Source organism: Danio aesculapii, chromosome 9 (genome assembly GCF_903798145.1).
Source record: "Danio aesculapii chromosome 9, fDanAes4.1, whole genome shotgun sequence".
NCBI lineage: Eukaryota > Metazoa > Chordata > Actinopteri > Cypriniformes > Danionidae > Danio > Danio aesculapii.
The window spans coordinates 30,904,602-31,148,394 of record NC_079443.1 but is presented as its reverse complement, the minus strand read 5'-3'; the positions used below and the strand labels follow the sequence as shown (position 1 = coordinate 31,148,394).

General features: G+C 36.3%; 6 protein-coding genes across 8 annotated transcripts in view; 3 read left to right on the top strand and 3 right to left on the bottom strand.

Moving 5' to 3' along the window:
* The first annotated feature begins 7,390 nt into the window (after positions 1-7,390).
* dcbld2 (discoidin, CUB and LCCL domain containing 2) lies at positions 7,391-48,738 on the top strand. The gene is made up of 15 exons (XM_056465969.1): positions 7,391-7,677; positions 11,715-11,939; positions 13,533-13,670; positions 22,219-22,270; positions 22,355-22,427; positions 30,841-30,974; positions 34,284-34,324; positions 34,549-34,764; positions 36,823-36,947; positions 40,739-40,886; positions 42,900-43,028; positions 44,331-44,424; positions 44,566-44,612; positions 47,881-47,994; positions 48,083-48,738. The coding sequence occupies exons 1-15, from the start codon at positions 7,572-7,574 to the stop codon at positions 48,454-48,456; spliced, it is 2,016 nt and encodes a 671-aa protein (XP_056321944.1). The 5' UTR covers positions 7,391-7,571; the 3' UTR covers positions 48,457-48,738.
* A 7,280-nt stretch (positions 48,739-56,018) lies between these two features.
* On the bottom strand, positions 56,019-61,685 carry LOC130234665 (cell cycle control protein 50C-like). The gene is made up of 4 exons (XM_056464905.1): positions 61,682-61,685; positions 58,324-58,473; positions 58,042-58,254; positions 56,019-56,409 (listed from the first exon to the last, which is right to left on the bottom strand). The coding sequence occupies exons 1-4, from the start codon at positions 61,683-61,685 to the stop codon at positions 56,222-56,224; spliced, it is 555 nt and encodes a 184-aa protein (XP_056320880.1). The 3' UTR covers positions 56,019-56,221.
* Positions 61,686-62,700: 1,015 nt separating this feature from the next.
* Positions 62,701-86,136, top strand: LOC130234664 (discoidin, CUB and LCCL domain-containing protein 2-like). Its single transcript, XM_056464904.1, is given in 14 exon segments — positions 62,701-62,706; positions 64,500-64,633; positions 67,928-67,968; positions 68,193-68,408; positions 70,466-70,590; positions 74,425-74,490; positions 74,492-74,540; positions 74,543-74,572; positions 76,586-76,714; positions 78,020-78,114; positions 78,253-78,301; positions 81,565-81,579; positions 81,582-81,665; positions 81,733-86,136. Coding segments are annotated over 14 exon segments (1,440 nt in total). The 3' UTR covers positions 82,134-86,136.
* A 3,697-nt stretch (positions 86,137-89,833) lies between these two features.
* Positions 89,834-99,708, bottom strand: tmem30c (transmembrane protein 30C). Its single transcript, XM_056465416.1, has 7 exons — positions 99,404-99,708; positions 98,659-98,769; positions 95,029-95,136; positions 94,764-94,854; positions 92,015-92,164; positions 91,733-91,945; positions 89,834-90,103 (listed from the first exon to the last, which is right to left on the bottom strand). The coding sequence occupies exons 1-7, from the start codon at positions 99,599-99,601 to the stop codon at positions 89,916-89,918; spliced, it is 1,059 nt and encodes a 352-aa protein (XP_056321391.1). The 5' UTR covers positions 99,602-99,708; the 3' UTR covers positions 89,834-89,915.
* A 335-nt stretch (positions 99,709-100,043) lies between these two features.
* On the bottom strand, positions 100,044-110,545 carry cmss1 (cms1 ribosomal small subunit homolog). 2 transcript variants are annotated; one of them, XM_056464958.1, is made up of 9 exons: positions 110,435-110,545; positions 109,825-109,958; positions 105,683-105,760; positions 105,213-105,348; positions 105,058-105,117; positions 102,392-102,494; positions 102,151-102,299; positions 101,953-102,041; positions 100,044-100,264 (listed from the first exon to the last, which is right to left on the bottom strand). In XM_056464958.1, exons 1-9 carry the CDS (start codon positions 110,481-110,483, stop codon positions 100,181-100,183), a joined length of 882 nt encoding a protein of 293 aa, XP_056320933.1. In that variant the 5' UTR covers positions 110,484-110,545; the 3' UTR covers positions 100,044-100,180. The 2 variants fall into 2 exon arrangements, with proteins under 2 accessions (XP_056320933.1, XP_056320934.1); XM_056464959.1 differs by having other exon boundaries at positions 105,213-105,345.
* A 97,249-nt stretch (positions 110,546-207,794) lies between these two features.
* The window catches only part of il1rapl1a (interleukin 1 receptor accessory protein-like 1a), a 155,845-nt gene continuing 119,846 nt past the window's right edge, over positions 207,795-243,793 (top strand). For both annotated transcript variants that reach the window (XM_056465742.1, XM_056465741.1), the window contains exons 1-2: positions 207,795-208,138; positions 237,865-237,962. In XM_056465742.1, coding sequence (XP_056321717.1) covers positions 237,878-237,962 — 85 coding nt within the window. In that variant the 5' untranslated portion in view covers positions 207,795-208,138; positions 237,865-237,877. The remainder of the gene's footprint in view (positions 208,139-237,864; positions 237,963-243,793) is intronic.

Below are 243,793 nucleotides of genomic sequence, written 5' to 3'. Positions count from 1 at the left end.
CCTTCTCACCAAGGCAACATTTATTTGATAAAAAATACAGTACAAATTGTAAAATTGTGAAATGTTATTGCACTATAAAATAACTGTTCAAACGTAGTTTATCATTTAATAGAATCATTTATTCCAGTGATTTTAATGATAAGATTTCATCTTGTTTTCTCCAGTTTTCAGTAACATGATCCTTCGGTAATCACTCTAATATTAATGATTATTATTATTATTATTATTATTATTATTATTATTATTATTATTATTATTATTATTATTATTATTATTATTATTATTATTATTATTATTAATGGTAATAGTAATAAAAGCAATAATTACTGGAGTAATCGTTTCATATATATATATATATATATATATATATATATATATATATATATATATATATTTTTTTTTTTTTTTTTTTTTTTTTTCATAACTAAAGAAGACTTTTAAATCAAATCCAAGATTTTCATAATATATTCTCCTATGAGAATTCTTACAAAAGGCTAATGGAACAGAATAAAGCCCTACAAGGATTACTAAAACCTTATATCAATCAACCCAGACTCAGGGCATAGAAAAAAGTTTGTATAACATTAACAGAAAGATTTAGTCCTTGCATGATGCTCATAATGGCATAATGTATCAGCACATTTTAAGCTGTAATTCATAGTACACTGAAAATGAACTACATTGTTATATTTGAAGCCAGCAAACCAATTAGTGGTTTATAAATAAAAATGTAGCAATGAAACAGCCTGTGTATTTTGAGAAATGAACAATCAGCTTTTGCATTCAGTGCATAATGATGAGTAAAACCTGTATCCTGCATTCAAGAAATAAATGACAGGTAATAAACCAAATCAAACATCAGTAATGAAAAAACAGCAGAGCAATAAAATATAACACCATGCCTTTTACATTTGTAAAAAAAGAATCTTCATCTTACATAGCCTACTGCATGATCAATTTGGGGTTCAAGCAGCAAACTGTCATCTAGAATATTACCTAAATATTTAAAAAAGAGAGCTGTATTGAACCCAGCATGAGGCTGTTGAATATTCTGGGTCCCTCGGTCTGCTGTTTGATGAGGCGCTCAGAGCTGCGAGGATTGTGTGTGATGTGTTCGTGAAACACAGGCTGTGTGATGATCTACATGCTCTGAGCTGCTCTTTGCTTTCTGTCTGAGAGGGCCACCATGGTGCTGATGATCAATGTGGAGTCTCAGAGGTCAGAGGAGATTCATTTGCTGTCTTCTTAGTTAATGAGGTGAAGTGCCTTTAACAGATCTGAAACCAGTTTATCAAATCCCTTCTGGAAAAACAAGAATAACGGTGGTGGTAACGCGGTGTTCTTTGAAGTCCCTTAAAATTTGTATAGTAGTATAAATATTATTATATTTTGCATAAAATAAAATGATAAATGCTGTTAACTTCCAAGACCAGGACTAAAAGTGTTCATGATCTAGATTCAGATTAAGACTTTTATGCTGTTTTAATGTTATGTTAATTTTATGTCATCTTATGTTTTTTTTAACCTGAACATTTGGGATTTCTGTATGGACAAGGTTATCAAGGTTTTAAGGTTATCAACATAAACAAACAAATAAAAAAAAAAATAAATTAATTAATTAATAAAATCAGAAAATGCCAAGTTTAAGAGTTATTTATTTATTTATTTATTTATTTATTCATTCGTTTGTTTGTTTGTTTGTTTGTTATTTTTTAGCAAAAAGCAATTATCATGATACATTCATTGTAACATTCATTGGAATTCATTGTAACAACAGTTTTTATAACACAAAGTCTTGTCAGGCGCATTTGTTTGAAACAAGACTGTTTGACAATTGCTTGTAACAAGAATTGTTTGTAGACATTAAAATCTGTGCTTAAGGGTCACATTGAATAAATAAATAAATTTTAATTTCAAATCTTTATACTGAGCCACTTGACAGAAAGAGTAAATTACAATATCCGATATTATTTAATATGATCACTTAATCTTTTATAATTTCATAAGTCCAGGTTAAATTAAGTATATTTTTTACATGCACATGTTTATTGCACTAAACATTGTTAAACTAACTAACCTAAGATTAAACCTGTTAGACTAAACATTGTTTGACTCTCATTTAGACATTTTATTGAAGTTTTTTTTAAGAATTAAAGTGGACAGTTTACTTGCATGTAATATGATTTCTGTAAAATCACATTTGAAAATTTTTACTTGATGCCAGACAAAATTGCATGTTTCATTTTTCGATCCATATATACAGTTGAAATCAGAATTATTAGCCTCCTTTGAATACTTGTTTCTTTTTTAAATATTTCCCAAATGATGTTTAACAGAGCAAGGGCATTTCACAGGATGTCTGATAATATTTTTTCTTCTGCAGAAAGTCTTATTTGCTTTATTTTGGCTACAATAAAAGGTGTTTTTAATAAAAAAAACATTTTAAGGTCAAAATTAAGGTTAATTATACCTTAACCAATTAACCTAGTTGAGACTTTAAATGTCACTTTAAGCTGTATAGAAGTGTCTTGAAAATATCTAGTCAAATATTATTTACTGTCATCATGGCAAAGATAAAATAAATCAGTTATTAGAAATGAGTTATTAAAACTATTATGTTTAGAAATGTGTTGAGAAAATCATCTCTCCGATAAAAAGAAAAACAAACAGGGGGGTAATAATTCAGGGAGCTAATAATTCTGACTTCAACTGTATATGAATATATAAATATCGATGTCTGTATTTATTCATCCACGTCTGGAAAAATATGAGTAAACGATAACAATTTTATTTTCTAATAAAACTTTTATTTAAAAATACAGTAATACAATAAATGAATCAGAATGTTCATTCAGATGTGCAGCAATTTTTACTATTCACATCATGCTGTATGATCCATACAGTGATATCAACACACATTCAACACTTTGATATACTTTTTGGTACTATTTTGGTTCTATTCTAAAGTTTGAGAGAAAACTGAAATTTTTTGTAAGCTACAAAGAAAGACTTGAAAGAGAAAATGAGATGTGAAGTTTGATCATCTGTGCTTGACATAAAAGACAGAATAGCGTGACAGTTCTGTGCTTTCTTCAACTCAGTCCTTCAAAGTCGACATCTATCTCTGACACACATAAACTACAAATCACACTTAAAAGAACTGGAGAGACTTGAAAACAAGATTTTTGGTCTATAAGTTTGACCTAACATCACACACACACACAAAAAAAACACAAGGTATAAAGACTGGTGCTGTGGAAACAATGCATAAAAAGTATTATAATATTATAAAAGATTATAGTATAGTATAATAATTATATTGAGTATCATATTAGTTTACTATTCATGAATTTAAAATGGAAAGGGTTTTCTTTCTAATAATGATTTTGACAAAAGTCTCTTATGTTCACCAAGGCTGAACTTCAATCAAAATACAGAAAAAAAACAAACAGTTTGATCAAAACTAATTCTAATATGCAGTTTTTTTGTTAATAATAAATATTACATATTTTTCTTTTTATTAATATACAATAAAAGTGTATTTTAAAAATTTAGGATTTTTAATTAATAAAAAAAGTAATTTTGTTGGGGCAACACAGTGGCTCAGTGGTTAACACAGTCGCCTCACAGCAAGAAGGTCACTGGTTCGAGTCCTAGCTGGGTCAGTTGGCATTTCTGTGTGAAGTTTGCATGTTCTCCCTGTGTTGTGGGTTTCCTCCAAGTGCTCTGGTTTCCCCCCACAGTCCAAAGACATGCGCTATAGGTCAATTGAATAAACTAAAATGGCCGGATGTGTGTGTGTAGGTGTGTATGGGGGTTTCCCAGTTCTGGATTCCAGCTGGAAGGGCATCCGCTGTGTAAAATATATGTTGGAATAGTTGGTGGTTCATTCTACTGTGGCGACCCCTGATGAATAAAGGACTAAGCTGAAGGAAAATGAATGAATGAAGTTTTTGGGGAAATATTGTATTGTTGATCTTTTCATCGTTGAAACCCCAAATCTCGACTTTGATATATAATTCTTTCTTTCTTTTGGTGAGTTTTCTCCTTATACGGTTTTGTGCTTATATGCTTTGTTATTTAATAGAATAATATTCATATCTAAGTGTACCTTGATAGTAAGAAAATAATTGAGACTACAATAATATCGGTGCTACTATTCTGTTCTTTCATGAGCTTCTCAGCCTGCTTGCATTACCTCGCAATTCCACGGTGTGTCATTCGTGTTTTGTGGTTTATTCAATATAAGCTGAAAAGGAGTCCTTCACCGCTGGGGGGCGTCAGATTATAAGTCTCTGCTATTTGTGATATCCCGCACTCAGAGACTGTGGACGTGCAGAACAGAGCTCGCTGACTAAGATAAAAGATAACAGCCTTGGCTGAAGGACTCTGATTCAACACTGAACGATCCCAAGGACAGTAAAAGCGGAAATTATATAGCGAGGAAGAATGAGTAAAAAACAAAGAGATGGACCAGGTGTTCTTGAAGTCCAGGGCAGAATATTTTGACCATATGACCTGGCAATTAAAAAGAGAACAGATATTTACAGCAGAAACGGAAGTCTTTTTAAGGTTTGTTTCTATGAGACGAAATTTTATCATTCAACAGCAGCCTCTTTTTAAGATTTTGTAACAATTTTGCTGCTATTTCAAACTAGTAGTATTACTAGGTTGTAAAAATACAGGGTTCCACAAAATTCATTCATGTTGTCCCAACACAAATTATTTAACTGTGGAATGAGCATAAAACATTTAAGTTTTGCAAACAATTATGTCCCCCAAAAATCTCAAGAATTGTTCATTTTCAATAAGTAGTTTGAAGAAGCAGCAGATTTCTTTGAATATCGTTTGTATAGTATACCCCAAAATGAAAACACTATCATTTACTTTCCCCTTTGACTTGTTCTAAGCCAGCTAGCCTGTTTTTTGTTTGTTTGTTTGTTTTTTTGTTTTGTTCAACTCAAAAGATGATATTTTGAAGAATGTTGAAAACTGGTAACCATTGACTTCCCTAGTATTTGGTTTTACTGCTACACTGTAAAAAATTAAATGTCAAATTAGTCATGACAGCATGTTTTTAAGTCATTATAACTTATTAAACTAAGTTAATCATGTTCTAACTTAATTTTATAAATTATGCAAGCTGTCTTAAGCCAGTTCAACATAATATAAGTTCAATGGACTCATAAGGTTAATTTGATTCAGCTTAAAAATTTAAGGCAACCAGGATTTTTTACAGTGTAAGCTTCCAGCATTCTTCAAAATATCTTTGAATAAAGTTGAACAAAACAAAAAAATCTGAAACTGGTTCGAAATATGTTAAGGGTGAGTAAATGATGACTGAATTTTTCAATTTTGGGTGAACTATTCCTTGTTTAATGGCTGGCAGTTTTCAAAGTAGAAACTAACTTCAATATAGGGCTAAAATTATGCTTTTGGTGAGACTCAAAGGCTATGATGGATTAAAGCTACTGGAACTAAAGGCTCTTTGATTTGAAACCGAGAGCATGAAATGGGGTGTAAAATATGGTTTTCACTCAGATAAACTCTATAACATCTACAAATGTTCATCTGTAAAGGAATGTGACATGAAACCTCCAAGCCGCTGATCTCATAAATAATTGATCCTATATTTTAGTCAAATTTCACATTCACAGATGTGAAAGCCTCTTCTTTATTATTTGAGAAATTGGACATAATAAAACCACCAATTCTCAGTTTCAGTTCTTCAAACAGATCCAGATAAAAGACTTGCATTAAACAAAAATAAAAATGTACAGTTAAAGTCAGAATTATTAGCCCTCTTTAATTTTTTATTTCTTTTTTAAATATTTCCCAAATTATGTTTAGCAGAGGAAGGAAATTTTCACAGTATGTCTGATAATATTTTTTCTTCTGGAGAAAGTATTATTTGTTTTATTTCGGCTAGAATAAAAACCATTTAAAGGTCAAAATTATTAGCCCCTTTAAGCTATTTTTTTTCAATAGTCTACAGAACAAACCATCGTTATACAATAACTTGCCTAATACCCTAACCTGCCTAGTTAACCTAATTAACCTAGTTAAGACTTTAAATGTCACTTTAAGCTGTATAGAAGTGTCTTGAAAAATATCTAGTCAAATATTATTTACTGTCATCATGGCAAATAAACAGGGGGTCTAGTAATTAAGTAATAAAACACACTTTAATTTGCTGTTATACTCCATATAAAATTCAGAAACTAAAGTTTTTTTTTTTTTTGCACAGGCGTATCTAAAGGGTTACTGCTGCTAACTGATGATCAATAGTAAAAATAGCTAATTTTACCTCTTCCCAACATGGAAAAATAGCAACAATCAAAAATGCATGATCAATTGATGTCATGTTTTTGTAATGAAAAAATGTGGTTATAATGGAAGTCAATGGGGGCAAAACAGTCACAAACAATAAATGAAGGAGAATAAAATGAAAGTTAATCAAAAACAATGCATCAAAGACAAGACTGTGATAAAAGGTAAAAGGTAAAAAAACTCCAGTTTACAATTACTTTTTATATTGAAAATACATCATTGTGTGTGTGTGTGTGTGTGTGTGTTTTTTTTTGACCAAATCAGTGCCATCATTTATGAATTTGGCAATTAAAGAGTTAAAATCATGTACATTTCTAAACAATTGAGTAGTTTTGATCAGGACTGAGGTTGATTAACAGATTTGAAAAAAAATATTTATCTTATGCATTTTTACAGCAGTTTAATTTAGTGGATATTTTCATCCCTAACATAACAAAAGGAAAGTAAATTTGCCCAGAGTGTATCGTTATGTTTTTTTTTTAAGTGTCAAAGCATTTTCTCAAAATATGTGTCAAAATAAGATTTGTCACCAAAATCCTTCTGAAACACAGAAAAAGTTACGGCCAAATTAAGGCACCGTACCGTACAAAATCACCCCAGAGTGGATGAAAACATCCCCAACAGTACATAAGGGTTATTGATTATTTTATTATAATAACGAATTGTAACAATAATGTAATTATTTTATAATAACTTTATCCTTATTTTATTTGTATTATTATTTATTTATATTATAGTAATTATTATCATTATTATTGTTGTTGTTGCCACATTATGTACAAGAACATTAAAGTTTTTGCAAAAATTGCTGTAACGTTAGGCTATTCATATAAACTGCCAGCTATCTTGTTAATAATATAAATATTCATAGTTTACGTTTTCTCAATCTTTTTTCCAAATAATGCTCACATTTTGTTCCGAGTATATTTTAGCCTAATGCAAAACAAAAAATCCACTGAATCTCCTAATCCACAACAATGTATGGAATACCACAGAATTCCCATCTAGGGGCCGCTGTGCGGTGGGAGGAGCGGAAGTTGAGGAAGTCGTGTAATATATCGGGGGATGAAGAGAGCCCGTGTTTGTTCTAACGGTGCGCCGCTTCAAGAGTTCAGGAAGCGTCAATAAAACCATCCCGATACTAAACTCACGCTGGCCCGCGCGCTCTTACCAGGACCGTGACGCGCGCGCGGCTGATCGGGACACTTTAGCATTATGCATTCGGACTGCAGGCTGCTGGGATGGACGCGTCGGTAATGGTGGGAAGAGGAACCGGAGGGGCTGCGCTCTTCATCCTGATCGTCTTCATCGTACTCCTCGGTGCCAGAAGCTCACGGGCGCAGAAGGGTACGTGATCCTCCAACGGAGGGGCTAAAGTTTTTAAGACTTGGTAAACTTCTCTTAAATTGCATTAATAGCTCTGGGTTTGGGCTTCAGTGCGGTTTCAAAACAAACTCTTCTTGAGGTTATGTGATGGTTAAAGATCCGGGCAGTTAAATGAAGGATTGCAGGTTTAAACCTTAGTTCAGTTCGACCAAGACACTTGACCACAATAGTAATTAAACAAGCCACGTAACTCTCTGGGCTGAACCAGTAACATGTTCACTGGGTAAACAAACACCTCGCTTTAATAGAGGAGTTTGTGCGCGTGCATTCTAACGTTGTTGCTGTGCTACAGCTGGAGCAACAGAGGAAAGTGATGACGCAACGCCTGACATGGGCCCCGCGCTGCCCCCGCTGCTTTCCCAAATATGTAGCGAGTTCATGTGCTGTCCAGTGTCAAACTGTTTATCACAGTAACAAGCAGTGGCCCACACTTATTATACTTAATCTGAGGTTTCAGTTAGTTACAAACTATATAAATATGTGGGTGATGTTAGTCAATAAACTTAAGTGGGATGTAGGGACTGACTGTATAAGGAAAAAGCATCAACCGAGAATGTACTTCTTAAAGAAACTATTGTCTTTTAATGTTGACAACACATTGTTGGTCATGTTTTATAGTGCTTTTATCGAAAGTATTGCTACATTTTGTGTGATCTGTTGATATGGAAATGCTTCTGAGGCCCAGAAGAGGTCACTGGGGAAAGAAAGTAAAAACAGCCTGTAAGTTGTTGGGAATAAAACTAAAAACATTGATAGTATATACAAAGAAAGAGTACTAAATAAGGCTATCGTGATTATCAATGATGAGAGACATGCTTTATCGTACACCTTCCAATTGTTACCATCAGGCTATCGATATTGTGTTCCCAGATGTGTAAGAAATAGGACAAAATGATCATTTATACCTCACAATTAAGTTTTTCTATTCCTCCTCTCTCAGTAGCAGTTGATGGCCAGTAGTCTGGATATTTATTTAGAGTAGGGATACCATGTTTTTATATGATTTATTTATATAAATGCCAAATGTGAAATGTTTGCTGCAAATGAAATTTCCCTATGAGGACAAATAAAGTTAACTAACTAACTGCCTAACTAACAACTAACTAATCTGGGGTGAATTTCCGAAAACCATCATTAGTCAACTAAGGTTGTAAGTTCCGTCGTTACAAACATAGTTTGCTGATTTGCCATTTCCAAATCCATCGTTCCAATGAACATTCATAAACTGCATCGCAAACTTGTATATTTCCAACTACTCCTCCAGAGCTGTAGTTAGAAGCCTAGTTTCTGGCTGTGTTCCATTCCCAGTTATCCCCCTATGCTCTATTCATTTCGAATATTTAAACTTGGAATGATTAAAAAAAAACATTAAGGTCTCCTTTCTTAGGGGTAATTTGCTTTTAAATAAAAAATAAAAGTATTTTTACAGTTCAGTTTAAGCAATCTTCATGTTTACAATTGTGTTACTCCGCCCCGTTTAGAGCGTCATTACGGAGATTTTACGTTATAACTAACGTGGTTCAAACGATGGATCTGCGACAGAGAAACTACGGTTTTGGGGAAACACTCCTCACTACATCATTCTGTTCCCAAACTATGCATTGTACTATGATAGTTATGATTTGTCGTTGTTTGAAAAATGCACCCCTGTACGATTTTTGACTAGTATTACAAATGTAATTAAGTATCAAATGTATTAATTTTGAACACACCATAAATATTCTAAACACTCACATGAGATCATGTCAAAAATATCACAAAAGAATTGTGACACGCCTCTGCCAAAATCAACCATGGTTTTACCTAAAACACACACACAAACAACATGGTCATGTAGTTAAATCATGGCAACCACAAAATCACCATGGTTTTGCTACACTGACAATATAAAATTATCATAGTAAAACTGTGGTTCTAGAAGGGTTATTATCAGTTTAGCTAAAAACAGATGGTTACACTTTGATAAAACCAAAAATAAGTTACAATGTTTTAGAGGCATCTTGCTTGCCACGAAAGGTCAGAGCTTGTTAAATGAACAGTTGCTTTTTTCCTGTGTAATAATGAATGTTCAGCAGTAAATAATGTTCAATGTTTAGCAGATTGTTTTGAATCCTTGGAGGTACTGAATTGAGCTTTTCATAGTCGAACTAGGGTAATTCTAAACCTTGAGTAAACAGAATCCAGTATCACATTTCACACTGTTTATAATTTAACTGGGGCTAACAATTAATGCTGACATTTCACACTGAACAGTATTATATTTGCAGTGCCAGTGTCGTTGATAGGATAACCTCATATTCACATATTTCATATTTTTCTTGAAATGAAATAAAAACGAAACAGTCTTTATTTGCACTTCTTTTGTCTTGTTTTCTGTCGCAATTTGACATTTTCCCCCTCAAACGTCGAAACATATTGTTTAAACAGCACTCTGCATTTCCATGACTGTCTGAAGCATGTGAATTTAAGGGATGTAATTGGTCATCTGTCTCTAAGAATTGCTTCAAACTGCACATGTTTGAAACCCTAAAAGAATTGCCAACCATGTTGCAGAGCAGGTTTTTAACCCAGAGTAAAAAGTGGTGCTGACTCCACATTGACAACACAAATATAAAACTCTACTCTGTGGCTGGAAGCAGGGTTTATATGAGAATAAGAATGTGAAATGTGAAAGCCCTTATATCTATAAAGAAACTGAGTTTAAAGGCTTCTTTTATGAATAGAAAGTTGAAAGGACAGCATTTATTGAAACAGAAATGTCATGTCATATTAATAAACCTCTTTACTGTCACTTTGATCAGTTTACTGCATGCTTGCTGAATAATGGTATTAATGACATATATTATGTGAAGCGTGACATCTAGCCCCAGTTTCTCAGACAGTCTGAAATAGCTGACAGTACTGGCTGTGCATAAAACTTTGAGAATGTATGGTTTGTGTGGGAGGAGTGAAGCTAGGAGGAACGCAGAGGCTCGAGGTGTGTGTGTGTGTGCGCGTGTGTGGATGGGTCTGTTGTTTTGCTCCGGGGGTCTGAATATTGTCCAGCAAGGATTACGTAACAACAGCGCAAGCAGAGTTTCATTCGGTGTGTAAACGCGTGACAGGCAGCGCAAGCAGCTGCAATGCAATGCGATCTCATCTCTCTCATTCTCCCTCCTAATGATTCAACAAGGAGCTCTTTTGCAAGCCAAACATTTCACCAAATGAGTTTAAGTTCTACGTGAGGAAACTAAATTCTGTGCTTATTATGCATAATTAAGACAGATTTGGATGTTTTTTATTTGTTGAATTTCAGTGGGACATGCAAATGTCATCAAGATGTGTACAAAATCAATTTGTATTTACATTTTTCCCACATCCATATTAGATCATTTCCAAAGCACTTTCAAAGAGTCGTTTTAGTGAAATATGGCAATATCTCAGTATTCTCTGAATTACTTTAGAGCAGTGGTCACCAAACTTGTTCCTGGAGGGCCGGTGTCCTGCAGATTTTAGCTCCAACCCTAATCAAACACACCTGAACAAGCTAATCAAGGTCTTTCTAGGTGTACTTGAAACATCCAGGCAGGTGTGTTGAGGCAAGTTGGAGCTAAACCCTGCAGGGACACTGACCCTCCAGGACCGAGATTGGTGACCCCTGCTTTAGAGTAACATTAAAATATTTAGTCCCACATTAGTTATCTGGCTTTAACGATGCAGTTACGCTGAAATGAATAATTCTTCTAAATACCTGCATGTAATAACATCTGTAATAACCTTTTGTGATTAAATTTATAATTACACTGTTGACCATACGCCTTTAATTTCAACCCACCCTTAAACCTGCCTATACCACCAAACCTGCCCCTAACCCTACCTTTATCCCATCTCAAGAGCACCAGAATTAATATTTTTGATGTAAGTACATAGTAGTTAAGGCCCCTTAATATAAAGTAAGACCAAATATTCCATGATGTTGAGCTCTGCAGAGTTTTTGATGTTTTCTGGGTGTTTTTCAGGGGACGGCTGTGGACACACAGTGCTAGGTGTGGGCAGCGGGAGCCTGGCGTCTCTGGGTTATCCTCAGTCTTATCCTTCACAGTCTGTGTGTGAGTGGGAGATCAGCGTGACCGCTGGGCACAAAGTCCTTGTGCGCATCGCAGATCTTGACATTGATACAAGCAATTGCCAGGTGTCTTACCTGCGACTCTATAATGGGATCGGACCGGGGCGAACAGAAATTGGTGAGAAACAGTAATGAACTTTATGTTCTTTTTGCACAAGTCACATTTGTTCCCAATACAAATAAAAAAAAACATTTACAAGTACATGTTGGGAAGAAAATGTTATTTGGTTGTTAACTTTTGTAATTTATGGCCCTAATTACATGTTGTTAATACATTATTTTTATCAAAACATTTGGAGAAACTGCTGTTAAAATGACCAAGAAATCCACATTGACTATGTTATTTATTACTTTATCATAGGAATGGAGTGGGTTTTTGTTTGGTAATGATGTATTTGTGCATATTGTTGCCTCTTTAATCATTAATATTAACCTTCCACTAAAACAAAATAAAAAATCACACCCGCATTTAGAAACTGACATTAGCTCTTTTCCCATTCACATATATTTGTCGGGCACCTTTTGGGATATGCCATAAAAGGCCAATGTTGTTTTTATTCAATAGGAAGCAATCCAAATAAACTACAAAGAAAAAAATCACTGACTATTCCCAATCGTATTTAAGTCTTTCCGAAACGCCTTACTCAAAATTACTCCCAGAGGACATTTATTTAATAATTGTTATCCTAAATATCAAAAAAGCAAATAAGATTACGTTGTTTTTGTGTTATTTACATTATTTACACACTCTAAGGCAAAAATTATTTATTACAATAGCCTCTTGAATACATGATGTTGGAACATTGGATTGGATCTGTTCAGCTCGCTAGGATTCAATCAATTCATTTAATCATCATCAAATGTGATCAAGAATGAGTTTTACAGGTTTAAAACTTTTTAAAACAGTGCATGTTTGTAATAAAGATAGTAAAATTGCTACGTAATTTATCACCAAAGCCACATAGCGTCAATACAATTATGAAGAAGATAATTCAATCCCAGTTTGTGGACGTTAAATCAGGTTTATTTTTTACATTAACATAACGAGGTACAAACAGAAGTTGATATTAATGTGTATCTTATCACATTTTCCGTGCAAAAACAGTGGAAAGCTAAATATGTGTGTTTGTGTGTGTGTGTGTGTGTGTGCGCGCACACAAGCAAACTTTATAATGGCATCTGACACGCACGTAGGAATGGTGGACGGGGAGAACCAGCTCATTAGCATAAAAGGCACAAGCAACAAAAACAGCTACAATGTTAGGACAGCTCACGTTTCCCAGATTTAAAAAGGTATAATAAATAATCTGATGGGTGTTTTCAGCTGAAACTTTACAGACACATTCTAGAGACACAAATCTTGTAAAATGGTTAAAATTGGTGCTCTTTAAGTCAATTATGTAAGTTTGGATGAAAGCAAAGCCAATGATTCAATGAATTCCTAATGGATAAAATAAAACCCCACTCTTTTATTTCAAGTAGGAATGAAATTCAGAGGAAATAAGCCAAAGGAAAGCGAGTCAGTTTCATTCAGATATACTGTAATGCACATAAACATCTTTTAAGAAATATGTACATCATATAAGAAGAGAAGTTTGAAGTTTCCATTTCACACTGATTTCTATGTAGTGACAAGAAACCTCCTCACTAATGTAAAGAAAGTGCATGAAAAACTAGAAATTGAAAATTATTCTCATTTCTCTCTGTACAGTGAAGTTTTGTGACAGTAAAGAATGGAAAGATGTGTTCATAAAGTCAGAGGGTCATCAGGTCACAGTGCAGTTCATGAGTGGACCACACCACAACGGTCGTGGCCTTTTCCTCTCCTACACCAACAGTCAGCACACTGGTATGACATTTTATACATTATTCATTGATGTTCTTCACCCCTTTAAAGCTTATGTTGAAACAGATGTTGTACATTTTAGTACTGCTCAACATTTCGGATTCTGCAAGTTTTGCAAAAAAAAAAAAAGAAGGCTGCAGATATATATATATACTCAAATGTACAGTGGCTAAATAACAATACAGTACTAATTGATGTGTTGCTTTAGTATTCATCTGTGTTGATAAGTATTTTTTGGAAACAAGGTTGCTTGATAAATAGGAAGTTGTATATAAGATTATTATCATGTATGTATATATATATATATATATATATATATATATATATATATATATATATATATATATATATATATATATATATATATATATATATATATATATATATATATATATATATATATATATATATATATATATTGTATTTGCAATATGATTCTTTTGTTGTAATGTTTTTACTGTAATTTTTGGTCAGTTGAATCCATTTTTGCTGAATCAAAGTGTTCATTTCTTTTTGGAAAAAAGTTAAACTGTTATATATTGATTGACCTGCTGGTGTGAAAGCTTGTGTTTGTGTGAATTCACACTAAAGTAGGCTTGGACATGTCTCAGGGTCCATAAATGAGCAGCTTTGGCTGTGTGTTTTTATTCTGATGAGACCGAGGAGCATCATGCAAAACTGACTAGAGAGATTATTTCAGGAGTATGCTTCTTTAGTCTAAGGGTGTTAGGGTTTTTCCTGGTTCCAGGGTGGGTCCAGAGAGGTCATAAATGACAGGCAGTTAATTTAGCACTTGAGTCAATAATTTAAGATGAGAGGAAATGGTGTAATGGACCGTTGACGTTATGTCATTTTGTACAAAGCAGTCGTATAGTTAGAAATGAATGTAAGCAATTATTTGACTTATACAAATGTTATTGCTTTCCTCTGGGAAAAGGGTTGTCTAGTTGCTGGGGTGTTGTGAGCTGTTGTTAGGTGGTTGTTTGCTAGTCAGGTTTTGAGTTTCTGTTTTATTCTCCTCATTAGTTGTAGCATGGGTTGCCTATAATATCTTTTCCAATGGAAATCATAAGTCAGATTGCTCAGAAAGTCCAGTCTTTATAAAATACATATGGCTTAAAAAAGCAGCTTTAAAGTAAAATTCAGCATAACCAATAACCATCACAAATTTCATAAATAAGTAATAGAAATTAAGTAACAGCAAACTTAGAGTAAATACTATAGAGTAAATATGCTACTAATATACTACACTACACTGTAAAAAATGCAGGGTTCCACACAATTCCTGCATGTTGTCCCATCACAAATTAATGTTCCAATGAAATCTCAAGAATTGTGTTGATTCAGCTTATTTTAAATGAGTTATTTGAACGAGTAAAAAAATATTTTTTTGAGTGTATGTGTAGCATAAACAGAGTGTGGAATGTTTATTATTGAAAGTATGCTTTGTATGCTCACATGCTAACAGCCCAATTAATGATATGCATGCCATGTGGACATTATGAGCACAAGAGACTTATATGACTACAACACAGATTTACTCAAAAATAGAAAAGGTTTTCCTTTGCATATTAAAAGTTTCATGTTTACACCACCACGTTTTCAAAATGATCCATGTTTGTTTACACTAGGCATGGGCCGGTTTAAGATTCTGATGGTTTGATAACCTTGGATAAAAAAATCTTCGTTTCATGGTATTGTGATTACTGCTCTAAAATATATTATTTTTAAATGTCTGGGTAAAAAACAAAAACATCTCCCTGCTGCAGGGAGCAACTCCCCTGCTGTAGTAGCTCATGAACATATAGTGATTGCTCTTGAGAGATAACTACATACTAGAAGCATGTCTATGGTGCTGATTTGGATTAGTCAATTAACTTAAGTTGCATGTTTTTGGACGGTGGGAGGAAACCGCGGGACCTGGGGGAAACCCACGTGAGCATGGGGAGAAAGTGCAAACTCTGCATAGAAACGTCTGCTGGTTTGGTAAAGCCTGGAACCAGAGACGTTCTTGCTGTGAGGCAACAGTGCTTAGCACTGGGACACCTTGTCACCCATCTAGGAAGGAGGAGGAGTAGGGGTGGAAGGGGGGATTCTTCAAAACGAAGATAGCGGTGTAATGAAATCCAGGATATTTGTAGTAGTTTAGGAGTCGTCTGATTGGTGCATTGAGAATTGGATAATGCGCACCCAGCCGCTAGCAATCATAAGCACGTGATCATCACAAAATTAGTTTATAAGATAACTTCACTTATAATATTTTGGAGCAGTAAATGTCAGGCTAAGTAAGTCAAATGAATCATTGACCTCTGCTGTCTTCATTTGTTTCAAAAACACAGATTTCTTTACAGTTTAAAAAAGCATCTTTGAAGATCATTTCTGCTGAAGATACTGTTGTCCTAAAAAACAAACAAAAAAAGTAAATAAAAAATCGTACACATACCTTAGGAACGGTTTTACAGAAAATTTTGGCGGTTTTAAAATCTTGATTTTTTTCCAAACCGCGGTATACCTTGAAAACAGTTATCGTCCCATTCCTAGTTTACACATTAGTGAAAAACAGCCATAAACAATATTATTTGTTGGGCAATATTTGGCATTGTCACATTGTAATTGACCCTTCGCTGAGCCCTGCCCTCCTTAGTTAGTGTTGCTATGCCTGTCAAGCTTTCGTGCATGGCTCGTCTATTACAATGTGTATACGCCGGTGTCAGACATTGCCAGAGATATAATTAGTCATTTTTGGCGAACAAGTGAGTTATCCGAGAAAGCCAGACAAAAAAGGACTGCAGTATGCATTACAGGGGTATATTCACCACATTAGAGCTTAATTTAATCAAGATTGAAGCTAGGTTAGCCTAGCCGCCTCATATGCTAACCATTCAACAGATTAGCTCATGCACAGCTGGAGAGGTGAAATTTACAAATAATCTTATAATAACTAATTAAACTGTGATTTCTCTTTTATAGCCAAAAAGCCTGAGAGAGTAATTGTTGTGCAATGAAATATAGAGTTACTAACCGACGAGGAAACACGCATGGACAGTGCTTTTACATAATTAATTCATAGAAAGAACAGCCAGAAAGAGGAAATTGATGGATTTGTGCCAAATATTAGCATCATTGACCATAACAATGTACATTAACTATATATGTCTGTATGTTTGTGTGCTCTTTATCCAGTTTCTATTCTAATTTGCAGTTGGAAGAAATAAATAAATAAAAATGCAAATCAAAGTATAAATAGCAGAAGAACAAATTGATTTTCCCTACCAACAAATATTAATCTGACACCAAATATAAAAGCAGACACTAACCTGCTATAACATAATCACCAATAACTAAATCTCCAAAAGGCAGACGAAAACATCAGTGAATTGTAGCTGTAACCTGGACATCGAGGCTTATAAATTACTGAGAAACAGCTGCGGATGAAGTATATTGATCGCAAGTGCTCAGTTTGTGATCACATCTCTGTTTTGTTCTGTTGATATGCAATTTAAAATATTCGTAAATTGAAGCAGACGGAAATATGACTGCTATTAGTATGACTAACGTTACTATGGCGAGGGCTTTAACGGAGCAGTGCTCATAATATCGAGTGAAAAAAGAAAAAGATAGCTGTGAAACACAACCTGCTTTGTATTTTTGTAGGAAACACAGTTTAAATGTTTTTAGGGTAAGAGCTGTGTAAGTTATTGCCATTTATCACTGAATCTGTCAGGAATATCAAAACAAAACCAACTTAACTCCACTCCTTTAGAGCCCCTCACACAGCTTGACCCACGCTGGCATTTCTCCCCTTAGGTTTTTGGTTTTGAAAAGGGCAAAAATTCCACCACCCCATCTAAACTATTAGGATACCGGGTGTCAGATTTACACAATCCATATGCACAACGCTTTGGCCTGTTTCCCTTGCTCGAAAGCTTGACAGGGCTCCTGTGCGTAGCTACGGTTGCTAAGCCACGATTGGTGGGTGGCGGTTTTTGGGGGAGGCTTAGCGAAGGGTCAATTAAACAGTACCTAAAAGGAAGTGACGATGTACCCTATGTGTATGTTGTGTATGTAGAACTTGCTGTGTGTAAGATGTGTCTCTGCTTTTGGTTGTATTGTGAAATAAATCCACACTTTGCTGATGAATTGTTAGTACTTGCGCAACAATGCTAACACTTGAGCAACAATGCTACCATATACTCTGCAATGGGCTATATGCACAGCTAGTGTTTTTCAGCCAACGATGAACTTCTGGTGAAAGCTTTATGTGACTATTTTCAATTTCATAAGGTTCCTTTTACAGCATTGACGTTGTAATAACGAAAGACCGTTTAAATGCAGGCGCCATTATTAGCAGCAGGCTAGTACAGAAATTCCATTAAAAATACTGGGGTAGTCGGCACCAATAGCCTTGCTGTTAGTGCGTCGACACATGGCACCTACATGTTCACGGCGACCTGAGTTCGATACCTGGATTGAGGTTCGTTGGTCGACCCTTCCCCTATCTCTGCTCCCCATGCGTTCCTGTCTCTAAATCTCCACTGTCCTATTAATAAAGGTGAAAACCCCTAAAAAATAATTATATAAAAAATAAATACTGGGGTAAAATTAATTTCAATATTTTACAGACATGGCGTGGAAAAATCTAATTTAATGCAGTGCTTCTTGTTTGGTCTGATACCCACTTTATATCATATCTCAGACAGGCAGTGAAGATCGCTGTTGTTTTAAAGAAATAAAACTTGGCGAATTTGTATGGGATGACAATTAACCAGAAGCCCTAGGGCTGGCTGACTGAAATTAAAAGTCTGTGTGCATATACCCCATTGTGTGCTTGTTCATGCTTGCTTTTAATCTACACCTGCCTGAACACAATGTACACGCATGATGTCATCATTTTCTCTTATTTTGAGCATTATAAATAAATGACAAAGGTGACATTTTCAAATATTTCTGCATCGCAACTTGTTTTCAGATTTATGCGATTTCAGTCCCAAAAAAACGGTTTTCATGTAAACGAACAGACAAATTGCATAGAATGTTTTCTGATTTGTGATGAAAATGTCATATAAATACCCCCTTAAGCAGTAAAATGTAATTAAGCAGTAATTTTGTAATAGTTATTGCTTCAATAATTGTCTATGAGTATGTCTTAATGCACGTCTATGATGGTGTTCATCATCACTGAACTAACAAGAGTAAAATCTGCATTCTGCTGAACTAAATCTTAATGCTTGATTTTTCAAACTTGTTTCTCAATGCTAAAACATTCTACCTGATTTCATTATTGCACATTCATCTTCATAGGTGCGTTGACACAATGTTGCACATTGAATAAAATGCTATAGAAATAAATGTGACTTGATAGCGCTGGGAATTGTTTAGTTGGACAAAGTGTAAATATGTGCCACACATTTTTCTCTCAATGTCAATTCAAATAATGTTTATTTCTATAATTGGTGCTTTTACAATGTAGATTGTGTCAAAGCAGCGTAACACATAGAAGTTCTAGTAAATTGAGACTGTGTCAGTCCAGTGTTCAGAGTTGAAGTTCAGTTTAGTTCAGTTCCGTGTGGTTTAAATTTCACTGCTGATAGTCCAAACACTGAAAAGCAAATCCATCAATGCGCTGCTCCACAAGCCTCAAACCAAGCAAGCCAGTGGCGACAGTGGCGATGAGCAAACTTCACCAATTGACGATTGATAGATACCTTGGCATTATTTCCTCACAGGAACTGGCACGCATCAATGCTGCTGCGTAATCTCTAGAGGCCTCAGGATGTGTATCCCCAAGTTGAAATAGAGAATAAAGAAAATAATTAGTGTAGCTGCTGTTAATAGTGTATTTAAACGAGATGCAAAAATGAAGTGCTATAAATGAAAATACTAGTTATATTAACAAACATAGAAACAAACATGTAAAGCATATGAGTGTTTCTAACAAAATGTTGGGTGCATTAAGACCGGAGGAGTGTGTCCTACAGGTGGTTTGTCAAGCCTACTCACCTGCATGGAGCACACTCATGCATCATGCCATTATGTGATGCATTGAGTGTATGCTTTACTAAAAAGATTTTTTAATCTAGTTTTTAATCTAGTTTTGAACTGAAAGAGTGTGTCTGAGCCTCGGACATTATCAGGAAGGCTATTCCAGAGTTCAGGAGCCATAAATGAGAAGACTCGACCTCTTTTAGTAGACTTTGCTTTCTGGCTACTACCATAAACCCTGATTTTTGTGATCTTAAAAAACGGGTTGGATTGTAGTGAGACAGAAGGTTGGTTAGATAAACAGGACAGCAGTGGATAAAGCAGCAGTTAAATAAGCATCTATTAATAGAAACGTGGATGATTGAACAATTATCACAATCACAAAAAATGTTTATTTATCAATCACTTTATACATTCATTCATCCATTTTCCTTTAGCGTAGTTTCTATTTCAGAGGTCGCCACAGCGGAATTAACCACCAACTATTTCAGCATATGTTTTACGCAGCAAATGCCCTTTCAATCACAACCCAGTACTGGGAAACACCCATACACACTCATCCACACACACACTTTGGTCAATTTAGTTCATTCAATTCACCTATAGCGCTTGTCTTTGGACTGTGGGGGAAACCAGAGCACCCAGAGGAAACCCATGTGAACACCGGGAGAACATGCAAACTACACACAAAAAAAAAAGCCAGCTTGCCCAGCTGGAAATCGAATCAGTGAGCTTATTGCTGTGAGGCAACAGTGCTAACTATTGAGCCACCTTGCCACCCGCACTTTATACAGCTTAACAGTATTTACGTGTTTACATAGGGCTGGGCGATTTGGCCTAAAATCAAAATCTCTATTAATTGAACATTTTAACTCTATAACGGTTAATGAATGATTATTTTAATTATTCACTTTATTTTTTGCCCTCATAGTTCACTCACAAGTTTTGTATTTCTGAATGAATGGTGCATTACTTGATCTTAAAATAATCGAAGGAAAAACACTATTTACTATCTGTGATTATTTATTGAACATCAACGCTGAACAACTGATATTAAAACACACATATAAATACCTTGCACTTTTGGAAACAAAATTAATTTTCAATGTTTGTTTTCCATGTTAAATGTAGAAAATATGCAGTATCTGTTCTAAATAAAATAAGTCTTGTATATCCTTTAAATAACATTTTAAACAGTGCATTTCTTGTATTTTGCGTATCAGGTTCGCTGCTCTCCCACGGCTCTCCAACCACATTTGTCAATGCTACAAAGCTGACCAATCACAGAGCTGGGGCTATGCGTCGTCATAACGTGTAGTTACATTTTTTAAGAGGTCGGCATCAGTTACTGTGAGGGATATGCGACCGCATGAAGGCTGCACCAGACCGGAGACAGAGCGGGGTCATTTAACTCCACACGGGGTTGGGAAAGTAATTGAAAAATTTGACCTGGAAAAATAATATTGATTATAGGTTGTGAATGTCGATTTCGATTACTTTTCGATTAATTTCCCAGCCCTACTTTTACAGCATCTTTACAGTATTACACATGAAAAACAATAATCTCAGTGTTGCTATCTATTAGTATTAAACCTCAGTTTCTTTCTACTATTAAAAAGCTATTCAGTGTAACAGAGGAAATCTTCAAGATTTTCAAGTCAAGGAAAAAACAGCAATTCTCAACATCACCACAAACCATTGGTAGTTTGAGGGTGTTCGCCAGCTGAAGCAAACTTTTCTAAAAAGTTCACTTTGGCGAGCTGTTTTGAACTCCTGAAGCAAACTCCAAACGAACTTCATTTTTGTTCTTCGCTCTTAGATTTCAGTTGAAGAATATGCTAATGATTCCAGTAATGTCTGTTGCTGCAGGAAAGTTTCAGTTTGTGACTGTTGAAGCTGCAGTGTCAGCACATTTGTGGAGGTGTTGGTACATCCTGCGCCTCCTAGTATTTAGCATCACAGCTGTGCACGTCTGCGTTTCATGTGTCTTAACAATGACATTTGCCCTTTGACCTCTGAGGCTGTTTGAGGTCAGGAGTTCACACTGCCATGTGGGAGCTACACCTGTTTAGTTCAGTACTCTGTGTATGTGTGTGTGTGCGTGTGACAAGAGATCATATTTCCCATGAGTCAGGAAAAAGACAGATGAATCCATGCTGTGGCTATGAGTAATGGGCACAATAACACCACAAAATAACTTGAACTTGAGATGCGCACACACGCAATCATACACACTCCGACATTGTGGCAGGAAGTTTTGCACCACTCGTATTTTCTTCAGAATAAAGTCACGGATGTAAATCTGGTTGCTATTGATCCGCTCATTCAGATGGAGGCTTTTATCCACAAATACGAAACCCAATACACCAGTCTGTTGCACCACTTAGTGAATGTCCAGTCAGTGTACATAACACAGGCGTACACGGCTGCATATTGTCTTTGTGTGCACGGATGACATTAATCAATAGTGTCACCATGGCAACCATCTGATGTGCTGCTTTATCTGACAGAGGTAAATATATTTCAAGAGGGTTCAAAGAAAATGTGCCTCTCTTTTCTCATCCTTCAGACCTCATCACCTGTCTGGAGAAAGGAGAGCACTTCAGTGAAGCAGAGTTCAGGTACCCATTTTATAGCTTTTTTTGTGCGTGTATGTGCTTGGATATGCGTGTGTCTGTGTCTCATTTCCTTTTCTGCATTTGCAGTAAATTCTGTCCTGCTGGATGCCTGATTGATTTCGGAGAGGTTTCAGGAACCATACCACATGGATACAGAGATGTAAGTATGCCACTTCTGAGTCAATATGTAAGGGTAACAGCATTGTGGGAGACATTGTGTGACTTTTTTCCAGAATGCAAAATAAAGTGTTGAAAGCATACTTAACTTGATAGCATGTACAAAGATTGGCCTTTGAAATGTGCAATAGAAAAGAAAGCATCTTTGTCCAGTGTCTTTATGTGTGTTTTAAATATAGTGTGTATCTTACAGTTGTAAAAGTGCTTGTTTTTTTTAATGTTGCTGTTGAGTAGTAGTTTGTTTTTCTATATTGTGTCTGTCTTTTGATTGTGAAATAATAAGCCAGTGTTGACAGTTTGTGGACTAATTAACGCTGAAGTTGTATGTGAGCTGAACATACAGAATATCTGCTAGTGAAGCATCTTGATATTTCATTACTGACCCAGATTGAGCAAGAGGCAAAAAGACAAACAATAAAAATATATTAACAAGATATTACATTTTAATCAAACAAAATGCTATATACTATATATATTTGAAGAAACAAAAATGTTTGACTTTAGCTTTGTGAAAGTATGTGACATAAAACCTCGCTGCAAGAAACTAAAACAGTAGTTGGGCTGAATGAAAGTGCAAATTCACTTTACCACCTTTTCCACCAACACAAACCAGTTGCTAGAACTATTGCTACTCGATGTTATTGCTGGATTGGAGCTGGGGTTTTTTCTAGCAAGCCTTCTAAGAACTGCATTGGTTTTATGCTCCATTCACACGGGGCGTCAGTGGTATCGCTTCACTTTGGATTGGTAACGTCAAGCGTTGCCGAATGGATTTGTCCGTCATGGTTGCTTACTGCAGAAGTTGGAAATTTTGCAACTTTTCAAGTGCCAACGAAAGTGCCAGCCAATCAGAGCGCTTCATGCAAATACCTCAGCTCAGACAGTAGCCAATTTTGGATTTATTTCATTGGCTGACGGCGCTGCATTGATGATCGCATCAGCCCCAACTTCAGACACGCCCTCCGTCAAGTGTTGACACTAAAGCCCTGTGTGAATCAGGCATTACACCATCTACAGCCCCACTATAGAGCCATGTCTGATGTCACTGCATGGGTCTCATTTTCTGAGCAACACAAATGCAGAAGCTCCCCATACAAATGCTGTATTACCAATGTGTTGTTAGTAATGTTAATAACTAAGTGAAGTTTATTTATAAACTAATTTCGAGAGGATCGCATACTTATGATTGATCGCAGCTGGTCCTGGATTAGCACCGCAGGATTCACCAATCGGATGATAATTAAACTCACTATAAATAATCAAAGCTTCTTACCTTAGTTATCTTCATCTTGAAGAATCCTCCCTTCCACCCCTACTCCTCCCTCCTTTCCTTATCAGGGCGACACGGCAGCCCAGTGGTTAGCACTGTTGCCTCACAGCAAGAATGTCATTGGTTCAAATTCCTACTCTGCCAGTAGACGTTTCTGTGCAAAGTTTACATGTTCTTCCCGTGCTTGTGTGTATTTTCCCTGGGTTCCCGACCAAATCAAATCGGCACCATTGATGAGCTCTTAATCAGCAATTCCTAATTGCCATGAGCATATAATAAGCAGGGGAGTTCTCGAGACCTACCTGAGCTCAAACTCTCCTCTTGCATTACAAATGGGAGGGAGCCCCAGGCTCAATGATCTTACAAGCTCAGGGCTCTCTCCCGGGACAGCATGCCAAACACACTTTATAATCGATGATTTGTTTTTAACAGATTGGGAAGTGCATATGACTTTCTTTTCCCATGTAATTTGTCAGCAATAAAAACCCTCTGGCTCAGCCTGGACAGTAGCCACACCCCACACTCTTACTATTGGTAGAGCTGAAAATAGAAACTTCCAAGCTTCAAAAATGAAACAAAAGCACACTAAAGGCATGTAAGTCATCGTAATCCATGCAAAAAAAAATCTTTTCAATATTTTTAACACCATTTAGCTGTCAGTTTGGAAGTGCTGTGAGTCAGTGAGTTCACTTAAAATACCTGACTCAAACAAAACAGACACCACTCGGGAGACACAAGAAGTGCTGGTGTTCATGATTCTGCATTATGTAGTTTGTGTATTCTCTTTAGCAGTAGTGATTCAGAAATTGCTTTTCAATAGTAAAATATTCTAGATGGCTTCGTGTTTGAAATTCATCAGAATTCTGAAGATGTCCTTCATTATGTAAGGAATGTATGTTAATCTAATACAGGATATTCATTCGAAATTCTTTCTTCAATGAATTTCATCATATTTAAAAAGCTGATTATAAGAAAACAAACATTGACAGCAGCAGAATATTGCTTTTCAGGCTCTAGAGGTTCCACAGCATACATTTTTTTTAAAGGTGAACCATGAAGTTTTTGCATTTGTAGTGTGACCTAGAAGAATTAAAAATGTAAAGCATATTTGCAAACGCTGCATACATTCACAGCTCTTTCTAATAAAAATACTTATCTTTACAAATCTGAATCTATAGAATTTAAGTATTTATAGTGTGTATATATTATACATATATATAGTTTAGTAATTATAGTTAGATTACCGCTCTGCTATGTTAGTTATATATAGGTTTAAAATAGCTTTCATACGTTCAGTGTTCCCAGTACTCGGTTGCAGCTGGAAGGGCGTCCGCTTTGTAAAACATGCTGGATGATTTGGCGGTTCATTCCGCTGTGGCGACCCCTGATTAATAAAGGACTAAGCCGAAGGAAAATGAATGAATGAATTTATGTAGCACTGTGGTCCTCCAAGATTTGACATTTTGTTCCACTGTAAGTCCACTCATGTATGGAATGACAATAAAGCTCACTTGACTTGACTTGATCACATTATTAATGTTAATTAGAACATGACATCATCTAGTGACATTTAGCAACTTTTCAAGCAGGCTTTACTTAGCTTTAGGCTTTATTTCATTAAAGACATCTGGCAACAGTGTTTTGATGGTGCTCAGAAGGCTTAGTGTTTACACGTTTGATGGAGACAAATCCACAAATGGCATACTTATAGCAATCAATTAACAATAAACCAGGTTAAGATCATTTATTTTGGAAAAAAAAAATCTGCAGAGGAGTAGTTCACTCAATAAAAAAAGAAAGTTCCTTCATCATTTACTCACCTTTACTTGTTTTAAATCATTATGAGTTTCTTTCTTAAATACAAAATAAGATATTTTGAAAAATGTTCTAAAACCATTGACTTCCATAGTATTTGTTTTTCTACTATAACAGTTGATGGTTACAGGTTTCCAGCATTCTTCAAAATATCTTCTTTTGTGTTCAGAAGAAGGAAACTCATTAAGGTTTGGAACTACTTGAGGGTGAGTAAATAGTGGGTAAATTTCAGCTATCCCTTTAAGAGTGACCCCCACACTGTCTTCTCTACATTAGCTCATTGCCGATGACCTCATGGTCGCTTTAATGTCTGCTTGCTTTAAAGCGTTTGCATGATTGCACATGTGAAGTCTGAACACAATAGACAGTTGTCTTCTAAAAGCATATCTGGAGCTTGAACACTGTTTAGGGTGTATGAGTCTGAGCGAGAAGCAGGCGTGCTTTCGAAGCTGAGTCATTGCAAATGATTCTGTGTGTCAGTTTTGGAGCTCTTGGTCTCTTAGGGGCGTGTCGGTATGTGTTTGGATGTATGCGTGCGTGTGTTTTTATGTGTGTATGACAGCGTGTTTCTCGGGGAGATGTTAGATCAGGTTTGGCCGAATGGTTTTCTAATGCAGGCCAGCTGACAACAGTCTTGTTTCTCAGCTCAGATTCTGCCTCAGAATTAGTGTGGGGCCCATATGACGCCTTGCAAATGTGTGTGTGTGTGTGTTGTTTGTGGCATGAGTGATGCTTTATTTTGCCCAGAGGAAGTGGTGCATGTTTGCGGTGTCACTGTGTGGGGGTGTTGAGAGTTTCCCTGGTGTGTGTGGCTGTTGAGAGTTTGTCGAGTGTTTGTGGTCTCTTTTTGGTTTGGAATCTCAACTGCGTGTATGTGTGTGTGTGTGTGTGTGTGTGTGTGTGTGTGTCTGTGTATAGTCAAAACTGTCATTTCTTTTCTTTTTAAACTAGTAATTTTGCTGTTATTCCAGTGGTGGGCAGCAAGTGTTTCTGGCCCTGTACACTCTGCAGATAAATGTGGTTGTCATTACTTTTAGTCTTACTGCTTATTAGTCATATTTCAGTATGATGTGCATCCAAGCGCCTCTGTGAATCTAAGTGAAACATAAATCACGCATATGTGGATCAGATTGTTTCAAACTTTTTTTTATTAAGAGCGTTCTGCTTGCTGACAGGCCTATAAGACTGATTTAAAAGCATTTTATTGTGTTGCGCTCATGTGCACAACAGACATTTGTGCTGTTACTGTGATGTTGATTGTTTATTTGATTAATTGTGCAGCTCTCGGATGTAAGACTTGCTTTTAAAGCCCTAATTCAACAAAGTGGAGGGAAGGATGTGCATAAGGTGTGTAAATGATAGTGGCGTTTTTGTCCTTTATGTGCTGCCACAGCAGATGGTAAGTGTTGTACGTTTCCTGTCACCTCATAAGCTGCTAAATGAGTTGTGTTTTTCTGGCAAGCTTTAGCGCTGTTCTTCATCAATAGTCCACAGAAGGCATGCAGAATAACATTGTATAGTCAACATTCACAATTGAAATTGAATGACCAGTACAAGTTGCGACTGAATAAATCAATTTTTAATGGAGGTAAACAGTTCTTGTTTTTTCAAATGTGTAAAAAGAAAGAAGATTTCACTGACTGTATGTCGACAAGCAATTTTTCAATTTGTCATGATACGGCATTTTTAATTTCAGTAAATATTATCAAAGTCTCTTTAAGGCAAGTAATTTCACTCAGCGGCCATCTTTGAAACGCCTCTCAGGCAGTATGCTCGGGCATTCTGTCTGAATGGGGAAACATCAAATTCTCCAAAATTGCTTTGCAAGCTTATGATTGAATTTCATATTAGGAATCACCAATAGAATTAAGCAACAACTGTCTCTTAGTTTCATTTCTAAACATTCAAAACAGCAGAAACTCACATCTGGTTCAAGCCCCTCCCTCAGAGTATCGTCAGTCGATGATTGGAAGGTGGGCTTTTTTCACCTTTAACGATCCATGATTGGCTCTTGTACTAGTAGGCGGGGCTTTATTCACCATATTGACAGTTACACTTTTCCCCATTCAAAAGATACGAGTGACATGTCTTGTGTATTCTATAGTCTTTTTATGTAACTAAAATGATATTATTGCAAATTTTAAATTACAAAAGTAACTTTAATAATTTTTTTCTAATAACTAAAGCAACCTTTAACTTCATTAAATCAGTCCATAAAATGTATGAAGTAAACAAATGTTTGAAACATGCCTGACTACTATCAAGAACTGGTGTAAGGTTTTACAATAATATCTGTTTAGTTAATCTTAGTGCACATTGTATTGGACATTTTCAAGAGTTGAAAAAGCTAAAAGGAATTCTTTATTTGTGTCAATTTTGTTGTCATCTGCTTACTCTCATGTTTTACTAAAACGTTTTGAATTGCTTTCTTCTGTGAAAAAAAGAAAGATCATTTTTTTTTCAATATACACTGCCTGACAAAAGACTTACCCATGTTTTGGAATGAACAAATAATAACTTGACTTCTAGTTGATCATTTGATATTAGAAGTGTCTTATATGAAAGGGAAAGGCCTCTAGATTATGCTTATTTTACCAAAATAAAATATGATCATGCCTTGGTTTTTAATGATTTAATTAGAACAGTAAGGTCTGACTTTGCTTAGACAAAAGTATTGTCACTTAACAGAAATAATGTACAGTATAGAATATAAAGTCATGGTGCAGTGGAAAAAGAATTAATATTGTGTATGACTCCCATGAGCTTGAAGGACTGCATCCATACATCTCTGCAATGACTCAAATAACTCATAAATCATCTGGAATGGCAAAGAAAGCGTTCTTGCAGGATTCCCAGAGTTCATCATGATTCCTGGATTTATCTTCAAGACCTCCTCCTTCATCTTACCCCAGACATGCTCAATAATGTTTATGTCTGGTGACTGGGCTGGCCAATCCTGAAGCATCTTGACTTTCTTTGTTTACAGGAACTTTGATGTGGAGGCTGTAGTATAAGGAGCGCTATCCTGCTGAAGAATTTGCCCTTACCTGTGGTTTATAATGTAATGTGCAGCACAAATGTCTTGATACCTCAGGCTGTTGATGTTGCTCTGCTGATCTCCCGCACCCCCCATACTGAATGTAACCCCAAACCATGATTTGTCCTTCACCAAACTTGACTGATTTTTTTTGTGAGAATCTTGGATCCATGTGGGTTCCAGTAGGTCTTTTGCAGTATTTGTGATGATTTGGATGCAGTTCAACAGATGATCTACCTTCTGTCACTTTTCCAAATGATCAACTAGAAGTCAAGTTAGTATTTGTTGGTCTTAAACCAGGGACTGATGACAAGACTTTTGTCAGGTAGTGTATACTGTAGAATTAAATTCAGTGGGGTGGAACCTTTGAAAAGATGGAGAGCCCATTGAAGTTCATTGTAAAGACAAACCGATCAGACACAGATCAAAACATCACAAATTGTGTTCAAAAATCTGAGATTTTTCAACTCACATGAAGGTGAGTACATGATGGCAGAATCAGTAGATTTTGATGAGCTAAGCAAACACTAAATAATACATCATGTCTGTCAGCAGTATACTAAGTATATTTTAAGTTTATGAAGAATTACAAGGTAAAAATAGCTTTCTGGTTGCTAATGTTAGTTACCTTTTAGTTATCTTTCTTTGCAAATTATTTTGTAAATTATTTTATCATTATTTTGATTTAATTCAGCATCACTTGTTTAAAGTTATAGAAGTTTAATGTTATAAACTGCTTTTCAAACTCTTTTTCGTATGAACGGCCAAAAAAACAAATATCATTGAGTGCTGTGGGCTGAAGGTAAATATACTAAAGTATATTACATTAAAGTTCCCATGAGTAATTTCCTAATTTATTTCAAAATATTTCAAAATAAATAGAAAACATTACTTTTAATTAGAATTAACTAATGTAGTATAACTTTTAAATGATAACTTGTTGCAATAAAAACATAAACAATCACATGTACAACACAGTGAAGTTCAATGCTGAATGCACTAGTCAAGCAGAATCTGCCTTTGGCTTGATTTGCTCAAGTCTCTGCGTTGTCGGCTGACAGTATGTACATTTAAACAAAATCAAAAATTTAATTTAAAACATTTAATTTCAGTTAGCATTTAACAATAAAACCAACAAAGGGTTGGCATTAAATTGGAATTGACAATCTCAAAACCATGTGCATCATTCTCCCTCTCTTCTCAAATGGGATGGCGGATCAAACCATGTGCCAACTTTGGTTTAATCGATGTTTAAATTGAATAGTTTCTGAGAGAAGTCTCTAATGATCACAAAGGTGGAAAATTGTAACAAATTGAATACAGAAAATGAAAGAAAATACCCCGTTTCTGTTTTAAATTGTAATTATTATTTAAAAATTTTTAATTGTACTACTAAAGTTTTCATCGTCACTTGATTCAAAATTTTATCTTTTTAATTTATCATAATCACATTTGTTTTGTGGAAACTAATACAATTTTCAGGATTAATCCAGAAAAACAAACAAAAAAGGGCTCAGGGGTAACTCAAATATTTGGTCGGTGCTCTTTGGTAAGGGATTAATTAAAACAACAACAGGAGTCAGTCCAAGGAACTCGAAAAATGTGGAAAATTTGGCTAAATCTTAAAAAACCTACGCGTTTCAGCAAGGATCTGCCTTCATCAGGGGGTAACCGTGATCATGTGAGTCTCTTTTGAGTACTACGGTCACATGACTCATTTAAATATCTCAACAACACTCAAATCATTTAACAAACAACGTCAACTATCATCATTAATTCGGTATAGATAGTTTTTTAAGATTTAGCCATGTGAATAAAGGCTTTTTAAATTTTCCACATTTTTCAAGTGCCTTGGACTGATTCCTGTTGTTGTTTTGACAATTTTCAGGATTCTTTGATAAATATAGTTTAAAGAACACATTTTTCAAAATATAAATCTTTTGTAGCATTATAAATGGCTTTCTGTCATTTTTGACCAATTTAATGCATTCTTATCGGGGAAAAAAGTTTAAATATAATATCCTACTGACCCCAAACTTTTGGAAAGTATTGTATACACAGTTGTCATTCCCCAAAACTTTGTGTGTATATGCGTGTCCTGTGAGAGCTCTACGTGTGTAACTCCAGAAGTTGTTCCTCCACTGAATCATCCATCACTCTTCATCACGGTGGCATAACCGATAGCTCTGCAGTTCTCCTTGAAGGATGTGAGCTCAGCTTGCGGGTTTGAGGTGCGTGAGTCAGTGTCAGCTGTGTCTCTGTGTGTTTCTGCAGTCTTCTCCTCTGTGTCTGGCCGGCATTCATGCGGGTGTGCTGTCCAACACTCTTGGGGGGCAGATCAGTGTGGTCAGCAGCAAAGGCATCCCACACTACGAAAGCTCACTGGCTAACAATGTGACATCTGTGCCGTGAGTAACCCATTTGCATTCCTCCTCGCTTTCTTCATGGGAAAATCTATTTCTTTTGATTACCGGGCTTGCAAGGCAGTGCAGTTTTGAAATGACTCTAAATGTTTGTTTTCCTCTGCTTTTTTGCTAATTCATTCTGTTTAAGTGTTTAATGCAGGACTTATTATTCTGCCAAGGAGCTTTTATTTAAAAATATCCAGATTATTTACACAATTTTGTGCCTGATGACTGATATTCTGAGCCAGTTTAATTAATGTTTTACTTTTGTTTTTGACACTGCGAACAACAGCACTCAGCTCAACATGGTATTCTATTTTTAACCCTTTTGTCAATGCTGTCATTTCACTGTCGTCTGTAATTTCGTCATCTTTAAGCAAAAAAGATGTTGGAAGAATGAGTAGTTTTTATGTACTAATTAATCTTCAGATTACAGCAATAAAAACAACATCTTTTTATTTGTAATAGCAGTAGCAACACTATTATTAACTCAATCTGAAATAAATCTAAAGTTTTTAAATGGACAACAACAATAAAAGGAGTTTATCATATTCTCAATTAAAATGAATTGAAACTAAAGTTTAAATGAATTGTTTGATGTGCTAAGTGAAGAAAAAACGTAACCTTGTACAGAAAGTAACAAACAAAACAGCGAATACATCGGTTCAGCAGAGGCCATATTAACTTTCATGTTATCTTTATAATTAATTATGTTTTTGTCAGTTTAGATTATGAAGTTCTAGCTGACAGATGGCTATTTTTATCCATGCACTGATGATCTTGCCCTTAAAATGCAATCACTTGCGGAGACAGTAAACACTTTGAAACTTTATGGAATAAATAATAATGGCTTGTGTATATATTTTCTAAAAACAGATTAAAATGGATTCATTAATGTAATTTGTAAGCAAATAAATTTTTAATTAAGGTTTTTTTTAAGATGAATATTCTGCCATTCTTTACTCACCCTTGACTTGTTACAAATCAGTTTTTGATCTAGTGAACACACAAAAAAAGTTATTTAAAAAATGTTGGAAACTTGAAATTATGAGACCATGAGACCCATGATTTAAAGTTAAAATGCAAAGAATTAAACAGTAAGTAATGTAATGTCCTGCTAAATTTGTTATTTGTAATTACATATACACATAACCACAATTTGTTAAATCATTATAAAGATAATTGTGTTTTAATAAACACTATAAATGAGAAGGACTTCTTTCCTTCTCAATCCTCTGGTCTGAGTGCAGACACATTGTATAGCAGTGCAGCAGGTCTCTTGCCCTGTCTATTCCAACCATTAATCCTGCCGGTAATCTGAAGGATTTTAAACGTGTGCAAACACAGCAGCACAGATATTGGTGATGTGTCTGAATGGTAACGAACTCAACTGATAAAAGACAAAGTCTGCCAGCTCTCTCAACAAAAATGCTTGCTGCAAACCAACAGATTTGCTGTATCGGCCCTGACAGGTTTGCGGAGAAAAACATGCAACAAACCCAGTGGTTCATATAAAACAAACATACGACCCGTGGCGTTCGCAGATATGGTCTAACCCAGTCATTGGGTCTCACAGCTTGACAGGTCTGCCTTGCCTTCAGAAAACGCATGCTTTCATGAATAATTAAGAAGCAGGTTCTTCTCATAGGATAAGAAAACTCCGCTATGAATAATAATTAGAAACCGACACATCATCGTTTCACTAGCAGATTCGCGATACAGAACCGATTTTGATCTCGCTCTAATAATTATTTTAAACCCGGAAGACGAAATTAGCTGACAAAAGCTGACAAATTATCCAGTTTTCCACACAAATAAAGCTGACAGGTGCTTACAACGACAGGGTAAGAGTCTGGCGAAGAATGGTTCCAGAAAGCGGGTATAACAAAAACAGAAAAATAAAGTAAAGAAAGTGAATAACAGGGTGAGAATGTGGTAAAATCTGGAAACCTGGTAAAAATCAGGCAAGGGCTTTTCTTTTTCTGGATTTCTTTTTGAAACTGTCAGTTGGTTTAGGGAAGGAGGAGGGTGGGTTAGTGAGTCAGTCAGTCATTCCGTCAGAATGACAGAACAAAAACTGGTTTGGAACAAGTTAAGTGCCAAAAGTCTATCCTGGAAAATGTATGCCTTGACCTTTCATTTAAACATTAATGTTATGTTTATGTAGATTTTGTAAGCATTTTGCTTAGCTGTGCATAGAAAGTGCAACATTGTTGTATCTTTTCTTATTTTTATGGTTTATACTGGACATCACTTTTGGCCACTACTGTATGTCCTTCATATTTTTTTTTGTCTGCATACATTTTCAAAATCCTGTGTTCACAATGGGTTTTTAACCTTGTGTATACTGATGTATGCATGCATGCATGTATGTATGTATGTATGTATGTATGTATGTATGTATGTGTGTGTGTGTGTGTGTGTGTGTATATATATATATATATATATATATATATATATATATATATATATATATATATATATATATATATATATATATATATATATATATATATATATATATATATATATTCTGGCCACTATGAAGGACAAATTGATGCTGTATTGGCCACAAAAAACCATACTAATGAATAATTATTGTAGTATAAAACCAGGCCTTTCAGTTTCATTGTACAACCCCTGTATATTTATATAGTGTGAAATATATGTAAAATGAATCAAACTGTCATGTTTTTGTCAACTCTTTTGTCTGTATATTTTTTCACCTTGCAATTCTAAATTGAAAAGTAAATTTTATGACTGCTTTTCACTTTTTCATATTGTTGTAATCAAAAATTGCACTTTTTTCTTTTATTCAGAGTGTATCGAGGTGAATTAATGTAATGATCAAGTACTGTCATAAACAACAAAGCAGCACATAGATCCGTCTTGACATTATGAATCACGTGTTGCCATAGAAACGAACACTTTCTGAGTCAGAGGACCTGAACTGCTCTAAATTGTCATCTGGTAATTATGGTAATTCTGACATGACGTGAACACAGCATAAGTGACAGCTTAACATTTGCATACTGGATCCACGTATATTGCCGCAAAAAAAGGATATTTTGCTGTGTGTGTTGATTCCCGTGCACATTTAGTAGAAAACCAAATGTGTGCAAAACATCTCTCATTTCATTCACACACAATTGAAGCCCCAAAACTAAATTTACTTTTGCTGCCTTGCAAGCACCGATGTTTCCTTCTGGAAATGCAAATCTAGTTTGATTGCAAATCCTTGGCTTGTATATTTTTGATAAATGGATTGATTGCTAGACAGAATGACAGCTCTGCGTCTTTCTCCTTTTACAGGGGAACTCTCTCCCCGAGCCTTTTTACTTTCAAGACCAGCGGTGAGTAAATCAGTAATGTATCAAACCTACTGTCAGTGTTTACCATTTACTGCAGTACTCTCCAGTTTTGCCACCACAATAGTTCAAAAATGATTTTATATAACTTCAATAAAGAAGTTTAAAATTTAATAAAGAAGTTTGTTCTTCATTCCTGTCACTTCTATAGAAATGGCCTGCACTTTGGCGCTCTAATAATAGAAACTTTAATTTTCTCCCTTTTGAAGGTTGCTATGGCACTTTGGGTTTGGAGTCGGGGGTGGTGAGCGACTCTCAGATCAAGGCCTCGTCCGAGTGGGAATGGGGCGGTCATGGAAAACAGCCCACCGTCTGGGGCCCTATGGGGGCCCGCCTCAAAACTCCAGGACGTCCGTGGGCTGCAGCCAACAGCGACACCAAAGAATGGATTCAAGTGGACTTGAAGAAAGAGAAGAAAATAACAGGTATGCTTGTGTGTGCGTGAGTGTGTGTGAGTGTGTCTACAGGTTTTGGTGGTTTATGAGGAAATATATTTGTAAAATGGCATTGGAATGTCCTAGGTAGTACAATGTTGAAGTAATTTATGAGTACAAAACATTCATTTATTCATTCATTTTCTTTTCGGCTTAGTCCCTTTATTAATCAGGGGTCGCCACAGCGGAATGAACCACCAACTTATCCAGCATATGTTTTACGCAGTGGATGCCCTTCCAGCTGCAACCCATCACTGCGAAACCATACACACTCTTTCACACACATACACTACGGTCAATTTTAGCATACACAATTCATCTATAGCGCATGTCTTTGGACTTGTGGGTGAAATCGGAGCACCTGGAGGAAACCCACGCCAACACGGGGAGAGCATGCAAAGTCCACACAGAAATGCTTTTAAAAGTTTAATATTAAACCAATTTCGAGAGGAGCACGTGCTCATGATTGATCCAGCTATACCACATTAGCTAATCACGATCCAGTGGCCCAGTGACTAGCACTGTTGCCTCACAGCAAGAATACCAATGGTGTTGGGTCCTCGCTAGGCCATCTGGTATTTCTGTGCAGAGTTTGCATGTTCTCCCCGTGTCTGTGTGGGTTTCCCCCGGGTACCCCAGTTTCCTCTCACCGTCGAAATATGCTCTATATCAGGGGTCACCAAACTTGTTCCTGGAGGGCCGGTGTCCTGCAGATTTTAGCTCCAACACTAATCAAACACACCTGAATGAGCTAATCAAGGTCTTACTAGGTATACTTGAAACACCCAGCCAGGTGTGTTAAGGCAAGTTGAAGCTAAACCCTGCAGGGACACCGGCCCTCGAGGACCGAGATTGGTGACCCCTGCTCTATATAATAGATAAAAATAAGCCTAAATCTTTTTTTCTAATGTCTTACTCTCAGAATGTTCACCTTAGCCTCAGCAGCGGGGGAGTTTTGAGTTCGACCTGAGCTCAATCTCCCCTCGCCCTGTGAAAGAGGGGGAGCCCTGGGCCCGAGGATCCCTTGAGCTCAGGGCTCTCTCCCGGAACAGCATGCCAAACAAGCTATGTTTAAATCATGAGCTAAGTGTGAATTTGTGAATTAGGTAAGGTATTGGATAACAGTTGTTTGTTTTTGAAGCCAGTCAAAAAATGTAAATCTTAATGGGCTAATAATATTGACCCCAAAAAAATGTACAAAAATATTTAAACTGCAGTTATTCTAGCCAAACTAAAAGAAATAAGACTTCTCCAGAAGAAAAAATTAAGGGAAATATTGTTAAATATTGAAAAATTTCGTTGCTCTATTAATCATCACTTGGGAAATATTTGTAAAATAATAAAACAATTCACAGTGCAGCTAATAATTGACTTTAACTGTAAATGGCTGTAAATGCTGTAGTTATAATAGAAATAAAATAAAATAAAATATAATAAACTCTTCAAGGTCTTTTCACCTTTAAAATTTCCACAGCTTTCCTGTGAGTGTTGGATGTACACAAAAAACATTTGTTGTTTACTCAAATTATTTATTTAAAACGAGCTGAAATAACACAATTCTTATTTTTTTTTTTACTTAATTGTTTTATGTTCAATCCACTTAAATTAGTAAAAACTAATAAGTTAACTTAATTATTTCATGTTGACCTAACAGAAATCGAACCCAGCATTTTTACAATGTAGGAGTAGAGATAGGGTAAGGCCATATAATAAGCATTTTTACAGTATAAAGCATAGGTCTCAAACTGGATTCCTGGAGGGTCTCAGATCTGCACAGATCTGCTCCAACCCTAATCAAACACAGCTGATCCAAATAATCGAGATGTTCAAAAGTGTCTTGAATGCCTTGATTAGTTGCATCAGCTGCGTTTGATTAGGGTTGGAGCAAATCTGTGCAGAGCTGAGGCCCTCCAGGAATCCAGTTTGGGACCTATAGTATAAAGTATATTATGCTTATGGAGAGTCCTCATAAACCACCAAAAAACAACGTGTGTGTGGGAGAGAGAGAGAAATGTTTTGATTGATCAGTCACTCGAATCTACTTCTCAGGCATTACCACCACTGGCTCCACACTCCCAGAGTATCAGTTTTACGTTTCAGCCTATGAGGTGTTATACAGCCGTGATGGACAGCAGTGGAAACCCTATCAAGAAGTGGGATCAGATAAAAACAAGGTATGGGGTTTTGTTTACATTGTGTTAGCTTAGCTTAGCTCTGTTACTAATAGTTAATATGTCATGAAAGACGACATCCTAATCATCAGGAAATGTTGTAAATTGATTATTTGAAGTGCTCAACATTGGCAGCAACACAATACTTGACTTGAAATTCATTTTAAAATTCAGTTTGATGCTAATATGACATTAGCATGATGGTAGCAGAAAACAAAAGATGAATTACAGAATCCAGTGTGAAAAAGGATATTATCTATGCTTGTTTTGGGAAATGTTAGGAGGGAAAATAAATCATAGATTCCTCATTAAAAAACACAAATATTGGGTTAAATTATCAAAGTTTTTAACTACCATACTTTCTGGGAAGCAAAACAGTGGCTCAGTGGTTAGCACTGTCGCCTCACAGCAAAAAGGTTGCTTGTTGGAGTCCATTTCTGGCATTTCTGTGTGGAGTTTGCATGTTCTCCCCTTGTTCGTGTGGGTTTCCTCTGGGTGCTCCGGTTTCCCCCACAGTCCAAAGACTTGCGCTATAGGTGAATTGGGTAAGCTAAATTGCCCGTAGTGTATGTGTGTGAATGAGCTTGTATGAATGTTTTCCAGTACTGGGTTGCAGCTGGAAGGGTTAAAAAACAGTTTGATTATTTTTTTGTGAAAGCATTTGAGTTTCCTTGGCTGTGTTTTAGATCATTGTCTTGCTGAAATGTCTGCCCTGGTTTCATCTTCATCATCCTGGAAGGGCATTCACTGTGTAAGACATATGCTGGATAAGTTGGCAGTTCATTCCGCTGTGGCGACCACTGATGAATAAAGCCGAAGGAAAATGAATGAAGGAATTTTCTGGGAAATAACTTGCTCCTGACTTTAAGTCGCGCTATCAAAATTGCATAGTTTAGAGAAAAAGAAATGGTTAAGTAGCAGTATTGATGAGATTTACAGTACAAAAATGTTCCTGTGAGTCCTCAAAAAAGGGAACGTAAAAATTAATTAACAAACAGAAATTTTAGTGGTATTCATTTTTTATTAACATCTATGAAAAACCTCAAGCCTATATACTTATATTTAAAGATTAAGCAAATCTTAGGTTGGGCACACATCACAAGATAATCGGGCTGATTTTGAGCCAATTTCTTTCCTTCCGCCAATCTTAGGTAAATATACTGATGATCTGAGTGGCTCTAAAGATTATCTAATCAAATTTTCCTGTGGTGTGAGGTGTGTTAGGAGTAACTTAATCTGCTTGGAAGAACGCTGGAGGCGCTCCAATCACAAAACGTAAATATCCAACATGTTGTGAATATTTACAATCAATAATCCTGGCGTGTGAGGGAACCCAGAGGACAAGAGCACATATGAGTCAGAGATTATCACCTGAAACGAAACAATATCTAATCAGAAAGCAAACTGACAGAAGAAGCTTGACAAACACAGGCAAGGAGCAGCAGCACAAAGGGAAATGGATTTGGACAGGAGAGATGGAGGATCGGCTTGTCGAACATCATCAATGTTTATTTATCTGACATGTTTACTCTTAAATCTCGAGAGATTTTGCGAGATTTCCTGTGTTCATATTTGGAATAAATCAGGAAAATCTGTAGGTTTGTGTTGTCTTTGTCACATCATGGCACTCTATACACTGTAAGAGCAAAATGTTGAATTTTTTTGTCCTCATTTTTGTTGTCTCTAACATTTTGAAAATCTTATAAGATCTTTTAGTGTGTACCCAGCCTTAGATTAGCACTATGTGATGTAAATGTGCTGGTAGTAAATACAAATAATCAAGTCTTTCTCTCATTTAGCACCAATATAAATGTGACGTTAATAAATCGAGTCACTTTAAATGATAAAACTCCGCACATTTCAGATGAAAAAAACGATACTTTTATTCCAGAAAACTTTCTTTTAGATTTAAAATCTAGGTTTATTTATCAACACTTTTGTTGCCCTATCCACATGTTTCATTTCATTATTTTATCTTATTTTATTTTCATTGCATCTCATCTTATTTTCGTCTTTATTTTCAACCCCAGACTTGCCTCTCCCCAGACATTTCCTCCAGCTCCTCTGAGGGAATTCTGAGGCATTCTCAGGCCAGCCAAGAGGCATAGTCCCTTCAGCGTGTCCTGGGTCTTCCCTATGGTCTCTTCCCGGTGGGACATGCCTGGAACACCTCCCTAGGTAGGCGTCCATGAGGCATCCGATACAGATGCCCGTGCCACCTCAGCTGACTTCTCTCGATGTGTAGGAGCAGCGGCTCTACACCGAGCTCCTCACCCTATCTATAAGGGTGCGCCCTGCGACCCTGCAAAGGAAACTCTTTTCAGCCACTTGTATCCGAGATCTTGTCCTTTCAGTCATGACCCAAAGCTCATGACCATAGGTGAGAGTAGGAACGTAGATTGAATGGTAAATCGAGAGCTTTGCCTTTCGGCTCAGCTCCTTCTTTACCACAACGGATCGGTACATTGACTGCGTTACTGCTGCCGCTGCACCAATCTGCCTGTCAATCTCATGTTCCATCCTTCCCTTACTCGAGAACAAAGATACTTTATTTTATTTTATTTTTGTCTGCTTCTGCGGGGCCGGGTCACGGGGGCAACAGTCTTAGGAGAGACCTCTCCCCAGTCATTTCTTCCAGCTCCGCTGGGGGGATCCTGAGGCATTCCCAGGCCAGCCAAGAGACATAGTCGCTCCAGCGTGTCCTGGGTCTTCCCTGAGGCCTCTTCCCGGTGGGACATGCCTGAAACGCCTCCATAGGTAGGTGTCCAGGAGGCATCCGAAACATATGCCAAAGCCACCTCAGCTGACTTCTCTCGATGTGGAGGAGTAGCGGCTCTACTCCGAGCTCCTCCCGGGTGACAGAGCTCCATAAGGGTGTATATCCATAAGGGTGTGTTCTGCGACCTTGCGAAAGAGTTATCCTATATATTATCTTATATATTATAATTATTATAATTGTTTAGGTATTTTACCTTGTTTATTATTTATTTCTGTTGATAACTTTTAATTGTTAGAATATTTTTATAATTATAGAAAAGTGGTACTTATAAAATGTGTTTTTTTTTTGGCATGACAGCCATAGAAGCTGAAATGCCAATAAAATCAAAATTCTCTCTCTCTCTCTCTCTCTCTCTCTCTCTCTCTCTCTCTCTCTCTCTCTCTCTCTCTCTCTCTCTCTCTCTTGTATCCGAGATCTTGTCCTTTCGTTCATGACCCAAAGCTCATGGCCATAGGTGAGACTAAGAACGTAATTGACCAGTAAATCGAGAGCTTTCTTTTTGGCACAGCTCCTTCTTTACCCCAACGGACCAATACATTGACCGCATTACTGCTGCCGCTGCACCAACCCGCCTGTCAATCTCACGTTTCATCCTTCCCTCACTCGTGAATATTTTATTTTATTTTATTTTATTTTATTTTATTTTATTTTATTTTCAGAAATTGAATTTGGCCAACACAAGTTTAGCTGAAATCAGACTAGCATATCCAGCTGGGTTTGTTTTTAAGCAGTGTGTTTTGTGTTTGTGTGGTGTGAATAAAGTGTTGGTATTGTCACTGCTGCAGAATGACATCACTTTCTTTGTATATTTCCAGGAAAAAAAGGGTTTTACATTCTTGAGGTTTTAGGAGGCTGAAATGAAAGTGCACTCTGTGGTCATTAATAATGAATGTCCATCGACTGTCAGCGAGCTTAACGAGAGATGCATTGATTAGGCGTAAATAAGACGAACCTTGAGCTGAGGCCAAATGTTCTTTGTTGCTAAAGCCTCGTTGTCCTTGTGTCTCTGAAACAGATTTTCCAAGGTAACACCCACTATCTGCAGGAGGTGCGAAACAACTTTATTCCTCCAATTGAGGCACGCTTTATCCGAATATGTCCCTTACAGTGGCACCAGAGGATCGCCCTTAAAATGGAGCTGCTGGGCTGCCAACCGCATGCAGGTGAGAAAACGGCTCACTTGTTCACTCATTCACTAATCTCTATATAGTGGATGACAGTTGAGTTGACTATATCAGGAAAGGGGATGGAAATGAGTGAACTTTGACAGTGGTTAAAATAGTGTGAGCCAGATAACTGTTTGTCGCAGACGATTTGGTAATGAACATTACACATTATAATACAGTGGGTGGGAAAGTATTGAACACGTATTGTTTTTTTCTTGGGTAAAATATCCTAAAGGAGCTGTTGAGATGGAATTGAACCAGATTTTGGTTCAAACAATATACAAACATAAAAATATAACAAAACAAAACATCTGAAAAAATGGTTATGTGTAACTGCAATGGAATGACTCAAGGAGAAACTACTGAAATGTATTTAATACCTTTTATTAAAGTTTTTTTTGATGGCAGCTCAAACATGCCATTCATATGGAGAGTGAAGTCACATGAATTGTGCAGGTGTGATCTTTTCACAGACTTTAACAGAGTAAAATCTTGATGGTTTCTTTGTGTCAATCAAATCTGATATTTAATATGTACTTTCTATTGGATTTACGTCAGGTGATTGGCTGGGCCATTCAACAGTTTGATTTTCTTTCTCTGAAAGCATTTGGGAATTTCCTTGGCTGTGTTTTGGATCATTGTCTTCCTGGTAATGGAAATGTTGGACTGAAGCAGCTAATCCTAACTTACAATAAGGAAGGGCTGAGGGTTGCTGAATAATTACTGAGAGATTTCAGCTGCAGTCTGGGCTTTCACTGCCTTTCAACAGCTACCTTTCTTCATGTGTTCAATATTTTTCTTTGTCGTTTAATTTTGTTACACATAACTTAATTTGTAAACTAATTAATATTGTTTTGTCTTTGAAATATTTCAAGTCAACAGCACCTTTAGAAATATGTTTTTGAGAAAAATGGTGATGTGTTGAATACTTATTTCCCCCACCGTATATCCTTTATTTCTTTATGGATTGAATGTCACTGTTAATTTGTCACATTTACTGTATTAGTTGATAACAGAGAAAAAACCGTTTGTTATTCACCTTTTAAATATATTTTAACATGCACTACTTTTCATTTTTTGTTTATTTGTAAAAAAAAAAAAGTAGCTAAAGTAAGAATTATTAGCCCTTTATTCTTTTTAAAATGTTTCCCAAGGGCTGTTTAACAGAGTTTTTTTTAAACACATTTTTAAGCATAATTTATTTTGTCTTTGCCATGATGACAGTACATAATATTCTACTAGTTTCTTTTGCAAGATACTAGTATTCAGGTTACATTTCAACTTAAAGGCTTAACTAGAATAATTTAACTAGGCAAATTGGGTTAATTAGGCAAGTTATTGGATAACAGTGTTTTGTTTTGTAGCCAATCAAAGAATTAGCATTGTAATGGGGCTAATAATATTGACTTTAAAATACTTTGCAAAAATTTTAAACTGCATTTATTCCAGCCAAAATAAATGAAACAAGACTTTCTCCTGGAGGAAAAAAATTATACTGTAGAAAGTATTATAAATTATAAATAATGTAAAAATGTTGTTGCTCTGTTAAACATCACTTGGGAGATATTTTTAAAAGAATACAAAATTCACAGGAGGGCAAATAATATAATAACTGTAAATAGCAGTATACTGTAGTTATAATATAAAGTATAAATCTATTCAAATAAAGAAAGCCTTCATACTATATGAACATGGAATATGAAGAGATAAGAGATAAGACATATAAGATTTTGTTGTTCTGAGATATAAACAACAAAATTAAATGTCAGTAATGTTTCTTTTTTTGTGGAAATATTACTTCAGTAACTGTAAAATGTGTAGAAATGTTGCTTTATTAAATGAAATCCAAGTGGATTACTGTCAAAAAAGTAGCGAACAAATTAAGGGAATGAAGTAATTATACTTTACAGTGGATAGAGAGTGGTTTCAGACACCACTTGAGAAATTGCTATTAGATTTGGTCAATTAGTCATGTTTGAAAGCATGATTGGATCTTTGTCTGTTGGCCAGCGAGGCCCAGAATCTTCCATCCAGGCCCTGCACCTCCTCGCAGGAAGAGCACAGCACCGCCAGCGCAGGAGAGGACCACACACACACCCAACATCCAAAACTCCACCATGCCTCCTCACTCTCATGACGGTAGGACATTCTGCATTCCCTACAGCAACATTACATCACTACAAGCTCTGTTATAAGCCTGCCTTTCCGTCCTTCATACAGAGTCTGTTCTTCTGTTTAAAAATGCATTCCAGTGGAATAAATAAATAAAATCAACTAGAAGAAACATTTTCAAAGTTGAACTTCTTTCAATTTAAGTTGCCGTTTTTTTGGATGTTCTGTCGAGATCTTACTTGTAGTTTCTGAGACGTAAAAAACACAGTTAAAAACAGGGAATTTTCTAGATATCGTCGAATTTTGAGGAATTTTTGACAGATTTTAGTTAATAATCAAAAGTGGCACTGTGCAGCAAATCAGTCTATTATATTGAATAGTGTCTGTAAATATAAATTCACGAAACAACTACATTATATAGTCATACTTATGTACACAAGTGTATTCACAACATCCTGTTGAAATAAAAATAGTAATTGTGGACACATATATTAGGTTACCATTGTACATTTCATTTTAATTGTCAAAGTAAAAATAATAAGTCAAACATATAAGTACAAACCTGTTTCTCTATCTAATTTTTAATAAGAATGAAACAGAATTTGAGGGGAAAAAACATAATAATAATAATAATAATAATAATAATAATAATAATAATAATAATAATAATTTGTTTGATTTGATTGTTGTTCTTCTGAATAAGTTGCATTGTTTTTTATTTGCATTGTTTTTTATTTACATTTATTTTAACCATTAAAATGGAAATTCTTAACAATTAAAATGGGAAGAAAGTAATTTGGGACAAAACAAAACAGTAAAAAAAACAAAATGAATGTTATTGAGGCCCATACTGGTGTGAAATAATGAAAATAATGTAGAACTTGACGCAATTGTCAAACATGTCCATCTTACCTGTTTTCATATGCAAACAATGGAACGCAGCACAGTGAAATGCAAAAGCTTGTTCTGTGTGAATGTCCCCTCAGGCAGCATTTAGAAAAATAGATTCATATGAGCCAATGGATCACTCGTTTAATAGGCAGATAATTCACCTTTAACACAAAAATTGCTTTCAAAAGCACAAATCTTACACTATCGTGGTTTTAAGCTGGTTGCAAATATAGATAATGCTCGTTTTTATACGGTATATTGTCATTTTTTTGATGACTAAATCACATTTCCAGCATTAAAAACATTAATTTATTATTTTTAGATAAAACGTGTTTGAATATTTAATGCTGGTCATCAGTTATAACGTAATCACCAGGGTGTGAAACAGATGATCTAATGTTACATTGATGTTTTTAATGCGCTGTGTAAATGTCACAGAGGTGGCGCTGGTAGCAGTGTTGGTTCCCGTATTGGTGGTGGTTCTGACGACACCAGTGCTGGTGATGGTGTGCTCATGGCTGTGGAAGAACAGGTCAGTAAACAAATTAATAAATAAACTCCAACAAAAATATTTTACCTTCATTTTACATCCTTGTTCATAAACATTCAAACCTGATGCAAGCTGGCCCAAAGACAGTCAGTTTAGATTCACCATCTGCATTCAAACCTACAGAAAAAGCCCTGAGGTGACGTATGACCTTCCACACTGGGAGCGCACGGGTACGTCTGTTCTCAATTGGTCACTCTTACAGTCAGCATGAAATCATAATGTACTTTGCTTGTTTTTATAAGTATATAGTAGTGTTTGTTATAAATTATGTACAGTTGAAGTCAGAATTATTAGCCACCTTTGATTTTTTTTTTTTTTTTTTTCATTTTTAAATATATCCTAAATAATGTTTAACAGAGAAAGGAAATTTTCACGGTATGTCTGATATTTTTTCTTCTGGAGAAAGTCTTATTTGTTTTATTTCGGCTAGAATAAAAGCAGTTTTTAATTTTTCATGAACCATTTTAAGGTCAAAATTATAATTTTTTTTCAATAGTCTACAGAACAAACCATCGTTATACAATATTGCCTATATACCCTAACCTGCCTAGTTAACCTAATTAACCTAGTTAAGCCTTTAAATGTCACTTTAAGCTGGATAGAAGTGTCTTGAAAAATATCTAGTCAAATATTATTTACTGTCATCATGGCAAAGATAAATGGAAATGAGTTATTAAAAGTATTATGTTTTGAAATGTGTTGCTCTCCATTAAACAGAAATTGGGGAAAAAAATAAAACAGGGGGGCTAATAATTCTGACTTCAACTGTATCTGTGCATTTCATTATTTTGCCCTTAAAATCTTTAATCAAATGCTATAACCTTTCCTTCCCTCATCGAAATGAGTTTACTTCGGGTCACATGGACTGCTTTTAGGGTGGAGCTATTAGTGTTTTGGGCGGGGCTATCAGTCCTATATACCATGTTCAGAATGCATGATTTTAGCCCCGATTTTGACTCGCCGCCAGGTTTTGAGAAATCGCCAACAAATGCCTGAAATCACAGGCAAATCTGTGCTTGTTCACGTGAGTAACAATCACGCAGTGTGAATTATCAAAGATGGGATCTGAGAGAATCGCCGATGAGTCTGCGAGACCCATCAGATATTTGGCATGTTAAATATCTGGAGCATGTCGGGGATTCTGATTGTTCTGATTGAAAATAACATCGGAGATCCACTAGTATGGGTATCTGCAGACCAACGGGAGGTTGGGGAGAAGTTAAAAAAGGCTTGTTTTCTGTCTATTTGGACACAAGAAATGGAGGAAAGAACTGGTGAAATTTGGCAGGAGCACCCGTGTCTTATTGAGGTGTCATCTGAGCAATACCACAACTGGGTAGAAATAGGAAAAAAGAGAAATTGCTAATTCCCTTCAAAGGCCAGGTGACCAAAATAAGCACATTTTCTACCTCACTTAAGGCTTCTTTCTCATTATGTAGTTAATAAAAAAGATATACTACGTGACCTCACGTTGTTTACATGTCACTTTTCGCTTGTCTAGTTGTGAGACATAGTTTGTGGGCCGAGACAAAGTTGTTGGTGATTCTTCCTATTGTTAAGTCATGCTGTGTAAAATTCCCTGTCGCCGATCTATCCTGCAGTGTAAACACAGCACCGACAGAATGCCACCCCAGATAGTCATGTAGTGTGAAAATACTTTGAAAACCATGCAGTCTGAACTCTGCATAAGGGCAGGGCTATCAGGGCGGGTCTTGCTTCCTGCCTGCATTCACAGAGGGAAGTATTTGAATAAATATGCTATGATTGAGCCTGTTAAATTTAGCTCCTTGTTTTCGTCATCATCTGGCATTTGAAAACATTTAGCACTACAAGCCGATGGTGATTCTGGTGGACAATAATCCTTATAAACAAAGACAACTAAATATAAACTTGCATTTAAATCAACCTTCTTTTTGTTAGCAGCGCTCATCTTCCAACATTCCAGTCAGTTCCCAAAAAACAAAACCATGCACCACCCTATTTTTTTCCTCTCATTTTAGAAACCGTTTCAGTCAGATCTAAATCACAATAAGGAACAATCTTAACTTCCGTTTCAAGCTGACTTTAAAGCTAGTGTACATAACGATTGATAATTATAACTATAAACACTAGGGCTGTTTGATTAATCGAAATCGAATTGCAATTTGAAACATTGTGATTAACTAACCGCAAGGGGCTGCAATATGAATATATATGTATTATTTAATTTCCTCCACCCAGATCAAATGCGTGACTGCTGGCTGTGTGTAAAGCGGCCTTTCCACTGCGTACAACAATCGGCAGTCTGGAAGTCATTCATTTCCAATGGAGAGTAGTCCAGAACTGTGTGGAGTTTGTAGGCGGAAAATTCGGATCCGATTTAAGCTGCGGATACGTTAAAATATTTAAACTCCTGCGACTAGACCGTATGCCACCAGCCGACCGGATGTGATGTATTTCAGTGTTGTCCAAGCAGGTCCGTGCATGCGAGATAAGAAATAGGAGTTTTTTCGTTATTTATTGAATCAGAAAAAAAATATTATTTTAATGTTGTCTTCACATTCCCTCCAAAATATTTTGAGGTCTATAAGTTTCTAGTATTCATTCATTCATTCATTCAACCATGGTAAATGCACGGAGAATAAAGGGTCTTTTTGCACTCCTTATTTCAGACACCACGAGAATGAGCTTCTCTCCCATGGTGCATGACAACGCTGAAAATTCTGAGCGATTGCCACAAGGCATTGTATTCCGACAGTCGTGTCCAAATGTCATGTGCAGTGGGAAGGTGGCTTGACAGTCTTAACTAATCTGCCCAATCAGAATTGCGCAACCAAACCATGCCCACAATAAAAAAAAAAGAAAAGAAACGGGTAAAGCGCTGACAAGAGGGATAATGGGGTCTACTGCTTCAGACAAATAGACAAATTAATATGAAGAAAAACAGCATTTGTAATAAGGGAATAAGTTGGTTTCAAAGTCACAGACAAACGAACAAAATAATTTTTAAGAGCTGTCGCAGAATTGTTTCCATGGCGTACAGGTTATTAAGCTGAAACTTGACTACAAAATTAAATCGTAAATCAAATCACAATATCAAAATAAAAATAAATAATTGCAATTAAATATTTTCCCCCAATCACACTCCTAGTAAACACATTATTGTCCACACCAATAGACAATTTTGGCATCTACTGTCTAAAATGCTTGCATCCAGCAGGATGGATTCTGATTGGTTGTTAATATTCCCATTGTTCATTGACTGGAAGAAATCATAATTGCGACATCATTGTTTTTTTTCTGTTGTAGCCATTATAGTAGTGGTGTGGACGTTGCTGTTCTTTCAGTTTTCAAATGATTTTTAAAACTGTATCACTGTTGTCCTTGGCGTGAACAAGCCATTATGGATTTCCACCCACATGATTTATTAACTGTCGTTGTAATATGTGTGTGTTTTAGTGTGGTGGAAGAGTATGAAACAGTTGTTGCCTTCTAAGCTGGATGGAGAAGACTGTGTTCGATATAGCTCTACGACACGAGTGGACCACCAGAGACCCCGGGTGGAGCCTGCAGGTACATATTTAAAAAAAGATTAAAATTGATCCGATATTCACCAGTCAATCTTTAAACTATCCATTTTCTAACTTTCCCATCAATGTAGAATATGCCCAACCGCTGGTCACAGGAAACATGGCCTCTCTGGGACAAAGGTCGACTTTTAAACCCGAAGAGGCCGATGTTCCCGAATACGATGCACCTATTCCTCCGGAACATTACCATGCTTATGCTGAGCCCCTTCCTGCTTCTGGCACTGAATACGCCATGCCGATCATGATTGATAGGGCCAACCATCTATCAGGAGGCACTCTGCCATTCAGGGGGCGTGGTTTAGTGACTCAAACAGACAGCAGCCAATCAGCAAGCTCAGCATATGACACGCCCAAGATCACATCTGATCAAGCCACACCCACAGAGGGACAGTTATACCAAGTGCCACAGAATACCCACAACGCCCCATGTCAGACAATAGACTGACCAATCACAGAAGAGCGAACGCTATAAACTGTCTCGGAAATCTGCAGATCAGATCAGAATGTGTGAAGTTATACACCGCGCAAGTCCTATCACTGAAATAACACGCAAGGAATGTCAGGAGAGAAGAAAAACAGCAGAGATCTCGTTACACTACTGTGTTTTGTGGGTGTTTGTGCATTTAAATGTGTGTGTGTGTGTGTATTGCGTATGAGTGCATATACGTGACTGTGCACTGCTATCATACTGTGAGATACTTTAGATGTCTGTGCATTTTTCTCAGAGCGGAGATGTATTCGTCTCGTTTTGCTCGTCATAAGGCACATTTTTTTCCTTAGGCAAAGATATTTTCAACAATAACGCCCTCACATAGAATAACAAACGACTTGCATTTCAAATTCATACACAAACACGCTCATAACACTGTGATTCACTGTCATTTTGCACTGTTGTTTTGTATTCTGCTGTTACATAGGTGCCGCCTTTGTGAAATAACAACACCAAGCCTGTGCTGGTTGCCTTTCTCTAGTTCTGTTCCAAAACCTAGTGAGTTAACCTGCTGTCTACTACATATATAGGCAATACTGAACATGCTAAATTTCAGGGCTGCATAGTTTGATGTTTGTTTCTTGCCCACCAATAGCATATTCAGAGATACCTCAAAATATGCTGTACTGTTAGATTCAGGGAACTTGTTGTAAAATACACTCACCGGCCACTTTATTAGGGTGTCCAACTGCTGGTTAACGCAAATTTCTAATCAGTCAATCACATGGCAGCATTTATGCATGTAGACAGGTCAAGACGATCTGCTGCAGTTCAAACTGAGCATCTGAATGGGAAGAAAGAAAGGGATTTAAGTGACTTTTGAACGTGGCATGGTTGTTGGTGCCAGACGGGCTGGTCTGAATATTTCAGAAACTGCTGACCTACAGGGATTTCCACTCACGACCATCTCTAGGGTTTACAAAGAATGGTCTGAAAAAGAGAAAATATTCAGTGAGCGGCAGTTCTGTGGGTGCAAATGCCTTGTTGATGTCAGAGGAAAAGGGCCTAGACTGGTTCGAAAGATAGAAGGGCAACAGTAACTCAAATAACCACTTGTTACAACCTGAGGTATGCAGAAGAAGCATCTCTGAAGCACAACACGTCCAACCTTGAGGCGGATGGGCTACAGCAGCAGAAAGACCACACGGGTGCCACTCCTGTCAGCTAAGAACAGGAAACTGAGACTACTAATTCACACAGGTTCACCAAGATTGAAAACGTTGCCTGGTCTGATAAGTCTCTATTTCTGCTGCGACATTCAGATGGTAGGGTCAGAATGTGGCGTTCAACAACATGAAAACATGGATCCATCCTGCCTCGTATCAACACTTGGAAAGTTTTGGGACACTTTGGGCACATTAGTACCAGTGAGCATCGTGTCAACGCCACAGTCTACCTGAGTATAGTTGCTGACGATGTCCTTCCCCTTTCGACCACAGTGTACCCATCTCCGATGGCTCCTTCCAGCAGGATAACGCGCTAGTCATTAAAGCACGAATCCATCGCAGACTGGTTTCTGGAACATGACAATGAGTCACTGGACTCAAATGGCCTCCATAGTCATCGGATCTCAATCCAATAAAGCACCTTGGGATGTGGTTTAACAGAGATTCTCATCATGAATTCTCAAATCTGCAGCAGCTGCGTGATGCTCCTATGTCAATATAGACCAAGATCTCTGAGGAATATTTCCAGTAACTTGTTGAATCTATGACACAAAGAATTAAGGTGGTTCTGAAGGTGGTCCAACATGATACTAGTAAGATGTACTAATAAAATGGCCGGTGAGTGTATATCACTATTAAAGGGATATTTCAGTGTTTTTCATTCATGAGTTTTTATTTTAAATGCAAAGGAGGATATTTTGAAGAATGCTCGAATGTGGTAGTGATGACATCTATGATAGGAAAGAGAATAATCTGAAGGTCAATGGAAACCATTTTCCAACATTATTCAGAAAATCCTGTGTTCAATAGAAGAAACAAACTGTTTGGACCAAGTTGGAGGGTCAGTAAATGATATAATTTTCATTTTTGGGTGAACTATCCCTTTTAAGTGATACACATTTAGATAACCAGTTAAATTTTGTAACTTAAAATGACCTGAAAAATTGCAAATCCTGTATCCCAATAGTAGTGTCACACAAAAGCGTACAGTTTTGCTAAAAAAATAAACTGGGAAACCTCACTGACCACATTTAAAACAGTCAACAAGTCTTCTAGTGTATATACTGTAAATGATGCAGCATTATATCTCTGCAAACTTATAGCTGGAATACACTACATGACTTTTGCCCAGATTCTTTCCCTGATTTGCAGGCTGTACGCGTCAGCACTAGCTGTCGAAAGTTGGAGCCAGCAGATTTGAGTTGACAGATTTCACAGAAAATTGCATAGTGTTTAATGGCAACAGGACTTTTAGCTGTTAAGACACAGAATTTCTCTCTTTTTAGCTCCAGGCTTTGATTGCACCCAGTCAAAAGTTTCTAACATTTTTGATATCCTGAGCTGATTTTAGATCACATATTGTGTTCATTTGTCATGCGTTTCTTAGCAACGAAGCACATGTTCCTGACTGAGTTTGTTCGGCATTATTCTGTTTACAAACTTCATGCAGTTTTGAACCCTGTTCAGATCTAAAAGGTTAAGTAGTGCATTCTGCTATTTAGATGGAGCCCCAGAAGTAAATCAATTGGAATAAACAACCTCCTCACAGTCAATAGGCCTAGTTTGATGTTAGCATGTTGCTAAGCTAACACCTCATACTGTAATAAACACAGAAATATTAAGTAAATGATCAAATTTACTTACAATCTAACTAGTTTAATACTTAAAACTATTCAAAACACGACTGCCATCTTGAATTACTTCAGTCACTGAACTCATTTTCAATGCAAGCCTGCCTTCTGGAGAAAAACCTTCAGAGCACGACCGCTATGCCTTAAAACGTCGTCTTGGCAGGAAGCTCTCAAAAGTTTTTGGAACAGGTTTTGTTGGTAGCATGCTTCATTTAGTTAAACCAGAATTAATTAATATAGGAGGAGACTGCTATGCACCGATTCAGCACAGGAACTATGAAGGTCTTTCTTTAAGACATAATGGTACGGCAGTGGTGCTGGCGCTGCATTTTCAGAATCCATGGAAAAGTCCTCCTTGCATGACTGCACATACACATTCATGCTGATTATATTTTATGCATGCATGTGAAAACCTGGGCCATGCAAAGATCCAATTTTTTTCTTCCTGCTGATGTGTCTCCGTATTAATACTCCCAAACCACTAACAGGTCGAGTTTAAGCTACATGCACTGCTTTCATGGTGACACTGTCTTAATGCATACTTTACAAAAGGTAATAGCAAAAACACAGGATGCCAACATTCTTGCCTATTGTGCCAAGTCATCTTATATATATCTTGTACGTCATTTTGTTGACTGAAGACCAAACGGCCTGATGGATAATCAGTCCAAACTTTACTATCCATTAGATTTAATGTCATCAGACCAAACGTTGCCTCTCTATAAGGATTTTAGACACCAGGATGTTGCATGTTCATATATTGGTGCACTGTTGTGTTCGTCATACGCTTTCACTCATATTTCGGTACTTCTGTCAGTTTACTGGCAGTGAAATGTCCACAATGGTGGCACTGTGTGTGTGTTTCATTGTCTTTGTGAGGTTAAAATTGTCGGTTGATTGGTGTATATGTGCATGTCTGCTTCTAGTTTTTAAAATGTTATCAGAGATGTGTGTAATGATGTTTCTGTGCACTGTATACACAAGCCTGTGTGTGTGTGTGTGTGTTCATGTGTGTCTGCCGTTCACTGTACATCTGTCTCTAAATCATGATTGGTACTGTAGAGTGATTGTATAGAAAACAATTTTAAAATGTTTAATTAAAATTTTATTAAGAAATAAAATGCAATTTGAAGGAATTTATTTTTTGATTTCGATACAGTGTGAATTATGGTCTTTCATTTGTACAGAAGTGCTTTATTTGTATGTATTTACATTACTTCATGCATGGAAACATTTAAGGGAGCACTTGACAATTACAATTATTTTGAATTTGAGGAGTTCTGAGAACATTACTTCCTAATGATATCATATTTTAAACTTTAGTTGATGTGTAATGTAGCTGTGTGAACATAAACAACATTTCTGAATGTAATACGCTTAAAATTCAATGCAAAGGGAGACATTGGCTTTTACAGAGTTATCTTAGCAAAGCCTACAGCGAACAAAGTTTGGGGACTACAAAAAAATACATCCGGGCTAGTGAGATCACAAGGGCTTCTGGTTACGCGCACACACCCTGTGCAGCGAACGGGTATCCGGCCAGAGGCGCTGTGATGTTAGAGCAGAGAAAGCTAAAATGGCAACCAAACCCTGCTTTTCCACAGAGCCTGTTCTGTTTCTGTATTTGGGCTTCCAAAGGACACAACACAATAAGAGAAGTGCTAACAGTTTCATTTTAAATATGTTCCAGGAATTATTAAAAATATATAGCTCTAGCATTTGACAAAGGAGAACTTCCAGAAAACTCCGTTCAGTGTTGGATTCGGTTGAAACTCCAACCTATGAAGCTGTGGATTGCGAGCCACAACCTGGAAGTATTTTATTTGTTAAAATTGATCTATGACATGCACAGCTTCTAGCGTTAATGGTATGTTGTAGTGAGGACGTAAACCAAGGATGTAAACAATGGGAAATGCTGTTTGGCATCATAACAATTTAGCTACCAAATCATAATTTATCTGTCAAACCGCTGTAACAGCCGCAATCTTAAGCAGCGCCTGCAGTGTCTCTTCACAAGATATGTGAACGTTCTGAATATATGTGAAAGATTTTATTTTAGAGAGCAGGCGTTGAGGTTCAGCTGTGTGCTCTTTATTTTCTGTCTGATTCAGGCAGCTAGTGCTGCTAACAGCTGCTCTGACTAACTGTTTACACAGCGCAAAAGCACGTGTTTGTAGGGGAGTGACGTGGAGCCAATCTGCAAATCACAGCACATTATGTTAGCTGACTAATCAGAGGCCTCTTGAGGACGGCCTTTCCGAGGAGATAAGAAATGTGACAGTCATTTTCATTTTAGCTGAGTAGCTGTATATAATCAACGTAGGATATATGAAAAACATAACGTGATTTTGAAATAAAGTGAAGCATGAGCACACATTGCTTTGCATCTTATAAACACAGCCAAGCCTTAAAAATACACTGTGGTGTAATAACGTTGCATGTTTTTCTCTAGAAAAGTCACAATTTTGTCAGAATAACAGAATAATAGTTGTGACTGAAAATCCAGGTTTATTCAAGCAAAAGTTTTTCCCAAACCTCTTCCAAAGTTAAATCATTGGCATTGTGTTGTCATAAAAGTACTTTGTTTTTTGTTGTTTTCTAAAGAAATACATAAAACTGTAAATGGCAGCATTTTAAGTTTACAAGCTGTCATCAGTGGTTACAAACTAAAACAAAAATCACATTCACTCACAACATTATAAATTATGAACTCAGAGGAAGCTAAGAATTGTGGAATACTTAATATTTTCCATATTTTTCTATTAAATCAGAGGGACATTTTAAACATAAAAAATATTAGCAAATATATTATTAGATAAATGGCAACACATTTAAGAAAATGCATATACACATTATATTTTTTTCCATGTAAACCACCATGGTATACTGTAAGAACAAATACTATCACAATTTTCATTATAGCCTTACTTAAATTAACTGCTTTACAAGTGCAGTAGGCTAAACATCTTTTTGGCACAGACTCTGATTAGTATTTGATAATTGCACTTATTACAAATTCTACTGGTAGTATTATTTAATTATCAAATATTTAAAAGTTCATTCACATCTTGTAGTATACACAAATTAAGGTACAAATATGCCATGATGTCCCTCATTATTGATGTCATAACAATTATAAAACCATTAGAAATCATTTATCACCGATAGAAAGTTCCTGTAATAAATTTCTCCCAAAAACGAGCTGTCTGAATGACAAATGAGCCACTTTGGAGTGCTAAAAGCTCATAAAAAACACAAAAGAAAAGTGTGAAACTGAAGCATTCTTAAGCTGCTTTTAAATTAAAAATTGATCCTGTAAAACAAGTAAATGTAGTGTAAGTTGTCAGTTAACAATCGCGTTTTCACATATTGTCACAAACGACCCCTGCTGCCAGCCTACTGCTTGTTTACGTGAGAAACAGTATACCAGCTGTGCCCAACCCTGTTACTAGAGATCTACCTTCCTTCTACAGAGTTTAGCTGCAACCTTGATCAAACACACCTGTCTTTAATTACCATGTGCTCTTTCAGATCCTACTTATTTGGTTTAGTTGTGTTTGATCAGGGTTGGAGCTGAACTCTGCAGGAAGGTAGAGCTCCAGATGTAGTGAAGGACTATAAAAATATAATATAATAAACAGTATTTGTAAAGTGTGAAGCACACAAAGGTGATGGTTGGCTTGATATTACATTTTCAGCGTTGTATAATTTCTGGTCAGAAATAATAATAATAATAATAATAATAATAAAGAGTACAACAATTGCTTGTGATTCACTCAATCATGCTGTGTGATGAATTCCTTAGCCTTTTATTTATATTCACACTGGAAATTTAATATCAAGCCAATGTCACTTTGTATGCTTCACACTTAACAAACACTGTGTGTTATGAGGGCATTTATGTGCTCTTTGCAGTGAATTTTGCACACTATGCTCAATATACATAAAGTGGTAACACTTTACACTAAACTTTACAGTTGTATTAGCTAATGTTAGGTAATGTCTATTTATAACATGACCAAAACAATGAACTTTACTACAGTATTACAGTATTATTTATCTGTGTTACTGTTAGTTACTTGAAGTAAAAGTTGTTCATTGTTAGTTCATGTTCACAGTGTATAAACTAAGTACCAAGCATGAATTGCACTTTAATGAATGCAGTAAACGCTGTATTGATGTATTGTTCATCATTAGTTCATATTAGTAAATACTAATGAAACCTTAGTAAATCAACTAATGAAAGCTTATTTGTAAAGTGTGACCCATAAAGGTTGCAGAAATAAGCAGTATGAGATTTTCTAAACATAGACAATATCAGATGTAAGAAGTGACCCCAATGCTATGATTTTGAGACAGCTGGTAATTATAATTACCGGTATGCATTACTCATTTCCTGTCTGGAAATACAGGCCATTATGATTATTTTTTTTTTACATTTCATCATATTAAAACCATGTAGCATACAGTGGGGTTCAAAAGTTCATATGCTAAAAAACACTAAAAAGTGAAACAACCCTACTTAATAAAAGTTTTGTTTGTTTACAGCGTAAATTTGAACTGAAATATTTTTGCCAATGCATATCAGACTATTAATATTATTAAATGGATAATTCATATATATTTTTTTGGATAATATATTTTTTTTTGCTGTCAGGCTGTCAGCTTTTACGCACTTGGAAAAAGTTCTCTGTTGAATAAAAGAAGAGTTTTTGAAACTAAAGCAGTATGAGTAAATGCGGAAAATCTTTTCATTTCTATTACGTTAAAGAACCATACAGTATAAAATGGATTGTGTTAAAGAATGCTTCTCGAAATATGTAAACTTAAATAATTCATATGTTTTAAACTGCTTGATTTTAGTGATTCTGAAGCACACCGTTTGTCTTTCTTTCCTGATAGACAGTTCCTTCTTCCTTTGGTTTATTCCTCCATGTTCTTGCCGTTTTTGCCAAATTTGACAAACACTGTTGTGAGAACGACAGCAGTCACCAGGATCAGCCCACTGGTCACCAGATATGCAATGGGCAGAAAGTAATTCTGCCCACCAAACCAGGTCACCATTGAGATCACCAGCTCCTTTCGGCCTCTGAAGGGCTCGACAGGAAAATCTGGAGTAATTGGTCAAGGCTTATCCTTAAAAAAAGAAAGAAAACATAGAAAAAGTACTGGCAGAAAATTACTACATAATTTTCCATAGCCTATTTCTCTGGATGTTCTAAAGTTATGAGGAATACGTTCATATTTGTTTTATCCTATAAATGTCTGATCACATTTCCTTCAAATTTCTATTGGTTTGTTTTAAAAAAAAAATGACAATTGCTCAAAATAATAAATGTTTCTAACTTGCTGTGATTAACAATCAGGGATATTGCACCAAATAATGATTAATGACTCTTTTGAAGTTAACGTATTTGTATGTGTTGTCTAAAAATGATAGTTGGTATGATCTAAATGACCAAAATTAGATTAAAAAACTATGCTTTACTCAAAGATAACGACATATGAATTGATTAATCAATATTCATTTTTAAAGGAAAATACACAGAAAATTTCCTTCCATCACATAATCCATTTTCTACAATTTGTTAACAGTATAGAAATCAAACTAATGTCTTAAAAGGAATAGTGTGATTAAAACCGAAAACTGTCATCATTTACTCATTTCTTTTTACAAAAGTTACATATTTTAAAACATTTTTTCAACCATACAGTCAGTGGTCACAGAGACTACTTGGTTGCCAACATACCTCAAAATATCACTTACAAGTTTGGAATAATATAACTATGAATAAATCAGCCTGACCTCACAAGCAAACATAACTATTCATCTATTATTTATGTACAATAATTGAGACATCAAATGAGATGGTAAAATATAATCAACAACGAAAATGTAAACACAAACTGTAAATAAAAACGTAAATGAAAAAGCGTCTTAGTCCTATCACTTTAAATTAACAAACACTGAACATCTCTCTATATTTAGGCTAAAACACTGCTTTACCTATTTATCTATGTATTTATTTAGACCTACTTATTTGTTTGTATGTTTGTAATTTCATTTTAGTTGTCTTTTATTTCTTTAATTTTACTTGCCAAAATGAATCCTCATTTCACTTAACAAGTTTACAATGATAATAAAGCTTGTTAACAAGTTTTTAATGATCAATGAAGGAATTATAATGCTTTGTTTCATTGTTTCATCTTCATTTTATATTTCTGTCTGTTCACATCCCGTCCCTTTGTGCCCCCTGGCAGCATAGTTGCAAACTGCAGTTATACCTAAAAACATGTTCTTAATCCTTTAGTGCGCGCGGCGCGGTGGTGGTATTTTATGTTTTTGTCAGTTTAGTGGCTAATTGTTATGAGTTCAGTTGTACTAAAATGTAAGATTTTTAAAAGGAGGCAAAGCACCAAACCGCACCCCTAAACCCAAACATCAATGGGGGATGAGCAAATCGTACTAAATTGTAAGAATGAGATCGTACTAATTCATGCGAAGCCACTAAATCAAAAAGTTACAAATTGCCGTGAGATTGTGTTGGAATAAATAATAACAGTAATTTTTTTTTTTCACAAACTATCCCTTTAAATGTGTAAAAAAAAAGACCTCATAATAGAGTATCCAATCTTTTCAGCTGTTTAAAGAGTTTTATCACCAAACTGAAAGCCTGTCGCTGTTACTGAACCCCATTTCCTTCCATTTACAACCAATTGTGTCCTCCATGAGCAAAGGATACTGTAATTTATAGAGATGCTGTAGTTGCCGGCGGGCAGGCCTTCAGTGAAAGGCTCTCGAGCACGATTGAGAACACCATAAAGCTTTTTGAAATTAGGGAAGGCTGCCTCTCTCATCCAAACAATCAGGTCGTCATTTATGAAACCATTGTTGTTGGAGTCTGTGTCATCCAGCTCATAAACCGAGCGCTGCCAGTATAAGGGCCGAGTCGTGCCTGACCACAGAGAGACCACAATGAGAAATGGACACAAATGCTCATGAGCGTGTGGTGGATGGCTCGTACCTTCAAAGGCTTGTCGAAGGGAAAACGTGTCGTTAGTCGGAGGGTTGCGGAACTTGACATTTTTGTCTGTGTACCAAGCGATGCCCTTCCTATAGAGTGGAATTTGCACTTCTGCCCCATTAGCTTGATGATACATCAGTGTAAATGAGTCTAAAAGAAAAACAAACACAGCAAGATGAAGGAAAACAGTTCATGACTGTTCATAACTGTTTAGTCAGCAGTTTTTCTCTCTAAATAGGATTTTACTGCATTTGCTGAATGTGTTTGGGATCATTATCAACATCAAAATAAAAACCATTCGGGTCCTTTCCAGAAGAAATGGTAGGATGGATTTAAACCTGTCTGTGCTTTTCAGCATCCACAACCCCATCAATTAAATCAATTTTGCCAACAACACTGGTGGAAATGCAGCTCCAAAACCAGGACAGAGCCTCCAGCATGTTTCTCAAGAACTCATACTTACATCCCCTTTCTCTTCCTTTCACATGCTGTAAACAACTGGAGCAAAAAAAAAACTCTAAACTGTATTTGTTTATTTTTGCTGTTCTTTTTGATACTTTTGATATCTTTTTAATTTAATTTACAAATAATTGCATACAATAATGTAATGGTGGCTGTAGAGTTTTGCACTGCATATGCTGTTATTTGCACACACGTTTTTTTAACTAAAATTACACTTCATTAAAGACATCTGGCAACAGTGTTTTGATGGTGCTCAGAAGGCTTAGTGTTTACACGTTTGATGGAGACAAATCCACAAATGGCATACTTATAGCAATCAATTAACAATAAACCAGGTTAAGATCATTTATTTGGAAAAAAAAAATCTGCAGAGGAGTAGTTCACTCAATAAAAAAAGAAAGTTCCTTCATCATTTACTCACCTTTACTTGTTTTAAATCATTATGAGTTTCTTTCTTAAATACAAAATAAGATATTTTGAAAAATGTTCTAAAACCATTGACTTCCATAGTATTTGTTTTTCTACTATAACAGTTGATGGTTACAGGTTTCCAGCATTCTTCAAAATATCTTCTTTTGTGTTCAGAAGAAGGAAACTCATTAAGGTTTGGAACTACTTGAGGGTGAGTAAATAGTGGGTAAATTTCAGCTATCCCTTTAAGAGTGACCCCCACACTGTCTTCTCTACATTAGCTCATTGCCGATGACCTCATGGTCGCTTTAATGTCTGCTTGCTTTAAAGCGTTTGCATGATTGCACATGTGAAGTCTGAACACAATAGACAGTTGTCTTCTAAAAGCATATCTGGAGCTTGAACACTGTTTAGGGTGTATGAGTCTGAGCGAGAAGCAGGCGTGCTTTCGAAGCTGAGTCATTGCAAATGATTCTGTGTGTCAGTTTTGGAGCTCTTGGTCTCTTAGGGGCGTGTCGGTATGTGTTTGGATGTATGCGTGCGTGTGTTTTTATGTGTGTATGACAGCGTGTTTCTCGGGGAGATGTTAGATCAGGTTTGGCCGAATGGTTTTCTAATGCAGGCCAGCTGACAACAGTCTTGTTTCTCAGCTCAGATTCTGCCTCAGAATTAGTGTGGGGCCCATATGACGCCTTGCAAATGTGTGTGTGTGTGTTGTTTGTGGCATGAGTGATGCTTTATTTTGCCCAGAGGAAGTGGTGCATGTTTGCGGTGTCACTGTGTGGGGGTGTTGAGAGTTTCCCTGGTGTGTGTGGCTGTTGAGAGTTTGTCGAGTGTTTGTGGTCTCTTTTTGGTTTGGAATCTCAACTGCGTGTATGTGTGTGTGTGTGTGTGTGTGTGTGTGTGTGTCTGTGTATAGTCAAAACTGTCATTTCTTTTCTTTTTAAACTAGTAATTTTGTGTTATTCCAGTGGTGGGGCAGCAAGTGTTTCTGGCCCTGTACACTCTGCAGATAAATGTGGTTGTCATTACTTTTAGTCTTACTGCTTATTAGTCATATTTCAGTATGATGTGCATCCAAGCGCCTCTGTGAATCTAAGTGAAACATAAATCACGCATATGTGGATCAGATTGTTTCAAACTTTTTTTTATTAAGAGCGTTCTGCTTGCTGACAGGCCTATAAGACTGATTTAAAAGCATTTTATTGTGTTGCGCTCATGTGCACAACAGACATTTGTGCTGTTACTGTGATGTTGATTGTTTATTTGATTAATTGTGCAGCTCTCGGATGTAAGACTTGCTTTTAAAGCCCTAATTCAACAAAGGGGGGAAGGATGTGCATAAGGTGTGTAAATGATAGTGGCGTTTTTGTCCTTTATGTGCTGCCACAGCAGATGGTAAGTGTTGTACGTTTCCTGTCACCTCATAAGCTGCTAAATGAGTTGTGTTTTTCTGGCAAGCTTTAGCGCTGTTCTTCATATAGTCCACAGAAGGCATGCAGAATAACATTGTATAGTCAACATTCACAATTGAAATTGAATGACCAGTACAAGTTGCGACTGAATAAATCAATTTTAATGGAGGTAAACAGTTCTTGTTTTTTCAAATGTGTAAAAAGAAAGAAGATTTCACTGACTGTATGTCGACAAGCAATTTTTCAATTTGTCATGATACGGCATTTTTAATTTCAGTAAATATTATCAAAGTCTCTTTAAGGCAAGTAATTTCACTCAGCGGCCATCTTTGAAACGCCTCTCAGGCAGTATGCTCGGGCATTCTGTCTGAATGGGGAAACATCAAATTCTCCAAAATTGCTTTGCAAGCTTATGATTGAATTTCATATTAGGAATCACCAATAGAATTAAGCAACAACTGTCTCTTAGTTTCATTTCTAAACATTCAAAACAGCAGAAACTCACATCTGGTTCAAGCCCCTCCCTCAGAGTATCGTCAGTCGATGATTGGAAGGTGGGCTTTTTTCACCTTTAACGATCCATGATTGGCTCTTGTACTAGTAGGCGGGGCTTTATTCACCATATTGACAGTTACACTTTTCCCCATTCAAAAGATACGAGTGACATGTCTTGTGTATTCTATAGTCTTTTTATGTAACTAAAATGATATTATTGCAAATTTTAAATTACAAAAGTAACTTTAATAATTTTTTTCTAATAACTAAAGCAACCTTTAACTTCATTAAATCAGTCCATAAAATGTATGAAGTAAACAAATGTTTGAAACATGCCTGACTACTATCAAGACTGGTGTAAGGTTTTACAATAATATCTGTTTAGTTAATCTTAGTGCACATTGTATTGGACATTTTCAAGAGTTGAAAAAGCTAAAAGGAATTCTTTATTTGTGTCAATTTTGTTGTCATCTGCTTACTCTCATGTTTTACTAAAACGTTTTGAATTGCTTTCTTCTGTGAAAAAAAGAAAGATCATTTTTTTTTCAATATACACTGCCTGACAAAAGACTTACCCATGTTTTGGAATGAACAAATAATAACTTGACTTCTAGTTGATCATTTGATATTAGAAGTGTCTTATATGAAAGGGAAAGGCCTCTAGATTATGCTTATTTTACCAAAATAAAATATGATCATGCCTTGGTTTTTAATGATTTAATTAGAACAGTAAGGTCTGACTTTGCTTAGACAAAAGTATTGTCACTTAACAGAAATAATGTACAGTATAGAATATAAAGTCATGGTGCAGTGGAAAAAGAATTAATATTGTGTATGACTCCCATGAGCTTGAAGGACTGCATCCATACATCTCTGCAATGACTCAAATAACTCATAAATCATCTGGAATGGCAAAGAAAGCGTTCTTGCAGGATTCCCAGAGTTCATCATGATTCCTGGATTTATCTTCAAGACCTCCTCCTTCATCTTACCCCAGACATGCTCAATAATGTTTATGTCTGGTGACTGGGCTGGCCAATCCTGAAGCATCTTGACTTTCTTTGTTTACAGGAACTTTGATGTGGAGGCTGTAGTATAAGGAGCGCTATCCTGCTGAAGAATTTGCCCTTACCTGTGGTTTATAATGTAATGTGCAGCACAAATGTCTTGATACCTCAGGCTGTTGATGTTGCTCTGCTGATCTCCCGCACCCCCCATACTGAATGTAACCCCAAACCATGATTTGTCCTTCACCAAACTTGACTGATTTTTTTTGTGAGAATCTTGGATCCATGTGGGTTCCAGTAGGTCTTTTGCAGTATTTGTGATGATTTGGATGCAGTTCAACAGATGATCTACCTTCTGTCACTTTTCCAAATGATCAACTAGAAGTCAAGTTAGTATTTGTTGGTCTTAAACCAGGGACTGATGACAAGACTTTTGTCAGGTAGTGTATACTGTAGAATTAAATTCAGTGGGGTGGAACCTTTGAAAAGATGGAGAGCCCATTGAAGTTCATTGTAAAGACAAACCGATCAGACACAGATCAAAACATCACAAATTGTGTTCAAAAATCTGAGATTTTTCAACTCACATGAAGGTGAGTACATGATGGCAGAATCAGTAGATTTTGATGAGCTAAGCAAACACTAAATAATACATCATGTCTGTCAGCAGTATACTAAGTATATTTTAAGTTTATGAAGAATTACAAGGTAAAAATAGCTTTCTGGTTGCTAATGTTAGTTACCTTTTAGTTATCTTTCTTTGCAAATTATTTTGTAAATTATTTTATCATTATTTTGATTTAATTCAGCATCACTTGTTTAAAGTTATAGAAGTTTAATGTTATAAACTGCTTTTCAAACTCTTTTCGTATGAACGGCCAAAAAAACAAATATCATTGAGTGCTGTGGGCTGAAGGTAAATACTAAAGTATATTACATTAAAGTTCCCATGAGTAATTTCCTAATTTATTTCAAAATATTTCAAAATAAATAGAAAACATTACTTTTAATTAGAATTAACTATGTAGTATACTTTTAAATGATAACTTGTTGCAATAAAAACATAAACAATCACATGTACAACACAGTGAAGTTCAATGCTGAATGCACTAGTCAAGCAGAATCTGCCTTTGGCTTGATTTGCTCAAGTCTCTGCGTTGTCGGCTGACAGTATGTACATTTAAACAAAATCAAAAATTTAATTTAAAACATTTAATTTCAGTTAGCATTTAACAATAAAACCAACAAAGGGTTGGCATTAAATTGGAATTGACAATCTCAAAACCATGTGCATCATTCTCCCTCTCTTCTCAAATGGGATGGCGGATCAAACCATGTGCCAACTTTGGTTTAATCGATGTTTAAATTGAATAGTTTCTGAGAGAAGTCTCTAATGATCACAAAGGTGGAAAATTGTAACAAATTGAATACAGAAAATGAAAGAAAATACCCCGTTTTGTTTTAAATTGTAAATGTAATTATTATTTAAAAATTTTTAATTGTACTACTAAAGTTTTCATCGTCACTTGATTCAAAATTTTATCTTTTTAATTTATCATAATCACATTTGTTTTGTGGAAACTAATACAATTTTCAGGATTAATCCAGAAAAAAAACAAAAAAGGGCTCAGGGGTAACTCAAATATTTGGTCGGTGCTCTTTGGTAAGGGATTAATTAAAACAACAACAGGAGTCAGTCCAAGGAACTCGAAAAATGTGGAAAATTTGGCTAAATCTTAAAAAACCTACGCGTTTCAGCAAGGATCTGCCTTCATCAGGGGGTAACCGTGATCATGTGAGTCTCTTTTGAGTACTACGGTCACATGACTCATTTAAATATCTCAACAACACTCAAATCATTTAACAAACAACGTCAACTATCATCATTAATTCGGTATAGATAGTTTTTTAAGATTTAGCCATGTGAATAAAGGCTTTTTAAATTTTCCACATTTTTCAAGTGCCTTGGACTGATTCCTGTTGTTGTTTTGACAATTTTCAGGATTCTTTGATAAATATAGTTTAAAGAACACATTTTTCAAAATATAAATCTTTTGTAGCATTATAAATGGCTTTCTGTCATTTTTGACCAATTTAATGCATTCTTATCGGGGAAAAAAGTTTAAATATAATATCCTACTGACCCCAAACTTTTGGAAAGTATTGTATACACAGTTGTCATTCCCCAAAACTTTGTGTGTATATGCGTGTCCTGTGAGAGCTCTACGTGTGTAACTCCAGAAGTTGTTCCTCCACTGAATCATCCATCACTTCATCACGGTGGCATAACCGATAGCTCTGCAGTTCTCCTTGAAGGATGTGAGCTCAGCTTGCGGGTTTGAGGTGCGTGAGTCAGTGTCAGCTGTGTCTCTGTGTGTTTCTGCAGTCTTCTCCTCTGTGTCTGGCCGGCATTCATGCGGGTGTGCTGTCCAACACTCTTGGGGGGCAGATCAGTGTGGTCAGCAGCAAAGGCATCCCACACTACGAAAGCTCACTGGCTAACAATGTGACATCTGTGCCGTGAGTAACCCATTTGCATTCCTCCTCGCTTTCTTCATGGGAAAATCTATTTCTTTTGATTACCGGGCTTGCAAGGCAGTGCAGTTTTGAAATGACTCTAAATGTTTGTTTTCCTCTGCTTTTTTGCTAATTCATTCTGTTTAAGTGTTTAATGCAGGACTTATTATTCTGCCAAGGAGCTTTTATTTAAAAATATCCAGATTATTTACACAATTTTGTGCCTGATGACTGATATTCTGAGCCAGTTTAATTAATGTTTTACTTTTGTTTTTGACACTGCGAACAACAGCACTCAGCTCAACATGGTATTCTATTTTTAACCCTTTTGTCAATGCTGTCATTTCACTGTCGTCTGTAATTTCGTCATCTTTAAGCAAAAAAAAGTGTTGGAAGAATGAGTAGTTTTTATGTACTAATTAATCTTCAGATTACAGCAATAAAAACAACATCTTTTTATTTGTAATAGCAGCAGCAACACTATTATTAACTCAATCTGAAATAAATCTAAAGTTTTTAAATGGACAACAACAATAAAAGGAGTTTATCATATTCTCAATTAAAATGAATTGAAACTAAAGTTTAAATGAATTGTTTGATGTGCTAAGTGAAGAAAAAACGTAACCTTGTACAGAAAGTAACAAACAAAACAGCGAATACATCGGTTCAGCAGAGGCCATATTAACTTTCATGTTATCTTTATAATTAATTATGTTTTTGTCAGTTTAGATTATGAAGTTCTAGCTGACAGATGGCTATTTTTATCCATGCACTGATGATCTTGCCCTTAAAATGCAATCACTTGCGGAGACAGTAAACACTTTGAAACTTTATGGAATAAAAATAATGGCTTGTGTATATATTTTCTAAAAACAGATTAAAATGGATTCATTAATGTAATTTGTAAGCAAATAAATTTTTAATTAAGGTTTTTTTAAGATGAATATTCTGCCATTCTTTACTCACCCTTGACTTGTTACAAATCAGTTTTTGATCTAGTGAACACACAAAAAAAGTTATTTAAAAAATGTTGGAAACTTGAAATTATGAGACCATGAGACCCATGATTTAAAGTTAAAATGCAAAGAATTAAACAGTAAGTAATGTAATGTCCTGCTAAATTTGTTATTTGTAATTACATATACACATAACCACAATTTGTTAAATCATTATAAAGATAATTTGTTTTAATAAACACTATAAATGAGAAGGACTTCTTTCCTTCTCAATCCTCTGGTCTGAGTGCAGACACATTGTATAGCAGTGCAGCAGGTCTCTTGCCTGTCTATTCCAACCATTAATCCTGCCGGTAATCTGAAGGATTTTAAACGTGTGCAAACACAGCAGCACAGATATTGGTGATGTGTCTGAATGGTAACGAACTCAACTGATAAAAGACAAAGTCTGCCAGCTCTCTCAACAAAAATGCTTGCTGCAAACCAACAGATTTGCTGTATCGGCCCTGACAGGTTTGCGGAGAAAAACATGCAACAAACCCAGTGGTTCATATAAAACAAACATACGACCCGTGGCGTTCGCAGATATGGTCTAACCCAGTCATTGGGTCTCACAGCTTGACAGGTCTGCCTTGCCTTCAGAAAACGCATGCTTTCATGAATAATTAAGAAGCAGGTTCTTCTCATAGGATAAGAAAACTCCGCTATGAATAATAATTAGAAACCGACACATCATCGTTTCACTAGCAGATTCGCGATACAGAACCGATTTTGATCTCGCTCTAATAATTATTTTAAACCCGGAAGACGAAATTAGCTGACAAAAGCTGACAAATTATCCAGTTTTCCACACAAATAAAGCTGACAGGTGCTTACAACGACAGGGTAAGAGTCTGGCGAAGAATGGTTCCAGAAAGCGGGTATAACAAAAACAGAAAAATAAAGTAAAGAAAGTGAATAACAGGGTGAGAATGTGGTAAAATCTGGAAACCTGGTAAAATCAGGCAAGGGCTTTTCTTTTTCTGGATTTCTTTTTGAAACTGTCAGTTGGTTTAGGGAAGGAGGAGGGTGGGTTAGTGAGTCAGTCAGTCATTCCGTCAGAATGACAGAACAAAAACTGGTTTGGAACAAGTTAAGTGCCAAAAGTCTATCCTGGAAAATGTATGCCTTGACCTTTCATTTAAACATTAATGTTATGTTTATGTAGATTTTGTAAGCATTTTGCTTAGCTGTGCATAGAAAGTGCAACATTGTTGTATCTTTTCTTATTTTTATGGTTTATACTGGACATCACTTTTGGCCACTACTGTATGTCCTTCATATTTTTTTTGTCTGCATACATTTTCAAAATCCTGTGTTCACAATGGGTTTTTAACCTTGTGTATACTGATGTATGCATGCATGCATGTATGTATGTATGTATGTATGTATGTATGTATGTATGTGTGTGGTGTGTGTGTGTGTATAATATATATATATATATATAATATATATATATATATATATATATATATATATATATATATATATATATATATATATATATATATATATATATATTCTGGCCACTATGAAGGACAAATTGATGCTGTATTGGCCACAAAAAACCATACTAATGAATAATTATTGTAGTATAAAACCAGGCCTTTCAGTTTCATTGTACAACCCCTGTATATTTATATAGTGTGAAATATATGTAAAATGAATCAAACTGTCATGTTTTTGTCAACTCTTTTGTCTGTATATTTTTTCACCTTGCAATTCTAAATTGAAAAGTAAATTTTATGACTGCTTTTCACTTTTTTCATATTGTTGTAATCAAAAATTGCACTTTTTTCTTTTATTCAGAGTGTATCGAGGTGAATTAATGTAATGATCAAGTACTGTCATAAACAACAAAGCAGCACATAGATCCGTCTTGACATTATGAATCACGTGTTGCCATAGAAACGAACACTTTCTGAGTCAGAGGACCTGAACTGCTCTAAATTGTCATCTGGTAATTATGGTAATTCTGACATGACGTGAACACAGCATAAGTGACAGCTTAACATTTGCATACTGGATCCACGTATATTGCCGCAAAAAAAGGATATTTTGCTGTGTGTGTTGATTCCCGTGCACATTTAGTAGAAAACCAAATGTGTGCAAAACATCTCTCATTTCATTCACACACAATTGAAGCCCCAAAACTAAATTTACTTTTGCTGCCTTGCAAGCACCGATGTTTCCTTCTGGAAATGCAAATCTAGTTTGATTGCAAATCCTTGGCTTGTATATTTTTGATAAATGGATTGATTGCTAGACAGAATGACAGCTCTGCGTCTTTCTCCTTTTACAGGGGAACTCTCTCCCCGAGCCTTTTTACTTTCAAGACCAGCGGTGAGTAAATCAGTAATGTATCAAACCTACTGTCAGTGTTTACCATTTACTGCAGTACTCTCCAGTTTTGCCACCACAATAGTTCAAAAATGATTTTATATAACTTCAATAAAGAAGTTTAAAATTTAATAAAGAAGTTTGTTCTTCATTCCTGTCACTTCTATAGAAATGGCCTGCACTTTGGCGCTCTAATAATAGAAACTTTAATTTTCTCCCTTTTGAAGGTTGCTATGGCACTTTGGGTTTGGAGTCGGGGGTGGTGAGCGACTCTCAGATCAAGGCCTCGTCCGAGTGGGAATGGGGCGGTCATGGAAAACAGCCCACCGTCTGGGGCCCTATGGGGGCCCGCCTCAAAACTCCAGGACGTCCGTGGGCTGCAGCCAACAGCGACACCAAAGAATGGATTCAAGTGGACTTGAAGAAAGAGAAGAAAATAACAGGTATGCTTGTGTGTGCGTGAGTGTGTGTGAGTGTGTCTACAGGTTTTGGTGGTTTATGAGGAAATATATTTGTAAAATGGCATTGGAATGTCCTAGGTAGTACAATGTTGAAGTAATTTATGAGTACAAAACATTCATTTATTCATTCATTTTCTTTTCGGCTTAGTCCCTTTATTAATCAGGGGTCGCCACAGCGGAATGAACCACCAACTTATCCAGCATATGTTTTACGCAGTGGATGCCCTTCCAGCTGCAACCCATCACTGCGAAACCATACACACTCTTTCACACACATACACTACGGTCAATTTTAGCATACACAATTCATCTATAGCGCATGTCTTTGGACTTGTGGGTGAAATCGGAGCACCTGGAGGAAACCCACGCCAACACGGGGAGAGCATGCAAAGTCCACACAGAAATGCTTTTAAAAGTTTAATATTAAACCAATTTCGAGAGGAGCACGTGCTCATGATTGATCCAGCTATACCACATTAGCTAATCACGATCCAGTGGCCCAGTGACTAGCACTGTTGCCTCACAGCAAGAATACCAATGGTGTTGGGTCCTCGCTAGGCCATCTGGTATTTCTGTGCAGAGTTTGCATGTTCTCCCCGTGTCTGTGTGGGTTTCCCCCGGGTACCCCAGTTTCCTCTCACCGTCGAAATATGCTCTATATCAGGGGTCACCAAACTTGTTCCTGGAGGGCCGGTGTCCTGCAGATTTTAGCTCCAACACTAATCAAACACACCTGAATGAGCTAATCAAGGTCTTACTAGGTATACTTGAAACACCCAGCCAGGTGTGTTAAGGCAAGTTGAAGCTAAACCCTGCAGGGACACCGGCCCTCGAGGACCGAGATTGGTGACCCCTGCTCTATATAATAGATAAAAATAAGCCTAAATCTTTTTTTCTAATGTCTTACTCTCAGAATGTTCACCTTAGCCTCAGCAGCGGGGGAGTTTTGAGTTCGACCTGAGCTCAATCTCCCCTCGCCCTGTGAAAGAGGGGGAGCCCTGGGCCCGAGGATCCCTTGAGCTCAGGGCTCTCTCCCGGAACAGCATGCCAAACAAGCTATGTTTAAATCATGAGCTAAGTGTGAATTTGTGAATTAGGTAAGGTATTGGATAACAGTTGTTTGTTTTTGAAGCCAGTCAAAAAATGTAAATCTTAATGGGCTAATAATATTGACCCCAAAAAAATGTACAAAAATATTTAAACTGCAGTTATTCTAGCCAAACTAAAAGAAATAAGACTTCTCCAGAAGAAAAAATTAAGGGAAATATTGTTAAATATTGAAAAATTTCGTTGCTCTATTAATCATCACTTGGGAAATATTTGTAAAATAATAAAACAATTCACAGTGCAGCTAATAATTGACTTTAACTGTAAATGGCTGTAAATGCTGTAGTTATAATAGAAATAAAATAAAATAAAATATAATAAACTCTTCAAGGTCTTTTCACCTTTAAAATTTCCACAGCTTTCCTGTGAGTGTTGGATGTACACAAAAAACATTTGTTGTTTACTCAAATTATTTATTTAAAACGAGCTGAAATAACACAATTCTTATTTTTTTTTTACTTAATTGTTTTATGTTCAATCCACTTAAATTAGTAAAAACTAATAAGTTAACTTAATTATTTCATGTTGACCTAACAGAAATCGAACCCAGCATTTTTACAATGTAGGAGTAGAGATAGGGTAAGGCCATATAATAAGCATTTTTACAGTATAAAGCATAGGTCTCAAACTGGATTCCTGGAGGGTCTCAGATCTGCACAGATCTGCTCCAACCCTAATCAAACACAGCTGATCCAAATAATCGAGATGTTCAAAAGTGTCTTGAATGCCTTGATTAGTTGCATCAGCTGCGTTTGATTAGGGTTGGAGCAAATCTGTGCAGAGCTGAGGCCCTCCAGGAATCCAGTTTGGGACCTATAGTATAAAGTATATTATGCTTATGGAGAGTCCTCATAAACCACCAAAAAACAACGTGTGTGTGGGAGAGAGAGAGAAATGTTTTGATTGATCAGTCACTCGAATCTACTTCTCAGGCATTACCACCACTGGCTCCACACTCCCAGAGTATCAGTTTTACGTTTCAGCCTATGAGGTGTTATACAGCCGTGATGGACAGCAGTGGAAACCCTATCAAGAAGTGGGATCAGATAAAAACAAGGTATGGGGTTTTGTTTACATTGTGTTAGCTTAGCTTAGCTCTGTTACTAATAGTTAATATGTCATGAAAGACGACATCCTAATCATCAGGAAATGTTGTAAATTGATTATTTGAAGTGCTCAACATTGGCAGCAACACAATACTTGACTTGAAATTCATTTTAAAATTCAGTTTGATGCTAATATGACATTAGCATGATGGTAGCAGAAAACAAAAGATGAATTACAGAATCCAGTGTGAAAAAGGATATTATCTATGCTTGTTTTGGGAAATGTTAGGAGGGAAAATAAATCATAGATTCCTCATTAAAAAACACAAATATTGGGTTAAATTATCAAAGTTTTTAACTACCATACTTTCTGGGAAGCAAAACAGTGGCTCAGTGGTTAGCACTGTCGCCTCACAGCAAAAAGGTTGCTTGTTGGAGTCCATTTCTGGCATTTCTGTGTGGAGTTTGCATGTTCTCCCCTTGTTCGTGTGGGTTTCCTCTGGGTGCTCCGGTTTCCCCCACAGTCCAAAGACTTGCGCTATAGGTGAATTGGGTAAGCTAAATTGCCCGTAGTGTATGTGTGTGAATGAGCTTGTATGAATGTTTTCCAGTACTGGGTTGCAGCTGGAAGGGTTAAAAAACAGTTTGATTATTTTTTTGTGAAAGCATTTGAGTTTCCTTGGCTGTGTTTTAGATCATTGTCTTGCTGAAATGTCTGCCCTGGTTTCATCTATCATCCTGGAAGGGCATTCACTGTGTAAGACATATGCTGGATAAGTTGGCAGTTCATTCCGCTGTGGCGACCACTGATGAATAAAGCCGAAGGAAAATGAATGAAGGAATTTTCTGGGAAATAACTTGCTCCTGACTTTAAGTCGCGCTATCAAAATTGCATAGTTTAGAGAAAAAGAAATGGTTAAGTAGCAGTATTGATGAGATTTACAGTACAAAAATGTTCCTGTGAGTCCTCAAAAAGGGAACGTAAAAATTAATTAACAAACAGAAATTTTAGTGGTATTCAATTTTTTATTAACATCTATGAAAAACCTCAAGCCTATATACTTATATTTAAAGATTAAGCAAATCTTAGGTTGGGCACACATCACAAGATAATCGGGCTGATTTTGAGCCAATTTCTTTCCTTCCGCCATCTTAGGTAAATATACTGATGATCTGAGTGGCTCTAAAGATTATCTAATCAAATTTCCTGTGGTGTGAGGTGTGTTAGGAGTAACTTAATCTGCTTGGAAGAACGCTGGAGGCGCTCCAATCAGCAAAACGTAAATATCCAACATGTATGTGAATATTTACCATCAATAATCCTGGCGTGTGAGGGAACCCAGAGGACAAGAGCACATATGAGTCCAGAGATTATCACCTGAAACGAAACAATATCTAATCAGAAAGCAAACTGACAGAAGAAGCTTGACAAACACAGGCAAGGAGCAGCAGCACAAAGGGAAATGGATTTGGACAGGAGAGATGGAGGATCGGCTTGTCGAACATCATCAATGTTTATTTATCTGACATGTTTACTCTTAAATCTCGAGAGATTTTGCGAGATTTCCTGTGTTCATATTTGGAATAAATCAGGAAAATCTGTAGGTTTGTGTTGTCTTTGTCACATCATGGCACTCTATACACTGTAAGAGCAAAATGTTGAATTTTTTTGTCCTCATTTTTGTTGTCTCTAACATTTTGAAAATCTTATAAGATCTTTTAGTGTGTACCCAGCCTTAGATTAGCACTATGTGATGTAAATGTGCTGGTAGTAAATACAAATAATCAAGTCTTTCTCTCATTTAGCACCAATATAAATGTGACGTTAATAAATCGAGTCACTTTAAATGATAAAACTCCGCACATTTCAGATGAAAAAAACGATACTTTTATTCCAGAAAACTTTCTTTTAGATTTAAAATCTAGGTTTATTTATCAACACTTTTGTTGCCCTATCCACATGTTTCATTTCATTATTTTATCTTATTTTATTTCATTGCATCTCATCTTATTTTCGTCTTTATTTTCAACCCCAGACTTGCCTCTCCCCAGACATTTCCTCCAGCTCCTCTGAGTGAATTCTGAGGCATTCTCAGGCCAGTCCAAGAGGCATAGTCCCTTCAGCGTGTCCTGGGTCCTTCCCTATGGTCTCTCTTCCCGGTGGGACATGCCTGGAACACCTCCCTAGGTAGCGTCCATGAGGCATCCGATACAGATGCCCGTGCCACCGTCAGCTGACCTTCTCTCGATGTGGTAGGAGCAGCGGCTCTACACCGAGCTCCTCACCCTATCTATAGGGTGCGCCCTGCGACCCTGCAAAGGAAACTCTTTTCAGCCACTTGTATCCGAGATCTTGTCCTTTCAGTCATGACCCAAAGCTCATGACCCTAGGTGAGAGTAGGAACGTAGATTGAATGGTAAATCGAGAGCTTTGCCTTTCGGCTCAGCTCCTTCTTTACCACAACGGATCGGTACATTGACTGCGTTACTGACTGCTGCGCTGCACCAATCTGCCTGTCAATCTCATGTTCCATCCTTCCCTTACTCGAGAACAAAGATACTTTATTGTATTTTATTTTTGTCTGCTTCTGCGGGCCGGGTCACGGGGGCAACAGTCTTAGGAGAGACCTCTCCCAGTCATTCTTTCCAGCTCCGTGGGGGGATCCTGAGGCAGTCCCAGGCCAGCCAAGAGAACATAGTCGCTCCAGCGTGTCTGGGTCTTCCTGAGGCCTCTTCCCGGTGGACATTGCCTGAAACGCCTCCATAGGTAGGTGTCCAGGAGGCATCCGAAACATATGCCAAAGCCACCTCAGCTGACGTCTCTCGATGTGGAGGAGTAGCGGCTCTACGTCCGAGCTCCTCCCGGGTGACAGAGCTCCATAAGGGTGTATATCCATAAGGGGTGTGTTCTGCGACCTTGCGAAAGAGTTATCCTATATATTTCATTATATATTATAATTATATAATTGGTTTAGGTATTTTACCTTGTTTATTATTTATTTCTGTTGATAACTTTTATTGTTAGAATATTTTTATAATTATAGAAAAGTGGTACTTATAAAATGTGTTTTTTTTTTGCATGACAGCCATAGAAGCTGAAATGCCAATAAAATCAAAATTCTCTCTCTCTCTCTCACTCTCTCTCTCCTCGCACGTCTCCTCTCTCTATCTCTCTCTCCTCTCTCATCTCTCTCCTCTCTCTCTCTCGTCTCTCTCTCTCTCTCTCTCTTGTATCCGAGATCTTGTCCTTTCGTTCATGACCCAAAGCTCATGGCCATAGGTGAGACTAAGAACGTAAGTGACAAGTAAAATCGAGAGCTTTCTTTTTGCACAGCTCCTTCTGTACCCCAACGTACCAATACATTGACCGCAGTACTGCTGCCGCTGCACCAAACCGCCTGTCAATCTCACGTTTCAATCCTTCCCTCACTCGTGAATATTTATTTTATTTTATTTATTTTATTTATTTTATTTTATTTTCCAGAAATTGAATTTGGCCAACACAAGTTTAGCTGAAATCAGACTAGCATATCCAGCTGGGTTTTGTTTTTAAGCAGTGTGTTTTGTGTTTGTGTGGTGTGAATAAAGTGTTGGTATTGTCACTGGCTGCAGAATGACAGCACTTTCTTTGGTATATTTCCAGGAAAAAAAGGGTTTTACATTCTTGAGGTTTTAGGATGCTGAAATGAAAGTGCACTCTGTGGGTCATTAATAATGATGTCCATCGACTGTCAGCGAGCTTAACGAGAGATGCATTGATTAGGCGTAAATAAGACGAACCTTGAGCTGGAGGCCAAATGTTCTTTGTTGCTAAAGCCTCGGTTGTCCTTGTGTCTCTGAAACAGATTTTCCAAGGTAACACCCACTATCTGCAGGAGGTGCGAAACAACTTTATTCCTCCAATTGAGGCAACGCTTTATCCGAATATGTCCCTTACAGTGGCACCAGAGGATCGCCCTTAAAAGGAGCTGCTGGGCTGCCAACCGCAGGCAGGTGAGAAAACGGCTCACGTGTTCACGTCATTCACTAATCTCTATATAGTGGATGACAGTTGAGTTGACTATATCAGGAAAGGGGATGGAAATGAGTGAACTTTGACAGTGGTTAAAATAGTGTGAGCCAGATAACTGTTTGTCGCAGACGATTTGGTAATGAACATTACACATTATAATACAGTGGGTGGGAAAGTAGTGAACACTATTGTTTTTTCTTGGGTAAAATATCCTAAAGGAGCTGTTGAGATGGAATTGAACCAGAATTTTGGTTTCAAACAATATACAAACATAAAAATATAACAAACAAAACATCTGAAAAAATGGTTATGTGTACTGCAATGGAATGACTCAAGGAGAAACTACTGAAATGTATTTAATACCTTTTATTAAAGTTTTTTTGATGGCAGCTCAAACATGCCATTCATATGGAGAGTGAAGTCACATAGAAATTTTGCAGGTGTGAGCTTTTCACAGACTTAACAGAGTAAAAAATCTTGATGGTGTTCTTTGTGTCAATCAAATCTGATATTTAATATGTACTTTCTATTGGATTTACGTCAGTGATTGGCTGGGCCATTCAACAGTTTGATTTTCTTTCTCTGAAAGCATTTGGGAATTTCCTTGGCTGTGTTTTTGGATCATTGTCTTCCTGGTAATGGAAGTTTGGACTGAAGCAGCTAATCCTAACTTACAATAAGGAAGGGCTGAGGGTTGCTGAATAATTACTGAGAGATTTCAGCTGCAGTCTGGGCTTTCACTGCCTTTCAACAGCTACCTTTCTTCATGTGTTCAATATTTTTCTTTGTCGTTTAATTTTGTTACACATAACTTAATTTGTAAACTAATTAATATTGTTTTGTCTTTGAAATATTTCAAGTCAACAGCACCTTTAGAAATATGTTTTTGAGAAAAATGGTGATTGTTGAATACTTATTTCCCCCACCGTATATCCTTTATTTCTTTATGGATTGAATGTCACTGGTTAATTTGTCACATTTACTGTATTAGTTGATAACAAGAGAAAAAACCGTTTGTTATTCACCTTTTAAATATATTTTAACATGCACTACTTTTCATTTTTTGTTTATTTGTAAAAGAAAAAAAAGTAGCTAAAGTAAGAATTATTAGCCCTTTATTCTTTTTAAAATGTTTCCCAGGGCTGTTTAACAGAGTTTTTTTTAAACACATTTTTAAGCATAATTTATTTTGTCTTTGCCATGATGACAGTACATAATATTCTACTAGTTTCTTTTGGCAAGATACTAGTATTCAGGTTACATTTCAACTTAAAGGCTTAACTAGAATAATTTAACTAGGCAAATTGGTTAATTAGGCAAGTTATTGGATACAGTGTTTTGTTTTGTAGCCAATCAAAGAATTAGCATTGTAATGGGGCTAATAATATTGACTTTAAAATACTTTGCAAAAAATTTTAAACTGCATTTATTCCAGCCAAAATAAATGAAACAAGACTTTCTCCTGGAGGAAAAAATTATACTGTAGAAAGTATTATAAATTAAAATAATGTAAAAATGTTGTTGCTCTGTTAAACATCACTTGGGAGATATTTTTAAAAGAATACAAAATTCACAGGGAGGGGCAAATAATATAATAACTGTAAATAGCATATACTGTAGTTATAATATAAAGTATAAATCTATTCAAATAAAGAAAGCCTCATACTATATGAACATGGAATATGAAGAGATAAGAGATAAGACATATAAGATTTTGTTGTTCTGAGATATAAACAACAAAAATTAAATGTCAGTAATGTTTCTTTTTTTGTGAAATATTACTTCAGTAACTGTAAAATGTGTAGAAATGTTGCTTATTAAATGAAATCCAAGTGGATTACTGTCAAAAAAGTAGCGAACAAATTAAGGGAATGAAGTAATTATACTTTACAGTGGATAGAGAGTGTTTTCAGACACCACTTGAGAAATTGCTATTAGATTTGGGTCAATTAGTCATGTTTGAAAGCATGATTGGATCTTTGTCTGTTGGCCAGCGAGGCCCAGAATCTTCCATCCAGGCCCTGCACCTCCTCGCAGGAAGAGCACAGCACCGCCAGCGCAGGAGAGGACCACACACACACCCAACATCCAAAACTCCACCATGCCTCCTCACTCTCATGACGGTAGGACAATTCTTGCATTCCCTACAGCAACATTACATCACTACAAGCTCTGTTATAAGCCTGCCTTTCCGTCCTTCATACAGAGTCTGGTTTCTTCTGTTTAAAAATGCATTCCAGTGGAATAAATAAATAAAATCAACTAGAAGAAACATTTCAAAGTTGAACTTCTTTCAATTTAAGTTGCCGTTTTTTTGGATGTTCTGTCGAGATCTTACTTGTAGTTTCTGAGACGTAAAAAACACAGTTAAAAACAGGGAATTTTCTAGATATCGTCGAATTTTGAGGAATTTTTGACAGATTTTAGTTAATAATCAAAAGTGGCACTGTGCAGCAAATCAGTCTATTATATTGAATAGTGTCTGTAAATATAAATTCACGAAACAACTACATTATATAGTCATACTTATGTACACAAGTGTATTCACAACATCCTGTTGAAATAAAAATAGTAATTGTGGACACATATATTAGGTTACCATTGTACATTTCATTTTAATTGTCAAAGTAAAAATAATAAGTCAAACATATAAGTACAAACCTGTTTCTCTATCTAATTTTTAATAAGAATGAAACAGAATTTGAGGGGAAAAAACATAATAATAATAATAATAATAATAATAATAATAATAATAATAATAATAATAATTTGTTTGATTTGATTGTTGTTCTTCTGAATAAGTTGCATTGTTTTTTATTTGCATTGTTTTTTATTTACATTTATTTTAACCATTAAAATGGAAATTCTTAACAATTAAAATGGGAAGAAAGTAATTTGGGACAAAACAAAACAGTAAAAAAAAACAAAATGAATGTTATTGAGGCCCATACTGGTGTGAAATAATGAAAATAATGTAGAACTTGACGCAATTGTCAAACATGTCCATCTTACCTGTTTTCATATGCAAACAATGGAACGCAGCACAGTGAAATGCAAAAGCTTGTTCTGTGTGAATGTCCCCTCAGGCAGCATTTAGAAAAATAGATTCATATGAGCCAATGGATCACTCGTTTAATAGGCAGATAATTCACCTTTTAACACAAAAATTGCTTTCAAAAGCACAAATCTTACACTATCGTGGTTTTAAGCTGGTTGCAAATATAGATAAATGCTCGTTTTTATACGGTATATTGTCATTTTTTGATGACTAAATCACATTTCCAGCATTAAAAACATTAATTTATTATTTTAGATAAAACGTGTTGAAGATTTAATGCTGGTCATCAGTTATAACGTAATCACCAGGGTGTGAAACAGATGATCTAATGTTACATTGATGTTTTTAATGCGCTGTGTAAATGTCACAGAGGTGGCGCTGGTAGCAGTGTTGGTTCCCGTATTGGTGGTGGTTCTGACGACACCAGTGCTGGTGATGGTGTGCTCATGGCTGTGGAGAGAACAGGTCAGTAAACAAATTAATAAATAAACTCCAACAAAAATATTTTACCTTCATTTACATCCTTGTTCATAAACATTCAAACCTGATGCAAGCTGGCCCAAAGACAGTCAGTTTAGATTCACCATCTGCATTCAAACCTACAGAAAAAGCCCTGAGGTGACGTATGACCTTCCACACTGGGAGCGCACGGGTACGTCTGTTCTCAATTGGTCACTCTTACAGTCAGCATGAAATCATAATGTACTTTGCTTGTTTTTATAAGTATATAGTAGTGTTTGTTATAAATTATGTACAGTTGAAGTCAGAATTATTAGCCACCTTTGATTTTTTTTTTTTTTTTCATTTTTAAATATATCCTAAATAATGTTTTAACAGAGAAAGGAAATTTTCACGGTATGTCTGATATTTTTTCTTCTGGAGAAAGTCTTATTTGTTTTATTTCGGCTAGAATAAAAGCAGTTTTTAATTTTTCATGAACCATTTTAAGGTCAAAATTATAATTTTTTTTCAATAGTCTACAGAACAAACCATCGTTATACAATATTGCCTATATACCCTAACCTGCCTAGTTAACCTAATTAACCTAGTTAAGCCTTTAAATGTCACTTTAAGCTGGATAGAAGTGTCTTGAAAAATATCTAGTCAAATATTATTTACTGTCATCATGGCAAAGATAAATGGAAATGAGTTATTAAAAAGTATTATGTTTTGAAATGTGTTGCTCTCCATTAAACAGAATTGGGGAAAAAAATAAAACAGGGGGGCTAATAATTCTGACTTCAACTGTATCTGTGCATTTCATTATTTTGCCCTTAAAATCTTTAATCAAATGCTATAACCTTTCCTTCCCTCATCGAATGAGTTTACTTCGGGTCACATGGACTGCTTTTAGGGTGGAGCTATTAGTGTTTTGGGCGGGGCTATCAGTCCTATATACCATGTTCAGAATGCATGATTTTAGCCCCGATTTTGACTCGCCGCCAGGTTTTGAGAAATCGCCAACAAATGCCTGAAATCACAGGCAAATCTGTGCTTGTTCACGTGAGTAACAATCACGCAGTGTGAATTATCAAAGATGGGATCTGAGAGAATCGCCGATGAGTCTGCGAGACCCATCAGATATTTGGCATGTTAAATATCTGGAGCATGTCGGGGATTCTGATTGTTCTGATTGAAAATAACATCGGAGATCCACTAGTATGGGTATCTGCAGACCAACGGGAGGTTGGGGAGAAGTTAAAAAAGGCTTGTTTTCTGTCTATTTGGACACAAGAATGGAGGAAAGAACTGGTGAAATTTGGCAGGAGCACCCGTGTCTTATTGAGGTGTCATCTGAGCAATACCACAACTGGGTAGAAATAGGAAAAAAGAGAAATTGCTAATTCCCTCAAAGGCCAGGTGACCAAAATAAGCACATTTTCTACCTCACTTAAGCTTCTTTCTCATTATGTAGTTAATAAAAAAGATATACTAGTGACCTGCACGTTGTTTACATGTCACTTTTCGCTTGTCTAGTTGTGAGACATAGTTTGTGGGCCGGACAAAGTTGTTGGTGATTCTTCCTATTGTTAAGTCATGCTGTGTAAAATTCCCTGTCGCCGATCTATCCTGCAGTGTAAACACAGCACCGACAGAATGCCACCCCAGATAGTCATGTAGTGTGAAAATACTTTGAAAACCATGCAGTCTGAACTCTGCATAAGGGCAGGGCTATCAGGGCGGGTCTTGCTTCCTGCCTGCATTCACAGAGGGAAGTATTTTGAATAAATATGCTATGATTGAGCCTGTTAAATTTAGCTCCTTGTTTTCGTCATCATCTGGCATTTGAAAACATTTAGCACTACAAGCCGATGGTGATTCTGGTGGACAATAATCCTTATAAACAAAGACAACTAAATATAAACTTGCATTTAAATCAACCTTCTTTTTGTTAGCAGCGCTCATCTTCCAACATTCCAGTCAGTTCCCAAAAAACAAAACCATGCACCACCCTATTTTTTTCCTCTCATTTTAGAAACCGTTTCAGTCAGATCTAAATCACAATAAGGAACAATCTTAACTTCCGTTTCAAGCTGACTTTAAAGCTAGTGTACATAACGATTGATAATTATAACTATAAACACTAGGGCTGTTTGATTAATCGAAATCGAATTGCAATTTGAAACATTGTGATTAACTAACCGCAAGGGGCTGCAATATGAAATATATATGTATTATTTAATTTCCTCCACCCAGATCAAATGCGTGACTGCTGGCTGTGTGTAAAGCGGCCTTTCCACTGCGTACAACAATCGGCAGTCTGGAAGTCATTCATTTCCAATGGAGAGTAGTCCAGAACTGTGTGGAGTTTGTAGGCGGAAAATTCGGATCCGATTTAAGCTGCGGATACGTTAAAATATTTAAACTCCTGCGACTAGACCGTATGCCACCAGCCGACCGGATGTGATGTATTTCAGTGTTGTCCAAGCAGGTCCGTGCATGCGAGATAAGAAATAGGAGTTTTTTCGTTATTTATTGAATCAGAAAAAAAATATTATTTTTAATGTTGTCTTCACATTCCCTCCAAAATATTTTGAGGTCTATAAGTTTCTAGTATTCATTCATTCATTCATTCAACCATGGTAAATGCACGGAGAATAAAGGGTCTTTTTGCACTCCTTATTCAGACACCACGAGAATGAGCTTCTCTCCCATGGTGCATGACAACGCTGAAAATTCTGAGCGATTGCCACAAGGCATTGTATTCCGACAGTCGTGTCCAAATGTCATGTGCAGTGGGAAGGTGGCTTGACAGTCTTAACTAATCTGCCCAATCAGAATTGCGCAACCAAACCATGCCCACAATAAAAAAAAAAAAGAAAAGAAACGGGTAAAGCGCTGACAAGAGGGATAATGGGGTCTACTGCTTCAGACAAATAGACAAATTAATATGAAAGAAAAACAGCATTTGTAATAAGGGAATAAGTTGGTTTCAAAGTCACAGACAACGAACAAAAATAATTTTAAGAGCTGTCGCAGAATTGTTTCCATGGCGTACAGTTATTAAGCTGAAACTTGACTACAAAATTAAATCGTAAATCAATCACAATATCAAAATAAAAATAAATAATTGCAATTAAATATTTTCCCCCAATCACACTCCTAGTAACACATTATGGTCCACACCAATAGACAATTTTGGCATCTACTGTCTAAAATGCTTGCATCCAGCAGGATGGAATTCTGATTGGTTGTTAATATTCCCATTGTTCATTGACTGGAAGAAATCATAATTGCGACATCATTGTTTTTTTCTGTTGTAGCCATTATAGTAGTGGGTGTGGACGTTGCTGTTCTTTCAGTTTTCAAATGATTTTTAAAACTGTATCACTGTTGTCCTTGGCGTGAACAAGCCATTATGGATTTCCACCCACATGATTTATTAACTGTCGTTGTAATATGTGTGTGTTTTAGTGTGGTGGAAGAGTATGAACAGTTGTTGCCTTCTAAGCTGGATGGAGAAGACTGTGTTCGATATAGCTCTACGACACGAGTGGACCACCAGAGACCCCGGGTGGAGGCCTGCAGGGTACATATTTAAAAAAAGATTAAAATTGATCCGATATTCACCAGTCAATCTTTAAACTATCCATTTTCTAACTTCCCATCAATGTAGAATATGCCCACCGCTGGTCACAGGAAACATGGCCTCTCTGGGACAAAGGTCGACTTTTAAACCCGAAGAGGCCGATGTTCCCGAATACGATGCACCTATTCCTCCGGAACATTACCATGCTTATGCTGAGCCCCTTCCTGCTTCTGGCACTGAATACGCCATGCCGATCATGATTGATAGGGCCAACCATCTATCAGGAGGCACTCTGCCATTCAGGGGGCGTGGTTTAGTGACTCAAACAGACAGCAGCCAATCAGCAAGCTCAGCATATGACACGCCCAAGATCACATCTGATCAAGCCACACCCACAGAGGGACAGTTATCCAAGTGCCACAGAATACCCACAACGCCCCATGTCAGACAATAGACTGACCAATCACAGAAGAGCGAACGCTATAAACTGTCTCGGAAATCTGCAGATCAGATCAGAATGTGTGAAGTTATACACCGCGCAAGTCCTATCACTGAAATAACACGCAAGGAATGTCAGGAGAGAAGAAAAACAGCAGAGATCTCGTTACACTACTGTGTTTTGTGGGTGTTTGTGCATTTAAATGTGTGTGTGTGTGTGTATTTGCGTATGAGTGCATATACGTGACTGTGCACTGCTATCATACTGTGAGATACTTTAGATGTCTGTGCATTTTTCTCAGAGCGGAGATGTATTCGTCTCGTTTGCTCGTCATAAGGCACATTTTTTCCTTAGGCAAAGATATTTTCAACAATAACGCCCTCACATAGAATAACAAACGACTGCATTTCAAATTAATACACAAACACGCTCATAACACTGTGATTCACTGTCATTTTGCACTGTTGTTTTGTATTCTGCTGTTACATAGGTGCCGCCTTTGTGAAATAACAACACAAGCCTGTGCTGGTTGCCTTTCTCTAGTTCTGTTCCAAAACCTAGTGAGTTAACCTGCTGTCTACTACATATATAGGCAATACTGAACATGCTAAATTTCAGGGCTGCATAGTTTGATGTTTGTTTTCTTGCCCACCAATAGCATATTCAGAGATACCTCAAAATATGCTGTACTGTTAGATTCAGGGACTTGTTGTAAAATACACTCACCGGCCACTTTATTAGGTGTCCAACTGCTGGTTAACGCAAATTTCTAATCAGTCAATCACATGGCAGCATTTATGCATGTAGACATGGTCAAGACGATCTGCTGCAGTTCAAACTGAGCATCTGAATGGGAAAGAAAAGGGATTTAAGTGACTTTGAACGTGGCATGGTTGTTGGTGCCAGACGGGCTGGTCTGAATATTTCAGAAACTGCTGACCTACAGGGATTTCCACTCACGACCATCTCTAGGGTTTACAAAGAATGGTCTGAAAAAGAGAAAATATTCAGTGAGCGGCAGTTCTGTGGGTGCAAATGCCTTGTTGATGTCAGAGGAAAAGGGCTAGACTGGTTCGAAAGATAGAAGGGCAACAGTAACTCAAATAACCACTTGTTACAACCTGAGGTATGCAGAAGAGCATCTCTGAATGCACAACACGTCCAACCTTGAGGCGGATGGGCTACAGCAGCAGAAGACCACACCGGGTGCCACTCCTGTCAGCTAAGAACAGGAAACTGAGACTACAATTCACACAGGTTCACCAAGATTTGAAAAACGTTGCCTGGTCTGATAAGTCTCTATTTCTGCTGCGACATTCAGATGGTAGGGTCAGAATGTGGCGTCAACAACATGAAAACATGGATCCATCCTGCCTCGTATCAACACTTTGGAAAGTTTTGGGACACTTTGGGCACATTAGTACCAGTTGAGCATCGTGTCAACGCCACAGTCTACCTGAGTATAGTTGCTGACGATGTCCTTCCCTTTATGACCACAGTGTACCCATCTTCCGATGGCTCCTTCCAGCAGGATAACGCGCTATGTCATAAAGCACGAATCATCGCAGACTGGTTTCTGGAACATGACAATGAGTTCACTGGACTCAAATGGCCTCCATAGTCATCGGATCTCAATCCAATAAAGCACCTTTGGGATGTGGTTTAACAGAAGATTCTCATCATGAATTCTCAAATCTGCAGCAGCTGCGTGATGCTCCTATGTCAATATAGACCAAGATCTCTGAGGAATATTTCCAGTAACTTGTTGAATCTATGACACAAAGAATTAAGGTGGTTCTGAAGGTGGTCCAACCTGATACTAGTAAGATGTACCTAATAAAATGGCCGGTGAGTGTATATCACTATTAAAGGGATATTTCAGTGTTTTTCATTCATGAGTTTTATTTTAAATGCAAAGGAGGATATTTTGAAGAATGCTCGAATGTGGTAGTGATTGACATCTATGATAGGAAAGAGAATAATCTGAAGGTCAATGGAAACCATTTTCCAACATTATTCAGAATATCCTGTGTTCAATAGAAGAAACAAACTTGTTTGGAACAAGTTGGAGGGTCAGTAAATGATATAATTTTCATTTTTGGGTGAACTATCCCTTTAAAGTGATACACATTTAGATAACCAGTTAAATTTTGTAACTTAAAATGACTGAAAATTGCAAATCCTGTATCCCAATAGTAGTGTCAACACAAAAGCGTACAGTTTTGCTAAAAAAATAAACTGGTGAAACCTCACTGACCACATTTTAAAACAGTCAAACAAGTCTTCTAGTGTATATACTGTAAATTGATGCAGCATTATATCTCTGCAAACTTATAGCTGGAATACACTACATGACTTTTGCCCAGATTCTTTCCCTGATTTGCAGGCTGTACGCGTCAGCACTAGCTGTCGAAAGTTGGAGCCAGCAGATTTGAGTTGACAGATTTCACAGAAAATTGCATAGTGTTTAATGGCAACAGACTTTTAGCTGTTAAGACACAGAATTTCTCTCTTTTTAGCTCCAGGCTTTGATTGCACCCAGTCAAAGAGTTTCTAACATTTTTGATATCCTGAGCTGATTTTAGATCACATATTGTGTTCATTTGTCATGCGTTTCTTAGCAACGAAGCACATGTTCCTGACTGAGTTTGTTCGGCATTATTCTGTTTACAAACTTCATGCAGTTTTGAACCCTGTTCAGATCTAAAAGGTTAAGTAGTGCATTCTGCTATTTAGATGGAGCCCCAGAAGTAAATCAATTGGATAAACAACCTCCTCACAGTCAATAGGCCTAGTTTGATGTTAGCATGTTGCTAAGCTAACACCTCAATACTGTAATAAACACAGAAATATTAAGTAAATGATCAAATTTACTTACATCTAACTAGTTTAATACTTAAAACTATTCAAAACACGACTGCCATCTTGAATTACTTCAGTCACTGAACTCATTTCAATGCAGCCTGCCTTCTGGAGAAAAACATTCAGAGCACGACCGCTATGCCTTAAAACGTCGTCTTGGCAGGAAGCTCTCAAAAGTTTTTGGAACAGGTTTTGTTGGTAGCATGCTTCATTTAGTTAAACCAGAATTAATTAATATAGGAGAGACTGATATGCACCGATTCAGCACAGGAACTATGAAGGTCTTTCTTTAAGACATAATGGTACGGCAGTGGTGCTGGCGCTGCATTTTCAGAATCCATGGAAAAGTCCTCCTTGCATGACTGCACATACACATTCATGCTGATTATATTTTATGCATGCATGTGAAAACCTGGGCCATGCAAAGATCCAATTTTTTTCTTCCTGCTGATGTGTCTCGTATTAATACTCCCAAACCACTAACAGGTCGAGTTTAAGCTACATGCACTGCTTTCATGGTGACACTGTCTTAATGCATACTTTACAAAAGGTAAATAGCAAAAACACAGGATGCCAACATTCTTGCCTATTGTGCCAAGTCATCTTTATATATATCTTGTACGTCATTTTGTTGACTTGAAGACCAAACGGCCTGATGGATAATCAGTCCAAACTTACTATCCATTAGATTTAATGTCATCAGACCAAACGTTGCCTCTCTATAAGGATTTTAGACACCAGGATGTTGCATGTTCATATATTTGTGCACTGTTGTGTTCGTCATACGCTTTCACTCATATTTCGGTACTTCTGTCAGTTTACTGGCAGTGAAATGTCCACAATGGTGGCACTGTGTGTGTGTTTCATTGTCTTTGTGAGGTTAAAATTGTCGGTTGATTGGTGTATATGTGCATGTCTGCTTCTAGTTTTTAAAATGTTATCAGAGATGTGTGTAATGATGTTTCTGTGCACTGTATACACAAGCCTGTGTGTGTGTGTGTGTGTGTTCATGTGTGTCTGCCGTTCACTGTACATCTGTCTCTAAATCATGATTGGTACTGTAGAGTGATTGTATAGAAAACAATTTTAAAATGTTTAATTAAAATTTTATTAAGAAATAAAATGCAATTTGAAGGAATTTATTTTTTGATTTCGATACAGTGTGAATTATGGTCTTTCATTTGTACAGAAGTGCTTTATTTGTATGTATTTACATTACTTCATGCATGGAAACATTTAAGGGAGCACTTGACAATTACAATTATTTTGAATTTGAGGAGTTCTGAGAACATTACTTCCTAATGATATCATATTTTAAACTTTAGTTGATGTGTAATGTAGCTGTGTGAACATAAACAACATTTCTGAATGTAATACGCTTAAAATTCAATGCAAAGGGAGACATTGGCTTTTACAGAGTTATCTTAGCAAAGCCTACAGCGAACAAAGTTTGGGGACTACAAAAAAATACATCCGGGCTAGTGAGATCACAAGGGCTTCTGGTTACGCGCACACACCCTGTGCAGCGAACGGGTATGGCCAGAGGCGCTGTGATGTTAGAGCAGAGAAAGCTAAAATGGCAACCAAACCCTGCTTTTCCACAGAGCCTGTTCTGTTTCTGTATTTGGGCTTCCAAAGGACACAACACAATAAGAGAAGTGCTAACAGTTTCATTTTAAATATGTTCCAGAGAATTATTAAAAATATATAGCTCTAGCATTTGACAAAGGAGAACTTCCAGAAACTCCGTTCAGTGTTGGATTCGGTTGAAACTCCAACCTATGAAGCTGTGGATTGCGAGCCACAACCTGGAAGTATTTTATTTGTTAAAATTGATCTATGACATGCACAGCTTCTAGCGTTAATGGTATGTTGTAGTGAGGACGTAAACAAGGATGTAAACAATGGGAAATGCTGTTTGGCATCATTAACAATTTAGCTACAAATTCATATTTATCTGTCAAACCGCTGTAAACAGCCGCAATCTTAAGCAGCGCCTGCAGTGTCTCTTCACAAAGATATGTGAACGTTCTGAATATATGTGAAAGATTTTATTTTAGAGAGCAGGCGTGAGGTTCAGCTGTGTGCTCTTTATTTTCTGTCTGATTCAGGCAGCTAGTGCTGCTAACAGCTGCTCTGACTAACTGTTTACACAGCGCAAAAGCACGTGTTTGTAGGGGAGTGACGTGGAGCCAATCTGCAAATCACAGCACATTATGTTAGCTGACTAATCAGAGCCTCTTGAGGACGGGCCTTTCCGAGGAGATAAGAAATGTGACAGTCATTTTCATTTTAGCTGAGTAGCTGTATATAATCAAAGTAGGATATATGAAAACATAACGTGATTTTGAAATAAAGTGAAGCATGAGCACACATTGCTTTGCATCTTATAAACACAGCCAAGCCTTAAAAATACACTGTGGCTGTAATAACGTTGCATGTTTTTCTCTAGAAAAGTCACAATTTTGTCAGAATAACAGAATAATAGTTGTGACTGAAAATCCAGGTTTATTCAAGCAAAAGTTTTTTCCCAACCTCTTCCAAAGTTAAATCATTGGCATTGTGTTGTCATAAAAGTACTTTGTTTTTGTTGTTTTCTAAAAGAAAATACATAAAACTGTAAATGGCAGCATTTTAAGTTTACAAGCTGTCATCAGTGGTTTACAAAATAAAACAAAAATCACATTTCACTCAAACACATTATAAATTATGAACTCAGAGAAGCTAAGAATTGTGGAATACTTAATATTTTCCATATTTTTCATTAAATCAGAGGGACATTTTAAACATAAAAATATTAGCAAATATATTATTAGATAAATGGCAACACATTTAAGAAAATGCATATACACATTATATTTTTTCCATGTAAACCACCATGGTATACTGTAAGAACAATACTATCACAATTTCATTATAGCCTTAATTAAATTAACTGCTTTTACAAGTGCAGTAGGCTTAAACATTCTTTTTGGCAGACTGATTAGTATTTGTATAATTGCACTTTATTACAAATTCTACTGGTAGTATTATTTAATTATCAAATATTTAAAGTTCATTCAACATCTTGTAGTATCACAAATTAAAGGTACAAATATGCCATGATGTCCCTCAATTATTGATGTCATAACAATTATAAAACCATTAGAAATCATTTATCACCGATAGAAAGTTCCTGTAATAAATTTCTCCCAAAAACGAGCTGTCTGAATGACAAATGAGCCACTTTGGAGTGCTAAAAGCTCATAAAAAACACACAAAAGAAAAGTGTGTAAACTGAAGCATTCTTAAGCTGCTTTTAAATTAAAAATTGATCCTGTAAAACAAGTAAATGTAGTGTAAGTTGTCAGTTAACAATCGCGTTTTCACATATTGTCACAAACGACCCCTGCTGCCAGCCTACTGCTTGTTTACGTGAGAAACAGTATACCAGCTGTGCCCAACCCTGTTACTAGAGATCTACCTTCCTTCCTACAGAGTTTAGCTGCAACCTTGATCAAACACACCTGTCTTTAATTACCATGTGCTCTTTCAGATCCTACTTATTTGGTTTAGTTGTGTTTGATCAGGGTTGGAGCTGAACTCTGCAGGAAGGTAGAGCTCCAGATGTAGTGAAGGACTATAAAAATATAATATAATAAACAGTATTTGTAAAGTGTGAAGCACACAAAGGTGATGGTTGACTTGATATTACATTTTCAGCGTTGTATTAATTTCTGGTCAGAAATAATAATAATAATAATAATAATAATAAAGAGTACAAAATTGCTTGTGATTCACTCATCATGCTGTGTGATGAATTCCTTAGCCTTTTATTTATATTCACACTGGAAATTTAATATCAAGCCAATTGTCACTTTGTATGCTTCACACTTAACAAACACTGTGTGTTATGAGGGCATTTTATGTGCTCTTTGCAGTGAATTTGCACACTATGCTCAATATACATAAAGTGGTAACACTTTACACTAACTTTACAGTTGTATTAGCTAATGTTAGGTAATGTATTTATTAACATGACCAAACAATGAACTTTACTACAGTATTACAGTATTTATTTATCTGTGTTACTGTTAGTTAATTGAAGTAAAAGTTGTTCATTGTTAGTTCATGTTCACAGTGTATAAACTAATGTTACCAAGCATGAATTTGCACTTTAATGAATGCAGTAAACGCTGTATTGATGTATTGTTCATCATTAGTTCATATTAGTAAATACTAATGAAACCTTAGTAAATCAACTAATGAAAGCTTATTTGTAAAGTGTGACCCATAAAGGTTGCAGAAATAAGCAGTATGAGATTTTCTAAACATAGACAATATCAGATGTAAGAAGTGACCCCAATGCTATGATTTTGAGACAGCTGGTAATTATAATTACCGGTATGCATTACTCATTTCCTGTCTGGAAATACAGGCCATTATGATTATTTTTTTTTTACATTTCATCATATTAAAACCATGTAGCATACAGTGGGGTTCAAAAGTTCATATGCTAAAAAACACTAAAAAGTGAAACAACCCTACTTTAATAAAGTTTTGTTTGTTTACAGCGTAAATTTGAACTGAAATATTTTTGCCAATGCATATCAGACTATTAATATTATTAAATGGATAATTCATATATATATTTTTTTGGATAATATATTTTTTTTTTTGCTGTCAGGCTGTCAGCTTTTACGCACTTGGAAAAAAGTTCTCTGTTGAATACAAAAGAAGAGTTTTTGAAACTAAAGCAGTATGAGTAAATGCGGAAAATCTTTTCATTTCTATTACGTTAAAGAACCATACAGTATAAAATGGATTGTGTTAAAGAATGCTTCTCGAAATATGTAAACTTAAATAATTCATATGTTTTAAACTGCTTGATTTTAGTGATTCTGAAGCACACCGTTTGTCTTTCTTTCCTGATAGACAGTTCCTTCTTCCTTTGGTTTATTCCTCCATGTTCTTGCCGTTTTTGCCAAATTTGACAAACACTGTTGTGAGAACGACAGCAGTCACCAGGATCAGCCCACTGGTCACCAGATATGCAATGGGCAGAAAGTAATTCTGCCCACCAAACCAGGTCACCATTGAGATCACCAGCTCCTTTCGGCCTCTGAAGGGCTCGACAGGAAAATCTGGAGTAATTGGTCAAGGCTTATCCTTAAAAAAAGAAAGAAAACATAGAAAAAGTACTGGCAGAAAATTACTACATAATTTTCCATAGCCTATTTCTCTGGATGTTCTAAAGTTATGAGGAATACGTTCATATTTGTTTTATCCTATAAATGTCTGATCACATTTCCTTCAAATTTCTATTGGTTTGTTTTAAAAAAAAAAATGACAATTGCTCAAAATAATAAATGTTTCTAACTTGCTGTGATTAACAATCAGGGATATTGCACCAAATAATGATTAATGACTCTTTTGAAGTTAACGTATTTGTATGTGTTGTCTAAAAATGATAGTTGGTATGATCTAAATGACCAAAATTAGATTAAAAAACTATGCTTTACTCAAAGATAACGACATATGAATTGATTAATCAATATTCATTTTTAAAGGAAAATACACAGAAAATTTCCTTCCATCACATAATCCATTTTCTACAATTTGTTAACAGTATAGAAATCAAACTAATGTCTTAAAAGGAATAGTGTGATTAAAACCGAAAACTGTCATCATTTACTCATTTCTTTTTACAAAAGTTACATATTTTAAAACATTTTTCAACCATACAGTCAGTGGTCACAGAGACTACTTGGTTGCCAACATACCTCAAAATATCACTTACAAGTTTGGAATAATATAACTATGAATAAATCAGCCTGACCTCACAAGCAAACATAACTATTCATCTATTATTTATGTACAATAATTGAGACATCAAATGAGATGGTAAAATATAATCAACAACGAAAATGTAAACACAAACTGTAAATAAAAACGTAAATGAAAAAGCGTCTTAGTCCTATCACTTTAAATTAACAAACACTGAACATCTCTCTATATTTAGGCTAAAACACTGCTTTACCTATTTATCTATGTATTTATTTAGACCTACTTATTTGTTTGTATGTTTGTAATTTCATTTTAGTTGTCTTTTATTTCTTTAATTTTACTTGCCAAAATGAATCCTCATTTCACTTAACAAGTTTACAATGATAATAAAGCTTGTTAACAAGTTTTTAATGATCAATGAAGGAATTATAATGCTTTGTTTCATTGTTTCATCTTCATTTTATATTTCTGTCTGTTCACATCCCGTCCCTTTGTGCCCCCTGGCAGCATAGTTGCAAACTGCAGTTATACCTAAAAACATGTTCTTAATCCTTTAGTGCGCGGCGCGGTGGTGGTATTTTATGTTTTTGTCAGTTTAGTGGCTAATTGTTATGAGTTCAGTTGTACTAAAATGTAAGATTTTTAAAAGGAGGCAAAGCACCAAACCGCACCCCTAAACCCAAACATCAATGGGGGATGAGCAAATCGTACTAATTGTAAGAATGAGATCGTACTAATTCATGCGAAGCCACTAAATCAAAAAGTTACAAATTGCCGTGAGATTGTGTTGGAATAAATAATAACAGTAATTTTTTTTTTTCACAAACTATCCCTTTAAATGTGTAAAAAAAAAGACCTCATAATAGAGTATCCAATCTTTTCAGCTGTTTAAAGAGTTTTATCACCAAACTGAAAGCCTGTCGCTGTTACTGAACCCCATTTCCTTCCATTTACAACCAATTGTGTCCTCCATGAGCAAAGGATACTGTAATTTATAGAGATGCTGTAGTTGCCGGCGGGCAGGCCTTCAGTGAAAGGCTCTCGAGCACGATTGAGAACACCATAAAGCTTTTTGAAATTAGGGAAGGCTGCCTCTCTCATCCAAACAATCAGGTCGTCATTTATGAAACCATTGTTGTTGGAGTCTGTGTCATCCAGCTCATAAACCGAGCGCTGCCAGTATAAGGGCCGAGTCGTGCCTGACCACAGAGAGACCACAATGAGAAATGGACACAAATGCTCATGAGCGTGTGGTGGATGGCTCGTACCTTCAAAGGCTTGTCGAAGGGAAAACGTGTCGTTAGTCGGAGGGTTGCGGAACTTGACATTTTTGTCTGTGTACCAAGCGATGCCCTTCCTATAGAGTGGAATTTGCACTTCTGCCCCATTAGCTTGATGATACATCAGTGTAAATGAGTCTAAAAGAAAAACAAACACAGCAAGATGAAGGAAAACAGTTCATGACTGTTCATAACTGTTTAGTCAGCAGTTTTTCTCTCTAAATAGGATTTTACTGCATTTGCTGAATGTGTTTGGGATCATTATCAACATCAAAAATAAAAACCATTCGGGTCCTTTCCAGAAGAAATGGTAGGATGGATTTAAACCTGTCTGTGCTTTTCAGCATCCACAACCCCATCAATTAAATCAATTTTGCCAACAACACTGGTGGAAATGCAGCTCCAAAACCAGGACAGAGCCTCCAGCATGTTTCTCAAGAACTCATACTTACATCTCCCTCTTTCTCTTCCTTTCACATGCTGTAAACAACTGGAGCAAAAAAAAAACTCTAAACTGTATTTGTTTATTTTTGCTGTTCTTTTTGATACTTTTTGATATCTTTTTAATTTAATTTACAAATAATTGCATACAATAATGTAATGGTGGCTGTAGAGTTTTGCACTGCATATGCTGTTATTTGCACACACGTTTTTTTAACTAAAATTACACAATTCCAAACTTTGGGGTATACAAGATTTTTATTCAACCCTCTGGTGATCCTTGTTTGTGAATCACACTTGTGATCTTTGTGGACAAAAAGGGACAATTGCCTGTAAAGTACCCTCAGATGTTTTTTAGTAAAATCAATCAAATTTGTTTTGGTTTAATAATATTTTTTTCTATTTAATTTTACATTTTGAGAGGGTTTTGTAGTAATAATGAATATTTATGAGGTAATTAACATCCATTTTTCCGCATTGAAAATGACATAATTTTTATTTTTAATTATTTTTTACATTTTTGCAGTATTTCCAGGTAAAATAGAGACTCTGTCATTCAAAAAGACAGATTAGCACCATCAGGTTGTAAAAAAATTAATAATAATATGACATGGTGTAACCACTAGGTTCTAGAATTACTATCTCTACAAAGCTGCTTGTGAATTCCTCAGTTGTTTAGACATTACTAAAAGAATTGTGGATTTGACAATACATTAGGCAATTTTACATTTGACAAGTTTTAGATATTTTTTGACTGAAAATCTAATTCGAAGTGTTAATTTGTGTACTATGATTACAGTTAAAACTGTACATATTGCTATAAAGAAACTACACAAAAGCCTTAGCATTTTGTATGATGTGATGTGTGTGCATGTGTGTGTATTTCACACATATGAAGTGTTACACGTTCACTCCTATGTACTTTAATAACAATAATAATAATTCCTTACATTTATATAGCGCTTTTCTGGACATTCAAAGCAATTTACACATTTTTTGTGGGGGCATCTCCTTATCCACCACCAGTGTGCAGCATCCACCTGGATGACATGACGGCAGCCATATTTGCACCAAACTGCACACCACACACTAACTAATTGGTGGAGAGGAGGCAACAAGGAGTGATGAAGCCAATTATCATATGGGGATAGTTAAAAGACCATGATGGACAGTGGCTAGTGGGCAGATTTGGCCAGGATGCCGAGGTTAAACCCCTACTCCTTTTCAAAGGACATCCTGGGATTTTTAACGACCAGAGAGACAGGACCTCGGTTTAACGTCTCATCCGAAAGACGGCGCTCACTGAGCAGTATAGAGTCCCCTTAACTATACTGGGGTATTAGGACCCACACAGAAAGCAGGTTGAGTGCCCCCTCCTGGTCTCACTAACACCACTTCCAGCAGCAACTTAGCTTCTCCATGTAGTTTCCCATCTAGGTACTGACCAGGTGCAGCCCTGCTTAGCTTTAGTGGGCAACAATTTGAGTTGCACAGAGCTAGCTTCAATTTTTTTGTATTCACATACCAGATGCCTAGTGTCTAGACCATTACGATGAACAACATTTTTTGGTCTAAAATGGCAGAAGACTCCTAGAGGGTTAATTATGTATTTATTCATTTAAAATCGCTTTTGCTCACTAAGGCTTCAGTACAAAAGAAATATTGTCACCTACTGTTACAATTTATTAAAATAAAAACCACATAACCACGAATGGCAAATTAAAAAACTAGTTCACCCTAAACTAATCTCACTATTTACACTTTTTATTTTTTAACACGAAAGAAGATGACAAATGTTGGAAACTGGTTGGCATTTCTGTGTGCATGTTCTCCCTGTGATCGTGTGGGTTTCCTCTGGGTGCTTCGGTTTCACCCACAAGTCCAAACACGTGTGCTGTAGGTGAATTGGGTAAGCTAAATTGTCCGTTAATGTGTGTGAATGAGTGTGTATGGGTGTTTTCCAGTGATGAGTTGCAGTTAGAAGCATCCGCTGCGTAAAACATATGCTGGATAAGTTGGCGGTTCATTCCGCTGGGTGACCCCACATTAATAAAGGGACTAAGCCGAAAAGAAAATGAATGAATGAATGGAAAATTTTGGAGACCGACACTATGAAAGTCAATTGCTACCAGTTTACCAACATGTTTCAAAATATCTTCTTTTGTGTTCAACACAAACTCAAACAGATTTAAAATTAGCAGATGAAGAGTTAATTATTAAAGGATTAGAATTTTCAAATTTCAGGTGAACCATCCCTTTAAGTGGCTCATTAGCATAACACTAAAAAGCATCTCACCGTTGAACATGCTGTTGGCCACAGCACCGCAGGGGGCGATGGGTACCCCGTTTGCATCGTAATGAAACGGAGCACAGTACGAACTCGGTGCCTACGTGAGCAAATAACAACAGCATCTTGAATGTGATAACAGCACTACTAATGTGAAGCGTAGTGAGAGATCAAATAAAGACAGACGTTATTTTAATCAGTGAGTGGGAGGGATGAGGAAAGGGTGCAAAAAAAGGAGTGCAAACAGAAGGGGAGTGAAAGAGACGTCGAGCACCTTCAGGTTGTTCTTCCTCCCCACCATCTGTGCATCATCGCGGGAGTCCATGTACCTCCGCAGGTTCTGATGAAAGTTCCTCAGACCGTAGTAGAAGAACACGTCGCCCTGAGGGAGACAAACAATACATCATGTTGAAGGCAAACACGCTGGAGACAAATTATGAGGTCCACAATGTGGCTCTTTTTAATGTGACTTTAATCTGATGTTGCTCTTTTATGTTTGGAAGAAAGTGGGTTTTTGCATGGTCTGTAAACAAGAAGTACAGAAAATTCCCATGAAAAATGTGTGTATGTATACTGTAGTACTGAACAAACAATGTGGGCAGAAATACAGACTACTGTAGTTAAAGCTGCTTTAGACAAAATATTTGAATAAAACAGAAAGAATAACTCATCGCCATCATTTACTCACCCTTCACTTGTCTCAAACCTGTTCGGGTTTCTTTATTTTATTGAACACAAAAGAAGATATTTTGAAGAATGCTGTAAACCATTACTCATTGACTTCCATAGTATTCTCTTTCCCTACTATGGACGTCAATGGTTTTCAGCTTTTTTCAAAATATAATCTTTGGTGATCAACAGAATAATGAAAGTCATATAGGTGGGGAAAAACTCGAGGGTAAATAGTGAGTACATTTTCATTTTCTGGGTGAACAATCCCTTTAGATTCAAATCATCCTTTTTTTCTATGTAAACAGCACATCTAAATTGAAGTGAAATTTATGTGGAAATCAAATTTAGAGAACAGGCTGCAATTTCAAACATCTCAAGGTCACTGCTTAATCCTATTTAAAGTTATCCTAACAGGAGCCCCTGTGGCCGCAAATGTGCTGAAGTCATTCAAAGCAAAGAGCTTTACATTTCCTACTCGTTTTTCCCTGCTGTAGCCTGTAATTTTAATTCTAATCTTTCTTCATGCTACAATCATTGCTGTGTTGTGTAAGTGTCCAGGTTATTTTGTAAAACACTGTTCTAATAGCGTGGTCTAACGAGAAAAACTTGTGTTTATAAATTGTTTCTTAATTTTGATGCCCATTGCATATATAATGTGTTATTTTGCTTTCTTTGTTTTCTTATTCTTTTTTAAACCTCACTAAAATTGTGTGAAATAATGTTGAATGAAACCATAATTTTTCAAAATGTGTGTATATACAAACAAAGTTTGTATACGCAAAAAGTATGGAATCGCCACTCTTGAAAAATGTTCATTCAAATGTTCATTCAAATTTTTCTATTTTTTTTAAGTGTTTCATACAGCCAGAAGGTTGGATTGTTGAATGAAAATAGCTTTGTGGCATGTATGCGTTTATTTGTTTTTCTGCACAATTAAACATTAGAATGAACATCTTCCAAGAGTGGTGATTCCATACTTTTTTGCCAGGGGTTGTATATGGTCCAGGATTGGCCAGCCCAGTCACCAGACTTGAACCTTATTGAGCATGTCTGAGGTAAGATGAAAGAAAAGGCATTGAAGATGAATCCAAAGAATCTTGATTTACTCTGGGAGTCCTGCAAGAACACTTTCTTTGCCATTCCAGATGACTTTATTAATAAGTTATTTTAGTCATTGCAGAGATGTATGGATGCAGTCGTCCAAGCTCATGGGAGTCATGCACAATATTAATTATTTTTCCACTGCACCATGACTTTATATTCTATACTGTACATTATTTCTGTTACGTGACAAGAATTTTGCCAAAGTAAAGTCAGACCTTACTGTCCAAATTAAATCATTAAAAATCAAGGCATGATCATGTTTTATTTTGGTAAAATAAGCGCAATCTAGAGGCCTTTACTTTTCATACAAGCCACTTCTGATATCAAATGATCAGAAGTCAAGTTATTAATTGTTGTTCTTAAAACTTGGATAGGCAACAAGACTTTTGTCAGGTAGTGTATATATACAATAGCCAATATATATATATATATATATATATATATATATATATATATATATATATATATATATATATATATATATATATATATATATATATATATACACGCCAATAGCCTAGTGGTACAGTGCACCGACAAGGCGACCAGAGTTCGATTCCTTTGCCGATCCTTCCCCTCTCTCTGCTCCCAATACTTTCCTGTCTGAAATCTCTACTGTCCTATCATAATAAAGGAATAAAACTAATAATAATAAAAATTATGGTTCTCTTATTTACTTATTTATCATTACTCTATATTAGCATGAGAATAACAAGGTGTGTATTAGACCATGACAATTGATTTGAAATGCATGCGTTTCATGATGAATGCATTATGAATTTATTAAATATCGAAAACAGTAAGGTTGCTAAATAAACATGGATGTTATTTAAGTAATAAGCCCCAAATAGCTGCTCCGCAACGTGCCTAACAACAGCCCTTAACCGTTCTAAATTCACTGTAAACCATGGCTTCACAGGGATTATTGCTTTATTCCATATGCATAGCAAGTTTCTTAAAATAGAACAAAATCAAATTAGACAGTTTCTTTGGATCATTACTGATAGGAGAACAGTTGCCAAGCAACAGTCACAAGTATAAATTTGTAAAGTATTTTACAACAGCTTCAACAAGCTCAATCATCAGAATCAAGGAACAGAACAATCCGTTTTATGGGACATTCTACCAGAAATGTACATTAGATGTCCCTGAAATGAAAACATAAATACAGTGAATAGAAAGTATTTCATCCCAAAAATGTCTAAAATGTTGTGATGGTTGATTTCAGTTGTTGTTCTGTAAAGGAGAATGTCATTCATTTGGGACTCAGATTTTTTTTCTTCATTATAACACTTTACAAATGTACAAACCCTGTCATTGTTCTTGTCCTCAGCCCAATTGAACCTACAGCTTTAATAGTTGTGTTATGCTTAAAAACTGGTAAATAAAAATAAACTTGCTATTTCTGAAGTTTTAAGTTGTTATCATTCACATCAATTGATTTAAAAACATGAAATTATAAATAAATTCTGCAAATAAGTACTATTTTACAACTGTCCCCATGCTTCTGTCAGTCCAGTTACATTTGTCCTGTCAAATTTAAAATGCGTTCAATACACCTTGAAGGCTATGACTTATCATTTGATGGAGGAGAAGCTGACAGTGATCAAGGATGTGTTCTATCATTGAATTGTATGAATTGAATTTATGCTTGTTTTTGGAAGATTTTTTTAGTAGGACAAGCTTAAAGGTCAGGCCCTGTCACATTTTTATATGTGAAAATGTACATTTCTGGTGCTCTTTTATATATATTTAAAATAGAATATTCAGTAATATTATGTTTATTTACTTTCACTTTTAATTTTCTCTTAGAGAAGAATAAAGTATATTTAATGCAAATTAAACAACAGACCCAAACAAATTTACTCATATATGGACATGTAAAATGTTTCTCATACTGTATGCATGTGTGATTGTATGTGTATGTGTGCGTGTGTGTGTGTGTGTGTGTATACAGTATGCATATAGTATGTAAATTATATAAACATTTAGTCTAGCAAATATTTGGTTCAATTACAGTGTGCTTATTCTTTTTGATCATACCCAAATCTATGAGTTTCTTTCTTTAAAAAAATACAAAAGGGTAGTGAAAACTCAAAATACTGATTGAGCAAATACATTGACGCACCAGGAAGGGTCTTGGAACGTAGAAGTTGACTGAACATGTGCACACCGTTCTGTTGTTGCTGGCATGAAGCTTGAAGCATCCTTCACATGTTCCAGCATCGGTGTAGTCCACCTGTGCAGCAAAACAGACAAAAAAACAAGAGTGTAAAATCTGACTCTGGAAGCAGTAATGGCAACACATGCTCCAACATGCTAAGTTGGAGCTTTATACCCCTCCTTCAAAATTGTAATTTCTCTTCAAATATTTCACAAGTCATTTTTAATGGAGTAATTGAATTTATATATGCGAAAAACCCATAAAAAGAGCTTCAGCCATGTTGTTATGTTTGACAGGTAGTCCTGAGTTGCCAAGCTATTGCTAGGTGTTTGTTAAATGTTATGTATGCTAGTGCTAATAACAAAGCTGATGACAATCACAGTGCAAATCTAGCCAGCTACTTTAACAAATTTAAAATAAATAAATTAATTAAAACACTTAACAGATGGTAATATAATGGCTCTAAAAAAGAACGACTTTATCAGGGTGCCCACTGGCTTAATAATAACACAATAACAGCAAAACCAAGCTAATTGGTGTATCAAATTACAAACGTTGTGCCTATTATGAGGAAACAACTCGAGTTAAACATGAAATTACAGTATTAAATTCACTCTGATGGATGGGAGTCGTGTTCAGCACTTCTTCCTGCTTTAGTTTCTCCTCTTCCATCAATTCGAACAGGCACAGAATAAAGAGCGTGTCTAACCTTCAGTTGGTGTGTGTTCTGGACAGTGATGAGGAGCCAGATGCCCAGCAGCAGGCACACGACAGCTAGGATGTAGAAGATTGGCAGGACGGTCTGTGCCGTGAGAGATGGAGACCAGGCTGGTAATCTCTGCTGTTTAAACGCCGAGTTATCTGGACGCCTCGACAGTGGCCCTAAACCTGCCACCTTCTTGGCCATCTCAGACTCCCTACAGCCTTACAAAACTACTAACAACACAGATTCAAATTAGAAGGTGTATTTTTAACTGCCACCGAAGGAAGTTTTCCCAGTTGCCAGTGTGAATGAACCTTTGAACCTGAAGTGACTGTTACTTATTAACTGCAGCCACTCCACCTTACACATACAGCACACACACATTCTCTTTCACACACACTAGTCTTTAGCTCTGTCTGTCAAAGCTTCCTAGAACTGCACACATTCTTTTTAATCAGAATTGAATCTCTTCTCATTCCTGGGCTCTGCTGTAATGTGTGGGAGCTGCAATGAGTGAGTGTGTGTGCGTGCGTGCGTGTGTGTGTAACAGGATATTGCAATAAGCAGAATATCCTGAATAAAGTACTAATTGTCTATAGTGGGAGGAGCTACTGGTACACAAGAATTGACAGATGTTTTTATCCAACCAGATTTGTTTTATTTCTAATAATAAAAAACACTCATAGCTTGTTTTTTCACTTGTAGCAGACATATGGCAATAAAGTACACAACAATCTCTCTTTCAAATATGTTGAACATAAAGTTTTAAATAACAGAAGAGTTTCAGAAGAGTCCTATTTTAACCATTCCTTCTCTGCAGCTCTGGATTAGACCTTGGTCCATCATTTTCAGTAAGTCTGTTTTCACCTGAAAAAAATAAAATAAAATATGATTATTATATGTAGTAACTACTTTCCCAAAAGTTCAATCCAATGACCTAGAAATATATTGTTAACCTATGAATAAACTGGAGGAACTGATGTAACAATGGTTTTAAAATCTTTTTTTTTCTGTCTTTGTTTGTTTGTTTTGTTTGCCCTTTCTTTTCTGTCTTTATATTTGTTGTTGCTTTTTGTATTAATCTGTGTTGCTTTAAAGAAGCAGTAGGTGATTGTCTTCAGATTTTTTTTTTCGTTGTGCTGGTTGAAAGTCTCTTCACATTCCACTAATAATTATTAAAGTTAATGATCTAAATGTATTTTTTTGCATTTTTATATTTTGAGTAGGGCATTAAACTAAAAAATGTTCATCCAATTAAAATTTGTCAGGCTGACATTTCCAACAATTCTGATAAGTAAACCAAACTGTCTGTCAACAAATGTAGTATGTTCATCTGCACACCCATTCACGCAGATTCACGAGAGAGAGAGAAAACAAGTGCTTGATCAAAACTTCAAAATCCTAAATCAATATTGGGGTTACTTTTGCACACTGGAGGAAGGATGACGGTGACACCATGGCCGAAGCATTTCTTTAAGACAGGAAATGTTTTAAACAATTTTAGTCACGCAAAGCTGATGTAGATTTTGCTGTTACAAACGGGCTATATGCACAGAAGTGTTGTTCAGCCACTGAAATATTCTGGCGAAAGTTTGATGTGACTATTTTCAGTTTCATAAGGGACCTTTTACAGCACCGATAACGTAGATTTTTATTTAATTTAACAACAAAAGTAAATAGTGCTATTCTGCCTAGCCTGATTCACTGAGCTGAAGTTGTTTTATATTCACATTGATTTATTTTTGAACAATGACCACCTGTGATGCGCTCCATATATTGCTTACCATACTACTCTGAATATTTGGTCTGAAATGGCATGCAAGTATGGCTTAGTAATAAGTGAAATTTTACCCCGCTGGCCAAGCACTAAGCATACAGTAGTCGCTTTAGGACAAAACACATGAGAGAACATGTTCTGCTCGCTACACAACTGAAAACGTGCTAGATATAATACAGTTTAGAATTGTAGTATTATAAAGTACTATTAAGTTTTCTAACTGGCGAATGACATGATCGAAATAGTGGGTTGTCTACTGTCATTTCTAAGGTGCGCATTTATGATATCAGGAGGTGTGCTTTGGACAGCAGGGGAGGGCCTGTGTTTCAAAGATATTATGCCTACCGGCTAGCATTTAGGCAGATCACCTACTGCACCTTTAAGTAAAACTATAATATAGAAAAAACATGCTTATTCTTACCAGTATTTATTAAAATCTAAAATGACAACAGGTCATAACATTAAATATTATTATATTCTGAATTATTAAAAATCTGTGACAAATTAGTAAAAACTAGTGGTTTGAAGGATAGTTCCAACAGCAATTAAGAGTAAAACAATATATATAAATTAAATGTATTTAGTATTTTGAGTTGGACTGATTCTTAGAGACTTTTAATTTGCTATTAAATGATTCTTGTTCTAAATATGCTTGACATAATATCTGATTAATAACCAACTGAAATCAATTCATATTTATTGATATCAGTATTATAATTCATTAAAATGTTCTATATATAGTGAATATAAACAAAAGTGCCCCAATTGCAGACAGCACCTCTGGTACATCCACCATCCTCCTTTGCTTCTGGTCTCTGTAGTTCCAGTCCAGCACCAGATACCGCAGTCCTTGCACAGTCAAACCCTCTAAAGCACGAGGAAAACAAGCAAAGCAGAAGAGGTTTTATAAACTGAAGAGCATGTCAGACTTAAAAATAAAAAAAACTATTTACAAGAATTGTGCATCAAAACGAACCTTTCTCTAACAGCGCACAGATTCTCCCAGGAGTTCCAACAGCAATATGGGTCACACCTTTACTCAATGACTTTATCTGTTCTTCCACTTTGATGTGTTTTGCAAACAGCTTCAGCACTTTAGCTTGTCCTTTGAATGTCACCAGCTGCCTTTTACAGAAAGGATCAGGGAGAAAAATATCACTTGGGAAGGTAAATGCTGTATTACTCACAATAAGACTGTAAGACACAATAATACTCACTTAATGAGATCAATGGTTCTTAAAGCAGATCCACAAACAATTAGCAAAACCACTGAGCTGGTCTGGGTGTGCTGTTTCTGCATTTTAGCCCACTTTGGACAAACTGAAGACAAGGAAAAATGATCTTTTAAACACATAAATTGAAAAATAAAGGCACAATTTATTCACTCATTCATTTTCTTTTCGGCTTAATCCCTGTATTAATCAGGGGTCGCCACAGCGGAATGAACCGCCAACTTATCCAGCATGTTTTACAAAGCGAATGCCCTTCCAGCTACAACACAGTACTGGGAAACATCCATACACACACATACACTACGGCCAATTTAGTTTATTCAATTCACCTATACCTCATGTTTTTAGACTTATGGGGGAAACTAGAACACCTGGAGTAAACCCACGTCAACACGAAGAGAACATGCAAACTCCACACAGAAACTCCAACTGACCCAGCCAGGACTCGAACCAGTGACCGACCTTCTTGCTGCGAGTCGACAGTGCTAACCACTGAGCCACCATGCCGCCTGGCACAATTTAATGTGTTAAGTTATGAATCGTTCAGTATGCAAATAAAAAAGCATCTTTATTAATCACAATTAATAAAGTCCCCTGACTATGTGCAATACTGTTTAAAATGTTTGGATTAGTGGGAATTTATTTGTTCATTTTTTTAATTTCTTTTAATCAAGGATGCATCCAATTGATCAGCAACAGTAAAGGCATTTATAATTTGCCCAGCTCTTCAGAACCTTATACAGTATTTATCAAAGTATCTTGAAAAAATGTTAAGCATCAAAGCCATTTTCAGCATGGATAATAACAATAAATGTTTCAGCATATTAAGACTATTTTCTGGAAAAAAAATTGTGACACCAAATTTCTGAAAGTTGTAAATTCTGTAATACAGAAATCTATAGATGTACATTTAAAGCAGCTTTGGGTCCAATCCCAATTACACCCCTTAGCCCTTCCCCTTACCCCTACCCCTCATTTTGTGCTTTCATGTGAAGGGGTAGGTTCTCTTTAGCTTGAAGGCATAGTGATAAGGGGAGGGGGTAGAGCAGGGGTGTCCAAACTCAGTCCTGGAGGTTCGGATTCCTGCAGATCTTAGCTCCAACTTGCCTCAACACACCTAAAAAGAGCTTGTGTAGCCAGCCCAGTTGTGTTTGATTGGGGTGGGAACTAAACTTTTCAGGACACCGGCCCTCCAGGACCAAGCTTGGACACCCCTGAGCAAGAAAAGCCCTTGAAACGAAGATTTTTCAAGACAACACTCGAAACCAAAGGGTACAAAAATTTCCCAGAATACACTGCATATAGCTGCACACATGAGTCAGGAGATGCACAAATTAGTATTTTTTTTGTCATTATTACGAATTTTTACAACAAACAAACAAACATATGTTTTAATACATTTATAACGGCATTCGTGTTTTACAGTCACTTTAAAAAAAAATAAAAAAATAAAAAACGCTAAAATAAAAACCGCTACATTTCGCTATCTAAAATCATATTAATAACTGTTGTATAGTAATCCCATAACATACTTTCACATCTGTCACTCGAATACCCTGTCAGAAAAGTCTAGTGGCTAGGAATTACCTTTTTACAGTGTCAGGTATAATGTTAATGTTGTTTTCATTCATGCAGATGAATATGACCACGGTTTAAATACACAGTACAGTTATTAGCTTATTGCCAAAATATATTGTTGCCTTCAGTGATTTCCTGTAGATAAATACCAAAAAATAACGCAACTGGAATAACTACAGTAGTCACCATCATCGATCTCATATGAAGTAAGAGGGCGCGATGACATATGATGATGTGTGCTTGTGTTGTAGTGCTGTCCCATTTCTTAGGGGTAAAATTTGAAGCCCTTTGTTTCAAGGGACAAGGGGAAGGGGTAGGGGTACAAAAATAGAATTGGGCCTTAATCTATTTAGAGACATTATAGTTTTTAATAACAGTTTGAATTCATTTTAATTGCATTACAATTCACAACCATTTCCTATTTTATTTGTTTGTGACATTTTCATTCATTTTATGTCTACAAAATTTAAAAGAATTATATTTTAGGTTAAGTTGTAGTTTAGTTTTTTACATGCATGGTTTTAGATAACTACAATTACCCTGAGTGAACAATATATTTAAAGGTACAGTGAAATTAAAATAAGGTTTTTAGATGTTAGTATCAGTGTGTTAGTTTTTAAAGCTATTTATAAGCTACTGTGGTACAAAACAATGAAAAAAAAACACGCTTAGAAGATATAAAACTGATATAAACATGTAAAGCTTGTAGTTTGTCAATTCTGCCTAAATGGATCAACTTTTTTTTCCAAGTCACCTCATACATTATTTTTCTTGACCAATCAAATGCTCTCTAGCATCTGACATGCCCCACCCCCTTCAAGAGGCTTCTCATTTGCTTTTCATTTGATGTGCTTGAGCTCAACCACTCCTACTGGCAGAGCTGTCATAAAACAAAACACCATTGGCTGTTTTTTAAAAGGGGAGGAGCTACTTCGTCCACCCTTACTTCATTTTTCAGTTGGAATTACGTCAAACATCAAATAAAAATGCCCATTTCAAAGCACTTTACAGGACCTTTAAGAAACCGAAAGAGTACATAAAAAGACAAACGGTGTCCATATAAAGCATTTCACCTTCTTTAAGGTATGAAGACAAGCTGTGTGTGAGGTCATTACAGCTTAGGAAACAAGAATCTGAAAAAGAAAAGACACACAAATTCAACTTTATTACTGAGACTCAAAACACACACACACACACACACACACACACACACACACACTATACTCACCCTGTAACGTCAGGTCCTCCAGCTCTATAACAGAGCGGGTCTGGCTGTGGTAAGTCTTCAGAAGGCTCACAAGGTCAACTGGAGAGCCGGGCACAGGCTTAGAGCTTGTCAGGACATCTGTAATAGTTTTCTTCTTCTAAAGACAAAGGAGAATTATGCAACACCAGCATGTTTTACAGAAAACACATCAGTGGGAGAGACAGTGACTAGAAGAGGAATGAATAAATTTGCAAAAGCGCTGTCGTCTAATATAATTGAAGAGGTCGGTTTTTCAGCAATGCAAATATTGTCAATTATGTTTGGCAAAATCAAAGCATCTCCGCAGTAGGTCTGGCTCTTTTTGTCATGTCTTTTTGTCTCTTTTCCATCAAACATGAAGTGAGAAATATTCTGAAGCAGCATATTGAACTGGGCAAAAAGAGTTTGACATCTGCAGTAACATTAACCGACATGTGAATGGTGCTTCTTACCTTTCTTCTCTTCTTGTTTTTGTTAGACTCGTTATCAGGCTTTTCCTCTGATCTCTCTTGCGTGATGAAACATTCTTTCTGCAGGGAAAGAAAGACACTCTTTACTTAAAGATGCTCTGTTTCTGTTTTTGCTCATAAGACCTTTTGTTTCAAAGACATCCATCTCTTTGATGAAAAACTTAAATGCCTAAACCAAAGAATAAATGACTCACAAAGCTGAGGTTTCTACATGTTTTAGTGGCCATTTTATGCTCATTTACATGTTTGTGATTTAATTTGTTGGGTCTGGTAGAACATAATTACATAATTTAACAATCGCTGTTCTTTGAAGGTGGACCAATGCAGCCAATTGGTAGAGATTATGCAAATGTGTAACGTGGTGAAAAGTCACGAAAAAATTGGCAGTGCAGCAAAAGTTTGAGAACACAAATTGTTGGAGAAATTATCTCTATGTGTAACAGTGACTCTGTTTACATGGACATCACTAATCAAATTATTTACCTTAATCTGAATAAGACAATAATATGATGAGTTGCATTTTGAATGTTCATGATCCAGTTTTACATGTTATATCACATAGATCTATTAATGTCATTCCGTCACCACGCTATCCACGTTTCCTCAGGATTTTCAGGTGTTTTGTTTTTAGTTTTTTGGCTTTCACTGGAGTTCAGCAGATTTACTTTCATTCAGGGACATTTCATTCATGCCCCCGTGACAAACTGAGGTATTGGATGAGAGTACGATTAAGGACTGCTGGAAGAGTGTTGTGGAATGGAATTTGATACCGCACGCCGAATGGGAGAAAAAAAACCTCAGCATTTCACGGCGTGTGTGTCTGTGGTTCTTTACACACTTGTTAGGTGCATAGAACTGTCAAACAGTCGTGTGTTTATCAAATATCCTGTCGTAAGATACGGCGGAAATTCCTACATGACAATAATAGTTTGATTGCTGTGTTTACATGTCTGTACTGCACTTCAGTAGTGCAACTAATATCAGCATACTTCACATGTCTTAATCCGATTTCTGTTTAGTTTGATTATGACTTTAGTCGAATTAAATTACTCAAAAATCGCTGTTTACATGGTGGACTCTTAATCAAAGTACTGTCTTAATCATATTAAAATTGGATTATTAGCGTCAATGTAAACGTACTCAGTGACTACATTTACATTGAAATCAGTAATTGAATTATTTGCATTAATCTAACAAGACAATAATATGATTAAGGTGTTTACGTGAGTTGCTTTTTGAATGTTCCTTTCATGATCTGTTTTACATGTAATCGCACATAATTCAACTAACATCATTGCGTCACCACACTTTCCCAACTCCCTTGGAGTTTTAATGTAATTTCGGGTGTTTCATTTTTAATTTGCCGACTTTAACTGCAGTTTGGCACTTTCCCTTTCATTTAGGAACATTTCATGCATGAAAACGAACAAACAAACTTGACAAACGAGATATTGGATGTGAGTATGAACTGCTGGAGGAGTGTTGTTTTAATGGAATTTGATACCGCACGCCGAAAAAAAAAAACCTGCATTTCGCGATGCAGGTGTCTGTAGACTCGATAGGTGCATAGAATAGTGTCAAACAGCCGTGTGTGTATAGACTAATCTCTCGCAAAATCCTACATGAAGGTAACAGTTCAATTATGACTTTAGTCGGTTTAAAGTAATCAAAAATTGTCGTTTAAAATGGTAGACTCTTAATCAGAGTATTGTCTTAATCATATTAAAATCTGATTTTTGGTTTCCATGTAAATGTACTCAGTGTAAATCACTTCCACAAAGAGCTACATTACACAATAAAAGGTAAGGTAAGGTAAGGTAAGGTAAGGTAAGGTAAAACAATGCCACTTAAATAGAAAAAGAACAGTTTTAAACAGGTTTATAATGGAACACTAAGTGCATGACAATTTTAACATTATAATGACTTTTCATTTGGGATTACGGTGGGATTGGGCTCAGTTCGCAGCATTGAAACAAAACCGTTTCAAGTTTGAGTTTCAAATCAGTAGCCCCAGTGGTACAAGAATCACTAAAAAGAGAAAGTAAAAGGATCATATTGTATGACTTGCTTACATTCAAGAGATTGTTATATTTAGGTTCAGGCTTCATGCTCCGCCCCCACCTCCCCCCACCCCACCACAGCTCCAAAGCAACACCATTGGTTAAGCAAAAAAACAATTTGAACTTAACAGAATAAAGTCTAACAATTTCCACCCACATTTTTGGTTGTGAAAGCATGTTCATCATACATTTTACCAATGGGGGTATATGCTAATCACCTCGTTTAATGTCTGATTTCTTTAAACAACAGGGATCTTCACTGCCTGGCTGATGTTAAATAGATATAAATATGATATAAAGAGGGTATCAGACCAAACAAGAATCACTGCATTAAATTATATTTTTCCACGCCATGGCTTTAAAATATAAAAATTTATTTTACCCCAGTATTTTCAATAGTTTCTGCGCTAGCCTGCTGCTACTGATGGTGCCTGTGTTTAAACGTTTTTTTTTTGTGTCTTTTTAACAACCAAATAAATGCTTAAGTCTATTTAACTGATTATATCTGAATTACATTACAACATAAATGCTGTAAAAGGAACCTTTTGAAATTGAAAATAGTCACATAAAGCTCTTACCGGAAGTTCATCATTGGCTGAAAAACACTAGCTGTGCATACAGTCCACTGGGACTTTAAAAAGTGTTAAAGTGTTGCAAGCCATGAAACAAAACAACCAGCCATGACATCTATCACAACATTACAAATTTTGAATCTATGTGTGGTCTGAATTCTAGTACATAGCATTCATAAGACACTACACAAAAACACTCTAAAGCACCCATACAATGGATTTACTATCCCTTGAGGGATGAGAAGAGGATTTGTGAATGTCATTGAAGGGATGCAACCGATGCCATACTGTAGATCACATGACAGCATACACTCATACTATACAAGAGACAATTTTAACAGCTGCACATTTACATTTATACTTTTAGTTTGGTGCCTTGTTCAAGAGAATCACCTCAGCAGTGGTAGGGTGGAAGGGAGTGCTAGTTATTCACTCCCCTTACCTAAAATCCCTTTCAGTGCCGGAACTCGAACCTGCGACCTTTGGGTTTAAAGTCCAACTCCCTAACCATTAGACCATGCCTAATCTTGCAAAGTAAACCAAATTAAAACCATGTAGTACATTATGTTGTAGGCATGGGACGATAAACGTTTTCAAGGTATACCGTGGTTTGGAAAAGTCAAGGTTTTAAAACAACCAAAATTTTGTTATACCAATCCTAAGGTATGTGTAAGATTTTTTTTCCTGTTCAGCAGAAAAGATGTCCAAAGATGGTGTTTTAAATTGTAAAGAAATCTGTGTTTTTTTAAACTAATGAAGACAGAAGGTCAATGATTCATGAGTTACTTAGCTTGACATGTTTACTGATCCAAAATATTTCTCAAAATAAAATATATATAGACCATTTCAATGTGGTCATGTCACTGGCCCATGAAAATTTCCTGCTTATTATGAAACTTTGACAAGAGGCAATTCAATCAAAACACAGCCATCATAACATTATGTATCAATATGTGACTCCTTTTGGATTCTTGTAATCTTAAGAAATTAAAAATGTAAAACAGGAAATAGGTTGGGACCTTTGTATTTGTTTACATCCCTCAAAATGGTCTATTGTGAAAATATTGTGTTCAAAGGAGAAACAAGTTTTAGCTTTTACCCAGACATTTTAAACCTATATATATATTTTAAAGCAGTGATCACAATACTGTGAAACAGTGATATTTTTATCGAAGGTTATCATACCGTCAGAATCATAAACCGGCCCATACCTATTATGTAGTATGTAATGCAATGTGTAATTTTTTATGCAGCAATGTTGTTGACCAGAACATTTCCTTACAAAAACGTTATCTTCACGGCTTCAAAAATATCTTTACAATGAATAGCCACAGAGCTCTAACCAGGTCTGTCTTCAATGGTTTGTAACTTAGTATCAAATATTAGTTTTCAGGCTCAGTCAGTGAGTGGAATGTTTACTTCAGAAACTGAATGCTACAATCTATTCAGTCAGAAAACCTTTTTAACAATCTTGCGTTTGTGCGAAGGTTACCTTAACTGTTGCCTTCTTCTTTTTCTTTGTGGCATCTGGAATCTGTTTTTCACCCTTCCTTTTCTTTGGTGTGGATTTAATCGGTTGTTGTTTTTCTTCTGCAGGCTCTGTGTCCTCCTCTACCTCTGGCACATCTTAGGGAGAGAAAGATTAAATAATTTGTTATTGAAAAAAATATTAAACAAACGCTTAAAATGTCATCATGTACATTAGTAGTTTTTTTTTAAAGAATTAAAAATAAAAACAATGGAGATGACAATTATTTAAATGAGGAAAAACTACAAATCCCAGAATGCTCCGCGGACAAGTCCACACGTGTTTACCGTAGTCTGAATCTAGTAAGAGATGTTTAACCACAGATCATCGAATACACAGCAAAATAAGTTCCAGCTAGTGGTCATCTATAAGGAGTTCCATGTAAGTTGTATTTGAGTTTTAAAATATATAACACAACACTGCCTTGTTAGGCAGAAGTTTCTACTTTAGAGTGAGCAATGACAGGACGGGAGGCTGTTCAAAACCGACACACGCATAAACACTTTACAGCACAAACATTACTCTAATAAACTAAAAACGCATAGCTGCACATAGTGAACCGGCTTTCTATTACCTGAATTATCGCCCTGGGTCCACCACTCGTCTCCTAAATCATCAGCCATGTCTTAAACCGCAAACGCATATCTGGAGTTTGCGCTCGGCAGATTCGCCTAGTAGAAAGACCATAGAGAAAGACAACGCGAATCTACCCGTGACAATAAGAAGTGATTTAAAAAATAAATGTTAATTTAACATGTACTTGTATAAGAAGGGAAACTATTTTTGTTGTTGTTTTTATATATTTGGTTGAATGTTGACTTAACGTATGTTTGTCTATTTATAGTTTGATATGTCTAAATGTGAGGCAGCGTGCTTTTTAAGGGTTTCATGTTTTATTATATGCGGTATTCAGATTAACTAAATATGAACCACTAGGCGGCGCTGAGTCATATAGAATTATAATAATCACTCTGCGGGGTGTTTACCTCTCTCTCTCTCTCTCTCTCTCTCTCTCTCTCTCTCTCTCTCTCTCTCTCTCTAAGCTGGATCTCTCTCTCTCTCTCTCTCTCTCTCTCTCTCTCTCTCTCTCTCTCTCTCTCTCTCTTGTTTTTGTGTTGCGTTAAGGCTGGACAGGGACGGAGAATTCAAAGTGTGTGTGTGTTCATTTGTTCCACTTTCCTCCGCACTTGTGTGACTTGCCATAACTCCAAATTCCTGCTTTCTCATTCCCGCGCACTCTTCAGTCACATACACACACGCGAGCGCGCACATAATTACTTATTCATCACAAACATGAATTAAAAATCGCTGTTTCCCTTCAGCGTACAGCACTGAAAGCAACTTCACAGGCTGTTCATCTAACACTGAGATCACTTGGTTGACCAAAGATGGAAAAAGTTTTGTAGAGAAATTCTCTAAAGCCATATCTAATTATTCAAAAGCAGTTGGCAACCGAGAGAAGGGTGCCTACTTGCTTTTAATGCCGTTGTCCTAAATACTGGTGAGGATTCTCAACATTTTACAGTCAAGTTCTTGCTTCGATTTTGCAGATGTATGTTGTTTTTGTGATTGAGTTGAGATTGCAATTCCAATTAAGTCCATATAAACTAGACGGAATAGTTAATAGGATTGCACTTTCAAGTGCAACCCTTCAACACATTTACATGCACACGCACACTAAAAGGATGAGAGAAAAACACTCTCAAGATTGTAATTTGCGCTTAATTACTACCATTCTATCTCATTGTCTCTGTTTCTTTCTTTCTTTCTTTCTTTCTTTCTTTCTTTCTTTCTTTCTTTCTTTCTTTCTTTCTTTCTTTCTTTCTTTCATTCTTTCTCTTCCTGAGTGATCCTTAGTAACAAGTAGGTTCTCGTCATGGCAACATGCTCTGAAATAGACTGTGAAGCTGTGTTGGATTCAAGCCGCGGTGGTCAAAAGACTGATGGAGTGTGGAATGCATTCACTGCATTATGGGATTCGATGTTTCAGTAGATTTTCTGTGTTATTAAGAGTTGTCCTCAGGGTAACAACACTTTAGGCCCGTGGGAGCGCAATGGAGTAATACAGCAATCATATCAATTCTTAAAACTGAGTGCAGATTGTAGTCACTGGCATGTTACATTTTGTAATTTAGCTGACGCTTTGATCCAAACTGACTTGCAGTACCTAACCTTATTACAGGGTTAGTCCCTCTGGAGTAACCTGAGGCCGAGCGCTTTGATCAAGAGCACAATGGTTATAGTTCATAAGATCACCCCATTGTGGGTTTTGAACGTGCTCGATTCATTTAAAACATGCTTTTCAGTACAGCACTGCTCTTGCTTGTGCGATATTGCTTTTCCTGCAGCAGTTATATAAACAAGGTGTTAATATTGAGTAACTGACATTTCATATATTTTATTATTTTCCCCTCTGCCTGAGGCAATATCAAGATTTGGGATTGTATATAGCGACAATCATTGTATTCAAGCCATTTTTTCTGATCAAATTAGAAGATTATCATTACTAAGAGCTCGACTGGTTAGCGTGACCCATCAGCCCTTTGGTAGATAACATAACCGGACAGTACAGTATACCATAGATTTATTTTCCCGGGTGCTGGAAACATTCCTCAGAGATTTATTATCCATATGGACATGATAGGATCACACAGTTGCTGCAGATTTGTCGGCTGATGTAATTCTCCCGTTACAGCACATCCCAAAGGTGCTCTATTGGATTGAGATTTGCTGACTGTGGAGGACATTTGAGTTTATTGAACTCATTGTTATGGTCAAGAAACCAGTTTGATATGATTTGAGCGTATTATCCTGCTGGACGTAGCCATCACAAAATTGGTACACTGTGGCACACTCATAAGGTGATGGACTTTGTCAGCAACAGTATTCCAATAGTCTGTGCTGTTTAAACAGTGATCAGCTGGCTCTAAAGGCCTTAAAGTGGGCTGAGAATATCTTAAATCTTGGATGATACACACCAGAATGGATCATTTATTTTATGTACTAATTCTGACTGTATCTGAATGTCTGAATGTGATTTTTCTGCTGCTGTAGCTCATCTGCTTCAAGGCTAAATACAGTATGTTTTGTTTTCAGAGATGCTCTATTGCATTCTTGGGTCTACAGTATATGCAAATGTTTACATACACATGGCATGAGTGTAATCTTTAGAATATTGTGCACATACTATACATGCATCATTGGATTTTTATAATGGCTCATGGTGTATTATTTTATCCACAAGGTGGTAACCGTGTCTTGGGGGTGTTGATTCAAATGGTAGTCAAAGAAAACCTGAAGAGGTTAGGAAGTAGCCTCATTTACATTTACATGAGTGTATTTAGGAGATGCTTTTATCCAAAGTGACTTACAGCCATGCACACGCACCCGGAGCAGTGTGCTGCCTGGGGAGCAGTTGGGGTTGGCAAGGGAATCACCTCAGCTGTAGTATTGAGGTGGATATTTATTCACTCTCTTTACTAACAATCCCTGCTGGTGCCAGGACTCAAAACTGGAACCTTTGGATCCCAAGTCCAACTCTCTAACTATTTGGGTTGTTACTTGTGGACAGGAATTAAAATTTATCACAATTTGTTTGAATCGCATGCCAATTCATTCATGTACATGTCAAATGAAATATAATTTGAAAGGCTGTATTCACTTGTGTGCCTGCACGTCTGTATGTGTACAAAAACTATGCATTCTTTGGGTTGTAACGAGTGGGTATTTCAGTTACTGTTGCCATTTATATGAGCTTGGACCAGTCTAGCTGTTCTCTTTTGACCTCTGGCATCAACAAGGCATTTTCGCTCACAGAATTGCTGCTCATTGGGTTTTTTTCTGTTTCTCAGACCATTCTCGGCAAACCCTGAGTGAAAAGGTTCAGGTGATTTGGTCAAAACAACCTGCCGTCTTTACTAAACGCACTTTAAAGGCTTCATAGTTTGTGTAAGATGTTTATTAATTATTTGTGTATGATTAATCATTTAACTATTATTTAATTTAGCAAAGTGGTGGCTCCGCTAGGGAAAAAAAGATTTATCTATGTATTAGGGAATAATTTAGTAATATATTAAGGTTATATAAGGTTATATATAAATAATAATGTATAAGGAGTTTATACCCTTTCCCTTTGATGGGTTGCGGGTTGAAGGACATCCGCTGCGTAAAACATATGCTGGAAAAGTTGGTGGTTCATTCCGCTGTGGTGACCCCAGATTAATAAAGGGACTTAGCTGAAAATAAAATGATTGAATGAAGTTATACCTGTATTATCTAATATACAAGACTATGCTGTACCAGCAGTTTAGAAAAATGAATGAAAGGAAATTTCTGCTGCAGGTGCCATCTGCTGATGAGACCCAGGAATCCATTTGGCATGATTCTTGCAGTGGATTTTGGGTATTCTCTAGTCATTGAGTGTACGTAGCTTGTACATTTGTTATTGCTGTGTATTATGGAATTAAATGAGCACACTAAATAATATCCATTATGCTTTCTGACACCATTACAAAAGGTTGTCCCCTCAAAGTGTGTCCTGCTTAGGTCTATGGGATGATTTCAAAGCAAATTACATAAGTCTCTGAATCAGAAATTCTGTTCCACAAAAATAACTCAAGTTATAAATACCTAACAGTAGGGCTACACAATATATCATTTCCACATCGATTTCGCAATGAGATAATTCGCAGTAGTCACATTCGCAGGATATGCAATGTTGAGTTTGTATTATAATTTATCATTTGCATCTGTTTTTGAAGCCTGTGATTGTAGAAGGATTTAAAAAAATTCAGGTATGAGAAATTGTACCATTTGTGACCTTAACTGCGATTGATTTTATTGAATTATTTTTATTTTGATCATTCAGTTACTGTACTTGAACGCTGTTAGACTCGGGAAACACTTTATTTCAATTGGATCTTTTTCTTGATTGTATTTATAGATTGTTATGCGTGAAAATACTTACAACACATGCAAATACAGAAATGCACTGCAAGTAGCACAGACAACAACGAAAATGAATCAGGCGACCCCAAACATTTTATAGGTTGTTTATTATATTTTATGGACATGCACTCCCACTGCAGAATCATCCCAATTCTAACATTTATAAATTCTTTCCAAATAGAGATATTAAATCATCTGGTGAAATTGTATTCATATCATATATTGTGCAATATACAGTTAGGTCCATAAATATTTGGACATTGACAGAATTCTAAAATTTTTGGCTCTATACACCAACACAATTGATTTAAAATAAAATGAATGAAGATGTTCTTTAACTGCAGATGGTCAGCTTTAATTTAAGGGTATTTACATCCAAATCAGGTGAACAGTGTAGGAATTACAACAGTTTGAAATGTGCCTCCCACTTGTTAAGGGTCCAAAAGTAATTTGGCTGAATAATAATCATAAATTAAACTTTCACTTTTTAATACTTGGTTGCAAATTCTTTGCAGTCAATCACAGCCTGAAGTCTGGAATGCATAGACATCTCCAGATGCTGGGTGCCTTACCTGGTGGTGCTTTGCCAGGTCACTACATCAACTATCTTCTGTTCCTGCTTGTTCTTGGGGCATTTTCCCATCAGTTTTGTCTTCAGCAAGTGAAATGCAAGCTCAATCAGATTCAGGTTAGGGGATTGACTTGGCCATTGCGTAACATTCCACTTCTTTCCCTTCAAAAACTCTTTGGTTGCTTTTGCAGTATGCTTTGGGTCATTCTCCACCTGCTCTGTAAAGCACCGTCCATTGAATTCTGAAGTATTTGGCTTAATATGAGCAGAAAGTATTGCCTGAAACACTTTAGAATTCATCCTGAATTCATCAGCAGTCACAGCATCATTAAATACAAGAGAACCAGTTCCTTTGACAGCCATACATGCCCACGCCATGTCACTACTACCACCATGCTTAACTGCTTAGGATCATGAGCAGTTTCTTTCCTTCTCCATTCTTGTCTCTTCTCATCACTCTGGTACAAGTTGATCTTGGTCTCATCTGTCCATAGGATGTTGTTCCAGCACCGTGAAGGCTTTTTTAGAACTCTAATCTGGCCTTCCTGTTTTTGGGGCTCATCAATGGTTTACATCTTGTGGTGAACCCTCTGTATTCACACTGGTGAAGTCTTCTCTTGAATGACTAGAGAGTATTCTTGATCTGGCCAACTGTTGTGAAGAGTGCTTTCTTCACCGGGGAAATAATTCTTTGGTCATCCACCACATTGGGTCCGTGGTCTTCCAGGTCTTTTGGTATTGCTGAGCTCACTGATGCATTCTTTCTTTTTAAGAATGTTCCAAACAGTTGTTTTGGCCACACCTAATGTTTTTGCCATCTCTCTGATGGGTTTGTTTCGTTTTATCAGCCTAATTCAGCCTAAGCCTTGCTTGACTGATAGTGATAGCTCTTTAGATCTCATCTTGAGAGTTGACAGTAACAGATTCCAAACGCAAATAGCACACTTGATTTGAACTCTTGACCTTTTATCTGCTCATTGTAATTAGGATAATGAGGGAATAACACCTACCTGGCCATGGAACAGCTTAGAAGCCAATTGTCCAATTACTTTTGGACCCTTAACAAGTGGGAGGCACATATGCAAACTGTTATAATTCCTACAGCGGTCTTCTGATTTGGATGTAAATACCCTCAAATTAAAGCTGACACTCTGCAGTTAAAGCACATCTTATTCGTTTCATTTCAAATCGATTGTGTTGGTGTATAGAGCCAAAAGTGTTAGAATTGTGTCAATGTTCAAATATTTATGGACCTAACTGTATATCGCAAAATAAAAAGACTATCACAATGTTAGATTTTTCCAATATCGTGCAGCCTAACCAACAGTAACATTGATAACAGTAAACATACAACAACATAATTTTTCATTTTTGGATGAATTGTCCCTTTAAGAAAGAATGCATTGCAGTGAAGCTTGTCGGCTCCATTCTATTCTACAGTTAATGTTGACTATTCAGTACCCCCAGCAGGCCCTTTCCTCAATCCAGGCATCTCATTCTGTGCATCCCATGGTACAGCCCCAATCTGTGGTCGAGCCTGGGTTAAGTATGCATAACAAATATGACTCCCAGTGTGGATATGAACTTTGCATTGCAGTGGCCTATTTAATATCAGCACGGCATATGATGCATCTCTTATATATGTGCACCATATGCAGTGTAACGAGAGACAAGGCTGTTAAGTTGGCAGGCGGATGCCGTGAAGAGGTTGTTTTTGTTAGAGGTTGAGAAAATAACAGGAATAGGTCATGCTAAAGTATCTAACAGAGCCTTGAGAGCCCCAATTTAAGCAGCACAAAAGAATGCGGTTTATGTTCAGAGCCGAGAGTCCTTACTCAAACGCAGTGCTGACAAATCCAGGTCAGAGCTTCTCACTTGGAAATGATAAGAGTTTATTGTGGCTGGAGATTCGAGTGCTGCAGAAAAGCAGGAAGCAACGCAATTCCTTTGCGTGAGGTGTAAAATCTCTGCAGTTTTTGAATCGTCATCATCATCACCGTCTGTCCTCCTCCCCGTGATGATGATTTGAAGATTAGAGGGCAATTTACTGGGTCTTCATCTGAAAGAAGAAAGGTGATTTGAAAGGCAACAATCTAATCTCTCTTTCTAATCATCCTATCTTATTTTTCCTTGTCTTTTTTTAGAGAATTTGACCTCTCTATTGTGGCAAAGCAGTGTGCACTGACACACAAACACACACACTCAAACACATCTGTAATATAGACTGTGTGGGAGCTCAAATGGTGGCAATTTGTGTGGCTATAAGCGATTGGTTGACACGGAGGTGCTGATTATGGGGTATAAGTGTTGGGTTCCGATGGACCCATCCACACTGATGCCCTGATTATGGATAATTTACCCCTACTGTGGCAGCATGGGACTCTACCCACGCTCCCTTTCTCTCCCTTTCCTTTGCTGTGTCTCATCTGATATCAGAGGGAGAGATGGAAAGAAAGGTTGTCACCGATTTTTCCAGTGCCGCCACCATGCAGAAACTCATAAAGTCACTATTGAATTGAATATCCGCAGTCTAATATTCCTTGACAGACCCATGAGTTTTTTTCCCCCCTCTATCATTCCAACCTTATGACTCAGAATTGTGAAGAACTGTAAATGACGATAGGCAAATCTCTGGGTATTTTAGAGATCGCATAGCAGGCCTTTTTTTATTTCGCCTTTTCTGCATCTAATACAGCACCCCAAAGTACCGTCTATAAATTACACACTGTGCGCAATATATAATCTAGTGTAAGTGTGCAAGAAACGGCCTGCGGATCAAGCACAGAGTGTAGCGCTCTGCATTAAATCATTTATGGAGCCTGCATTCAAACAGGCCGTGGTGAGGAAACCAGCTCCTAGTGCATACATCATTTAGCGAAGCTTCACGCACAAAGCTTAGCGACATCTCCTTTATGTGCATTTGGACACATCTTGAACTCAAGTCAAATATAACATATAGTATTTTGCCAGGAAAGGCCAATGAATACACCCACGTCATCTTGCGTGTTACTCGCACGGGAACGATCCGCCCACAGTGACACATGCTACCGTTACTGTGTGGTCGAGCACAAGGACACTGATTTCAGCCATATGGGCTGTGAAGCTTGAGTTACAACTGGGTTAAAGATGATTCTTGATATCCTGGAAGAAATGACTGGCACAACAATAGCAGCGGTATGATGAAAAGACCAGGAACGCATCCCAAGGCTGGTTTGGTGCTGGTGGACATGAGCCCACCGGCATCAAAAACGACAGCAATGCTGGTTTCTTCTTTCCCTTTTCCTCTCTCTCTATCTTTTTATCTCTCCCCCGAGCGCACCCGGCGTCATTCAATAAAAATTGTCAGTCCTGCATTCTCCCAGATGCAATAAGTCTTTGATACTGCAACCATTCCTTTCCATTAGAGTGGATTCCTCTTTATCAATACTGCATTTAAATGCTGCGATCAATAAGCAAATTATTCACTGAGTGTGGCATCTCTTCCCTGCTGTCTCACACCGAATAGTTCATTAGCCCATGCCAATGCGCGCCGTGGTGTGGAAATATTCATACACACACACAAGCACGACTTATTGACTGAACATGAGAGCAAAAGCGCATTGCTAGTTTTGGCGTTAGTGCTACATGCAATAATGGTGCACACACTTTAATAGTATTTCATCACTCAAAAATGCAATACCGGAGTTTACCAAGAAGCATGTGGAAGGCTTGCAAGAGTGATGACAGGATGTGTCTGATGTAAATATCACTCTAACGTTGACTCTTCCAGCTATGTCAAGTTTATTCATATAATATGTGTGTGTGTTTGTGTGTAATATATTTGATGTGACCCCGGGTCCCGATACAAGTCATAATTGTCAAGGTTTTGAGCAATAATTGGCAGAGATAGTTAAAAAAAAAAACAGATGGTTAAAAAAATCAAATGACTAAGAAAATCCAGCCTGATCTCAGAAGGAAATTTAAATATTTTTACTTTTTGTCAGTTTAGTAGCTAATTGTACAAATTCACATGAGTTCAGTCATATAAAATTATACGATTTTTGTAAGGAAGCGTGACACCAAACAACACCCCTAAAGCCTACTGTCATTGAGGGATGAGCAAATCAAACCAGAATGTACTTTAATGAATGAGATTGTATTATAAGAATGAGATTGTATAAATTCATAAGAATTAGCCAGTAAATCAAAAAGTTTGAATTGGTGTGGGATAGCGTTGGAAAATCTCCTTTAAATTTTGGATAAATTAAGTTCTTAGCAATATACATTACTAATCAGTATTGATATATTTGCAGTAGTTAATTTACTAAATTTCTTCATTGAACATGTTCTTTACTTAATATTCAAATGGTTTTATTTCATCAATTTTTTCAGATAATTTAGACCTATACGATGTTTGTGGGCGATGCGGTGGCGCAGTGGGTAGCGCTGTCGCCTCACAGCAAGTAGGTTGCTGGTTCGAGCCTCGGCTGGGTCAGTTGGCGTTTCTGTGTGGAGTTTGCATGTTTTCCTCTTGTTCACATGGGTTTCCTCTGGGTGCTCCGGTTTCCCCCATAGTTCAAAGACACGCGCTATAGGTGAATTGAATGAGCTAAATTGTCCGTAGTGTATGTTGGTGAATGCAAGAGTGTATGGGTGTTACCCAGTATTGGGTTGTGGCTGGAAGGGCATCGGCTGCGTAAAACATATGTTGAATAAGAAAAGAAATTTAATGTATGATTTTTATTTTATTTTATTTGCATGCATGATTCAATCTAGTACGGAATCATCCCAATCGGTCTAATTTTATTTATTATTATTTATTTTATATCAGATTCATGATTCGCTTTAATACAGAATCATCCCAACCAGTCTAATTTCATTTTATCTTATGACCTAAGAAAACGTTTTGAAACTTGATTCCAATACAATTTTAGATATATGGGATGTGACCACTCAAAATGCTTAAACCACTTACAATTCCAAAGTGGAGATTTATTATATTATATTATATTATATTATATTATATTATATTATATTATATTATATTATATTATATTATATTATATTATATTATATTATATTATGTACATTTACCTGAACTAATCAAAATTCATCAATCAATAGACATATAAGTGATCTGATATAAGAAAGCAAATTATGAAAACATATGGGTGTATAATGGGTATATAACAATGGGTATATAACAATGCTAGTGTATAAAATATGTCAACTAAATACAACTGATGAATATAGCCTAGTGGACAGTGTGCCAACATATGCAACTGCAGCATGCATCCAGAGTCCTGACTCATGGACCTTTCCTGATGCCTCTAACTTCACTTCCTGTCAGTAACTTATCTCTCTTAATAAAGACAAAATGACAAAAACAAATCTTAAATATAAATAAAGAAATTAGTGGTTAGCACTGTCACTTAACAGAAAGAAGGTCATTGGAGTCGGTGCCAATAGCCTAGTGGTTAATTTGTTGACATTTAGCACCCAGGAGATCGCGAGTTCGATTCCCGGCTCGAGGTCCTTTGACGATCCCTCTCTCTGCTCCCCATAGTATATGTATATGTATGCATGTATGTATGTATGTATGTGTACATACATGTGTGTGTGGTTGTAGTGTGTAATATGATACAAAGTGGAATTTAATATTTTATAGCTGCTTTGTCAAGCATGCTCTTTTGGGAGACTTTGGAGTTTATTGAAAAAAAATTAAGAAAGGCGCAAATAGCATAGTTATTGATTTTGTTGTCTCCTTCAGCTCATAGAATTCAATCTTCATACTATGAAAGTCAATGGTTGCAGGTTTTCAGCATTTATCAAAATATCTTCTTTTATCTTTGCAATAGAAGAAAAGAAACCCATAAAGGTTTAAAACCACACAAGGGAGAGTAAATAGTAAGGCCATTTTCATTTTTGGGTGAACTATCCCAATGTAAAAACATAATATTAAAATCTCTGACTCCTCTGCTTTGACACCCTGCTCATTTGTCTGCAGTCTGAGATGTCAGTGAAATCTCTGGAGAAGACTGGAGCGAGCGATTACCTGCCTCCTTTCACCCAGCAGAAGAAAAATCAGACAAGCAGAAGACCTCTCAAAAAAAATCTTCATTTGCTCTCCGTTTAATCTCCCAGCTGTTTAAACAAATGAGAACTTAACTAGACCCATTTGGGTTATTTCTTTATTTCCTACGGTAAGCTCCTGCTTCCTCACTTGCGCGCCGGCTTGGTTGGGGATACAGAATGCTTATTATAGGAAATGGAAACTATAACCATATCCTGGCAGCACAAAATGTCCCCAATATGCTAAACGGCTGAAATGCTCGCCGTGCTGTAAAATAGAGTGACAGTATGGTACAGTTATGTATTCCCAGGTGATGCTGCTCACTTGCCTGCACAGATTTTACACCCAACAGCTCAGCAGAACCCGGGAAGAGCATGACTCAGAGAAGCGCTCATACTGCCAAATGAGGATGAAAGAGACACTGGTTTAATCCACCCAGTAGATATAAGGAGGGGTTGAGAGAGAGAGAGGTAAGTCCTCACAAACTGTGTGTCCTATTCTCCCTTGAAAAGCTGCAGGGTAATTCACTCTTCTGAATAGTGAACTGTCCACTCAAATAACTCCAGACTCATAGTGATGTACTGAGATCCTCTCTCTGGAGGATTAGAGGCAATATGATGTGCATTTTTATGTGAAGGTGGATTTGTGCGTGTGTATGCATGTGTGTGTGTGTAGGTGCGTTGTGCGCTGTGTTTAAACGTGTGTGCATAGCAGATCTGGTCTTAGTCTTGAGGCGAGCCGAGTGTGACCCACTTTCCCTCTGAGCTTCTCTGCTAGAGATGCACTCAGGCACACACACACACATACACACACGCTAAACGCCAACATCAGAAGACAGAGAGGAGGGGAGATAGAGAGAGGGAAGGAGCAGGGAGATGATGATACATAGCCGCTGCTGCACTCCTCAATTCAAAAATCAATCCCTGCTCCAAACCCGCCCCTCCAGCACTTTGTCATGTGCAAAAACACAGCGCCCATTTTGCTGGGGGATTTTCATCCAACAAGTAAGCACAGCTGCACCCCTATGTGTGTGTGTGGGTGCGCATATGTTGCATATGTATGCGCGGAGAGTCGTCAACCTCGGCTGTATGCCAGCGTGCCAGTTCTCCATGTAAAACGGCCTATACGTTAATAGTTCATCTAATATTAATGAGTCCCAAGTGTAATTGTATCACTGGGAGGACCTGCATGGCGATTACCCATCGAACCCTAACCGCAGAGCACCGCAGGCCGCTAATGTGTATTTATTATCAGGTCAGCGCTCGTGATGTTACATGCTATTAGTGGAGTGTAACAACAGCAGTGCTAAAATGATGGCATGCAGGCGCAAGAAACTCAAATTCACCATAAAATCTGAATGGACAAAAATATATATATACAATAATATTTTAAATTTCTCAAATGTTATTATTATTATTATTATTATTATTATTATTATTATTATTATTATTATTATTATTATTATTTATTTGAGGTACTTTAAGGTCTACTTTGTAGGGATGGGCAGTATTTATAATACATGTATTTCAAATACGTATTGCAAATACAAAATAGTAATTTGTAATTTGTATTTGATTGGGGCTGATGAAAAGGGAATCATATTTTGTATCAAAATACTTTAGTGTTTAGTTTTTGTATTTTTTAAATACTGTAAAATACTTTGTAAGAAGTCTACATGATGACATCATAAAATGCGGCCTCAGATTAATTCTTTCTCAATTAGTTGCCAAGGCTTGAGATCAGACCAGAATATTGATAAATAGGTTGGTCAATGCCTGGAGTATGGATAGAAATTATACAACACTTATAAAGAAAATAACAGACAAATGGAGTATATTTGAATGAAATTAGTATACTGCACAACAGGGCTGTGCACAGGGGGGGTGGCCCAGTGGCTTTGCCCTTATTGGCTGAAGTGCCCCTCTCAGCCTGTACCCCCTCCCTCCCCCTACAACACATCCATGCCCTGCCCCTGCAGTGATTCCGGTAATCCCCATCCCCACTACACGCCATCCCCCCCTCCCTTGTCGATCTTAACTTTCTGCGATCATCCACCTCCCCCTTTAGCGTGATTCTTGCGACCATCACCCCCCCCCCCCCCCCCCCCCCCCTCCACTTAACGTGATGCACGTAGCGAGATTTTCGCAACCGTAACCATAGTCCTTTGCCTACAGCGGCAGTTCAGCTTTCTCCGGCCCTGTGAGGACCTGCCCATTTAGAATGCATGGCACTGTTGCACAATGCAGTTTTTATAATAGCAGTATAGTGTTCAATTTGCCATAAGCATCTTTGCTTAAGAAATGAGATGGAATAAAATATCAGTCCTTAAGAACATGATGTGGAGCCTTCAGTACATAATCATTCTCAGTCTCAGTGCTGCAGGTTGAATGCAGAGAATGTTTAGAAATATAAAATACCTAAAGATTGTGTACTGGTGTTCACTAAGGGGGTAAACTGAGACTCTTCCAGTTAAAGAAGAACTAAAAAAATCTTGAGAGAATGATTATATACTGTACAAATAATAGTAGTTTTGGATGAGTTGCTGATGTACAGTAGATGCCAAAAAATTAGACAAACAACATACAAATAAGTCCTACAGTGGTGATTCCTACACTACATCATTGGCTGTTTCAAATGTCAGATGATCTGCACAGTTAATAAAAAGATGTCAAAGCAGCACAATACTGTATATGAGACACAAATATTTAATAATACTCCAGGCTATACAGACTGGTCAAAAACTCCAGACTTCAGTTAAGGGGGGCAGCAGTAGGATAAACATGAAGAGTTTATTTGCAAAAACAGATAACTCCATTTTTTTTAGAGATATCATGTTTTATGTTGTGCATTGAAGAGTTTTATGTGCGTTCTAAATGATTTTGAGATATTGAGCTTCAAAGTTTTTGCATTCCATATAGCAAACAGTATGTGTGTAACAGTTCTCTTTCATACATCAACAAGACAGATACCCTAAATGTACTCTAAATGTCATAATTCTCTTAAATTTGTAAATTGGGGTAAAAACAGGGCACATGCAAGTAGAATTCTGAAAAAAAAGTAATTTTCTGCTTGGAATTTATAAGGGTCTATCTGGCAGATCATTAATTGAAGCATTAATTTTCAAGAAATACAACCAGTATTTATTTTAAAAAATTGATGTTGTAACAATATGTTGATGTTTGAGAAAGTAAAATTTTTGCTTTCTATAACATTTATTTAATGTTTTAGGATGAATCTTTTTTTCTTGTTCAAATTAAGCATACAAGGCTGTGCTAAATACTTTGTCCAGTGCAGATGTTAATTTCATGTAAATAATATGGTCATATTTATTGTTGTAATTAATAAACAAAATGAAAACAATACAAACAAATTAACTTAATGGAATTTAGACTGCTTTAGAATTTAGACTACTGTCCTTGACAAGATCGTTTATAAAACAGTGGACAGTAAGGTTTCTTCTTAATTTTATGTGGTGAGGCACTATTTAGTCCATTCTGATTTTGTGTTTCTTTCTGGTCATTCCCGCTGTCATTGGAGCAGACCGGCGGAATGACAAAGAAAGCTGATCTTAACTGGTCCTCATGTGTGCATTCAAATGCTGATGGGCTCACAGAAAAAACCAAGCCAAGCCAAGCCAAGCTAGAGTTCGACTTTGTAGACAACCTTTTTTGTTTTTTTAAATAAAAAGTCTTAAAATTTGAGCAACTTATAAAAAACATCACATAATGTAAATAAGTTGTCATTTAATAAGAATATGTGAAAAACTCAATTTTGACAAAAATGTCAGACAGAACCTTGTAATTCTAAGGAGACGAAGTGTATTAACTGTTGTTAAAGGGTTAATTCGGCCAAAATGTACTGATCATTTCCTCACTCTCAAGTGGTTTCAACCCTTTATGAGTTTATTGTTTTCTGTTGAACACAACAGAACATATGAAAACTGGTAATCATTGACATCCATTGTAGAAAATAAAACACTGGAAGTTAAGGCTACCAGTTTCCAACATTCTTCAAAATATCTTTTTGTATTTTAAAGAAGAAAATATTTGAAATGAGTTAAAATATTCATGTTCACATTAGTTTTCAGTACTTAACTAATAGTAACAGACACAATTTTGATGTTGCAAATATTAGTAAATGATTTGATTAAAAGTTACTAAGATAAATAAATGTCAAAGAGATGTTGTTCATTGTTATAATGATGTTAGACATGATTAAGCATTTCCTTTTTTAATACAAGTGTTCTTGAAATCTATAATTTAAAATATTAATAATAAAAAAATATCCTTAATATGTGACAGTAAGACTTTACATTAATAAATTAATTGATAATTATTGTGAACTAACTGAGCGACATGGTGGCTCATTGGTTAGCACTATCGCCTCACAGCAAGAAGGTTGCTGGTTCAGGCTGGGTTTGTTGGCATATCTGTGTGGAGCTCGCATGTTCTCCCCGTGTTCATATGGGTTTCCTCTGGAGGCTCCGGTTTTCCCCTACTGTCCAAACATATGCGATATAGGTAAATTGAATAAACTAAATAAGCCGTAGTGTATGAGTGTTTTCCTAGTGATGGGTTGCAACTGGAAGGGCATCGGCTGTGTAAAACAATTGCTAGATAAGTTTGCGGTTCGTTCTGCTGCGGCGACCCCTGATTAATAAAGAGACTAAGCCAAAGGAAAATGAATAAATTCATAATTATTGTGAACTAACTGTATTTTTACAGCAATTACATTTGTTTACCTAAGCTCAAGGGGCATTATGCTTAACATACAACTAATTTTAACATAAAACTCCTTAACATGTATTAGTGATTGTTAGGATTAGCAATAAAAAAAAATAATAATGTAAGTATTGGTCATTATTCAAAATAAATTAATAAAATTAAACTGACTGTGAAGTGTTTGTGAAGTACCTTTTTGTATTAGCGCTCCCCCATCTTTAATCAAAAGCATTAATATTAAAGGAAACACTTAAGGTCTCTGTGTTAACATTATTTAATAAAGTATTTAACATGAACCAACGATGAAAAATGTCTGTTTACATCTTTTATTAACCTTTGTTAATGCTTATTAATAAAAAAAGAATTATTCATTTTGCCACTTTAATATTTAACTAATGTTAAAGAACAGTTTAACCCAGAATAATTATTTTGTCTTATTATTTACTTAACCCCAGGCAATCTAAGATGTATGTCTTAACTTCTCACATTTAATGCAAGTGAACATGACTCAACACAGACCATTTTTGACATTAAAAAACTATACATTTAGAAAACAAATTTAATCAAATATTGATTAAATATTTAAATAAATATTTCAAAGAAATCTACACAATAATAGTGACCGACATTTTTTTCACTATACAAGTATAATGAAATTTAAGCAATCATTACAGCGGAGTAACATGTTACTTAGTGCAAATAAACATCTCAATACAGACAACAATAAAGAGAACATTATTACAATGCAATAAAAATAAGGTCTTCTCAAAGATTTTTGTATGAACTATCTGTTTAAGAGACATGAGAGCAGGAATTAAAGGCATTGTTCACCCCAAAGTTTTAATTTACTCAATACTCTTCCTTAAGTGCTTCCAATCCTTTATAAGTTTCTTTCTTCTGAAGAAACTTTCTTCTGACATGTCTTGTGTATTCTATAGTCTTTGCAGACACGCAGACATGCAGACACACACACACACACATACACACATGCGAACGCAACACATAAATAAAATATAATTGTTCTTCACACAACTTCAGGCCACACCCTGGTTCACGAAAATAATTTCCAAATTTGTCTGTGTATTCATAAGGTTGGTAATAGTAAATTGAAACTGTCAGTCCAGTTTTCAGATTTGAAGCTCGGAATAATTTAGATCAGTGTGGTTTTAGATCAGTGCTGAAAGTCCAAACACTGAAGAGCAAATCCATCGATACGCTGCTCCACAAGTCCCAAACTAAGCAAGACAATGGCAAATCAATGGAGTCAGCAAAAACTATATTTTGAAACGAAAGCAAATTTTAGACAATGTTAGAGTAAGAGTGCACTGTGTTTGAACATTGCCCAATGTGTCCAATTGTTTAAAAGATTATACAAATTAAGAACATTTTCAAAATGGCAGGGGATTTATAAATAAATTGATATCACATAACATATGTTGATGTACTTCCAACTAAAATGGAATAGTGAGTTGAGGCGGAGCTTTATATATGTGCATGATTCACTCATAGCACACTGAGGGCAGGAGGTGTGTGGTTAATATTTTGGCTGAAGCATCAAACTGACGTCAACAAAGTAGGACGCCACTTTGCAAATAGCAAAAAAGCATGTGGGCTAGCAAAATAAACATTGTAAATTTTGATTTCACACAGACCGTAAGTCTTAAATTAATCAAGTATTGTTTTGATTATTCTGTATTTACATTTTTGTATGAAGTCAGGTCTGCATCCAGACCCCTCTCACCCAAGGTGCCATATTAGAGAGGAGGGCCTCTGATTAGCATGCTAAGCTAACGTTGCAAAAATAATAATGGAAAATAAACAAGCTTAATCAGAATCAATTTCATTCATGTTTGTTTCTATAGCGCTTTTACAATGTAGATTGTGTCAAAGCAGCTAAGAAGTTCTAGATTAAAACTGTGTCAGTCCTGTTTTCAGAGTGTTAAGTTTAGTTCAGTTCAGTGTGGTTAAGTTTGCTGAAAGTCCAAACACTAAAGAGCAAATCCATCGATGCGCAGCTCCACAAGTCCTAAACCATGCAAGTCAGTGGCGAATCAATGGAATCGTCAAAAGGTATATTTTGAAACAAAGAAAAAAATGTAGACAATGTTTTTAAAAGTTGTAAAAGTGCACTGTTTAAACATCGACCAATATGTCCAATTGTTTTTTTTTTGTTTGTTATATTTTAAATTATTTTTTAGGGGTTTTCACCGTAAATGACAGGACAGTGGAGATTTTACAGACAGGAAAGTGTGGGGAGCAGAGATAGGGGAATGATCAGCAAAGGACCTCGAGCCAGGAATCGAACTCGGGTCGCCGTGAGCACCTTGGTGCCATGTGTTGACGCACTAACCACTAGGCTATTGGCGCCGACCCAGTTGTTTAAAAGATGTTACAAATTAAGTTTCAGAACAGCAGGTGATTTATAAATGCATTGATATCCACAGATTCAGCAAAGTATGAACTAAAGTATCCAGTGAGATTTTTTTTTCCACAAACTTGCTAAAAGTGCTAAGCAATAGCCTTTACCTGATTTCTGATTCTGATTTTCACCGTCCAGTAATTTGTTACATTACGCCAGAATGACATAAAGGCAAACATCTTAATATTGACAATGTATTTTCATTCCTAACAATGGCCATATAGAGCCAGTTTATTCACAATTCAGAAGGCACTTTCAGGGTTTCAAAGACTTGAAACCAGTGATTATTTGACTTAATGCAACACCATTGAAAGACACAAAGCGTATTCGGCGCCCCGCTATATGGTAGATGATTATATATTATTAGAAATTACTACTTGTAAATATGAGCTGGGTAAAAAGAACCACATGAAACCTATCATTTAGGTGGCAGAGGTTAATGTTATCAGTTTTTCAGCGTCAGTGTATTGCATGCAATTTGGTTTGCATATAAAAAGCTATTCCTGAACTTATGAGTCTATCCCTCCACAGCATCATAACTTCACATAAAGCATCCGGACACCGAAGCCACACTTAAATATGTACAAATGTCACTGCATTGGTTGAAAGATGACACCAACCAAAGTTTATTTAAAAGAATGATAGCATAGGCATATTTTGCAGAAAAACTTTTAGCATTTACAGTCCATGCGGAAAGTATTCACAGCGCCTCACTTTTTCCACTTTTTTTATGATACAGCTTTATTCTAAAATGGATTAAATTCATTTATTTCCTTAAAATTCTACAAAACACACCATAATGATAATGTGATTACAATTTTTTTTAAACTGTTGCTAATGTACATAAGTATTTACAGCCTTTGCCGTGAAGCTCTAAATTGAGCTCAGGTACATTCTGTTTCCACTGATCATTCTTGAGATGTTTCAGCAGCTTAATTGGAGTTCACCTGTGGTAAATTCAGATGATTGGACATGATTTGAAAAGGCATACACCTGTCCTTATAGGGTCCCAGGGTTGACGGTGCATGTCAAACACAGAATTGTCTTGAGGCTGGGGAAGGTTACAGAAAAATTTCTGCTGCTCTGAAAGTTCCAATGAGCACAGTGGCCTTTATCATCCGCAAGTGGAAGATGTTTGGAACCACCAGGACTCTTCCTAGAGCTGGCCGGCCATCTAAGCTGAGTGATCGGGGGAGAAGGGCCTTAGTCAGGGAGGTGATCAATAACCCGATGGTCACTCTGTCTGAGCTCCAGCGTTCTTCTGTGGAGAGAGGAGAACCTTACAGAAGGACAACCATCTGTGCAGCAATCCACCAATCAGGCCTGTATGGTAGAGTGGCCAGATGGAAGCCACTCCTTGCCTGGAATTTGCCAAAAGGCATCTGAAGGATGAGACTAAAATTGAACTGTTAAGAGTGAATGCCAGGCGTTACGTTTGGAGAAAAACATGCACCGCTCATCACCAGGCTAATACCATCCCTACAGTGAAGCATGGGGGTGGCAGCATCATGCTGTGGGGATGTTTATCAGCAGCAGGATCTGGAAGACTAGTCAGGATAGAGGGAAAGATGAATGCAGTAATGTACAGCAACATCCTGAATAAAATCCTGCTTCAGAGTGCTTTTGACCCTTAGACGGGGATGACGGTTCATCTTCCTGCACGACAATGACCCAAAGCACACCACCAAAATATCAATGGAGTGGCTTCGCAACAACTCTGTGAATGTCCTTGAGTGGCCCAGACAAAGCCCAGAGCTAAATCCTATTGAACATCTCTGGAGAGCTCTGAAAATGGCTGTACACCGTCACTTCCCATCCAACCTGATAGAGCTAGAGAGGTACTACAAAGAGGAATGGGCAAAAATTCCTAAAGACACGTGTGTGTTATGGGGTATTTTGTGTAGAATTTTGAGGAAATAAATCCATTTTGGAATAAGAAAATCTGGAAAAAGCAAAGCGCTATGAATACTTTCCGGATACACTGTAGCTTGGTTTTATAGATATACATTTTTGAGGCTGGCTTTTTTTAGGCCATTACTTTCTATACTCCTTATGAAAGACTAGACTGTCACAAGTTTCATTGAAGAAAATAATTAGTCTGTCCCGATCAGCTCGTTTTATGTACTCCTCTGATTAGTTTTCAGATGCAGGTCTTTGTAAGCACCACCTTAACGTAAACACTGCTAATTAGCGGAAAGGCAGATGTGTGCCTGTGAGGAAAAAAAACATCAGAAATGAACAACTCATTGTGCAGCGTCGACTCATGTCAGCATATAAAGAGAGAGAGAGAGAGAGAACAGGAAGGAGTCTCTAAGCTCTTTTTGGAGCGCATTAGCAGTACTTGATGAGTGGTAAAACGCTGCATTTGTCATTGTGACACACTCCTGGCCCCCACTGAGACAGACTGCAGTTAAAACTCAGTCCTGATAGATTATAGAGACGACTACATTCATAACCCAGCTGTATACCTCCACAATGAGACGTCACATACGTACGTCGCGCTTGCGGATGTTCAGGTGTTTATTGATGGATGCGCTCGGATCTGCATGGAAATGGCCTGTTATTGCTTTGTCGGTTTGTTTATTGTGTCTGTCCATTTGACAGCGATCAATCTTGGTCTTACACCAGGGTCATTGTGTGGCGAGGGAAGAGAAAGAGGAATCGTGTGTCTTTTAAAGCGTAGTTCATCTTGTCACCAAGGGAGAGATTTATCATAATGATGTGTCACTGTACACAAAGCATCATAACAAAAGCGTAATGTCTATAATGCAGGTCAAAGCGAACAAAAGGCTGTGCATAGACGCACAAACATGGCCTTTAATGCATTTGGCTGAGCAAACGCCATCAATAACAGTGATCTGAGCTTCTATTGCGGTCATAAACAAGCGTTTTATTCCTCTTTCTCTCTCCCAGCAGTATCAATATGCCTAATGAAGAAGATTACAGGACATGCATACTAGATGTCCCAAATGATCTAATGAAATTTCCATTTCTATAAGAAACCCCAGAGCAGTGGGAAAATACTCATTGCCGATGTGCCCTGATATGGTTTACCATTTTGGAGGCTGTATTGTGATCCTGTGAATAGTAATACGTGCAGTGTCTTTAAAGTCCATTTTAGCTCACTTTTATATTGCACAGTGTGCTGCTCTGATTATGAAGTCGCTGCAGTCGAGTAATAAGGGATCATATATTCATGTTCTGTGCATTTAATACGCATTTTAATAAAAAATGTGTACCCTGGCTATGCAGAGGTTTTTGGTGCTCAGATGTTTCTCTTTCGTAGCTCAGGAGATTTAATGCAGGTATGTTTTATTTAAGCATCAGCTCTGTCTCAGATCTTCTTTGATGAAATGAAATTGCAGGCAAAATGGTATGATTGTTTATAGGAGTTTAGAGCTAAATCTATACATTTATTTATTTATATTTATTTATAAATTTATTATAATTTATAATAAATTCACAAAATAAATCTGAAGTGGGATTATTTAAATAAATACATACACACAGAGAGAGATCTTTCTGTCTGACATTTGCACCAGACACTTTCTTACAATCACTCAACATCTCTATCAAAAAAAAAAGATTAAAAACAACATTTTGCATTAATGCATTAATAATGCTTTACACAGGTGAGTGGGCTTGACAAACCATGTATAGAAACACTCGTCTCTCTCTCTCTAAAAAAAATTCCTCCCTCCCCTCCCTCCTAACTAGCACTTTGTTGCGCACAAACAGTTCTTCAGTAATTAGCACTTCTTCTGTGTATTGCCTCTTCTTGTTGAATTGCTGCATGCCTCCTCAGTTGTAAATCACTTTGGCCAAAAGAATCTGCTAAATGACAATGTAAATGTGATGTAAATATATTAGTCTCTAAAAATGAAGTCTGAAATGTAAATAAATAGGACCCAACAAACCATGGAGTACATTTAGATATATGCTGATATTCAGTAATTCAGTATACTGTATTGTGATAATGAACGTGCACAATATTGATATCATGGGCCTTTCAATATACCATGAATAATTATTTATTGAAAATATTTGAGTGCCTTTTAAGATTATTCAGATTGTTTTATTAGTGGTTATTCCTCACAGCACCAAATGCTTGAAGATTTAATGGGCAATTTATTTTCAAAAATTAACAGAAAACATTAAAATTATGTGACTCTATATACTGTTGAAGTCAGAATTATTAGCCCCCGTTTATTTCCCCCCCAATTTCTGTTTAACAGAGAGAAGATTTTCTCAACATATTTTTAAACATGATAGTTTTAATAATAATTTCTAATAACTGATTTTATTTCTTTGCCATGATGACAGTAAATAATATTTCACTAGATATTTTTCAAGTCACTTCTATACAGCTTAAAGTGACATTTAAAGGCTTAACAAGGTTAATTAGGTTAACTAAGCAGGTTAGGGTAATTAGGCAAGTTATTAATGATGGTTTGTTCTGTAGACTATCGAAAAAAAATCTGCTTAAAGGGGCCAATAATTTTGACCTTAAAATGTTTTTTAAAAAATTAAAAACTGCTTTTATTCTAGCTGAAATAAAACAAATAAGACTTTCTCCAGAAGAAAAAATATTTTCAGATAACTGTGAAAATTTCCTTGTTCTGTTTGACATGATTTGGGAAATATTTAAAAAAGAAAAAAAATGAAAAGAGGGGCTAGCAATTCTGACTTCAACTGTATATAGTCACTGGTCCGAGCCTCTGAGTTTGCATGTTCTTCCCGTCTTCGGTTTCCTTTGGGTGCTCCGGTGTCCCCCACAGTCCAAAGACATGTGCTATAGGTGAATTGGGTAAGCTAAATTGTCCGTAGTGTATGTGTGTAAATGAGAGTGTATGTGTGTTTCCCAGTGATTGGTTGCAGCTAGAAGGGCATCCTCTGCGTAAAACATATGCTGGATAAATTGGCGGTTCATTCCGCTGTGGTGACCCCAGAATAATAAAGGGACTAACCCGAAAAGAAATTGAATGAATGAATATAACTAACTGTGGTCTGTAATGCATAATGGTCTATCTGTAATGTGGTCTATCTTGCTGTGGTTTATAATGCATTGTATAACTTTTATTAATGAGACATTATTGTAAAATGTTACCCATTGTACTTTATCATCCTTTTGCAAATGAATTTGTTTGCAACATTTATTTACTCTAAACATGTAAATGCAATAAAACAACACACTAAGTATTGATTATTCTACCTGTAGTATAAAAGTAACTTTTTTGCAGCTTAGGCCAGTAATAATAAAGTTTATCGTAATAAAAGCGTCAACAATTAATTGCAACAAGAACATTTTTGTACCGGCAGAAGTGCATTAGTGTCTTCAGATTTTGATAATGTTGGATCTGTAAGTATTTTATCCATTTATTTTCCCCATAAGGATTTTTTAAAGTCTTGCTTTAAGTGTTATTAGGCATGAACAAAACAACCATTTATGAGAAAACATTACAAACACACATATTTGATGTGAAGCAAAGAATATGAAAATTAGACAAAAATAAGTGATGAAAATCATCTTTTGTAAGCTGTTTGGGCAGAACTGTGTGTGGGTATAGTGTGTCCACAGCCATATTGGGGTGATATAAAGACAATAAGTCTCTTTTTGAAATTTTCCTGATGTTAAAATAGGATCCAAATGCCTCCCATTTGAGGGCGACCGCAACGTGAAGTAGGAGTACAGTTTTTTGTACATAAACAGAACGGATATCCATGCAGCCAGCAGTGGATTAACTTGTATCCTGTCACATTTGCCGTGCAAAAACAGTGCAAAGTTAAACACATGTGCTGTCTGTGTGTGTGTATATGTGTGTGAACTTTGTAACGACATTGTGTGACTCATCGAAAGGATTCAATTAACTCCACAACAAGTACATCAAGTAATCATTGGTGAAGTTCTTACTGTAGCATTACTCACAAACGTTACGTGAATCTGCTTCCTTCATGTCTGTCACTATGCTGTTTATCTGACACAGCTGAGGCGGAGATTGAGGCACACTCTGGAAGGCACATGGAAACAGTAGGCGGCGTGAACTAGCATTAAAGGCACAAGCAACAGAAACAGCTACATTGTGTTAAGAGCAGAAAATCCAACATTCTGTAAGGTATAATAAATAATCTGATGGGTGTTTTGAGCTGAAATTTTACAGACACATTCTGGAGAAACAAAAGACCTATCTTAAATCTTGAAAAAGGGGTAAAATAGGTGTCCTTTAATGAAGGAAAGAACAATTTCCTAATGCCCTGTGAATGACACTGTGAAAAAGCAATAGTTTATATATTTCTCTATGACTTAAGTAACTTTTGTAACTGTAAGTGATATCTCCATGAATATAGCGTTGACATTGATTAAAAAGTGAACAAATAAATAAAAGTTTATTGCAAAAGTAGTTTTCAGAACAGCATCATTGGTGCTGTAGATTTTCAGCACGAATGCACTATCATGCTGGATTGGATTAAAAAATAAGATGAATTAATGCAAAGTGGTGAACTCAATAAAAGCATATCCAGTCAATTAACAACCCCGGAGCTCACAACAGGTCTGTCTTCAAAGGTTTATCAGTCTTTGTTAAAAATCATTTTACCTATTAAGAAAATGAAGAGTTTTTACGTCTTGGAAAAAAAAGTGTTGCACTCTATTTAATCATGCATAATTAGCATTCCAAAAATGAGCAGACTTAACTTTTAAAATGAAGACTAGACACTTATTTGTGTTGCTGAGGTCAAAGTTCATGCTTCTAATCATTCTTCTCTTGATACGACGGACATAAATTAAGCAAATGCCTGAATAAGCAGGTTGCCTGACATCCACTCATCCTTGAAAGCCGTGAACAAAACTTCACAATGTAAAAAACAGACCCAGACTAAATTAATACAGCTTCACTCGCAGCACGGATAAATGAGGTTTGTGCCGACCACAATTTGTTTTCTGCTGTGATTTATTGCCTGCCAAAAGCAAGAAAACAATGAAATTTAGAGAAATTTAGAAGCAAATCTTGACAGTTTTCTAGTTCGATCTGTCTTGTTAGCAAATTTGAATTTTTAGGAGGTTTTGGGGGCAGTATTAATACTGTTTTTATCTATGGGACTGTTGGATGCTTGATCCTGAAATGTTATGAGGTGTGCGGTAATGCTTTTTTTTAGGGATTTTTTTTTCAGGCAGTTTAGGTAGGTCCAGGCAGGTTTTGACTGCAATAGAGTTCCATACTGCTACAGCCATTTATTTAAAGGTTCAAGACACCCTGGAGTACTTTATTTGAGATTTTAACAGAGTTGTGTGTGCTGAGCAGCATTTAAGACAACGCCTAGCCTCTGTTAGCTTTAATTGTGGGGAAAACTGGATAATTTGAAGCTTTTGTCAGCTAATTTCATTTTCCGGGATTAAAGTCATTATTGGGGCGTGATCAAAATCGGTGATGTATCACTCATGTGCTAGTAGAGTGATGACGTGCCGGTTTCTCATTATTATTCATAGACTGAGTTTCCTATAATATGACCCTGCTTCTTAATTATTAATAACTGCACGTGCTTTCTGACAGACTTATATGGACAGACCACAGACCTGCCAAGCTGTGAGACAGCACACGACATGCAGTATTTAACCGTTCATGAAGGGTCGTATGTGTTTGTTTTCAATGATCCACAGAGATTGTTGCATGGCTTCTCTGCAATGCTGTCAGGGTCACCGATACAACCAACCTGTTTGTGTGCAGCAAGCATTTCTGTCGAGAGAGCTGTATGAGAATTGGAGAATGGTGGACTTTGTCTTTTGTCAGTTGAGTTTGTTACGATTAAGACACATTGCCATGTTTGCACATGTTTAAAATCCTCTAGATTACCGGCAAGACTAATGGTTGGTATAGATAGGGAAATAAACCTGCTGTACTGCTATCCACATTGTCTGCATTCAGACCTGTGGATATAAGCCTCATTCACACTAGCAGCGATTTTATAGCTGCCTGACGCTCTGGGTGGTGATCTGCTGCAAGAGCAGGTCTGTGTAGGTCTACAGCATATCAAAAACAACCAGCCTCGCGCACTTAGACAGAGGTCGCCAAAGTCAATCGCTCTCCGTTGAAATGAATGGTCAATTGTCTTTTTGCTGCTGCGAGTTGCTCGTAGCGTAAATGAGGCTTGAGGCATCAGGAGGAGAGAACTCCTCCTCATTTATAGTGATATTATGAATAGCCTATCATCTATGTAACGGTATTAAATTACTATTCTGAGGTAGACTTGAACTGAAAGAGGGGGCTTTCAAATTATTTCAAAGGTCCTTTTTATGGTGGCAGAGAGAACTCAAATGCCCTGTAAGTTAAGAAATCAATGCACACCACAATGGAAATGTGTCTGGCGACCCCCAAAAAAGTGACAAACCCGACTGTTTCCTGTTTAGAGTCAGTGGTGTTGTCTGAGTTTTATGTTTATTTTAACATCCTGGTCATGCGGTTCCGTATTGTTTGTATACTTTTAACCCTAATAATCTGACGAATCAGCTCTCAGGTGTGTTTTTTAACTTTTGACAGCCTTTTTGAGCATTTTGGTCACCATACTTTCAACCGACAAGAGCAAAAGACACAAACACACTGACCAAGGAAATCATTTTAAACAATAGCATAAAAATGGCAATCTTTCAATTTGATTTACATTTTATTTTATATGGAAAGCAGTTTTATCCACTGTACTACTTTTTCTACATTCATGTATCTCTTGTAGATACAAACATAGAAACACATGATTAGTATAACCAATGAAGTTTGGAAATGAGATGCATTAGAAACTTATATAAGACATAATTTTTTTTTTAAACCTGACAGAAGTCTTGTGAACAAGCCTTTACATATGGTAACTGGAGTGTAAGTGGAATAATTAACTCCAGTCCTTTGAATAATTTAAAAAATTGAGGCTTATTTGTTATTAATATTTAATGATTTTGATTATACTGCAGTGGGTAGTCACTTACAGGAATAGCTTCCCCAAAAATGAAAATTCTGTCATTATTTATTCACCCACCATTTGTTCCAAACCTATTTGATTTTCTGTCGTCTTGTTTTTTAGAAATATGCTGAAAACCAGTAGCCATTGCCTTCCTTAGTATCTTTTTACATAATATTCTTTTGTACCACTTTAACACCCAAATCAGCATTTAGGATCGAGACTCGCTCCTGTTGGTCATCTAGCAACCTGTGCTTGCATTTGTTTTGATCCAGGAATGCAATACTGCGGTGGCCGAGAGAGCTTAACGTGCTGCAATTTAAAAAAGCACATGCAATTACAAAAAACACCAGCAAATAAAGAAACGATCTTCATCAATTTGATAGCACACGTGTTGCAAATTGGTCATAACACAAACAACTGACGAAACGCACAGCAAATTGGTCACAACATTTGCAAGTATCCACGTAACACAACGGAAATGTTTCTTGGGGACCCAAAAACATGACGGACCCTGCTGAGACATGGATGTGTTATTATGCCGTGACTGTTGCTCAGTGAAGTAATTGGTGGTCTTTGAAAGTTGAGTTGTTTTTCGTTTATTTTAATATCCTGATTACACGACATAACAAACCATAAAAACACATATCTATGATAATAACACATCCATATCTCAACAAGGTCTATCATGTTTTTGGGTCCCCTAGAAACATTTTCGTTGTGTTACGTGGATATTTGCAAGTGTTGTGACCAATTTGCAGCGCTTTTCTTCAGTTGTTTGTGTTGTGACCAATTTGCAGCGCTTTTCTTTAGTTGTTTATGTTGTGACCAATTTGCTGTGTGTTTCTTCAGTTGTTTGTGTTGTGACCAATTTGCTGTGTGTTTCTTCAGTTGTTTGTGTTGTGACCAATTTGCAACACGTGTGCTGTCAAATTGGTAAAGATCGTTTCTTTATTTGCTGGTGTTTTTTGTCATTGCATGTGCTTTCTTAAATTGCAACGTATTAAGCTTTCGGCCACCGTACAATACCTAGTTTAACCACTGGGTGTCAAACTTGCACACTGCACCTTTAAGAAATCATGTGCTAAACATAACATTATCAGTTTGACAACAGAACACATGAAAATACAGAAACATGCTGCAAATAGTGCACACCACAATGGAAATGTGTCCGGCGACCCCAAAAAGTGACAAACCCGACTGTTTCCTGTTTAGAGTCAGTGGTGTTGTCTTGAGTTTTTTGTTTATTTTAACATCCTGGTCATGCAGTTGTTTGTTGTTTGGATACTTTTAGCCCTAAAAATCCAACGAATCAGCTCTCAGGTGTGTTTTCTTAACTTTTGACAGCCTTTTTGAGCATTTTGGTCACCATACTTTCAAACGACAAGAGCAAAAGACACAAACACACTGACCAAGGAAATCATTTTAAACAACAGCATAAAAATGGCAAACTTTTAATTAGATTTATATTATATTTTATATGGTAAACATTTCATCCACTCTAGCTTTTCTACATTCATGTATCTCTTGTAGATGCAAATACGGAAACACATTATTAGTATAAGCAACAGAAGCTTGGGAATGAGATGCATTAGAAACTTATACATTAGAAAGACATTATTTTTATTTTTTTAAACCTGACAGAAGTCTTGTGAACAAGCCTTTACACGTGGTAACTGGAGTGTAAGTGGAATAATTAACTGCAGTCCATTGAATTATTTTTAAAAAATGAGGCTTATTTATTATTAATATTTAATGATTTAATGATTTTGATTATACTCCAGTGGGTATTCACTTAGGAATTGCTTCCCCAAAAATGAAAATTATGTCATTATTTATTCACCCACCACTTGTTCCAAACCTATTTGAGTTTCTGTCGTCTTGTTATTTTGAAATATGCTGAAAACCAAGAGACATTGACTTCTGTAGTATTTTTTGTGTACAACAGAAACACACTTAAAGATTTGGAACCACTTGAGGGTGAGTAAATGGTATACAGAGCATGAGAACGTTTTCATTTTTGTGTGCACTACCACTTTAACACCCTATGTAAACTTCTGTGTCCTGAAGCAAAAAAGCAGCCAAGAACCTTAAGCCTTCTTCTCAGGGGAAAAGTCTGAGAAGCAAACGTCTCCATTCACTCTCCCATTAATAACATGGCTGTCTAGCAGAAACGGCTGCCATTTAAAAGAGATCTCATTTGTGGCTTTCTTTCCTATGGGATCCAACTTCTGCATGAGGGAATTTTCAGCTTAAGTGCTGTGCCGAATCTGTCCCATGGAACGAGATGAGGTTTGCCTGCGAACATCTTGAGATGTCAGCGTTGATCGGGACTGAGCACTTCTTGAGGTCATAAAATGTTGACGTTGACTGTGTATTTTCGTCCACTGCCATCATCATCATCATCCCACATTCAGGGCATCCATTTTTAGAACAAAAGCCATGATTTCATATCCCAAAATAACAGCGACTGTACACAGGAGGCATCTGTCTTCTGCACACACATCACAAAAGCTGCTCAAGTGAAGAAATGCAGGTTACAACAAACTGCTTCATCATTATCTCTCTCTCTCTTTTTTTTTGGCTTTCTTGTTGTTGTCTCGAGCTCTCTTTTTCTCCTCTTGGTTTCTGTCTCCCCAATCCATCCTTCCCTCTTTCCCTGTCAAAAAAGTGGGCTTTGATTAAAATATATCTGTCTTTGTCCACGAAACCTGACTCGGTGTGCTCACACTGTACCAGCTCACATCATTATGCGTTGAGCACCAAACAAAATCTGCTCCTCTTTGTCTTATTCTCGTCTGTGAGTCATTCATTACCATGTGAAAGATCAAACTGGAGCACTATAGCGCTCACAAAAGGGAAGCATGCTAAAGTGAGTTTTCCAAGACGTATTTAAACAAACAAACAAACAAGCAAACAAACAAACCACCCTGCGCAGAAACGCATCACGTCCTCGTTTAACTCTACGCCGGCTTTGATTCGCGCTGCAGGCTGCTTGCAAGTTGCCTTATGAAACCAAGTAGCTTATCTAGAGCATCTCGAGAAAAAAGCTGGAGGAAATATTGTTATTATTTCATTTATTTTTTGTAAAAATGAGTGGAGCCAATGTACCCAGGCAGGCCTGGTCCTCTCCAGATGGATTCCAGGCAGGCTCATCTTCTTCATCCATTATTGATGAGTGGGGCAAAGAGAAATAGGTCAGAAGAGAATGAACTACATTCTCTTTGTTCACTCAGCTTGTTACATAAATGATTGAGATTTATTGCTTCCACTGTCATATTTAGTCACTGGCCTCTGATCGCCTTACAAGACTGCCCTGGCATGATTGTTTGCAATATTAATATATACACTTCTTAGCCTTGCTCCCAGGTGTAAACAAGTCATTCTTTTCAGTGATAGGCAGAAGTGAAAAATATAGATGCTGAGGTAAGTTCAAACTCAATACCGCTTGCCCACTGGTTGTTGGCAAAGATGGATGGATTACGCCCCGGGCCAGTAGGGCCAGAGTCCTGGGACGTCTGACGGCCAGAGTGCTCCGACACCTGGAAATAAGGCTCTCTGGATGTAAAATTGATATATAGACAGATGAAAACTCGATCAACACGTGGCTTCATTGGGGATAAGTGTGCATAAGGGCCTACAGATTCTTATACTTGTTTTCTTTTCCTTTTATTTTTTATAAATCTCATCTAAAGCACTATCAATTATCATTGTGTATGAAATGTGATATAAATATACTTGCCTTGCCTTACAGTATAACGCGCAACTGTAATGGCACCTCAATGTCTCAGGATTGCCATACTTCTCGTTATTTGAACGATGCATCTCCCTGATCTTCATTAATGTTTGATTTTACTGCAGGCTAAACGGTGCTGTTTTGAAACTTAGAAACTGGCAATGAATATAAACATGTCAACAAATTTTCATGCAGAATCCGCATACTCTTAATGGACAACAAACATACTGTGTGCCAGAGTTCTATCCATCCATCTGTCCGTCCATTCGTTTGTTTCCAATACCCTCTGTTTATTTCCATGTGTTTATTAGTCCATTCATACTTCTGTCCATCCATCAATTTATTTCCAATATCCTGTTTCCACCCATCCATCCTCCATCCATGTTAGCTTTTTCATCCATCCATCCATCCATCCATCCATCCATCCATGTTAGCTTTTTTCGTCTCATCCATCCATCCATGTTAGCTTTTTTCGTCTCATCCATCCATGTTAGCTTTTTTCACCTCATCCATCCATCCGTCCATCCATCCGTCCATCCATCCATCAATTTGTTTTCAATATCCTCTGTTTCCATCCATCCAGCCATCCATGTTAGCTTTTTCATCCATCCATCCATCCATCCATCCATCCATGTTAGCTTTTGCATCCATCTATCCATCCATCTATCCATCCATGTTAGCTTTTTCATCCATCTATTCATCAATCCATTTTAGCTTTTTTCATTTCATCTCATCCATCCATCCATCCATCCATCCATCCATGTTAGCTTTTTTTATCTCATCCATCATCCATCCATCCATGTTAGCTTGTTTTATCTCATCCATCCATCCATCCATCCATCCATCCATCCATCAATGTTAGCTTTTTTTTATCTCATCCATCCATCCATCCATCCATCCATCCATCCATCCATGTTAGCTTGTTTTATCTCATCCATCCATCCATCCATCCATCCATCCATCCATCCATCCTCCATCCATGTTAGCTTTTTCATCCATCTATCCATCCATGTTAGCTTTTTTTTCATCTCATCCATCCATCCATCTATCCATGTTAGCCTTTTTTCATCTCATCCATCCATCCATCTATCCATGTTAGCCTTTTTTCATCTCATCCATCCATCCATCCATGTTAGCTTGTTTTATCTCATCCATCCATCCATCCTCCATCCATGTTATCTTTTTTCATCTCATCCATCTATCTATCCATCCATCCATCCATCCATCCATGGTTTTCAATATCCTCTGTTTCCATCCATCCAGCCATCCATATTAGCTTTTTCATCCATCCATCCATCCATGTTAGCTTTTTCATCCATCTATCCTTCCATCCATTTTAGCTTTTTTCATTTCATCTAATCTCATCCATCCATCTATCCATCCATCCATTTTAGCTTTTTTCATCCCATCCATCCATCCATCCATCCATCCATCCATCCATCCATCCATCCATCCATCCATCCATCCATCCATCCATCCATCCATCCATCCATCCATCCATCCATCCATCCATCCATCCTAAAATCATCCAACCCTATAATTTTGTTATAACTTAAAACTTAAAAAAATAAATAAATAAAATTACACTGTCAATGCAAATGCATATTGCAGGACTGCATCCAGTTGGTCACCTCAACTTAAGTTCATTAATTGGACTGTTCAGACCTATTAGTCTAGTAACTTACCAGTTTAGCTTCAATGTCAGAAACCATATGAAATCTGATAGACATCAGAATCCAGTTTCATGTGGATTTTCAGTTTTCAGAGTGGCACAGACTTAATGTAATAGCCGGACTGTGTCAGGAACCACAGAAAGGTATCTTTTCAGCGCCGGTCAACAAGACGGCGCACTACAGGTCAACAATGAGTGTCAGCGCATGTAATTGTTTGGAGAGCTTCTACATGACCGTGTTTATGCCCGAACCTTTCGGATATCATGGCAGTTTTAGTATGTTATTGTCAGTATGAGAAATGGCTTATTGTTCTGTATTCTGGAACAAAGTGCAATAATTCATTACAATGCTAATTCCGCTGATGACCTTTCTGTGGGTACACTCGCCCGTTTACACACCGGCACACGCGCATTAATCTTCCTCCCTAAATTAACCTTTATTAGAACAGTGTTGGTGTTCAGAGGGCTAAGACATCAATAAATTAATTAGAATAAATGTAATTAGGAGTCGGTGATTATGATTAAAGGTTTGTTAGAAAAGTCTGTCAGAGTGTTTGGTTTTGCACATTGTGTTGTGAAGTGTGCCTAGAGAATGCTTGCAGCCAGAGAGAAACTAAATGATGACTTGATTCTCTATGAAAAACCACTATCGCAATGCCATCAACACCCAAGGCATTTGCTCTTGGGCTAAAAGCAAAACTTGTCAAACTAAATTTGAGAAACATCTGCCGAGTCATTCTTTATAAGCACCTGATCCTCACTCTGACAGCTGCAGTGAACTAGTGTTTAAAGAGCAGGGAGCTTGAGTCTCAAATCAGAGGTTGAGATGCATGCTAGAAATGAAAATAGCAACTGATATGATTAATTAAGGGGCAGTCACACTAAACTTTTACTTTCTCTGATTTGCATTTGGACTCATATAAATGCAAGACCATGTAAGACTTGAAACACAAGGTCATATGAAGTAGTTTTGCATTCTGCTGTATTCCAAAGTGTTATTTTAATGAACTTTGGGCTCAGATTTTTTTTTAAGTGAATATTTGTCACCAATAGAACAAGGGACCGTTCAGCCATCTGCTGATAATTGACTCTCAGGCCATCCAAGATGTAGATAACTTCTTTCTTTAGTAAAACGGTAAGAAAAATATTATCTATTCATACAAGTCAATGGCTAGCGGTACTTTTAAGAGTAAAAAACAACAACACAAGTTTTTTTGCACAGGCTGACTGATGATTTCACTTTTATTACACCTCGATGTATTGTCAAGAGCCCTGTTTATTATTTTTATTTTGCCTGTATGTTTTTTTCTTTTGTTTTTTGGCTTTCAAAGTATATGTAGCCATATTGCAAATCACCAAGGACCCTGGTTTCAGGTGAAAATTTACTTTTTTCTGTCACCCACACATTGAATGGCCTGAGGCTGAGTAAATAAACAGAAAAGTTTCTATTTTGGGTGAACTGTCCTTTTAAATCTGCATTTCCATGGTTGCAGTAAAGTAGAAGAGATTGCATATTTTTACATAATATGTTGAAGTGTGTGTGTGTCTTGATTATTGCAGTGTCCATAGATGTTTGGTGGAAATGTATGTGGTTATATATATATTTCAGCATTTCTTTCTATCTAGTCTATTCTATATTTCTATGACATACAAATCATATGTACACTCACTGGTCACTTTATTAGGTACACCTTTCCAACTTCTCGTTAATGCAAATTTACAAGAGCAACTTAATGCATTTGGGCATGTAGACATGGTCAAGACGATTTGCCACATTTTCAAACCGAGCATCAGAATGGGTAAGAAGTTCTTTGGGAGCAAATGCCTTGTTAATGCCTCAGAGGACAATGTCAAGACTGGTTCGAGCTGATAGAAAGGCAACAGTAACTCAAATAATCAATAATTACAACCGAGGTATGCAGAAGAGCATCTCTGAACACACAACACGTCCAACTTTGAGTCAGATATGCTACAGCAGCAGAAGACCACACTGGGTGCCACTCCTGTCTGCTAAGAACAGGAAACTGAGGCTACAATTCACACAGGCTCACCAAAATTAGACAATAGAAGATTGGAAAAACGTTGCCTGGTCTGATGGGTCTCGATTTCTGCTGCGACATTCGGACAATAGGGTCAGAATTTGGCGTCTACGACATGAAAGCATGGATCCATCCTACCTTGTATCAGCGGTTCAGGCTGGTGGTGTAATAATGTGGGGGATATTTTCTTAGCACATTTTGGGCCCATTAGTATCAACTGAGCATCGTGTCAACGCCACAGCCTACCTGAGTATTGTTGCTGACCATGTCCATCCCTTTATGACCGCAGTGTACCCATCTTCTAGGTTCTAGCTGGATAACGCGCCATTTCATAAAGCGTGAATTATCTCAGACTGGTTTCTTGAACATGACAATGAGTTCACTGTACTCAAATGGCCTCCACAGTCACCAGAACTCAATCCAATAGAGCACCTTTGGGCTGTGATGGAACAGGAGATTCACATCATGGATGTGCAGCCGACAAATCTGCAACAACTGTGTGATGCTATCAAGTCAATATGGACCAAAATCTCTGAGGAATATTTCCAGTACCTTGTTGAATTGATGCCACGAAGGATTAAGGTAGTTCTGAAGGCAAAAGGGGGTCCAACCTGGTAGTAGTAAGGTGTACCTAATAAAGTGGCCGGTGAGTGTATATGTTTATGAGGTATAAATAAATTAACTGAAATTAATATAATGTTTAAATTATTGTAGCAAACAGCACCTTTAGCAAATTCTGAAACCTCTTGTAACACATTTCATATCTAAAAGGCCTTTAGTTTATGATGACCGGATAAAACTAAATGAAGTCCCATTAATCATTTAAACTTTAACTATTTTGTACTTTATTTAATGCTTCTTTAGTATTTAGATTTTTATATAATTAACAGCCGTAATTATTAATTATATAAAGTAATGCTCTTTTTGTTAGTTCACTTTTTGACATAAATAGAGTGTGCACAATGTTTTTCTTTGGTTAAAAAAATCTATTCCTAGGAACGAATATCGGCTTTTAGATAAACAGCTAATTTGCCTCCCTTTGACACATGTATTCTCAATCCGCTCGACATACATTAGCCTGAATCTGTTTAGCCCTGATGCACCTGAGCAGCTTTAATCAGGCCAAAGGTCGAAGCATATGGTCAGGGGTCAAATTCAGGATCGCTGAAGTCATGAATGTTAACTTGTGAGGTTTATTCTGACAGGCATTCTCCTGCTATTTCTGCCCCAGTGATTCATGGGCCATTTAATGCAATCTGTCACACTCCAGCATCATCCTGAACTCTACACTAGCTGACACTTCAGAGACAGCTCTGATAAATGGGGCTGTAGTCTCCGAGGAGGCCGTTTTGGATTCAAGTGATGGCTAATTTTAAAGCAAACATTGCAATAATTATGTCTAAATGATCCCACTTTAGCTGCCGTGTCATGTATAGATTTATCTGCTTTATTAAAAGACAGTTTTACATTTAAAAATAGCATTTTATTAGAGATTGAAAGAAAGACCTAGCAGTTTCTTTAATGTTTCCACATAGCACAAGAGGTAAAGTGGCACTGTAGATGAGATAAAATAGTACTGCATTGTGTTCTCTGGAATTGTCATTAATACTTACATGTTTTGAGTCACGTCATGAATATGAATGAGATTTTATGCATGCTTATGTCAACTGTCATTAAGTATCATTAGCTCGTTCAGTTATGTCATTTTAAAGGTAAAGAAGACATTGTTTCTTTGACAACTTGACAATACCAAACACATCATAACTCGTGTTTGTCAGGGCAATTTTAGACCAAGACAACTTTCATTCAGGCATTTTCCTTCGGCGTAGTTCCTTTATTCATCAGGGGTCGCCACAGTGGAATGAACCGGCAACTTATTAAGCATATGTTTTTTCACAGCGGATGCCCTTCAAGCTCAGTCCTGGGAAACCCCCATACACACTCATTCACACACATACACTACAACCAATATAGTTAATTCAATTCACCTATAACGCATGTATTGACTGTGGGGGAAACCGGAGCACCCGAAGTAAACCCACGGGGAGGGCATGCAAACTCCACACAGAAATGCCAACTGACCCAGCCGGGACTTGAACCAGTGACCTTCCTGCAGTGAGGCGACAGTGCTAACCACTGAGCCACCATGTCGCCCACCAAGACAACTTAACTTGTCCTAAATCAATGTCATGAGGCCATTATAATTGTGTAATTAATATTTGTATTATTTTATGATCACGTTTCAGTGGAACAAACTGAATTTGTGATTTAAAATTGCTTATTAAAAGTCTTTATTTTCTGTAAAATAACTTTATAATAGCGTCATTAATATTTAATGACATTTTAATGGCACTTTCAATTAATAAAATAAAAATAGTGACAATCATATTGTATCATGACAAATATAATCAACACAGCCTCACTGAAAATATGTGTTTCAGCTTTTAACTTACGTTTGCCTGCAGATTCTAGGTAAATTGAATGCTACGTTGAAGTATAGACAACTTTAGTTCCTTTTCACAATAATGACATTTACAGGGACATAATAACAATGAATACATACAATACAACACCAAATAAATGCCATAAAACAACTTAAAAGAGTCTATGATTTGGCCGCCATGTATTTTTTCCCTACATTTGCTTTTGAAAACACAATTAACCTTATTCTTGATCTACGTCCATTGGAATCTTTTTGGCTCAACACTTCCAGTCTCATTCACTTCCATTGATATTTAGACATTAAAAACAGCTTGTTATGCTGCAAACTGATGTTTTCCACATTATATTATTCTACTTTTTATGTATAGTAATGAACACACTTGTTTGTAGAGCAAGTAGTTTGATCATTTACTGATGCTGATTATACTTAGACATTTCTAAGAACAACAAGCTCTGCTTTCTCCTGGATGCGTACAAGAAAGGATGTGTAAATGATGCATGTAACAAAATGTACCCTAAATGATAATTTCAGATTTGCAAAAATGTAGCCGGTGCGCTCTAATAGATCTGCCAACTGTAATCTGCAATGGAATGTGACAGGAGTGACATAATTGTTTTGTAAAAATGTAGTCTGAGGCACATATTTCAAATGAACCGGGATTGATAATTATGACCTCACGATAATTATGTTTATGACTGATTTATGACAAGGTATGTTGTCTTGATAATGCAAGTTGTCATGACAAACACAAAGACTGCATATGATGTATTTTGGTTATGTCAAGTTGTCTTAACAAAGACATCTCAATGTCACCTTTGTATTTAAAATGTCATAATGACACTTAATGTCATCATAAGCATGCATAAAATCTCATTTATATTCATGTCATGATTGTCGCTCCGGTTTCCCCCACAGTCCAAAGACATGCGCTATAGGTGAATTGAATAAATTAAATTGGCCATAGTGTATGTACGTGAAGGAGTGTGTATGGATGATTCCCAGTACTGGGATGCAGCTGCAAGGCCAACCGCTGTGTAAAACATTTGCTGGATAAGTTAGCGGTTCATTTTGCTGTGACGACCCTTGATAAATAAAGGGACTAAGCCGAAAAGAAAATGAATGAATGAATTCATGTCATGATTACAAAATACAAAGTTTTTATGACAGTCTTATGAACACTCCCTTCAAGTAAAGTGGTACCATAAAAAAATATTCTGGTTCTTGTATCTAATTGACTAAGATGCAATATACTAATGATAACAGCACTCCTCCGTAATTTTCATCACACTACCTGCAGTTTTCATCTCCATCTAGTGTCATGACGGAAGACTAAACTCACTAGAGTTTGGCAAATACTGCTGTCGTTGTGTCACATTATGTATTTTAAAGAATTTTTAGGTGAGAGAATAATTATTTAGACTTCTCGTATTCATAAGCAACATCTATTTGAAAATGAGTTTCAACAATTTTGGAGAAAAGAGTAACAGAGTAGCTTAATCATAGACATTTTTTGCGGAAACTGATGTATGTTTATATGAAATATAATTCATTTTAGATGTGAAGGCTTATATACCGAAAAGGAGAAAAAGCAGTATTGTCATAGGAAAACCCAATAAAAGGAGACATGACTTTCCTCTGCAGACATTCTAAATAATGCTTTATTAAGACAAGACTGGTCTGAAGAGGAGTTTGACTTGAAGAATAATAACAGAGATGAAGGTAATCACAATCTCTCAGTGGATCTCTTTCTCTTTCTTGCATAATACAGTAGCACCACAGCATTACTCTCTATATTGTTGTAATTTAGTGTTTGCTTAGGCATTTATAGGGCTACTGTTGGTGAAATCCCGGATGCGGCCGAGTAATACAACAAGAACTCTGCTGATTTATTTATTTTGTTTTACCCCAGTCACCGTTATATTCTTGAATAAATGCATCCAAGAGTAAGATCCTCTGGTTTGGCATCACTGAGACATAAGATTGCTCTACATAATGCAGTGAAAAAATGTAATGTCTTCATTACTATCTCAAGTGACATTTTTAAATTTGCGATAATTATTAATTATAAGACTCTGAACTGTTGTGTAAATGCAGCATCACTCCTGCAGCACTGTGATATGACTATATTTACACATCGTCCAATTATTTGAAAAATATATGTAGGAGAAATATGTGTATATAGCCAGGGATGAGCAAAAATACACTGAAATGTATTTTAAAATAAAATACCTAATACCTCAATTTTACGTGTATCAAAAAACAAAACAAAATACAGCATCCTCAAATGTATCAAAATAAAATACTGTATTTTGAAAATACTTTTACAAGGAAGGATGACATTTCTTCGCAAACCTTAGGCCTCAAAATCAAATAGAAGTCAATAGGCCTGTTTGATCAACCGATTCACCATTAAACTGACTTTCTCTTTCATTTTAGTATACATTTTGTACAAATTTCATACAGAAAGTTCTGTCTTTTCTCTTTAATTACTGTTAAAACCATGTAATGCAGATAATGAGTTGGAGCATAGTACTGTATATCTCTTCATTGTGTTTCCATCCATTGCGTAGCCAGTGAAATTTCAACAATCTCTTAACAGTCTTATATTTTAAAAGAGTGATATATTATTTTTATTTATATTAGGTGATATGTTATTTTATTTTTTTGTTCAATAAATGTAGTTTTTTTGCAATTGAAATCTACAACTCTTAATGTAAAAACATGATTTCTGAAAACTACCAAAATCTCCAGTTTTAATCATTTCCATGAACCATGTTTTTTTTTCTCTTTATTTGCAATTGTAGTCTTCAATGCCCAACATAAAACACGATATCTATAAAAATGGAATATGTTTTTGCAAATAAACTCTTCATATATATCCTGCTACTCTCATGTGATGGGAGTCTGGAGTTTTTGACCAGTCTGTATAGACTGAAGTATTATTAAATATATGTGTCTCATATACTGTTTTGTGCCACTTTGACATCTCTTCATTAACTGTACACTACATCTACAGATCAGCTACTGGCATTTGAAGTGCCACTGACGTATTGTAGGTGCTGCCACTGTAGGACTTATTTGTGTGTTGCCTCTCTTATTGTCTTGGCATCTACATCAGCAATCCATCCAAAACTATTTGTGTAATCAGTCTCCCAAGATTTTTTTTTAGTTCTTCTTTAACTGAAAGAGTCGCAGTTTACCCCCTTAGTGAACACCAGTACACAATCTTTAGGTGTTTTATATTTCTAAACATCCTCTGCATTTCCACCTACAGCACTGAGACTGAGAATGATTATGTGCTGAAGGTTCGTCATCATGTTCTTAAGAACTGATATTTTATTCCATCTCATTTCTTAAGCAAAGATGCTGATGCTGAAATGTAGACTAATATGCTGGCATTATATATTACTGGTCTTGGCATGTTTTGCATAATTTCCATTCATACTGCAAGCATTGACCACCTTCTCAATCAATTTTCTGTTCTGATCTCAAGCCTTGGTAAATAACTAAGAACGAATTTGAGGCAGCATTTTATGATGTCGTGATACAAAGTATTTTACGGTATTTTAAAATACACAAATACAAGATATGAAAGCATTTTAATACAAAATATTAAAAGATTTTCATCAGCCCTATCAAATACAAAATACAAAATACTATTTGGTATTTGAAATACGTATTTGAAATACACGGATTATAAATACTGCCCATCCATGTATAAAGGCACATCCAGAGATAACTTTAAAATGGTCTCTTGATTTTTTCCAGGGCTATATATAACAACAAATAGCATCTTGCTTACACAGGAAAGGGTGGAGTTAGTGAAAATAGACTTTGTCAACAAGCTTGATCTTATGCACTCAGTGTAAATAGAGATGCCCTATAAAGAGTTCTTGAATGGCTCTTAGTAGAAGCTTTCAGCCTCTCGAAATGTCTGTATGGTCCTTTGAAGATGAGAAAAAGAGCTCTTGTGCACTTTTCTGCAAATCGGTGTGTTCATCTCATATATGTTTCCTATTAAAGCTGAATTATCAAAATAACAATCATCATTTAATACAGCTTTTAATATCTGATTAGTTAGCTGGGGCATCTGGTAGGAGATTTAAGATTTTAATTAGCGCATGCTTAGAAGCGAACAGAGCCAATTCTTACTGCGTAAACAGAGAGCGAATGAAAACAATTATAGTAATAAAAATAATTGAGTCGTAAGTAAATAAAGCAGCAGCAAATAAGCATCTGATCATTTGCTTAACGCACGCTACGAGTTGCTTGAGATGTGCTCTGTTCTCGTGCCTGACGTTTTAATCCTCTTTGAGCTCTAGAGAGCTGTAGTCATGCAACTAATGTCTGCTGGATCACAGTCTTGGGTTTCAAATCCTCAGCAAAGAGATGGGACTACATTCATGATATGTATATCCCAGAAGGCTTGGCTTTAATGAGATCTCCGCCCCTTTCTCAGGGTCACAGCCTATGTACTGCAAATATATGTTGAAATTCAGTTTAGCACAAGCTTAGATGGGATGTTCTCAGGGATTTAAATAATATGGAGCTAATGTATATGCAATGTCCCGTGCAGCCCTGCGGTGATGAGAGGTGAGAGGACAGCCTCATATTCTGGGATGTGTTCAGACTCACCGGGGCTTTGGTGCATTATATGAAAGCCAGAGTTAATTTAATTTCTATATTAATCTCGCCAAAAGAAAGTCACCTGCTCTCTCGCATCACCTGTATAAAGCTGTTCAAAGGCAAGGGGTCCAGGAGGACACCCACTCATTTCGACAAGAAAAAGAAAGAGCGTGCCCTTCAGCTGAGTTATTTTCGAGTTGTCCATCCGGACTTTCTTGGAGGAACAGGAGAGGACAGATGAGAGAGAGAGATCGGGCCTCCCAGTGCTGTTTCTGGGACAGTTCCCCTGATCGCTGACGATAGAGAGAAGAATGACATGCGTGAGGGAAGAACGCAGGTAGTGGTAAAGGAAAAGCAGCAGGATGGAAGAGCAGTCAGGCATGATGTCTCGTGGGGATGAATCTTTTGGAGGGGATTTGCGAGTGCGTTTTTTTTTTTTTGTAGGGACAGAGATTATTGAGATGAAGTTAGATGGCCTTTTCAACATGCCACCCAGCGTAATCCTGCAGCGAGCGCCGATAGCACAGTCACCGCTGACTTTTTAAGGACGCAATGACACTATCAGAATTCAGCAGACACAATGACATGGTCACCATTTCTCGGGACGTGTGACATCATTAGAAGCCCTGCAGCCATGATGTCATTAGTCACCCTCCAGTGACACATTACACCACTGACCAGAGGACTAATTGTAAAGTAATCTTTTAAACTAAGGCAATTCTAAATGTATGTATTGTATGTTGTATAACGGGTGGCTCAGTGGTTAGCATTGTCACCTAAAAGCAAGAAGGTTGTTGGTTCGAGTCCCGGCTGAGCCAGTTGGCATTTCTGTGTTGAGTTTGCATGTTCTCCCCGTGTTGGTGTGCTTTTCCTTCAGGTGCTCTGGTTTCCCCTACAGTCCAAAGACATGCGCTATAGGTGAATTGAACAAACTAAATTGGCCGTAGTGTATGTGTGTGTGAATGAAAGTATATGGACATTTCCGAATGAGGCGTTGTGGCTGGAAGAGCATCCGCTGCTTAAAACATATGCTGGATAATTTGGCGGTTCATTTCGCTGTGGTGACCCCTGATAAAGATTGGGACTAAGCTGAAGTAAAAAGAATGAATGAATGATATATAATGATGGCTATTTTGGAAAAATACTCTAAATAACATATGTGGAATGTATGGAAATCTATTTACAGTGCATCCGGAAAGTGTTTATAGCGCTTCACTTTTTCCACATTTATTTTATGTTACAGCCTTATTCCACAATGGATTAAATTAATTTATTTCCTCAAAATTGTACACACAATACCTCATAATGACAATGTGAAAAAAGATTTTTTTGAAATTGTTGCAAATTTATTAAAAATAAAAAACCTGAAAAATCCCATGTACAGAAGTATTCACAGTCTTTGCTCAATAGTTTGTTGATGCACCTCTGGCAGCAGTTACAGCCTCGGATCTTTTTGAATATGATGCCACAAGCTTGGCACACCTGTCTTTGGGAATTTTTGATCATTCCTCTTCGTAGTACCTCTCAAGCTCTATCAGGTTGCATGAGAAGCGACGGTGTACAGCAATTTTCAGATCTCTCCAGAGATGTTTAATAGGATTTAGGTCTGGGCTGTGGCTGGGCCACTCAAGGACATTCATTGAGTTGTTGTGAAGCCACTCTATTAATATTTTGGCGATGTGCTTTGGGTTATTGTCCTGCTGGAAAATCTGTCACCCCAGTCTGAGGTCAAGAGCAATCTAAAGCAGGTTTTCATTCAAGATGTCTCTGTACATTGCTGCATTCATCTTTCCCTCTATCCTGACTAGTCTCTCAATTCCTGCTGCTGAAAAACAGCATAATGCTGCCACCACCAAGCTTTGCTGTAGGGATGGTATTAGCCTGGTGATGAGCGGTGCCTGGTTTTCTCCAAACGTAACACCTGGCATTCACTCCAAAGAATTCAATTTTAGTCTCATCAGACCAGAGAATTTTGTTTCTTATGGTCTGAGAGTCCTTCAGATGCCTTTTGGCATATTCCAGGTGGGGAGTGGCTTCCATCTGGCCACTCTACCACACAGGCCTGATTGGTGGATTGCTGCACAGATGGTTGACCTTCTGTAAGGTTCTCCTCTCTCCACAGTAGAACGCTGGAGCTCAGACAAAGTGACCATTGGGTTATTGATCACCTCCCTGATCAAGGCCCTTCTCCCCCGATCACTCAGCTTAGATGGCCGGCCAGCTCTAAGAAGAGTGCTGGTGGTTCCAAACATCTTCCACTTACAGATGATGAAGACCACTGTGCTAAGTGGAACTTTCAGAGCAGCAGAAATTGACACAGTAACCTTCCCCAGGCTTGTGCCTCGAGACAATCCTGTCTCGGAGGTCTACAGACAATTCCTTTGTCTTCATGCTTTATTTGTGCTTTGACATGCACTGTCAACCATGGGACCTTATATAGACAGGTGTATGCCTTTTTAAAATCATGTCCAATCATCTGAATTTACCACAGGTGAACTCTAATTAAGCTGCTGAAACATCTCAAGAATGATCAGTGGAAACAGAATGTACCTGAGCTCAATTTAGAGCTTCACGGCAAAGGCTTTGCACATCTGTACATCTACAAATACTTATGTACATTTGATTTTTGAATAAGGCTGTAACATAAAAAAGTGGAAAAAGTCATTATCATTTGGTTGTGTTTTGTTTTTATTTTGAATGCAAATTAGATGTTAAAATCATTAAACGTTGAATAGTATAACATAAAGGCTTAGTGAATTACAATTTCTGAACAAATGAGCTGTGTTTGAAACCAGAGTAAAAATAGCTGATATAAATACACATCAGTTAATTTAGCTTACTGTATTTCCTGAAGTTGCTTGGCAACCACAAACAAGTAAACCTATGCCACATTCAAAACATATGCGTATAATACATATAGAATGGCAGCTGAGCAGCAAGCCATGAATATTTAGACCATCTCTCTCTCTCACGCACACACTTTCTCCCAGGGCTGTTTATATCGAAGTTAATATTTAGCCGCACCATATTGGTGTTTCGTAACATCTCATTTTTATGAGGTGGGTCGTTAGACCGATGCTCAACCACCAACCTGGAGGACTAGGACATACACACATACACTACAGACAATTTAGCTTACCCAATTTCTGTGCACTAGCTGACAAAAGTCTTGTCGTCAATCCCAGTTATAAGGACAACAAATTAAAACTTGACTTCTAATTGATCATTTGGAAAAGTGGCAGAAGGTAGATTTTTTTTGATAAATCATCTGTTGAACTACATCTTAATCATAACATCTTAATCATAACTACAGAAGACCTATTAAAACCTGCATGGACCTGGTGAAGGAAAAACCATGGTTTGGGGTTACATTCAGTATGGGGGGCCTACAAGAGATCTGCAGAGTGGATGGCAACATTAACAGCCTGAGGTATCAAGACATTTGTGCTGCCCATAACATTACAAACCACAGGAGAGGGCAAATTCTTCAGCAGGATAGCACTTGTCATACTTCAGCATCCACATCAAAGTTCCTGAAAGCAAAGAAGGTCAGAGTGCTCCAGGACTGGCCAACCCAGTCACCAAACATGAACATTATTGAGCATGTCTGGGACATTGAAGATGAATCCGAAGAATCTTGATGAACTCTGGGAGTCCTGCAAGAATGCTTTCTATTCCATTCCAGATGACTTTATTAATAAGTTATTTGAGTCACTGCAGAGATGTATGGATGCAGTCATGCAAACTCATGGGAGTCATGCACAATAATAATTCTTTTTCGACTGCACCATGACTTTATATTCTATACTGTACATTATTTCTGTTAAGTGACAAGACTTTTGTCTAATCAAAGTCAGACCTGTCCTAATTAAATAATTAAAAATCAAGGCATGATCATATTTTGTTTTGGTAAAATAAGCAGAATCTGGCAACACGGTGGCACAGTGGGTAGCACGATCGCCTCCCAGCAAGAAGGTGGCTGGTTCGAGCCTCGGCTGGGTCATTTGGCATTTCTGTGTAGAGTTTGCATGTTCTCCCTGTGTTCGCGTGGGTTTCCTTCAGGTGTTCCGGTTTCCCCCACAAGTCCAAAGACATGTGGTAAAGGAGAATTTGGAAGGCTAAATTGTCCGTATTGCATGTGTGTGAATGAGTGTGCATGGATGTTTCCCAGTGATGGGTTGCAGCTGGAAGGGCATCTGCTGTGTAAAACATATGTTGGATAAGTTGGCAGTTCATTCCGCTGAGGCGACCCTGGATTAATAAAGGGACTAAGCCGAAAAGAAAATGAATCAATAAGCAGAATCTAGAGGCCTTTGCCTTTCATATAAGCCACTTCTGATACCAAATGATATTATTATTTGTTGTTCCTAAAACTAGGATTGGATGAGGAGACTTTCGTCAGGTAGTTTAACATTTAGAACAAATTTCTCAATGTTCACATTTTCAATTCCAAAATTCTGCAAGTTTACTACTTGCAGTTGCGACTTGGTTTTGGTTTAAATATTGCCACAAAATAAATGAATTTATACATAACAACAATAACAAATATGTTATCAATGAATAATCAAGACATATTTTCTTGATTTCAAATTTTTTTCTTTATTTTAGGTGTTTGCATTATAACCAGTACTAATTTAACATCAGATTACATGTGATTGCAAATCCTGTCTATATAATCATGACCTACCCCACCTTTTTGAGTAAAAATAATGCGACGGTGTCTACAGAATAATGAGCTCCTTCTTTAAATAAAACCTAATGACGCAACCTAACCTAATTACTTTACATAAGGAGTAACACAATAATGTAACTCAAGTGCTGCTCTCCAACAGTGGTCTCCATTGATAAAATGAAATCTCACAGATGCTGTGACATCTCCGGGTTTCCATAGTTACGCTGTCACAGCCACATCATTAACTGCCCACTTTCAGAACGGCACTGCCAACCCTCTGTTATGACCTCACTACAGCTCAACAGCCACAAAATCAGCATCTTTTGATGGCTGAATAACCTGAATTACACCATCATAATTTCATCAGCCATCACACAGGATGACAGGGTGTGTTTTCTTTTTATCCCTTAAGTAAGCAAACGACTTCAAACACATGAAGTGTTATGCATTTCAAATGGAATATGTGAAGTACGGCACCTCTCATCTTGCATGCTGCAGTATGCCGTATATCTTCATGGATAAAGCGCATATATGAGCAAATCATTGTAGCCTATATGCATTTTTTTGATTGAGATCAGAAGACAAGATCAACACAAAATCGCTCATGTAATCTCGTATTCAGACTCTGAGTCCATTCCATCACACTGAATCTGACAGCTGCTGTTCGGCTGACTGATAACTGGGTTATTCACTGGACTCCGCAGATGCGATAAATGCTTTTTGATCTATTATTTAGTTCGCTGTAACATTAGCATTATTTGAATGTTAAATGGGCACCAGCTCACTCTCTGATTGGGGCTATCAAAGCTTCTGGAACAATCTGTGGAAATGAGTTTGAGAGCAACAGCTGATTTGTCACGCCTCTTCCCATGTCCCTCCTCAGTAAATCACGCCAATTAAACCCTCATGTGTCAATTATTGTGTTTATCTGGAGTTGCTTACTGATGAATTATGGGTATATTTGCGTGGAAGTAACCTCAGTTGATCTCTCATAGACAGGGTAACAAATAAAAAGCACTTCTGCGTTAAGATAGATTCTGCGTAACACATTTGGTTATAGTTTTATGTGAACACATTTTCTATTCATGACCGTCTTATTGCAATTTAGAGGCTGAATATTGTTGCATCCCGTTTGATGACTATACAGTACAATCTTGCTTTAAATGTGACCCAAATTCAATATCTAAATTTATTCTGCAGTTTGTTTTACTTCTCAAATCTGATTGGCTGAGAGGTCTTTCATGCAATACCACTATCGCCTGTAGAATTGCTTTAACCTTCGTGTCACACTCCTGCTGCATTCCTTACAAAATATTTCTGATTTGATACTTCAAAATGCACATCAAAACTGGGTGATGGAAACATAGCTACAGGCGGAAATTGCGTGCATCCCTACTTTATAAAAAACACTATGTGAGATGAGTAGTAAGTCAGAATTCATAGTTTTCACTGAGTGAGAATAAGTACTGTAACTGGGTGACCTACTACTTCTGCTGAGAAGTGTACATATGATTTACTCCATCCCATGAGGGCATGGGAGAGAATTAATGAATGGAAGTGAAACAATGCATTTGATGCTGGTGGGTCATGATATAAAGACAATATGGTGGATGTAGTATGTCCAAATGCCTATTGCTACTCATATTCAAATTACTGTATATATAACTTTTCTAATTATTGTGAACTAATTTTGCATTCAAATGCAGTACCTACTCTGTGCAGGGTTTCTGATGCACCAACAGAGTGTCACAACGGTGGACAAAACTATAGAATACCCTTAAAGGGACTTTACAAATACTGCATTGCACTTTTATAGTTTTTAGGATGGAGCATATAGTTGTTTAGATCTGAAAACTGTGGTATATATGTGAAAATCTGTAGACTCATAAATCTATTATTTCTATATTTTTGGAACATACAGCTAAAGTAAAACAAATAATATATTTTGATTATTTTAATGCTGTTGCTATTTATTGCTGCATCTGAACTCTCTGCCTTTACCATATTTATTTCAATAAGGTTTTTTTTACAAAGTTTTTACTTTTACTATATTGTTGTTCAATAAATCGTGAATTACTAATTACATTATTCAAATTTCATTTGTACAGCATTGCATTCGAAATAAAATTGTATTTAATTACAGTAGTTACTTTAATTACACCAAACACTCAGGGAAACAAAGCTGGAGCTTTCAGCACGACAGTAAAAATGGTATTCAAACTCTTATAAGAAACATTTACTCTGAATAGACACATTAACAGTACCTATATGTCATAATAGTTTATGGTGTTTCAGCCGCCACGTTGCAGGAATAGGGGAATAACCAACCTATGATGTCACACAGGTTCAATCACGCATGCTGGTTGCAAAAAAAAAGACAGGTTGCAATAGCAAACATGTCATGTTATGCGGTAGGATGCCAAAATCTAAAGTTCAAAAATAGAAAACGTAAATTTTACCGTACACCACACTGCTTTTCATGCCAACTGCAGACGTCTTTGGCTAATAGCCATCATAAGAGCTGAATGGAGTGAGGACCTAATTAAAAATGCTCTACTCTGCAGTTCTCATTTCAGATCAGGTAAGTTGACACTATGCTGAATCATACACATTACTCGTTTTTTATTGCAGCAATGATTTCAACAAAAACACTACTCAATGCGTACACTGAATGCTTAGGATGAAATGTAAAAATCTAAGTTCACCCTGCTGCACAGGTGCAGTTCACTGTCAGAATGCAGTTGTATTGCTTGTTGATGATTACCCAGACCTTGTACAGTTCCGTCTTCTTTGTCTTTGGCTAGGCAGAACCTTAGTTTTTAGCTCTACAAAGTTTTGAATCTGGGAATCATGGAACATTATTTCTTGCGCATGACCACACAGAACTAAATTGTAAACATCCAAAGACTTGTAGGCCTTAAACTTCTCTCTTGTAAAATCACTTGGAGTTTCAATGAGATAGTTATATATTTCGGGTTAGATGCTTGGCCATTTTATCTTATCCAATATCCATTGGGAGGGTGCTATCGCAAATGCACCTGTAAGACCAATGCCACTCATTTTAATGTTAATTTTGCCAAATAACGGTGCTTATCACTGGGTAACAAGCTGTTCTAATCCGCTGAAAGCATCATGTAAATAATATATATAATATGTAATCAATATAACTTGTCTCTAATACAACAACAAACTCTGAACCGCAGCGGATGTCATTCCCTCACTGTAAATGCTAGCGCTCCTGGTTTTTTTCTGCAACTTCGATGCGTGCGCATCATGAATGTACATTTTTGCGCGTCACCATTGCAGATGGTCAGCACATAACGCCCTTTTAACGTGGAAAATATAAACATTTTTTCGTTTGTCGCCACGCCACACTGTGTGTTGCGAGGACACGGTGTTACATTGTTACAAATTTAGATGGCACCACAAACTGTGGACTTTAGTTTTAGTTTCAACAAGACACGTGCAGTGTTGTCGTGGAAGAAATAACCTAAATGAGATATATGAGATATGCTTCTCCAAAACTCCACAACTAACGTTTTACTATGAACAACATAAGACCATCCTAAAGAATAATTGAGGTAAGGTGAGGAACAAATGCTTTATTTATTCAAGTTTTCATATTTGACACATTTCTTTTCAAAGCATTGGTGAAAGGAAGTATTTCCTCGATCCTCACACGAAACGATTTTTCAGACAGTTTTCTTTTTCTTTTATTTACACACTTGTGCCAACAAACCTGTGCATAAACACAATATCACACTCGTAGCAGTGCTATGGCTGTATATCAACATGGTTAAGAGCACAGTCACGGCTACTATTGTGTTATTGCTCATTTACTCCTGAAGAAAGGTACAAGCAAATAAAATATTTTTTAAACCTATAGTAACCGTGACGTAACCATGGATTTGCTACACTTACCATAGTTTAATCATAGCATCTGTAGTTAAACTGAAATCGGATTACAGATTGGTCAATAATATGGCAACAACACTGTTATTGAAATTTTATAATAAACAAAAATCTTATTTATTAAGACACTTTAAACAATTTACACAAAAAACTATAATATCTACTAAACAAAGGATGTAGAACTATACACTCACATGGTAGATCGATGGGACGATAACCATTTTCAAGGTATAGTGCGGTTTGGAAAAGTCAAGGTTTTAAAACTGCCAAAATTTTCTGCTATACCATTCCTATGGTATGTGTAGGATTTTATTTTATTTTTTTACGTTTTGTTTTAAGTTTTATAGGACAACAGTATCTCCAGCAGAAAAGATATCCAAAGATGCCATTTAAATAGTAAATAAATCAGTGTTTTTGAAGCTAATGAAGACAGCAGAAGTCAATGGCTCATTTGAATTGTTTAGCCTGACATGTTTACTGCTCCAAAATATTTGAAATATTTTAAATAAAGCGGAAAAAAGTTTTAGTTTCTTTTTACCCTGACATTTAAAAAGAATATATTTTAGAGCAGTAATCACAATACCATAAAACCGCAAAACCATGATATTTTTATCCAAGGCTATCATATCACCAGAATCTTATACTGGCCCATGCCTAATGTCAGATACAAATGCATGTATCTGATATTTTTTCCCCCTCACATATAGGAATGAGGTCTCCTGTGTCCTTTTTTTTTTTTTTTTTTTTTGCTTAACATTAAATGTTTGCAGTCTACATCTGATTTGTGCCACAATGCAAAAAAAAAGTGTAGTAATTTGAATGTTTTGAAATGGCTGCAGCAGAGGTGGAAAGTTTGATTTGCCTATTAGTCAGTCGGCACTGATTCTTGGAACAATACCACAGTGCATGTTGTGATATCATTATAAAGTAATTAATTTGTTGACTAGATGCTGCATTAGTAGATAAAGAACAGCAGTGTGTTTGCAGTCAAGGCTGAGAGGATGCTAATATTAGAACTTCCTCAAGTGGTTAAAAATGATGTAATAAATGCACATGGGTGACTGAAATGTTTAATGGCACAATTATAGTCACACTTAGTGACACTTATTGCTGGACATACAGTGCTCATCTGAGTAAACACAAATCATTAATCTATCTCTAAATTAATATTTGCTATAGGTGTTTTGCAATATTATGTTTGTGCATATAAAATAGTTTAGTCTAAATCTAATCTAACAAAACAACTTACAATTATATGTTACACCCAAATGTTATGTTAGGGGAAAATATTAAATAAAAAAAATAAAAAAATCAGGAAAAAAAATTATATATATATATATATATATATATATATATATATATATATATATATATATATATATATATATATATATATATAATTTTTTTTAATATATATATATATATTTATTTATTTATTTATATATATATATATATATATATATATATATATATATATATATATATATATATATATATATATATATATATATATATATATAAATTTTGTAGTTTGTATTTTTTGCAGTATTTAGCTTGAATGTAAATGTATTATCTTTCTATTTCTAAAGATGTTCTGTGACTAAAATAATATTTAGTCACAGAACATCTTTAGAAATAGAAAGATAAATAGATCTGTTTAATAAATCTGTTTTGTTCAAATGCACCGGAATATATTTCCAATTGTCACTGAGAAATGGATAAAAATATAAATTTTTAAAACTTTATACAGCTGAAGTTGAAGAATTGAAGAATTATTAGAATTTATTATTTTTTATTTATTTTTTTTTTTTCCCAGATGATGTTTACCAGAGCAAATTTTTACAGTATGTCTGATAATATTTTTTCTTCTGGAGAGAGTCTTATTTGTTTTATTTTGGCTAGAATAAAAGCAGCCAATAATTCTGAGTTCAACTGTATATAGTCCTGTTGTGCATAAAGTTATTTTGCTGAAATGTGTTTTTTAAAATAAAAAAGTATTGTATGGAGTTATGAATATCTGAAAGATGTTGTTGCTGCATTTTGAGCCGAGCCTTGTTAGACTATTGATGCATACTTTAACCAGCAAAGTTACATGTGTGAGAGACCAAATTAATGTCCATTCAGCCAACTGAAACATAAGCAAATCAGAAATGCAATCAATTTCAGTCTTTTTGATTACATAACCACTAAGCATTTGAAATAGAAGCAAATGAAATGTGAGAGTACAGTACGCACAGTATACAGTACATATGTATTTGACTTCAGTTTCAATATTTAAAGAAATAAACGTTTTGATCTTGGAAAAAAAAATGCTGACGTTAGACAACATCAATACAATACATCACATAGCATTTACAGGGAGAAAACTTTATAGTACAATGGGGTAAACAGTATGCACAGCTAGTGTTTTTCAGCCAATGCTAAACTTCCGGTGAAAGCTTAATGTGACTATTTTCAATTTCATAAGGTTCCTTTTTACATCATTGATGTTGTAATGTCATTAAAATACATTCATTTGAACAGACTTAAGCATTCATTTAGTTGTTCAAGCATAAAACAAGCTGAAAGACCATGTAAGCACTAGCTCCGTCAGTACCAGCAGGCTAGTGCAGAAACTCCATTGAAAATACTGGGGTAAAATAAGTTGTCATATTTGAAAGACACCTCATGGAAAAACTGAATTTAATGCATTGCTTCTTGCCTGGTCTGAGACCTACTTCATATCATATATCTAACAGGCTGTGAAGATCACAGAATTTTAAAGAAATCAGACCTTAAAAGTGGCGATTTTATAACAGAAAGACAGTTCACCGGAAGCACTGAGGCTGGCTGAAAATTAAAAGTCTGTGTGCATATATCTTATTAGTAATTAGAACATCAAACTTAACAAAGATGGTAGGTTGTTGACGTTTGCCTGCAATTCTCTGAATGCATATGTGAGCACAGATGATGTAGTCTTTTCTGTGTGAGGAGGGTGCACTGATGTATGTAATTACATATCTTGAGATTTAGGACAGCCTATCATAATGTTTGGACCGAACGTTTTGATTGGTCGAAGTTTTCTTGGTCCTACACCTTCCACAGAAAATTAAAATACATTAATACATTTGGACCACTTAATTTAATGATTGCTATCAGAATGTGAAGTGACTCTCATCCAGCATAACAAAAATAGCTCCTAAAGGCAAGCACCAATCGCACATTTAATTCATTAAGAAAAGTTTTTCATTTCATTAGTTTCATCCACTTTAAAAACTATCAGACATTGCTGTAAACTGGTTTATCAGCCATTAGCCAGTAAGTGTCTTCATTAGTGTTGGATTGCCTGAAAGTAGTCTTGAGACCATTTTTCAAAGGACTTGGTCTTTTCTTGATATTGGGAGCATTTGCACTCGGTTTTGTCTTGGTCTCAGACTTAAAGGATTTTATTTCAAGCCCAGTCAATATCACAGCTCCAGGGAAATCACTAACCTGCCAGTGCATTGTCTGTTCATTTGTTAACACCATTACTGTGATTGGATGTAAAATGTCCTGTTTCAAGTGCAACCAATAACTATTTTTTTATTAGATTTTTGTTACTGTTGTTCTGGGTCAAAAATTAATAAACGTTGTGACAAAAAATGTTTCCTAAATTAATTAAAAAATGGCAACAAAATTCAAGATGTTATTGGAGAAAAAAAGTGCACATTTGAGATCTTGTTTGCATTAAATCGTTATAATTAAATCATATAATTAAGCAATATTACAAGAGGAAATGCTGTTTTCATGCATGTGAATGAGACTGCAAATGCTGAATTGATTTTAGACAAACTTAAATGTCTTATATTTTTGACACAAGTTGCTTTTGCTGTTTTATGTCAACTAAAATAGCATACTTATTTCTTTTTAGCAAAGGAAAACAGTTTAGAAACTGAGTTAATTGAACTTAAGTAAAAATATCCTGCATGTATAGGCCTGTTAACTTTTTCAACTTTGTAGAATCCAAAGGGAGAAGCAGCTCCTCTAGCAAAACAGATGCTGGATTGTTAATATTCAAGCGATGGAAAGAGTAACTATTCGGCACTTTGTAGAAGAACAAGCCGTGTTTAAAAATTTACCAAATATTCAAAATGCAGGAGGATCTTTTTTAAGCCTCGGTGTTCTGTGCAACAATGAGCATTTTTCTTCTCTGTGCTTAAAAAAATGACACTCTGACAGAATGTTCCAAGCCTTCGTTTTATTTATTTATTTATTAAATATATTTCCCATCATGACTGTAAATGTCACATTCAAGTAAACTCGGCTAGTCATATAACAGCATTCCTCTCATTAAGCTGACCTTTGTCATCAGGTTCTGCATTAAACTCAGTGTGATTCTCCACAGATTCGACCATTCTAGCAGAAAATTAAATTAACATAAAATCAATTAATACATTAATTAGTCTGGTTTAATCACATCATTCCAAGTCGACTTTGGAGACTAATTATTTATTTCATAATTAATGGAGGGTGATTAATTATGCGGTTTAGAATGAATATGCGCCAGTCTGGTGCAGAAGGTTTATATAAGTTAAGTTAAGGCCAGGTGTTTTTTTTTCCCTCAGATCTATGTTAGTGTTGTATGAATAGCTAATCTATACTTGTGACCAGAATGTGAGGAACTAGTTAAGAGACTTATAGAACACTGCACACAGATGATGGCTTTTTACGGTACACTTATTACAGGAACAATCCCTCTGGAATAACTCGAGGCTAAGCGTCTTTATCAAGGGCATAATGGTGGACAGTCACAGGACAGAAATATCTCTTTAATTTATTTGATATTTCAATCGTTTTACCTAAATGACAATTTGATTGAATAAAGATCAAATGGATTCTCAGATTTTTTTTTTTAATCTTGAGAAAACAGACCTCAATTATCTCACTTGAGGTATAATAATGCCTCAGGGTTAAGCATGAATTTGCCAAGATATCAAAGTCTGCAGAAAATGTGCACACTGATTGCATTGTGCGTAGAGGAAACATTACATTGCTGCATTTTATTAGAATTTGAGCTTAAATTCGCCAAGATTTCAAAGCATGTAATCAAAATGATTGAAACAGACATTCTTGCAAGAATCATTTGATTGAATAAAAAATATATATTTAAGAATGACAGTAAAGGCCCAAAATACACATTAGTTCATTATAATTAAAATTTTTTATGTTTATACTTTATACATGGCTTCTATACTTAAAACCAAAGTGCTTTAAACATGTTTTTATAATAAAGTAAAAATCCAGCACAGATCAAATTAAGTGTATTTTTTGCATATTTGTTACATTGAATGAAGATGTAATGTTATGCTAAATTATGTTTAGCTAAAAGTGAAATATTTGTATTCATGAAGTATATATCATTAACTGCATGTGCAGAACTTGTCTGGTTATAAGTAAAGCAACACTTAATCCTTGTAATGTAACATATAAGAAAAAAATGTATAGTTGAAGTCATTTATTAGCCCCCCTCAATTATTACCCCCCCCCCCCCTGTTTATTATTTTCCCCAATTTCTGTTTAACGGAGAGAAGATTTTTTCAGCACATTTCTAAACATAATAGTTTTAGTAACTCATTTCTAATAACTGATTTATTTTATCTTTGCCATGATGACAGTAAATAATATTTAACTAGATATTTTTTAAGACACCAGAATTCAGCTTAAAGGGCAAGTTAAAGGCTTAAGTAGGTTAATTAGGTTAACTAGGCAGGTTAAGGTAATTAGGCAAGTCATTGTATAACGATGGTTTGTTCAATAGACGAATCGAAAAAATATATAACTTAAGGGGGATAATAATTTTGGTTTTAAAAATAAAAAAAACTGCTTTTATTCTAGCTGAAATAAAACAAATAAGACTTTCTCCAGAAGAAAAAATATTATCAGACATACTGTGAAAATGTCCTTGCTCTGGAAATCATCATTTTTTAAATAATTAAAAAAAGAATAAAAAATGTAAAGGGGGGGGCTAATAATTCTGATTTCAACTGTGTGTGTGTGTGTGTGTGTGTGTGTGTGTGTGTGTGTGTGTGTGTGTGTGTGTGTGTGTGTGTGTGTATATATATATATATATATATATATATATATATATATATATATATATATATATATATATATATATATATATATATATATATATATATATATATATATATATATATATATATATACATGTGTGTATATATATATATATATATATATATATATATATATATATATATATATATATATATATATATATACATGTATATATATGTATATATATATATATATATATATATATATGTATATATATATATATATATATATATATATATATATATATATATATATATATATATATATATATATATACATGTATATATATATATCTCCTAAATATATACAGTATATATATATATATATATATATATATATATATATATATATATATATATATATATAATATATATATATATATATATGTGTATATATATAATATATATATAGATATATATATATATATATATATATATATATATATATATACATGTATATATATGTATATATATATATATATATATATATATATATATATGTATATATATATATATATATATATATATATATATATATATATATATATATATATATATATATATATATATATATATACATGTATATATATATATCTCCTAAATATATACAGTATATATATATATATATATATATATATATATATATATATATATATATATATACATATATCTCCTAAATTAATAAAAATGGCAACAACAATTAAGATATGATTGGAGGAAAAAGTGCACATTTGAGATCTCCTGTACTTGAATACTGTTAGACTCGAAAAACGATAAAGCACTTTATTTCAATTGTATCTTTTTCTTGATTATAGCATGTTATGCATGAAAATACTCACAACACATGCAAATACAGAAATGCACTGCAAATAGCACAGACCACAATGAAAATGTGTGGGGGGACCTCAAAAAGTTTATAGATAGTTTATTAGATTTAATGGAGAAACAAATAGGAAATATTAATTCATCAGTCTCTGACTAAACACGTTCATGAAAATACTCACAACACATGCAAATAGAGAAACGCACTGCAAATAGCACAGACAACAACAAAAATGTGTCGGGGGACCCCAAAAAGTTTATAGAGTGTTTATTAGATTTTATGGAGATGCACTCCCAATGCACAATCATCCCAACTGATCTAACATTATAAATTCTTTCCAAATAGAGATATCAAATCATATGGTGAAACTGTATTTTTATCGCAATGTATATCGCAACATAAAAAGTATCGCACCGCCCTAATATATATCCTACATTTACTTGTTACTTGGTATTTTATGTTTACTTAAAAATGACTGAACCATTGCACCGAATGACACATTAGTTATTTGAAGGAATATTTGAATATTTCACATTTATTGACATTTTATTTTCACAAAAGTTATTTTGTGACAATGAAATTAAAGTGAGATCAAATGGAGGTGTTTTTTTTCCTTAATAAGACCTTAATAATCTTACTTCTGCACGGTCTCCGCAGAGTTGTGTTTGAATTGCCAAGATATCAAAGTCTGCAGATAAATTTTAGTCAGATGAGTGTAAGAATCATCTCTAATCACGTTGTGCAAATCAGAAACATTACATTATTACACCTTACTGGAATTTGCACTTACATTTTCCAAGATATCAAAGTCACTCAAAAGGTGAACATTTTGATGTAAACAGTCTTATAAGATTAAGTATCTGAGCTCTTGTCGTAAAAATGAATAGACACTTGAGGCACTGTTTGGGTTCCCTTAATTATGGTGATCTTTTCATATATTCACACTGTAAGTGCCCTCACATTTACATTTACTCGTTTAGCAGAGGCTTTTATCTAAAGCGACTTACAGTACATGCAAGGGACACAACATAAGGGAAGCAGTGACTTAAAAAGAAGTGCTGCGGTGTGGAGTTGCAGAACAGCTCAGAGAAGTAGAACAGAGATGACAGTTAGAAAAGTAGAAGTTTAAGAGGGTTTTTGCAGTTAGTGCATTAACAGGATTCTGTCAAGTGCTCACTGAACAGATGTGTCTCTTCTGGAGGAGCCTCAGATATTCTATAGTGTACTCAAGACAATTCATTATATTTCAAGTGTCTGCCATCAACAGTCTTTAGGAGCTCTTGCAGAAGCCAACTGGTTGTGTTTTGTTTGTAATGGTGCAATCCTTTCTTTTTTTGCAGTAATGCTATTCTCACTCATTTTTAAGAAAGTCTATGATTAGCTGCATATTTGGGACAAAGTCTCCTGGTTATTTTAGTGCTTAAGAAAAACACAAAAAGTAGTCATTTGAATATAAAACAGCCAACACTTATTTAAACATGCCAAGAAAACAAATAGGAATAGCCAGTCGGTTCTGTTTTGTTCAGGAAAGTGCAATCCTTTCTCTCTCTCTCTCTTTTTTTTTACAGTAGTGCTCTTCTCATTAATTTTGTATGTTATCTTTTTTGTCAGCCAGTTTTATTTAGTCTTTTAATTTTTTCAGACAAGTTTGCTTTGAAAAAAAATTATGATAGGTCATTTCTTCCATAATGTTACCATAATGTTATGTACTTGTATGTGAAATGGATTTTATTTGTGATTAAATAGATTGTTGGTTGTAGTTGGAAGGAGTCAAGTTGAATGGAAGCTTACAGCCAGTTGTAAAAGGGTTAAATGGGACTAACGCCCCATTTACACGGGGCATCAGCGTCAAATCTTCCTGTTTACTTTGAATAGGTGACATCAAGCATTGCCGAATTGAATTGTGGATCCGTCTGCGCTGCTTCAGTGTAGTTGCTCGCTGAATAAGTTGGAAATTTCTCAACTTTTTAAGTGCCAATGGAAGCGTCAGCCAATCAGATCGCTTTATGCAAATACCACAGCTCAGACAGTTGCTGACGCTGATATGACGATTGATTCAGCCCCAATTTCAGACACGCCCTCAGTCAAGCCATGTGAATGCACGGTAACGGTTTAAGAGAAGCCTACACAAGCCACAGTTATATCACCCTACAGCCCAAGACGGGTTACTCACTGAAGCTAAGCAGGGCTGAGCCTGGTCAGTAACTGGATGGGAGACCACATGGAAAAACTAGGTTGCTGTTGAAAGTGGTGTTAGTGGGGCCAGCAGAGGGCACACAACCTGCACTCTGTGTGGTCCTAGTGCCCCAGTAAAGTGAAGCAGACACTATACTCTTAAGTGAGTAACGTCTTTCGAATAAGACATTAAACTGAGGTCCGGACTCTCTGTGGTCATTAAAAATCCTATAGCACTTCTCGTAAAGAGTAGAGATGTAACTCTGGTGTCCCGGCCAAATTCCCCCTATCAGCCCTTACCTATCTTGACCTCCCAATAATCCCCATCCACCAAATTGGCTCTATCACTGTCTCTCCACTCCACCTATAGCTGGTGGATGGTGAGCGCTCTGGCACCGTTGTCCTGTGGCTGCTGTTGCATCATTTAAGTGGATGCTGCACACTGGTGGTGGTGTGGAGAGAGCCCATCTAATGATTGTGATGATCGTTGGGTGTTTGGCCATACACAATAAATGTACTACATAAATAAACATTCCATTACATTTGAATTAATTTATTATTTTTTTGGAACACACTTTCAATTCATAATAATCCAGTTGCAATTTGAAGTAAAAATAGACACTTTGAACAAAGAATTTGCAGCCATAGTTTATTTACAGTCCTCTAAAGAGTCTTTTACTTAACCAGTTTTAATAACTTTTAAACCTTTTTAATAACCTGTTTTAGATGAAAGAACATTTCCGCAATGTAAAGAATCTTTTCCCTCTATATAGGACCTTCTTTCGTACAATGGAAAGGTTCTGGAAGTTAAAAGTTCAGTGATGTTCTTCTCACTAATTTAATAGCTGTGTGTTCTTACTTCGTCAGCACATTTCAGTTTGTGTCTTTTTTATTTCTTCAGAGGACCTTGAGGACCTACAATGAAATGAAAAGAGTGACATATCTTTTCTGCCTCACTGTGATACATATACATAAAGAAATTGTTGTCAAAAAATTGACATGTTTGAATGCAAGTATTTTTTGTCAGTTATTATAAGAAAGGTTCAGGGTTTTTAGAAGCATAATACTTCATATTATAATAATACTTTCAGTGTACTGTTGTTATTGTTTTTATCTGAATACACTTTCTGTTCTCAATTTTTTTATTGCAAATTGAAGTAAAAGCTTGTAATGTAAAAGAGACTTTGCATTACTGCTATAGAAAAAAATTATATGGTTCCCCAAAGAGCATTTTAATTGCTAATATATTTTTATATATATATATATATACAGGGTCCCCGTGCGGTCTTAAATAGTCTTAGACAAAATTTTAGGCCTTAAAAAGTCTCAAATTCACTGAAATATTAACTTGAAGCACTGAAATAATTTAAAACAGATCTTAATTTTCCTCTGTCCAAGTAAAGCTGCCCTATCAGACCAACATCCTATCAATCACCAACAATCTAAATAAATAATACATTTTAAAAATGTGTAAGTTTTTTTATTGCAAAGAGATCCAATTTACAATAGCTGTTCAATGTTTTTACAGCAATTTCTCCAAATTAAATTCCCTAATCAGGGAAAGAAAACTAAAAACAATTACAAAATTCCTCATGATAATAACAGAGCAAAATATCACTTTACATGACACATTATACTCATTCAATTTGGACCAAAAGCCAACAAATGTAAATGTTTGATTATTTATGTCCTTATCTCCATAAAAAGATATATACTTTTAACAATGTTAAACCTATCAAACAAAAAAAAAAAGAAAAGAAAAGAAATATTATGTTGAAAATGGTTTATACAGCTATAGTTTTACTTGTTTCGACACATTAAAATATGTAGCTAAGAAATATTTTTTTTGTGCCAACTAACCGGGCCATTAGAAATAATAGTTAGTTTTTAGCCCTGGGTAAGTCTAAAATTTAATTAATAATGGTCTTAAAAGGGTCTTAAAAAGTCTTAAATTTGACTTGATTAAACCTGCAGAAACCCTGATAAAAAGTCTGGACTATTGCACTGAATGACATTTGACATTTTATCATCACATGGTTATTTTTAACAATAAAGCTACAAATAAAAATTGACTTCCATCCATGTGTATAAAATCCCAGAAAATTAATGAATCGAGTTTATACACTCAATAAATAAATGTTGAATTTTTGCAACACATTTACCAATACTGATATAAATCCAGCTTTAATTTTCATTCTTTGGTCAATTGAAGACATCTATCATTTGTTAAATCTAATTACAAGTCTAGTTTACTCGAAACATGTGCCAACATTCTTATACAGATTGCTATATACAGTAATTTCCCATGATATACTGTGAGACCAATGTCCTATTCGCCGGGCTCAAATTGCTTCCACATCCTAACGAGACTCCCGTCAGATGGCTTCTAGCAGTCAGACACCTGGTAGCTGAGTGTGTATGTGTGTGTGTTCAGGGTGAACTTCCTCCTAATTAGCTGTCATTTGCTCTGTGCCCATATCAGGGGGTCATGTTATCATTGGGCCTGATGTATTCTCTGTAAAAGCACACCACTCCTCCAAAGGCTACGTTTGAGGGGGTGGAGGCAGGCGACGTGAACTTGGAGAGTTAATGAGGAATCAGACATAATTTAAATGCAGATGCGTGTCATTAATCTTGGTGTCCTCCCTCACTCTTACGCCGTTTTACTCACTCACTTCAGAATCTGATGCAATTTGGAGATAAAAGACTATTGCACGATGCATGATGTGTTTACCATGCCTGTCTGACCACCGGGGATCTCTGCGTGTAATATGACCGCGACTTCCGGTTTAGCTCCTGTGCAAACTTTTTCGTCAGTTCTGTTTCTCGTCCAAGCTTGCGAACTTCTCTGTGCCCACCTACACAAGGCTCACAGATGAGAGTGGAGATAAATGTGCAGTCAGCTGGGCTCACATCCCAGAATAGACCGGTAACTACGCGACTGTACGAGTGTACAGGAGTTAATGTAACCACTCTCTCTTTCACGGTCTCTCAGTGTAATTGCACGTAATTGGCGGTCCACTGAGACGGGCCTTCCACTGCGTGTCCGTGCCTTGTCTTTCTTGGATTGTGAAGTGCATTGCTCGGGTTGTGTCACTGATAAGGCATGTGTTTAATCGATGTTGAGAGGTAGCCGTGGTGATGACATGACCCTCTCGACGGCGTACCATAATTAAGCCCACCCCCGGCATGCGGTGCTTGATCGCAAACAATGTTTGATTTTTTTCCCCCCACCTCTTAATTATTTTTTAATTAGCAGCCTCTACACAAGAGAGAGTTGGAAACGCTAAGCACCGGAGATCATTGCGCAGTTAATTACCACACACACACCCACTTACACCCACATAGTATGGATTTTCTGTTAAATATCAATATGATATGCATTACTTCGCATATGTCATCTTGTTTGTCGCTTGTAATAACACGAGCATTCCTTTGTATCGAATCGACGCACCTATTTTCGGCCTTTAATCAGCCATTGCAAAATGCGAGCACAAGAAATGAAAGGAATAATGGAGAGGCTTGTCTGTGGAAGATTGTACCTTATGATTCCAGATCTCCACAATCACACTCTTTATGAGGCTCTGCTTGGGTGATTGTTATAGTTTCTGGCCTTCTGTAGGTGTTTGTGTGGTGATTAAGATCACCATGACAACAACGAGCAGCTGGCCCAGTGCTTAGAGCCTGCATTACCTGTTTCCTATTGAAACTCCTTTTAAGAGAAAATAGATTAACAATTATTCAAACCAGTTATCTAATAGGAGATATCAGGCATACAGCATGTCTGATGTAACAGGGAATATCAGCTATCGTGCTATCACGCTATGAGTTTGTGTATGGGCCACTCTACATAATTGGTCCCACACTTAAAAAAGAAATCTATATGTGTATGTGTTTTATTTTTAAAAAGCCCCTATTATGCATTAAAAAGGGTCATATTTTGGTTTTGGGGGTGTCCAGCAACAGACTGATATGCATGCAATGCATTGTTCTATTCTTAACCACAAGTAAAAACAGTGGCACACATGCAGTATTATACCACACAGTGACAAAAGCCGAATTATTTTGAAACTAGACCGCCGCACATGTGTAGGAACAGCTGACGGTGGCCATAGCAATGACAAACGGCAGTGGATCGCGAACTCACAAATGCATTTAAATCCGTAAACAAAGCCCCAGCTAGCAAAATTCATGTGGCTCAAATCTGACCCACACCAGACACTTACATCCGGCCCACATACCGCATGGAATGATGGCACTTGGGCGGTCCGCTCCTGTTTTCCAGATCTGGGCCACAATTAAGCCATAGCAATATCACATATCAGCCAGAATTCAACCAAATGAAAGAACTGACCCTATTCTGGGCCACAGTTTGCTTTTATTCTGGCTCAGATCCGGCCCACACCAGACACTTACATCTGGACCACATACTGAATGGAATGATGGCTCCAAAAATTTACAGTCACTGAAATACCACCAAAAATGTGCTATCACAACTAAAACATGGGAAGTTTTGCCAGAAAAAAACTGAATTATCAACTAAGATGTTGTGATAGTGTTTAGTTCACTGTAGTTTCTAGCTAATGAATCCTTCATTAATGTATAAAAGCAAATCTCTTAACTTACACTTGTATCCTTAATTGTTATATTTATTTACCCGTGGAAAAAAAGAAGGAAAATATATTTACAGTACTTTATATGTTGTTGGGTTTCAGTAGTGATGATTTTGGGGAGAGAAAAAATATTCCAAAACTTTCTGAAAATATAATAAAGAAATGAATGCTCAATTACTAGAAATGCATTACATGTACACACAAAATTTATGAAAAAAAGTGATTCAACATAGATTTTCCTACCTATGACAGCATCACATATTTGCTGAAGATTTGTCAGCTGCAAATTCAGGATGCCAAAGGTGCTCTATTGGACTGCAAGCTTGTGACTGTGTAGGCCTTTTGAGCTTAGTAAAGAAACCAGTTTGAGATGATTTGAGCTTTGTCACATCCCACTGCTAAAGTTAGCCATCACAAGACTGGTACACTGTGTTCACAGAAGAATGTCCATGCTGAGCAACAATACTCAGGTGGACTCTGGGGTTTAAATGATGCTCAATTGGAACTAAGGGTACAAAATGTACCAAGAATACATCCTCAACACCATTATACCATCAGCACCAGCCTAAAATGTGGATACAATGTTGGATTCATGCCAAATTCTGACTCTAACATCAGAAAGTCCCAGTAGAAATCAAGACTCAGCAGACCAGAAACCTTTTTCAAACCTTCTATTGTTCAATTTTGGTGAGCCTGTGTGAATTGGAGCCTCGGTTTGCTGTTCCTGAGTTTCTGTTGCCTTTCTATCAGCTCAAACCAGTCTGGTCATTTTACTCTGACCTCTGGCATCAACAATGCATTTTCTCCCACAGAACTTCTGCTCGCTGGATATTTTCTTCTTTTTTCCCAAACTATTCTCTCTAAACCCTAAAAGAGGGTTGTTTGTGAAAATCCCAGTAGATCAGCAGTTTCTGAAATATTCAAACCTCCCTGTCTGGCACCACATTCAAGTAACTCTACTCAACCCCTCTACCCCCTCTACCCCCCCCCCCCCCCCAGCAACCCCACCCCCCAATTTTGATGCACAGTTTGAATTTCATGTTTACATTCATGCATTTAGTTGCTGCTATGTGATTTAACAGGAAATGCTAGTAACGACTCTTTCATTTGAATGAATGAAGAAAAACATTTTTCAGGGTTGCGCAATATGTCATATTGTTGTTGAGTATTGTGATACCATTTTTTCTCAAGATATACCATTTGCTTTTAAATCATTTATTTGTTTAATGATATTAAAATAAATATTTAAAAATAAATAAAAATTCAGATCTGATTAATTCTAATTCAGACTAAAAAACAATGTGTCAAGGTGCAAACATTTAATCTTTAAAACACTATGAATGAGTGAAAACCTCAGCAGATATTCTGAATCTTATTCTTATTCTGACAGATATTCTGGCTGTTGTTGTTTTCCTTTTTTTTCTTGACTCCTGCCATAAGCATTTATTTTTAGCTCTGTGTTCACCTGTGGGCCACTCTAGCCAATAGCAGAACGACAACCACTGGAAAGGTGGGGGCAAAGACATTAAGGCCCCATCTGATTGGTCAAATTTAGATAAACAACCAATGCATAAAATAAATGTAATTTATCAAACATGTCTGCGATATGTATATTGCATATTCTAGGGATGCTCCAGTCGATTGGCCAGAGATCAGTATCAGCCGATAATCACATTTCATGACTCGAACGATACTCTCTAATCTGGCCGATCTCATGAGCCGACCATAGTTGCTTGTTTACGAGTTTACATGCAGAGGACACATAGGAACTGAAATCTTTTTACATATCAGAACTGAATGTTCTGCATTATCAACAATATTGCAAGTTCATTAAATCCTGGCTGGAAATATGAGGGAAATTAAAAAACTTTTTTTTTTACTTGAATATTTAATAATACAACTTATTGTAATATACCTGTTGTAATAAGCAGTAGTTTATGGACCTATTAAGTATTGGATTTATAGATGTGCATTTTAACTCCTTGTGTGCTCCAACCTTCATTGAGACACGTTGAATCCTTCTTCTATGATTTCCAATGCTTCCAAATTGCTTTATTAGTAATTTTTCACACCATTTTTTAAATGTTTTATCTATTGTATTCTGTAAAGTTGCTTCTGATCATGACATGATCACACGAAATGGATATAATTGACATGTTTAAGGAATTGAATGCAACATCCTTAATTTATTCTCTTAGGTGAGGCAAGATCTCCACTTAAGTATTATACTTAGACTGAAAATGTGCTTAATGCATTATAAAGCTTGAAGCATCAGAACCCGTACTTAGTGTTGGCTGATCACCATGACAAGGAATCAGTGCTCGAAAACTGTTTTTTATTATATTTATTTTTGGTTAATTAAATATGTAAGTGCCATATAATGCATATCAATGTCTATTTTAGGGAGCTTGCAGTGTACAGGATATAATGTGCATCAATAAGTACGTTAGTATTTAATTTTGACCATTGCCATACTTGATGTTTATATTGCCATTACAAATGTTCAAAACAAGACCTCATACATACATTTCCATGCATTGGATTTTGTATTAACTTTTGTTCATTTTGATGACATTAATTTGAGACTTTGGTGTTTTGTGGTACAGCTATGATGCCAGGGTTTATTTTTGAGGCCAAGTAATGAGCCATTCTGTTTCTAGGCCCATTTCAAGTAAAAAACAAAGGCTGCCAATATTTATAACAGACAAAAAAAACAGATTTTAATTTACATAATACATGCAGTGATTTTAATGATCTCATTCACTGTATTTGTGTGAGGGGGAAAAACATAAACATTTAAATTGGCACTTCATGGTGTTACCAACCCCTGCTCTGTTGCATTACCAAAATAACATTATGTAGGTAAATGTGCATAAGTAAATGTGAAATAGAGATTTATTTTTTGAAACAGCCATGCCATTTCACTTCTTCTGCAGGTTGCTGAGCTGTTTTATCATGACTCATGTTTCACTGGACTCGTACCCGATCTCTCCGCATCGTGAGTACAGTGTTGTACCATGTGAGCTACCAAATAACTTTAGTTATGCAATGCAAAAATCAAATGTATTAGCTTGCACTGTGTGCTTCAATTAATAATTTGTACCCTAATCATGTCATATCAGTGAACAGTAATATAAATCGATGGTGTTTTACTGGCACTATTGTTAAAATTCACTGCGGTTTCCTGCTGAAATTATGTATAGGTTCCTTTTTGAAGTTTTGCCACCCCTGGCACATTTTTAAAATCAGCCCTAGGTCTTTTTTTCAGATATTATGTTCAGAATGGCATATTAGCATATACTTTTAACCTATATTGCAGATCATGCACACTATGCAGATTTTCTGCATGCATGAATGGAATACCCTTATGCCAAACTACTGTATCCCGTATGGCAGTGCTCTCCACCTTCCTTCACCATTCTGACAAATCAACCATGATTTTTTGACACTTTCCATTCCAACCAGAATAAGTAGGAGTGGAAAAAAATAAAAACGTCCAAGCAAGAAATGATGCAGGACAAACAGAATCTCTTAAAACAATGAAGGCTGAAGAGTATAATCAAATAATAATGCTTAAAGTTCTGATTTAAATTAAATAAATTAACAGTATAACAACATAACATAAGCATTAATGAAAGAAATATTGTGCTATTTCTTTTTTTTTATAGCATTCGCTTCATAATGTGCATGCATTAATAAGTACTCTAATATTTTTATCTTAAACGTAGATGTAAGTCTGCGATCTACAATGCTTGTGCAGTTGTCTTCCTGTTGTTTTCCTCTTCAAGATCTGTTTTTCTTCGGAGCAGCTGTTGATTTCATTGTTTTAGCATTCACATATTCGAATACATGAGCCAGGCCATATGGTGGTAAATCAGTGAGCCAGGACTACACAGATAGATAAAGATAGAGAAATCAGACACACACACGCACACACACACACACACACACATAGACATTAAAAAGAAATCTCTACTCTCTCTCTCTCCCTTTCTTTTTTTGTCCTTTATCATTAGCACTATTATTAGTCAAGCTGTTGTTATGGTTGTTTAAGGTGAAGGTTGATTGGTCTCCAAGTGTATTTATGTTCTGTGATGCCGAGGGTGTAGGCAGGATTGAGTGTGTGCAGACAGGCACATTTTTCACCTGTTCACCTCCTCTTATCCAGGCTGCCGTTCAAGGTCTCGATCTGTACAATGGCCCAGACACAAAAGCAGCCACCCTAAGAGTGAAATGACACGAGCAATTTCAACATCCATCTCGCTGCATATATTGACTATATACTGGGGAAGTGCTCCCGCTGGAAAGCCATTTGTTCGCTTTGAAATCCAGAATGGCTAACAATGGCCTTATTTGTACTGCTAAAAATCTGTTTGAGGAATGATATGGGCTGCTGTGGATCTTGAGATGTGTTTTAAAGAAAATCCAGACAGGATAAATCAATAGGTGTGTGTTTATATGTTTACATACATTACTGTGTGTTTTTAGAGATTTATAAATGACAAAATGCCTTTGACAGCAGGATGAGTGCAGTAGTTTGACAAAAGAGTAACTATAGCAACCTTCCTCCTTTGCTTCATTGACAGAGTGACGGTTTTAATGTTTCTGAATGAAATGTGGCCAATGAACTTTTCTGAATGCGTCTGGATGCGAGTTATGAGCCAAATCTGAGCTCTGGGAAGGAGTTATGGAGCCGTAACCAAGGGCATGGATCAGAGGGGTCATCTGTCTCCGCTACCCTTTTTTTTTCAGAGGCGAACAGGCCCTTGCCTCCACTGTGTTTATTATAGCCGCTATATTATCAGGCACTGTGGATTCAACCGGTAGTCCCTGAAAAACTTTACGAGTTCCCTTTATAGAACGGATAGAGCAATTCATGGGACGCCATTGTCTCTAAACTTCAAACAAAATAAAATAATAAAAATGAAAAACAATGCATTTTTTATGTCTGAGACAAATAAAAAGGGATAAATATAATATCTAACATATAACAGCAGTGATATTTTTATTATAATAAAAGGTGAATGTTTAATTTGGAACATAAATATGAATTATTGTGATTAAAATACTTTATTTACGCATATTTTCATTCTTTCATTTTCCTTTGGCTTAGTCCCTTTATTCATCAGGGGTCGCCACAGCGGATTGAACCGCCAACTTATCCAGCATATGTTTTACACACGCTGTATTAAATTCCCAGGATTTCACAACATGTTACTGTAATTTTTCACAGTAAATTACATTAGTGTCACTTTACAGGATTTAACTGTTAAATTTTATTGATTTCTATTGATTTCGATTTATCCGGTTGAAAAGTGGTTATGGAAAGAATAAAAAGGTCTTAAAAGCTATTGAATTTCACTTACTGATCTCTCTATATAATCTGTACTGTGAAGGTAATACAATTATTAGCCAGTAATTTACTGTAAATTTAAGTAAAGTATTTTACAGTGCAGCAGATGCCCTTCTTGCTGCAACCCAGTACTGGGAGACACCCATACACACTAATTCACGCACATACACTACGGGCAATTTAGTTTATTCAATTCACCTACAGCGCATGTCTTTGGAATGTGGGGAAACCTGAGCACCTGGAGGAAACCCATATGAACACGGAGAGAACATGCAAACTCCAGACAAAAATGCCAACTGACCCAGCCGGGACTCGAACCGGCGAACTTCTTGATGTGCTAACCATTGAGTCACCATCGCCCATACTCATAATTTTTCTAAATAATTATTTTAAATAATCAATTGTATGTGTATTATTATGGGATTAGTGAAAAAACATTGTAATATAGTATATAGCATATATAACATTGTAATATAGTATATAGTAACATTGTTATATAGCATGTGCCATTTTTAAACAGAGATGGCAAATGTACACATGTCCTTTACTCATACTTAGGCCCACATGGAATCTCCATGCGCAGACATCCTCAGATTTCCGCAGATTTTTATCTCATCATTGAATCTATTTATTTACTTGTGTAAATTTATATGTATACATTTTTTTGGGAATATTATTGTCTAATATGTATATTTACAGTTGGCATTTCTATGTGGAGTTTGCATGTTCTCCCTGCATTCGTGTGGGTTTCCTCCAGGTGCTCCAGTTTCCCCCACAGTCCAAAGATATGTGGTACAGGTGAACTGCGTAGGCTAAATTGTCCGTAGTGTATGTGTGTGTGAATAAGTGGGTGTGTGTTTCCCAGTGATGGGTTGCAGCTGGAAGGGCATCCGCTGCATAAAACATGTGCTGGATAAGTTGGCGGTTCATTCCGCTGTGGCGACCCCATATTAAAAAAGGGACTAAGCCGAAAAGAAAATGAATGAATGAATGAATGTATATTTACAATCCAGTTTGTAATTTTTTTTTTTAATGAGAGATTTACTTTGTTTACCAAATAAGTGGAACTAATTGAATTTGCATTCAATTAATAAACCTTAATTAAAAATTAAAAATATATTCTTTTTTGTTTCATATATTAAGTTTTTAGTTATGATACTCCCAAAATCATTGTACATAAATCCGCAGATTTTTAGCACAAAATTCTGTGCAGAAATAGCAAAAGATGTCCGCAGATTCTGTCTAGCCCTAGTCATACTTTACTGGTCGGAAGTGGACAAAAGACTTGAACTCCATTTAAATGTCAAAATTGAACAGGAACGTGTCTCTGGTTTATCTGTGATCCAATCAACCAAAACATATCTTATTACCTGGGATGTCTATGTTGCTGACTCCCTTATCCACGTTCACCATGGTAAGCTTAATAAACAAGCCTGTGCGTGACCAAAGGTTGAAAAAGCTGCACACTGCAGCACGTTCAAATTGTGCAATGACACGAAATAATATAGATCGCACCACAATACACACTAAAATGAAAGTAATGAGTCTGATTTAAAAATGTAAGGTGTAGAAAGTACAGATATGTAAGGAGTAAAAGTAAAAAGTTGTCAGAAAAATAAATAGTGAAGTAAAGTACTTATATCAGGTGTCACGGTGGCGCAGAGGGTAGCATGATCGCCTTACAGCAAGAAGGTCGCTGGTTCGAGCCCCAGCTGGGTCAGTTGGCGTTTCTGTGTGGAATTTGCAAGTTCTCCCCATGTTCGCATGGGTTTCCTCTGGGTGCTCCGGTTTCCCCCAAGTTTCAAAGACGTGCTATAGGTGAATTGGGTAAGCTAACTTGGCCGTAGTGTGTGTGAATGCAAGAGTGTATGTTGTTTCCCAGGGCTGGGTTGCGGCTGGAAGGGCATCCACTATGTAAAACATATGCTGGATAGGTTGGCAGTTTATTCCGCTGTGGCGACCCCTGTTTAATAAAGGGTCTAAGCCGGAAAGAAAATGAATGAATGAATGAATACTTATATCAGAAAAATCTACTTAAGTACAGTAATTAAGTATTTGTCTCATCTCTGTTTTTTATTTTACTGTGAGGAGTTATTTTATGAGGGTTATTTTATGAAGGTTACTACATCTTAATATTTGAGGAGCATTTTTTTTGTGTGTGTGCAATTTTATAACCTAGTTTAAGCCGCATTTGGCTGGAATCTTAAATACAAAAAAGTAGGCTCCACAGGTAGAGGCATGTTCAGCCATATGTTTGCGATAGAGATATTGTTTTGGAATATCTGGGGATTTAAAAAATCTCATTACAAAATCTAACTAGCTTCTGCATATTTCATTTTGTGTTAAAAAGCTGTAATCCCTGTGTTAAATCTATCCCCTCCCTTGTTCTTTCTGTGTGAAGTGCTTGTGAAGTGTTTTTCGTAAATGTTCCATATGTTCTGCATTAGAGCTGGGCTCAAGTGTAGAGAGGTGCTAATATAATCAACTAGCCCCACTTACAAATACACTCCCTCAGGACTACAACCCTCCTCCCCCCATTATATACATTATCTCCCGCAGAGTCATTAATCAAATATTCTACAAACCGCTTTAGCTGGATTGAGAAGCACTTTGCAGGCAGTGATTAAACAATATTACATTTGATTTCTTTTGATTTGATTTGATTCATCACAATTCCCAGATTGCCTTTTAGGGTCGTAATGAAAATGCAGCACTTGTGCAACTGGTGTAACTTTTTAATATGGTTTTATTTTCAAAAACAGTATGATTTAATAACGTTTCAATAATTTGCAATATTCTCAAGCATTTTAAAAGTCCCATATTACATTTAAAGGCAATAAAGATAATAAACACCTTTTAAAATTAAACAATTGATTTATTTATGTGTTTGTTTGTGAGAGCTAGGTGTTACGATTATACACTACCTGAAAAAAAGTCTTGTCACCTATTCAAGTTTTAGGAACGGATAAGAGCTTAACTTCTAGTTGATCATTTGGTATCAGAAGTGGCTTATACTGTTTGAAAGGTTAAGGCCTTTAGATTATTTTACCAAAATAAAATATGATCATGCCTTGATTTTTAATTATTTAATTAGGACAGTAAGGTCTGACTTTGTTTAGACAAACGTATTGTCACTTAACAGAAATAATGTACAGTATATAAAGTCATGGTGCAGTGGGAAAATAATTAATATTGTGTATGACTTCCATGAGCTTGGAGGACTGCATCCATACATCTCTGCAGTGACTTAAATAACTTATTAATAAAGTCATCTGGAATGGCAAAGAAAGCGTTCTTGCAGGACCCCCCAGAGTTCAAGATATTTCAGATTCATCTTCAATGCCTCCTCCTTCATCTTACTCCACACATGCTCAACAATGTTCATGTCTGGTGAATAGGCTGGCCAATACTGGAACACCTTGACCTTTGGAACTTTGATGTGGAGGCTGAATTATGAGAAGGAGTGTTATCCTGCTGAAGAATTTGCCTGCTTCTGTTGTTTGTAATGTAATGGGCAGCACAAATGTCTTGATACCTCATGTTGTTGATGTTGCCATCCACTCTGCAGATCTTCACCAAACTTGACTGATTTCTGTGAGAATCTTGGGTCCATGCGGGTTGTAATAGGCTATCTGTATAATGATTATTGGGATGCAGTTCAACAGATGATTTATCGGAAATATTCAACAGTAACATCTATAATAAACTGAATGAAATCAGTTTTAATTTAACTAGAACTACACAAGCATTCTACCACAACTGTCCTGCCTGCCTGATTTGCTGGAATGTTCCACAATATGAAATATTGTTATGTTAAATAACAAATACCAGTTTGTCACGGGGGCATGAATGAAATGTTCACGAGTGAAAGTTAATCTGCCGAACTGAAGTTAAAGTCGAGAAATTGAAGATGAAACACCCAAAACTACACAAGACGTAACTTTCAAAAAGCACTTCATGTAATTATATTATTGTCTTATTCAGATTAAGGCAATAACTACATTACTGATATCCATGTAAACATAATCAGTAGTGTCTTCAAAGAAGTAAGTGAAAGATCCAGAAGGGCATCCTGCTGATTTGATTCAGAAGGACACGTTTGTCTGACGGCTCACCGGTTTGACTTTCATTCATTCACCATCATTAGCTTTAAAAAGCACCCACTCCATTTTATTTCTATATATTTTACTGGAACGCATTAACTCTACAGGTGCCTGATAGTTAGCTGTGGAGCGAATGTTAATCATATTCCCTCTAGTGAACGCATAAAAATCGTCATCATAATTTACTCGAGTGCACGCCTTAATGTCTCGCGCCCCCCTTAATAGGTGCTAGCGCCCCACAGTTTAAAAACCCCTGAACCACAGTACCAAAACCTACCAACATCTGTCGTCGTTTTTTATAATAACTTATTGCATCAGTCTCATAAAATTGGTTAAAGAAAACATGATCATTTATCAATAGATTTTAATCAACATTTAGAAAATAGCACAAAAGCTTTACACAGATCTATAATGAAGACCAGGCTACTTCAATAGCTTGACTGGAATTACTGGAAGAGCAAAACCTCTCAAATAATGTCAACATGCGTTCGGTCGATTGAACTTGGTCTCTCTCTGTGTATTAGTACTTATTTGCATTTGGGTTTGAATGCCGTGTGTCATCAGGACAGCTAGAATCATGGATTGTTGAGTGATTGATTCCCCACTTTCTCCTCCTGAGAGATTTCGTGTAATTCAGATTTTAAAATAGCTCCACCTTTCCGTATTGGCTTCTGAGCGATGCAACAGTGGAGCTTTACACTCATCTTCCCCCCGACTGATACGCATAATGTATTGTTTTTATGGATTGCTATGACAGCGCTCGTAAGAGAGCAACGACAGAGTCGGCATTCATTAGTACCTTGAGGATGTGACAATCGAAATTAGATCCCTGTGATGCACCGGTCCATATTTCATCTGGAAGCCGGAGGCCTTTTGCTGCTTGCATCGCACGTTAGGTAACCCATGCTTCATGCAAAATGCCACTGTCAGAGTGTTCTAGCATGGATTAATGTGATATTCTCCACATTCGATTTGTGCTTCTGCTGTTTTCTTGGCTTTATCCCAGACTTTTACCTCTGCTCTCCGTTTTGGGTCAGCGAGCATGCGGCGGCGTGAAAGCAGGGCTTGTTCATTTGGTGTCACCCTGCTGTTAACCAGATACAGTTACTGGGGTTAAATCTTGTCATCTACCACTGCCATGATCTAACAGAGCCAAGCCTGTGGTTTGTGCACAGGAGTGCTGTTAAACGAAAGGACATGCCAAAAGCGCCAGCGCACACACTGGGCATCGACGGTAAAGACTCATCTGGAAGAAAAACAGACTGCGAGTTTAGCCAAGCGAATCCGCACCAGCTGATCACTGTGTGTTTGTGTTTGTGTGTGCGCGTGTGTACTTGGTGAAAAGAGGAAGAGACATAGTCAATTTACTCATCAAGCCAAAATGTCGAAACTTTGAATCCTTTGTCCGCTAATGTGACTGGAATCAATAAACTGCGTGCGGTGTGGATGGAGCGGCTGCTCACTCTGAAACTCATCTCACAGCTTGTGGCTTCATTTCCACATGCACAGCTTTAAGCGGTTTGTATTAAGACACCCGGCATGCTTTTTTTTCTGCATGGTGGTAGTTATACATACATGCGGCTGTCTGAACACCATCTGTGATGTTTGGAGAAGTTGAAATGCTACAGAAAGGCAGAAATAACCCAGTGCAAATCTATAGATGTTTATATTTATTTATTTTTTATTCACTTGTTTTCATTGAATCACTTTTGCAAATTCAGACAGCTAGTAAACTTTTAGAAAGTTATTTAGAAACTGGTGGATTTGATATTTAAGAAAACAATGCATGTCTGCATTGAAAAAATTGAATAATTTTGTTGTCTGTTTTGTAACTTTAAGTACAGAAGTGTTTTGTTAAGGCATAGTTCATCCCATAGTTATTATAGGTAACTAAAGCTATATTAACCTCTTAACAGTAGTGGAAAGAGCACTGAAAAATCATATTTAAGTTAAAGTCCTATTACTTGCCTAAAAATGTAGTGCAAGTTGAGTAAAAGTGTCTGTTGTAAATAATACTCAAAGTATGAGTAAAAAGTAGCCCTTTTAAAAGTACTCAAGATTGCCCTGATTAGATTTAGGTTGTGATGTCAGGTGGTCAAAATTCAATGTCTAGCCTGCGTCCAAGGACAACGTTTTTTTGATGTCCAATAATAACGTCAAATGACGTTGATATTTGGTTGATTTTAGGTTGTGTTAGAAAATGATGAAAATCCAACTTCGAGCCAACATCTTACCCAACGCCAAATTGACGTCAAATACCGACATTTGTTCGTCAGGTATGGCATCAAAAATCCAACATCTGATAGACGTCATCATTAAATGTTGATACTTGGTTGATTTTAGGTTGGACGTTGGACAATGACATCGGCCTAAGTTCTGACATTAACCCAATTTTCATTTCCAAACAAAATTCAACATCCCCACAACATTGGGGTACAATGTTAATCTGATGTCATGTTGACTTCTTGTGTCTGCTGGGTGTTTAAGGCCATTTTGGTCATCATACAGTAAACATCCCTCATCTTCTCATTAGTGACATGCATCTAAACAGTCTCTGGGTCAAAGTGTGTAAAGATTTTAGACATCTTCTTGGACACTTTTAATGCTTCCAAACATTCATTTATTCATTTTCTTTTTGGCTTAGTCCCTTTATTAATCCAGGGTCGCCACAGCAGAATGAACTGCCAACTTATCCAGCACATGTTTTACGCAGCGGATACCCTTCCAGCTGCAGCCCATCTCTGGAAAACATCCACACACACTTACCCACATCCATACATTATGGACAATTTAGCCTACCCAATTCACCTGTACTGCATGTCTTTGGACTGTGGGGAAACCCACGCGAATGCAGGGAGAACATGCAAACTCCACACAAAAACGCCAACCAACCCAGCCGAGGCTCGAACCGGGGACCTTCTTGCTGTGAGGCAACAGCACTACCTACTGCGCCACTGCGTCGCCCTGCTTCCAAACAATTTGCTGAAATTATAAATCGTTCATGTCTTGAGGTAGTTCATTATGATGCGATTTACCTTCTATGTGCGATTAAATTAGACAGGAATCGCAGGGCTGATTTTTTTGATCCCCATAGACAGAAAAAATAAAGTAGTGACTGCAGGTTGAAGGAAAGTAGTGGAGTAAAAGTGCCGATACAGCACTAAAAATGTACTCAAAGAAAAGTAAAAGTACACATCTTTAAAACTACTTAGTAAATTACAATTCCTGAGAAAGTAATTTGAGTATTTGTAGTTTGTTACTTTACACCACTACATCTTAAGACGTGGAGGCACTGGGATGCTGTTTTTGCACATTTCAGTGTTAGATTACATCAAAAAGAACGCAAGTGATATTGACAAACTGTACATCAGTCTAAAGCTACAACCCTCAAGCAGCCATTGTAGCTAGTTGTTTTTGAATTGGAAGCTTATAAAGAATGTATTTTCTAAATTTGTGCAAGTTTTACAAAAAACGCTTATTATATATGGAGTACATATCATCGTAATAACAAGACACACACGCATTTATTGCTGTACATCAGGGTTTATTTTGAAAGTTAAGAGTCCTCAGAATAACATCCAATATTGCATATTTGGTCCACCGACACAATAGTGTTGAATTATGTATGGTTAAATGGTTGTTTATGTCACTGTTTCATCCGGAGGCGTATTGTTTACAATGTTTACTATGTTACTTACAGTCGAAAATAGCGTTTTTGTAGTAAAAAGCAAGACGACGTCATAGCTTACAATCCCAGCTGGCACACAACATCATAAGACGTTAATTTTAGGTTAGATTTAGATCATGACGTCAGGTGATCAAAATTCAATGACTAGCCAGCTTCTAATGACGTTTTTTTGACGTCTTGTAACGATGTCAAATTACATTGATATTTGGTTGATTTTAGGTTGTGTTGGAAAGTGACCAAAATCCAACGTCTGATAGATGTCATAGTAGTAACGTCTACATAACGTCAAGGTGTAACATGATTATACGTTGATCTTTGGTTAATTTTAGGTTGATTTTAGGTTTGACATTAGACATTGGGTTCTGACATCAACCAGATTTTATGATGTCATGTTGACGTCCTGTACCTGCAGGGATGTAACATATAAATGTGACCACAAACTGACTATAAGTCAAAATCATAGTTACTAAAATTGAAACAGAGCAGTAAACTAAATAACTTTCATTTCTAAAATATATATATATTTGCTACCTGAAATACATTTTTGTTAATCATTAAAATATTTTAGTTTCAACTACTTTGGTAAGAACATATTTCCAAATATTTTAAACATATGGAAAAATGCAGTTTAACAGTATCTACTAGCACCTGTACATGAATACTGGAGCTAAAACTAAAACATTTGTACCTGGTATAAAAAAAATACATAAATTCAACATAATTACAAAATCTGTAAACAAAAAGGGAAATTTTGTCATTGTTTAGCTTAATTTCATTCTCTTTCATATCGTTTTACTTTAAGGATCAAAAAAGGGGTGATCTTTACCATACAATTGAATGGACTAATAGATCAATTGCTCATAATCAAACAAATCTTAATTAGTTAAATACAGCTGAACACATATCAATATTTGTTAAGCGAAGCACTTAGAAGAAGATAGTTCAAGCACATTGTTGTGGCAGATCAATGAATCAATGAATAGATGTAACTTTAAAACTTGACATATACTTTTATTTCCTTTTCATTTCACAGCAGTCTATGCTGAAATCAAGTTGTCAATCAGAGGTAGATTTAGGAGCTATTATTCACACAGAAAGTATTATGTGGATGCTGTTTTTTAATTTTTGTTTGTGTATACAAACAAATTGACATCTTTGATCGTTACATTTCGTTGGTTTTCAGCATCTCCTGCTGTATTTCTGAAATGCAGTGTCAGGCTTCATTTTAAAAAGTGTGTCTGAAAAGCCCGTGTTCAGTTCCATTCTGAGCGTCTCGTATGATTGCGTGCCATTTACTTTCAGTCAGTGGAGTTTCAAGAAAAACTAGTCTTTCTAAAGTAATATTAATATTTATAATAAATATGCTTAATAATAATAACTTTGTGCGTCATGGTAGCGCAGTGGGTAGCATGATCGCCTTACAGCAAGAAGGTCGCTGGTTCAAGCCCCGATTATTGTAATATTATTGTCTAACATGTATATTTACAGTTGGCATTTCTGTGTGGAGTTTGCATGTTCTACCTGTGTTCACGTGGGTTTTCTCCGGGTGCTCCGGTTTCCCCCACAGTCCAAAGACATGCGGAACAGGTGAATTGAATAAGCTAAATTAGCCGTAGTGTATGTGTGTGAATGTAAGAGTGTATAGGTGTTTCTCAGTGTTGGGTTGTGGCTGGAAGGGAATCCATTGCATTAAACATATGCTGGATAAGTTGGTGGTTCGTTCTGCTGTGGCGACCCCAGATTAATAAAGGGACTAAGCCGAAAAGAAAACGAATGAATGAATGAATGATTAATAACTTTACTTGAAGGTAGTGTTCATAAGATTGTCATGAAAACTATGTAGTGATGACATGTCACATCATGAATTGTGGTCAAAATGGGTGAACTGTTCCTTTAAATAGTTCTTCAGTGACACACACGTAATTACATTAGCACTGTGCAGTTTTATCCCTGGCACAGAGAAAGTTCTAGAATGTAACGGACACTCAACTCAAGTTTGGCAAGAGCTGAGGGGTTTTATATAGACTCACATTAATCTTGTGGCCTTCAGGAAAAAAAAAGCCTTATTAACCCACATAACCAGAATAAGATAATTACCTTTGTTACTCTTCTTCTGTGTTTAAATCTCAGCGGGGGCTTGGATGTGTGTGTGTGTCTGTGTGTGTGTATCTGCATAGGAGGGATACTATAATCTATGAATTATTAATACGTTATTATCTCTTAATTAAGACTTATCATTTTTATGACATTTTAATATTGCAGTTGCCAAAGAATTGTTGTTTCTATTTCTTTTTTAAGCCCGCGGGGTGTCAAGTCAGCAAAAAACATAACATCACCACAATGCATGCGAGATCTGCAAGCTGCACACAAGGAATACAAAGACATATTGGGATTTCCTTTTACACATATACACAAACTCTCTGTATTAAGCTTGCAGAGCGGTCTCCTTCATTACAAATAAAACAAATGTAAAGTGGGAAACACTACGTCTCAGCCAATCAGTGCAGATTACGGCGGTAAAGGGATGGATTCAAACCATGACACGTATTCCACTTCTAGAGCCTCGTGCTAAAACGTAACACACATCAAAGTGGCTTTGATCATTGCAAACACAAACACGCTGTTGCAGGTAAACAGGGCAGAGAAAGAGAATAGCACTTCAGAATGGATTACTAACACAGGCTGCTTCTCACTGCACACTGCGCAATGTACTCTCACTTGATTAGGTACGCCTATTTAACTGCTTGTTAACGCAACTGATCAGATCAGCCAATCATAGGGCAGCAATTCAGTGCATTTAGGTATGTAGACGTTGTCAAGATGATCTGCTGAAGTTCAAACTAAGCATCAGAATGTGGAAGAATGGTGATGAAAGTGATTTGTTATTGTCAGATGGGTTGGACGAAGTATTTCAGAAAGTGCTGATGCACTGGGATTTTCACACACTACAGAGTGTTGAAGATCCCAACATATAAGCACTTTCTCAAATTCTGGGTTTACCGATATTGGTTTAAAAAAAGAGAAAATATTCAGTGTAATATAGTGGTCCCTCGCCATAACTTGGTTCACCTTTCGCGATCTCACAGTTTTGCTGATTTTTTTTGCAAAGCATTGTGTTCTGTGTCCTGATTGGCTGTAGACCATTGTCATACAATCTCCTCTGTGCCGTGTCTCCTGTACAGTACGGAATGCGTTCAGCTTGCCAAATTTTTGCAAAAAGTTTTCAATTGCTAACAGTGTGACTCTGATGTTTTTCCCCAACAAACCCTATCGTGTCAACAAAACATTCTGCACCAACAAAGGCACGCAAAAGGCTGAGAAAGATGCTAACCATAACAAAAAAAGTTGTACTTCTGGACATGCTAAAGGAAGGTAGAAGTTGCACAAGTGCACAAGAGAAAAGTGTGAAAATGTTAATGCCTATCTGAGAAATTAGTGTAGTGAGGGGTTTTACAACTTTAAAACATCTACAACAGTTGTAAAAAAATAAAGCGGCCTATTGCGGGCTATTTTTAGAACGTGACTCCCACAATAACGAGGGACCACTGTATATATATATTGTAGAAGAAAATACCTTGGCACCTGATGTCAAAGGAGAGTAACCCGTTTATACGAAGACAACAGTAACCAAAAAAACAACATTCATTAAAGTTGGAGTCTGCAAAACAGCATCTCTAACCACACAACATGTCAAACCTTGAAGCAGATGAGCTACAGCAGCAGAACAGCACTACTGACAGCTAAGAACAGGGCAACAATATGGATATTCACAGAGATGGACAACAACACATTAGAAAATGAGATTTAATCTTGAGATTTAACACCAAAAAAAATTATTTTATGTCACCTGTACAGTACAGAATGCATTCAGCTTGTCAAATTTACATAAATCTTCTATCGTTAACAGTGTGACTCTGAAGTGCTGTACTGTATGTTTGCAAGTTTTCTCCCCAACAAACCCCATAATGTTGACGAAAAACATTCTGCACCGTCAAATGCCTCCACACTAGCACCCAAAAGGTAGAGGCGATACTAACAATCACACAAAAAGCTGGACTTCTGCGGTCCGTTCTTTGTACCTTGTGTAAAAGATCTAAGATGATTTGGCAGATCCTGGATCTTTTAACATTAATAACTGATCTCTGGCTAATTTGGTTCTTCAAACAAGTTTGTGAATCAGATTAAAAAATCTGGATGAACTGATCTGAGATCGCTGCGTGTGTTGTGAAGGACAGATCTATCGATGCTCAAAATCATGATGAGCAGTCCATTGATTGGCTGATGACAGAGCAGCGTAATGACATCGCAGCGTAGTTTTACAGTTAGAGTGGATTTTTTTTATTATAGCAGCCCAGGTTTATTTAAATTTCTTAATCGGAGCTAGGAATAACTGGCTGTTTAAATAAATTTTTCATCATAAAAGCATTTTAATTTCGTTAAAGGTCTTTGCAACTTTTGCGAAGCATCAAATCACTGTCATATTAGCTGTCAAAACATGAATGACTGCATAAATTATTAATCCTTTCAAAAAAAAAAAAAACTGTCAAATATTGTGCATGTCTATTACTATACACAAATTGTACTGAAGTTGAGTTGGTACATTAAAATAGTACAGGTTTTGTATCTAAAAAGTCCATATTAATAAATGTTTGAACCCCTTGAGATGAACGACCCTGTGATAGTCTTTGTACTTTTATTTCGGAGTGCAAATTAAGTTTTATATATATAATTTTTTTTAACTTGAGCTGAAACTATCTATTTTTTTATAAATTTTTTTTTACTATTTTACTATTTTCCCAAGTGTACATAACTACTACTGTAAAACAATATCAGCATTTGGACTTTCAGTATTACCTTTGCTTGAAAAGACCCGATCTAATCCTGCTTATATGAAATAAGCCTGCGCCCGAGCAGGTTTGAGCCAGTAGAACTGTTGCTATGATAAAAGCTCTCAGATGAGTTTTGAAGGATGAAACTATCCTGGATCATATCAAATCACGGACCCCTGGACATGCTAAAGGAAGGTAGAAGTTACACTAGTGTTTAAACAAGAGAGATAAGTGTGAAAATGTTAATGTCTACCGGAGAAAATTGCGTAGTGAGGGGTTTTACAACCTTAAAACATCTATGATAATTGTAAAAAATAAGGTGGATTACTTCGCGGATTTCACCTATTGTGGGCTATTTTAAAGCTGGAGTCTGCAAAACAGCATCTCTAACCACACAACATGTCAAACCTTGAAGCAGATGATCTACAGCAGCAGAACAGCACTACTGGCAGCTAAGAACCGAATAACAGTGTGGATATTCACAAATTGTGAATAAAATGTCTGGAGATGAAACATCAACAACGTGCATACATGTGTTTAGACATTGGCTGTATGATAAGTGTAAATAATGTATGATAACAATGTAATTAATGAATGTTATGCAACAGACAGTATAGCTAGCGGTCCTTTTAACTGACCATGGTCTTTAGTTAATGCCAACATAATGACTTCTTTTACTACTTAACATAACATGAGCTACAGCAGCAGAACAGCTTTGAAAGGTTTGCAGAAAAAGCAGAAAACGTTTGCCTGTTCTGATGAGTCTAGAGTTTCGTTCAATGACAGTGACAGCAACGTTCAGAATTTGGAATTACATTAAAGGATGGATCCATCTTACCCTATTATGTCAACGATTCAGGATGCTGGTGGTGGGGCATTTTCTTTAGTATCCAGTGAGGATCATTAAAATGCCACAGTCTACCTGAGTAGTGTTGCTGGGCTGACCATGTCCATTCCTTTATGAACACAATGTACCTATCTTATGAAGGCTACTTACAGCAGGGTAACATTTCATGTCACCAAGCTCAGATCATTTCAGACTGGTTTCTTGACCATGACAGTGGGTGAGTTCACTAGACTCAAATGTCCTCCACAGTCAGCAGATCTCCTGTGGGATGTACTGGAATGGGAGATTCACGGCATGGATGCACATCTGAAAAATCTGCAGCAACTGTGTGATGCTATCAAGTCAGTATGGGCCAATGTCTCTGAGTAATGTTTATAGCATCTTGTTTGGTCTGTGTCACCAAGATTTAAGGCAGTTCTGAAGACAAAATTTGGGGTACTACCTGCACTCTAAACATGTTGGGTTCGAAGTTGGGTTTTTGTGTTATTTGACAACCCATTGCTAAGTAAATATTGGACAGAACACATGCAGAGTTATTGTTATCTAGCTTGTTGGGTTGTAAACAATTTGCTGTTTGTTCTTCAGACTTTCTGGGGTCAAACAAATCCATGTTTTAGGTTATTCATTTTAGGCATCTCTCTTGTTTCTTTTTCTCAAGATACAGCACCATGCTGATTCCAAACTAATCTGGCAAATCCAATAGTATCTGGATGCAGCCTTTATGATGCAAGCTGAGATTGCATATCTCAAGGATGCACTGTCAGATTGCACCCAATGGAGCTAGTGACATCACTATGAGGGGCAGGGTTAGGGGTGGGGCTAGATGTGCGCATTGAAAGCATTGCATGCAGCTCGGACTGCAACTGCACCAGGTCTGCTTCCAGACCCCTCTCGACAAATTATACACAAATCTGAGTCCTTTGCTCATTTGACATGTCTCGTTCTCATACAATAAAACCATTCATTTTAAATCAGAAATAAAAGATCCTTCAGGAGACAAAGTAATGGTTCCCTATACAGCACATGTATGTTGCAAATGTGCGGTCAGTACAAATTGAATGAATACCTCACTGAGACGAATCATTCCATCAGTCATATTGATTCATTCGCTCAGTACAACAGTCACACTAGAGTGTAACAACCTCACAAAATGTCTGGGGATTAAACATTCATTCATTTTCTTTTCGGCTTAGTCCCTTTATTAATCCGGGGTCGCCACAGCGGAATGAACCGCCAACTTATCCAGCACATGTTTTATGCAGCGGATGCCTTCCAGCCGCAACCCATCTCTGGGAAACATCCATACACACTCATACACTACGGACAATTTAGCCTACCCAATTCACCTGTGCCGCATGTCTTTGGACTATGGGAGAAACCAGAGCACCCGGAGGAAACCCACGCGAATGCAGGAAGAACATGCAAACTCCACACAGCTGAGGCTCGAACCGGTGACCTTCTTGCTGTGAGGCGACAACACTTCCTACTGCACCACTGCGTCGCCCCAATTAGATATTAAAACAGTGTTAATTATTACTTCATGTTTCTCCTGAACCTCTTGTTCTGTTGGCTGGTGATTTGATTGTAGAATTACAGAGCAAATACCAGCAATACAGACAAAATGCTCAACCCAGCATTTTGAGTAAAAAAGTAACTCAGCATTTTTCAGAGTGACCCTGCACATGGGTAAAAATAATACAAAATAACTCAATTAAATGGCCCAGCATTTCAGTTAAAAAAATATTGATGCGTTTTGTGAGTGTGGTACAATGTGTATTTATCCATCTCTAGAGATTTTATCATTTTACTCAGATAACTTTACTCAGACCAGCACGTGTTGCACCAACAATCATGCCATGTTCAAAGTCACTTAGAACACCTTTGAATGTCCCCATTTTGATGGGTGGTTTGAACTTCAGCAAGTCTCTCTGTCTCCGGGTAATGTTTATAGCATATTGTTGGGTCTGTGCCACTGAGAATTAAGGCAGTTCTGAATGCAAAATAGAAGGTACAACCTGCATTCCAAAATGTTGGATTAAAAAATATATTGGGGTTATCTTTCAACCCAATGCTGAATATTAATTGGACAGAACACAAGCTGGGTTATTGTTATCCAGCTTGTTGGGTTTTATACATGAATCCATTAGCTGGTTGTTTTTAGTCAATGCTGCTGGGTCAAAAAAACCCACGTTAAAGGTTATTCATTTTAGGAAATAGTTATATAATAACATAAAACAGTGCTGTTTATTTACTAAGTTGAAGTGTTTATTACAAGATATTTATGTAATCATAAATGTATTCATAAAACAATTTGTCCTCTGTAACATTTAGAGTAAGAAAATTATGCAGCACTTTTCAGAGTGACCTTGCACATGGGTAAAAGTAATCAAAATAGCCAGAAAAAATGACTCAGTAGGCTGAACTCAGCATTTTTAGTGTTACAATGTACAAATGCAAGACACCACACATGGGTGAGAAAATGGTGAGTTAATTTTTAATTTTTTATGGTGAACTATCCCTTTAAGTAAATACTTAAGTACTACAATACTAATTTCACACTCAAAATAACAAATAACAAAGAGTCCAGATTTGGCATTATATCTTCCTACACTGTAAAATCAAGCAGGGCATTTAGTGAAATAAAATTAGTTAATTTGACTTACATTTTTAATGTAAGTTCATTGAACCCAGAAACAAGTTACAGTTCATGAACTCACAATTTCAGTGTATTAGACAGAACTTAAACTGAATGAGTTCACCTAACCATCCAGATTTCTAGTTTTCAGCACGCTTCGTGTCAGACTCGAAAAAAAATGTCAACTATTAGGTGTTATTGTGTATTTTTTGATCAACATCAGGAGACATAATTTAAACTTTAACATTGTGTTATGTTGAGATTTACTGAGGTTTCTGTAATAATCTAATTGTAAAACTCTACCAACTCAGATTACAGATCCAGTTAAGTCAACAATCTTAAATAGCCTTAAGTAATTGGGACTCAATATAAGTAGGGGATATTTTTAATATATTAGAAAGAAATAAATACTTCATACAATTAAGTTACAATTACTTCATATTAAGGCAATACATTTGCACAATTCAATTAACCCTTATGTACTGTTGGGGATGTTTTCATCCACTCTGGGGTGATTTTATGTCTTAATTTAAGTCTTATTTTGACACGTATTTTGAGAAAATGCTTTGAATTTTTTTTTCAAAAATTTTAACATAAATCTGTTAATCAACATCAGTCCTGATCAAAACTACTAAATTGCTTGAAAAATTACAGGATTTTAACTCTTTAATTGCCAAATTCATAAATGATGTCACTGATTTGTTGGAAAACACACACAAAAGGACGTATTTTCAATATAAAAAATAATTGTGAACTTTTTAACCTTTTATCAGAGTCTTGGACACAGCATTGAAACAGCATTGCCTTTGATTTGTTGTTTTTGATCGATTTTCTTTTTTCTCTCCCTAATTTACTGTTGTTTTTGCCCCATAGACTTCCATTATAACCACATGTTTTTATTACAAAACCATGACAATATACGATCATGCATTTTTGATTGTTGGTGGCTTTCCATGTTGGGTAGTTGATCATCAGTTGACACCATTAACCCTTTAGATAGGCCTGTGCAAAAAAAAGCTTAGTTTCTGGATTTTATATGGAGAATAACAGCAAATTAAAGTGTGTGTATGTGTGTCTGTGAGTGTGAGAGTAACATTTACGCACCTACCTTAATGTGTCTGAGAAAAATCTAAATATGCATCTCAGCTCTCAGAACTACATGGAGTAAATAAAAACAAAGACCGTGTATTTATGCACCATCAAATGTGGTTGAAATGGAAGTCGATGGGGCAAAAACAGCCACCAACAGTAAATTAGGGAGAAAAAAAATGAAAATCTAACAATGCATCAAAGCCAATGTTGTTACTAATCGTTCACATGTCTAAGACTGTGATAAAAGGTAAAAAAAATTCAGTCCACAATTACTTTTTATAATGAAAATATGTCATTTTGTGTGTTTTTTCACTAAATCAGTGACATCATTTGTGAACTTGGCAAATAAAGACTTCAATTCCTGTAATTTTCTAAGCAAAGTAGTTTTGATCAGGACTGAGGTTGATTAACAGATTTATGTAAAAATAATTTATCTGATCCATTTTTACAGCAGTTTAATTCAGTGGATATTTTCATCCCTAACATAACAAAAGGCTAGTAAATTTGAACAGTGCACAAGGTTTAAGTAAATTTACAGTAACACATTCATATTTACAGTGTACCTTGAAATGCATCCTTCAAAGACAGCGTATTCTCAACTTTTAGATATCTGAGCCAACGCACAATTAAAAAGGTGTACCTAATAAAGTGGCCTGTGAGTGTATGTGTCACATAATAGCTCAAAATATCTTTTAGGAGCTGAGTGGCCTGGAGCAAAGATGGCAGGTTGCATGTTGTGTACTTCAAGGGCTGAATACACCAGCTGAGCATCTGCTATTGAGATGAATGGATATGTTAACTCTCTCTCCAGGTATTCAGACCTCCTCAGGTGTAACTTATGTGTTAAGCACTGGGGTCGAGATCACATTTAAACATCAAATCACATTATTGTATTTGCTGTATCTTCTCCCGAAGGACAAACATGGGCACAATCACATTAAAATGATTGGCACCAGTCAAACGTTATCATATCAAAACATGCGCATGTCTACTTGAGTGCTGAAATCTATTACTATATTGCCATTTGGCTCCCTGTCAGACACATGTATAGCATTAGAATTTTTTTTTACATAAAATACACTGCCGCTGAACAAGTAAGGTTGTGTGACTGTCAGCATAAAGGTCATTTCAACTAATAAAGCTGTTTCAGCACTCATAAAATCTGAATTGGAAGTTTTTGAAGTTATTCACAATTAATTTAGTCACCACATATTTTATATAACAGCAAAGTTTTTGTGACAAAAGTCTTGTCATCATTCCCAGTTGTAAGAGCAACAAATAATAACTTGACTTCTAGTTGATCAATTGGAAAAGTGGCTATAGGTAGATATTTCAGATGAATCATCTGTTGAACTGGATCCCAATCATAACAAATACTGCATAAGACCTATTAGAACCCGCATGGATCCAAGATTCTTATAGAAATCAGTCAAGTTTGGTAAAGGAAAAGTCATGGTTTGAGGTTGCATTCAGTATGGAGGCATGCGAGGGATCTGCAGAATGGATGACAACATCAACAGCCTGAGGTATCAAGACATTTGTGCTGCCCATCACATTACAAACCACAGGAGAGGGCAAATTCTTCAGGTGGAGCAGCGCTCCTCATACTTCAGGCTCCACATCAAAGTTCCTGAAAGCAAAGAAGGTCAAGGATTGGCCAGCCCAGTCACCAGACATGAACATTATTGAGCATGTCTGTGGTAAGATAAAGGAGGAGGCATTGAAGATGAATCCAAAGAATCTTGATGAACTCTGGGAGTCCTGCAAGAACACTTTCTTTGCCATTCCAGATGACTTTATTAATGTTATTTGAGTCATTGCAGAGATGTATGGATGCAGTCCTCCAAGCTCATGGGAGTCATACACCGTATTAATTCTTTTTCCTAATCTAGAAACCTTTGCCTTTCATATAAGCCACTTCTGATACCAAATGATCAGCTCGAAGTCAATTTATTAATTGTTGTTCCTAAAACTTGGATAGTGAGATAGGACAAGACTTTTTTTCAGGTAGTGTATACATTCTATTCGATCAATCTTTGCATTTTTTTCAGCAGAGAGGGGGAGGTGTGTGGATTCAGTCACAGATTCTGCCACCAATAAATCACTGGATTTATTGTTTGATTAAAAAAAAAAAAGATTTTTGTACATGAAATGTAGCTTAGTGCACTGTTAATATGCTGTTAAAATAAACTTATATAACTATAAGAGCCATTTTGTATACCCAAATACAATATTTCTGTCAACAGTTCTTAAAAGAACCATTTTTCTTTTTATGAAGGATATTTTTTGTAATGTAAAGAATTCACTTTTCTAGTATAGAGAAGCTTTTGTGCAGTGGAAAATTTCACTGCTGGTAAAAGTTCTTTTTGCAACCATTAGTGCCAATAAATGACCTTTGTTTTTAATAGTGTGTTCAATATAGTGCTCATCATTATCTCCTCACTTCCTAAAAGCTGCATGAATTCAACAAACCTGAAAAAAATGGCAAAAGAAAATCACCCACTGTATGAAAAATGAATACTGTCTGTTAGGGGAAATGCTTAAAATAGCTGCTAAAACCTCTCGTGACATTCTCCTTTCCGTTCTAATTTCCGTTAAAATTATATTAGATCCAGACACTATGACAGACAGATGGAAACACGGTGTAGTGGACATAAACAGACCGGCAGGCACACTGCAAGGCCATGGAAAGAGAACTTTATCTTGTTTGTACTAACACGTGCTACAGTATGTTTTTAACATCATTCAGAGAGACATTTAACCTCAGGGAGGTTCTTCATTCATCCACTGAAAAAGGTCTTGAGAGTAACCTGTTTAAGATTATAGTAAAAATAATACTTCAGAAGGATTCTGAGCACTTATATAATCTGTAGACTAAAATACTGTTTATAATGCTTTTTTTATACAATGTATAGAATTAGGCATGCACAGATCAAACATACATGTTTAAAAGAGAATGGTGCAGGAATAACATTCAAGATTCCCTTAAGAGTAATGTATGTGGTAAAATAACTTCTATGGTAATTAATTAATATTAAACTTATTTTCTTAGTAGAAATATATTGGTAAGAATTTAATTTGAACAAGTTTAAAGGACATTTTATCAATATACGTTTTTTAACCCTCAGATTCCTGATATTCAAATAGTTGTATCTTGGCCAAATATTTTCCAATTATAACAAACCATTTATTTTTGGAAAGTTTATTTATTCAGGTTTCGAATCTCGTATAATTGTACATTTCCAAAAAAGACCCTTGTGGTTTTGTGGTCCTGGGTCACAACAGAAAACACGAATTTTGAAGCTGTTATAATTTATTTATTTATTTTTAATTCAGTAAATTCTAACAAATAGTTTGAATAGAACATTTAGGACTTGCGTTTATTTCTTATGTTTACCATAGACCTTAATTTCCTCAGAAATAAAAATAAAAAAAACTCACTCAAAAAATGAACTTATTGGATGAACTCAATGGGCAGGATTTTCATTTAATAGATTTGTTTAGCATCAACTAAAAAAAAAAAACAATTACACAATTAAAAGCAATTGAGTTGGTCCGACATGATTTTATCAAATAAAAGTTTAAATACATTTTTAATTTTATTTAGCTTAAACTCAAAAGTCTGATATCATGTCTATTATGGGTTGTACATTTCAAAGTCTCTTGGTTTTATTTGAAGTTATCCTAAATGAACTAAAAGAGACATTTTTAAGCATATTTCTTAAGTTACATATACAGTTGATTGAGACTGATCTCAGAACTAATTTTAGGACAGTTATTGCTCACTGAGCAAAACAATAAACTGCATTTTTGCTAATTAAGCGGCCAACACCCAAAGCATGGGTGCTTCTGCAAGGTGGTTATCTTAAAACTCAAAGCATTACATGAAAATCTTCAAACTAAAGTGAAAATCAAACTCTAACAAGGCTTTCTATTAACTTTAAACACCTAAGATAACTTTTATTGTCATTATTTCCCTCTCTTAATTCAATCCCATGCAAAACATGCTGGAAAAACCCCTAACCAGATAGTTGGACCAACACAATTCCTTCATGTTGTCCTAACACAAATCGGTTAAGTTAACTTAACACTTTTAACAAATTTATGTGGATTGAACATAAAAAAATTAAGTTGTCCCAATGAAATCTCAAGAATTGTGTTATTTCAGAGGGGGACCGGAGGGTGTGCTCCAACTACAGGGGGATCACACTCCTCAGCCTCCTGGGGAAAGTCTATGCCAGGGTACTGGAGAGGAGGATCCGGCCAATGGTTGAACCTAGGATCCAGGAGGAACAATGCTTTTTTCGTCTGGGCCGTGGTACACTGGACCAGCTCTATACCCTCACCAGGGTGCTCGAGGGTTCATGGGAGTATGCCCAACCAGTTCACGTGTGTTTTGTGGATTTGGAGAAGGCATTCGATCATGTCTCTCGAGGCATTCTGTGGAGGGTGCTCGGGGAGTATGGGGTCGGAGGCGATCTGTTGAGGGCCGTGTCGTCCCTGTAGGAACAGAGTAGGAGTCTGGTTCGCATTGCAGGCAATAAGTCAGACTTGATTCCAGTGCATGTTTTACTCCGGCAGGGCTGCCCCTTGTCACCAATTCTATTCATAATTTTTATGGACGGAATTTCAAGGCGCACCCTTCGGCTGGAGGGGGTCCGGTTCGGGGACCACAGGATTTCATCTCTGTTATTCACAGACGATGTTGTTCTGTTGGCTTTATCGAACATGGACCTTCAGCATGCACTGGGGCGGTTTGCTGCCGAGTGTGACACGGCTGGGATGAGAATCAGCACCTCCAAGTCCGAGGCCATGGTGCTCCACCAGAAAAAGGTGGTTTGCCATATCCAGGTTGAAGGAAAATCCTTACCCCAGGTGGAGGAGTTTAAGTATCTCTGGGTTTTGTTCATGAGTGAGGGAAGGATGGAACGTGAAATTGACAGGCAGATTGGTGCAGTGGGAGCAGTAATGCAGTCAATGTACCGGTCCGTTGTGGTGAAGAAGGAGCTGAGCCGAAAGGCAAAGCTCTCGATTTACCGGTCAATCTACGTTCCTACTCTCACCTATGGTCATGAACTTTGGGTCATGATCGAAAGGACAAGATCTTGTTTACAAGCGGCTGAAATGAGTTTTCTTCGAAGGGTGGCAGGGCGCACTCTTATGGATAGGGTGAGGAGCTCTGTCACCCGAGAGGAGCTCGGAGTAGAGCCGCTGCTCCTCCACATCGAGAGAAGTCAGCTGAGGTGGCTCGGGCATCTGTTTCGGATGCCTCCTGGACGCCTACCTTGGGAGGTGTTCCAGGCATGTCCCACCGGGAAGAGGCCTCAGGGAAGACCCAGGACACGCTGGAGGGCCTATGTCTCTCGGCTAGCCTGGGAACGCCTCGGGATCCCCCCGGAGGAGCTGGAGGAAGTGTCTGGGGATAGGGAAGTCTGGGGTTCTCTCCTAAGACTGCTGCCCTGGAATAGCGGCAGAAAATTAATGAATGAATGAATGAATGTTGTTTCAGCTCATTTTAAATAAGTAGTTTGAACAAGCATCAGTAATCATTTTTGAGTCCATATGACATTGAGTTAACCCATGGCAGATTGTACTGACTGGTTTTTAGTAAAATTTTTTTACCACTCTGTATCAATTTACAACTATTTGCCATCTCTAATACCGGACTTATTAAAATAAATCACTCTTATGATCATAAATTGAGAAAAATAAAAAAAAACATTCATACATGAAAGTATGCAATAGTTTATTGCTGCATTGTCATATCATTTTCACTAAACATGGATTGGAACGATAGCATTAGTAGTAGTAATAGTAGTAGTAGTAGTAGTAGGAAGGGTGGTGGTGGTGGTGGTAGTAGAAGTATTCTCTCACAATTGTTGTACAGATTTAAATTTATTTTGGAAAATGCTTTTTTATTTTACCCAATAAAAATGTTGAATTATGTGACAATGTAGAACTCAATGCCTTCAAGCTAATGAATAAAGCATGGGTTGGTTGCAATATTTTACTTTTCATGCTTTAGCCAACATGCTGATGGTTTTGCAGTTATTAAAAATCTGCTTATAAACTGTATAGGTATTTGATACACCCATGCATGTATTATAGAGTGTACTGTGCAGGAATTTGTAACAAGTTTTTTCCCTCTCAGAATTATCTGATTAAATCCTGAATAAAAAATCCAGGAATGTTGCAATATCTCAAACCATCTGCAGAAAGTGGAGTTATTTATTTAGTTTGCTCTGAGAGATTGCAGAATTCATGGCCTCAGCTCATTGTAGGAGCTTTACAAAGCTTTTATCCAGTTCGATCAAAGCGTTTATTCTCATTTAAAAGCGGACACTTTCAGCAGATCCATTAGTTATTGTTTTAATTGCATGTTTTTGGATTTTATTCAGACCTTTTGCATTTGCTTTTAGTGGTTGCGTAGTTTCACAGTGAAATGCTGTAAGCCTCCAGTCTCTTGAAGCTGCAGGTTTTACATTGCTGTGTATGTGTGTGTGTGGAGAGAGAGAGATTACTGTAGATGTACAGTTCAGATTCAGCCTTACAAAAGATTGAGCTGTATGACATCAGCGGAGTGGGCAGCAGATACTGGAAGTTATAAAAACACGTGGACAGTAACTGCAGGAGAGAGCTCTCTCCCTTGGGCAGGAGGAATATACAGAGAGAAGTGTGTGTGGTTTCATGGATGAGAGAGGTAAAGAAACAGGCAAAACCAGAGAAAGAGTGTGTGTTTGTGTGTGTGTGTGTGTGTGTTTGTGTTCTGAGTGGGCTTTTCTTCTGCTGTGAACCTCCTCATTGTTATGCAACTCACAGAGCGAGAGACTCACCCTGGACAGGACAGCAAAGTGTTTTGGAAAAGACTCTCTCTCTCTCTCCTTCACACACACATGCACATACACACAAATGCACACACCTGGGTTTCAAGGCTGGCTCTTTTCTGAACTCATGTATAAAACACACACACTATACATTTTCAAACAGTACAGTACCTAAAAATTAAACAGAACATTCATGTTGTTCTAAACTCTGTTCTGTGGCTCATAAAAATAGTTATCTTACATAATGTCCAGCCTTTAACATTCAGTGAATAAAAATGGCCACTCATGCTACGTTTGGGCCAGTGATAAATACATTTTGATTTCTTTGATTGTTTTTATTGTTTGGTTTTTCTAATTCTCTTCTTTCTAGCTCTTTTGGCAGGTTATATGGACATTGTTTTATATATGATCGATAGAACTGAAAGTAAGGGCATTGGCCAAAAAAGACAATATTAGATACAGTATATGGACCGGTGTATGCATATATATATATATATATATATATATATATATATATGCAGTTGAAGTCAGAATTGTTATCCCCCCTTTGATTTTTTTGTTCTTTTTTAAATATATTTCCCAAATGATGTTTATCAGAGCAAGGAAATTTTTACAGTATGTCTGATAATATTTTTTTGTCTGGAGAAAGTCTTATTTGTTTTATTTTGGCTAGAATAAATGCAGTTTTTAATTGTTTAAACACCATTTTAAGGACAAAATTATTAACCCCTTTAAGCTATATATTTTTGATAGTCTACAGAACAAACCAATGTTATACATTATATAAATATATTGGTTTTTTTGTTTGTTTGTTTTTTAATGCCACTGAAAAAGAAATAGATAAAACCTAATGGCTTAGATACTCTACTGGTTGTATAAATATTTACTATTAATTAGTATTTTGGGGGTGTTATCTTCTAAATAGAGTCTTTTATTATGTCACGAAGCGGTTCTTGTTGTAAATAGTTGAAGTCAAAATGATTAGCTCTCCTGTGATTTTTTTTTTCTTTTTCTTTTTCAAATATTTCACAAATCATTTTTAACAGAGCAACAAATTTTTCACAGTATTTGCTATAATATTTTTTTCTTCTGTAGAAAGTCTTATTTGTTTTATTTTGTCTAGAATCAAAGCAGTTTTTTTACAACCATTTAAGGTCAATATTATCAGTCCTCTTAAGCTATTTTTATTGGCTTCAGAACAAATCAACCTTATACAATGATTTGCCTAATTACCCTAGCTTGCCTGATTAACATAATTAACTTAATTAAACCTTTAAAGGGCACATTTTTTACCATTTTTTCAAGATAAGTCTTTTGCGCCTTAAGAACGTGTCTGTAAAATTTCAGCTCAAAACACCCAACAGATTATTTATTATACCTTTCAGAATATTAGGATTTTCTGCTCTGAACACAATGTAGCTGTTTTTGTTGCCTGTGCCTTTAATGCTGGTTCTCCCCTCCCACCGTTCCCACGTGCCTGTCAAAGCGTGCCTCAATCTCCGCCTCGGCTGCATCAGATAAACAGCATGAACATACATGATGGAAGCAGATCTCACGTAAAGTTTGTGGGAAATGCTACAGTAAGAACTTTCCCAATGATTATTTGATGTATTTGTTGTAGAGTTGCGACGCAGTCGTGCAGTAGGTAGTGCTGTCGCCTCACAGCAAGAAGGTCCTTGGTCCAAGTCTCGGCTGGGTCAGTTGGCGTTTCTGTGTGCAGTTTGCATGTTCTCCCTGCATTCGCGTGGGTTTCCTCCGGGTGCTCCGGTTTCCCCCACAGTCCAAAGACATGCGGTACAGGTGAATTGGGTAGGCTAAATTGTCCGTAGTGTATGAGTGTGAATGAGTGTGTGTGGATTCCTTCCACTGTGGCGACCCCGGATTATTAAAAGGACTAAGCCGAAAATAAAAGAAAATGAATGAATAAATGTTGTGGAGTTAATTCAAGCCTTTCTGCTACGATGAGTCGCATACAATGTTGTTATAAAGTTCATGCACATACACACAGACACAGCGCACACGTTTAACTTTGCACTGTTTTTGCATGGCAAATCTACTGCTGTATGGATGTCCATTATGGAAATGTACTAAATAAACCTAATTAACTGTCCACAAACCGGGATTGAAGCGTCTTCTTTTATAATTGTACTGACATGCAGCAGTAGTGATGGTAAAATCTCTGTAATTCATTACAAACATGCACAGTTTTAAAAACGTTTTATACTTGTAAAACTCTTTCTTGATCACATTTGATGATAAATAATTATTACAGCAAGCTCAACATACCTTTTCATCCCAGTTGCTTTGCGCACGTCCTGTCATTGTGTTTATATCACCTAAATTAGACTGTGGACACACTATACCTACACACAATTCTGTCCAAAAAGCTTCCAAAAGATGATTTTGATCATAGATGCCCTTTAAGCTGAATACTAGTATCTTAAAAAAATCTAGTAAAATATCATGTACTGTCATCATGGCAAAGATAATAGAAATCAGTTATTAGAAATTAGTTATTAGGACTAATATGTTTAGAAATGTAATGAAAAAATCTAGATATTTGGGTAAAAAATATACAGGGGCTAATGATTCCGAATTCAACCGTATACCCAACAGGATGTGTTTGCTCAGAGAAAATAAAATTAATCAAAACACATTCTAATGAAATTTTTGTACTAGATATGTCACACTTTTATTGGTTTGATGTTTGAAAATCTATTTTTGTTTTTCACCTGTTATTACTATTTTGTGTGTATTTCTCACTTTTATTGCTCATCCAAAAAAGGCTTCTGCATTTCTCTAAAAAGGTGCCATAAAAGCACTGAAAGTGTAGTTCATATGACTTCTGGCTATATTAAGTTTTCTGAAGTCATGCAATAACTTTGTGTGAGCAACAGACAGAAATTGAATTTGTTATTCACCGAACAGCTTTCCTTCTGCAGTAGCTGTCAAATCTTATTTGCATTCATGCGCATTCAGATATGACCGCTAGCTGTGTTCACCAAGATAATACAACGATTATTGCTAATAATTTGAGCAAACAATAAGAAAATTAATATTTGAAATGACATGTCCTTAATGCAGTTTGTACTGCTTTAGTTATTTGCTTAAACATGGTTATTTTACGGCTGTTTCATTTGCATCCCAACAACAAAATGTTGTTCAAAAGAAAAACAAAACAATTTAAAAAAAAAAACATTTTATAAATGTCTTAATTTACGCATTTCAGACCATCTGGCATGCTTGTGCCTTCACAAATGCTGTAAGAAGGAACTCTGTAAAAGATTCTCTACAAAAGAGAGGCTTTTTGGGCTAGTCACTAAAATTCGCTGTGTATGGAACGTTTTTTTTTATTAGTAGGCCCCTTTTCCATGGGCCATACGAGTAGGCTGTATGATAAAAGACCTTAGTGGGGCCCCGGATTACGGCCCAAGACTGCATTCTTAATTCCTGAAGGCCATGAGGCTTCTTGCATTCCTCATGCACACTTTGGTCTGAGTGGAATAAATGCAATTAAAGCATAAACATGTCTGTGTACTGCACATTTTACTGTGATTATGGTTACTTTAATTATGAGCATAATCACATTAACATAATTACAGTATCCTGTTACATGAGCTCCAGCTTAAACAGCATTGCTTTAATGATATTTTAATGTGTTTTACAAAGCGAGTAATATATATATATTTTTAGAAAATAATGACTTAAATGTCCCTTGTGCAAAACCGCAAAATGACTTCAGAAATGTATGGAATTTAAGGCAACCGCTGGACTGTTATAGTCGAATGGTGTTGCTTTGGTAAAAGAAGCACTGACGATTCTGATGTTTGTTTTTGTTTTGTCACGAAGTCACGAAGTTTTGGAGCGACCCAAGGGTGAGTGAATAATGACCCAATGTTTATTTTTATGCAGTGAGCTATTGCTTTAACTTAAGATGTTTCTAAATTCATGCAGCTCACCACAGTCTTTGCGCACGCACGCACGCTCTCACGCAGGCTTGTTTCTGGGGCGGACTTTAGGACCATGGAGAGATCTCCCACAGCAGCGAGCGCACACAGCGCGTCTTGAAGAGGAAACCCCCACAGGAGCTCTCGCTGCCGGATACCTGAGACATCTCAAATCATCCCTCTGACCGACGAGCGCACGGCGCGCCACGGAATGCGCAGGAGCGACCGACTGTCCGCTGGACGAGGGCGCGCGGTCAAGCCATGGGTCCCCCTTTAGCATCTTTGAGTTCTTAATGCATTATGATGTCCTAAAGTCATAGAGACCCCTGGAAATCCTTTGAATTCTCCTTAAGGCAGCGTCTGTATTGGAATAAACTATCAGCTGGTGAATTTCACGGTTCGGATGGATGATTTGCTCAGATTGCTCATTCATCGTGATGCGCGTTCATTCCGTTTTCAAGTGTCTTATTGACTGACCGCGGATCAATTTTTGGACGTGGGCTGACGGTAAGCTTGCGCTCTGCTTTAGTTACCCATGCGAAGTTTGGAGTGTGTATGTGTGTGTGTTTTTGGAGCGGTTTCATGGTGATGCGGGGGTGGCGAGTGATTTGCTCCGGCTCGTGAAGATGCCTAGCTTTACTCTAATCTTTTTTCAAATTATCGCTATAATGTAACGTGTAGTTTGAGGTTGAAATAATGACACCTCGGTTTCCTTAAGGGAAAGTGAATGCAGTCAGAAATGTGTCTGGAAATTCATTTAAATTCTACTGGCTAAATAGCAAATGTGCTTTCTGAAAGAAGAAGAATGCGCCTTATATTTATCAAAAGGATTTGATTGTATTATGGCACTATCATGACTAGCTATTCAGTGTTCACCCACCTTCATATTTTTATTATTAACACAAGCGCATATTTTTGATAAAAGCTTCAGTTGTTCGAAAGTGAAGTATTTTTCTGTCCTACTTTTACACTTATTTTTCGATATCGATGGTATGGATGTGGTTATTTTGTAGTAGGCTACTGCTGTGTATCACAGTAATAGTCTATACTCTAATAAGAATCTTATTGAGATTAATGAGAATCATAAACAAACTCATAAGTAAAATCCGAATTGAGGGCAGACATGCTTCATTAACGTGAAAATAATTGCAGTGTTGAAACGAATTTATGACTCTACAAATATGCAAAATATGTTATTTATTTTTTAAATTTGACAAAATATTAGTGTATAACATTTACATTTGTTCCTATGGTGTTTGCTCATACCCGAGCAATAATTTCATTTGGGAATAGCATCTCATTGGGAGACGCGGAGTTTTCATACGCGCAAAAAGAAAAAGAGATTTAATCGTGGTTTCATTACTGAGAAGAAATCAAAGGTTTATCATTTTACCCCACTTGTACCTCTGTGGCACACCACTGATATATCTAATCAAATTTTTGGTTTGGTTTGGCGCTAAATATATTTAGAAAACGCAGGGTGATGTGCGGCATCGTTTGAGAGATGGCTTGTTTAAAGGCGGTGTTTGCGGGAGTATTGCACCCTCCTGCGATGGTACGGACAGAACACACGCACACACACATACAAACACACACTCACTCTCTCACACACACTGCAGTGGCGTCTGATCACAGTCTGCAAGAGAGAGAGAAAGAGAGAGTGCGCATGAGAATCTGTGCCGACAGAATCTGGCTGCTATACATATTAGACCTCTGGTGGGCTTTTCACACTTGAAATTGTAAAGCCAGGGTCATTTTTATTCCTGGGTTAACTGAATTCCTGCTGGGTTACCTTGTTAACTGCTTCCCACTGCTCATTCACTATACTGGGTTAGTATTTATTACCGGGTGGGTTACCAGAGTTCACGCTTGTCATTTGGTAACGGAGAGTTACTGCTCTTATTTGCATATTTATAAGGTCAGTTATTGATTGGACAAATACTGCACAGGACCTTTGATGCAAACTTTGCGGTCCTATTTTGTAAAATACCTTCTTTTTACTCAGCTTAACATGTTCGAGTCGGTGTTGAACCTCTTAAACAAAATTCATCGTGAGAGTTTTTGTGCATTAATATTTAAGTAGGCAAGCGATTGTCATACATGTTAATGTTTATGATTGACTGACTTGAACTAAACAACTCAACAGTAGCCTACCACATTATTTGGCTTACAATACTTGAAATTGTTAACCTAGGTTCATTATACTATGCAAAAGTAGGCCTTTTGGGTTATTTCACACTGCACATTTATAAACTATAAGTTAACTTACTTATTTGCATATTTATGAGGTTAGTGACTTTGATTGAACAAATACAGCATTCACCCTGTTTTAACAACTGCTTGTTCTTCAGTGTACTCATTTATACTGTAGATTTGCTCTGGTTTTATGTAGTCGTATGAAACATTAATCAAAAATAAAATTCTTAATATTTTTTTTATTATCACTTGTTAATGTGCCCCATTAAGAAATGTTATACCTTTCAAGCAGTAATGTACTGTACCTGTTTGTAAAATCAAAATCCATGATAGAAATTTATAGTCTCTTAAATGAAAGAATCAATTCTGAAATGCAGAAATGAATCCTCATCGATTGGATTTTTACTTCCGTAACTGCCCAGATCCATGGCAAATTTGCATAATGCCAGCATGTGTGCTGTATTCATTGGCTGCCTGCAAACAACATCTGCTTTGACCCGCCCTCATACACTTTTGTCAACATCATGTCGAGCATTTATTGTTGAGATAAAATGCTTATTCTAGCATGACTCACTGTCACAATAATAATTGAAAGCGCAAAACAAATTTCATCCTTTGCGCAGATGTTTATGATGAGAGAATTCACGAGAATGCAGAATTCAGTCACTGAGCATGTGTGCACACTCAACTAAACTCTGGCACTTTCAGCTGTGACAAATCTGAATGCATTTGATTGGCCATTGTGCTTATAAGCTCAAAGAAATGTGTGTAATTGGTTATTAATCTCTAAACTTGCCACTGAAAAACATCCTGCTGAAGTCAATCTTCTGATCAAGGTTCAGTTGATCAGCTATAGTTCTTCCAGTGTTTCATACTGGACTCAAGCCCAAACTAATGATCTAAAAATGACACCATCATTACTGTCCCACAGAGTATACTGTGATTTTTTTTTTTTTAGAAACAGTGACTTATTTTTTCCTCTTTGAGAAATGAGTTGAGAAATGGGGTCAGTTTTTTTTAATCGTGTATTTTTGTAAACCTAGTGTTTTTGCTGGTTTTTCAAACTGCTTATTTTAAATTAGCAGAATCAACAAAATTCTATGGAGTCAATCTAGGGCCATATATACTTGCAAAATAAAGTTTTGCAAACAAAAAATAAACTATTGAGCAAAAAATTATTAAAAGCAAATCACCAAAAATCGTGATTCGACAATTAATTTTTGAGAACTGAAAATTAATTTTGCTGAAAAAAAATTTGCAAATAAAAATCTAGCAGTGCAAAAATTTTTTTGCAATAAAAAAAAACTATATATATTTTATACTTCTAGGACTTACGGGGCTGTAAGACCACCTCGGTGATACTGTGTCTCCAGGTGATGATGTAGTTTAAATGGAGGCAGGTCCGGGTCTGCCATAAACGCCCAAGTTCCCTTTGACTCCGCCCCCTTGTCAAATCAGGGCCACAAAGTGAAATGCACAGAAAGGTAAAGTGCATATTGAAAACATCATTGCAAACTCACGGTTGACTAAAATCAAATCAAAATAAGCATTGCCATTGACTGGACGGGTTTTGTAAAAGCAATCCTATAAAAAATGTTAACAAATATTATATATGTATATATAATATATATATATATATAATATATATATATATATATATATATATATATATATATATATATATATATATATATATATATATATATATATATATATATTATAAATTTGATATATATATATATATATTATAAATTTGATATATATATATATATTATAAATTTGATATATATATATATATATTATAAATTTGATATATATATATATATATTATAAATTTGATATATATATATATATATTATAAATTTGATATATATATATATTATAAATTTGATATATATATATATTATAAATTTGATATATATATATATATATTATAAATTTGATATATATATATATATATATATATATTATAAATTTGATATATATATATATATTATAAATTTGATATGTATATATATATATATATATATATATATATATATATATATATATATATATATATATATATATATCGTTTTTTTTTTTTCAAATATTTTAGTTTTTTGTGTGTTTTTTTTTGCACTGCTTGATTTTTTTTGCAGTTCTTTTTTGTTTACACATTTTATTTTTATTTCTCAAAACTTTATTTTCCCTTAATTTTCCCTTTTCAGTTTATTTTTGTTAGCATACAAATAAAAACATTTAATTTAGTAATGTTCTACTTAATTTGTTTAAATTCAACTCAAATTAATTGTTTACAACACTTTGTAACCCAGCATTTTTTACTGAGTATGAGAGTTTTAGAAACCTTTAAACGTTCACGAAATTAACACATTTGTGCAGATGCACTACATTCTCACCTCATAGAGACTAAACATGTGCAACATACAAAGCTCATGCATACTTAACAAGCTACCACTCTTCGTTTTTAATTGCTTCAATGTTGCTAAAACAACTCCCTGTAATAACCTAACACTGCATAACTTGTCACTGTATACTGCTTTACTCTTTGCTTGCACCGTGAAAAAAAGCCTGAAGCAGGTCTTTATAACTCAGGGTTAAAAGCCTTGTTAACTTTCCTTTAAAATAAGTGTGAAAGTTGTTTAACCCAGAGTTAAAAGTGGCCTTAACCTAGTTAAGTGTAGCATGAAAAGCCTTTCGGCTGGCCCAGTGTTGCTGTTCCAATCCAAGTTTCATCTGAGCACACGCCCTAGGCATGAGGATTCTGCTCGTCATGGATGCAGATTCATAAACACACTGCCCTCTTTTACAACTTTCCCTCCACAAAAATTCTCAATCAAACATGTACACTTCCTTCGTTTTATGCATGATCAGCGTAAATAACCCAATCATTACTTTAGGTTATTCCCTCAAACGTGTGCCTAGAATACACAGATGAAACGCTGGCGAAAATTGTCTTTGACAGCGCCATTGACTCCTCTTAAAGGAACTGTCACTCAGGTTTGAATGTGGCATGGGGCACAGCCCGGGTTTATTGTGTCAGCGTGTGTGTGTGTGTGTGTATGTGTGTGGCTATAAAGAATGCATCTAGTCCTATTGCCCTGGGTGAGTTTGAAGATGGCCCCACACACACTTCCCTACTTAAGTTTCCGAAGAGATCTGGCTATATTGCATGCCATCACCAGCGGCGTTTGGATGGCCTATTAATAAACAAGGCATGTTCTGTCATGGGGTTTATACTGAATGGCCAGGAGCATCGGTTAGCCACTTGTCGATAAAATCTGCGAGGAAGAATCTGCACGAGAGCCAATATGCGTTCAAATGCACTTTGATGTGATGTGGCCGTTTGACTGTGAGCGGTGCTGAAAGAACAGCTCCCTGTTTCAATGAACTACAACACATCTGTCACAACCTTCTTTGCCTTGATACATCAGCAGGCCACTAAAATGACGAAACCGCTATGACTGATGCACCCGGATCCGTGGGAAGCCAAAAGTCATGTCTCTGGCATTTTGATGAAAGCACGCATGTGTAATTTAAAGCTTGCGTTGCAGAATCCACACTCGGATTGAGCTCCATATTGCAAGCTTCTGAGGCTGTTGCGCTTTTGCATTGCAGAGCCAATCGTTGCCGTTAAATGGCTTAATCTTGGATGAGGTTAGCGGCGGAAGTTTTTGCTTTTCTCTGACTGTATGAAATAGAGTTGTATTGTTTTCCCGGCGAAGAAAACACACTCTTGAGACCCCCCTTCCCGGTTTCTCAGGGACCACTTTACTGGGCACAATATCAATAAGAAGCCTCTCGCTATCTGTGTGTATGTGTACATAATGAGGAGAGTATGCTGTGGGAAAGCCCTCATTATAAAACGGTTTGAGCTCTCAGGCCATTAAAGTCAAGTACGGCGAGTGAGGAAGCGAGTCGAGGATACTCAGGTGGATTGCTAGATGATTGAAACAATAAGCTCATTCTCTATTGTCTTGTCGGTAATGGTTACTATTGGAATCTTTCAGATTGAGGGCTCTTGTCAGCTCATATCTTTGCGATGTTTGTGACATCAGGTCTTTTCTGATTGATTGGATCTCAAAGAATGGTGATCGACCGGTAATATGAGAAAAGAACGCATCGATTTGACTTGGTGAGAAGTTGTCGGTCTTTTGGGGCAGCGAATGGTGGTTTCCTGACCTTGATAACGTGCTTTATGTTTAGAGGTGAGGCGTCACGCATCAGAGGTTTCTCATCCTGTATTTTCATATCTCATGTAGCGAATTTCAATTTGAAGGGCGTACAAACGACACATGGCCGCAAATAAATAAATACAATGAGTTCATTTATTCATATATTTGTGTGCATCGAATATACAAGACGATTCTCATTGATGCATGCACACAAACTCATTTACAGCTGGTTTTCCTGTTGCTGATGAAGTCTGACATGCAATCTTTCCATGTTTTTTTCCTCTCCAGCTCTCTCCCTCTCTATTACTGTCACTTTCTCTCTCCCTTAAGACTGTCAAACTGTCAGAATCCTCGCTGATTCCCTCTGAATAGCACTGAAACCTGCAGTGTGTGAATCCGTATGAGTGTGTGTTTGTATAGACCCAATTTAGTCTCGCATGTAAGTATGATATAAAAGGGCATTTGCAGTACAACTAGAGTTTTTGATTTTTACAGCACTTCCCATGTTGATTTTCAACCTATGATTGTTCATTTGTTGGTTATTGATTGCAGATAGAGATTAAAAGGGAACGCCTGATCTCTGTTTGCAGCTTTAAAATTGCTCAGTTTTATCTATGTGACTTACAGTGGCCGCAATTTGAGAGAAGACTCATTTTTTGCTACTCTTGTGCTATTTAACCTTGACGCGTAAGCTCATGACAAATGCAATGGATTCTAGTGCTGACAACCTTTGATGGAATTGGGAATCTGCCTCAATTTTCAGCCCTCTGCTTGTAAATGAGATGGTGCAGTCATTTACATTGGCAAAAGTGAGTCAGAACCATGTCATCAGATAGAAAAGTACTCCCATAATGACAATCACAGTAATTCTAAAGGCACCTGTCAGGGTGAAGATTTAGAACGAGCTAGGATACTAATTTCCCATAGGAAAAGACACATTTAAACAACATCCTGTACAGTGAGCTTCTGAAGCCTGGGGAAAATACAGTGCAAAACACTCCATTTTATATTGGAATGTCAATTTGAGGGAAAGTTTAATTGAAAAATTAATGACTTGCAGATTGTCTTAGTATTTGGTTTGTCCTCCTTTCGCTATAATGGAAGCAGCATTTGAGCTGGCACGAACTTCACAAGATTTTGTAAAACCTGATAATCAAGGTCTCTTGAATGACTTGAGAACATCTTGTGCTTAAATGCAAGAACATTTTACCTTTTGTACAAGGGAATTCACATGGTCAATTTGACAAATTTGCTCATTAGTGACCTGGTAATACTGCAGAATCTTACCTATTTATTATTCATTCTCAAAAAAAAAAAAAAGCCCAGATTTCCAAAGCGGCCACACTGTGTATTCACTTTTTTTAATGAATCAATTATAGGTCTTAATAATGATAGGCTGTAATTGCTGTTGACTTTTGACCTTTTGAATAAGGCAATTGTATGATTCAGTACGAGAAACCAAATCCATTAAACTCAACCACAGTGTTTATTAAACGCAACCACAGTCTGCTACAAAAAAATAGGTCACATCTTTTAGGTTGTGAAATTCAAGAGTGTCCTCCTCAAACTGAAATTGTTGCAGCATGAGTGAAGGGTATGGTTTGGAGTTGTGTCATCATACTAAGGATTGATTGAAGTGAGGTGTGTTAAAAATTGAACACACTGTTATAGGTCTTTCTGGAATTGGATTGGTTTGGACTCTACAGTATCATTCGCTGAGTAATGACACTTATATTCTGCTAGACATTATTGGACTTTTTGTCTTTGTGAGGTTTTTCTGTTAATGATACCCTAAGTGTTTTCAGAATAATTATTGTGTCTCCTTTTCTCTCTTCAATTTCACTGTATTCACATGAGGAGAATTATATTGTTTTTTTTAAAGAACTTAATGGAATTTTCAATAAAGTCATTCAATCTAAAACATCGTAGATGAAGGAAAATAAAAACTAGACAAGCGAAACGATTGTTAACATACTGTAATAGCATTGAGCATTAGTATTAAATTGGATTGCATATCTCTGATAATTGGCAGGAATTTACAGAGAAAGTTTGAGCTCATATTGAAATCGCTGATGTTACATTCCAGTACCTCAACAAATCAGACCGCTGTTTGAGACGCCATTGAGTGCCTCTTCTGAAACTCAAGAGGGAATACTTGTGAGATTACTGGGGTCTTTTTCAGCTGACAAGCATGAGAAGCAAGAAACTGAAATGGTTTAGCCAACAATGGTATTCTCAACTGTATATTAACCCAAACAGTAAACCAGAATGTATTGATTGAAACTGATAATTAACATACAAATTGCTATGGTCCCATGGCTCACTTCTTAATCAATTGTGCTTGAAAGAAAATTTGAGTTAAAAAAAAACATTGAGTTATTTTTTGACACTTATCTCAGCCCTTTTTGTGATTACAAACCGTCCGAGAAATTAAAACAAAAGCAATTGTGCTGCGTTTATGAAATATCAATCATACTTATTCTTGCACGTTTGTCAAAAGCAGTCGTACATAATTAAACATGGCAATAAAATGTTTAGATAACAGCAGCATCTGTTCCTAAATAAATTAAGCATTTATTTGGTGTCATTGTTATTTAATTCCCAGCTTATCATCACAGCCAGCTCTCACAGAATTTTAGTTTATACAATGCTAACTAATAACCAACACCTTTTCTAGTCAACTGAGTAACAATAAATAAGCATAACACAACTAATGAAAGCATTATATCATTAAAATAGTGTGAATTAAATTATCTATATTTTATAATGCAAAATAAAAAATACTAGTATTTTTAAAAATACTTTAAAAAGCAAACAAACACAACATTTGATTTGATTAATAACTTGTTAGCAAATGTTATTTAATTTGATGGAGATAAAATCCACAAACAACCCAGCAAACAAATTTGTGTTTAATAGAGGTCTACTAGACATCTAAAATAAATAGCTTGGCTAAAACAAGGCTAAACTTGGGCTGTCAGCGAAAATCGAATAGACATCTAAGAATAGGCCAAAACTAGACTAGTCGTCAAATAGACAGATTAGACCGACTTTATACATGTAGTCATTGATTTCTGTTTATTTGATGACTAGTCTAGTTTTGGGCTATTTTTAGACATCTATCAGATTTTCACTGACAGCCCAAATTTAAGCATATTTTAGCCAAGATGGCTATGTTTAGCCGTCTATTAGACATCTTTTAAAAACAAAAAAATGGTTGCTGGGTATGAACAAAGATGAACGAATACTGTGAGAAATGTATTGTTCATTGTTATTTAATGCTAGTTAATGTTAGTGAACCTTCATGTAAAGCCTCATCACGTAATTTGTGTATTTATTATGTGCTAAAATGGCTAAAAATGGCTTGAAGCTTCAAGCTGTATACTTTATTATGGGGTAGATCTATAAGTAACCACTTTCCAGCAAGCTACACATTACTCAGAACACCTTAGCAACCATAGCAACAGAAACAAGGCTGTTCGATGCTGGAGCCAGAATATAAAAATAGTGTTTCTACTTTTCCAGTATCATCTATGCAGCAAACTAATATAAATTCATGTATATGTGTATGTCATTTTTCATGCCGCGGAGGACAGTGTGGTTCTTGCATAAATGGCTCATTTGACTAATTTATCCATTCATGGTGTGCCAGTGGCAGGTTTCCCAGTCATGGAAAACCAGTGAAATTTGTGATTTCCAAAGCCTAAAAAAAGGTCACAGAAGTTGATTAAATCTCAAAAATCATAGAAAGCTTCATAAAGAATTCTTGTGTAGCCAATGCTTTCAAAATCCTATAACGCTTTTCGAGTGTTGGGCAAGCTACTTGAAAAATGTAGTGAGCTAAGCTATTAGCTACTCTACTTAAAATGTAGCTTAACTACACTAAAAGCCACCCTCTGGAAAATGTAGCAAGCTAAGCTAAAAGCTACTTGGCTGAAAGCTACAATTTTCAATTTTAAATCGAAGCAACTTAAATCCAAGTCCTTAGCGATCAATAAAACTGCATGGTGGTGCAGTGGGTAGCACGTTTGCCTCACAGCAAGAAGGTCGCTGGTTCAAGCCTCAGCTGGGTCAGTTGGCATTTCTGTGTGGAGTTTGCATGTTCTCCCTGTGTTTGCGTGGGTTTCCTTCGGGTGCTCTGGTTTCCCCCACAATTCCAAAGACAAGTGGTACAGGTGAATTGGGTAAGCTAAATTGTCCGTAGTGAATGAGTGTGTATGGATGTTTGTGATGGGTTGCAGCTGGAAGGGCATCTGCTGCATAAAATATATGCTGGATAAATTGGCGATTTTCTCAACACATTTCTAAACATAATAGTTTTAATAACTCATTACTAATAACTGATTTATTTTATCTTTGCCATGATGACAGTAAATAATATTTGACTAGATATTTTTCAAGACACTTCTATACAGCTTAAAGTGACATTTAAAGGCTTAACTAGGTTAGGTTAGGGTAATTAGGCAAGTTATTGTATAATGATGGTTTGTTCTGTAGGCAATCGAAAAAAAAAGCTTAAAGGGGCTAATAATTTTGACCTTAAAATGTTTTTTAAAAAATTAAAAACTGCTTTTATTCTAGCTGAAATAAAACAAATAAGACTTTCTCCAGAAGAAAAAACATTATCAGACATACTGTGAAAATTTCCTTGCTCTGTTAAATATCATTTGGGAAATATTTAAAAAAGAACAAAAATCAAAGGGGGGCTAATTATTCTGACTTCAACTGTATATATTTACAACTCTTTATTAATGAATTACACTTCATAATGTAGTATCATTAGACACTATCATGGACTAATAGTAATTACCATAGTATACTTTAGCCTTTACTACATCTTAACATGTACTTCCTGAGATATGGTCACAAGGAAATACCTTTAGAAATAACTTTTCTCTCAGTCATCTTTCCATCAAGCAAATTTCTCGTGTTAGCGGCGTCACAGACCAGGGGTGCATTTCCGAAAATCATCGTTAGACAACTAAGGTCGCAAGTTCCGTCGTTACAAACATAGTTTGTTGAATTTTCCAATTCGCAAACTGCATCGCAAACTTGTATGCTTGTAACTACACCCTCTAGAGCATAGTTCCTGGCTGTGTTCTATTGCCAGTTATCACCTCTATGCCCTATTCATTTAGAACGTTCCAACATTTAAGCTTTAATTTGCTTTCAAAGTATTTTTTCAGTAGAGTTTTTGCAATCTTCATATTGACAATTTTGTTCCCTTCATAGTACACTTTGAAAACATTTATGCCATTTTGAACACAGCCGTGGCTCATGATGAAAGCTATAGGTGACCTATTATTATTTAAAAGTTGATTTTACGTTACGTCTCCAAAGCTTGTGAAAACAAAAATATGTAGCATACATTAATGGTTTTAATTTATAGCAGGTTATTTATTAAGAAATGTGTCTGTAGCCCAGTGTATATGACATGGGCCAAGTGGTTAGAACATTTCTGCAGTGGTTTGAATGTGCCACAGTTGTAAAAGTAGATTTAAAAAAAAATAAAAAATAAATAAACAATATCCTACTTAATAATAATAATAATAATAATAATAATAATAATAATAATAATAATAATAATAATAATAATAATAATAATACCATTTGGGGGAAACACTATTCACTACATCTAAAACGATTTTGGGTAAACACTAGTCACTACATCGTTCATTTCCAAATAATACATCATACTATGATAGTTCAGCCACTAGTTATGTCGTTGTTTGGGAAACGCACCAAAGAGCGAGATGTGGCAGAAATTGTGGCACCAAAAATTTGTTGTTGACCACCGTAAAACAGGTAGAAGAAGAAATTGTCATTCTATGCATCATATGGATTTACTTTTATCGGCTATACACCGGCCTCACAGCTCCATGAATTTCAGTACCGTCACTTATTGATCCGCAGTCTGTAAATGTAGCTTGTGTGGACGCTACTGCGCTACTTGTCTAAAAAAAATAGCTTCGCTACTGAAAAGCTATTTGATTTAGAAAGTAGCAACGCTACCCCCATGCAACTGAGAAATGTAGCAAAGAGCTCACAATTACCAAGAGGCAACACTTAATAGAAGGTTCCATTGCAACAGAAGCGCCCAGCCTTGTGATTCCGCCATTTTGTTGTGAAAGCGGTCGGCCATCCATTGGATCTTATTGCTGTCGCGATGGCAAGCAGCTGCTTTGTTTTTTATTTATTGATTTATTTAAAAAATCGCATTAAAGCTGAAACACAACCCGAAATACAACAATAAAACACTTAGAATCTCAAGACTGGTGATCATCAGCACTTTTAATATTTTACAGACTTGATATATTATATATTTATTCAGACTTTAATATATTTTACTTTTAGGTGAAATTACTTTAAATTACTTTTAATTTAACAGTTTACGCATAATACAAATGAATATTGACATGTTAAATTAAACTAACATGACTTTCAAAATGGGACATTGATCACAGACTGACAGACCATACACTTTTTGTTGTAGTTTTAGCTATATGTTATAGTAGTGTCATTTCCAGTGTTGTCTGTTCAAGAAAGACTAATAAATATTTTATGTAAAAAGCTACTTTCCCCAAAATGATTGAATTCTGACACATAAATTCATCATAAAGGCTACCACAAGTTGTGTGTATATGGATATATATTGTGTGTGTATATATATATGTATATATATATATATATATATATATATATATATATATATATATATATATATAATTTTTTAACTCAATATTTTGATTCATTCTGTCTAACGTTAGTTATCCATGCTGTTGTCCTATTGGAATTTTCCTATTGGCGTCTAGTTGCTGTTTCCCACATAGCAACAGAGTGTCGACTCTTGGGTGATTCTATGCTCTTTGAATGTAGTTAAGCTAGCGACGCTACTGTCTAACACTGCGCTTTTCACGAACAAGTCGAATCAGCAGTGTTTTTTTCATCCAGTGAGAAACAACCGGAATAGTCAGTAGAAGTGAGAGCCCTGCAGACATATAAACCTTTCATCATGGAAAGTCATGTCAGTCGTAATTTCAATTGAAAACCTTAAGTTTCTATAGCGTAGCTCTTTTCTTCTCTCGCATTGCTATCCATTTTCTTCGCTGGCCCTTTGACCGCCTATTATCTTGTCTTTTTTTTTTTTTTTCTTTTTTTTTTTGACTCCTGACTGAGAATGAGTGTGTCTGGTGAGGGGATTAGCGGTGCTGTGTCTGGAGGTGGTGTAGGAGAGCAGTAATACTCAATAATTAATCACCATCAGCAGCGCAGAGCATGGAAGAGTACTCAGGGGTCCCTTGTTAGCCGGGGCCGATCACTGAAGTGTGAACAGTCTGCAAGCCGCTTAAAACACATACACACACACACACATACACACACCTGATCAATATTCTGAATTTCAATTGACGTTAAGGCCATGGCGGGACTGTTACATGTGTGTTCTCTGACTTTTTCATGATGGTGATGTATTGTCAGGCCAAAGCACCTGTAGTCAAGGTTGCATGTGTGCACTAACAAGTCAATGTCATGAAAAAAACAAATCTTTCAGGAGTCTATATTTGAGTCTGTATTTATTGTTTCTCATTTCCTGCTTTTGCACACACACACACACACACACACACAAACACTTGCGCACACACACTTGCACACACACTTTATGCCCCCGAGCGTGTTCGACTTCTACTCTGATATTTGGCTGGCATGAGAAAGCTGGAACTGCCACAATAAATAATGGAGTCCGCAAAGACCGGCGTGCTCTTTATCTTTTTTCCCTCCATTATTTCCAAACAGAGTACAGGAACACAAATCTGCGCATACATGCACGTTTATTTGTGAACTGTCATATGTGTAATGTGTGCATACAGATGGAGCTCAGGTTGTCCTTGAATCATTCGTTCTGCTGTCTCTTAAGTGTGTGTGGTGTGTGTGTGTGTTTAACGGTGTGTGTATCTGTGTTCATAACGCAGCACTCTTCCTCCAGGGGCACTGTTATATTTACCGCATGGTAAATGTGTTGACTGTCAGGCCTGGAGATGTGGAGAGTTTAAATTGGATTAAATCATAAAATCAGCACATCAATCATTCACAGCTGTGCCGCCACCACACGCCTGTCCGTGTGCATGTGTGTGAGCCACCGCGTTCATGTGTGTGTGTGTGGTTATTAGCTCCAGTGAGAAATGAGGAAGACCTTCTGTGTTCGCCTCTAACTGGATGGTGATTGAATTGCCAATTGTGAGTGGGAAAAAAAGACGGATTTGATCTTAAAAGTGTTCAGTCTAGCGGATGATTAGGTGACTGTGTGATTAACAGGTGACCGTATGATTGCTGTGATTAGTGTTATTTGCCAAGTCAAGCATCTCTTGTACTTTTTAAAAAAGCCTTAAGGCTTCCAATATGTCTCATCCCACACTGTTTGTTTGTACTAACTTGAATCATGCGGCTTGAGAATATCCAAGCTTAAGCAAATGAGTGTGTAAGAGTCATATAGAAGAGATTGACACAATTGCTAACAAAATTGCTAATTAAGCAAATTAATTTGTTAATTTTTAAAAATTATTTTCCTTTATTTTCAAGCAAGATTTTTTAAATCTTGTTTAAAATCTTTACATAAGTAATTGGATCAATACCATAGACAAATACAACACAAATACGGTGTTGTTAAGTGTGACGTCACACGAAGCAGCTTTCGGGTCCAAGCGCTCTATCAAACTGTATAGGAAGACTTGATAAATGGTAATAATAAACATTTATAAAGAGATGTAATACTTATGAAAATCACGATTGCAATATATATATTGCAATCATATATATATATATATATATATATTGCAATCATGACTTTCATAAGTATTACATCTCTTTGTAAATGTTTATTATTACCATATATATATATATATATATATATATATATATTCAGACTTTAATATATTTTAACGATACTTGTTTTCTTGAAACGGTCACTTTTAGGTGAAATTACTTTAAATTACTTTAATTTAATAGTTTACGCACTGGCATAATACAAATGAATATTGACATGTTAAATTAAACTAACATGACTTTCAAAATGGGACATTGATCACAGACTGACAGACCATACACTTTTTGTTGTAGTTTTAGCTATATGTTATAGTAGGATTGTTTCCAGTGTTTCCATCTCCATGCCTAGTATCTGATGGCCAGAAAGTGATAATTTTTTTTATAAATTGTTAAAATATTGATGTCTCTGATGCAGCAAGTCCACAGTCTGTTGTGTACACCATGATTTTTATATAAAATTCACTTTAATGAGTGATCTGACTAAAATGTGGTCATAAACGAATATTTTCTCAATTTAAATAAGTAGTGTCTTAGACCCAAAAACAATATTTCATACGTCACCGATACGTCACGACTTAACAAGTGAATAGATTAGTTACTTCAACTCTGAAAACTGTACTGACACAGTTTCAATTTACTAGAACTTCTATGTTAAGCTGCTTTAACACAATCTACATTGTAAAAGCACTATAGAAATAAACATGAATTGAATTTGTGTTCACACCACAGGTACTGGGAATGATTTTATTTATAGTAGCATCATTTGGAGGAACTAAAAGCACTTTTCCAGTGTATGGTATGACGTGGTTTGCTTCAGTACTTTTGGGGGCTTTACCACTGCATTCTGTGCCTAGTATCTGTTTTGTTTTTCTGTTTGTTTTCTCTCCTCAGGTGAGGTTTCAGGCTAGCTGTACCAAAATATAATGCACACATTGCTGATCAGTGATTGGTCCAAGTAAATAACCAGTACCAGCATTTCTACCAGCACCATTGTATTTGTAACCCAAGACACCAAACTTAATACTTAAATAGTCAACAACATCCACTGCTCTATTATTGGTCCACAAAACTAAATTGTTTTATATACCACCATCACCACCAGCCTCACAAAAAAAAAAACATCCTGGAATTAAATACTCAAAAATCAAAAAGGCGGCAACACCAAAGCTCCAAAAATGCCAATTTATTAAATTTAAAAGGCTGATACAAAGCATGTACTGTCTCAAGACACCGGCTCTTCATCAGTGTTCATCACAATATGTTCTTCTTTTTTATACATTCATTCATTCATTCATTCATTTTCTTTTCAGCTTAGTCCCTTTATTAATCTGAGGTCGCCACAGCAGAATGAGCTGCCAACATATCCAGCATATGCTTTACGCAATGGATGCCCTTCCAGCTGCAACCCATACACTCATTCACATACATACATTACGGTCAATTTTAGCACACCCAGTTCACCTATACCATGTCTTTGGACTTGTAGGGGAAAACCGGAGCAGCCAGAGGAAACCCACACCAACATGAGGAGAACATGCAAACTCCATACAGAAATGCCAACTGACCCAGCTGAGGCTCAAACAAGCGACCTTCTTGTTGTGAGGCAATCGTGCTGCCCACTGCGCAACCGCGTCGCACCTTTTTTTATACACTTCCGGCTTTTAAATAAAAAAGAACAACATATTGTGATGAACTCTGATGAAAAGCCGGTGTGCTCAAATCATTACATGCCTTGTATAAGTCTTTTTAATTAAATAAATTGGCATTTTTGGAGCTTTGGTGTTGCTGCCTTTTTGAATATATATACTTTTGCACTTTTTACTGTTTGGCTGAACACCCATTTAAAGGGATGTGTGTGCTTTTGTGCGTTTTTACATCTTGGAATTAAAACATTTTTCAGGAAGTCACAGCATTAGAGTTTCCACAACTATAGTGACAATGCCACCATTTTGTTTGAAAATGCAAACTGAACAGAGCACAACTGAACTGAAGCGAGCCATGCCATGTCAAACCATATCATGCAGTGGAAAAATGAGCTCCTACTTCAGATTATAGGGTATAATCCAGCAAACAAAAACTACAGTGAGTGTTACAAGGCATATACATTCAGATGACTAATATTAGCAACATTTACACCTTTGCCTGTGCATTGTTCTTTTTTCTCAGCCTGGAAGATACAGTATGTGGCAATACAAGTGGTCATTTGCCATTTAGTCTTCCTTTTTACAGTTAAATTACAAAACTGATGCAACCTGGAAAATGGCATGGAGGAAAATTAGTTCTTGGTGAACCAGGCCTTGTGGCTAGTGATCATGATTGAGTTCCTGTAACTACCCGGTGCCCCGGTGCTTTTATTATTAGTGTTTGTTTTTGTTGGCTGCTATACACAAACCTTCCACCTCACTGAAACGATTATATTTGGTCAGTGAATATTCGATCAAGTTAAATGTGCATTCAAGCATGTATGTCAGCCTCTATAGCATGAATATCTACTGTATAGTATGTGTAATAGACTTCAACGTATGATTTTGCTAAACTAACACAACACAGCAAGATAAAAGCATTAGCTAACATGCCATTAAAGTTACCTTAGTTTTAGAACCTGTAATATTGAATAAAAACATACAACAGTGCAAACCACCACATAAAAGTTGTGCCACTACTTCTGGAATTAAAATCTTGGCCGTTTTGAGCAAGGCAGTGTTGTGGCATCTTGGAAAACCTCATTGATTTTTACAGTGAGTGACAACACCTTGACTGTTCCAAGATAGGAGAGACATCAATGTGTCTGGAGTGGTCGAATGTGGCATTTATGCTACACATAACTTTGAACACATTAGCAACTGCATGACAACACTATGGCACCCACCCATAACAGCCTAGCATTGTTGATGGACGTTTTGCATGGAAAAGCACACAAAAAGAAGAATGAAGTTCATCACACTGATGTTAAAGTAAGTTATTATAACACATATATCTGGAAGCAATTCATAATTTAATGTTTTGGGGAAGTGGTGGCTAATAATAGGAATTTGAAGGCTCTTATTCTGACATTTTTGTGCAGTCTTAAAAAGTTTATGCCAGTCATGCTTGGGAATGTACCTTTGTGCTTTTTTATTCAATGTTTTGCGAATTGACATCATGTAAAATATTTTCCAGTGAGATAGGGTCAGCCATATTTGGTTTCATGTAGAACTTGAAAGGAATAGCTTATCATAGGCTCGTTCTTCTGTGAGACCAAGCTTTTTTGACTTTGTACTGGTTGCCTTTTTATTATTATAAAAATAATTATTATAAGTAAAGCAGGTGTCAGTGTTTTAGTATCCGTGTAGTTTTTATGTTAAAATACACTCAGCTGCTTGTTCAAACTACAAAATGAGCTGAATCAACACAATTCTTGAGTGTTTCCAGGGACAACTTAAATGCTTTATGTTCAATCCACTTAAATTTTAAAAAATAATTAAGTTAACTTAATCGATTTTGTGTTGGGACAAGATGAAGGTATTGTGTGGAACCCTGCATTATTTTATTAATTTTCATTATAGTTTATAGTTTTACTATAAGACACTATATATAGTTTTGTTTACTTACAGTGTTTTTGTAGCTTTCATTCACGTTCATCAGTTATCATAGCCCAAATTAAACTAAGTGAAATTGTATTAAACTAACCAAGATGTTTTATTTGACTTATTACAATAATCCTGCATAAAACACAACAAAAGTCTAATTTTGGGGCATAAATGTGTAAAATATGGCATAAAAAGTAGGACTGCACAATATATTGTTTCAGCATTGTGATCATTCGCAATAGTCACATCATGACTATACGCAATGTTGGGTCTGGATTATAATTAATCATTTGGCAATTGTTTTTTGAGGCCTGTGACTGTGTGAGGGTTTTTAAAAACATTCATAGATAAGAAAATGTTCAGTTTGTAACTTTAAAAAATTAAGAATGATTAATTTTATTGAATTGTTTATGAAACAAAGACTATGCAGTATTATTTTACATTTGATCATTCAATTACTGTATATCTAAATACTGTTTGACTCTTCGGAACACAATAAAACACTGTTTATTTTTCTTTATTGAATTTATTTATGCTTGTAGATTGTTTAGTATAATTAAATTATAAATTCTTTCCAAACAGTTATTTAAGTCATCTAGTGAAATTGTATCCATATCGCAATATATAAAATGAAAAAATACCGCAATGTTACATTTTTTCTATGTCATGCAGCCCTAATAAAAAGTAGCCAGCAGGCTATGCTGAATCAAAACCATAAAGTAATTTTGTGAAGAACAGAATGAAACATAAGTTCACCCATTGATCTTTTTCTCCCTCATGTGAGCAGTTAACTGTCATTATTGATTAATTATGAACCATACCCGTCAAATTTGTGAACAGATCATTCGGGATCAATTGGTTCATTGAAAAGAACGGCTCATTCTCAATTTAGCTACTGCTACTTCTCTCCTCTCTGGCAAATGTCAAGATTTTCAATGAATAATTGCGTAAATGAGTCTGTTTCAGGACTTTCTAATAAAATGTGTCTCATAGAGGAGGGGAAAAAATAGTAATTTGGGTCTTAGTAAATAATGACCAAATTTTACATGTTGGGTGAACTATCCCTTTAATTAAAGCAGTAATGAGTGATGTCATTCACATTAAGTGGTGGCTGTGAAAATGTGAATTCTTTATATTCTACCTTTTTTTCTTCTCTCTTCCTCTCTCTCTCTCCTCTCTCAGAACCCTGAGATTATGTGTGGGAGAGGGATGATAAGCCCTTTAAAGAGATCACAAGAGCACACTCTCTCTCTTTCGCCCCTTTGCCTTTTTAACACACACACACAAACACTCCCACACACACACATACACATACACACAAAATAAAGTCTATTAACCTCTCAAATGCTACTGTTCCTTATGGGATTTAGGCCTTCTAGTGTCTGAATTTGGCATGCGATTCATCATCAGTGGAATGTTATTGTAAGATAATTACGGATGAAGAGGAAGGGTTTGCACAAACTTATTAAGTTTACATTAATTATTTGAAGAAGAAGAAAAAAAAGGAAGCAGGAAATATAGGTGTTATTTGATTAGATTTAACAAGTCTTGCAGGGGATTCCAAGAATATAGTATAGCTGCAGGGAGTAATTTAGAGGTCTGCGCTAAAGTGACAGAAGCAGTGCATCATGGGGGAGTCATGTGACAGGCCTGTGGAATGAATTATGAACCTGACATGATTTTAAGGTGCTTTATCAGTTGGAGACCTCAAATGAAACTGTAAATAGAGGCGATTGGGGGTGGAATGACGTACAGTAAACACTGTAAAAAATATGTTAATTAACAGTTTCCGTATTTTGTGATTCACAAGTGTTTTCCAATTATTTACAGTTGTGAATTGCATTATGGGAGCTTAATCTTGGCTCTGTTGGCTTTTGTTGTCGAAAATATAGCTCTACAGTTTAACAGAGTAACTTTTATTGACATTTTAGTAGCTTGAAAGAATATAATGTATAAGAAATGGTATATAGAGAAATAAGTCTGTAAAATAACAGAAAAAACACTGGCAGTTTATTACAAAGATTTTGTAGCGTACAATACAACACCAATTCAGACAAGATAGCACTTTAAAGATCCCGTGAAGTGCTTTGAAATATGCATTTTTATTTGATGTTTGGCATAATCTCAAAGACAAAGAGTAGCCCCTCCTCTTTTTAAAAAACAGCCAATAGCGTTTTGTTTTATCACTGCTCTCACAGTAGCTATGTTTCCATCCATAGATGCAAATTAAATTTATCCGCAAAATTGGAATATCACATATAAGATATGCAAATAAAGCAGCGTTTCCATCCGATGAGTAAAAGAGAACAAAATTGTCACTTCCTGAATAACTGGCGCCAAATATCAAAAATAAAAATGGAATTTGCTGTGGTACGAGAAGCTGCGTGAGTCTTTTCTTTATTTAATAAATGACTTGCGCTCCAGAACGACACGCAATGAATGCGTGGTGGTGTTTGAAGGCATTTGAAGGCGCACAGACTGGAGGTAATTAATAATATAACATTAATACTTAAATGATGAAGGCGTTTTAGAATGACCAAAACAACATTTCTGATGTTTTACAGTGTGCTCAGCCTGCTGGTTTGTCCATTCACACACATTTTTACCATCACATGATCTATTATAACAAAATCAAATGACTTTTTTAATGTGGATACTGTAATTTGTTCAGTAAAAGTGTTTTCATCGTGGTTTATGTGCATCTTTTCATATTGAATAAAAAGTTTATCCTACTAAGCTATGCGCATACATTTTTTATGCGCATTTTCAAAATTGATGTGTCTCTTGCTGTTTCCATCAATCAATTTTTTATTAATGGGTGAATGGAAACATAGCTACTGAGAGTGATTGAGCTCAAGTGCATCAAATGAAAAGCAAATGAGTAGCATCTTAAAGGGGGCGGGCCATGTCAGATAATAGAGAACATTTGATTGGTCAAGATTTGATGAGAAACTGAAGTATGAGGTGACGTGACTAAAACTGTTGATCCATTTACAGTAGGTGGAACTGACAAACTGCAAGCTTTACATGTTTATATCAGTTTTATATCTTCTAAACGTGAATTTTGCCACTGTTTTGGAGCACATATCTAATACACATCCTAAAAACAAATAATACTAATACTACCATCTAAAAAACTTAATTTTAAATTTCATGGGGTCTTAAAACTATTAAAATGTTAACAAAAGTCACTTTTTTTAACTTTTTCAAGGATAAATTTCCCATAATGCAATTCAAAGCATAAATAAACTTGGAAGAACCAAAACTAAAAACATGAATCACAAAATAAGGACAACTGCTAATTTATGGATATGTCTTACAGCATAGCATGTATGTAATGTATTTAACTAATTACACACTGTAGAATTTTTAAAGATTTTAATGGAATATGCTGAATTTAAAAAAAAAAAACAATACAGTATATTTTCTTCCCTATTTTGTGTTTCACAGCTTTGAATTGCACTATTGATTGACTTCATTCTCTATATTTTGGTGTTAAAATATTAAACAAAGTGACTATAATTGACAATTTAAGAAGTTTGAAGTGATATCATTACTGGATAGGTCATGTAAATAACTGTAAACTTGGTAATGAGCTGACAGTGGTCTAACAAGTAGAATATCTTTGTGATCGCAAAATATGGGAACTGGAAACGAATATTTTTCTTAATTCATAAATTCTCACTCGGCTTAGTATCTTTTTTAGAGTTTGCCACAGTGTATTGAACCACCAACTATTCCAGCATATGTTTTATTCAGCGGATGCCCTTCCAGCTGCAACCCAGTATTGGGAAACACCCATGCACGCCCATCACACACAATTTAGCTTCATATTACTCTATACTCCAGATTAAAACATTACACTGGTAGCAAAATCTAATGGGTAGCATATTGTGTCATGAAAATGTGCTACCTACTTTTTGAATGGGAGGCAAATCGTCAGCAAATCACGGGAACACACCAGAGGAAACCCACATGAACACAGGGAGAACATACAAACACCACACAGAAATGCCAACTGACCCAGCTGGGACTCGAACAAGCGACCTTCTTGTTGTGAGGCAACAGTGCTAACCACTGAGCCACCTTGCCACCCTATTTTTCATAATGTGTGGGACTATTTATACAATAATAATTACAGAAAGTCAAAAGGGTGTTTAAAATGGTCAACTCTTTTCCTTTGAGTAAATCCATGCACCAGACTCTTTTGTTCCTCTTTGTTAATGAATATTTCAGACAAATTTTGGATCAGTAGCCTTGCACATAGTGTTCCTCTGTGATCGTTCCCATCATTTGTTCCTGCACTTTAAAGAGAGATGAATACACAAAATCATTACTGCATATCTCGTTTTATATTTATGACCTCTTTGTTAACCAATTTAATTAGCTCTCTTAAAATGTTACACAGACAGATTTTGTATTAACAGTCATGTGTCTGTTAAAAACAACTGAGCTTTTTAAATACTCATGAAAGGAGATATAAAGGGAGAAAAAAAGTGCTTATTCTGTTGGAAATGGTTCGGGTTTCCCTTAAAAAACAGGCTTCTATAACCTCTCAGATGTGTGAGTTATGTGGACGTTGTGCACAGACAGCAAACAGAGATTAAAATGGATTTCAAATATGAACACAGAACTCAGGTGATTGAGTGGCTTCGAGGGAAGGCACAGAAATCAGATAAAATATGAAGAAGTCATACTTTAATATGATTTGACCAAGAAAGAAGCGCTTAAAGATTGCATCTCTTTGAGCTTTGTCTCGCACATATGCATATATATGGAGGAAGAAAGAAGGATGTATGATTTTCTGAGAAATTAAACGTTGCAGATTGTACAAATTACTGCTGGAAATAGATGGAGAGCAGGAAGTTAATTACAAAAACACAGAAACGTACATATCTGAGAACCATTTGTCATTTTCACTACATATGCGTAGATAATGAAATGATATGTGTAATGAACATAAAGAAATATTATGCTGTAATATATTCAGATTTTTAATTATAATATTGCATTATTCATATTGAATTACACTATTCATATATATTCATGAAATATTTATTGCATGTTGTAATACAATAGTAATGTATGCCTATATGTCAAATAGTCAGAGGGATCAGTTGGAAGGAAAATACTTTGATTATGGCCAACTGTAAATTAAATCGGATAACTGTTTAAAATTCAAGTGCTTAAAGGGAATAGTTCACAAAAAAAATAAAAAATAAATTAACGAAGTGTATTTACTTGGCCTCAGGCCATCCAAGTGTTTTTTTCATCAGATAAAACATTTAACACAAATTTTTCACTTTGGATGAACTATCCTTCTAATGTTTTTCCCTCCATGTGATAAATACAAAAACTGTATTTAATATCAGTGTTTTGTTTTTAACGGTACTTAAGACATTTTAGAAATTCCAGTATTTTGACAGCAGTTGAGCACTATGATCAACTACTCGTTTTGATTCAGCTACTCACTCTCAGAAATTAAAGGACAAAAGCTGTCACTAGGGCGGTACCTTTTTTTTTTTTTAAAGGAACACTTTTATACCAATTTGGGGTGCGTTTCCCAAACACTGACATAACTTGTGGCTGAACTATCATAGTACCATACATCGTTTGGGAAAAGTGTGATGTTGTGATGAGTGTTTCCCAATACCGTAGCTGCTTTATCGCAGATCCATCATTTAATCCACATTAGTTTTAACATTTAATGTCCATAATGATGCTCTTAACAGGGTGGAGTAACAACTTCTGTAGAGAATTTTTTTTTCCAAATTATATGGTTTTACACACACACGCATTTAAAAAAAAAATCCAATGTTAGTTTTGGTAAAAACATGCACTCGCTTTCCATATTTAAAATATATGTAAATGGAACAAATAGGGCCTATGTTTCCTTTACAAATATTATTGAGCATATGCCATATTCTATTCTAAAACATAAAAACCACTTATCTAACACTCTAATCTCATATATAAATCATATGAATTATTAATTTTGTAATTCATACACTGATGGTCATAATTTACAGTAGGGCATTTATTAAGAAAAGAAAAAAACCTACTTAATAAAAAAAATTATAATAATTATTAGTATTTATTTATTATTATTGTTGTTATTATTAGGTAAGATATTGTTTATTTATTTTTTTAAAGTCTACTTTTACAATTTGACACATTCAATCCACTGCAGAAATATTTTAACCATGTCATATAGGCTTACAGTACAGACACATTTCTTTATAAATAACCTACTATAAATTACAATCATTAACATTTAATATTTCACAAGCTTTGGAGACTTAATATAAATTCCTCTTTTAAATAATACGTCACCTATAGCTTTCGTTATGAGCCACGGCTGTGTTCAAACTGGCATAAATGTTTTTAAAAGGGCAATGCAAAGGGAATGCAATTGTCAATGTAAGGATCGCTAAAACTGAATTGTAAAAAAAACTTGAAAGCAAATTACACCTAAGAGAAATGACCTTAATGCTTTTTTTAAAAATTATTCTGAGTTTAAATGTTGGAATGTTCTAAACTAATAAGGCATAGAGGGATAACTGGTAATAAAACACAACCAGGAACTGTGCTTCTAACTACAGCTCTAGAGGTACAGTTGGAAACATTTGCCACGCAGTTTGCAAGTGTTTTTTTAATGATGGATTTGGGAAACGCAAAGTTAACAAACTACCTTAGTTGGCTAACAATGGTTTTTGGAAACGCACCCCAGGTCCCCATTTGTACATTAAAGGTACATATTTATACCTAAAAAGTACAATTGTGTTCTGCATAATACCTTAAACATACAAAAGTATAGCCTTCAGGTACAAAAATGTTCATTTAAGGTACCAACGTGCACCTGTAAGGTACAAAAGTGTACTTTTTGAAAAGGTACAGCCCCAGTGACAGCTTTTGTCCCTTTATTTATTAGTGTGCATGATGTGCAAATTACAAATACTCAAATTACTGTACCTTTTCTCAGAAAGTTACTAAGTAGTTTTAAAGATGTGTACTTTTAGTTTCCCTTGAGTACATTTTAGTACAGTATCGGTACTTTTACTCCACTACTTACCTTCAAACTGCAGTCAAATCGCATCATAATGAACAACCTTAATACATGCAGCAAACTGTTTGGAACCATTATTAGTGTCCAAGAAAATACTTTACACGCAATGACCCAGAGACAGTTTAGACTGAATGTCACTGATGAAAAGATGAAGGATATTTAATGTATGATGACCGAAATGTCCTTAAACAATAACTAAATGCATTACAGAATGTTAAGTTTACATGCACACACACACAAATGTAGACGCATCAACCTTTCTAAGCGTAATACTCACTACTCTTGGGTACATTTAAAAGGGCTACTTTTTACTTAAACTTTGAATAATATTTACAACAGATACTTTAACTTTACTTGCAGTACATTTTTGGGCAAGTGATGATACTTTTACTTGAGTATGATATTTCAGTACTCTTTCCACCACTGGTACTACAACTATACTAAAGCCATGACAAAATATGTAATTTCATGTTTTAGAAAACATTAGTAACCATAGTCTTTCAGTATAATCTAGATTTGAACATAAATGCAGTGTATGTTAGCTGGTGGGCAGCTTGTTGTTCTGAGTAATTTTTAGCGAGCTGAAATCAATCATGTAAATAAGAATGAATGACGTTTAGTCTGAGTGATGCTGTGTGGTCAGTATATGAACAATAGGATTTGCACATTTCAGAATAAAATGTGAGTGTGCTTGTGGGTGGTTGCTATTCTGATGTTTTTTTTTTTTTCTTAGTTTGTTGCTATGTGGTTGCTAAGGTGTCCTGAGTGGCGTTTTAAAGCAAAAAACCCCCTGGAAGCCATGGTTTACTGTGAGTTTTAGACCAGATGTGGGATGTAGTTATACGTGACACCGAGAAGAAGTGGTTTACATGTACCTGGCAAGGTTTCATAAAATAAGCACTCATAAATTTATAGCTGTGTCTCATTTTCGAAGGCTGCACCCCCTGGAGATGCATTTGTCTGCTGCTTACGTCATTGAAGCTGTCTCGTTTAGAAAAAAGCATTACACTGCAGTGAAATTACAGTAATTTACACCTCACTAGAATTAGTCAATTTTATTGTGCTTACTTTACTTAAATGGGGGATATTTTTGACATATATGGGCGACAGGATGCACCTCTGGAGACCGCAGCCTTCAAAATGAGACAAAGGCATTGGTAACAGAGTAATCTTCAGGAATGTGTTGCAGAATGATTGCCAAGCAGGACACTGATGAAAATGATTATGATGTGATGAGGTCACATGAGTGTGCTTTTAATGTAAACTGCCTGAGTTTAATGTTAACCCTCATAATCCATCTGCATAGTGTTTTCATTTTCATTATTCTGAAAAGTTGAGAGTTACCGGTATTAATCCCTGTGGAATGATTGGCATTTAATTAAATTCTGTTGACGCAATGTTGCTCAAAAATTGTACAGATTTACGAAAGCGACATAGTTATTTCTAACATAAATATTACTCTAAACAAGACACAAACAAACTACATTTGCTTCCATAAACAGGTGTACTTCATTGTACATTTATGTGTATCAATAAACCAATCTAACTAGATATCTATTTCAGTATATCTTCATAGATCATTTAATAACAGGTATTTTTGACAGATTAAAAGGACTTATAATTTAAAAAATCTGTTTTATAAGGGGTTTAAACATAGTTGTGTGCCAAGAATAGGTGAATATAGCCAGCCTCTAATGGTAAAAATTTATTAATTCTATTTTTTCTAATCACACTTCATAAAAATAGCCTGAATAAACACTTTAATTAACGTTCTCCCTTTGTACATGTCATTGAAGTTGGAAAATCCTGCCCATTGGTGACGATCCCTCCCTCATTAGCATAGAAGGTTAGTCTTGTTTTTGAATCTGCTACTATACTAACACATAGGCATTTGCAGCTCTGCCCTCATTTAAATTTAAAGTGACAGTCACCAAAATGTCACAATTATGATTAAAGCATATAAGGCATAGTTTAAAGACCTAAAAACATTATATGTGTGGTATTTTGTGCTGAAACTTCAAATACACACTCTTTATACAATTTTACATCTTGTTAAAATGGGAATAAAAGGGTGCCCTTTGGGTGTTTCATACTAAACATTACTAGAAAAACAAGTTGTCATGAACACTCTCTGGATTTGGCATGGTAATAAAAATGTATATGGTATTGTTGATGTATTGGTGTTGGTGGTATAGATCTGTTACGCTGCTACTGCTGTTTTGATTATTAGGGCAGAGCAGATACTGATACCTGCTACTGCAATTATATAAACAGACATGCTGTCTGAGAATATAACACGCTGCTTCTGCAAACATAGTGTACATGTAACCCCCATAGCAGGTTTAAACACAGGTGGAGCTGGGGTGGAGCAGGGTCTCCGAAAACTCGCCATAGCTTAAATAGTATAGAATGACGCAGAGCTTTTAAACTGATGAGGAGAAAGCTGCTTGGCTGCCGAGGTGACCTACACCATGTAGTTAATGACAGACCTATCAGCCTGCACACGCATAGAGTTTCATGCCAGACATTTTACTTATTTTTAGGGTCCTAGTGCATTTTAAAGTTTAAACGAGTGGTCCACATTGTTTTTTTAAAGTTTGGTTGTGTTTATAAGATGAAAATCAATATGTGGTCATGCTTCATTTGTAGAAAATTACATTATTTTTTCATATATCTTAGTTTGATTATATACAGCTACTCAGCTAACATGAAAACTACTGTCATATTTCCAAGTTCCTCTGAAAGACCCGCCCTCAAGAGGTTCTGATTGGTCAGCTAACATAATGTGCTGTGATTCACGGATTGGCTCCACATCACCATGTCACGCCCCTACAAGCACGCGATTTTGCGCTGTGCAAACAGCCGTATTAGTTTGAGCCTGAATCAGACAGAAAATGAAGAGGACACAGCTGAACCTCACACCTGCCCCCTAAGATAAAATCTCACAAGTGTCTTTCACATATATTCAGAATAAGCATGTGTAAGTAATATGAAACGTTCACATATCTTTTGTAAGTTTGTTTTTTGAGATGTAAAACGCACAGAAAGCATCTGCATAGAGAGACACTGTCACTCTAGTGAAGATTGTGGCTGCTTACAGCAGTTTGATGGATAAATATGAATTTGTAGCTAAATTGTTAACAGTGCCAAACAGCATTTCCTGTTGGTTACATCCTTGTTTACATCGTCGCTACAACATACCGTTAACACTAGAAACTGTGCATGTCATAGATCAATTTTAATGAATAAAAATACTTCCAGGTTGTGGCTCACAATCCACAGCTTCGTCGGTTGGAGGAGTTTTTAGCCGAATCCAACACTGAACTGAGAGAAATTCTGGAAGTTCTCCTTTGCCAAATGCTAGAGCTATATATTTTTTTATAATTCTCTGGAACATAATTCAAGTTAAACTGTAAGCACTATTCCTTTTTGTTGTGTCCTTTGGAAGCCCAAATACAGAAACAGAACAAGCTCTGTGGAAATAGCAGCGTTTGGACGCCATTTTAGCTTTCTCTGCTATAACATTACAGCACCTCTTGCCATGCTCCTTTGCTGCACGGGGAATATGCGCATGGTGAATGCACGTAACCTGAAGCATTTGTGATCTCACTAGCCCAGATGTATTTTTTGTAGCCCCCAAACTTTGTTCACTGTAGACTTTGCTAAGCTAACTCTGTAAAAGCCAATGTCTCCCTTTACATTGAACATTGATATATTATATTGAGCGTGTTATACTATAGATGTTGTTTATGTTCACACAGCTACATTACACATCATCTAAAGTTTAAAATATGATATTGTAGTGGACCACCCCTTTAAAATTTCTTAAAATGGTTACTTATGTATCTATCACAAATCAAAACGAAGCTGAATGCATTGTTAGGGTTAAAAAAAAAAAACACTACAAACAAATTGGTTGCTGAAGTACTTTCAGTGTTTTTACCATATTGCTATGCTGCTAGGTTGTTATTTACTAACCCAGCTCAAATCAGACAAACCTATACAGTATTGTTCAAGCTAAGCCACTTCACCAGTTTCTTTCACCTGAAAATGATATAGTCATTTAAAGAGTGTTCACTATAAGAGTAAGATGTTTAAAAAAAGCACTTGTCAAACACGCCCTCTATTGTTATAAAAAAAAAGTCATCCTGCCCCGAACTCATGCCATTGGTTGAGTGTGAAGTTGAAATGTCGGGCCGCTGAAGCAAACAGAGCAATGTTTGACAGCGTCAGCGTGTTTACCCTCCTCGGGAAGTCAGTCTGCTGGGTTTTAACATCGACAAAATTACACACTTCACCTTTAAATCCTGTTCTTGGCAGAGGAGATGTGAATGCAGGTCTGGACGTGGGAAGCTGCTGCTTGTATGTTGCCCATATGACATGTGCGGTTTCTCTCTGTGTCTCCGTCAGGCTGGAGAGGAAGATGACAGCTCTCAACCCAGTGCTGTTCCTGCTCTGCGGCGTCTCTGTGTCTCTGTCTCTGAAGGTGGTGTCAAAAAGAGGCTCAGGTATGTCCAATTCCTGTCTGTCTCTCTCTCTCTCATTACTCAGTGAGGGCTCGCTCTTCGCATTAAAGTGTAACATCAAATATTATTTCACGGCGTAATGAAAGCTGCCGTGCTAAACCGCTCTCGTGGGCCATGTGACTGTACATATTAAAGCTTAATTTAATGCAGCATTGATGGTGAAGGTCACTCTTGTGTGCTCAGACAGTGAAAGTGTGCGTGTGAGAGTGTGTGTGTGCGTGTGTGTGTGTGCGTGTGTGCGTGCGTGTGTGCGTGTGTGTGTGCGTGTGTGTGCGTGTGTGTGTGTGTGTGTGTGTGTGTGTTTTCCTTTACGCACAAGTAGGCACATAATCGCCAAACTTCACATACACACACTAACGGGAACACATGTAAACACACACACATACAATTTGCAACAGAGAACAGGTTGGGAAGAGAGCAGTGCCAGCCCATCTGTCAGAGGTGATACTCTAATGTGTGTGAGGGAGGGTGTGTGTGTGGGGGTGTGGGTGTTTAAGGGAGCGCGAAAAGTGTGTGTGTGTCTGACTGGGAAAAAGCGCACAAAATGTGAGCCAAGACCACCATGTACTCCAGATAATTAGGTGCAGGGAGGTGTTGTGAGTTCAGCTGCAGTTTGATGTTCCTCAGGACCAAAAATTTGTATTTCCTGTTATCTCGCTTTTCTCCTGGAGTATAATGGCGACAAAAGAAGAGATGCTCATTTGCTGAAACTTGAGGCATTCAGTGGAAATGAGCTAAATGTGTGAACCCTATTGCGGCGTCGGATAAAGAAATGCTTATTATATACAGTCTGATGGAAAGAGACGGGAGTCTTTTAAGGACAGATTCGGTACCTTAGAGTCAGCATGAAATGGCATTCGTAACCCATTATACTTGTGTAAGGATGCATATTTCCTGAATGAAACGGGATATTCAAGCGCGGAAAACTGTTGAGAATGGGTTGATTTTGTTGGTAAGGACTTGATTGGGTTGTGAAAAGTGGATGTTATGCATGTCAGAATGAACCGTGATCTGAATGAGTGTTTGCTGCAATTGTCCCTAAATGGCTATTTGGTTATTGGATATCCAATCTAGTCCAGCATTATACAAAAGCCCGAAGAGTCTAAGTAGAATCGAGCCACAAGGAAAGTCATTTCAGAGGAGGAATTGTGATTAAAAGGTACCTTTTGGAAAAAACGGGCAATGTTGAAAATTGCACAGTGAAAACAGGGACATATATTTAAAGATATTACATTTTAATCATCTAAATATGTTCAACAGAGGTTCTTTTCCCTCTGTCTTGGGCACTGTCTTGCTACTTGTTGAAACTACTTATTTAAAATGAGCTGAAACAACTTAATTCTTCAGATTTGTTTTGGACCACTTGATTGTTTTATGTTCAACCCATTTAAATTGGTAAAAACAATTGAAGGATTATTAACAATTTTATCTTGTATCTGTCAAAATATCATGATTTCTGCATATCCTGGTTGTATTTGTATGCCTATAATGTTTGTCCTTAATATTTTGGCCAATATTAGCAGTAACTTCATTTTAACATCGGTTTCTTACATAAACCACTGTCAAAAACAGTTTTCCTTTACTGGGATAATCATGCGCATGAGAGGTAGGCTAAGGACATACCCTGACTATATCCTATAAAAGATTGATGCTTTTTTGAATATATTTGAATTTCCCTCGTGTCTGTATTTCAATCTCAGTCTTATGGGATCCTGTGAACCTGTCATTTATTTGTTTGCAGCTCCTTTAAGATGATTTTTTAAAATCTAACAACAGTTAAGTTTTAACTTTATACATTTATGTTGGGACAACATTAAAGAATTTTGTGTGATCCAGCATTGATTTAACAGAGGAGTTAGTAAATTAAAGGTGCAATATGTACGTTTAACTCCCAGTGGTTGAACTAAGTATTGCACTCCTGGTTCAAAACACATGCAAGAGCAGGTTGCCAGATTGACAACACCAACAAAGGCTGATTTAAATCGTGTTCTATATAAAAGCAACGGCACGTGATAGAAGGAATATTTTCATGTTAAAAGGAGTTTTTGTCCTAACCAACACCTGAAATTGATATTTTAGAAACGGCTTCTATTTTTTGCAGCTGAACAACAGGATAAACAGACAATGTTTACCTCCGGTACACCTCATTTGCTTTATTCATTGTTAAATGCAAATAATTTGAGTTTGAAAGCCAAACTTACATGACATTTATTGTCATACTATTTTAAAATTAAAATAAACCGTTTGAAATTGAGCTTTAGAATTGTGACTCAGTGCAAGCCAACACATATCAGTGATTCAGCATATACATTTAATTATGTAAAAAGTTTTAATATGTATTAATCAGATTATAAACCTTACCATTTTGTTTGAGTGCAGTGAGTGTACATTTTCTGTGCTTCTGAATGGCTGTATTTAAAATTCTGTCATGTTGCGTCTGGTGCAAACAGGCTTATTACTGCAAATCCAGCCATGTAGCATGTTGTTAGGACACAGGGTTACAATGTACCGGCTCACCTAATGTTTGCGCTCACAATATTTATTTATAGTTATTTGCTAATTAATAATCACCTCACATGGAACTACTACTGTCCACCGGAGATTGCATTTTGTTTGTGGATGCATGATTTGAGACCCTTCATGACTGAATGAATCACACCAAGGCAACTCGAGGTTCTGAAATATAATTGGCTAAAGTGGCATTGGGCAGATTAAAGAGACCAAAACAAAGACAGATGTTCCGGCATGTAACGCACATTTTCAAAACAGAATAACTGACTTCAGCAAGATGTTCAACAAGAATGTTCACTTGACATGTTACTTAAATATCTGCAGACATTTATGCTTTAGAAGAGTCAAAAACAGCACATTTAAGTTTGACATATTTGTGTGAACTTACCCTTTCCGTTAAAATTGTCCACCATGCAATCCAGGTGTACTAAAATACAAGTCTGCCTACATTTCATCTAAACTGCAAACACACAGCTATATATTTATAGCATCGCATATACAAGGTGAAACGAACACTTCATAGGCAGTAAAACATCAACATCTTTTGTTCCTTTTGTTCCAATAATTACGGGGCAGATTATAGTGACTAAAGACTTAGTTTTATGCAAGACACTGCACAAGATATGTTATGACCTCGAAACGCTTTCACACAGTTCATGATTTGTAAACTAATTCATTTTAATGTATGCTCCACATACAGTAATCTTCTCTATACAGATAAAGACAATATTATTAGCTCTCCTGTGAAAATGTAATTCTTTTTTTAATATTCTCTATATGACGTTTAACAGAGCATTTCCTGTTCTCTTTTTTACTTCTAGAGGAAAACGTATTTTTTTAATTTGTTGGAAATTAAAACTAAAATATCTTACAAAATGTAAAAAATGCTGTAAAGTAAATATTATTAGCCCCTTAAGATTTTTTTGTTTGCTACAGAACAAAGCATTGTTGCTCAATGGCTTGCCTGATTAAACTAACTTGCCTAGTTAAACTAATTAAATTATTTAAGCCTTTAAATAGCATTTTTAATAGCATCTTGCAAGACAGCTAGTAAAATATTATGTAGTGTTATCATGGAAAAAGTTACTAGAAATTAGTTAATAAAGCTAAATTTTTTAAAAATGTGTTGAGGAAAAAAAGGCTTCTCTCAGTTAAACAGCACTTGGGAAATATTACAATTTCATAGGATGGCTAAAAACTTGGCCTTCAACAGTAACACTGCTCTTATAGGAGTGCTAAAAAACACAAGTCCTAATAAATAAGCTCAAAAACATGTAGGAGCAAGTTAAAAAGGCATGGTTGCTTCAGTAAGTGTGTTTTTATCTCATGTTTGCAATGGCTAACACTATCAGTGAGCTTTAGCCTAGGGTTAATGTAGGTGAGACGTTATTTTTTTAAGCATGATTGAGTATTAACCTTTTGGTTGTACTCATTTCTGAACCGGCAAGATACGTACAACAAACACAGTCACTTTAACTTTCAGAGAAGATTAAATATGCTATTTAGTGCCAGACACCGGACATTAAGTTTTGGGACTGCCATCAAATGTGCTGTTAGCACTGCAATATTGGTTTTTGTGACTGTTTTGTATCCACAGGCAGAGTTTTTATGACACTGTGTTGTTTAATAAAAACACACATCTGGGCAAAGGAGAAAGAATTATAGCTTACAGTGCCTCTTGTGGATGCGTCGTCTGAAAAGTGTAGCGAAGTGTGTGCAGAGCAATGTGTTTTCTGCTTTTGCTGCAATACAGGGAAGGTTTTACAATGGGCCTGGGTTCATGGAGGCATTTTACCATCAGTTATCAGTTCCATTGCACAAATGTGTTTGCATAAAGCCACGAATAACTTATTTCATAACCGAAGGTTATCTGATAATAAAAGGGTTACTGAAATAATGAGTGCAATTTGATTTGTTATGTGCTTTCAACGTACACAGCAAAAAATAACCATCTAAACACAACAAATAAATGGATGAGTTGAGAAGATACAGATTAGAAACATGTCAAAATGTCTGCCAGTGCAGTAAGATAATTATACGTGCAAGATTTGATCTTAAAAGGGAAAAATGTCTTGATACTAGATTCAACAAACAGGACAATTCCTTTTAATTTAAAAGGAACTTAAAATTCATATACACTTAAAAAATGCTTTTCTTACTTAGTCTTGTTTCTAGTGCAAAAATCTAAAGGTTTTTAAATCAAGAATAACTTTCTAGACAAGCAAAAATATTGTCTTGTTTTAAGAATTAATGTCAAAATTAAGCAGGTTTTTCCTTAAAACAGTCAAAATAATCTCTCAGTGAGGTAAGCAAAATAATCTTATGTGAAAGCGAAAACAAGATCATTTTTTTATGCCATTGGCAGATTATTTTGTTTGTTTTAAGGGGAAAAGACTTTTTGGCATATTATTTTTCAAAACAAGACTACTAAACCAAAGACTACTAAGCATTTTTCACAATATGTATTCTTAAAATGAGCCAAAGTATTTACACTTACCAGATTATTGCATGAATTAAATCAGGATCACACATACGCTACCTGACAAAAGTCCTGTCGTTGTAAGAGCAACAAAAATAACTTGATTCTAGTTGATCATTTGGAAAAATGGCTGGAACTGTGGAACTGCATCTCAATCATCACAAATGCTGCAGAAGACCTATTGGAACCTGCATGGACACAAGATTGGTGTCATGTTTTGGGGTTACACTCAGTATGGGGGGGGGGAGGTGCAGGAGATCTGCACAGTGGATGGCAGCATCAACAGCATGAGGTATCAAGACATTTGTGTGTCCTATTACATTACAAACCACAGGAGAGGGCAAATTCTTCAGCAGGATAATGCTCCTTCTCATACTTCAACCTCCACAACAAAGTTCCTGAAAGCAAAGAAGGTCAAGGTGCTCCAGCATTGGCCAGCCCAGTCACCAGACATAAACATTATTGAGCATGTCTGGGGTAAGATGAAGGAGGAGTCATTGAAGATGAATCCAAATAATCTAGATGATCTCCGGGACTCCTGCAAGAACGCTTTCTTTGCCATTCCAGATGACTTTATTAATAAGTTGGGAGATTCAGAGATGTACGGATGCAGTCCTCCAAGCTCATGGGAGTCATACACAATATTTATTCTTTTTCTACTGCACAACGACCATGATATTCTAATCTGTACATTATTTCTGTTAAGTGACAATACTTTTGTCTAAACAAAGTCAGACCTTACTGTCCTAATTAAATAATTCAAAATCAAGGCATGATCATATTTTATTTTTGTGAAATAAGCGTAATCTAGAGGCCTTTGCCT

What these genes read in the sequence shown, in the direction of transcription:
- dcbld2 (XM_056465969.1), top strand. Translation starts at nt 7,572, where the DNA reads ATGGACGCGTCGGTAATGGTGGGAAGAGGAACCGGAGGGGCTGCGCTC. An exon ending in AAGCTCACGGGCGCAGAAGG is followed by an intron (nt 7,678 to 11,714) that starts GTACGTGATCCT and finishes GGTGTTTTTCAG; the next exon opens with GGGACGGCTGTGGACACACA. An exon ending in TACCACATGGATACAGAGAT is followed by an intron (nt 22,428 to 30,840) that starts GTAAGTATGCCA and finishes GTGTTTCTGCAG; the next exon opens with TCTTCTCCTCTGTGTCTGGC.
- LOC130234665 (XM_056464905.1), bottom strand. An exon ending in CCTTCGACAAGCCTTTGAAG is followed by an intron (nt 58,255 to 58,323) that starts GTACGAGCCATC and finishes CTCTGTGGTCAG; the next exon opens with GCACGACTCGGCCCTTATAC. An exon ending in CAGCATCTCTATAAATTACA is followed by an intron (nt 56,410 to 58,041) that starts GTATCCTTTGCT and finishes CAATTACTCCAG; the next exon opens with ATTTTCCTGTCGAGCCCTTC.
- tmem30c (XM_056465416.1), bottom strand. Translation starts at nt 99,601, where the DNA reads ATGGCCAAGAAGGTGGCAGGTTTAGGGCCACTGTCGAGGCGTCCAGAT. An exon ending in GGAGGAAGAACAACCTGAAG is followed by an intron (nt 94,855 to 95,028) that starts GTGCTCGACGTC and finishes TTGCTCACGTAG; the next exon opens with GCACCGAGTTCGTACTGTGC. An exon ending in CCTTCGACAAGCCTTTGAAG is followed by an intron (nt 91,946 to 92,014) that starts GTACGAGCCATC and finishes CTCTGTGGTCAG; the next exon opens with GCACGACTCGGCCCTTATAC.
- cmss1 (XM_056464958.1), bottom strand. Translation starts at nt 110,483, where the DNA reads ATGGCTGATGATTTAGGAGACGAGTGGTGGACCCAGGGCGATAATTCA. An exon ending in AAAACAAGAAGAGAAGAAAG is followed by an intron (nt 105,349 to 105,682) that starts GTAAGAAGCACC and finishes CTTTGTCTTTAG; the next exon opens with AAGAAGAAAACTATTACAGA. An exon ending in AGAACCATTGATCTCATTAA is followed by an intron (nt 102,300 to 102,391) that starts GTGAGTATTATT and finishes TTTCTGTAAAAG; the next exon opens with GCAGCTGGTGACATTCAAAG.